General features: G+C 44.4%; 2 protein-coding genes across 2 annotated transcripts; one reads left to right on the plus strand and one right to left on the minus strand.

Moving 5' to 3' along the window:
• Positions 1–17,034: 17,034 nt before the first annotated feature.
• LOC137375211 (tryptophan 2,3-dioxygenase-like) lies at positions 17,035–152,966 on the plus strand. The gene is made up of 12 exons (XM_068042023.1): positions 17,035–17,206; positions 24,396–24,495; positions 36,074–36,164; positions 36,294–36,364; positions 54,786–54,913; positions 61,706–61,892; positions 65,188–65,295; positions 65,687–65,798; positions 106,275–106,332; positions 118,660–118,739; positions 118,825–118,915; positions 148,375–152,966. The coding sequence occupies exons 1-12, from the start codon at positions 17,172–17,174 to the stop codon at positions 148,526–148,528; spliced, it is 1,215 nt and encodes a 404-aa protein (XP_067898124.1). The 5' UTR covers positions 17,035–17,171; the 3' UTR covers positions 148,529–152,966.
• ctso (cathepsin O) lies at positions 151,057–227,683 on the minus strand. The gene is made up of 8 exons (XM_068042012.1): positions 227,363–227,683; positions 218,131–218,248; positions 211,209–211,345; positions 199,930–200,097; positions 191,913–192,034; positions 179,723–179,886; positions 158,852–158,944; positions 151,057–153,750 (listed from the first exon to the last, which is right to left on the minus strand). The coding sequence occupies exons 1-8, from the start codon at positions 227,582–227,584 to the stop codon at positions 153,716–153,718; spliced, it is 1,059 nt and encodes a 352-aa protein (XP_067898113.1). The 5' UTR covers positions 227,585–227,683; the 3' UTR covers positions 151,057–153,715.
• Positions 227,684–288,358: the final 60,675 nt, after the last annotated feature.

Consider the following 288,358-nt stretch of genomic DNA (forward strand, 5'->3'; position numbering starts at 1 on the left):
AGTGAAAAATGGCAGAACATGGGAGAGAGCAGGCTCCACTGCACTAGTTGTCTGGAGGAGGTGGAAAGGAGGTGAGTTATCCTGTGTCTGTAGAAGGCCAGTAGGCCCTCCATGGCCTTCTATGGTCAAAAGCCAGGGGGGAATAGATAGCCATGGTGGTCAATACCTGGAGTTTAGTTCCAATGATGTGGATGCATTGCTGCAAGAACTTCCATCACCTCTACCAAGTTGTCAAGGTCAGTGAATTCATCCGCCAAAGCCATATCCTGCCAACTGCACCACTATCTTCAGAAACTCCTCAATTCACTTCACCTTCATCACTCACCGACCAACAATCTGTATCCATTCAGGGCTCATACCGGACATTCATAGCCTCCACTGTACCCTCACACACTTAGCAGTGCTGCAAACCTCACATCCACATCTCACACCTTATACACACTGTCAGCTATTCAACCATGGCAGTCACATCACCCAAATACATTGCACAGCATTCACTGGCACACTTCACTATGTCTTGCAGGTTGCAGGTCAGAATGGTGCATAACCAGAGGCAGCAAGAGCTAACCAGACAGGGACATGCAGGCTTCCACGTTCCCCTGGAGGAGATGGTGTTATTCATTATTGGAGTGGCCATTACTGAAGCCATGGCCAGATGTGGACTCAATCAACTGAAGATCTTCATAGAGTCATTACAGCACAGAAGGAGGCCATTCAGCCCATCGAGTCCATGCCGACTCTCTGGAGAGCAATCCAATCAGTTCCATTCCCTGCTCCATCGCTGTAGTTTATTTCCCTCATGTGCCCATCCAATTTCCTTTTGAAATCATTCATCGCCTCCCCTTTCATCACCCTCGTAGGCAGCATATTTCACATTATTGACATTTGCTGCATAAAAAAGTTCTTCCTCACATCCCCCCTATTGCTGCCCAAAATATTAAATCTGTGTACCCTAGTCCTTCTACCATTAGCTAATGGGAACAGCTTTTCCTTGCCTAACTTATCTAAACACGTCATTATCTTGTAAACCTCTATCAAATCTCACTTCAATCTCCTTTGCCCCAAGGAAGACAACCATAGCTTCTCCAACCTAATCTTGTAGCTAAAATCTTTCATCGCTGACCATTCTGGTAAATCTCCTCTGCATCCTCCCAAGGACCCTCACATCCTTCCTAAAGTGTGGTGAACAGGACTGGATGCAATACTCTAGTTGTGGTCTCACCAAAGCTTTATAAAGGTTCAGGCCTGGTCCAATCTGCACCTTCTCCTTTGTTATCTCTTGCCCCACCCCCACCTCACTTGCTTATAATCTGTGACTTTTCTAATATTTGTCAGTTCCGAAGAAGGGTCACTGACCCGAAACGTTAACTCTGCTTCTCTTTACACAGATTCTGCCAGACCTGCTGAGTGATTCCAGCATTTCTTGTTTTTGTTTCAGATTTCCAGCATCCGCAGTATTTTGCTTTTATTTCAGAATAATGTCCCTGCTTTTGTACTTAATACCTCTATTTATGAAGCCTAAGATCCCATATGCTTTTCAAACTACTCTCGCAGTATTTCTTGCCACCTTGAAAGATCTATGCAAATGAACCCCTAGGTCCTTCTGTCCATGTGCACTCTTTAGAACTGTGCCATTAAGTCTACATTGCTATCCCTTCTGCCAAAATGCATAACCTCACACTTCTCTTTATTCAATTCCATCTGTTATTTCTCTACCCATTCTGTCAGCCTATCTATGTGTCAAGTGGGAAGGATGGAAGGTGGATGTTCAGTATTCAGGAGGAAGGACAATCATAGAATCATAGAAATGTACAGCACAGAAGGAGGTCAGTTGTCCTAATCACACAACTTCCCTTTTGTTCCTCTTCCCTCCTCCCCCTTTCAGTTGCTCAAACTTTTGCCAATTCTGAATAAAAGTCACACACCAGAAACCTTAACTCTGTTTCTCATTCCACAGATGCTGCCAGACTTGCTGAGTACTTCCAGGTACTTGGGAAATACCGGGAATATACCCTTTGTGTTGAAGAAATTCAGATTATGCCAAATTGTTGAACAAATTCTCCGGACTCAGACCTTGAGCATTAACAAACTTTATTGCATGATATCATGGGGTGCACACCTTTCCGAAGTGCGGTCCAGTGCCACTCCACCGAACAAAGGAAAATCCACAACAGATATACAGTTACTCAGCCCATCCCGGCTGGACATAATCCAATCATAACGGTTATTGATTACATACATTACACATATTACCAATTAGATTACTCATTAGGCATTATATGGCTACGTGATCAGCTCGTGCAAGCCCCCTGATCATCTTGTGATGTTTCCCAGAACCACCCCCCCCCATCAATTATCCTTGAGTCTTCCTTTTACCTTTATCAAGCTTGCATTCCTGAGTGCTTCGTGCAGTCTGCAGTTACACAAAGCAGCTGTCGTATACACTGATAAGAGGGGCCCTGCTTGGTCAGGCTGATTGTCGGTGCTAAGCAGTACCATGCGCAAGGCTGCAAGCTAACTAACTTGTCCCACAATGCCTTGGGTAAATACTCCATTTTGTAACAATATGTGGCTATACTTTCAACTTGTATATGAGTGTATATATATATATATTCACTAGGATTATATGAATCTACTTACTCAAATAACAGTTATAGAAGCAAAAGCTCAGCAAAACTGCTACCACAATCCCTCCTTTTTGATCATAAGATCAAAGGAACAGGTCAGGATCCCCTGCAAAAGGGGGAATGTAGCCGGAGCCTGGGGGACTATCCGGCGGTGGAGGCTCGGAATCAGAAGGGTAGGCTGAGCCACCCTCGGACAAGGGGCGTGGGTTTGCCTGGTCAGTATGTTTCTCACACTAACTGTTCCTTAGGAATGTGTCATGTCTGGGTGATGAGATAAGAAGAGTGCTGTTGAAGCACAATGTCTCCCTCTGCTATTGCGCTGTATCAGCTGCAAGGCCAAGTTGCCTCTGCAGCCCTGAATTTATGAAGTCATTTCTGATAAGCTGTCCCTCCCTGCAGCACTGAAGCGAGCTTGTTAACAATACATGATTGATTAATTATTTCATCTTAAATGTCCCCATTAAATTCTGTTCTTAAATTCTGTTCTCACAGTCCCCCCTTTGATTCTTCAAAACCCTTTTAAGGATCCTTCCCTTGATCCCACCTAGGTGCCTTTGATGGTGTCTATTTGGCTAGGAACAGCCTTCAACACCCAGAGGGGTCGCACTCAATACGTTGCCTGCTTGTGCCACAAGAGGGGCCTGCGGGAACTCTGTAAAGGCATAAGTTTTGCAGGGGCTTCAATTACTTGTTTACAACATAAAAGGTGGTACACTTGTACAATTACAATTTCATTTAAGGATCACTGTTACATAATCGATTGTACAAACATAATACAATTCCATTCTTAGAGTACATTGATCATTCATTAATTCATTTTAAGTATATATGAAAAGGTTATACAATTACCCTTTTATGGCATAACTAATTGTCCCTCCTTTGACAGAGCAAGTTCGAACACTAATTGCTTTTCGGGTAGCTGTCCAACCTGTGTTCATACATCCTCTTACATCGCCTAATTAATTTCTAAAGTTGCCAAATTAAGGAGGTCACATATAACACCATGATACCCAAAACCACTATCAGGACATGGGAGATAATTCTAAACCAGGGGTGTATCTGCACGTCTGACCCCCAGTTCCATAAGTCCTCCTGCCAGGTAGAATCATTTATCTCGTCAATCTCATCTTGTAGCATCTTCGACTGTTGTTCCAAATTGTAGTACACTACAGCAATGACTTCTCGCTGCTGTCTATCTTTACCCAAGCGTGTGGGCAATGGCTGAATAGTATATTCATATTCCCAGAGGTAATTTGTCAAATCCTCCTTAATACTTTCTGTCACAGTTATCGTTTCTGTCTTTTGTTTATGTATCTCTACCAACTCCATCTTCCCTACTCGGGTTGGTATTTGTGGGTTGAACCAAAATGTACTGTTGCTCACCGGCCAAGTCTGTTTATGTCCATACTGGTACTCCTTCGTTGTGGTGGTTAAGCAATATCTCCCCTTTCCCATATAGGCCACATGGGTTAACCCTGACAATGCTTTCCTAGTCTCCATGGTGCAATTTACAGTGGCATTAAATCCACATTTTGATTCTGCCATTTTATCTATAGGATGAGGACATATGGCCACCTGGTTTTCCAGACTACACTCAGACAATGGACAATATATCATAGTATTTTATGTAATATTTTCCCCTTATCATCCCTATGCATCCCTAACTTATCTCTCAGAATTACAGGTATTCCCAACACTACTCCAATACTCATAGATCCTGTATTTACATATTCCTGACCTTTCCATGCTTTAAGTTTTCTGAGTTGGCACCTGGTAATTTTATCATATACAATTTTATTAGTTTTTATTATCGCAAGTCCATTTTCTGGTCCTGCAGTTAAGGCAGGGCAAGGGAGACCAGTCACTTGTGACTGCTGGGTCATAACCTTACTCGTCGGTAATTCGGATGTGGGGGTAACCGTGGGGGTTGGTGCTTCTTGTCTGTTTAATCTCACAACCTGGAATAGGAACTGTCTTTTTTTTTTATCTTAGAGCTTTAATATCTTGCGCTCGGGGGAGTTCGAGGATTGTCTGCACTCACTTTTGCTCTATCTCATGCTTTCCCTGTGTTACTACTATTCCCAAATAAGAAACCTTTTCCTTCATTATCTGTGCCTTTTTCAGCTTAACTTTCACTCTGACCTTCTGGAGGAAGGTGGAATATCGATCAATTATTATAAAATCCCTGGGAGAGACACGTCCAGGTGAACTGTTGTCCCTGGAACGTAAACTTAAAGAACCCAATGCTAATATCCAACACAGTAAACCACTTAGACTGGTTTTTTTTTACTTTCTAAAACTTTGGGATTGTCCTCTTAAATATCAGATAAATTTCCCTTTGAGCGCTTTAAATAGGCACTCATATCAATTAAATTTTGTTTATTGATTCCAATTTCTTATGCCCAGACTTGGTTGTACTTTTTGTACGTTAAAGACAGAAGTGCTTGCAATTATCTCTCCTTCTCAAGCACTTTGTCTCATTGATAAAGATGCTGTGACATTTGATGTCTGCAATTAAGTTCTTGGCCTTGGAACCTGCCGTCACCTGCTTAAAAAAAACACAAAGAATCCATCGTGGCTCTGCCCCTGAGCTCAATGGGTTAATTTGTCCACTTATATCTGTCAATTTAGAAATTTAAAATTTAACAATGTCCAATATGTATAAATTTTACTCTCAGCAATGCAAAAAGCTGCAGCAGGGTTAAGTTCTTTGTTTGTCTCCAAGGGGGCGGAGCAAAACATTCTCAGCTGCGTCACTTTACGTAACCTTTCTTTTCTGATCGAAAAGAACTACTGTCCATTTTAAACTTTTTTTTTCAATCCTTTTGGTATCCTTAGGATTTGAAAACAACAAAATCATTAGTAACATTATCAACTTCAAAGGAAAACATCTCCATCAGGAAAGACAGCATTTTAGATCAAACTGCAATTGTTTTCAAATTTTTAGCATCTTTTGTAAGAGGTTTCTAATGCCAGGAATTTTTTTTTTATAACAAAGATGCTTCCAAATTCCAATTGACTGCAATAAATATTTAAAAATCAAAACTGCCAATGTTATATGAACGAGTCTTGTGTCCGGAACTGAAGGCTCCTCCAAAACTTGACATAATAAACTTGAAAGTTCATTGTGGCCACAAATGAAATTTCCAGTTTTCAAATTTAACAGGTCAACTAACCTTAATAGTATAAACTTAACTCAGACTTATTAACTTATAATACTTATTAACTACACACAGAACAGAATAGCACGTGCTTTGTTTTTTTAAGATGGTAAATTACGTCATTTTTCTTGTTCTTTCTTCAGGTGCCTTTTCAAAGGCCTGTAATAAACCAAAAACTAAAGGAAAAGCTATTTAACATTCTTAACACAAAAGATTTAACACCAACTCCTTACACAAACTTTAAACAGAGAGAATCTTTCCTATTTCTCTTTTGTTTATCCTTCTCTCCCTTAAACCAATATCCAATTCCTGACATTTGCTACTTAAACACAATCAGTAAAACATGTCTTCAATTTTAGACTGCAAAATAAAGCAATAGCAGAGTTTCCAATTAAAGCAGTGTTTTAAACTTCAAATTGGATTTTTGCCAGACATCTTCAGACCTTCAAGGCTGAAGCTTATCTCTTAGAAAATTGTTCATTGCCTTTTCACAGTTGCAAAACCAACTTTTAAAATAAAAATAAAACTTTAACTTAAAATATAATTCAATTTTATATCCCATTCCTGGGTGCACAATCTTAAATTGAAATGAACACACTCAACAATCACTTTTCACACTCATTCAATTCCAAACAACTTAATAGACTCATGCTTTCAACATTAAAGCCAGACAACAAAGAGTTAACGACAGTCAGTCTACGGAACACAATTTGTACATCCCAGAGACATTCAATTCATGGAAGCTTCCAACATTCACACATTCAAATCAAAGACACAGTAACTTGTTTTTACTCTAAAACATACCTATCTTTAAAAAAAACATGTATTTACCGTGGCGCTTCTGTGTCTCCTTCGAGGGGGCAAACGGACGTGGGCCGCCTTTCTCCAGAGGACACGGTTTACCTATCCCCGGGGGCGGCCCTTCATTCTTGGAAGCCGTCGAGCCCATTCTTCTTTCTACCTTCTCAAAACCTTCTTCACTTACGAGTTCTTTTCTATGAATCAAGTAACATTAAAACAAAGGAAAACGAACAAGACACAAGAAAACGAATAGACACAGTTAATGTTAAATTCTCAAGGTCACCAGACCGGCACACCCCTGTGTCTCAGGTCAACGGTCTTTCGAGATCCGTCTTGTCACGGCGTCTTTCACCAACTTGAGATCAGCTCGTGGACTCAGGTTCAGCGATCATGCAGCCTGTCGGGTCAATTCAGTGGTTTATTTAATTGCCCTCGATTATGGTCTTTCCTGCACCGTCTTGTCACGGCTCCTTTCTTTAACTTAAGGCCAGCCTGTGTACTCAGGTCAGGATCACACAATCGAGGAATTTACTCTGGTCACGGCTCCTTACTTTAACTTAAGGCCAGCCTGTGTACTCAGGTCAGGGATGGGAATTTACTAATTAGGTTCGGTCAGGATCCCGTAATTAAGGGATCCTGCCGACTACGCCAGATTGTTGAAGAAATTCAGATTATGCCAAATTGTTGAACAAATTCTCCGGACTCAGACCTTGAGCATTAACAAACTTTATTGCATGATATCATGGGGTGCACACCTTTCCTAAGTGCGGTCCAGTGCCACTCCACCGAACAAAGGAAAATCCACAACAGATATACAGTTACTCAGCCCATCCCAGCTGGACATAATCCAATCATAACGGTTATTGATTACATACATTACACATATTACCAATTAGATTACTCATTAGGCATTATGTGGCTACGTGATCAGCTCGTGCAAGCCCCCTGATCATCTTGTGATGTTTCCCAGAACCCACCCCCCCATCAATTATCCTTGAGTCTTCCTTTTACCTTTATCAAGCTTGCATTCCTGAGTGCTTCGTGCAGTCTGCAGTTACACAAAGCAGCTGTCGTATACACTGATAAGAGGGGCCCTGCTTGGTTAGGCTGATTGTCGGTGCCAAGCAGTACCATGCTCAAGGCTGCAAGCTAACTGACTTGTCCCACAATGCCTTGGGTAAATACTCCATTTTGTAACAATATGTGGCTATACTTTCAACTTGTATATGAGTGTGTATATATATATATATATATATATATATATTCACTAGGATTATATGAATCTACTTACTCAAATAACAGTTATAGAAACAAAAGCTTAGCAAAACTGCTACCACATTTTGGTATAAGGGTCAGAAAGGGTTAATGTTGAGAGAGTGTAAAGAATTCTTCCTACCATGATGATGTAAGAGATCAGATGTGAGAGAAACATGAAGATAGATGCAGCGTGGCTTTGGAGGAGTCACACAGACTAGAGTGAAGTTGGACATCGATATAATGTAATAAATACTAATCTTCTAATGAACCTCTCTAAGCTAGACTAACTAAGGTGACAGAGTGCCAAACACATATACAACATGGTGATCAGCGATAAGATCGAGAACAATTGGGGGTTCTTACCATGATACATCCAGAAGAAGAATTTGAAAGAATTTGAAGCAATTTTTCAAAAAAGGCTGAACTGGAAAAAGTGCCAAAGCTGCAGGACTCAGGAAGAGGCTGTCAAAAAGCACCAGAGCTCCAGACGTGGAGAGTCGGGGAATCTGCAATAGAAATCCAGTCTGGTGAGTACAGGCTTCGAGTCAGAGAACCAAGCAACGTTTGAGGATCTGGTGAGCAACCCTGAAAGTGGGTAAAAAAATCCGTCCCTAAAGCACGAGGCAGGCAACACTGGGAAAGTCTTTAGTGATGGCTGATCCGAGGTCGGCGCCATTACATGTGGTGTCCAGAGCAAAAAAAATCAAGCATCAAGGCTGCAAATACTCAATTCTCTACAAGAAAGGAGTAAAAGGAGCACAGCAGTAATGCTGTAAAATGAAGTTTAATACAGGGAGGAAATTAATCCTTACTCTAGCGGCGAGATTTTAAAGGCAGAAATGTTAGCCATAACGGGAATCAGTGCAGCGTTGTAAACTGGAATTGAGCATTGGAGCACCAGTAAGGGTACAAACCTTCAATGCTCTCAACAAGAATCAGCCCAAGTGGCAACTTGGGACCTGCGTAGAGCAGTTGTCACCTCGAGCGTATGCAGTGGAAATGAACGCCCAGATATACTGTCGCAACCGCAGACACATACGCACAACTGGAGAAGTTGTTCCATCATAGCAGGTGGCCAATCAGGAAGGTGAGACCTCACCAACTGCATAGCCCACAGAACAACCATCAGCCCCAGAGATCCACAGCATCCCAACAATAGAAATGGAACATTAACAGTTACCGCAGCAGCAAGTGACACAGGAACGACACTCGTTGGAGAAGGAAAATCAACCAGATGAACAGCCAACGACAACGTGCACGCGCACCATTAAGAGACCGGCATGATTTAATGACTATGTATACAATGCATGTGCAGAGACTGATAAGAATGACGAAATACTAATGCATGAGAACTGTTGTGCGCATAATGTGTAACTTGGGCAACTCACAGTGTCAGTGATAATGCATGCAATTTTTTTTTTGTTGTATGAAAAGGGGAATGTTTGGGATAGAAATGCAATACTATACCAATGTGCCTCCTGGCTTGCTGTAGTCATGTGACCTCTACCATAAGGCATTCTGACTGCCGGCAGCCATTACAGTCAGATTCAGTAAAGACAGAGTCCACACCAGACTGGTGTCCTGTGAGTTCGTAACACTGAGTATGTAGAGAAATATGCATATTCAGTACGCCCCTACCTGAACATTTGAAGAAACAAAGAAAAGGCTTGAAAGGTCCAGAAAGTATATATGCAACTCGAACAAAGAGCGTATAACACCATGAAAAAGATAGAAGAAATACAGGAGGCATCGTGGTGGGATGAGTTATGGAATTGGGGACTGAATATACAGATCCATGCATGGAACCGGGTCATATCCCATATCTTGGTTTTGGTCCAAATATTAGTGTTTATATTTATTACACTTTTGTGGAGACTCAAGAAGAAAACCCACAAAACCAAACAAACAAACACAGGCTGCCCTTGAGGTGAGTCTATCAGACCATCGTCAATGAGAAACAGGAAAGGAAAGATGAATTTAACCAGGGAGACTAAGATATCTAAGGGCAAAGGTCCAAATCCCAGTCCAGACATGCTGACTAGCAGCACAGTGCGACATAAGCGGGAAAGGCTATGGATGGGAATCTCTGGGACTCCACTTGATCACCCAGGTCTCTGGGCGGACCATCAAAGGAAAGCTGTAGTGGTCTTAAATGCACTGGAGAGTGATGTTGGCCATGATGTGGAGATGAAAAGGTTAACTTAATAAGCTTAGCTTTACAAAAATACTGAATAACACATCTATCACTAAATGCCATGCAGGAATCTTGAGCCAGCCACTATTACAATGATTATTAAATAAAGAAGTTACATTACTAGCAGAAACATGTCAGGACTTCATTAGGCGGGATGTGTATTTGAACCAAGCCTGTAACATGTTGTGTGGGATGTAGGCGTCACTGACAAGGCCAGCAATTATTGCCCATCCCTAATTGCCCTTGAGAAAGTATTGGTGAGCTGCCTTCTTGGACTGCTGCAGTCCATGTGCGGTAGGAAGGGAGTTCCAGGATTTTGACCCAGTGACAATGAAGTAATGTGACATGGTTCCAAGTCAGGATGGTGTGTGGCTTGGAGGGGAACTTGCAATTGGTGGTGTTCCCAAGCATCTACTGTTCTTGTCATTCCAGGTGGTAGAGTTCGCAGGTTTGGAAGGTGCTGTCCAAGGAGCCTTGGTGCGTTGTTGCACTACATCTTGTAGATGGTACACACTGCTGCCATTGTGTGTCGGTGGTGGAAGGAGTGAATGTTTGTGGATGGAGTGTCAATCAAGGGGGCTGCTTTGTCTTGGATGGTGTTGAGCTTCTTGAGTGTTCTTGGAGCTGCACCCATCCAGGCAAGTGCGAAATATTCCATCACACTCCTGACTTGTGCCTTGTAGATGATGGACAGGCTTTGGGAAGTCAGCAGGTGAATTACTCACTGCAGGTTCCTAGCCTGTGACCTACTCTTGTAGCCACAGTATTTAAATGACTACTCCAGTACAGTTTCTGGTCAACGGTAACTCCCAGGATGTTGATAGTGGGGGATTCAGCAATCGTAATGCCATTGACTGTCAAGGGGAGATGGTTAGATTCTCACTTGTTTGAGATGGTCATTGCCTGGCACTTGTGTGGCATGAATGTTACTTGCCACTTATCAGCCCAAGCCTGGATATTGTCCAGGTCTTGCTGCATTTCTACACGGACTGCTTCAGTATCTGAGGAGTCGCGAATGGTGCTGAATATTGTACAATCATCAGCGAACATCCCCACTTCTGAACCTATGATTGACGGAAGGTCATTGATGAAGCAGCTGAAAATGGTTGGGCCTAGGACACTACCCTGTGGAACTCCTGCAGTGATATCCTGGAGCTCAGATGATTGACCTCCAACAACCACAACCATCTTCCTTTATGCTCGGTACGGCTCCAACCAGCAGAGAGTTTTCCCCCGATTTGTCTCAAAAGAAATTATATAGTGTGCTGTAGCCAAAACCTATAAAAGCGGATGTATCTGTTTCTTGGGAGGTGTCAGCTTTAGAGTTTGCTTTGTAGTCATGGCCTCCCTCATCCATGTTGTAGAACGAAGCTGTGTGAAAAACCTGACTTCCGAGTCTCTGGGTGGTGATTCTTGAAATACACTAGAATCACAGAATAATACAGTGCAGAAGAGGCCCTTTGGCCCATCAAGTCAGTACCAATGCATTAAAACACCTGACCTGTCTACCTAATCCCATTTACCAGCACCTGGCCCATAGCCTTGAATGTTATGACGTGCCAAGTGCTCTTCCAGGTACTTTTTAAAGGATGTGAGGCAACCTGCCTCTACCACCCTCCCAGGCAGGGCATTGCAGACCGTCACCACCCTCTGGGTAAAAAAGTTCTTCCTCAAATCCCCCTTAAACCTCCCGCCCCTCACCTTAAACTTGTGACCCCTCGTAACTGACCCTTCAACTAAGGGGAACAGATGCTCCCTATCCACCCTGTCCATGCCCCTCATAATCTTGTACACCTCGATCAGGTCACCCCTCAGTCTTCTCTGCTCCAGCGAAAACAACCCAAGCCTATCCAGTCTCTCTTCATAGCTTAAATGTTCCATCCCAGGCATCATCCTGGTGAATCACCTCTGCACCCCCTCCAATGCAATCACATCCTTCCTATAATGTGGCGACCAGAATTGCACACAGTGCTCCAGCTATGGCCTTACCAAAGTTCTGTACAGCTCCAACATGACCTCCCTGCTTTTGTAATCTATGCCTCGATTGATAAAGGCAAGTGTCCCATATGCCTTTTTCACCACCCTATTAACCTGCCCTTCTGCCTTCAGAGATCTATGGACAAACACGCCAAGGTCCCTTTGTTCCCAGTGTCAGGCCATTCATTGAATACTTCCGTGTCACATTACTCCTTCCAAAGAGTATCACCTCACACTTTTCAGCGTTAAATTCCATCTGCCACTTTTCTGCCCATTTGACCATCCCGTCTATATCTTCCTGCAACCTAAGACACTCCACCTCACTGTTAACCACTTGGCCAATCTTTGTGTCATCCACGAACTTACTGATCCTACCCCCACATAGTCATCTATGTCGTTTATATAAATGACAAACAATAGGGGACCCAGCACAAATCCCTGTGGTACGCCACTGGACACTGGCTTCCAGTCACTAAAACAGCTGTCTGTTATCACTCTCTATCTCCTACAGCTAAGCCAATTTTAAATCCACCTTATCAAGTTACCTTGTATCCCATGTGCATTTGCTTTCTTGATAAGTCTCCCATGTGGGACCTTGTCAAAGGCTTTGCTGAAATCCATGTAAACTACATCAACTGCACTACCCTCATCTACACACCTGGTCACATGCTCAAAAAATTCAATCAAAATTGTTAGGCATGACAAAGCCATGCTGACTATTCCTAATCAAATTTTGCCTCTCCAAGTGGAGATAGATTCTCTCCTTCAGAATTTTCTCCAATAGTTTCCCTACCACTGACGTGAGACTCACTGGTCGGTAGGTCCCTGGCTTATCTCTGTAACCTTTCTTCAATAGTGGGACCACATTAGCTGTTCTCCAGTCCTCTGGCACCTCCCCCGTGGCCAGAGAGGAATTAAAAATTTGGGTCAGAGCCCCTGTAATCTCCACCCTTGCCTCCCACAGCATCCTGGGATCAAATCGTCCGGACCTGGAGATTTGTCCACTTTTAAGCCTGCCAAAACCTCCAGTACCTTGTCACCCCCTATGACAATTTGCACAAGAAACTCACAGTTTCTCTCTCTAAGTTCCATATCTACATCCTCTTTCTCTTGGGTGAAGACAGATGTGAAGTATTCATTCAACACCCTACCAATGTCCTCTGGCTCCACCCACAAATGTCCCCCTTGGTCCCTAATGGGTCCTACTCTTTCCCTGGTTATCCTCTTCCCATTGATATACTTATCGAATATCTTGGGATTTTCCCTACTTTTACCAGCCAGAGCTTTCTCATATCCCCTCTTTGCTCTCCTAATTGCATTCTTAAGCTCCATCCTACACTTTCTGTACTCCACGAATGCTTCCGTTGATTTGCTCTCCTTGTATTTGTTAAAAGCCTCTCTTTTCCTTCTCATCGTACCCTGAATGTTTCTGGTCATCCATGGTTCTCTGGGCTTGTTGCTCCTACCTATTACCTTAGAGGGAACATGTTGGGCCTGTACCCTCCCCATTTCCTTTTTGAATGCCCCCCACATTTCTTCTGTAGATTTCCCGACAAGTAACTCTTTCCAGTCTACTTTGGCCAGATCCTGCCTTATTTTACTAAAATTCGCTCTCCCCCAATCCAAAACCTTTTTTTGCAACTTGTCTATTTCTTTCTCCATAACAAACTTTCCATCTGTGTTCACCAGGGAGAAGGACGATGTAGGTGTCGAGATCAGGGAGGGAGATTGTGATAGTCTTGAACATCGAAAGGGAGGAATCATTAGCTGTTTTAGCGGACTTAAAAGTGGATAAATCCCCAGGCCCAGATGAAATGTATCCCAAGCTGTTATGCGAAGGAAGGGAGGAGATTGCAGGGGCTCTGACACAAATTTTCAAATCCTCTCTAGCCACAGGAGAGGTGCCAGAGGAGTGGAGGACAGTGAATGTGGTGCCATTATTCAAGAAGGGTAGCAGGGATAAACCACGTAATTGCTGGCTGGTGAGTCTGACATCAGTGGTTGGGAAAATATTTGAAAAAATTCTGATGGACAGGATTAATCTCCACTTGGAGAGGCAGGGATTAATCAGGGATAGTCAGCATGGCTTTGTCAGGGGGAGATCGTGTCTAACTAACTTGATTGAATTTTTCGAGGCGGTGACTAGATGTGTAGATGAGGATAAAGCAGTTGATGTAGTCTACATGGACTTCAGTAAGGCTTTTGATAAGGTCCCGCATGGGAGATTGGTTAAGATGGTAAGAGCCCATGGGATCCAGGGCAATTTGGCAAAGTGTATCCAAAATTGGCTTAGTGGCAGGAGGCAGAGGGTGATGGTTGATGTTTGTTTTTGCGAGTGGAAGCCTGTGACCAGTGATGTACCGCAGGGATCGGTGCTGGGACCCTTGCTGTTTGTAGTGTACATTAATGATTTAGATGTGAATATGGGAGGTATGATAAGTAAGTTCGCAGACGACATGAAATTTGGTGTTGTCATAATTAGTGAGGAGGAAAGCCTTAGATTGCAGGACGATCTAGATGGGCTGATAAGATGGGCGGAGCAGTGGCAAATGGAATTTAATCCTGAGAAGTGTGAGGTGATGCATTTTGGGAGAACTAACAAGGCAAGGGAATATACAATGGATGGTAGGACCCTAGGAAGTACAGAAGGTCAGAGGGACCTTGGTGTACTTGTCCATAGATCACTGAAGGCAGCAGCACAGGTAGGTAAGGTGGTTAGGAAGGCATATTCCTCGCCTTTATCTGCCGAGGAATAGAACATAAGAGCAGGCAGGTTATGTTGGAGCTGTATAAAATGCTCGTTAGGCCACAGCTGGAGTGTACAGTTCTGGTCACCATACTATAGGAAGGATGTGATTGCACTGGAGTGGTTGCAGAGGAGATTCACCAGGATGTTGCCTGGGCTGGAGCATTTTAGCTGTGCAGTGAGTCTGAAAAGGCTAGGGTTGTTTTCCTTCGAGCAGAGAAGGCTGAGGGGGGACATGATTGAGGTATACAAAATTATGAGGGGCACTGATAGGTTAGATAGGAAGAAACTTTTTCCCTTAGCGTAGGGGTCAATAACCAAGGGGCATAGATTTAAGGTCAGGGGCAGGAGGTTTAAAGGGGACTTGAGGAAAAAAAATTTCACCCAGAGAGTGGTTGGAATCTGGAACATACTGCCTGAAGAGGTGGTAGAGGCAGGAACTCTCACGACATTTAAGAAGTATTTAGATGAGCACTTGAAATGCCATAGCCAAGTGCTGGAAAATGGGATTAGAATAGTTAGATGCTTGATGGTCAGCACGGACACGATGGGCCAAAGGGCCTGTCTCTGTGCTGTATAACTCTATGACTCTATGTCACAGGATAAATGGGCAATATCACAAAAAGTTCAGTTCAGTTCAGTTCAGAGATACAGCACTGAAACAGGCCCTTCGGCCCACTGAGTCTGTGCCGACCATCAACCACCCATTTTTACTAATCCTACACTAATCCCATATTCCTACCACATCCCCACCTGTCCCTATATTTCCCTACCACCTACCTATACGAGGGGCAATTTATAATGGCCAATTTACCTGCCAACCTGCAAGTCTTTTGGCTTGTGGGAGGAAACCAAAGCACCCGGAGAAAACCCACGCAGACACAAGAAGAACTTGCAAGCTCCACACAGGCAGTACCCAGAATTGAACCTGGGTCGCTGGAGCTGTGAGGCTGCGGTGCTAACCACTGCGCCACTATGCCGCCCCTTAGCAAAAAGGTAGGCAGAAAAGTGGCAAATGGAATTCAACCCGGAGAAGTATGAGGTGATGCATTTGGGGAGGTCAAACAAGGCGAAGAATTGCATGATTAATGGGAGAATACTGAGAGGTGTAGAGGAAGTGTGGGACCTTGGAGTGAATGTCCACAGATCTCTGAAGGTAGCAGGACAGGTCAATAATGTGGTTGAGAAGGTATATGCAATCCTTTCCTTTATTATCCAAGGTATAGAATATAAGAGCAGGGACGTTATGTTGGAACTGTATAAATTATTGGTTAGGCCACAACTTGAGTACTGTGTGTAGTTCTGGCCACTTCATTACAGAAAGGATGTAATTGCACTAGAGAGGGTACAGAGGAGATTTACGAGGATGTTGCCGGGATTGGAATACTGCAGCTATGAGGAAAGATTGGATAGGCTGAGGTTGTTCTCCTTGGAACAGGGGAAGAATTGATTGAGATGCACAAAATTTTGAGGGGCCTGGATAGAGTGGATGGGTAGGGCTTATTTACCTTAGCAGAAAGGTCAGTGACTTGGGGGCATAGATTTAAAGTGATTGGTAGAAAAATTAGAGGGGAGATGAGGATTCTTTTTCACCCAGAGGGTGGTGGGGGTCTGGAATTCACTGCCCAAAAGGGTAATAGAGACAGAAACCCTCAACTCATTTAAAGGTGTCTGGATATGTATCTCAGTGCTGTAACCTGCAGGGCTACCAACCAAATGCTGGAAGGTAGGATTAGGCTCGGTGGCTCGTTTTTTGGCAGGCGCAGACATGATGGACCAAGTGGCTTCTTTCAGTGCCGTAAACTTTCTCTGATTCTATGATTCTGAAACATTTATCCCAGTAAAGGTCTACCTATGTTCCAAACATTAAGCTGAAGTCCTGGCCAGTTTTAATGGCGAAGAATATTTCCAGAACCATCACAAGAGAGCCAGCTGATGACATTGCGCTGATTCTTAGGAATTACATAAATCACACCGATATTTATAAACCTTATTTATGTTAATTATGTCTGATATCAAATCAACTTTCTCTCCGCATAATATCACGCAGTTTATAAATCAGTAAAACGATGGGCAAAATAATTTTTGTTTCCACAAATATATGTATATTTTTACAATAAGTTTTGCCAAATGCGAATGCCCTTCTCACAGGGTGTGTGTTAGTGTCTGTCAATGATTATATTTAAGTGCACTGAACTGGGCGATGACTGAAGTCTGCGTAAGTGTTTTTTAAATTTGCGTAGCAAATTTTATCTGCTTACCAACATCGCGGTTTTACCGTTGATTGGTCGGGACAGATCGGGGAAGCCCTTTTAAAGTTGAAAATAGAGAATCATTTGTGCCGAATCCGTGGAAAAAAAGCAGCGAAGAACAAGAGGAATCGGCGTGGGACTGGGAGAACAAGCAAGATGAGTGGGTGTCCATTCCGAGGGAGTAAATCACAGTAAGTTTTACTTTAAGCTTGAGCATATGTGATTGAAATTTAAGAGAACTTTAAAATCTGTATGTTAGATTTTAAGTGGTATATTTGTTGGCAATTGTGCATTTTTGGACCTGAATATCTGTGGCTTTTGGCACATTTTCTGAGGGAAAATAGAACGTAGAAATAAATACTCGTTAACTGATTCGATTTGATTCTTATAATGTTCCTTTTAAGTTAAAGGGCAAGAGATAGGTCTAATTGTCATGTCGACGCAGTCAAACCATGTGACTGAATACAGTTCAAAAGTAACTGGTGTGAAGCATTTTAAGATAGTTTTGTAATAAGGCACTTTTTATTTGCAAAAACTTATGATTCAGTAATGCCTTGGTATAATTTGTAGCATTGCATTTTTGTGTTTCATAAGAAATGAAAGGTTTGTCAAATATTTCATAATTAACTTGGTGCCTTATAACTACCAAGATATATTAAGCATGATGTGTTTATAGTAGCCATTCAAATAGATAGCAATCTCACATGCAAACCATAGCAGATAATTAGCTCCCCCAACCACTTATTTTGCTCTTCTGCTCAAGCTAAATTTTTGATTTTCAGCATCATAGTGCTGTAGGAACTACCAGCCATGGTATCTTGGCTTCACAATAATTGTCTCACCGAAGTACATGTACAAAATGTGACCAACCATCATCAAATCAGTTACAAATTTGATCATGTTATCTTTCTATATTGCTGCCTTCCCATCTTATCATAAGGTTTCTGCTTCAAGGAATTAGCTTTAAAAAAACCTGTAACAAGTTTTGCCCATTATTTTGAGGATCTGAGCAGGTGACACTTCTTCGATCCAGCTTCTGAGTGCTTAAAATAAATAAAAGAAAAATCATGAAACTGCTTTTCTTCTAGTCAGAGATTAATTTTGACCAAAATGGTCTTGATTCTGAAAATGTTTGGTCATTTATTGTTGACCTCAGTCTTCTTTGGCCTCCTTGTCTCGAGAGACAATGGGTAAGCACCTGGAGGTGGTCAGTGGTGTGTGGAGCAGCGCCTGGAGTGGCTATAAAGGCCAATTCTAGAGTGACAGACTCTTCCACAGGTGCTGCAGATAAAATTGGTTGTCGGGGCTGTTACGCAGTTGGCTCTCCTTGCGCCTCTGTCTTTTTTCCTGCCAACTGCTAAGTCTCTTTGATTCGCCACACTTTAGCCCCACCTTTATGGTTGCCCGCCAGTTCTGGCGAACGCTGTATAACCTGCAATTAACCAGAAAACGTGGCTCTGCCATCTTTACATTATATTCCACAGATAGCAGTCTGAGGCTGAGAGCTGCAGAATAATGCCCTACAGTTCGGGAAACATTGCATTGGCATGATGTGTTTTACTGCCTCCCTTAACTCCTGTTCGATGTCCAGTCCCCTTTGTAAAATGCTTTGGGTAGATATTAAAAACCCTATATAAGTACTAGTTAATATTGAATGCCTGAAAGCATTCCCAAACTGTATTTAATAATTGCAGGCACATTACAATGTGTCCACACTCAACACTGCATAATTGCAATCTATTGATGTGGTTATTGTTCTGCTGTATAATGAGGTATTCTATTGTATATTGGGATATTCTACTGTTTAATGTGGTATTCTGCTGAAAAATTAGATATTCTACTGTGCAGTGGGGTAATTTCCTGTTTAAAGGGGTATTCTGTTGTACAATATGTTAGTGTTATGTAATGTATTGTTTTGCTATATAATGTGGTATTCTACTGTATAAGATTTAGGACAGAGAGCCCATTCTGTCCCAATATCTTTTTATCCTTCTCTACTGCAATCAACTATCAAATCTATCTTTAGAAGTTGGAATGATCTCTGCTTTAATCACAAACTCCAGTCAGAATGTCATGGCTTCAAACACAACAGTGTTAACTTGTTTTGACTGAAAATAAATGCTCTGTCGATACAGTCCAGTCCTGAAACACTCGCTGGCTATTTCTGGTAAGACATTGCTGCCAACCCCTCCACCACTGAAAATGTGGTGTCATTGACACTGTAACAGGTTTCTGCTACACTTCTGGCGAAGTGGTAGAGAGGGAAATTCTAGTGGCAATGTTAGAATTCTGTATTAAAGTTTACACTTTGCTGATTAATTTTGAACTTTTAGAAGGAAAAAACTTTTATTTACACAGCATCTTATCATATCCGATGTCCAAAAGTGCTTTTCAAACAATGGCTTAACTTTCAAAGTGCAGTTCCTATTATTACATAGACCGGGGGCCAGCAATCTTAAGAAGCATTTTTAAAATTTAATCAGAAACACAATATCTTGAGAGCTGCAATGCTGTTGCTCAAATGCTAATAAGAAGAAGACAGATGTATTTATGGATTTCTATGCAATGCCTTTTTACTGACGCTCATAAATGTACATGTAGTCATTTCAACCCCTCTAATTATGCCAAATATTTTTCAAGTTGAATTCAAATGCTAATCAATTTAAAAACAAAGTCTGACTACCTTGATCTTTTGCAATGTACTACTGGTGAATGTTGCAAACTTCTGTTTCCTGTAATGTATTAATTTTTTTGTAGCAAAACAAGCTCAAAGCAAGGGCCACAGTTAGTTCCTTTATTAATATGTATGTCTACATCTGCATGATAGGTGAGCAGGTGATACATAAGCCATTAATGTGATGGCACATGATGTCATTTAACTTGACAAAACACTGCATTTGTAACTTATGACTTTTGATCCAAGCAAGTTTTCAACAGAATTTCATATTTTTATGATAAAACATTTCACAAATTCCAGCTGTTATCTGCTAAAATGTCCATTGCCAAGGAGATTTTTAGATATCTGATATACTTTTTAAATTAGAAACACCTTTAGATAACTATTTTCTAAAAATTGATATTGACAAAAAATTGGTTTGATCAATCAAGGTGCCACACGAGTCCTTAATGAGCAGCATGCGCTTCTCGAACGGCAGGTTGCTGACCCCTGACTTAGACGAACACAGCAGCCACTTTGCACATAACAGGGTCCCACAAACAGTAAATTGAGTATTGCTGAAAATAGAGACATGTTATCGAGACATGTTGAAATGAGTAATGTGATCTCTGAATGTTAATGCCAGTGTGATGCTGGGTATACAGGCCATACGTCCCAAAGACTGGCGGATCGTATCAAACAACATGTCCCTTCCGCTATTCGCAACAGGCAAGGTACAAACCGTACCCAATCAGCCTGTGGTTGCAAAACTCAAAACACAGTGACCAACATTAGATGTGATTCTGTGATTGGACAACATTTGCTAAATAATCCTCCGTGTGCTAAGAATTGCGTTGACAATCAATTTAAGATTGTCTGTTTGGCTCGCAATGTGGCGGATTTGCATGTACTGGAAGCTACATATATTAATACACGGGGCTCTGTTCTTTGCAGACAGAAGGAACATGTACACAAATTGTGCCTGTTTCAGCTAAACAAAATAAATGATGGCCATTTGCTGGGATATTCCTCAGGGAATGCCTTGATCAATCAGAGTCAAGCAGCTTGGTTTAAATTTCAAACAAAGCTTGGCAGTTAACTGTCAGTCACCATATACTAGTGCATTCTCCATGGCAACGCCTCTACCAATCAGAGTCTACTTGCCAGCCAATCAACACTCTCCTCTCATACCGTATAAAGTTGTTGCTTTGTGACTCGGTAGCACCACTACTGACCGAACTGGCCAAGTCCTAAAGGACATAGCTGCTAGACTGGGTCTGTGGCAGGTGGTGAGGGAACCAACAAGAGGGAAAAACATACTTGACCTCATCCTCTCCAATCTACCTGCTGCAGATGCATCTGTCCATGACAGTATTGGTAGGAGTTACCACCGCACTGTCCATCTTCACATTGAGGACAACCTTCATTGTGCTGTGTGACATTACCACCATGCTAAATGGGATAGATTTTGAACAGATCTAGCAATGCAAAGCTGGGCATCCGTGAGGCATTGTGGACCATCAGCAGCAGCAGAATTGTACACAACCACAATCTGTAACCTCATGGCCTGGCATATCCCCCACTCTACCATTACCATCAAGCCGGGGGATCAACCCTGGTTCAGTAAAGAATCCCCCACTATCAACATCCTGGGGGTTACCATTGACTAGAAACTGAACTGAAGTAGCCATATTAATACCATGGCTACAACAGCAAGTCAGACTAGGAATCCTGCGGAGTAACTCACCTCCTGACTCCCCAAAGCCTGTCCATCATCTACAAGGCATAAATCAGGAGTGTGATGGAATAATCTTCACTTGCCTGTTTGGGTACAGCTCCAACAGCACTCCAGAATCTCAGCACCATCCAGGACAAAGCAGCCCGCTTGATTGGCATCCCATCCACAACATTCATTCCCTCCACCACCGACGCACAGTGGCAGCAGTGTGTGCCATCTATAAGATGCACTGCTGCAACACACCAAGGCTACTCAGGCAATACTTTCCAAACCCATGACTTCTACCACCTAGAAGGACAAGGGCAGCAGATGCATGGGAATGCCACCAACAGCAAGTTCCCCTCCAAGGCACACCATCCTGACTATATCGCCGTTCCTCCACTGTCACTGGGTCAAAATCCTGGAACTCCCTTCCTAATAGCATCGTTCTCAAAACACCAATCCTTGACCCTTTCATCCTTGCAAAACACTGCTCCAGCTCCAACTTCACGTTCCTCTCCAAAGTCCTCGAACAAGTTGACACCTCCCAAATTTGTGCCAATCTTCCCCAGAACTCTTTGGTTGTCTTACTTCAATCAGGTTTCCACCCTTGCCACAGTACTGAAACAGCTCTTATCAAAGACGCATGTGACAAAAATAAACTATCCCTGCTTGTCCTTCCTGAACTGTTTGCAGCCTTTGACACGGCTGACCACACTATCATCCTTCAATGCCTCTTCATCATGCAAATGGGTGGGACTGTACTTGCCTGGTTCCAATCCTAAATATTTATTCATAGCCAAAGAATCACTTTCAACGGTTTCTCTTCTCGCTCCTGCACAGTTATCTCTGGGTCTTCAAGGATCTATTCTTCGACCCCTCCTATTTTGCATCTATAAGCTGCCCCTTGGCAACATCATAAGAAAACACGTCAGCTTCCACTTGTAATCTGATGACACCCAGCTCCATCTCACCATCACTGCTTGCAATCACTGCAGTGTTTTTAAATTGCTAGACTGCTTGTCTGAGCAGAAACTTCCTCCAATTAAATATTGGGAAGACTGAAGCTATTGACTTCAGATCCTGTCATAAACTCTGCTCCTTAGCCACTGACTCCATCCCTCTCCCTGGCAACTGTCTGAGAGTGAACCAGACTGTTCACAACCTTGGCATCATATTTAACCCCAAGATGAACTTCCAACCACATATCCATACCATCACTGAAACTGCCTATTTCCAACCCTCTAACTTCGCCAGACTCTGCCCCTGTTTCTGCTGATCCACTGCTGAAACCTTCATCCATGCCCTTGTTAACTCTAGACTTAACTATTCTAATGCATTCCTGGCCTATCTCCCATATTCTACCCATTGTAGACTTGAGGTCATCCAAACATCTGGTCATGTCCTCACCAAATCCTGGTCGCGCATCATCCCTGTATTTGCTGACCGACTCTGGCTCCCAGTTGGGCAACTCCTCGATTTTAAAATTCTCATTCTTGTTTTCAAATCCCTCCATGGTCCAGTCCCTCCCCATCTCTGAAATCTCCCCCAGATCCACAACCCTCTAAAATATCTGTGTTCCTATTCTGGCTTCTTGAACATCCCCGATATCAATCTCTCCACCATTGGTGGCCAGGCCTTCAGCTGCCTAGGCCCTAAGTTCTGAAATGCCTTTCCTAAACCTTCTGCCTCTCTACCTCACTTTCTTTCATGAATTCACTCCTTTATAAAGGTTCACGTAACCTCCCTGCTTTTGTACTGAACACTTCTCTTTATGAGGCCTAAAATCCCATAAGCTTTGCTTACTATTCTCTCAATATGTCCTGCCACTTTCAAAGATCTGTACACTGAACTTCCAGGTCTCACTCTCCTTGTACAGTCTTAAGAAATGTGCCATTTAGTCTTTATTGCCCCTCCGTATCCCTTCTGCCAAAATGCATCACTTCATACATCTCTGTATTAATTTCCATCTGCCAGTTATCTGCTCATTCTGCTAGCCTATCTACATCCTGTTGCAGTCGACCGGTATCATCATCACTGTTTCCTATACCTTCAAATTTGGTATCATTGGCAAACGTAGAAATTTTACTGTGCATTCCAATATCCAAACCATTTATATAAATCAAAAAAGCAGTTGCTTAGCACTGACACTTGGGGAACACCACTGTCTACCATCCTCCAATCTGAAAACAACCATAACTCTCTAACTATAACTCACTGTTTTCTGACTTCAAGCCAGTTGTTTTTTATCCAAGCTGACACTAACCTACCTGTTCCATAAGCCTCAATTTTGTTAACCAGCCTTTTATGCAGTACTTGCTCAAAGGCTTTCTTAAAATCCATATAGGCAACATCCATTGCATTCCTTTCATCAACCTTCTCTGTTCCTTCATCAAAAAATTCAATTAGATTAGTCAAGCATGATCTGTCTTTTACAAATCTATGCTGGCTCTCCTTAATAAACTGAAACCTCTCTGATGCCTGTAATTTTTTTCCCCCTGATTATTGTTTCTAAAACGTTACCTATCACTGATAAAAGAGTATTTGAAGGACTGCAGGGCTGGAGCAGATTACCGGGGTAGGAAGGGGTGAGTCTATGGAGGGATTTGAAAATAAGGATGAAAATTGTAAAATCAAGGTGTTGCTTAATCGTGAGACAATGTAGGTCAGCGAGCACAGAGGTGATGGGTGAATGGGACTTGAGTGTACATATGAGGAGCAAAGTTTTGGATGAGTGCAACTTTTTGTAGCCTCCAAGATGGGAGTCCATCCAGGAGAACTTTGGTATAAATATGTCTAGAGGTTACAAAGGTACGGATGAGGATTTCAGCAGCAGGTGAGTTGTGATAGGGGTGGAGTCAAGTGGAAGTAGGTGATGCTGAGGATATGAGGTCAGTAGCTCATCTTGGGTATACAGCATTATACAGTAGAATATCCCAATAGAATGCCGCATTATATAATGACCACATTATATTTTAATTTGTAATTTGTGGCAACTTTCTTTCAGACATGCATTTCCTTCAGACCTGCAGGAAAACTGTGACACATCACAAGATGGAACACGCAAAACCAGTAAAGGGGGAATAGTGTATAGGGACTACCTGCAGGTATGTTTAAGGATTCCGTTGCAATGTTATCCCTTAGCTATTTGTCTCTTTTTAACTTCAGAAGAATTATTTGTGTTCGTATGTGTGCTTTTGTCAAAGTGCATGTGTGCACCCTAGCTCAAATTGCAGAAACAAGCCACATTTTAGAGGAAGTTAAAAATATTTAATCCCCCATACTAGGAAATAACATTTTAACTTGATTATCTTTATTTTTGTCACTGATTCATAACTTTCTTTTTATAGTAATCAAATGAAAAAAGGATGCTTTGCCAAATGACTCAAATTTCATAATTTAACAAGTCGACAGCAGTGCAGACAGAGGTGTAGACCTTGACTTTGTGTCGTAGTGTAAAATGGCTGATGGGAATGGGTAGCCTGCTTTACATCTCTCCAAATTTTTATTTTCATAAACTAACTTCAATGGAAACCAGGAGAGATGTAAATTCACCTGATGTTTTGCATTATTGCACAAAGTCATGATCGACTACAGAGTCCAGATCCAATGTAGTCTTTACATAGTTTAGTTTAGAGATACGGCACTGAAACAGGCCCTTCGGCCCACCGAGTCCGTGCCGACCATCAACCACCCATTTTATACTAATCCTACACTAATCCCATATTCCGACCACATCCCCACCTGTCCCTATCACCTGCCTATACTAGGAGCAATTTATAATGGCCAATTTACCTATCAACCTGCAAGTCTTTTGGCTTGTGGGAGAAAACCGGAGCACCCGGAGGAAACCCACGCAGACACAGGGAGAACTTGCAAACCCCACACAGGCAGTACCCAGAATTGAACCCGGGTCGCTGGAGCTGTGAGGCTGCGGTGCTAACCACTGCGCCATTGTGCCGCCCCAATACAGTATTACACTGTATTTATGTTACATAGTATTTATAGCACAGAAATAGACAATTTACCTCAACAGGTATGCTCCCCACAAGCCTTCTTACCCTTTTTCATCTAACCCCATCCACATATAATATATTCCTTTCTTCCTCATGTGTTCATCACATTTCCCCATAAGTATATCTATGCTGGTCACCTTAACTACTCCTTTTGGTAGAGAGATCCATAATCTGACCACGCTGTGGGTAAAGAAGTTCCTCCTGAATTCCATATTGGATTTATTAGTGACTATCTTGTATTTATGGCCCTTAGTTCTGGTCTCCTCTGCAAGTGGAAACATCGGCCGGGACTTTATCCAGGCAATGGGGTTCTCGACCTCCCAAAAAACGTCAGCAAGAACCCGCGTTGCCCCTTCTGTGGGATGCCCGGTGAATGAAGTGCCAATTAGGCACTTAAACGGGACAGTGGCAGGCCTTCCATGGGATCAAGGATCCCAGCGAAGGAAATCCTGCCCTCAGAGCTGCCAGCCAGTAAGAGACCAGCAGCTGTTTGCCTGAGTAGCACCATTGCAGAGGCTGGGAGCTGCCGCTGGTGCAGCACCCACCCAAGGCCTATGAGCATTGCTGTACTCAGGCCACAGGTAGGTCAGGGTCAAAGACGTCTCATGGGGTGGGGTTCGCGGGGAGGGCGGTGGGGGGGGGTGGGTAGCAAGGGCAGGGAGGTGGGTCTCTGCATGCCCCCCTTCCCGATGCCGGATCCCTCATTCAGATACTAAGTGCTTTTTAACAAGTGCTCCCATCCCAAGCAACACGTAAGGTTTTTTGCCGTGTTCACTGTACGGTGACAGGTCCGCCTGCCGTTGGGCTAATTGCGGTGGTGTGATGAGGCCCATAATTGGGCATCAATTACCCACTTGAGAGCCTTAGTTGGCAATGAGGTAGGAAGGCCGTTCACAGACCTTTCCGCCCCCGACTTAATTTTGGCGGAGGCAGGAAGATCCCACCACCATTCCACCCGATTATATGCTCTCACCACCTCCAAACTCACTGTGGGGGAGAGCTTAAAATTACCCCATTTTCTCTACATCTACCCGTTCATAACCTTAAAGACGTCTGTTAGTCTCTTCTCAGCCTTCTCTTTTCTCGAGAAAAGAGCTCCAGCGTGTTCAGTTCTTCCAGGTGCTATAACCTCTGTTATGCTATGCTTATGGTAAATGATTTTTTCACCTTCTTCAATGCTTTTATAATATGGAGACCAGAACTGTTCACAGAACACTAAGTCTGGCCTAACCATGGTTCTACACAAGTTTAACATAACCTTTCTATTTTTCAATTCCATTCCTCTAGAAATGAACCCCAGTACTTTGTTGACTTTTTTTATGCCCTTATTAACCTGCTTCACAACTTTTAGTGGTTTGTGTGTCTTTCCCCTCAGATCCTTCTGCTCCTCTACCCTATTTGACACTTATTTTCCAAGAAATGTGTGGCCTCCTATCCATTCTGCTACTTGTCCTATCATGAGCCTTATCGAAGGCCTTTTGAAAATCCAAAATTACATCTTTTGCATTAGCCTATCTACTCTTTTTTGTGTTTTTTTAAAGCATTCAATAAGGTTGGCCAAGCATGACTTTCCCTTTGAAATCCATGTTGACTATTCTTTAATATATTTTCAGTTTCTAAATTTTTTCAGAACATCTTTGAGTAAGGATTCCATTAACTTTCCTACCACCAATGATAAGCTGATGGGTCTATAGGTCTATGGACTTGTTCTATCTCCCTTTTCAAATGTTAGAATCACATTAGCTGTCCACCAGTGGTATTTTCTTTTTTTAATGAATTGTTTTATACATTTGTAGTAGTGTCTTTGCTCGCTCTTTCCAGATTCTTTTACTATACATGTAATGTAGGTTTAGAAGGTGGGGTATAATTGCACCACAACATACAAACATAATTCCGTCTTAAAATTCACGTTCAATTTATCCAACACTGCTCAGAATCACAGAATCGTTACAGTGCAGAAGGAGGCCATTCGGCCCATCGTGTCCGCACTGGCTCTCTGAAACAGCAATTTCCTCAGTTCCATTCCCCTGCCTTCTACCCATAACCTTGCACATTCTTCCTTTTCATATAACTGTCTAATTCCCTTTTGAATGCTTCAATTGAACCTGCCTCCAAACCTTAACCACTCGTTGCATGGAAAGTTTTTCCTCATGTTACTTTTGCTTCACTTACCAAATATTTTAAATCTGCGCCCTCTTGTTCTTGATCCTTTCATGGGTGGGAACAGTTTCTCACTATCTGTCCAGACCCCTCATGATTTTGAATACCTCTATCAAATCACCTCTCAGCCTTCTCTTCTAGAAAAACAGTCCTAACTTCTCCAATCTATTTTCATAACTGAAATTCCTCATCCCTGGAACCATTCTCATGAATCTTTTCTGTACTCTCTCTCTAAATGCCCTCTCACTTCTTTCCTAAAGTCTGGCACCCAGAACTGGACGCAGTACTCCATTTGAGGCCAAACTAGTGTCTTATACAAGATCAACATAATGTCCTTGCTCTTGTACTCTATGCCCCTATTAATAAAGCCCAGGATACTGTATGCTTTATTAACTGCTCTCTCAACCTGTCCTGCCACCTTCAATGACTTATGCACATATACACCCAGGTCCCTCTGCTTCTGCACCCACTTTAGAATTGTACTCTTTATTCGATATTGTCTCTCCAGTTCTTCCTACCAAAATGAATCACTTCACATTTCTCTTCATTGAACTTCATCTGCCACCTGTCTGCCCATTCCACCAACTTGTCTCTGTCCTTTTCAAGTTCTACACTATCCTCCTCACAGTTCACAATGCTTCCAAGTTTCGTGTCATCAGCAAACTTTGAAATTGTGCCCTGTACACCAAGGTCTAGGACATTAATATATATCAGGAAAAGCAAGGGTTCCAACACTGATCCCTGGGGGACTCCACTACAAACCTTCCTCCAGCCCCAAAAACATCCATTAACCACTACTCTCTGTTTCCTGTCACTCAGCCAATTTTTTTAGATTAGATTAGAGATACAGCACTGAAACAGGCCCTTCGGCCCACCGAGTCTGTGCCGACCATCAGCCACCCATTTATACTAATCCTACACTAATCCCATATTCCTAGCAAACATCCCCACCTGTCCCTATATTTCCCTACCACCTACCTATACTAGTGACAATTTATAATGGCCAATTTACCTACCAACCTGCAAGTCTTTTGGCTTGTGGGAAGAAACCGGAGCACCCGGAGAAAACCCACACAGATACAGGGAGAACTTGCAAACTCCACACAGGCAGTACCCAGAATCGAACCCGGGTCCCTGGAGCTGTGAGGCTGTAGTGCTAACCACTGCACCACTGTGCCGCCCACTTGTATCCATGTTGCTACCGTCCCTTTTATTGCATGAGCTACAGGTTTTCTCACAAGTCTGTTGTGTGGCACTGTATCAAATGCCTTTTGAAAGTCCATGTACACCACATCAACAGCATTGCCCTCATCAACCCTCTCTGTTACCTCCTCCAAAAACCCCAACATGATTTTCCCTTAAGAAATCCAGGCTGGCTTTCCTTAATTAACTCGCATTTGTGCATGCGACTATTGATTTTGTCCCAAGTTATTTTATCTAGTAGTTTTCCCACCACCAAAATTAAACTGACTGGCCTGTAATTGCTAGGCTTATCTTTACACTGTTATTTGAACAAGGGTGTAACATTTGCAATTCTGCTGTCCTCTGGCACCACCGCCTAGTCTATGGAAGACTGAAAAATTATGGCCAGTGCCTGTGCAATTTTCACTCTCTCTTCCTTCAGTATGCTTGGATGCATCTCATCTGGTCCTGGTGTTTTATCCACTTTTACGTACTGACAACCTGTCTAATACTTCCTCTTTATCAATTTTAAACCGCTCTGGTGTCTGACTTACCTCCTCTTACAACATTGCCTGGATTGCATCTTCTTCCTCCGTTAAGACAGATGCAAAGTTTTCATTTAATACCTCAGCTCTGCCCTGTACCTCCATGTGTAAATCCCCTTTCTGGTCCATAATCAGCCCCACTCCTCCTTTTACCACCTTTTTTACTATTGATATGCCTATCGAAAACTTTGGGATTTCCTTTAATGCTAGCTGCCAGTCTCCTTTCATGCTCTCTCTTTGCTTCTCGACTTCCCCTCTGCAACTTCTATATTCAGCCTGGTTCTCAACAGTATTTTCTACCTGGCATCTGTCTTAAGCACACTTTTTCTTCCTTATCCTAGTCGCTACCTGTTTTGTCATCCATGGAGCTCTGGATTTGTTTCCCTACTTTTCCCCTTCGAGGGAACATACCTTGACTGTGCCCAAACTATCTCTTCTATGTTCAGCTATCAGTTTCCCTGACTTCAGTTTAGTCACCCCAGCTCCATTCTTGCCTCATTGAAGTTGACCTTCCTCCAGTTAATTCTTCTAATGCTGGATTGGTCTTTGTCCTTTTCAATAGTCAGACAAAACCTTATGATACAATAATCACTGTCCCCTAACTACTCTCCCTCTGATACTTGATCCACCTCATTCCCAAGAACAAGGTCCAGCAGTGCCTCCTTTCTCATTGGACTAGCAACATACTGTGACAGAGTAATAGAGCAATCTTTGGCCTCCTTGTCTCGAGAGACAATGGGTAAGCGCCTGGAGGTCGTCAGTGGTTTGCGAAGCAACGCCTGGAGTGGCTATAAAGGCCAATTCTAGAGTAACAGACTCTTCCACAGGTGCTGCAGATAAAATTGGTTGTCGGGGCTGTTACACAGTTGGCTCTCTCCTTGCGCTTCTGCCTTTTTTCCTGCCAACTGCTGAGTCTCTTCGACTCGCCATGCTTTAGCCCCGCCTTTATGGTTGCCCGCCAGCTCTGGCGATCGCTGGCAACTGTCTCCCACGACTTGTGAACAATGTCACAGGACTTCATGTTGCATTTGCAGATGTCTTTAAAGCGGAGACATGGACGGCCGGTGGGTCTGGTACCAGTGACGAGCTCTCTGTACATTGTGTCCTTGGGGATCCTGCCATCTTCCATGCGGCTCACATGGCCAAGCCATCTCAGGCGCCGCTGGCTTAGTAGGGTGTATATGCTGGGGATATTGGCCGCCTCGAGGACTGCTGTGTTGGAGATTCGGTCCTGCCACCTGATGCCAAGGATTCTCCGGAGGCAGCGAAGATGGAATGAATTGAGACGTCGCTCTTGGCTGAAGTACGTTGTCCAGGCCTCGCTGCCGTAGAGCAAGGTACTGAGGACACAGGCTTGATACACTTGGACTTTTGTGTTCTGTATCAGTGCGCCATTTTCCCACACTCTCTTGGCCAGTCTGGACATAGCAGAGGAAGCCTTTCCCATGTGCTTGTTTAATTCTGCATCCAGTGATAGGTTACTGGTGATAGTTGAGCCTAGATAGGTGAACTCTTGAACCACTTCCAGAGTGCGGTCGCCGATACTGATGGATGGGGCATTTCTGACATCCTGTCCATAATGTTCGTTTTCTTGAGGCTGATGGTTAGGCCAAATTTGTTGCAGGCAGCCACAATCCTGTCAATGAGTCTCTGCAGACACTCTTCAGTGTGAGATGTTAATGCAGCATCGTCAGCAAAGAGGAGTTCCCTGATGAGGGCTTTCAGTACTTCGGTCTTCGCTTTTAGATGGGCAAGGTTGAACAACCTGCCACCTGATCTTGTGTGGAGGAAAATTCCTTCTTCTGAAGACTTGAATGCATGAGAGAGCTGCAGGGAGAAGAAGATCCCAAACAGTGTAGGTGCGAGAACACAGCCCTGTTTCACACCACTCAGGATAGGAAAGGGGTCTGATGAGGCGCCGCTATGCTGAATTGTGCCTTTCATATTGTCATGGAATGAGGTGATGATACTTAGTAGCTTTGGTGGGCATCCAATCTTTTCTAGTAGTTTGAAGAGACCACGTCTGCTGATGAGGTCAAAGGCTTTGGTGAGATCAATGAAAGCAACATAGAGGGGCATCTGTTGTTCACGGCATTTCTCCTGTAGCTGACGAAGGGAGAACAACATGTCAATGGTGGATCACTTTGCTCGAAAGCCACACTGTGCCTCAGGATAGACAAGCTCAGCCAGCTTCTGGAGCCTGTTTAAAATGACTCGAGCAAAGACTTTCCCCACTATGCTGAGCAGGAGATTCCACGGCAGTTGTTGCAGTCACCGCGGTCACCCTTGTTCTTATAGAGGGTGATCATATTGGCATCGCGCATGTACTGCTCCCTCGTCCCAGCACAGGCAAAGCAGTTCACACAGTGCTGAAAGTATAGCAGGCTTGGCACTCTTGATGATTTGAGGGATAATGCCGTCCTTCCCAGGGGCTTTTCCGCTGCATAGAGCATCAATGGCATCACTGAGTTCCGATTTTGTTGGCTGTACGTCCAGCTCATCCATGACTAGCAGAGACTGGGCTGCATTGAGGGCGGTCTCAGTGACAACATTTTTCCTGGACTACTGTTCTAGGTAGTGTTCCACCCAGCGGTCCATTTGCTTGCGTTGGTCAGTGATTGTGTCCCCTGATTTAGATTTGAGGGGGGCAATCTTCTTGATGGTTGGCCCAAAAGCTCTCTTAATGCCATCATACATTCCTCTGATATTTCCGGTGTCTGAGGCCAGCTGAATATGACTGCGTAGGTGTTGCCAGTAGTCATTTGCGCAGCGCCTGGCTGTTCTTTGTGCAGCGCTTCTGGCAGCTTTAAGTGCTACGGATGTTAACTTGCTGGGGGCTTTCTTGTAGTTCAGCAGTGCAATGCGCTTAGCGGCTATGACAGGTTCCAGCTCTTCAAAGTGAGACTGAAACCAGTCTGCATTCTCCTTCACACGTTTTCCATAGGTGGTCATTGCTGAGTCATAGATTGCATCTCTGATGTGGGCCCACTTGGTCCCTGCATCCCCTGTGGGAGTGTTTTGAAGGGCTTTTTCAAGTGAATTTGGAAACTTACGTAACAGCTGTGGATGAGAAATTCTGCTCGTGTTGATGCGCGGGCGGCCCTTCTGCATGGTATGACGCAGCTTCTTTGGTTTGAGGCTAACCTTGCTGCACACCAGGGAGTGGTCGGTGTCGCAGTCCGCACTGTGTGGAAGCTGCGTGTGATTTGAATGCTGTTTAAAGAGGCTCGCCTTGTGGCGATGAGGTCCAGCTGGTGCCAATGACGTGATCTTGGGTGTCTCCAAGAAACCTGATGACAGGGTTTAGTGTGAAAGAATGAGTTAGTGATGCAGAGGTTATGATAGGTGCACAACTCAAGCAGTCTCTGTCCATTCTCATTCTTCCTTCCAATGCCATAGCGCCCAAGGCAGGAGGGCCATGAGTCATAGTCAGCCCCAACCCTGGCATTAAAGTCCCCCAGCAGGAACAGGTGTTCGGTATGCTAATAATAATATTATGGAGTTCCTCGTAGAACTGGTCTTTAGCTTCAGATGGGGAGCAGAGTGTTGGAGCATAGATGCTGAGTAGGTGTACAAGACCAGAGGCGGTGAGCAGTCGGATGGACAGTATGCGTTCCGAGCCATTTGAGGGTGGCTCTATCATGATGAGCAAAGAGTTTCTGATGGTGAAGCCCACTCCATGCTGTCTTGGTTCTTCAGGATCCCTACCCTGCCAGAAGAAGGTGTAGTCGTGCTCTCTTAGAGATCTGCTCGCAGGGAGGCGTGTCTCCTGAAGTGCTGCAATGTCCACATTGAGTCTACTGAGCTCATTGTTAATGATGGTGGTCTTCCGAGAAGCGCTAATTTGTGTAAGGTCTTCTGACAGGCCATAGACATAGAGCAATACTGCACTGAAATAGGCCCTTCGGCCCACCGAGTCTGTGCCAACCAACAACCACCCATTTTATACTAATCTTACGTTAATCCCATATTCCCTACCACATTCCTCCTACCTACATTAGGGGCAATTGACCTATCAACCTGCAAGTCTTTGGCTGTGGGAGGAAACCAGAGCACCCGGCAGAAACCCACGTGGTTACTGGGAGAACTTGCAAACTCCACACAGGCAGTACCCAGAACTGAACCCAGGTTGCTGGAGCTGTGAGGCTGCAGTGCTAACCACTGCACCACTGTGCCCCGCTAATATTGTGGAATTATCTCACTAGTTATAACTCGGGTAACGAAAATATATATACATGAATAAAGACTGACAAAAACTTAAATATGTATATTTAAACAAACATACAAATTGGGCTTTGACTTTATTCCTTAGTTCTTATTGCAGTTCACATCATAGGTGAACAGGTAGGGAAACAGAAGCAAGAAGATAAAGTGACACCAAGAAAACAATGGCCTGGATTTTGCTGTCAGTGTCAAACAAATGGTGCTCGCTGTTCGTTACACATGCACTTGCCAGCGGCCTTTCAGCATGTTTTTCCACTGGTTTGTAGTTATCAGATAGTCAAATCAGTGTGGTGTCCTCTTCAGGGCATCTGGAACCTGTGTGAACAAGGCAAACAAAAGCTGCTCTTCAACCAATCAAATTGAAGAATCCATACTGAGACAAGCAGGCCCCAATATTGACTACATATCGGTTGGGCCCTGCCTTAAAACTGCACAACATGCATCTTTTTTACAGGAACCCCGCCTGGAAGTCCACCTGACAAGGAGGCAAGCCTATCAATCAGGCAGGGAACACACCAGAGTAGTCTGTAGCCATAGGAGCAAGGAAAGAACTTGCTGCTACTTAAGTGGGAGTGTGGGAATGGTCTGATCAATGATCCTGGGGCTTTAGATCCTGGGTGGATCTGATTCCTTGATTTTGGGGGTCTGGTACCCAATCCTTGGCGGGTCTTTGGTTGGGGGTGGTCCAGTGGTGGTCAGGGGTATCTGATGTCAGTGAGTGGGGGGGTGAGACAGGTTGGGTAGTAGGATGACTGTAAAGAGGATAGACTTTGTGGGCCGGGGCAAACATTTCTGCTCCTCCTGGCCCACAAGCAGTACTATAAAGGTACTTGCCTTTTACCTGAATCTGTCCTTGCCTCCCTTGAGCCGCAAGGTTTCCCGAAGCTCAGCCAACCATGGTTAAACCTGAGAGACCAGTAAAAAATGAGGCTCCCAACCTCATTATAATAGTTAAATAGCTAACCCGCCCCTGTACCACCTCCATTAAAACCAGAAATTGTTGGGTAGGAGTTAAATTTGAGAGTTTAAAAATTTGACACCCCACCTGACCCCCCAAGCCATCCATTTTTTGGAGATTAAAAGTACCCCCATAGAGTCTAAACCAGGAAGTGTAAGTTATAATATTTAATTCGATGTAATGTCTGTACATAAAATGAAATAGAGAGTAAAAAAAGATATAATTGAGAGAGAAAGAAAGTTTAAAACTTAAATTTTTTTGGAGGATTAAAAAATATAAATTTTAAAATAAACATTTTTTTTAAAGTCTGACGGAATGTGACTTCACCCTTGTAAAAATGAATTTTCAGTGTCAAGAGAAAATTGTAGCTGCGCATGTAAGAATGTCCAAAGTTACTGTCCGATTCATTCCTCAGTAAACAGTGAGTGGTGATAGCTTCGTCATTATTCGTACTGCAAAATTCAATATAATCTCCCATTAGCAGCCAGCCACCATTTTCACAACACAACATTTTAAACACTGGGAACAACCTTTACAAAAATTATAAATAGCGCACACAATTTAAAAGCTTGGCAATAAAATTAACTTCTCATTTATTCAGCCCAGTCACCAACTTCATAAATCGCACAAGATATAAATGCAGTCGTAAAAAAATCAGAAAATTAAACAACAGTATTTTTAAAAAAGCTACTTTTATCTATTCGGAGTCTGGGAAGTCAAAGGAAACACCCCTTCCCACTGTACATCTCACTCTCAGCTGACTTCCCTACTGCTCCCTGCTTCACCTTTGATCTTACCCTACTATCAGTTTCTCTCAGAGACTTTGCTTTCAAAGTTCTACTTGTTTTTCTAAAAAGTCAAATTAGAATGAGGGGGAAAAGTGCCTGCCTTTTGCTTGCTGCCTCTGTCCCATAGCATTAAAAATTAGAATGCTGTTTCGACAACTTTAAGCCACTGGCATGACTCATTTTCGTCAACAAAAGGTAATTAGCTACTTTCAAAATTCAACCGTTTTGTTGAAAATTGTACTAACATTAAATGGAAAAAAATCACTGACCATTTTTCACAGGGTTTCCCCAAATTCCCACAGTAACTTGGGCAGGCACCCTGAAAAATCAGCATAAACAGCCATTTCTCAGGTTTTCTGCTGATATTTCCACATGCAACATTGGGGAATCCCGACAGAAACTCTGCCTAATGCTCTCTCAGCATCATCTTTCTCTCTGTCTTCCCAACTTCCCACTCCCTCAGCTAAGGTGTATCGAGCTCAAAACAAAAGCTACAAGTGCTGATTACGAACAATATTGTCTGCAGAAAGTTCTAGAGAAGTGCCCTCAGCTGCAGAATTTACCTCGGGAGTTATTTGCATTGGATCCCATGAGTATGGGGAAAACAAATTAAGTTATTTACAAGTGCAGAAAGTTTAGGTGTTCTTTATTTTGTGGTTCAAGTAATTTGAATCATGAATCATGCACAAAACAAAAGATATGACAGGTATGTAATCAGCAAATGTTGTTTTCTGTCTCTCCCTCTCTATCTCACACACATAGCCTTTCGGTTTGTGCTGAAGTTTAAACTTTCTGCTTTTTTTTTTAAAAAGTTGGATAAAATAATAAATGCTCAAGAACTACAAAGTGAGAAGAAGGGAAATAAAATACATGATGAACACCTCTTTATTATAACCCATCAAGGTGAGGTGCTAACATTATTATATTAATAGTAGAAAATAAGTTGACGTTTGCAAATTATTCACAGAATAACTTGATATTAATGTGAATTATTGGTAATGTTAAATGATTTTTTGCATATATTAATTGCAGCTTATGAATTATGGTTCAAGCAGATTCTTTGGGAATTGGATTCAGTTCGTGAAATATTTCAGAATGGCCAGGTGAGTATTCTACACTGGTACTTAATTTCTGTATATATTACAGTGGCTGGAGGAGGACATTGCTTCTGTAAAACAGTGGGGTGAATTTTAACCCAGTTTCTGCTGGGTGGGTAAGCAGTTAAAATCCATTTGGTAACTTGCCTGCTGGTAGCAGGGATGTGGGACTAATTGGATAGCATTTTCAAAGAGGTGGCACAGATATGAGCGATCGAATGGCATATTTCTGTGTTATGAGATGCTATGATGTCATACCAGATCCAGCATTGAGTTTTTATCGGCCCTTCTGATCAGGCAGTAAGCCAATTACCCAAAGCCTGCAGGGTCCTTCTTTTAAATATACAAGTCAGAGTGCATTGATGCCACGGTCTCCAACTGTAATTTTAATTTTAACCTGAGCAGCAAAATGAAGTGCTGGATTTTTCTGCCAAGTGTAGGTCTGTCAGAAGAGGATAGAAGCTGAGACCATTCAAGGTAAGCTGTTCACTATCATTTGTTAGGCTGGCAGGAGTGCTCCTCTGGGCCTACTTGAGTGACCAAGTGACCAAGGCTGCCCGATTTTTGCATTGGCCAACAACCACTTCCCATCCACTTCCCATTCTATAATTTATTCTTCAGGTATTCCACAATGTGAAAAGACAACAAAAAAATTCCCTGTAATCATTAAATAGGCTTCAGTGTAGCTGAAGTACCACAGTAAACTATTTTGTAAGGGACTCATTGAATGTGTTGATTGTAAAGTTAGAAATTATCTTCAATGGCAAGGTCTCTATCTCTGTCTCTGCCTGTGTTTGTCTGCAATCAATATGGGCAGCTAGAGACTTTACCTCACCTGGGTTGCCAGGAAGTGTATTTGAGGCCTGGACAATGAATTTATTTAAGAATCTTCTAGATAAAGTAATGGAAAGGTGATAAGGTTGATCATCTGGCAGTAGGAGATTAAGTAGGCTGAAGGTCACTCTTCATTATTACCGAACTTGTGAACTTACTTTGAAGGAGCTTAATTAAGCCAGGACCATTCATCAGGTTTTAAGCCCTGGAAATTCTGCTGGGGTTCTTCTGTTCTCTTGCCGTGACTTCAGTGGGAGATCAGCTGAATCTTGGAGAAGCAATGTAAAAGGCTGAAAATAACCATTTATATTGTTTCATCAGGGACACTGCCAATCTCCCACCAATTTCAGGATAGCTCCTATGAAAATTCAGGGCCAATAGCATACTTCCAAATTTTGATTAGCGTGTCCATTAATAAATTTATCACTAGCATGCAATGGGGAGATACCAGTTGGGCCAGCCACAGCCCAAAGTTATGCATGCAGGGAAGCTTGGGAAAACATTGCAAGAAAGTTAGCAAGCTACATTGTTGCTTGAGTGAGAGCTGGGAAAATATCATTATCATGCATGTGTATACCCATGATTTTTTTCTTAAAATTCAGCCTAATGTTTCTCACTTTATGCTTCCCCCCCCACCGCCCCCCCCGCCCGAGACTGGTTTGGAGGCAGGGGGCCCATTGCCTCCCCATCACAACGCAATTTTGTCGAGGACGGGACAGGCCGAAGACAGCTTTCCTGCTCAGAGGCCTGTTGAAGCCCTTCAGAGGCCTATTAACTGCCACTTAAGAGCCTCTTCCCCCTCCTACCCCCACTGCTGGGATTTAACCACATTTCGCCACATGGGGAGATCGCCCAGTAAAACGAGGCGACCTCAGGTTTGGGGGTGGGGGATCCTCCTCCATGAGCAATCTGGGGTCTACAGAGGGCCCCCGTTGGCAAAGAGACCATCTCCCTGCAGTCATCACCCCAATATCGCTTGGGCCTGACAGACTGGCCCCAGCGATCCTGCCTCACTTACGTCAAGTCCGGGTCTCCAGCGCTGGGGCCTGCTCCTGGGCCTGATTTATTACCAGCAGCGGCTGCTGTTCCCGGTGGCACTGCTGGATCCGATTGGCCGGCAGCTCTTGGAGGCGAGATCCCTGTCCTTTAAAAGGACAGAGATCCCGGTGCCAGGCACTGTCTTTTTGCCAAGAAAACCTGCACCTTCCTGAACCTCCCAACCCCAACCTTCATCGGGGCCTGCTGTTCTGACCCCAGCGACCCCCGCCTTGCTCACCTTGGGTCCGGGCTCTAGTGCTGGACCTGGATCCAAGGCCTCTTGCAGTGGTCACCACTCCCGGTGGTGCAGCCAGTGCTGCGGCCCTGTGATTGGCCAGCAGCTCTTGGAGGCGGGTTCCCCATTAAAGGAACAGGGATCCTACGGTGGCTGTCTGATGCCCTACAATCATGCCGGGGGTCTCCAAATTGCTGAAGCGGGTTTCTCCCTGCCTTTTCAGCCCAGTGCCGTGAGCCCCGCCATCGGAACAGAATTCAGCCCATTGAGTTGTACATGCAGATAGGCATGGGAAACATAATGAACCAATAGTGGGACAGTAGCATAGTGAACATATTACTGGACTAATACTCCAGAGACTTGGACTAATGGTGTGGAGGTATGAATTCAAATCCTACATGGCAGTTGGGGAATTTAAATTCAGTTAACTCAATAAATCTGGAATAAAAAGCTAGTGTCAGAAATGGTAACTATTAAACTGTGGGACTGTCATTAATTTAGGGAAGGAAATCTGTCATCCTTATCCAGTCTAGCCTATTTGTGACTCTAGACCCACGAAAATGTGGTTGACTCTTAACTGCTCTCAGTTGTACCAAACTGCAAGAAAATGTTGAATAACAATAAAACCAGATGGACCTATCAGCATCAACTAGGGCTGTAGATAGGGCTTTAAGCTAAATAGTGGGGGGGAGGGTTCAGTTGCATGGAAAAACAGGAAGTTAAAGGAGAAGGTAGGAGTGCAGGTTAGTGGTGAAACTGATTGTTACCAAACTGCAAGAATTGTACTGGTTAAACCAGAAGAGAGAAATAATAAACCGGAGAATAAAGCATCAGTGCTGAGGGACAGGTTAGGGGGTACAGCCCAAATAAGAGTTCTATATACAAATGCACGGAGTGTAAGAAATAAAGTAGATGAACTGCAGGTGCAAATTCAATTGGAAGATTATGATATGGTTGCCATTGCAGAGACGTGGCTGCAGGATGGTCGGGACTGGGAACTAAATATACCTGGTTATCAAATTTACAGGAGGGACAGGGAAAATGGCAGAGGGGGTGGAGTAACCTTACTGATTAGAAATAATATCACCTCATTGGTGAGGGAGGATATAATGAGGGGAAAACATCCAGTGGAGACCTTATGGGTGGAATTGAGGAACAGAAAAGGACCTAAAACTCTAATGGGTGTCATGTATAGACCCCCTGGTAGCAGTTTTGAAGTGTTAGATTGTATAAATGCACAAATTAGGCAAGTGTGTAACAAAGGCAGAGTAGTATTAATGGGGGATTTTAACTTACACATAGATTGGGAGAGGCAGACTCTCTCAAGGTAGTGAATTTCTGGAATGTGTCCGGGATAGTTTCCTACAGTAACATGTCCCAGCTGTAACAAGGGGACAGGCAATATTAGATTTAGTTATGAGTAATGAGCCAAATTTAATGAGTAGCCTAACTGTGCGTGAACATTTATCAAATAGTGACCACGACATGATCGAATTCAAGGTAGCATTTGAAAGTGAAAAGCATGAATCAGCTACTAGAATTTTAGACTTGGGTAAGGCTGACTTTACCGGGATGAGACAGAGACTGTCCACGGTAAACTGGGTAGATCTGTTAATGGGTCAAATGAATGAAGAACAGTGGAGAATATTTAAAGAAACATTTAATGAAATACAGAGCAAGTATATAGCCCTGACAGGAAAAAGCTCCACTTCACAGAAAAAACAGCCATGGACAACTAAAGAGATTAGGGATAGCATAAAACAAAAAAGAAATGTCTTACAAAAATGCAAAACGCAGCACAGATCCGGCCGAATGAGATCGATACAAAGACCAGCAAAGGGTCACAAAGCAGCTTATAAGAGCTACTAAAAGAGATTATGAAAGGAAATTTGCAAGGTACATCATAATCCAATAAGAAGAAATTTTATAGTTACATAAAGGGAAAATGGGTGGTCAGGAGCAATGTAGGCCCACTAAAATCTGAAAATGGAGATATTGTCATTGATAATGGGGAAATGGCAGACATGTTGAACAATTACTTTGCCTCAGTATTTACAGTTGAAAAGGAGGATGGTTTGCCGGAAGTCCCAAAAAAATTAATAGCCAATAGGGGACAGGGACTTAATACAATTAACATAAATAAAACATCAGTAACAAGGAAATTAATGGAACTAAAGAGTGAGAAATCCCCAGGACCTGACGGTTTCTATCCGAGGGTGTTAAAGGAAGTAGGGGAACACATTGTAGATGCTCTAACTATAGTCTTTCAGAGTTCCCTAGATTCAGGAGTGGTTCCTGTGGATTGGAAAGTTGCACATGTCACTCTTCTTTTTAAGAAGGGTGAAAGGGGGAACCAAGGAAATTACAGACCAGCTAGCCTGACATCTGTGGTGGGCAAGTTGCTGGAGTCTATAATCAAGGATAGGGTGAACACCTAGCAAAATTTCAGTTAATCAGGGACAGCCAGCATGGATTCACGATGGGAAAGTCATGCCTGACAAATCTCATTGAATTTTTTGAAGAGGTGACTAAGGTAGTGGACAGGGGAGTGTCTATGGATGTTAGCACCGCAGCCTCACAGCTCCAGCGACCCGGGTTCAGTTCTGGGTACTGCCTGTGCGGAGTTTGCAAGTTATCCCTGTGTCTGCGTGGGTTTCCGCCGGGTGCTCCGGTTTCCTCCCACAGCCAAAGACTTGCAGGTTGGTAGGTAAATTGGCCATTGTAAATTGCCCCTAGTGTAGGTAGGTGGCAGGAGAATGGTGGGGATGTGGTAGAGAATATGGGGTTAATGTAGGATTAGTATAAATGGGTGGTTGTTGGTCGGCACAGACTCGGTGGGCCGAAGGGCCTGTTTCAGTGCTGTATCTCTAATAATAAAAAAATTATATTTATATGGACTTCCAGAAGGCATTTGATAAAGTCCCACATAAGAGACTGATAACTGAAGTAGAAGCCCATGGAGCAGAGGGCAAATTATTGACATGGTTAGAAAGTTGGTTGAGTGGTAGGCCACAGAGTGGGGATAATAGGTAAGTACTCCGATTGGAAGGATGTAACTAGTGGTGTCCCACAGGGATCTGTGTTGGGGCCTCAATTATTCACATTATTCATTAACGACTTGGATGGTGGCATAGTAAGTCATATATCTAAATTTGCTGATGATACAAAGTTAGGCGGCATTGTAGACAGTCTAGATGATAGCATAAAGTCGCAAAGAGATATTGACAGACTAGGTGAGTGGGCAAAACTGTGGCAGATGAATTTCAATGCGGGCAAGTATGAGGTTATCCATTTTGGACCAAAAAAGGATAGAGCAGGGTACTTTCTAAATGGGAAGAGGTTAAGTACAGTGGATGTCCAAAGAGACTTGGGGGTTCAGGTGCATAGATCTTTAAAATGCCACGAGCAAGTGCAGAAAATAATCAAAAAGGCGAATAGAATGCTAGCCTTTATATCTAGCGGATTGGAGTATAAAGACAAAGAGCTGTGCAAAACCCTGGTTAGACCCCACTTGGAGTACTGTGAGCAGTTCTGGGCACCACACCTTAGGAAGGATATATTGGCCTTGGAGGGAGTTCAACATAGGTTTACAAGAATGATACCTGGATTACAGGGGTTAAGTTACGAGGAGAGATTACACAAATTAGGCCTGTTTTTGCCAGAATTTAGAAGGTTAAGGGGTGATCTGATTGAAGTCTTCAAGGTATTAACAGGAAAAGACAGGCTAGATAAAGATACTATTTCCATTGGTTGGAGATTCAAAAACTAGGGGCATAGTCTAAAAATTAGGAGCAGACTGTTCAGGAGAGATGCTAGGAAGCACTTCTTCACACAAAGGGTGGTAGAGGTTTGGAACTCTCTCCCATAAACAGCAGTTGAAGCTCGAACAGTTGTTAATTTTAAATCTGAAATGGATAGATTTTTGATAAGCAAAGATATTAAGGGATATGGGCCAAAAGCAGGTATATGGAGTTAGCCCACGGATCAGCCATGATCTCATTGAATGACCGGCTCGAGGGGCTGAATGGCCTGCTCCTGTTCCTATCTTCCTATGTTCCTTTGTTCCTAACCTAGGCATTGGAAATAACAAAGTCCAATTGACCCTGCAAAGTCCTCCTCACTAACATCAGGGGACTTGTATGAGAACTGGAAAAGCTGTCCTACAGACGAGTCAAGCAACAGCCTGACAGTTATATGCACAAAATCATACCTTGCAGCCAATGTTCCAGACTTCTCCTTCATCATCTCTGGTATGTTATGTTTCGCCAGCAGGACACACCCACCAGAGGTGGCAGCATCGTGGCATATTCCAGAGGGAGTGGCCCTTGGAGTTCTCAACACTAACTCTGGATCTCATGGCATCAGATCAAACATAGCCAAGGCAACTTCCTGCTGATTATCACCTACTGCCCTCCCTCAGTTGATAAATCATTACTCCTCTTGAACACCACTTGGAAGAAGCACTGAGGGTACAAAGGGCACAGAATGTACTCTGGTTGGGGGACTTCAATGTCTATCACCAAGAGTGGCTTGGTAGCACCACTAGTGATCAAGCTGGTTGAATGCTGAAGGGCATATTTATCAGACTGGGCCTGCAGCAGGTGGTGAAAGAACCAACACAAGGGAAAAACCTACTTGGCCTAGTCCTCACCAATCTACTTGTTACACATGCCTCTGTCCATGACCACTGCACAGTCCTTGAGGAGACAAAGTCACGACTTCGCACTGAGGATACCCTCCATCAGGTTGTGTGGCACTACCACTATGCTAAATGGGATAGATTCAGAACAAATCTAGCAGCTCAAAATTGGGTATTAGAGGTGCTATAGGCCATCAGCAGCATTAGAATTGCTTTCCACCACAATCTCTAATCGCATGGTCCTTATTCTACCATTAGCATCATGCCAAGGGAGCAACCCAGATTTATTGAGGAGTGTAAGATTGCATGTGAGAAACTGTACCAGCACACCTGAATGAGCTGCCAACCTGGTGAAGTTACGACACAAGACTGCATGCTAAAAAGTGGAAACGGCATGCTGTCGTCAGAACTAAGCGATCCCACAGCAAATGGATCAGATCAAAGCTCTGCAGACCTGCCACATTCAGTCATGAATGGTGGTGGACATTAAACAACTAACGGGAGGAGGAGGAAGCTCCACACACATCCTCATCCTCAATGAAGGCAGAGCCCAGCACATGAGTGCAAAGGACAAGGCTGAAATGTTTGCTGACATCTTCAGCGAGAGTGCCAAGTGGATGATCCATACCATCAAAGATATGTTATGAAAGTTTTTTTTGTTAAAATATTTTTTGAGGAACTCCTAGTCAAACTGAATAAATGTTGGACCAGTTTTTTTTTCCCAAGAGGGCACTGAAAGAACTCATTTGGAAACAATGTATTGGTTGTCACATGACTCAAATTAAAAATAGAACAGGAACCCTGGTAACAGGAAAGATGTAGGCAGCAAAGTCAATCACGTGCCCCTTAATTGGACAAACCCAGCAGCAGCACGCACCTGAGAGGGCAGAAAACTTGCAGGCTTTTGGTTATAGCAGTCAGTGTGTGTGTTTTACCTTCTAGAGTGAGCAGCTGAAAAAGTTAGCCTGCTGTTAAAGAAGTGAAGGAAAGAGAGAAGACCAAAACCCAGCTTTGTTTTCCAGCATATCTCTAAAGATCCTGAGAAGTCCACTGTGCCAATTCATCTCATCTCCTGCCTTTGAAGAAAACCTGCTAAAAATAATTCTTAACACTGCCTAAAAAGAACTGTTCTGGAAGATCCTAATGACTGGTCAATGTCTACTCAGAGGCTAGACTGTATGCCAGCTTTGGAGCAACAAATCTCACCTGCTGTTTTATTTTTATATATTTATTTTTATTTAGGGGTACAGTACTGAAACAGGCCCTTTGGCCCACCAAGTCTGTGCTGACCAACAACCACCCATTTATAGTATTCCTACATTAATCCCATATTCCCTACCACCACTAGGGGCAATTTATAATGGCCAATTTACCTAACAACCTGCGAGTCTTTGGCTGTGGGAGGAAACCAGAGCACCTGGTGGAAACCCACGCAGTCACAGGGAGAACTTGCAAACTCCACACAGGCAGTACTCAGAACTGAATTCAGGTCGCTGGAGTTGCAAGACTGCGGTGCTAACCACTGCACCACTCTAAAAGAATGAGCAAATAATCAGACCAAATTCTTTCTGTCTGTAACAGAGCTCTGAATTAAAAAAAAAATCCCTTTTTATTTTTTCGGTTAACTGATATACGTAAGTGTGTGTGTGTGAGTATGAGGGGCTAAGGTAAAAAAGGAACTTCAGAATATTAATTTGTGTACTTATGCTTTACTTCATTATTAGTTAAGACTTGTTCTATAATAAGCTGTTAATTTTGTTGTTCATTAAAGAAACCTGGTTAGTGTGTTCTACTCTGGGGAAAAATAGAGTACATGATTGACCATATCGGTAAGTGGGAAAATTTAAAATATATGTTGTGACCGGTGGAGAAGTGGTACCTGAATAAACAGTGCACTCCTCCTGCTTTGGTCGTTACAGATGCGAGACTTTCAACCAATTAGGTTCACTCTATGTGATGTCGAGAAACAATTAAGCACACTGGATACGACAAAAGCTATTGGGCCTGACCGTATCCCAGCTCCAGTCCTGAAGATTTGTGCTCCAGAACTAGCCACACCCCGAGCCAAGCTGTTCAAGTACAGCTACAACACAGGCATCTACCCAACAAAGTGGCAAATTGCCCAGGTTTTCCCGGTCCACAAAAAGCAGGACAAATCCAATCTGGCCAATTACTGCCCCATCAGTCTACTTGCAATCATCAATCAAATGGCACCCAAATCAAACCCAGAGACACAGGGTATTGCTCTGGGGACATGGGTTCAAATCCCACCACAGCAGAAGGTAGAATTTGAATTCAATTAATAAATCTGGAATTAATCTGCGCCAGTGGTGCAGTGGTTAGCACCGCAGCCTCACAGCTCTAAGGACCCTGGTTCAATTCTGGGTACTGCCTGGGCGGAGTTTGCAAGTTCTCCCTTTGACCGCGTGGGTTTTCGCCGGGTGCTCCGGTTTCCTGTCACAGCCAAAGACTTGCAGATGATTGGTAAATTGGCCAATTTAAATTGCCCCTACTATAGGTAGGGAATATGGGATTACTGTAGGGTTAGGATAAATGGGTGGTTGTTGGTCGGCACAGACTCGGTGGGTCGAAGGGCCTGTTTCAGTGCTGCATCTCTAAATAAAGGAAAAAAAAGCTAGTCTAATGATGGCCATGAAACCATTGTCGATTGTTGTAAAAACCCATCTGGTTCACTAACGTCCTTTAGGGAAGGAGATCTGCTGTCCTTACCTGGTCTGGCCTACATGTGAATCCAGATCCATAGCAATGCGATTGACTCTTATATGCCCTCTGAAATGGCCTAGCAAGCCACTCAGTTGCACCTAACCGCTACGAAGTCAATAAAAAGGAATGAAACTGGACGGACCACCCGTCATTGACCTAAGCACTGGAAACGACAACAGCAAACCCAGCCCTGTCGACCCTGCAATGTCCTCCTTACTAACATCTGGGGGCTTGTGCCAAAGTTGGGAGAGCTGTCCGACAGACTAGTCAAGCAACAGCCTGACATTGTCTGTCGGTATGATTCCGTGAGTATGACTATGTCCCAGACGCTGCCATCACCATCAGCGGGTATGTCCTGTCCCACCGGCAGGACAGACTCAGCAGAGGTGGCGGCACCGTGGTATACAGTAGGGAGGGAGTTGCCCTGGGAGTCCTCAACATCGACTCTGGACCCCATGAAGTCTCATGGCATCAGATCAAACATGGACAAGGAATCTTCCTGCTGATTACCATCTACCGCCCTCCCTCAGCTGATGAGTCAGTACTCCTCCATGATGAACAGCACTTCGAGGAAGCACTGAGGGTGGCAAGGGCATAGAATGTACTCTGGGTGGGGGACTTCAATGTCCATCACCAAGAGTGTCTTGGTAACACCACTACTGACCAAGCTGACTGAGTCCTCAAGGACATAGCTGCTGGACTGGGTCAGCGGCAGGTGGTGAGGGAACCAACAAGTGGGAAAAGCATACTTGACCTTGACCTCGTCCTCACCAATCTGCCTGCCGCAGATGCATCAGTCCATGACAGTGTTGGTAGGAGTGACCACCGCACAGTCCTTGTGGAGATGAAGTCCCGCCTTCACATTGAGGATACCCTCCTTCGTGTTGTGTGGCACTACCACTGTGCTAAATGGGATAGATTTCGAATAGATCTAGCAATGCAAAACTGGGCATCCATGAGTCGCTGTGGGCCATCAGCAGCAGCAGAATTGTACTCAACCACAATCTGTAACCTCATGGCCCAGCATATCCCCCACTCTACCATTACCATCAAGCCAGGAGACCAACCCTGGTTCAATGAAGAGGGCAGGAGGGCATGCCAGGAGCTGCACCAGGCATACCTCAATAGGAGGTGTCAACCTGGTGAAGCTACAACACAGGACTATCTGTGTGCCAAACTGTGTAAGCAGCATGCAATAGACAGAGCTAAGCGATCCCATAACCAACGGATCAGATCTAAGCTCTGCAGTCCTGCCACATCCAGCCATGAATGGTGGTGGACAATTAAACAACTAACTGGAGGAGGTGGCTCCACAAATATCCCCATCCTCAATGATGGGGGAGCCCAGCACATCAGTGCGAAAGATAAGGCTGAAGCATTTGCACCAATCTTCAGCCAGAAGTGCCGAGTTGATGATCCATCTCGGCCTCCTCCTGAAGTTCCCAGCATCACAGATGCCAGACTTTAGCCAATTCGATTCACTCTGTGTGATATCAAGGAGCGACTGAAGGCAGTGGATACTGCAAAAGCTATGGGCCCTGACAGTATTCCGGCAATAGTACTGAAGACCTGTGCTCCAGAACTTGCGCCCCTAGCCAAGCTGTTCTAGTACAGCTACAACATTGGCATCTACCTTGCAATGTGGATAATTGCCCAGATATGTCCTGTACACAAAAAGCAGGACAAGTCCAACCCGACCAATTACCGCCCCATCAGCCTACTCTCAATCATCAGTAAAGTGATGAAAGGTGTCATCAACAGTGCCATCAAGCGGCACTTGATTAGCAATAAATGCTCAGTGACGCTCAGTTTGGGTTCCGCCAGGACTACTCAGCTCCTGACCTCATTACAGCCTTGGTTCAAACATGGACAAAAGAGCTGAACTCAAGAGGTGAGGTGTGAGTGACTGCCCTTGACATCAAGGCAGCATTTGATCAAGTATGGCATCAAGGAGCCCTAGCAAAACTGAGCTGAATGCGAATCAGGGGGAAAACCCTCCGCTGGCTGGAGTCATACCTATGTTGTGGTTGTGGTTGTTGGAGGTCAATCATCTGAGCTCCAGGACATCACTGCTGGAGTTCCTCAGTGTAGTGTCCAGGGCCCTACCATCTTCAGCTGCTTCATCAATGACCTTCCTTCAATCATAAGGTCAGAAGTGGGGATGTTCGCGGATGATTGCACAATGTTCAGCACCATTCGTGACTCCTCAGATACTGAAGCAGTCTGTGTAGAAATGCAGCAAGACTTGGACAATATCCAGGTTTGGGCTGATAAGTGGTAAGTAACATTTGCTCCATACAAGTGCCAGGCAATGACCATTTCCAACAAGAGAGAATCTAACCATCTCCCCTTGACATTCAATGGCATTACCATTGCTGAATCCCCCACTATCAACATCCTAGGGGCTACCATTGACCAGAAACTGAACTGGAGTAACCATATAAATACCGTGGCTACAAGAGCAGGTCAGAGGCTAGGAATCCTGTGGCGAATAACTCACCTCCTAACTCCCTAAAGCCTGTCCACCATCTACAAGGCACAAGTCAGGAGTGTGATGGAATACTCTCCACTTGCCTGGATGGGTACAGCTCCAACAACACTCAAGAAACTCAACACCATCCAGGACAAAGCCACCTGCTTGATTGGCACCCCATCTACAAACATTCACTCCCTCCACCACCAACGCACAGTGGCAGCAGTGTGTACCATCTAACAGATGCACCGCAGCAATGCACCAAGGCTCCTTAGACAGCACCTTCCAAGCCCGTGACCTTTAAAAACTAGAAGGACAAGGGCAGCAAATGCATGGGAACACTACCACCTGCAAGTTCCCGTAAAAGTCACACACCATCCTGACTTGGAACTGTATCGCCGTTCCTTCACTGTCGCTGGGTCAAAATCCTGGAACTGCCTTCCTAACAACACTGTGGGTGTACCTACCTCACATGGACTGCAGTGGTTCAAGAAGGCAGCTCACCATCACCTTCTCAAGGGCAATTAGGGATGGGCAATAAATGCTGGCCTGGCCAGCGACGCCCACATGCCATGAATGAATAATAAAATAATACTTGCACAGCAATAACCTATAAACTTCCAAGATCCTGATGGAACTTGTTAGAATGGATACAGAAGGATGTTTCCTCTTGTGGGGTAGACTAGAACTAGAGGGCATAGTTTAAGAATAAGAGGTCTCCCTTTTGAAATGAGGAGAATTTTTTTCTCAAAGGGTTGTTAGCCTTTGGAATTCTCTTCCCCAGAAAGCAATGGGGGCTGGCTCATTGAATTTATTCAAGGCTGAGTTGGATAGATTTTTGATAGACAAGGGAGTCAAGGGTTATGGGGGGCAGACAGGAAAGTTGAGTTGAAAACACAACCAGATCAGCCATGATCTTATCGAATGGTGGAGCAGGCTCGAAGGACCGAATGACCTATTTCTAAATCCTATGTTCCTAACCTGCTCACCAATGCTAAGTTTGGGTTCCGCCGGGATCACTTGGCTCCAAACCTCATTACAGCCTTGAAGATGAATAAAAGAGCTGAATTTCAGAGGAGGTGCAAGTTGATATCAAGGCAGTATTTACCTGAGCGTGGCATCAAGGAGCCCTAGTCAATTTGAAGTTAATGGGAATCGGGGGAAAACTCTTCATTGGCTTCTGTTATACCAAGCACAAAGGAAGATGGTTGTGGTTGTTGGAGGCCAATACCTCAGCCCCAGCACTTTGCTGGAGTTCCTCAGGGTAGTGTCCGAGGCTTGACCATCTTCAACTGCTTCATTAATGACTTTCCTCACCTCATCAGTGGGAATGTTCACTGAAGCTTACACGGTGTCCAGTTCAATATGCAATTCTTCAGATAATGAAACAGTCCATACACGCATGCAGCAAGATCTTTCAGGCTTGGGCTGATAGGAGTAAAGTGACATTCGTGTCACACATGCACCAGGCAATGACCACTAAAAACAAGGCAGAGTCTGACAACCTCCACTTGTCATTTAATGGCATTATTGACACTGATTTCCCCACCATCAACATCCTGATGGTTACCATTGACCAGAAACTTAACTGGACCAGCCATGTAAATACTGTGACTATGACAGCAGGTCAGAGGTGGGAATTCTGCAGCGAGTAACTCACTTCCTAACTCCCCAAAGTTTTTCCACCTTCTACAAGGCACAGTCAGGAGTGTGTTGGATTATTCTTCATTTGCCTGGATGAGTGCAGCTCTGACAACACTTAAGAAGCTCAACACCATCTAGGACAACGCAGCCCTCTTGATTGGCACCTTAAACATTCAATTCCTCCACCACTGGTATACCGTGGCTGAAGTGTGTACCATCTACACTATGCACTGCAGAAATAGGCCAAGACCTTTTTGAAAGAACCTTCCAAACCTACGTCCTGTACCACCTTGAAGAACAAGGGCAGCAGACGCATGGGAGCACCACCACCTGCAAGTTACCTTCCAAGTTCCACCGTCCTGACTTGGAAATCTATTGCCATTATTTCATCATCATTGAGTCAAAATACAGAACCCACTCCCTAACAGCACGTGGGATGTACTTACACCACATGGAAAGCAGCAATTCAAGAAGGTGGCTCCCCACCACCATCTCGAGGGCATTTAGGCATGGGCACAAATGCTGGCCTTGCCAGTGATGCTAATATCTCACGAACAATAAAAAAAATGCCAACAGTCTACATTAAGGATCAAAGCATGAGGAATTGTGCAGAAAGGAAGTCTGAGATTCCTCAGAGGAGAGCTCTAGCTTGTTAGTAAGTTGTGAAGCTTTGGAAGATTGAAACTTTTGTGTTTTTTTAAATAAATTGTTGTTTGTTTATTATGTTACAAATTTGATTTCTAGGATTATGTATTGGGGTCAATGAGGAATCAACATGGCCAAACAAATGAGTTTGAATTATTTTTGCTCCTTGTTATTGTGTGCTTGCAAATTTCTCAAATTCATTAAAAGGACTAGATATATATTCTTAGAGTCATAGAGTTGTACAGCATAGAAACAGGTCCTTCGACCCATCGCGTCCGTGCCGACCATAATGCCGATCGATACTAATTCCATCTGCCGGCATTAATTCCATATCCCTCTATGCCTTGCTCATTCAAGTACCTGTCCAGATGCCTCTTAAAAGTCGCTACTGTTCCTGCCTCCACCAACTCCTCAGGCAGTTCATTCCAGATACCCACGATTCTTTGTGTGAAAAATTTACCCCTTTGATCCCCTTTAAACCTCCTCCCTCTCACCTTAAATCTATGCCCTCTAGTTTTAGTCACCCATACCATGGGAAACAGACTCTGGCTATCTACCCTAGCAATGGCTCTCATAATTTTATATACCTCTATCATGTCCACTCTCAGCCTCCTTCACTCCAGGGAAAACAGACCCAGCCTATCTAATATTTCTTTGTAACTCAAGCCCTCCAAGCCAGGTAACATCCTTGTGAATCTTTTCTGCACTCTCTCGAGCTTAATCACATCTTTCCTGTAGTGCGGCGACCAGAACTGCACACAGTACTCCAAATGCGGCCGAACCAACGCTATGTACAACCGTAACATGCCGTCCCAACTCTTGTACTCCATGCCACAGCCAATGAAGGCAAGCACGCCATATGCCTTCTTCACCACCCTGTCTACCTGTGTTGCCACTTTCAGGGAACTATGTACTTGCAACCCAAGGTCTCTCTGCTCAACAACACTCCTCAGGGCCCTGCCATTCACTGTATATGTCCAGCCCTGGTTTAACTTCCCAAAATGCATCACTTCTCACTTGTCTGCATTAAATTCCATTTGCCACTCCCTTGTCCACTTTCCCATTTGATCTATATCCTGTTGTAACCTTAGACAACCTTCTTCACTGTCCACTCTCTCTTTGGCCTCCTTATCTCGAGAGACAATGGATACGCGCCTGGAGGTGGTCAGTGGTTTGTGAAGCAGCGCCTGGAGTGGCAATAAAGGCCAATTCTAGGGTGACAGGTTCTTCCACAGGTGCTGCAGAGAAATTTGTTTGTCGGGGCTGTTGCACAGTTGGCTCTCCCCATGCGCCTCTGTCTTTTTTCCTGCCAACTACTAAGTCTCTTCGACTCGCCACATTTTAGCCCCGTCTTTATGGCTGCCCGCCAGCTCTGGCGAACGCTGGCAACTGACTCCCACGACTTGTGATCAATGTCACAGGATTTCATGTCGCGTTTGCAGACGTCTTTAAAGTGGAGACATGGACGGCCGGTGGGTCTGATACCAGTGGTGAACTCGCTGTACAATGTGTCTTTGGGGATCCTGCCATCTTCCATGCGGCTCACATGGCCACTATACCACCAATTTTGGTGTCATCAGCAAACTTACTAATCATGCCCCTTACATTCACATCCAAGTCATTAATATATATGACAAACAACAAAGGGCCCAGCACCGATCTCTGCGGCACACCACTGGTCACCGGCCTCCAATCTGAAAAACAACCCTCCACTACCACCCTCTGCCTCCTATCACCAAGCCAATTTTGTATCCAATTTGCTAGCTCACCCTGGATCCCATGTGTGCGAACCTTCTGGACCAGCCTACCATGCGGGACCTTGTCAAATGCTTTGCGAAAGTCCACGTAGACAACTTCCATCGCCCTGCCCTCGTCAATCGTCTTGGTCACCTCCTTGAAAAACTCAATCAAATTCGTGAGACATGATTTCCCCTGCACAAAGCCATGCTGACTATCCCTAATCAGACCAGGCCTTTCCAGATGCATATAAATCCTGTCTCTCAGAATCCCTTCCAATGGCTTTCCCACCACTGATGTAAGGTTCACCGGCCTGTAGTTCCCTGGCTTATCCCTGCTGCCCTTCTTAAATAAAGGCACAACATTAGCAATCTCTTCCCTTGCTTCCCATAGCATCCTAGGATACACCTGGTCAGGCCCTGGGGATGTATCCACCTTAATGCGCTTCAAAACCTCCAACACCTCCTCCTCTGTAATGTTGATATGCTCCAGGATATCGCTGTTCCCTTCCTTGAACTCACTAGCTTCCATGACCATCTCCACGGTAAATACGGACGAGAAATATTAATTTAAGACCTCGCCCATTTCCTGTGGCTCCACACATAGATTGCCACACTGATCCTTAAGGGGACCTACTCTCTCCCTAGCTACCCTTTTACTCTTAATATATTTATAGAATCTTTCAGGATTCTCCTTTATCTTATCTGCCATGGAAATCTCTTGGTCCCTTTTTGCCCTCCTAATTTCCTTCTTAAGTGTAGTCCTACATCCCCTATACTCCTCGAGGGACTCGCTCGATCCCAGCTGCCTATATCTGACATATGCCTCCTTCTTTGTCCTGACCAGACCCTCAATATCCCTCATCAACCAAGGTTCCCTAAACTTGCCAGCCTTGCCCTTCCATCTAACAGGAACATGCCGGCCCTGAACTCTTCCTATCTCACTTTTAAAAGCCTCCCACTTGCCAGACGTCCGTTTACCTGTAAACAGCCTCTCCCATTCAACTTTTGAGAGTTCCTGTCTGATGCCATCGAAATTATCCTTCCCCCAAATTAGGACTTCAACCTGAGGACCAGTCCTATCCTTTTCCATAACTATCTTGAAGCTAATAGAGTTATGGCCACTGGTCCCAAAGTGCTCCCGCACTGACACATCAACCACCTGCCCGTCCTCATTTCCTAAGAGGAGGTCGAGTGTAGCCCCTTCTCTAGTAGGGCCATCCACATACTGCTTCAGAAAACTATCCTGGACACACTGAACAAATTCTTCCCCATCTGATCCCTTAGCACTAAAACAGTCCCAGTCAATATTAGGGAAGTTAAAATCACCTACTATTACAACCCTATAATTCTTACACCTATCTGTGATTTCCCTACATATATGCTCCTCCACTTCCCTCTGACTATTGGGGGGCCTATAGTATAATCCCATCAAAGTGATCACCCCTTTCTTATTTCTAAGTTCTACCCATATGGCCTCAATGGACATTCCCCCCGGGATATCCTCTCTAAGTACTGCCGTGATGTCCTCCCTAATCAATAGTGCAACTCCCCCTCCTCTCTTACCTCCACCTCTGTCACACCGGAAGCATCGGTGCCCCGGAACATTGAGCTGCTAGTCCTGCCCATCCCTCAACCACGTTTTCGTAATAGCAATAATATCACAATCCCATGTACTGATCCATGCTCTGAGTTCATCTGCCTTACCTGTAAGGCCTCTCGCATTAAAGTAAATGCAGTTTAACCTGTCAGACCTTCCACGCTCCCTGTCCTGCCCTTGCCGACCTGCCTACTAGACTTGCTTGCTTTAACCTCTACATTTGCCTCAGCTATCTCATCTAAGAGACTACTTCTTTGGGTCCCACCCCCCTGCAAGACTAGTTTAAACCCTCCCGAGTAGTGCTAGCAAACCTCCCCGCAAGGATATTGGTCCCCCTCCAGTTTAGATGCAACCCGTCCTTCTTGTACAGGTCACCTCTGCACCAGAAGAGATCCCAGTGATGTGTTTTATTTCAAAAGCTGCTGGATTGTCAAAGAAACCTTTACTGCCCTTTACGGAAAGGAATCTTCCACCCCCTGATCTGTATAATTTCTGAAGATTATCTGACAGCCAATGCCATAATGTACTCTCTGCATGCACCACTCTCCACTTGGAGCATGGAGTTGGCTTTCGAATTCCAGTCTGATATGAAAACAGGTTTGGAAAATGCCCAGATGTCCTGGTACTTAGAAAAATCAGCTTCTTAAGTGCCTAGGAGATCAAAAAGAATCCTTAGATCTCTTCGGCATTTAATAAACTTAGCATTGAGCCTTTTGAATTTTTTTTATTTGTTCTTGGAATGTGGGCAATTGAAGTAAGGTAGTATTTATTGGCTATCCCAAGTTGCCTGTACTGTACTAAGTTTTAACTTTTCTGTGGAATGAATATTGATTGTAATCCATGAAAAAATGTGTTTCAGGTGAGAGATGAAAGAAATATGTTGAAAGTGGTCTCAAGAATCCATCGAATAGCAATGATCCTTAAACTCCTGGTGGATCAGTTTGCAGTTCTGGAGACAATGACAGCACTGGACTTCTTTGATTTCAGGTAGCAAAGATTTACAGTTGGCACCCTGGACAAAACCAAGGAAAATAAATGTACAAGGCATCAGACTTTGTAGGAACAAATCCTTATTGGCTAGCATTTTAAGAAGTGCTTTACAAAATGTATCGGGCTGAATTGTATTGACCCCCGACATCAGGGGTCGTGGCGGGGGGGACCATAGCTCAGGCAGAGGCCCGCCATGGGCCTCGATGCCAGGAAGACCGATATTGCCGGCGTCGGCAAGGCCTCATAGTGGCCCACCCTGCCGCTCGGCGATGGGAGAAAAATTTGCATATGTTAATTGTTTAAAATAATTGAATTGATTACTTACCCGCTGTCCATCCCAGTGGCTGGCAGAGTTGCGGTGATGTGAGGCGGAACACTGGTGGGGAGGGGGGAGCAGGTAGGTTATCAGTGCAGGAGGGGTGGGGAGAAGGGACAAAATAATCTGATTGGTGTAGGGGATGGTGGGAAGGGATAAAGTTTAAAGCTTATGAACTTTGGGTGGGGGGGAAGGTCAGGAGCATAAGGTGAATGTTTGATGGAGGGGAAGAGGGCAAGTAATGTTTTGTATGGTTATTGGGGGGGCAGTGGGAGAGGGTCGGAATCATTTTATTTAATTTTTTAAGGTCAGTATTTCTTTAAATATTGTAATTGCAATGTAGGGCTCGAAGCTCTTTAAAAATGGCATCAGCGCCTGCGTAAAGGCAGCCGCCGCGTTCAATATAGCGAGTCTCCGTGAAGTACGGTCCGCAAGGGTGGACTGCCATAGTTTACGGAAATGTAAAATGTAGCCCATAACCTTAACTCAAATCTCACACACTAATATCTGCTGCAATAAAGATCTCTGCATTGGCGAAATCTCCAAGGAGTAATCAGTACATTACACATAAGAGTGGATTTTCCTGACCTTTTACCCAGGGATAATCAATGTTCCTTAGGTGCAATGCCCAAGTAAAAGGAATTCGGGTGCTTCCCTAAAGGAAAAAGTTTGGCCTGTACCTGCAGCAGCGTCAGAAAAGCTCGATGTCTGCTAGTGAGACAGGAGGGGTTGTTGTAGCTTGCTTCTGGACCTGTTAGTTGAGCCCCCAAGCCATGTAAATGCCTGGTACAGGAAGTCCTGATGATTCAGGGTCTGCTGCTCCTGTCTAGCATTGGGAATGTGGTTAGGGAAAGTGCAGAATAATTTGCAACTATAGTGTTTAATGATCATTCTCCTATCCCAGATATCCAGGCGTATAGAATTTCAGACATGAGGGGGCTGAAATTCTATAGGGGATTCAACTGTAGCTCTCAAGTTTCCATCATTTCACTGCTGATTCTACCTGTCTCACACTGGAGTTATGGTGGGAGACGAAAAGAGCTCTCAAGGAGTTTCAACCCTACTTTGTGTATGTCTATATTTATATGTTGCACTTCAAAATACAATGCTCAATGACATTTGATTTGCCTCGATAGGTACAGATAAATGACTTTCTGTTAGTGCACGATGATAAGTCACCATGAAAGACGTTGTGAGCAATTGAGAAATTGCTGTGTGTCAGAATGCCAGATCAAAAGAAACCCATAGTCCCTAAGAAGGTTTCAAGCAAATACTGTTTAAATTTGCCAAATGGTAACTAGAAGTGCACAAAAAGGAGAGAAGAGAGTTACCCCATCTACATCTGCAAAATGATGCAGCATGTTCACCCCAACTCCGGTATTTCCTTCAAGGCCATGAACTCAATCATGAATGTTCTTTTTGAGTGGGTGAAGAACAAAGAACAGTACAGCACAGGAACAGGCCATTCGACCCTCCAAGCCTGCGCCGATCTTGATACCTGCCTAAACTAAAACCTTCTGCACTTCCGGGGACCGTATCCCTCTATTCCCATCCTATTCATGTATTTATCAAGATGCCTCTTAAATGTCGCTATCGCACCTGCTTCCACCACCTCCCCTGGCAGCAAGTTCCAGGCACTCACCACCCTCTCACATCCCCTCGCACATCCCCTCTAAACTTTGCCCCTCTCACCTTAAACCTATGTCCCCTAGTAACTGACTCTCCCACCCTGGGAAAAAGCTTCTGACTATCCACTCTGTCCATGCCGCTCATAACTTTGTAAATCTCTATCATGTCGCCGCTCCACCTCCATCTGACCCATTGCAACAAGCCCTCAACCATCAATTCCAGTGAGATGCAGACCACTATGTGCCTGCTGCTGCCTGGGGAGTTTCTCAAGACGTCAGATGGGACAGAGGTGCACCAGCTCCAAGTAAAACTTCACAATATGCTGACAAAAATCAGTTGTTGTTGCTGCCAAGGTAACGCAAGTCAAACTAGCAGCACAGAAAGCTCCAAATATATAAAGTTAAAACAAAAATTAACGAAAAATCTACATGCAAAGACTGGTAGAAGTATGGAATTCTCTACCACAGGTGGAGGTTGATGCTTGATCAATTGTTAATTTTAAGTCTGAAATTGATAGATTTTTGTTAACCAAAGGTATTAAGCAAAGGCGAGTATATTGAGTTCGGTAGCAGATCATCCATGATCTCACTGAATGGTGGAACAGGCTCGAGGGGCGAAAGAGACTACTCCTGTTCCTGTATTCTTCTTTTCCTAATGCCTTGTGCATAGTTTGAATTTGTTAGGACAGGGAGAATTTAACAACTACTTGAAATGACTGCTTATAGAAAGTTCTTTCTGTTCCAAAACCACAATTGGTCAAGGATTTCCCAGGTTGCTGTGTGAAGTGATGTCATAAATGAGGATTCAGAAAGTGTCCACACATGGTCCGGCATGGACTCAATGGATTGAATGGCCTCCTTCTGGCTATAACGACTCTATGACATGGGCTATTGAAGACTTGCAAGCTCAAAAATGATTTTAGTTTCAGATTGTGCAGAATCTCTTTTTGGGAATGATAATTAAGAACAAAAGGATCAGAAATCCCCAACATGGAGGCATCAAACAGTGTGCGGGCAATTGGTATAGTGGGCATATTGCTACCTGATTATTGTTGTTTAGTTTGGCACTCCAGAGCACCTTTCCAAGAAGAGGTCCCTGTCCATACCTGCCAGGAGGTGGTGTACTGGTTCAGCAGGACAAGACCAAACACTTTGATGAATCTGGCAAGGAAAGAGTACTGAACACGACCGTTTACCAGTAGATGGCCCATGATTCCATGCTTCAAACTGTTGCTTTTCAACCTGTTCCACAATTATTTCCAGCCCATGCCAAGCCTTCACACAACTTTAGAGCTCTGTCATTTTATCTCACACATACCCCATACCTCAGCATTCAAATGGAACATACAGTTGAAAGCCTTGCCATGTTCACATCGTAGAGTCATAGTCGTACAGCATAGAAACAGGCCCTTCGGCCCACTGCGTCCATGCCAACCATAATGCCTATCTATACTAATCCCACCTGCCTGCATTAATTCCATATTCCTCTATGCCTTGCTCATTCAAGTACCTGTACAGATGCCTCTTAAATGTCGCTACTGTTCTTGTCTCCACCACCTCAGGCAGCTCATTCCAGATACCCACTATTCTTTGTGTGAAATATTTACCCCTTTGATCCCCTCCTCCCTCTCACCTTAAATCTATGCCCTCTAGTTTTAATCACCCATACCATGGGAAACAGACTCTGGATATCTACCCTATCTATGCCTCTCATAATTTTATATACCTCTATCATGGCCCCTCTCAGCCTCCTTCGCTCCAGGGAAAACAGACCCAGCCTATCCAATCTCTCTTTGTAACTCAAGCCCTCCAAACCAGGCAACATCCTTCTGAATCTTTTCTGCACCCTCTCTAGCTTAATCACATCTTTCCTGTAGTGCGGCGACCAGAACTGCACACAGTACTCCAAATGCAGCCTAACCAACGTCATGTACAACTGTAACATGATGTCCCAACTCTTGTATTCAATGCCTCAGCCGATGAAGGCAAGCATGCCATACGCCTTCTTCACCACCCTGTCTACCTGTGTTTCAGGGAACTATGTACTTGCACCCCAAGGTCTCTTGGCTCAACAACACTCCCTAGGACCCTGCCGATCACTGTATATGTCCAGCCCTTGTTTAACTTCCCAAAATGCATCACTTCACACTTGTCTGCGTTAAATTCCATTTACCACTCCCTTGCCCACTTTCCCAGTTGATCTATATCCTGTTGTAACCTTAGACAACCTTCTTCACTGTCTACTATACCACCAATTTTGGTGTCATCTGCAAACTTACTAATCATGCCCCTTACATTCACATCCAAGTCATTAATATATATGACAAACAACAGAGGGCCCAGCACTGATCCCTGCGGCACACCACTGGGCACCGGCCTCCAATCTGATAAACAACCCTCCACTCCCACCCTCTGCCTCCTATCACCAAGCCAATTTGTATCCAATTTGCTAGCTCACCCTGGATCCCATGTGTTCAAACCTTCTGGACCAGCCTACCATGCGGGACCTTGTCAAAGGCCTTGCTAAAGTCCATGGAGACAACATCCATCACCCTGCCCTTGTCAATCCTCTTGGTCACCCCCTCGAAAAACTCAAAACATCTTCTCAGGGCTTCAATCATCAAACCAATATAACAAAAATTTGACCAACCCTTGAAAACGAGCATGGGGATCACGGAGATCACAAGATGTGATTAACCCGCGCCTGTTCATTGTGTTGAAGACAGCATGGTTGAGAAGTAAAGTTGAAAAATGAAAACCTGAAAAAATATATCTGTAATTATCATAAAATCACCAATGAAATAAGTCATTCTTGAGAGTTCATAACTTTAAATATATTTTAACCCTTTTTTCTCTCCTGTCTTTTAACTGTTTTGTACATGTTCTATGAATGAGAAGATAAACAGGAATTTATTTTCAACCATTATTATATTATTATATATTATATTATTAATTATTTATTATTCCAAGGTTTACCAGGATGTTGCCTGGTCTGGAGGGCATTAGCTATGAGGAGAGGTTGGATAAACTCGGATTGTTTTCACTGGAACGACGGAGGTGGAGGGGCGACATGATAGAGGTTTACAAAGTTATGAGCGGCATGGACAGAGTGGATAGTCAGAAGCTTTTTCCCAGGGTGGAAGAGTCAGTTACTAGGGGACATAGGTTTAAGGTGAGAGGGGCAAAGTTTAGAGGGGAGGTGCGAGGCAAGTTCTTTACACAGAGGGTGGTGAGTGCCTGGAACCTGCTGCCGGGGGAGGTGGTTGAAGCACGTCCCATAGAGATGTTTGAGAGGCATCTTGACAAATACATGAATAGGATGGGAATAGAGGGATACGGACCCCAGAAGTGCAGAAGGTTTTAGTTTAGGCAGGCATCAAGATCGGCACAGGCTTGGAGGGCCGAATGGCCTGTTCCTGTGCTGTACTGGTCTTTGTTCTTTGTTCATTGCTCTTCAATCTATCAGTGCTGTGTGATTATAGCTAACAATTCTCTCTCTCTCTTACTGCAAATAAATAGGGCTTTAGTGAGACCACACATGGAATACTGTGCAAAGCTTTATTTGTTGCAGTGGGCCAGGTGGGAAGCTTCACCCATTCAAAAAGAACATTGACGAATGAGTTCATGATGCTCATGGCCTTGGAGGAAATACCGGAGTTGGGGTGAACATGCTGCATCATCTTGTAGATGTAGATGGAGTAACTCTCATTTCTCCTTTTTTTGCACTTCTTGTTGCCATTTGGCAAGTTTAAACAGTATTTGCTTGAAACCTTCTTAGGGACTATGGGTTTCTTTTGATCTGGCATTCTGACACACAGCAATTTCTCAATTGCTCACAACGTCTTTCATGGTGACTTATCATCATGCACAAGGAAGGCTATGCATGCCTTTGCAGGGGTGCAAAAAAGGTTCAGTAGATGGATTCTGGAGATGAGAGGGATGTCCTATGAGGAGAGATTGAGTGGAATGGGCCTATATTCTGTGGAATTTAGAGGAATGAGAAGAGAGCTCATTGAAACGTCTACAATTCTTAAGCGGCCTTGACAGAGTAGATGCTGAGAGGCTGTTTGCCCCAGCTGGAAAGCCTAGAATTAGGGCCATGGTCTCAGGATAAGGGATTGGCCATTTAGCACTGAGATGAAGAGAACCTTTGGAATTCTCTATTCCAGAAGGCTGTGGATGCTCATTTAGGATATTCAGGACTATGAATGATTTGATAGATTCTTGGACACTAAGGGAATCAAGGGATATGGGAATAGGGCAAGAAAGTAGAATTGATGTAGAATTTCAGCCTCGATCTTATTGAATCTTCGAGCAGGTTTAAGTGGCGTTATGACTCCTGCTCCTCTTTATTTAGCACTTCAGTTCTAATCTTTCTCCTTCTATGGACAGTACCCAATGCTAATTTGTTTTTTAATTATTTGTTTTCAGGATATTTATTGTCCCTAATTGCTCGGAGAATGTTGTCTTGGGCCTTCTTAATACAACTGAGTAGTTTGTTAGGCCATCTCAGAGGGCATTAAGTGTAACCATACAATGTATCATAAATTTTAGATCTGTATTATGTAACCTATGATCCGGAGAGTAACTTTATAGCCTATATCTAGTCATATGACAGCATGACCCTGTGGGTATACAATGAAATCCCTCATTGTGCCTACTGGATAGGCTAATCTTACATGTGCCCCTGCTGACAATATTCCTGTACAATCATAAGGAAAAGCCAATTGTAAGCCAACATATGGTTTATTATACATATAAAGAAAAAAATGCAGTTCTTAGTTAATTTCAATCTATTTATAATGTTTCCGTAACATGCTAATTAATTATTGTTTATTTTTAAAGGAATTATTTAGTACCTGCATCTGGATTTCAGAGCCTGCAGTTTCGCCTTCTGGAGAATAAGATTGGAGTTCCAGAGAGTCTGCGAGTTCCTTACAGCAGAAAGCACTATAAGGACAACTTCATAGGGAAAGACAATGAGTTACTCCTTCAATCTGAGCTGGAACCAACACTGTTACATCTGGTAGAGGTAGTCAACATTGAGATTCAGTCACTACCCAATGATAACCCCACTATTTAAAAAAGGAGATAGTGAGAAAACAGAGAATTATAGACCGGTTAGCCTGACATCAGTAGTAGGGAAAATGCTTGAGTCCATTATAAAAGATGTAATAGCAGAGCACTTGGAAAACAATGACAGGATCGGACAAAGTCAACATGGATTTGTGAAAGGGAAATCATGCTTGACAAATCTACTGGAATTTTTTGAGGATGTAACTGGTAGAATAGATAAGGGGGAACCAGTGGATGTGGTGTATTTGGACTTTCAGAAAGCTTTCGATAAGGTCCCACATAAGAGATTAGCATGCAAAATTAAAGCACCTGGGATTATGGGTAAGGTACTGACATGGATAGAGAACTGGTTCTCTACCACAGAAAGCAGTTGAGGCCAAATCATTAAATATATTCAAGAAAGAGTTAGATATAGTTCTTAGGGCTTATGGGATCAAGGGATACGGGGAGAAAGCGGGAACAGGTTACTGAGTTTGGATGATCAGCCATGATCGTATTGAATGGTGGAGCAGGCTCGAAGGGCCAAATGGCCAATTAAGTGCCTCAATAGGCAGCGGGGTTGGAAAGCCGATCATAGGCCTTCCTGCCCCGGACTAAATGTTGGCAGAGGCAGGATGGCAGTGGAAAGTCGCCCTCCTGCCACCATCCCACTCGATTTTATACTCTCCCTGAATCCAACCCCACCATGGGGAGAACATAAAATTCCCCCCGTTAACTTTGGACTGGATTTACAGGCCCCCCCCCCACAACGTCCAAGGTCGTGGTGGGGGCCCGGAAAATGCCTCCGGGAGAGGCCAGCCACGGGCCTTGATGCTGGGAAGACCCGGCTCCATATTGCCGCCGGCGGTGAGGCCTTACCCTAACCCTGCCGATTTGTGACGGGATTAATATTACCATTGTCAAAAAAATGTTCATCAATGAATTAAATACTTACCTGCTCCCGCCGTCCGTTCTGGTGCCATATTGGTGGCAGCGGCCGGCACTGCCGCAGCCTTCGGATTTCCATTCAGAGATCTGATGCAGGACACTGGTGGGGAGGGGGGAAGCAGTGCAGGGTGGGGAGAGCGGCGTAAACTATTCTGATTGGTGGAGGGGATGGTGGGAAGGGGTTGAAGGTAAAAGTTAATGAACTTTGGGGAGGCAAGGTCAGGTACACAAGCTAAGAATTTTGGGGGGTGAGAGAGCAAGGAATGAACTAAATGGATATTGGGGAGTGGGAGAGGGGAGAGAAAAATTTTGTGTATTTTAAAATTAAATCTAAAGTGCATATTCCTTTAAAAATTTAAATTAAATGTATGGGCTGAAAACCATTTAAAAATGGTGTCAACAACTGCGCCGCGGCACTGGATGCTGTTGCCGGGGACAGACTGCCCATCCCCTGCACGTCATTGGGTGGGGGGGGTGGGGGCGGACCACCCCGGCCATATAAATGAGCTGCCGTGTTTAATATCATGGTGGCTCTGCAGAGTAAAGCCCGTGCCTGTGGGCCGCCATTTTTTGCGGCTGCCGCCATAAATTTGAGGCCTCTGTTTCTCTCTCCACAGTTGCTGCAAGACCTGCTGAGTGTTTCCAGCAATTTCTGTTATTATTTCATTCTTCCAGCATCGTGTAAAGCATTTTGAGACATCTTCCTGTATGTGAGGAGCAGTACACATTTGCCACAAATTTGACTATAATTTATCTGAACTAACATCACAACTGGAATCTTACCGGCATGCCGTGGGTCCCGACACTGGGACCAAATGCGGCTCCAGAGCCCGAGTTGGCAGAAGGCAGGATCGTAGAAGCAATTTTACTCGTGGCGGCCAATTAAAAGGCCACTGTTGGGGCCAGCCTCTCCGAGCCGCCGGCCCAATCAGGTGGCCAGCAGCTCTGCAGCCTTGGCAGCGCCACCGAAAGAGGTGGCCACTGCTGAGGCTGCAAGGAGGAGAGAGCGCCTTCATGTTGATGCGCCCTCGAAGGGCTGGTAAGTAAGTCATGGATGTGCCAGAGCCAGGCAGTCCCCAGTGACTGAAGGATAGAACTCTCTAGAGATGGCTTTGGAGTTGCAGGGGTGGCCATTGCCCCCTGGGGGCCCCTCCCTCGGCCATGGAGCCTCCAGAAAGGAAGGCTCCACTGGGAAGCCAATGGGATGCCACCTCCTTGCAGCTGGCGGATTGACCACTTGGGGGACCATTCCAAGTCTGGTAAAATTCTGGTGATCTGGCCATCAACGAAATTGGCTGCCCACTTCCAGTCGGCAGGCAGCTGAACAGCTACCGTTCCCACCTTTGCTAATATCCCCTGGCAGCGGGAACAAGTCAGGCTTCCCTCTTGATGCCTTCTGATACCATTTCACCACCCTTCCTGCCTTCCAGCCCATCTCCAAAGGGCTGGTAAAATTCCTGCCCTCATTTCACCATCTGCCTTGGTAAACTTTTTAGAATGTAATAATGGAAGCACAACTTTAATGGTTTCTTTGGTCTGTAAAACAAAGCACTGAAGGTCAAGATGTATTTGAAAACTCGGTCACAAAAATTGATAATGGTCAAAAGTTGATGTGTACAGTAAGTGGTGCATGGAGCAAGTTTCACTTGACAACTTCTACTCATATTTCACCTGTAAATACTATAGACCCGAAGTTCTGATGCTTTTAAAGAAGGACTTTCATTTACAGAGCAACTTTCACAACCTCAGGACATCCCAAAGCACTCTGCAGCCTGTGCAATGTTGTCACTATTGTAACGTAGAATACACAGCAGCCAATTTGTGCATTGCAAGCTCCCACAAACAGCAATGTGATAATGACCAGATAAAACATTTTTGTGATGTTAATTCAGAATTAAATGTTGGACAGGCCACTGGGGTTAAATCTTACGCTCTTCTTCAAAAAAGTAGGATCTTTTATGAGAGCAAATAGGGCTCTGGTTTAACAGCTCTTCTGAAAGACAGCACCTCCAACATTGCAGCACCCCATCAGTATTGCAATGGAATGTCAGCCTAGCACTTTGTGCTCAAGTCTTTGCAGTGAGACTTGAACCCATCCCTTACTTAGAGGTGAGAGTGTTATCAACTGAGCCCCAGCTGAGACATTGTGCTGATTATTCAATGCTCCTGAGCATAGGTGATGGTCACCCACTACTCATTGGGAGTGGGAGGATGGGCTTATTAATCATTTGTGCTGAGGGTGGGACAGGGAATTCACTCATGTTGATCTACTTATTTTCAATCATGATTACATTTTAACATTGTATCTTTGCTTTTGTTTTAAGCAATGGCTGGAGAGAACCCCTGGACTTGAGCCTGATGGGTTTGATTTCTGGGGCAAACTGAAAATCAACGTTGAAAGAGGAGTGAGGGAAGAATTTTCAGATATCCAGGTAGTCACCATCATCAGACTGATACCAGTATAGGACATCAATGAATACTTTATGTACTTGTCAATAAAGCAGAGTGCATACCGTTTAAAATTTCTTGGAAAAGCAATCTGTATAAATGAAAATAAATGTACACTGACATAAATTGAAACTGTGAAAAGGCATAATTAAATTATAATACAAATAAAAGGGAATTTGTGATAGGTTAAGTATGGCTAATGTTGAGTAATGAGATATAAACATTTTTGTTAAAAATCAGATTAATGTGGTGCTATGATTTTATATGAAACTATACAGTAAAATGATATTTGCAGATATTAGAAGAGAAAAGTATAAAGCATATGCAATCTTCAAATGGTAATCTACTGCACAATCTTTTTTTGTTTTGCAAAAGTCAAAGCCTGCATTTGAGGGGAAGCAAGATAGGCTGTCGGAACTTAACAGACAAAAGGAAGTACTCACATCACTGTTCGATGAAAAGCGTCATGAGCATCTGTTGAGTAAAGGTAGGGATGCAAACTGTAGAGTAAAAAAGGACACTTGTGTTTTCAATAAAGCAGAAAATAATGGGAAAACATTGCAACTGACAGGATCAGGAACATTTTGGGGTAGAATTTCTATTGGGGTTATGTGATTTTCTGCCATGTGATCTTCATCCCACCCTCCTCGAGGAAACTGGGCAGTTAAAATTTCCCAAGTCAGTTACCCACCTTGGAGCCATCTGGAGCCGATCTTCCAGTATTTTCATTGTCGGTAAAGATACCCATCCAAAACCAGCAGGGGCTTTTTTTTAGCACATGGCCTACCTGATGACAGGAAACCGGATCAGGCCCAGAATAGTACCAAAAAGTAATTCACTATTTCTTATAAATTCCTTTGTCGGGCCAAGAGATTTGGAAGTTCTCCTCTGGAATGAGCAAGTAAATCTCACACTTCCTCTGCTGTGAACATACCACCAGCCCCATGCACCCCTCCTCCCCTCATGGCACACCCTGGAAGTTTGCTCCCATGCACTTATCTGTTCTTGGTTGGTGGTATAGTATAAGGACCTAAAAGGGTTAATGCTGGAGACAGTGAGACCACCCACTCCCACTGTAGTGATGATGATGTAATAGTCACATGGTAATGGGTTTTGGGAGAAGAGAGTAGCAGCATGAAGGATGCTAACTAGAGAGGCTTGTGGAGAGTGTAAATAGAGATGTGTAAATAGTAAGAGTTATTAGTTGACCTTATCCAGATTCCGAGACTTTATCAACAATGCCCTTGCTACGTTACAACTACAACTGCAACACATAATATGGTGGCACTGGTTAAAACGACCAGAAAATACTGGAACACCTTGTGAAGTAATGCCAAGAGTACAGCAGATCTTGTGAGGGGACTGCAAAGAGCTCCAGAGTTGCTCCATAGCCGAAGTAGATGCAGACAGTTGGTGAGTCAGCTGTGCAGACATTCAGAATGCACCACAGAAGCGTGGTGGTCTGCAATGAAATGTCCAGGTCCAGCGATTGAGTTCCGAGTCTCAGTACTGGGCGATGGTCTAGGATCGGGTGAGATAATTTTAAAAGGGGACATTTTTGGTGAACATCGCGTTGAGTAGAAAAAACACAGAGAAGTTGATATCTAGCGAAAAGGCAACTCGGGAATCGGGCAGAGTCGGCAGCCATTATTCTACCAGACTGTGGAGAGATACCGTGGGGAGAAACTGTGGGAAAACCCCAGAAAAAGCACAAACACCTCGATTAATGTCAAAACGATTTAAAAAGAAAAGGAAATACCCTAAAAAGCTTAATAAAGCTTAGGAAAACAAAATGGATTCAAAATTTAGAATGCCTGAAAGCTTCCACAAGCAGGAAGGACCCAATCAGGTACAAAATTGGTCCTTATAGAGGAAACGACCCCTACGATTTAGGATAGCTTCCAAGCTGCATACTAAATCAGAAACAGAACACGTAAATACCCTTTTATACTCTATGGGTGCAGTTGCGGATGGTGCATTGTGAAGCAAGGAATAAATGAGGCTTCTGATAAATTTGAGGATGTGCTACAAGCCTGTGACAAATATTTCAATTTAAGCAGTAACGAAATTCTGGAAAGAGCCAAATTTAACAAGCAAGTCCAGAAGATTAGCAAATTCATTGATTATTTTATAATTGATCTGTACAGATTGGCTGAGGGATGTGAATTGAAAGAGAATTGAAAGTGGAACTGATAAGGGACCAAATCTTTGGGCCTCCTTATCTCGAGAGACAATGGATACGCGCCTGGAGGTGGTCAGTGGAGTGACCTCTTCATGGCGCATGCCTGGGCAAATTTATGGAGGTTGAGAGTTGCCCAGTCGTCAAAACCCCCCTCTCGGCCTTTCTGGTGGGGTCCAAAGGAGTGCAGGACACGACGTTTGGCACCAGTATGGCTGCAGGAACTGCCGGAAACATGCCAAAGGTGACACATGACCGCCTGCGGGGTTCCGCTCCGGATTTTCTGTTAGGGTTTACTCCCTTAGCCTTGGTCTCTCCCGAGACGCCCACAAGGCAGTGGGGTTGTTGGGGCCCCTACACAGGTGTAGGATGGTGCCGGTGGGAGGAGGGGATGCAAGGGGGAGGGGTAGAGGGAGGGGGTGGGGGGGGGGGTGCAGGGGAAGGGGGTGCGGGGTGAAGATGGTGCGAGGGGGGGGCGGGCTGGGACGGGGTTGTGAGGGGGTGAGCTGAGAGGGTGGAGCAGGGAAGGGGACGGGGGTGGGGGGGGTGGAAGGGGGGTAAAGGGGGGGGGAGGGGGGGTGGAATCTGGTGCAGGTAATAAGCCATTTCCTCAGTGCCCACCATCGACGTCCGGAAAGCTCATCCACGTCCTTCGGGAGGTGAAGCATCAAATAGTTGCCGGAATAGCTGATGAATCTTTTTCAGATCTCTTAACAGTCGAAAGATGACCTTATACTCGAGAAGGCAATTCAGATCGTACGACAGGCAAAAGTCCAAAGGCAAAATAGAGCCATTCTGTGGGCTGAAGAGAAGCCTTGGATTAGAAGAAATCCAATGACTACAGTTCCTGAAACCAAAGACAGAGAGGCAATCTATAGAGAAGAAGGCACACACAGGTGAGAAGGTGCATGACACTGGGAAACCGTGCCAGGCCTGTGGAGCCAGGAAGACCCACAGTTGGGAATGGTGTTCGGCTAGTAAAGCGGAATGTTTCAATGATAAAAAGATAGGCCATTATGGAAAAATGTGCCAGAGCAAGACCTCTTCACTCAAAATCGAAAAGCAAAAGACCTTCACACAAAGAGCAATGAATGAAGGGCATCAACTTCCAGCAGAAAAGGAACCAGGAGATTTCCTAGGAGAAATTAATGGTGCAGAACAAGGATTTTGGACAGCGGACATTTATGTAAATGGACATCTAACGAATTTCAAACTGGATGCAGGTGTCACAGTTCTGTCAGACCAAGAGTCATGGTTGACCTTTACCAGGAGATTTACCAGGATGCTGCCTGAACTGGAGGGCATGTCTTACGAAGAAAGATTGAGGGAGCTAGGGCTTTTCTCATTGGAGCGAAGGAGGATGAGAGGTGACTTGATAGAGGTGTACAAGATGATGAGAGGCATAGATAGAGTGGATAGCCAGGGCGGAAAGGGCTATCACCAGGGGACATAATTTTAAGGTGATTGGAGGAAGGTTTCGGGGAGATGTCAGAGGTAGGTTCTTTACACAGAGAGTGGTGGGTGCGTGGAATGCGCTGCCAGTGGTGGTAGTAGAAGCAGATACATTAGGGACATTTAAACGACGCTTGGATAGGTACATGAATGATAGTAGAATGAAGGGTAGGTAGGTAGTTTGATCTTAGAGTAGGTTAAAGGTTTGGCACAACATCGTGGGTTGAAGGGCCTGTACTGTGCTGTACTGTTCTATGTTCTATGTTCTATGGTTGATGAGACATTGCCTACCCTAGCGGACACACAGCTGCATGGGCCGGGGGGCGCAACTGAAAGTGAAGGGTAAGCTTCAAGCAACTCTTCAATATGGAAGGAGACAAATTATGGAAACCTTATACGGTGAGGCACCGCAGCCTCACAGCTCCAGGGACCAGGGTTCGATTCTGGGTACTGCCTGTGTGGAGTTTGCAAGTTCTCCCTGTGTCTGCGTGGGTTTTCTCCGGGTGCTCCGGTTTCCTCCCACAAGCCAAAAGACTTGCAGGTTGATAGGTAAATTGGCCATTATAAATTGTCACTAGTATAGGTCGGTGGGAGGGAAATATAGGGACAGGTGGGGATGTTTGGTCGGAATAAGGGATTAGTGTAGGATTAGTATAAATGGGTGGTTGATGTTCGGCACAGACTCGGTGGGCCGAAGGGCCTGTTTCAGTGCTGTATCTCTAATCTAATCTAATCATACGTCTTGCAAAACCAGGAATTTTCCCTGTTAAATAGAAAAGTATGCTTAGACCTGCATCTGATCAAGAAGATTAATGAAGTCAAACGGCCACAGATAAACAGTTCCTTTCAAGCAGGCTGTCCGAAACTTTTCTCAGGTCGAGGAAGACTCAGTACAGAGTATAGAATCACACTTAAAGAAAATACCAGACCAGTATTTATCTTTAAACCCATAAAGATACCATACCCATTGATGAACCAAGTTCAAGACCAGCTGGACATGTTGACCAGGATGGGAGTCATTTCTCCAGTTACAAAACCAATGGAGTGGTGTTCAGCTATGGTTCCAGTCCCAAAACAAAATGGTACTCTTCGTATTTGTGTGGATTTAATGCAGCTTAACAAAGCAGTGGTGTGGGAAATTCATCCAATGTCCACAGTGGTTCACAGCTTGGCACAATTGTCTCAGAGCACCATGTTTACCAAACTCAATGCCAATAGTGGGTTTTGGCAGGTTCCCTTAGATGAGACCTCAAGATTACTAACCACATTTATAACTCCATTTGGAAGGTCTTGTTTCAATTGGTTACCATTTGGGATAACTTCCACACCAGAGATCTTCCAAAGGTCTATCTCTAACATCTTAGGGCTCAAGGGACTTATTTGTCACATGGATGACATCCTGGAACATGGGCAGTCAGTACAGAAACATGACCAAAGAGTTCGAGCAGTTTTACAATGGCTTCAAGAAGTAGGGCTAACACTGAACAAGAAGTGAGAATTCTCCAAGACATCAACTCGTTTCTTGGGACACATAGTAAGCAGTGAAGGTATAAGGCAGACCCATAGAAGACACAGCCATTACAGAATTCCCTACTCCTACTTACATTCAACAGCTCCAAAGATTCCTTGGAGTGGTGAATCTGTTAGCTAAATTTCTACCTCATTTAGCGCAGGTAACAGAACTGCTAAGACAATTTTTCAAAAAAGATCAAGCGTGGTGTTGGAGTTCACATCAAGAACAAGAATTCTGGAAGATTTAAAGAAATGCTCATATCCCCGAACATCTTGGCACACTATAACCCTACACTACCTACGACAATAGCAACAGACGCTTCCTCCACGGGGTTAGAGGCAGTCTTTTTCCAGGATCAACCTGATGGTTCTTGCAGACCAATATTATACACATGTAGAGCTTTGTCTGAGACAGAAACAAGGTATGCAGTAATTGAAAAAGAAGCATGTGAGAAGTTTTCTGATTCCATTTTTGGATTGAGAGTCGTCATCGAGACAGACCATAAACCTTTGGTATTTTTGGTTGATTGAGAAGGAAATCGCAAAAAATGGCTGCAAGAATCCAAAGATTTAGTTTAAGATTGATATATACGTACGAGACCGTATATGTCCAGGGAAAGATGCAAATGTCTGCTGATGCACTATCAAGAGCAATGATAGATCATCTGGCACAACAAGATGTGAATTTTGTGGACGAGATAGTCATATTCGCAATATACTGTACGACAATGGCCAGCAAGTATACAGAAACTGCAAGAAATTCATCACACTCAAAAAAGCAATGAAGAATGTATTCGAATAAGGCAGTATTGCACACTAGGGTGGCCACAAGAACATCCTAGTGGGAAGACAATGAAAACATTCTCTGAATATAGAAAATACTTCACAATCATCGATAATTTGCTAGTTTATAATGACAGACTAGTCATTCCCAGTTCACATAGATCGGATATCTTGGAATGTCTACATCAAGGTCACATGGGAATAACAAAGTGCAGAGCAAGGGATGATTATCAGTGTGGTGGCCAGGAATTTTCAACGACATTGAAAATGTGATCCAGAACTGCCAGATCTATGCAATACAAAGACCAGAACCTCTGTTAACTACTCAATTTCCGACCAGACCTTGGGAGCATCTAATTATGGATTTATTCACATTCAACAAAAAGTCCTACATAATCAGCATTGATTATTTCTCAAGATGGATAAAAGTGAGAAGGTTGTATTCAACGACAACTGAAGCAGTTATAAGAGTTCTACAAGACACCTTTGTGACACATGGTATCCCTGATGAAGTACTGTCAGACAACGGACCACAGCTTGCAAATGAATATTTCACACAGTTTGTGACAAGAATGGGATTTCAACATCTCACAAGTTCACCACGTTATCCACAGTCGAATGGTAAAGCAAAAAGAGATGTAAGAACCGTACAGACCTTATTGAAGAAGAATGAAGTTCTTTCAACCGCACTTCTAATTTATCAATCTACACTGTTGATGTGAGGACTGTCACCTGCACAGTTACTGATGGGCAGGAAGATAAGAACGCAACTTCCTGTGTTGACTTAAAAAATTGGATATCTGGGACTACGAGAGAGTAAGAGACCAGGAAAACTCTTGTAGAAGGCAAAAAACTGGAAATTACAACAAAAGATTTTGTGCCAGAGACTTACTGAAACTGAATGAAGGCCAAAGAGTATGGATACAAGGCCTAGAAAGAGAAGGTACTATAATCCACAGAAATGGAAACTACCAGAGATCATATGTGGTACTCACAACAGAAGGGAACATATGTAAAACTAGAAGAAACATTATCCCTGTTCCCCAGAAGGAACAGTCAATCATTTATTTGGAAGAAGCAGATGATGATGAAGAAATCCAGAGCAAACAGAATACTACAATTCTTAATAAATATCAAATGAGTCAGCGATCCAGACTTACAAGGAAGACTACTGATCAACCCAGTCAGACTAGAAAAAGATCAGGGAGAGTCATAAAGCGTCCTAACAGACTAAACCTGTGAAGTCAGAGACTTGGGGGGCGGGTAGAAAGAGTAGTAGGTAAAGCCAGGAATGTATATATGTTAAAGAAAATGTATGGCTAAAGACTTGGGGGGAGATGTAGTATAAGGACTTGAAAGGGTTAATGCTGGAGACAGTGAGAGCAAACCCTCCCACCATAGTGATGATGATGTAACAGTCACATGGTAATGGATTTTGGAAGAAGAGAGTAGCAGCACAAAGGATGCTAGCTAGAGAGGCTTGTGGAGAGTGTAAATACAGATGTGTAAATAATAAGTTATTAGTTGACCTTATCCAGACGCCGAGACTTTATCAACAACGCCCTAGCTATGCTAAAACTACAACAACAATACACAACGGGTGGACTCTGGACTAAGTGAATATATTGTGTTTCCCACTGACTTACCCACCAAATGGGGTAAAATACCCCTGAACTCATTTTTGCTGCAGTGTGCTGAATTTTAATTGACATTAAAACCAATCGGACAAATCTGTCTTCTAATTAAAATGAGGGCCTGCTCTTCTGGGGTTTCAGCCAATCTAGTGGTGAAGTTACAGCACCAGAATGGAAGAGTCCCTCGGAAATTACTGATGTTTTAAGTGAAAATGCTGGCCACAAAATTCAGTCTTGAAGTGCCCATAGTTTTGGCATTGTGGATGCCGTTTTGGTATCAAAATGGCATCTGCACTGCGTGTACACACATCTGGCAGAGCCCATCTTGAACACCTTATTCGTGAAGGTGTAAATGCGGGCATTAGGATTGCGCATCAAAAGTATGCAGAGTAGGAAGATTGTAACTTCAGTCAGCAGGTAACATTGATTTGACACGAGCACTGGCATATTCAACGTCACTGCTATAGCTAACGCCCTCTCTTAAACACACAAAGCTGAACATGCATTCCACAGCAGGGAAGATCCCCAGCAGTGCTATTTAACGGGATCATCAGGTTAGTTGCTGATTAATTTCTGCTAGCCCCGTTTGAATTTGTAGAAGTACTTGATGGCTTGCAAAGTTTCTTAAAGTTGGTGACATCAACAGGGAGGCCTTGGTTCTGATCAGACCACTTGCTCTCAGTCATGGCTGTTACCATTCCCCTTGGCCTGCAGCTTGAGAAGGGAGCAGAGGCATCAAAAAACTGTTCACAGAGAGAGGAGGAGGAGGACAGGAAGGGGTTCTCAGTAGGAGGCCATATTTGCCTAAGGTCTTCCAGGAACATTTCTCTAACTTCAACCTAAACCAGAAGCAGTGTGTGCATCTTCTGTGTTTTATCAGCCAGAGCAGAGCAAGGATGATGCTGCCAGTGGCTTTGAGTTTCTTTACATTGGGGATCATTCCAAGCTGGAGCAGGCGATACCTGTAACATCTCCCAGTTCGCTGACCACTGCTGCATCAGAGATGACAGATGCTCTTTATGCCAGGAGAGTTGTGTTCTTTCTGACCAGTGAGATGCAGGTGGAGGGTGCAAGTAGCTCTTCAAGGATAGCGGGCTACCCCATGGCTCAGGGTGCCATCGACTGCACACATGTGCCTTTGCAGGCACCACAGCTCAATGCTGAGATGCACCGCAACCGCAAAGCTTACCACTCGCTGAGTGTTCAGCTGTTGTGAGACCTTGCTCGGCACATCATGTTGGTAATGCCCGCTATTCTGGCAGTAATCATGATTCTTTTATTCTGCACCAGTTTGCTGTTCAATTAATATTTGAGCCACCATGTCAAGCACCATGTCATGCCAGAGGGTGGATGCTGGGTGACGAGGGCTATCGCTTTATACCTAGCTCATGATTCCGCTCTGCAGTCCAACCACACATGAGTATAATGAGAGCCATGCAGCCACAAGAAATTTCAATGAGCTGGCTATGGGAGTCCTCAAGCAACAGTTCCGCTGCCTGGACCACTCTGGCGGAGCCCTGCAGTACTCACTGGAGCGTGTCTCCAGATTCATAGAGTCATAGTCATAATGGCACAGAAGGAGGCCATTTAGCCAATTGAGTCAATGCCAGTTTAGCCCTGTCAACCCTGCAAAGTCCTCCTTACTAACATCTAAGGGCTTGTGCCAAAGTTGGGAGAGCTGTCCCACAGACTAGTCCAGCAACAGCCAGACATAGTCATACTCACGGAATCATACCTTACAATGTCCCAGACACTGCAATCCCTATCCCTGCTTATGTCATGTCCCACCGGCAGGACAGACCCAGCAGAGGTGGCGGGACAGTGGTCTACAGGAGGGAGGGAGTTGCCCTGGGAGTCCTCAACATCAACTCCGGACCCCATGAAGTCTTGTGGCACCAGGTCAAACATGGGCAAGGTAACCTCCCACTGATTACCACCTACCGCCCTCCCTCAGCTGTATTGGTATGAGTGACCACCGCACAGTCCTTGTGGAGACAAAGTCCCGTCTTCACATTGAGGATACCCTCCTTTGTGTTGTGTGGCACGATCACCGTGCTAAATGGGATAGATTTCGAACAGATCTAGCAATGCAAAACTGGGCATCCATGAGGCGCTGTGGGCCATCAGCAGCAGCAGAATTGTATTCAACCACAATCTGTAACCTCATGGCCCGGCATATCCCCCACTCTGCCATTACCATCAAGCCAGGAGACCAACCCTGGTTCAATGAAGAGTGCAGGAGGGCATACCAGGAGCAGCACCAGGCATACCTCAAAATGAGGTATCAACCTGGTGAAGCTGCAACCTAGGACTACTTGCATGCCAAACTGCATAAGCAGCATGCAATAGACAGAGCTAAGCGATCCCATAACCAACGGATCAGATCTAAGCTCTGCAGTCCTGCCACATCCAATCGTGAATGGTGGTGGACAATTAAACAACTAACTGGAGGAGGTGGCTCCACAAATATCCCCATCCTCAATGATGGGGGAGCCCAGCACATCAGTGCGAAAGATAAGGCAAAGCATTTGCAACAATCTTCAGCCAGAAGTGCCGAGTTGATGATCCATCTTGGCCCCCTCCTGAAGTCCCCAGCATTACAGATACCAGACTTCAGCCAATTCGATTCACTCTGCGTGAGATCAAGAAACGACTGAAGGCACTGGATACTGCAAAGGCTATGGGTCCTGACAATATTCCGGCAATAGTACTGAAGACCTGTGCTCCAGAACTTGCCACACCCCAAGCCAAGCTGTTCCAGTATAGCTACAGCACTGGTATCTACCTTGCAATGTGGAGAATTGCCCAGGTATGTCCTGTACATAAAAATCAGGACAAGTCCAACCCGGCCAATTACCGCCCCATCAGTCTACTCTCAATCATCAGTAAAGTGATGGAAGTTGTCATCAACAGTGCCATTAAGCAGCACTTGCTTAGCAATAACCTGCTCAGTGACGCTCAGTTTGGGTTCCACCAGGACCACTCAGCTTCTGATCTCATTACAGCCTTGGTTCAAACATGGGAAAAAGAGCTGAACTCAAGAGGCGAGGTGAGAGTGACTGCCCTTGATATCAAGGCAGCATTGGACTGAGTATGGCATCAAGGAGCCCTAGCAAAGCTGGAGTCAATGGGAATCAGGGGGAAAACACTCTGCTGGTTAGAGTCATACCTAGGACAAAGGAAGATGGCTGTGGTTGTTGGAGATCAGTCATCTGAGCTCCAGGACATCACTGCAGGAGTTCCTCAGTGTAGTGTCCTAGGCCCAGCCATCTTCAGCTGCTTCATCAATGACCTTCCTTCAATCATAAGGTCAGAAGTGGGGATGTTCGCTGATGATTGCACAATGTTCAGCACCATTCGCAACTCCTCGAATACTGAAGCAGTCCGTGTAGAAATGCAGCAAGACCTGGACAATATCCAGGCTTGGGCTGATAAGTGGTAAGTAACATTTGCGCCACAGAAGTGCCAGGCAATGACCATCTCCAACAAGAGAGAATCTAACCATCTCCCCTTTACATTCAATGGCATTGCCATCGCTGAATCCCCCACTGTCAACATACTAGGGGCTACCATTGACCAGAAACTGAACAGGAGTCGCCATATAAATATCGTGGCTACAAAAGCAGGTAAGAGGCTAAGAATCCTGCAGCAAGTAACTCACCTCCTGACTCCCCAAAGCCTGAACGCCATCTACGAGGCACAAGTCAGGAGTGTGATGGAATACTCTCCACTTAACTGGATGGGTGCAGCTCCAACAACACTCAAAAAGCTCAACACCATCCAGAACAAAGCAGCCTGCTTGATTGGCACACCATCCACAAACATTCACTCCCTCCACCACCGACGTACAGTGGCAGCAGTGTGTACCATCTACAAGATGCACTGCAGCAATGCACCAAGACTCCTTAGACAGCACCTTCCAAACCCCGACCTCGAGCACCTCGAAGGACAAGAGCAGCGGTTACATGGGAAGAACACCACCGGCAAGTTCCCGTCCAAGTCACAGACCATCCTGACTTGGAACTATATCGCCATTCCTTCACTGTCGCTGGGTCAAAATCCTGGAACTCCCTTCCTAACAGCACTGTGGGTGTACCTACCCCAAATGGACTGCAGCGGTTCAAGAAGGCAGCTCACCACCACCTTCTCAAGGGCAATTAGGGATGGGCAATAAATGTTGCATAGCCAGTGACGCCCACATCCCATGAATAAATAAAAAATAAAAGTTCTTTGCAGAGCAATCCGATCAGCCTCATTCCCCGGCTCTATACCGAAGTCCTTGTCAGTTTATTTCCCTCAAGTGCCCATCCAATTTCCTTTTGAAGTCATTCATCGGCTACACTTCCACCACCCTCGTAAGCAGGGAGTTCCATGTCAATACCACTTGGTGCGTCACGGCCCTTGCCATTAGGGATGTGGTGAGCAGCTCAGGAACAGGTGAGGAGGAGTAATAAAGACGTAGAGGAAGAGGAGCATCAGTAAGAGGAAGAAGAGGTGCAGCGGAAGGAAGGAAGGAGGCAATCAGCACATCCCCTTTCCGGGTGGGCTGTCAGTGATCGGCTCATTGACAATGGCTCCACTGAACACACTGACACATGGCTCCCAAACTGCATTGCACAGTGTCTTACCGTCCCTCTGTTACAGAACATCACAGGATCCTTTTGGTCACAGTACTAAGATAAATACCTCTACAAAACAGCCATTCCAAACCAACTTTATCCAACAAAACATCCAATACTCTATGCAGTACTCAACTAATTACCTTGGTGCATTTCCTTATTGCCTGTCTTGCAGGTGATTTCTTGACTAATTCTTCTACACAATGCTACCCCAGTGGCTACAGTGTGGCTGGTGGTGGCAACTGCATGCCTACAAGCAGCAGTGGGCCTAGTGGGTCCAGCTTTGGACTGTACCATCTCGGCATGGACAGCAGCAGTCTGAGCTGGCTAGGAGGCAACAGCAGGGGCACTGGCAGAGTGGCAGTGGTGGGAGCATGAATGCTGTCATGAACAAGGACAGCAGATTCATGCTGCACATAGCCAGCACCACTCCTATGGGGCGTAGTCTCAGCAATCCCAGTAATCTGCTGGAGGACAGTTTGCTGGATTGCTGTGAGACCCCGCAAGGCCCTTTGAGTACTGCACTCAGTCACAAGCTGCTACCTTTGTGTCCGCTTACAGATGGCAGCATCTAACAGGCAGGGGCAGGCACAGTTGATTGCCCTCATCCCTTTTGAGACAATGGTGGGGCATTAAAAAAAATTATCTATCTGCAGGAAGTTTCATCAGCTGGAGGGGCTGGAGCTCTGAGCTTGAGCAGCAGCTGATGTCCCTGGGTGCATCCACGAGGTTAAGCTATGTGGACAGCATGTTTGAGGAGGTGGTCACTCTGTAACTTAAGCGTATGCAGGCAGAGAGGGAATGGGTGATGGCTAGACAGCCAAGGAGGAACAGGCAGATAGTGCAGGAGTCCCCTGAGTGCATCTTGCTATCCAACTGGTATTCTGTGTTGAATACAGGTGAGGGTGATGGTTCCTCTGGGGAGTGCAGCCAGAGCTAAGTCCATGGCACCGCAGGTGGCTCAGCTGTACAGGGGAGGACGAGGAAGTTTGCGAAAGCAATAGTGATAGGGGATTCTATAGTTAGGGGAACAGAAGGTGTTTTTGTGACCACAGACAGGGTTTCGGGATGGCATGTTGCCTGCCTGGTACCAGGGTCAAGACTGTCACAGAACATCCTGGCACAGGGCGGCACAGTGGCACATTGGTTAGCACCGCAGCCTCACAGCTCCAGGTACCCGGGTTCGATTCCTGGTACTGCCTGTGTGGAGTTTGCAAGTTCTCCCTGTGTCTGCGTGGGTTTTCTCCGGGTGCTCCGGTTTCCTCCCACAAGCCAAAAGACTTGCAGGTTGGTAGGTAAATTGGCCATTATAAATTGTCACTAGTATAGGTAGGTGGTAGGGAAATATAGGAACAGGTGGGGATGTTTGGTAGGAATATGGGATTAGTGTAGGATTAGTATAAATGGGTGGTTGATGTTCAGCACAGACTCGGTGGGCCGAAGGGCCTGTTTCAGTGCTGTATCTCTAATCTAATCTAATCCTGAGGAGGAGGGTGAATAGGCAGCAGTTGTGGTTCATATTGATACTGACAACATAGGTAGAAAGGGATGAGGTCCTGCAAGCATATTTTAGGGAGCTAGGAAAGAGACTAAGAAGCAGGACCTAAATGTTCGTAATTTCCAGAGATTGGTTGGAGACTTGGGCAGAGAAATGGCAGATGGAGGTTAAACTGGACAAATGTGAGGTAATGCATTTTGGAAGATCTAATACAGGTGGGAAGTATACAGTAAATGGCAGAACCCTTAGGAGTATTGACAGGCAGAGAGATCTGGGCGTACAGGTCCACAGGTCACTGAAAGTGGCATATGGTATGCTTGCCTTCATCAGTCGGGGCATAGAGTATAAAAATTGGCAAGTCATGCTGCAGCTGTACAGAACTTTAGTTAGGCCACACTTAGAATGTTGCGTGCAATTCTGGTCGCCATACTACCAGAAGGACGTGGAGGTTTTGGAGAGGGTACAGAAGAGATTAACCAGGATGTTGCCTGGTCTGGAGGGCATTAGCTATGAGGAGAGGTTGGATAAACTCGGATTGTTTTCACTGTAACGACGGAGGTGGAGGGGCGACATGATAGAGGTTTACAAAGTTATGAGTGGCATGGACAGAGTGGATAGTCAGAAGCTTTTTCCCAGGGTGGAAGAGTCAGTTACCAGGAGACATAGGTTTAAGGTGAGAGGGGCAAAGTTTAGAGGGATGTGCGAGGCAAGTTCTTTACACAGAGGGTGGTGAGTGCTTGGAACTTGCTGCCGGGGGAGGTGGTGGAAGCAGGTACGATAGCAACGTTTAAGAGGCCTCTTGACAAATACATGAATAGGATGGGAATAGAGGGATACGGTCCCCGGAAGTGCAGAAGGTTTTAGTTTAGACAGGCATCAAGATCGGTGCAGGCTTGGAGGGCCGAATGGCCTGTTCCTGTGCTGTACTGTTCTTTGATCTTTGTACTGCCACGCAGTAATGTGTATAGACACAGGAGGATAGTGCAGATGAATGTGTGACTGGAGAGATGGTGCAGGAGGGAGGGCTTTCAATTCCTGGGACATTGGAACCATTTCTTGGGGAGGTGGGATCTGTCCAGACCAGACAGCTTGGACCTCAACACAGCTGGCAATATGATGAAGAGGAAGATGAGATATTCAGTTAATGTTTAACTTTACTGCCTGGGCAATACCCTGGTGGAACCGATGGCGCACCCATTGTAGAACTTTCTGAGTCACTGGAACAAAAATCTGGTGGGTTCTATAATAGGCAGGTAATGACCTCTGCTAGGCTACTGCCCAGCTGGCAAAAGGGTGAAAATTACCCTCCATTTGGTTAAGTTTTTGACAAGTTTTTTGTTTGGAACTGTATAATGTCCTGAGAGGGAGTGAAAATTGCAGAGAAAACAGAATAGTTCAGTAAAACATTTATTTTGGATCCAGCTGAACAGAGCACAGTTATAAGCATGATTAAAGAGTTCCATAATGGAATAGTGCTAAATGTGTTTTCCTCCTGACTCTGGCCTCTTGTGCATCCCACACTTTCATCACCCAGCATTGGCTGACTTGCCTTCAGCCATCTAAACCCCAAACTCTAGAATTCCCTCCCTCAATCTTCCCGTCTTTACTTTTTTTTTATCCTGCTTTAAGATGGTCCTAAAAATGCCACCTCTTTGACTAAGCTTTTAGTCACTCATACTAATGTCCCCTTATTGCGCTCAGTGTAAATTACACTGTACACAGCCCATCTCATCCAGGCAGGGTTATAACTGGGAGTGCTAAACTGAGAGAGAGATTGCAGTCGTAATGGCCCTCCATAAAGTGAATGGAGAGGCAGTGCTGTCCTTGCTATAGTATTTTTAAATGAGCCTGTAATATATAAATGGCAACAGATTATAACAGGTTATAATAAATTATATAGTGTCTTTTACATTAATGTCTCAAAGTGCTTCACCTAATGAATTAATTCTTTGAAATGTTGTGACAGTTGCTGTGTTGAACAACTTCAGCCGCTTTCTCAATGGCATTAACATTACATAAACAAACATGTGAGTCTGTCACATCCCTTGCTACATAGATAATTTTGTAGATTTTCCAACATTCAGTCTTTCACACCAAACTTGATTTTTTGAAACTCTTTTTAACAGCATCTGTAGTAAAGGTGATGTACTACAGTTCAGATTGAACCCTTTGCTTCAAAACAGTAAGTTCAGTTTTGGAAAGCAAATTCCTAAGACTATATTAGAAGCGTTTGCATAAACTGATGCTTCCAATGAAGAGCAGTGTACACACTGAGTACACTTCAGAAAATCGCACAAGCACAGTTAATGATTTTTTTTGTATTGAATTATAATGGACAGCAAGTCAAGGGCAGTGCTGCTTTGAATTCCTGAGATGCATTCCCTGTGATCACCACTCTCTACTGACAGCATTAGAAAGCAGAACCACCCTGGTAATACATTATAATAAAAGCAAAATACTGCAAATGCTGGAAATCTGAAATAAAAACAAGAAATGCTAGAACCACTCAGCAGGTCTGGCAGCATCTGTGAAAAGAGAAGCAGAATTAACATTTCGGGTCAGTGACCCCTCTTCGGAACAGTAATACATTAGCCTTGTAGCACTTTAGATCGAATCCAGAGTCACTTTTCCCAAATTGCAAGTCTGTGTTCAATTGCTCATGTGACCAAATTTCTTAATGGAGTTGACCCATCACTTCATTGCTGCCCATTAATAAATAACCGCAGTCAAAAGTCATCAATGGGTGGCAGCCAAAGACAATACAGTCGGAACTGTTATTCGGCAGTTTTTACGATGTACAGCATGTGAATAATTATAACAATGGAGAACAGTATTTCACAATTTTTTAAATGTAGCCCAGCTCGATGTTAGAACAAACCAAATATTGGGAGTATTTCAGTTTACCATGGGTAAATCATTGCTCGTTCACTACAGGAGTGACCTTGAACATATATGAATATTCTCAACCTTTGACTTCAGGTTTTACAACATGTTCTCTGTCACTTTTCTAATTTGAGTAATTATTAACTCGAAACCGAACTCTAACATTTCATCTGTGTTTACATGCATTGTAGCCTTTTATCAGCAAAGTCAAATCAGGTTAAAAGGTATAGCCAGTTGCTAGTATAATTATGGAGAAACTTTGGGCCATGCTTTCCTGTAATGGCTAATTTTAGTGAAAGGAAGACTTAAGTAAATGTAGTGTAATGTTGGGAGAACAATTATTTGAACATTTTAAGCTTTACCTGCAAAAATAGATTAAGAAAAATCCAGTAGAGTTAGGAAGAAGCTGATTTCTGCTTGCGAAGATCATTAACTTCTGCAGCATTATATAGTCCATTAGAAACTGAGCCCCTAAAAATTTATTCACCCTTCTGCTTGGAGCTTCCACACGCCCAGCCTGACAGAAGAGTAGTGACTCGGTGCACAGGGTGAAAGGAAGGCATATGACCTGTGATGGGATGCATGTGGGGTCCATCTGTGGGGCCAGTCTTGCATCACAGAATCATGCAGCCCAGAAGGAAGCCACTGATCTGACTCTTAGAAAGAGCTATCCAATTAGTCCCACTCCTCTGCCCTTTCACATTAACCCTACAATGTTATTTTTTCTCAAGTATTTATCCAATTCCCTTTTGAAAGTTACTATTGAATCTGCTTCCACTATCCTTTCGGGTGGATCACAGCAGCTGGCTGCATTAAAAAAAGTTCCTTCACATTTTCAATCTGTGTCCTCTGGCTACCTAGGCTCCTGCCAGTGTAACCTATTTCTCCCTATTTGATCTATGAAAACCGTCATGATTTTCAACTCCTCTATTAAATCTTCCCTTAACCTTCTTTGCTGTAAAGCGAACAATCCCAGTTTATCTAGTCTCTTCATGTAACTGAGGTCCCTCATCCCTGATACCATTCCAGTAAAGCTTCTCTGCACCCTCTCCACAAGGCCTTGAAAACTTCGGTGCCCAGAATTATGCACAAGATCCAGTTGGGGCCTAATGATCATTCTACAAAGGTTTAGAGTCATAGAATCATAGGGCCAGTAATGCACAGAAGGAGGCCATTCAGCCCATCGAGTCCATGCCTTATATCCAATGTCCCAGACATCACAATTACGATCACCATTCCTGGGTATGTCCTATCCCACCAGCAAGGCAGACTCACCATTCGTGGCAGCACAGTGGTATACTATCTGGAGGGAGTTGCTTTGGGAGTCCTCAACATTGATTCCAGACCCCATGAAGTCTCATGGCGTCAGGTCAACCATGGCCAAGGAAACCTCCTGCTGATTACAAGCTACCACCATTCCTCAGATGATGAATCAGTGCTTCTCCATGTTGATCATGACTTGGAAGAAGCACTGAAGGTGACAAGGGCACAGAATGTGGGTATACCTACCCTAAATGGACTGCAACGGTTCAAGAAGGCAGCTCACCACCACCTTCTCAAGGGCAATTAGGGATGGACAATAAATGCTGGCCTGGCCAGCGTCGCCCACATCCCATGAATGAATAAAGAACAAAAAAAAAAATGTACCCTGGATGGGGAACTTCAATGTCCATTACCAAGAGTGGCTCGGTAGCACCACTGCTGACTGAGTGGGCCGAGTCCTGGCAGACACATCTATCAGACTGGGCCTGTGGCAGATGGTGAGGGAAAACCTACTAGATGTTGAACTCACCAATCTACCTGTTGCAGATGCACCTGTCCATGATAGTATTGGTAGCAGTGACCACCGCACAATCCTTGTGAGAACGAGGTCCCGTGTTCACATTGAGGATAACCTACATCGTGTTGTGTGGCACTATCACCGTGCTAAATGGAGAATAGATCTGGAAGCTCAAAACTGGGCATCCATGAGACACTGTGAACCATCAGCAGCAGCAGAATTGTTATCTACCACAATCTGTAACCTCATGAACATTGCCATCAAGCCAAGGGATCAATCCTGGTTCAATAAAGAGTCCAGGAAAGCATGCCAGGAGCAGCACCAGGTATAGCTAAAAATGAGTTAAAGCTTGGTGAAGCTACAACACATGACGACTTGCATGCCAAGCAACGGAAGCAGCATGCAATAGAGCTAAGCAATCCCACAACCAATGGATCAGATCAAAACTCTGCAGTCCTGCCACATCCAATCGTGAATGGTGGTGGACAATTAAACAACATACCAGAGGAGGAGGTTCCGCAAATATCCCCATCCTTAATGATTGAGGTAGCCAAGCACATCACTGCAAAAGAAAAGGCTGAAGCATTTATAGAGTCATAGAGTCGTACAGCATAGAAACAGGCCCTTCGGACCACCGCGTCCATGTCGACCATAATGCCTATCTATACTAAGCCCACCTGCCTGCATTAATTCCATATCCCTGTATGCCTTGCTCATTCAAGTACCTGTCCAGATGCCTCTTACATGTTGCTGCTATTCCTGCCTCCACCAACTCTTCAGGCAGCTCATTCCAGATACCCACTATTCTTTGTGTGAAAAACTAACCCCTTTGATCCCCTTTAAACCTCCTACCTCTCACCTTAAATCTATGAACTCTAGTTTTAGTCACCCCTACCATGGGAAACAGACTCTGGATATCTACCCTATCTATGCCTCTCATAATTTTATATACCTCTATCATGTCCCCTCTCAGCCTCCTTCGCTCCAGGGAAAACAGACCCAGCCTATCCAATCTCTCTTTATAACTCAAGCCCTCCAAACCAGGCAACATCCTTGTGAATCTTTTTTGCATCCTCTCTAGCTTAATCACATCTTTCCAGTAGTGTGGTGACCAGAACCGCACACAGTACTCCACATGCGGCCTAACCATCGTTCTGTACAACTGTACCAGGACGTCCCAACTCTTGTACTCAATGCCTCGGCCAATGAAGGCAAGCATATGCCTTCTTCACCATCCTGTCTACCTGTATTGCCACTTTCAGGGAGCTTTTGTACTTGCACGCCAAGGTCTCTCTGCTCAACAACATTCGCAGAGCCCTGCCATTCACTGTATATGTCCTGCCCTGGTTTAACTTCCCAAAATGCATCACTTCACACTTGTCTGCGTTAAATTCCATTTGCCACTCTCTTGCCCACTTTCCCAGTTGATCTATATGCTGTTGTAACCTTAGAAAACCTTCTCCACTGTCCACTATACCACCAATTTTGTTGTCATCTGCAACTTACTAATCATGCCCCTTACATTCACATCCAAGTCATTAATATATATGACAAACAACAAAGGGCCCAGCACCAATCCCTGCGGCACACCACTGGTCACCGGCCTCCAATCTGAAAAACAACCCTCCACTACCACCCTCTGCCTCCTATCACCAAGCCAGTTTTGTATCCAATTTGCTAGCTCACCCTGGATCCCATGTGTTTGAACCTTCTGGACCAGCCTACCATGCGGGACCTTGTCAAAGGCCTTGCTAAAGTCCATGTAGACAACGTCCATCGCCCTGCCCTCGTCAATGCTCTTGGTCACCTCCCCGAAAAACTCAATCAAATTCATGAGACATGATTTCCCATGCACAAAGCTATGCTGAATATCCCTAATCAGACCATGCCTTTGCAGAAGCATATAAATCCTGTCTCTCAGAATCCCTTCCAATAACTTCCCCACCACTGATGTAGGGCTCACCGGCCTGTAGTTCCCTGGCTTATCCTGCTGCCCTTCTTAAATAAAGGCACAACATTAGCTATCCTCCAGTCTTCCGGTACCTCACCCGTGGCTAATGATGATACAAAAATCTCTGCCAGGGCCCCAGCAATCTCCTTCCTTGCTTCCCATAGCATCCTAGGATACACCTGGTCAGGCCCTGGGGATTTATCCACCTTAATGCGCTTCAAAACCTCCAACACCTCCTCCTTTGTAATGTTGATATGCTCCAGGATATCACTGTTCCCTCGCTTGAACTCACTAGCTTCCATGACCTTCTCCACAGTAAATATGGACAAGAAGTATTTATTTAAGACCTTGCCCATTTCCTGTGGCTCCACACATAGATTGCCACACTGATCCTTAAGGGGACCTACTCTCTCCCGAGCTACCCTTTTACTCTTAATATACTTATAGAATATTTTAGGATTCTCCTTTATCTTATCTGCCAGGGAAATCTCATGGCCCTTTTCGCCCTCCTAATTTCCTTCTTAAGTGTCGTCCCACATCCCCTATACTCCTCGAGGGACTCGCTCGATCCCAGCTGCCTATACCTGACATATGCCTCCTTCTTTGTCCTGACCAGACCCTCAATATCCCTCGTCAACCAAGGTTCCCTCAACTTGCCAGCTAACTTCCATTCCATCTAACAGGAACATTCCGGCCCTGAACTCTTCCTATCTCACTTTTAAAAGCCTCCCACTTGCCAGACGTCCCTTTACCTGTAAACAGCCTTTCCCATTCAACATTTGAGAGTTCCTGTCTGATGCCATCGAAATTAGCCTTTCCCCAATTTAGGACTTCAACCTGAGAACCAGTCCTATCCTTTTCCATAACTATCTTGAAGCTAATAGAGTTATGGTCAATGGTCCCAAAGTGCTCCCCCCACTGACACATCAACCACCTGCCCATCCTCATTTCCTAAGAGGAGTTCGAGTGTAGCCCCTTCTCTAGTAGGGCCATCCACAAACTGCCTCAGAAACCATCTTCAGCTTCAGAAACCATCTTCAGCTTCAGAAACCTTTTGCAACCATCTTCAGCTAGAACTGCCGAGTGGATAATCCATCTGAGTGCTGACAACATCCCGGCTGTAGTACTGAGGACTTGTGCTCCAGAGCTAGCTGCATCCACGAGCCAAACTGTTCCTGTATAGCTGCAATACTGGCATCTACCCAACAATGTGGAAAATTTCCCCAGGTATGTCCTGTCCACAAAAAGCAACACAAATCCATTCCAGTCAATTACTGCCCCATCAATCTACTCTCAATCATCAGCAAATTGAAGGCAGGGGTCATTGACAGTGCTGTCAAGCGCCACTTAAACAGCAACAACCTGCTCATTGATGCTCGATTTGGGTTCCACCAGGGCCATTCGGCTCCTGACCTCATTACAGTTTTGGTCCAAACATGGTCAGAAGAGGTGAGGTGAGATTGATTGCCTTTGCTGCAAGGCAGCATTTGACTGAGTGTGGCATCAAGGAGCCCTAACTGAATTGAAGTCAGTGGTATTCCGAGGGAAAACTCTCCACTGATTGGAGTCACATTTAGCACAAAGGAAGATGGTTGTGGCTGTTGGAGGCCAATCATCTCAGCTCCAGGCCATCACTGCAGGAGTTTCTCAGGGTAGTGTCCTAGACCCAACCATCTTCAGCTGCTTCATCACATGACCTTCCCTCCATCATAAGGTCAGAAGCAGGGATGTTGGCTGATGATTGCACAATGTTCAGCACCCTTTACAGCTCCTTAGATACTGAAGCAGTCCATGTCCATATGCAACAAGACCTAGAAAGCATTCAGGCTTGGGCTGATAAGTGGCAAGTAACATTCGCACCATACAAGTGCCAGGCAATGACGATCTCCAACAAGAGAGAATCTAAACATCTCCCTTTGACATTCAACAGCATTACCATTGCTGAATCCCTCACTATCATCCTGGGGGTTGCCATTGACCAGAAGCTGAACTGGACCAGCACATAAATACTGTGGCAACAAGAGCATGTCAGAGGCTGGGAATTCTGCAGTAAGTAACTCACCTCCTGACTCCTCAAAGCCTGTCCACCATCGGCAAGGCACAAGTCAGGAGTGTGATGGAATATTCTGCACTTTCCTCAATGAGTGCAGTTCCAACAACACTCAAGAAGCTCAACACCATCCAGGATAAAGCATCCCACTTGATTGGCAACCCATGCACCACCTTAAACATTCACTCCCTCCACCACCGGCACACAATGGCAGCAGTGTGTACCATCTGCAAAATGCACTGCAGCAACTCACCAAGGCTCTTTCAATCGCATCTTCCAAGCCCGCGATCTCTACCACCTAAAAGGACAAGGGTAGCAGACGCGTGTTAACACCACCACCTGCAAGTTCCGCTGCAAGGCACGCATCATGCTGACCTGGAAATATATCACTGTTCCTTCACTGTCGCCGGCTCAAAATCCTGGAACTCCCTCCCTAACAGCACTGTTAGTGTACTGACACCCCAAGGACTGCAGTGGTTCAAGAAGGCAGCTCACCACCACTTTCTCAAGGGCAATTAGGGATGAGCAATGTATGTTGACCTTGCCAGCAATGCCCACATTCCATGAATTTAATGAATTTAAAAAATGCTGGCTCTATGGAGCATTTGAGACACTTCCATTCCCCCACTCTATCCCCTTAGCCGTGCAAATTTACTTCCCACAAGTGCCCATCCGATTTCATTTTAAAATCATTAATCGTCTCTGCTTTCATCACCTTCGTAGGCAGTGAGTTCCAGTTCATTGCCACTCGCGGCAAAAAAAATTTCTTCCTCACATCTCCCTGCATCCCTTGCCCAGAACCTTTAAATCTGAATCCCCTAGTCCTGTACGATCAGTTAATGGAAACAGATTTTCTTTGTCTACCTTATTTAAACCTGTCATAGTCTTATACACCCCTATCAAATCACCCTTCAATCTCCTTTGCTCCAAGGAGAACAACCCCAGCATCTCCAATCTAGCCTTGCAGCTAAAATCCTTCATCCCTGGAACCATTCTGGTAAATCTCCTTTACACCCTATCAAGGACCCTCACATCCTTCCTAAAATGTGGTGACCAAAACTGGATGTAATACTCCAATTGTGGCCTAACCAGAGCTTTATAGAGGTTCAACATTACTTCGCTGCTTTTGTGCTCAATACCTCTATTTATAAAGCCCATGGATTTTAGTAAGGCATTTGACAAGGTCCCGCATGGCAGACTGGTCGGTTAAATGAAAACTCATGGGCCACAGAGGAGTGTGGCACGTTGGATCCAAAATTGGCTCGGTGACAGGAAGCAAAGGGAAGTAGTCGACGGATGTTTTTGTGAATGGAAAGCTGTTACAGTGGCGTTCCACAGGGCTCAGTGTCGGGTCCCTTGCTGTTTGTGATATATATTAATGATTTGGACTTAAATGTGGGAGGCATGATTGGGAAATTTGCTGATGACACAAAAATTGGTCATGTAGTTGATAGTGAAGAGGAAAGCTGTGGACTCCAGAATGATATCAATGGTTTGGTTGAGTGGGCGGAAAAGTGGCAAATGGAATTCAATCCGGAGAAGTGTGAGGTAATGCACTTGGGGAGGGCAAATAAAGCGAGGGAATACACAATAAACGGGAGGATATTGAGAGGGGTAGAAGAAGTGAGAGACCTTGGAGTGCATGTCCACAGGTCCCTAAAGGTGGCAGGAAGGTAGATAAAGTGGTGAAGAAGGCATATGGAATGCTTTCCTTTATTGGCTGAGGTATAGAATACAAAAGCAGGGATGTAATGCTGGAACTGTATAAAATGCTGATTCGGCCACAGTTGGAGTATTGCATACAGTTCTGTTGCCACATTATAGGAAGGACATAGTGGCTCTGGAGAGTGCAGAGGAGATTTACAAGAATGTTGCCAGGGCTTGAAAGTTGCAGCTATGAGGAAAGATTGGATAGGCTAGAGTTGTTTTCTTTAGAACAGAGGAGGCTGAGGGCTGACTTAATTGAGGTGTACAAAATTATGAGGGGCCTAGATAGAGTAGACAGGAAGGTCCTGTTTCCCCTAGCGGGGAGGTCAGTTACCAGGGGGCACAGATTTAAGGTGATTGGTAGAAGGATTAGAGGGGACATGAAGAACTTTTTCACCCAGAGGGTGGTGGGTGGTCTGGAATTCACTGCCCAGATCGGTGGTGGAGGCAGAAACCCTCAACTCATTTAAAAGGTACCTGGACATGCACCTGAAGTGCTGTAACCTGCAAGGCTATGGACCAGGTGCTATTTTTTTATTTTAGAGATACAGCACTGAAACAGGCCCTTCGGCCCACCGAGTCTGTCCCGACCAACAACCACCCATTTATACTAACCCTACAGTAATCCCATATTCCCTATCACCTACCTATACTAGGGGCAATTTACAACGGCCAATTTACCTATCACCTGAAAGTCTTTGGATGTGGGAGGAAACCGGAGCACCCAGCGAAAACCCACGTAGACACAGGGAGAACTTGCAAACTCCGCACAGGCAGTACCCAGAATTGAACCCGGGTCCCTGGAGCTGTGAGGCTGCGGTGCTAACCACTGCGCCACTGTGCTGGAAGGTGAAATTTGATTGGGCAGCTAGTTTTTCAGCCAGCATTAACATGACGGGCTGAATAACCTCCTTCTGTGCTGTAATTTTTCTATGGTTCTATGATCCCATATGCTTTGCTAACCATTCTCTTAATATGCCCTGGCACCTTCAAGGATCTGAGCACATGGACCCCCAGGTCACTGTCGCTCCATGCTATTTAGAACTGCGCCATTAAGTCTATATTGCCTCTCCCTGTCCCTTCTGCCAAAATGCAATACCTCACACGTCTCTGTATTAAATTCCAGCTACCATTTGCCTGCCCATTCTGCTAGCTTATCTATGTCCTGTTGCAGTCAATTTGTATCATCCTCACTGTTTGCCACTCCTTTAATTGTGGTATTATCAGCAAATTTTGAAATTTTACTCTGTATTCCAATATCCAATTAATTTACATATATCCAGAAAAGCAGTGGTCCTAACACTGACCCTTGGGGAACACGACTGTCTACTATCCTCCAGTCTGAAGGTTTGCCATTCGCCACGACTTGCAGTTGTCTGTCATTAACCAATTTTGTTATCAAGCTGACACTGACCCACCTATTCCATCAGCCTCAATTTTGTTCAGCAGCCTTTTGTTTGGTACCTTGTCAAATGCTTTCTAAAAATGCATGTAGACAGCATCCACTGCATTCCCATCATCAATTTTCTCTGTTACTTCATCAAAAAATGAGTCAGATTGGTCAAGCACAAACTTCCCTTTACAAACCCATGCTAGCTCTCCTTAATTAAATCAAACCTCTCCAAAGTACCTGTTGAGTTTTTCTCCCTAATTATTTTTTCTAAAACCTTCCCCACCGCAGATGTTAAACTGACCAGCCTGTAGTTACTAGGAATGTCCTTACACCCTTTGTTGAAGAATAAGGGTGTCACATTTGTCACTGTCCAATCCTCTTGCTCTTATCCTTTATCTAGGGAAGATTGGAAGATTATGGCAAGTCCTTCCACTTTCTCCTCTTCCACTTACATATGCAACCTGGAATGTAAGCCTTTCAGATCAGGCAACTTATCCACTCTAAGCACAGCCAGCCTTTCTAGTACATCCTGCCTACCAATTTTCACCTCGTCTGTCATCTCTATCGTCTCCACTTCTACCGATATTTTGTCAACATCCTCTTCCTTAGTAAATGCCAATACAAAGAACTCATTAAGTATTCTAGCCTTGCCCTGCACTTCTAAGCATATATCACCCTCTTCATCCCCATTAGGCTCCACCCTGCCTCTTCCTACCCACTTATTATTTACATGCCAGTAGTCTATTTTTGGGTTCCTTTTATGTTAACTGCCATTCTATTCTCAATTTCTCTCTTTGCTAGTCTGCTTTTCCTTTTCACTACCCCTCTCAATTTGTTGTATTTGGCCTGGTTCTTGCTTGAAGAATTCACCTGACTTGCATCTTACACCCTCTTTTTTTGTTTTATCATAATCTATATCTCCTTTGTCATCCAAGCAGGCCTGGCTTTGGTTCCATGACTAATCTAAACCTTATGAGACAATGATCAAAGTGCTCTCCCACAGACACTTTGTCCACTTGTCCCCATTCCCCCCCCCCCCCCCCCCCCATTTCCCAGCACCAGATCCAGCAATGCTTCCTTCCTAGTTGGCCTAAGATCCTACTGGTCAATGAAGTTCTCCTGAACACATTTCAGAAATTCCTCCCCCTCCGTACCCTTTACTCCTACATTATTCCAATTGATATTTGGGTAATTAAAGTCCCCCAAATTCACCACTCTATAGTTCTTGCACATCTCTGTCAATTCCCTGCAGACTTGCTCCTCTATCATTCTGTCACTATTTGGAGGCCTGTAGAATATCCCCAGCAGTGTGATCATACCCTCAACTCTAACCAAATGGATTCTCTCCTGAAGGGTATCTGCTCTTTCCAACACGACAATGTCTTCACTAATCAGTATTGCCACCCCACCTCTCTTTTATCCTTCCCTATCTCTTCTGTATCCTTGAATATTAAGCAGCCAGTCCTCACCATTTTTAAGATATTTTTTCGTTATTGCCACTACATCATATTCACACATGGCTATTTGTTCTTGCAGCTCACCAATCTTCTTCATCACACTTTGTGTGTTTACATGCATGCATTCTCAACTTTAGTTTCGAGATACAGCACTGAAACAGGCCCTTCGGCCCACCGAGTCTGTGCCGACCATCAACCACCCATTTATACTAATCCTACACTAATCCCATATTCCTACCACATCCCCACCTGTCCCTATATTTCCCTACCACCTACCTATACTAGGGGCAATTTACAATGGCCAATTAACCTATCAACGTGCAAGTCTTTGGCATGTGGGAGGAAACCGGAGCACCCGGAGGAAACCCACGCAGACACAGGGAGAACTTGCAAACTCCACACAGGCAGTACCCAGAATTGAACCCGGGTCGCTGGAGCTGTGAGGCTGCGGTGCTAACCACTGCGCCACTGTGCCGCCCAACCTGTTCTTGTATTCCTCATAGTCCTTCTTAGTCTGCTCCTATCCAATATGGTACTGCTCCCTATTCTAGTACTATCCAAGACTCTCAATCCTTTATGTACCTTATTCCTTTTTTCTATTCCTATATGCTGGTGCCCATCCCCCTGCCAATTTAGTTTAACCCCTGTATGTAAATTCTATCTATAAATGACTTGGATCTTGGAATAGAGTAAAATCTCAAAATATGCTGTTGACACCAAACTTGGAGTTGCGGCAAACAGTGAGGATGATATGAACTGCCTACAACAGGACATAGATAGGCTAACTCCGCCATTCAATTAAATCATGGCTGATCTTCTGTCTCAATGCCATTTTCCTGCACTTTTCCCATATCCCTTGATGCCTTTAAAATCTAGAAATCTATTGATCTCTGTCTTGAGCATACACAATGACTGGGCCTCCACCACCCTCTGCAGTAGAGAATTCCAAAGATTCACCATCAGAGGAGTGAAGGAATTCCTCCTCATCTCTGTTCTGAGACTGTGTCCCCCAGTTCTACACATCCTTCCTGCATTGACCCTGTCAAACCCTGTAAGAATCTTGTAGGTTTCAATGTGATCACCTCTCATTCTTCTAAACTCTAGAAAATACAGACCCAGCCTCCTCAATTTCTCCTCATAAAATAATCCCGCAATCCCAGGAATTTGGTGAACTGTTGTTGCATGCCATCAATGGCAAGTATATCCTTCCTTAGATAAGGAGACCAAAATTGTACACAATACTCCAGGTGCAGTCTCACCAAGGCTCTATAGAATTTCAGCAAGACATCTTTACTCCTGTACTCAAACCCTCTTGCAATGAAGGTCAACATACCATTTGCCAATTGTTGCTGCACTGCATGTTAACTTTCAGTGATGCATGAACAAAGACACAAAGGTCCCTTTGGATATCAACACTTCCCATTCTCTCACCATTTAAGAAACACTCTGCATTTCCATTTTTCCTGCCAAAGTGAATGACTTCACATTTTTCCATGTTCTTGCCCACTCACATAGCCCGTCTAAATCCCCTTGAAGGCTCTTTGCGTCCTCCTCACAACTCACATTCCCATCTGGTTTTGTGTCATCAGCAAACTTGGAAATATTACATTTGGTCGCCACGGGAACCTGGGGATGCATGTGCATCGATCTTTGAAGGTGGCAGGACATACTGAATGGTTTGTAAAGCACATGGGTTCTTGGGCTTCATAAATAGAGGCATTGAGTACAAAAGCAGGGAAGTTATGCTGAACCTTTATAAAGCTCTGGTTCGGTCCCATCTAGAGGATTGCTTCCAGTTCTGGTCACCACACCTCAGGAAGGATGTGAGGGTCCTTGAGGGTGCAGAGGAGATTTACCAGGATGATTCCAGGGATGGGGAATTTTAGTTACAAGGTTAGGTTGGAAAAACTGGGTTTGTTCTCCTTTGATCAAAGGAGATTGAGGGGAGATTTAATAAAAGTGTACAAGATTATGACAGGCTTAGATAAGTTAGACAAGGAACACCTGTTGACATTAACTAATGGTACAAGGACTAGGGGACACAGATTGAAAGTTTTGGGAAAGAGATGCAGCGGGAATATGAGGAAGCACTTTTTTTACGCAGCGAGTGGTAATGACCTGGAATTTGCTGCCTACAAGGGTGGTGGAAGTGGAGAAAATCAATGATTTCAAGAGGAAGTTGGATGGTCACTTGAAGGAAATAGACTTGCAGAGCTATGGGGATCAAGTGAGGAGTGGGACTGGTTGGATAGCTCCATGGAAAGCAATCATGGAATCGATGGGCTGAATGGCCTCCTTCCATGCCATAAATGGCTCTATGGCACCTCCCCATGAGGACATTGTTCCCAGACCTGTTGAGGTGCAACCCATACCTTTAAATTCCTTGCTTTTCTACTCTATGCCTCTATTTATAAAGCCAACGATCCCATGTGCTTATTTTAAACTGCCTTATCAACATGGCGTGCCACCCTGTTCCTGCATTGTCAGTTGTACTATTTAGCTTATATTAACTCTCCTCGTTCTTCCTTCCAAAGTGCATCACTTTACACTTCTCTGCATTAAATTTCATCTGCCAAGTGTCTGCTCATTTTACCAGTCTTTCCATATCTTCTTAAAGTTTCCTCACTGTTTACTACATTTCTGAGCTTTGTCTCATGTGCAACCTTTGAAATTATGGCTTTTTATGACCCTAGTCCAGGTTATTAATATATATCAAATAGATCAATGGTCCTAATACCAACCCATGGGGGTGCTCCACTGTGTACTTCCCTCCAGTCTGAAAAACAACTACTACTCTCTGCTTTCTGTCTTTTTGCCAATTTTGTATCCATACTGTCATTGCCACTGTCACTTTAATTGCATGCACTACAATTTGCTAACACGTTTATTATGTGGTTCTTTATTAAATGTCTTTTGAAATAGAACATCAACTACACTACCCTCATCAAACCTTTCCATTACTTCATCAAAGCATTCAACCAATTTGTTAGACACAATTTGCCTTTAACAAATGACCATTTATTAACTCATGCTTTTCCAGTTCATTTTGGGTCAGATTACGGTCTCTCGAATTTTCCCAACCATTAAAGTTATGCCGACAGGCCTGCAGTTCCTGGGTTTATCCCGCTTCCCTTTTATGAACAAGAGTTTAACATTTGTAATCCTTCTTCCCTCTGACATCACTCCCATAGAAATATTGGCCTGAATTTTACGCCCTCCCACAGGAGCGGGCTAGTGGTGGGGGGTGTCTTAAAATTGATTGGGAGGCGGGGAGTGCCATTTTCGATGCCTTCCAGCCCCTGCTGCAATTTTACCTGGGGCTGCAGTGGCGAGTAGCCAATTAACTGCCACTTAAGAGCCTCTTCCTGCCTCCCTCCGGCCACCTTGTGCCCCACAAAGCCCCCCCCCCCACCCAACCCCGGAAGCCCCAACTGCCCACACTGAAATAAAGCCCCCCCCTCACAACTGAACCCCTTGCATCGCCAGCGCCCGGCCGAATGTCCCCAACGAGGCCCCAAAACGTACCTCTCTTCCACGGCCAGTGCCCACGACCCTACTGTTGGCTGAGTCCAGTTCCTGCAGTGGCCACCACTCCCAGTGGCGCTGCTGGGACTGAGAGCTGCCCGCCCACTGATTGGCCGGCAGCTTTTGGAGGTGGGACTTCCTGCCTCAGAGAGGTAGATGTCCCGCCTAAGTTCAGTTAAGGGCTTGGGGAAAGTAAAATCCTGGCGTGTCTCCCCAGGCCCAGCGGAGGCAGGCTCACCCTCGACTAATTGGCCGGTAGGCAGGGCCTCCCGCCAATGTGAAATTCCAGACATTGTGGTCGGAAACTTTGCTAATTTCACCCTTATTTCCCTCAACAATCTAAGGTGCACCCCATGCGGACTGAGTGACTTGTCTACTTTGAATGCTGCCAACAGTTGAAGTAACTTCTTAATCTATTTTTTTGATCCAAATTCTCTACTACCTCCTATATTGTGGCATTGGCAGCAACCCTTTCTTTAGCAAAGACAGATGCAAAGTATTCCTCTAGTGTCTCAGTCATGCCCTCTACCTCTGCAAGTCTATCTTTTTGGCTCCTCATCAGCTGCTCCCTTCCTTTGACTATTGTTTATCATTCATATGTTTGTAAAAGACTTTATAAGAGACATTTCTTCACTCAGAAGGCTGTGAATTTTTGGAATTCTCTACCCCAGAGCGCTGTGGATATTCAGTCATTGAGTACATTAAGGCTGAGATTTCTGGACTCGAAGGAAATCAAGGCATATGGGGATCAGGTTGGAAAGTGGGAGTTGGGGCCTTAGATCAGCCATGATCTTATTGAATGGTGGAGCAGACTCGAGGGGCCATATGGTTTATGTTACCCGCTAATCTATTTTCAAGCAATCTCTTTGTCCCACTCATTTCCTTTTTCATTTCTTCTCTGTAATTTCTGTCTTCTGCTTGATTCGTCACTAAATTATGAATCTGACATTTGTCATAAGCTTTCTTGCTCTGTTTCATTTTAATCCCAATGACCTGGAGTTTCCAGAAGTTGCACTGTATTTTTCAGCATGATTCACCTGAAATTGGATAACCACTGAAAAAGATCAAGGAATTTCAAGGGCAAGTTACAGCCAGCGCAAATTGAATTTCCACAATTTTTTACGCTGGTTTATAAACGTAATGGAAGCCACTGCTGCCCATAAAATTGGGCCGTACCCAAGGTTACATAAATTGAGACTGTCAGTTGTGGTGTGGTAGCACTCTTGCTTCTTTGTTAGAAGGTTCTGTGTTCAAGTCCCACTCCTGGGGGATTTCAGCTTTGCTGCCACTCCATTGCAGTGTTGAAAGAGTGCTGCACTGTTGGAGGTATTGTCCTTTGGATGAGAGGTTAAACTCAGATCCCGGCTGCCTGTTCAAGTGGATGTAAAAGATCCCATGGCACTATTTTGAAGATGAGCAGGAGACTTATCCTCAGAGCCCTGGCCAGTATTTATCCCTCAATCAACATCACAAAAACAGATGATTTGATCATTATCACAGCTGTTTATAGAAGCTTGCTGTGTGCAAATTGGCTGCTGCCTTTCCTATATTGCAACAGTGACTACACTTGACAAAGTACTTGGGTGGCACAGTGGCGCAGTGGTTAGCACTGCAGCCTCACAACTCTTGCGACGCGGGTTCAATTCTAGGTACTGCCTGTGTGGAGTTTGCAAGTTCTCCCTGTGAACTGTGTGGGTTTTCGCCAGGTGCTCTGATTTCCTCCCACAGCCAAAGACTTGCAGGTTGATAAGTAAATTGACCATTACAAATTGCCTCTCGTATAGGTAGGGGAAGGTGGGGATGTGGTAGGAATATGGGATTAGTGTAGGGTTGGTATAAATGGGTGGTTGATGGTCAGCACAGCCTTGGTGGCCCAAAGGGCCTGTTTCAGTGCTGTGTCACTAAATAAATAAATACTTCATTGGCTGTGAAGCACTTTGAGACATCCAGTGGTCATGAAAGGTGCTCTATAAGTGCAAATCCTTTTGTTCTGTGACTTTCTGCGAATTGCGCCTGGCTAGGGACCTCAGAGGAGGCTTTTAAAATTCAGCTTTACTTAGGGGCAAGGGCACATTTTAAAAATCTTTTAAATATGAAATATTTGATTTACTATAAAACTGATTACTGCACACAAATGAAATAGTAAAAGGTGTTGTGTACAGTTTAAAGTCCTTTTCAATTACTTAAAATCACAAATGATTGTCTGGACATTCTTATTAATGTTTATTTTTGCAATCAGCCCATTTTCATAGAGTAGAGTCATAGAATTATACAGCACAGAAACAGGCCATTCATCTCATCCTGTCCATGCCAGCCATCCAGCACCTATCTATTCTAATCCCATTTTCCAGCACTTGGCCCGTAGCCTTGTATGCTATGGCATTTCAAGTGCTCATCCAGATACTTCTTAAATGTTCTGATGGTTCCTGCCTCTACCACTCCTTCAGGCAGTGTGTTCCAGATTCCAACCACCCTCTGGGTGAAATTTTTTCTCTAAAATTCCCTCTAAACCTCCTTAAATCTATGTCCCCTGGTTATTGACACCTCCACTGAGGGAAAAAGTTTATTCCTATCTATCCTATCAATGCCCCTCATAATTTTGTATACCTCAATCTGGTCCCCCCTCAGCCTTTTCTGCTCTAAGGAAAACAACTTTAGCCTATCCAGTCTCTCTTCATAGCTGAAATGCTCCAGCCCAGGCAACATCCTGGTAAATATCCTTTGCATCCCCTCCAGTGCAATCACATCCTTCCTATAGTGTGGTGATCAGAACTGTACACGGTACTCCAGCTGTGGCCTAACTAGCATTTTATACAGCTCCATCATAACCTCCCTGCTCTTATATTCTATGCCTCGGCTAATAAAGGCAAGTATCCCCTATGCCTTCCTAACCAACTTATGCTGCTGCCTTTAGTGATCTAAGGACAAGTACACCAAGGCCCCTCTGACCCTCTGTACTTCCTAGGGTCCTACCATCCATTATATATTCCCTTGTCTTGTTAGTCCTCCAAAAATGCATCACCTCACACTTATCAGGATTAAATTCCATTTGCCACTGCTCTGCCCATCTTACCTGTAATCTAAGGCTTTCCTCCTTACTATTTACGACACCACCAATTTTCAGCTGTATTAATAAAACTGCACCAGGTTACCACTCTTGAATACATAAATTTTTTTTAATTCAAGAAGAAGAAGCAATTACATTGTAAAAGACTGGTTCATGGTAGATTTTACATTTGCCAATACGTTTGAAAAGAAAATTGAGCAAATGTTTAGTTTAGTGATACAGCACTGAAACAGGCCCTTCGGCCCACCGAGTCTGTGCCGACCATCAACCACCCATTTATACTAATCCTACACTAATCCCATATTCCTATCACATCCCCACCTGTCCCTATATATTTCCCTACCACCTACCTATACTAGGGGCAATTTATAATGGCCAATTAACCTATTAACCTGCAAGTCTTTGGCATGTGGGAGGAAACCGGAGCACCCGGAGGAAACCCACGCAGACACAGGGAGAACTTGCAAACTCCGCACAGGCAGTACCCAGAATCGAACCCAGGTCCCTGGAGCTGTGAGGCTGCAGTGCTAACCACTGCGCCACTGTGCCGCCCCTCTTTCACTTCGAAAAACTAGTGCCATCTTGAGTGGAATTTATGCCCTGACTATCAAATGCAACCAAAGTGGAAATCCTGCTCCTATATCTTTAATCATCGAGGGAGTAGCTTTGGATGCAATTCCTTACCCGCTCATAAGAATGTGTTTAGTCTGTACCCAAACTAGCTCCTCTTTGAAGGCCTCCCTTGTTCATTTACTGTATTACCTGTCAGTCTGTATTTCCAATCCACCTGGGTCAGATCTCTTTATAGCTCACTGAAATTAGCTGTTTTTCAATTGTGTATCTTCACCTTTGGCTGTTCCATGTGCTTTTTCATAACCACTCTAAAGCTAATGATAATGTGATGACTGTTTTCCAAATGCTCTCCGACTGAAATACACTCCACTTCATTCCCCAGAACTTGATCCAGCACTGTGTCCTTCTGCATTGGGCTACAAACAGACTGGTCAAGAAAGTTATCCTGTGCACATTTCAAGAATTCCTCCCCACTCCATGTTCTTTATACTTTTTTCCCCCCAGTCTATATTAGGGTCATGGGCTGGGCCCTGAAGAAAGGGTCAGGTACTTGTTAATTTCACTGGTTCATCAGATAAGACATTTTTTGGGGCTTCCTCGACACCACCCCTCAGCCAAAGCATTTTGTGGCCTCCTCAGACTGGCAGGCGCCCAAGATTCGCCCATAGTGGCACAGCCACCTGCTAGCCGCATTGAAACTAGGGAAGCTCCCACTGACTGTGGAGATGTTGGTGGGTTGCCAGTGGAGGTTCTTGGTGGGCCAAACCGAGCATAGGCCAGTGAAGTTTCAACCCCTGTGTTAAAAGAATCTGGGGCTAGTAGTCTAGAATTGCAGTTGGTATAAGACATGCATTTAAATAGTGCCTCTCACAACCTCAGGATGTCCCAAAAATAACAATTTGAATTTCAATAGCACCTTTAATGTAGTAAAATGTCCCAAGGTGCTTCAGAGGAGCATTATCAAACAGAATTTGACACCAAGCCATATAAGGAGATATTAGGCCAGATGAGATAGCTTTTAAGAAGCGTTTTAAAGGAGGAATGAGAAGAAGAGAGGTGAAGAGATTTAGGAAGTGAGTTCCAGAGCTTAGGACCTTGGGGTAGCTGAAAACATGACTGCCAATATTGGAGCAGTTAAAATCAAGGATATGCAAGAGGCCAGAATTCAAGGAGCACAGATGTCTAAGAAGGTGCAAGAAATTATAGAGATAGGGAGGGGTGAGGCAATGAGGGTTTTGAAAACAAGGATGAGAATTTTAAAATTGAGGTGTTGCTGGACCAGAAGTCACTGTAGGTCAATGAGTGATGGGTGAATGGGATTTGGTGTGAGTTAGGGTATGGGCAACAGAATTTTGGATGATCTCATGTTTATGGAGGTTGCAAGATGGTAGGCCAGCCAGGAGAGTGCTGACATAGTCATGTTTAGAGGTAAAAGAAGCATGGATGAGTCTTCAGAAGCAGATGAGTAGAGGCAAGTGGGGTATTGATGATGGTAGAGGAAAGATTAATGACAGTATTGCTAAAAGTGCATTTGGTAAATATGGACAGGAAGGCTAATTAAAGGGACAATTCATGCGCAAAGCTAAATGTACATAGTAGTAACTCCTAGAACACCAGTGATCCAGTATACACTAGTGTTTAAGGAGTTACTCCCTTACTGCCACCTCCTTCCTACTTCATTGGCACAGTTTCTGGCATCTTCCAAAATTAGGTCTCTCTGCAGAGCAGAGTTATAGAGCATGTAACGCACAATGGTGGTTCTGGAGACAGGAGGGCAGGAGGCTGTATTGCAATACACCTCCTGAACAAATCAGATGCCTTGGTGCTGCATGAAGATTTCAGTGCTGTGCAGAATAATGTTGAGAACTGTCATTGATCTGCATGATTCTGCTCTGCTTTTCACAAACTAGCTAGACACTGGGAGAGCAGAACCCTTTTCTGTTCACGTTGAGTCACAGGGTTATGGATAGAGATCTGAATGGTAACAAAGGTGCTGTAAGTTACCCCTTTTATTTGTGGGAATGTCACAATGGGATAGAAGTATAACCTTCTCATGTGCTTCTGCTGTTCAGTGGTGAATATTATGAAAGCATTGGATCCTGATAAAAGGATCAGTCACCTCCTTGATAGGATCTGTAGGTGGCAAATAGGATGGTACAGTAATTATCCCAGCACTAACCTAGAACAAGCCTGATACATCAAGATTGATGGTTCTGGTGACCTTGAAAAGCATTGGCAGTGCCATTCAGAAGGTAAGTGTTGTCTGGAAGTCTTCTTGTCGGAGAAGGCATAATGCAATCAATACCTTAGCCTCTTCAGGTACAGCTGTACAACCAATCTGGTATCTGTGTTTGGAGCAATACATTTATGTGCTGTGTGGCAATTGGTTTGGATGGTATACCTTTGGTACCATCTAACATTTCTGCCAAATGTCTTCAGCTCTTCTTCAAGCACGTTGAGTTCTAGGGGAACACTAACTACAATCTCCATTGTACTATAAATACAAAGCAATAACTTTAGGATAACCAAAGTAGTTTCATCCACAATCCCTATTAAAGAACAACTTATTTATAAGAACGTAAGAAATAAGAGCAGGAGTAGACCATAAGGCCCCTCAAGCCTGTTCGAACATTCAATTCGATCATGGCTTATCTTCTGCCTCAACGCCATTTTCTTGCCCGCTCCCCATATCCCTTGATTCCATGAGAGGTCAATAATCTACCTCAGCTTTGAATATACTCAATGATAGAGCATCCACAACACCAAGGGGTACAAAATTCCAAAGATTCACAACCCTTTGGATGAAGAAATTTCTCCTCATCTCAGTCCTAAATGATTGATCGCTTATCCTGAGGCTTTCCCTCCATGTTCTAGATTTCACAGCCAGGGAAACAACATCTCAGTGTCTACCCTGCCAAGTTTCTTCAGAATTTTGTACGGTTCAATGAGAACCATAGGAAATGAGGATGGGCAGCTGGTTGATGTGTCAGTGGGGGAGCACTTTGGGACCAGTGGCCACAACTCTATTAGTTTCAAGATAGTTATGGAAAAGGATAGGACTGGTCCTCAGGTTGAAGTCCTAAATTGGGGGATGTCTAATTTTGATGGCATCAGACAGGAACTCTCAAATGTTGAATGGGAGAGGCAGTTTACAGGTAAAGGGCCGTTTGACAAGTGGGAGGCTTTTAAAAGTGAGATAGGAAGAGTTCAGGGCCGGCATGTTCCTGTTAGATGGAAGGGCAAGGCTGGCAAGTTGAGGGAACCTTGGTTGATGAGGGATATTGAGGGTCTGGTCAGGACAAAGAAGGAGGCATATGTAAGGTATATGCAGCTGGGATTGAGCGAGTCCCTCGAGGAGCATAGAGGATGTAGGACTACACTTAAGAAGGAAATTAGGAGGGCGAAAAGGGACCATGAGCTTTCCCTGGCAGATAAGATAAAGGAGAATCCTAAAAGATTCTGTAAGTATATTAAGAGTTAAAGGGTAGCTAGGGAGATAGTACGTCCCCTTAAGGATCAGTGTGGCAATCTATGTGTGGAGCCACAGGAAATGGGCGAGGTCTTAAATGAATATTTCTCGTACGTTTTTACCGTGGAGAAGGTCATGGAAGCGAGTGAATTCAAGGGAGGGAACACCGATATCCTGGAGCATATCAACATTACAAAGGAGGAGGTGTTGGAAGTTTTGAAGTGCATTAAGGTGGATAAATCCCCAGGGTCTGACCAGGTGTATCCTAGGATGCTATGGGAAGCAAGAAAGAAGATTGCTGGGGCCCTGGCAGAGATTTTTGTATCATTGTTAGCCACGGATGAGGTACTGGAAGACTGGAGGATAGCTAATGTTGTGCCTTTATTTAAGAAGGGCAGCAGGGATAAGCCAGGGAACTACAGGCGGGTGAGCCTTACATCAGTGGTGGGAAAATTATTGGAAGGGATTCTGAGAGACAGGATTTATATGCATCTGGAAAGGCATAGTCTGATTAGGGATAGTCAGCATGGCTTTGTGCATGGGAAATCATGTCTCACGAATTTGATTGAGTTTTTCGAGGAGGTGACCAAGAGGATTGACGAGGGCAGGGTGATGGATGTTGTCTACATGGACTTTAGCAAAGGCCTTTGACAAGGTCCTGCATGGTAGGCTGGTCCAGAAAGTTAGAACACATGGGATCCAGGGTGAGCTAGCAAATTGGATACAAAATTGGCTTGGTGATAGGAGGCAGAGGGTGGTAGTGGAGGGTTGTTTTTCAGATTGGAGGCTGCTGCACAGTGGTGTGCCGCAGGGATCAGTGCTGGGCCCTCTGTTTGTCATATATATTAATGACTAGGATGTGAATGTAAGATTAGTAAGTTTGCAGATGACACCAAAATTGGTGATATAATGGACAGTGAAGAAGGTTGTCTAAGGTTACAACAGGATATAGATCAACTGGGAAAGTGAACAAGGGAGTGGCAAATGGAATTTAATGCAGACAAGTGTGAAGTGATGCATTTTGGGAAGTTAAACCAGGGCAGGACATATACAGCAGGGCCCTGGGGAGTGTTGTTGAGCAGAGAGACCTTGGGGTGCAAGTACATAGTTCCCTGAAAGTGGCAACACAGGTAGACAGGGTGGTGAAGAAGGTGTATGGCATGCTTGCCTTCATTGGCTGAGGCATTGAGTACAAGAGTTGGGACGTCATGTTACAGTTGTACACGACGTTGGTTAGGCTGCATTTGAAGTACTGTGTGCAGTTCTGGTCGCCGCACTACAGGAAAGATGTGATTAAGCTCGAGAGGATGCAGAAAAGATTCAGAAGGATGTTGCCTGGTTTGGAGGGCTTGAGTTATAAAGAGAGATTGGATCGGCTCGATCTGTTTTCCCTGGAGCGAAGGAGGCTGAGAGGGGACATGATAGAGGTATATAAAATTATGAGAGGCATAGATAGGGTAGATAGCCAGAGTCTGTTTCCCATGGTAGGGGTGACTAAAACGAGAGGGCATAGATTTAAGTTGAGAGGGAGGAGGTTTAAAGGGGATCAAAGGGGTAAATTCTTCACACAAAGAATAGTGGGTATCTGGAATGAGCTGCCTGAGGAGGTGGTGGAGGCAGGAGCAGTAGCGACATTTAAGAAGCATCTGGACAGGTACTTGAATGAGCAAGGCAGAGAGGGATATGGAATTAATGCAGGCAGATGGGATTAGTATAGGTAGGCATTATGGTCGGCATGGTCGCGGTGGGCCGAAGGGCCTGTTTCTATGCTGTACAACTCTATGACTGTATGAGAGCTTCTCTCATTCTCCTAAACTCCAGAGAATATAGGCCCAATTTACTCAGCTTCTCATCACAGCACAACCCTCTCATCCCAGGAACCAATCTGAAGTAGCGGAAGCATTATGAAGTATCTCCCTTCACTGCTGTTAGGGATCTCCCAGGCACCCACATGTTCATCACACAAGTCTGTTTGGATTTTGGATATTTAATGCTTTGTTACATGCAAAATGAAAAAAAATAGACTGCAAAAGATAGTGAAAGTGAATTTATGTTAGGTTCAGTCATAGTGATGCACATGTTCAATATGCTTTGGTGCCGTGATTACTCCTTGTGTTCTGTGGACTTCTTGTGGTGCTTGCAATTGTACCTTATCACAAGTGCTCCCCGAAGAAAGAAAACAGAATCAGCAGAGAAAGGCATAGTCAACGGTGTGACATCAGGCCGGTTGTCTTTATTTGTTACTTAGCACATGACAGACTTACACTGGTCTCCTTTGTTGTAGTTACTATTCCCTTAATGTTTTCAGAGATGCACCAACTGTAATTTCTGCAGCGCTACATGATAACTTAGAACCGCTGGGAACAAGATTGGCAATCAGGCATTCCTTTTAGATTAGATTAGATTAGATGAGAGATACAGCACTGAAACAGGCCCTTCGGCCCACCGAGTCTGTGCCGACCATCAACCACCCATTTATACTAATCCTACACTAATCCCATATTCCTACCAAACATCCCCATCTGTCCCTATATTTCCCTACCACCTACCTATACTAGTGACAATTTATAATGGCCAATTTACCTACCAACCTGCAAGTCTTTTGGCTTGTGGGAGGAAACCGGAGCACCCGGAGAAAACCCACGCAGACACAGGGAGAACTTGCAAACTCCACACAGGCAGTGCCCAGAATCGAACCCGGGTCCCTGGAGCTGTGAGGCTGCACTGCTAACCACTGCACCACTGTGCCTTTCTTTCTGATGCCTAAGTTGTTGGGTTATGGAGGTGGTATGAGTTGGGGTGGGGGTCGCGGGGCAGGGTCGGGGGGGGGGTGGAATTTTAACTCTCATTGGGTTTTGGCAGAAAACTGCAGTTTCACTCTCCTACCCACCTGCAACAGTAGGAGGCCGGGAAATTTTAACCAGAACAGGAGAAAATTGGTTGACACAAGACTCTTAGCATTCACAAAATCATATGGCCCATGTCTCCCTGTCATCACACGGTTGAGTGTGGGTGGGGATTCCAGGGACATGGTTCTGGGCAGGGGAGGCCTAAAATTGCCTTGTTGAGCATGAAGGAACATTGCTGTTCCTCACTTCCCAACAAAGGAAAGTAAATTTACTGTCATCATTAGGTCCTGATTGGCGTATCTGAATTAGGATCCTTCTGGCTTTTAATGGGTGACTTGTCCAGAAAAGACTGTTAAATTGGAAATGGCAACTTTTCATTGAGTAAATAACTGGGGCCATTTTAACTGCGCCAGCACCCAGGTATCTGCTAGGTGGGTAGAGTTAAAATCTGCTTCGCTGTTGTTCTGTCATTTTTCTCAACAGATGTTTATTTCATTAACTTTTACAAATCCTATGTGCAGAAGTTGATCGGTTTGATGTAAGTTCGAACATGGCTAATTGTTGTACCTTTTTTCTCTTCAGGTGAACGGAGAATATCATATAAAGCACTGCAGGGGGCTCTCATGATCTACTTTTACAGGTTAGTAAAATCAAAATAGTACAGTGAAAGAGCTGAGTGGTACAGTGGACTAGCGGACTAGCATACTGTTCCTTTATCTCTGAGACCTGTGTTCAAATCCAATCCAGATTGATTCCTTACTGTCACATGCATTGGAAGGGCAATGAGATAGCATTTATAGACTAACTCTGAAAGTTGTGAAAAAACAAACTTTGTCTTTAAAAAATGAGCCTTTATTCCAAAGAGTGAATAATGGTCCAAAATGACCACCTAAGAAAATTGTATTCCAACAGTCTGACAAAGATAAAAGACAAATCTTCAGAGCCAAAAGGCTTGAATGAAACCCATCTTACACCTATCATAAAAACATTCCTGAATTGAATGTCTTCTAAAACAAAGAAAGTGAGAAGTAGCTAAGTCCTGGGCCCTTGTGTGATCACCATGGTGGGAAACCAATGTGTCTCCTAACAGGACCTTAAAACAAAGACAGCCAGAGAGAAAGAGAGAGAGAAAGAGAGAGAGAGAGAGAGAGACTGACCCAGAAGGTGAAGCTACTTGTAACAGCTGATATTCCAGTAAGCCAGAAAGCACCTGCCCTGCCTAAAAAATCTGACATTTACATAATACAGCAGAGAGAGATTTGGAAGTGGCCCACCATATTCAACAAGACCTTCAATCAAGAGAGAAATCTACAGTCGTCTCAGGCCTGCAACTATCTGGAACCTCAGTCTCAAAGTCTTAAGAGAATTCAACAGGTTTATCGGAACCCTTCTCCACCACAAAAACCCACCTACCTCTTTCCATTCTCTATCTGTTTCTTCTTGGGTGTGTTTGTGCGAGTGAATTTGTGCATTAATGAGGTTGTGACAATTTCAGGATAAGGCACATTGATCAATAAACAATTGACTTTCTGTTTCTTAAAACCTACAAGAAAACCTGTTGCTGACTGGTTATTTGAAAAATGAAACACCAAGAGGCTAAACTCTTAATACAGTTGGAACCACTCAAATCACACCACATGGCCATAACATTACTAATGAACCTCCAGCAGGTAATGTATGGAAAATCACAGGCTACAGGCTTACATTTCCCTCTATGAACTTTAGTGAGTGCAGCTCACCCTTCGAAGGGCTGGAGCATGCAATTGGTCAGATGGCTGATTGCAAAATGAGTTTGAACATCCAAAATGAACACTGACTGCAACAAACTACCCATAGGTCCACACAAGTTGACAATCTCAGTATGCTAGCATTTTTGGAAATGTCAGAGTAGTACAGTAGAAGTACCAATCTGAAATTGAGATTCATAAAAACAATAGGCGTTCGATTGTACACTGGGGTTCAGTTGTCCACTGGGGTTCTCCCGATCTCTCGCTGTAACTTCAGTGGAAACTTCTGTGAACTAGCATTATTGTCCATTTATGCTGTTTTGCCAGAACTTCTGCCAAAGTTACAATGAGAGATTTGGAGAACCCCTGTTTAATGTTTACCCTTATATGAGGTAGTAAAGAGTTTTACTTTGCATCTGTGCTTGAATATGGCCTTATGTTACGTTAATTTGGGAATTGATATGGGGTGCCCAAAGTGGAAAGGAGTTCTATTCTTCAGAATTGACATCACTCTGAGGAACACTATATTTGCCTTTGTGTAAAGATAAAATGACACAATATGGGTGAGTGTGCTTAAATGCTTGCAACTTGCCACATATCAAGTTCACCCAAGATACCATGGAGGTTAGACACATCTTCATAGGTAGGAAAGGAACACTGAAGGATGACTTACCTCTGGTGATTGTCACACACTCACAGTGAGACAGAGACTATTTTGTGGGAGTGACTTTCAACTTGGGCGGGGTTGTATAATGATTGGCTGATCTGATACAACCAGTTTTCTACCCTTGCCAAAGTTGAATGTTAACCCTGTATATATATGTACTAAGGAAAAATTGGTATTTGAAACAGAGGAAGATAGATGTCTGTGGGAAGAGAGTGGGGCAGTGAGATTCATTTTGGATTGCTCTACCAAAGAACCAACTGAAACACAATGATCCAAATGGCCTCCTCCTGCACTATAAATCTCAATAATTCTGTGCGAAGCACAAGAGTTTCATGCAGATGTCATAGGGAGTTGGAGATTGGTTGTTTACCCAGTGTTTTATCAAGAGATGATGCATGGCCTCAGAGGACCAAAAGAGAAAGGAGAAATTGCAATACTTTAAAATGGAGACAGAGTCCTAGAGTCATTTATGGCACAGAAGGAAGCCATTCAGCCCACCATGTCTATGCTGGCTCTCTGTAGAGCAATCCAGTCACAGTCCCATTCCCCTACTCTATCCCTGTAGATCTAAAAGCCTATTTCCTTCAAGTGTGCATCCAGTTTCCTTTTGAAATCGTTGAAATCACCCTCATAGGTGTGAGTTCTAGGTCATTGCCACATGTGGAATAAAAAAAGTTCGTCCTCACGTTCCCCCTGCATATCTTGCCCAAATCCTTCAATCTCTGTCCCCTGATCCTTCTTACATCAGTTAATGGGAACAGCTTTTCTTTGTCTACCCTATCCAAACCTGTCAGAATCCTGTACACCTCTATCAAATCTTTCTGCAATATCTTTTGCTTCAAGGAGAACAACCCCAGCTTCTCCAACCTAACCTAGTAGCTAAAATCCCTCAGCCCTGGAAACATTCTGTTAAATCTATTTGGCACCCTCTCAAGGACCTTCATATTCTTCCTAAATTGGGGTGACCAAAATTGGACGCAATACTCGAGTTGTGGCCTACCAGAACTTCATAATGGTTCAGCATGACATCCCTGCTTTTGTACTTAATACCTCTATTCATGAAACCAAAAATCCCATAGGCTTTGCTGACAACTCTCAATATGTCCTGCCACCTTCAACGATCAATGCATATGCACCCCCAGGTCCCTCTGTCCCTGCACACTCTAGAACTGCGCCATTAAGACTATATGGCCTCTCCCCATCCCTTCTGCCAAAATGTATCACCTCACATTTCTCTGTATTAAATTCAATTTTCCACTTGTCTGCCCATTCTACTAGCCTATCTATGTCCTGCTGCAGTCAATTTGTATCATCCTGTTTGTCACTCCTCCAAGTTTGGTATCATAAGCAAATTTTGAAATGTTACTCTCTATTCCAATATCCAAGTCATCTATATGTATCAAAAAAAGCAGTGATTCTAGCACTAACCCTTTGGGAACACCATTGTCTACCATCCTCCAGTCTGACAAATAACAACTTACCATGACTCATAGTTTTCTGTCAATAAGCCAATTTTGTTTTTATCCAAGTTGACACTGACCCACCTGTTCCATCAGCCTCAATTTTGTTAACCAGCCTTTTATGTGGTATTTTGTGAAATACTTTCTTAAAATCTAAATAGGCAACATCCATTGCATTCCCTTCATCAATGTTCTCTGTTATGTCATCAAAAAATTCAATGAGATTAGTCAGGCATTATTTCTCTTTTACAAATCCATGCTGACTGTCCCTTTTTAGCTCAAATCTTTCCAAGTGCATGTTGATTTTTTCCCCGATTGATAGTTTCTAAAACCTTACCCACTACTGATGTTAAACCGACTGGTCTGTAGTTAATAGGACTGTACTTACACCATTCTTGAATAAGGATTTGCCACTCTCCAATATTCTGGCACCTCCCTGGTATCTAGGGAAGACTGGAAGATTATGGTAAGCCCTTCTGCTATTTCCACCCCCACTTCCTTTAGCAACTTGTATGCAAGCCAGCTGGACCAGGTGACATCCACTTTAAGCATAGCCAACCATTCCAGTACCTCCTGGCTTTCAATTTTCACCCTATCCATTACCTCTACCATTTCTGTTTCTATCGATATTTTCTCAGCATCCTCTTCCTTTGTCAACACAGATACAAAACACTCATTCAGTGTTCTTGCCTTAGTTCTCTAAGCATATATTACCCTCTTTGTCCCGAATAGGCTCCACCCTACCTCTTACTACCCCTTTACTATTTACATGTCAGTAGAATATTTTTGGGTTTCCTTTTATGTTGACTGCCATTCTATTCTCATATTCTCTTTGCCAGTCTTATTTTCATCTGCACTTCCCCTCTCAAGTTATTGTATTTGACCTGGTTCTCACTTGAAGAATTCACCTGACATGCATCATACACCCTTTTTTTGTTTCATCGTATTCTTCATCTCCCTCATCATCCAAGGAGCCCTGGCCTTTGCCCTTGTTGGAATGTACCTAACCTGTACTGGAAGCATCGCCTCCTTAAAGATCACCCATTGTTCTGTTACAAATTTTACTGATCATCTTTGGCTCCATTTTACTCTGGCTGGATCCTTTCTCATCCCATTGAAATTAGCCCTCTTCAAATTTAGAAGTTCTATTTTAGGTTGTTCCTTGTTCTAATTTAAATCTTATGATATAATAATCACTCTTAGCCAAGTGTTCCCCCACAGACACTTGGTCAACTTGGCCTATCTCATTCCCCAGCACCCGATCTAACAATGCCTTCTTCCTAGTTGGACCGAGAACATACTGGTCAAGGAAGTTCTCTTGAACACATTTCAGAAATTCCTCCTGCTCCTTACCCTTTACTCTAATACTATCCCAATGGATATTTGGGTAATTAAAGTCCCCCAGTATCACCACTCTATAGTTCTTGCATATCTTTCTGATTTTCCTGCAGATTTGCTTCACTGTCTCTCTTTCACTATTTGGATGCCAATAGAACACCCCAGTAGTGTGATTATCCCCTTTTTGCTTCTCAACTCCAACCAAATGGATTCTCTCTTTGCCCTCTCAAGGACATCCATTCTATCCAACACCACAATGTCTTCCCTAATCTGTACTGCCACCCCACCTCCCTTTCTTCCTTCCCTATCTTTTCTGAGCACTTTGTATTCTTGAATATTAATCACACAGTCCTCATTATTTTTAAGCCATGTTTCCATTATTGCTGCTATACCATATACCCACACGGATATTTTTTCATGTAGCTCACCTATTTACAACACTTTGTGTGTTTACACATGCACATTGTAAACCTGATTTTTCATTCCTTGTAGTGCTTCTTAGTCTGTTGCTAACTAATATGGTACTACTCCCTTCTCCATTACTATCCACTTTGTGCACCTTATTCCTGTTTTCTACTTCTATACGATGTTGCCCATCCCCCTGCCAGTTTAAATCTTCCCCAACAACACTTGTAACCTCCATGCAAGGACATTGGCACCTGTCATGTTGAGGTGCAACCCATCTCTTTTGAATAGGTGCCTCCTTCCCTAGATCTGGTCCCAATACTCCAAGAGGTGAGGTGAGAGTGACTGCCCTTGACATCAAGGCAGCATTTGAGCAAGTATGGCATCAAGGAGCCCTAACAAAACTGGAGTCAATGGGAATCCTCTCCGCTGGTTGGAGTCATACCTAGCACAAAGGAAGATGGTTGTGGTTTTTTTATTTTTAGAGATACAGCACTGAAACAGGCCCTTCGGCCCACCGAGTCTGTGCCGACCAACAACCACCCATTTATACTAACCCAACAGTAATCCCATATTCCCTACCACCTACCTACACTAAGGGCAATTTATAATGGCCAATTTACATATCAACCTGAAAGTCTTTGGCTGTGGGAGGAAACCGGAGCACCCAACGAAAACCCACGCGGTCACAGGGAGAACTTGCAAACTCTGCACAGGCAGTACCCAGAATTGAACCAGGGTCCCTGGAGCTTTGAGGCTGCAGTGCTAACCACTGCGCCACTGTGGCGCCTTTCGTTGTTGGAGGTCAATCATCTGAGCTCCAAGACATCACTGCAGGAGTTCCTCAGGGTTGTGTCCTAGGCCCAACCATCTTCAGCTGCTTCATCAATGACCTTCCTTCAAACATAAAGTCAGAAGTGGGGATGTTCGCCGATGATTGCACAATGTTCAGCACCATTCGCGACTCCTCAGATACTGAAGCAGTCCGTGTAGAAATGCAGCAAGACCTGGACAATATCCAGGTTTGGGCTGATAAATGGCAAGTAACGTTAACACAACACAAGGGCCAGACAATGACCATCTCCTACAAGAGAGAATCGAACCATCTCCCCTTGACATTCAATGGCATTACGATCGCTGAATCCCCCACTATCAACAACCTAGGGGCTACCATTGACCAGAAACTGAACTGGAGTAGCCATATAAATACCATGGCTACAAGAGCAGGTAAGAGGCTAGGAATCCTGTGGCGAGTAACTCATCTCCTGACACCCCAAAGCCTGTCCACGATCTATAAAGCAAAAGTCAGGAGTGTGATGGAATATCCTCCACTTGCCTGGATGGGTGCAGCTCCAACAACACTCAAGAATCTCGACATCATCCAGGAGAAAGCAGCCTATTTGATTGGCACCCCATCCACAACATTCACTGCCTCCACCACCGACGCACAGTGGCAGCAGTGTGTACCATCTACAAGATGCACTGCAGCAACACACCAAAGCTCCTTAAACAGCACCTTCCAAACCCGCGACCTCTACCAACTAAAAGGACAAGGGCAGCAAATGCATGGGAACATCACCACCTGCAAGTTCCCGTCCAAGCTACACACCATCCTGACTTAGAACTATATTGCCATTCCTTCACTGTCGCTGGGTCAAAATCCTGGAACTCCCTTCCTAACAGCACTGTGGGTGTACCTACCTCACATGGACTGCAGCGGTTCGAGAAGGCAGCTCACCTCCAGCTTCTCAAGGTCAAGTAGCGATGGGCAATAAATGCTGGCCTAGCCAACGATGCCCACATCCCATGAATGAATAAAAAAAAAATGATGTTCTCCCTCCTGCATCATACCGCAAGCCATGCATTGATCCTCCCTAATTTTCTATTTCTACTCGTTAGCGCATGGCACTGGGAGTAATCCAGAGATTACTACCTTTTGAAATCTTACTTTTTAACTTCCTCCCTAGCTGCTGAAAATCTGACCATTGGACCTCAATACCTGCCCTCCTTTGTACTGACATGTACCACAACTTCTGGTTCAGTCACTTCATCCTGCAGAATATTCTTCACCTTCCCCTTGATATCGTTTGCTTTGGCTTCAGGGAGGTAACACACCATGCAGCATTCATGATGACATTTAAATCCTGCCTGTTCCCTAACCTATGGAATCTCCTATGTAACGACTGTATTTCTAAACTCCCTTGCCCATTGGTGCCATGATCTGGACTGCACTCCTTCAAGATGTCATCACTCCCAGCAGTCTCCAAAGCTGAGTACCAGTTTGAAAGTGGCACACTCCCCGAAAACTCCTGCACTTCCTGCCTCTTCCAATTCTCCCAGATGGCCACCCATCTACTATCCTGAACTCTCACTGCCTGTGGGTGGGCCACCTCCTGGAATAGAGTCATAGAGTCACAGAGTTATACTGCAGAGAAACAGCCCCTTTGGCCCATTGTGTCCATGCACCTATCCATCAAGCACCTATCTATTCAAATCCCATTTTCCAGCACATGGCCCACAGCCTTGTGTGCTATGGCGTTTCAAGTGCTCATCTAAATACTTCTCAAATGTTGTGAGGGTATCTGCCTCTACCACCCCTTCAGGCAGTGTGTTCCAGATTCCAACCACTGTCTGGGTGAAAAAATATTTCCTCAAGTCGCCGTAAAGCTCCCACCCCTGACCTTAAATCTGTGCCCACTGGTTATTGACACCTCCGCTAAGGGAAAAAGTTTCTTCCTATCTACCCTATGCCCCTCATAATTTTGTATACCTCAATCAGGTCCCCCCCTCAGCCTTCTCTGCTCTAAGGAAAACAACCCTAGCCTATCCAGTCTCCCTTCATAGCTGAAATGCTCCATCCCAGGCAACATCCTGGTGAATCTCCTCTGCAGCCTCTCCAGTGCAATCACATCCTTCCTATAGTACGGCGACCAGAAATGTACACAGTACTCCAACTGTGGCCTAACTAGCGTTTTATACAGCTCCATCATAACATCCCTGCTTTGACATTCTATTCCTCGGCTTATAAAGGCAAGTATCCTAATACCTTCCTAACCAACTTATCTACCTGTGCTGCTGCCTTTAGTGATCTATGGACAAATACACTAAGGTCCCTCTGACCCTCTGTACTTCCTAGGGTCCTACCATCCATTGTATCTTTCCTTGCCTTGTTAATCCTCCCAAAATGCATCACCTCACACTTCTCAGGATTAAATTCCATTTGCCACTGCTCAGCCCATCTTACCAGCCCATCTATATCGTCCTGTAATCTAAAGCTTTCCTCCTCACTATTTATGACGCCACCAATTTTCGTGTCATCTGCAAACTTACTGATCATACCTCCAATATTCACGTCTACATCATTAATGTACACTAGAAACAGCAAGGGTCCCAGCACCGATCCCTATGGTACACTACTGGTCACAGGCTTCCAATCGCAAAAACAACCCTCGACCATCACCCTCTGCCTCCTGCCTCTAAGCCAATTTTGGATCCAATTTGCCAAATTGCCCTGGATCCCATGGGCTCTTCTTACCTTCTTGACCAATCTCCCATGTGGGATGTTATCAAAAGCCTTACTGAAGCCCATGTAGACTGCATCAGCTGCTTTACCCTCATCTACACACCTAGTCACCTCCTTGAAAAATTCAATCAATTTTGTTAGACACGATCTCCCGCTGACAAAGCCATGCTGACTATCCATGAATAATCCCTGCCTCTCCAAGTGGAGATTAATCCCATCCCTCAGAAATGTTTCCATTCGTTTCCTAACACTGATGTTAGGCTCACTGGCCTGTAATTACCTGGTTTATCCTTACTACCCTTCTTGAATAATGATACCACATTTTCTGTCCTCCTGTCCTCTGGCACTTCTCCTGTGGCCAGAGAGTATTTGAAAATTTGTGTCAAAGCCCCTGCAATCTCCTCCCTTGCCTCACATAACAGCCTGGGATACATCTCATCTGGGGCTGGGGATTTATCCACTTTTAAGCCCATGAAAACCGCTAATACCTCCTCCCTTTCAATGCTAATTTGTTCAAGTATATCACAATCCCCCTCCCTGATCTATGCACCTACATCGTCCTTCTCCATAGTGGACACTGATGAAAAGTAATCATTCAATACCTCACCTGCATCCTCTGGCACCACACAAAGATTGCCAGTTTGGTCCATAATGGGCCCTGTTCTTTCCCTGGTTATCCTGCTGCCTTTAATATACTTACAAAATACCTCGGGATTTTCCTTTATCTTGCCCCCCTTCGCTCTGCTAATTACTTTTTTAAGTACCCCCCTACACTTTCTATACCCTTCTGGGCCTCTGCTGTTTTCAGCCCTCTGAATCTGCCATTAGCCTCCTTTTTTTTCTCTTATCCAATCCTCTATATCCCTTGACATTCAGGGTTCCTGGACTTGTTGGTCCTGTCCTTCACCTTTACAGGAACATGTTGGCCCTGAACTCTCACTATTTCCATTTTGAATGACTCCCGCTGGTCTGATTTAGACTTTCCTACAAGTAGCTGTTCCCAGTCCACTTTGGCCAGTTCCTGTTTTATCATATTGAAATCGGGCTTCCCCCACTTCAGTACCTTTATTTCCGGTCCATCTTTGTCCTTTTCCATAACTACAGTTATGGTCACTATCCCCGAAATGACCCCCACTGACACTTCTACCACTTGTCCAGCTTCATTCCCTAAGATTAGGTCCAGTATCGCTCCTTCTCTTGTCAGACTTTTAAGTGCTGGCTCGGAAAGCTCTCCTGGATGTACGTTAAGAATTCCACCCCCTTTCGCACTAAGACTATCCCCGTTAATATTGGGGAAGTTGAAATCCCCTACTATTATTACCCTATTATTTTTACACCTCTCTGAGATTTGCCTATATATCTGATCCTCTATCTCTCCCGCGGCACAGTGGCGCAGTGGTTAGCACCGCAGCCTCACAGCTCCAGGGACCCGGGTTCGATTCCTGGTACTGCCTGTGTGGAGTTTGCAAGTTCTCCCTGTGTCTGCGTGGGTTTCCTCCGGGTGCTCCGGTTTCCTCCCACAAGCCAAAAGACTTGCAGGTTGATAGGTAAATTGGCCATTATAAATTGTCACTAGTATAGGTAGGTGGTAGGGAAATATAGGAACAGGTGGGGATGTTTGGTAGGAATATGGGATTAGTGTAGGATTAGTATAAATGGGTGGTTGATGTTCGGCACAGACACGGGTGGGCCGAAGGGGCTGTTTCAGTGCTGTATCTCTAAAAAAATCCCTGACTGGTTGGAGGCCTGTAGTACACTCCCAGCAAAGTGATTGCCCCCTTTTTGCTTTTAAATTCTTCCATATGGCCTCATTTGAGGAACCTTCTAAGATATCATCCCTCCTTACTGCAGTAATTGACTTCTTGATCAATAGTGCAATGCCACCTCCTCTTTTACACCACCACCCCACATCGTCACGCCTGAAGATTCTATACCCTGGAATATTGAGCTGCCAGTCCTGCCCTTCCCTCAACCATGTCTCTGTGATAGCAATAATATCATATTCCCATTTGTTAATCAACACCCTCAATTCATCTGCCTGACTTGTAAGATTCCTTGCATTAAAATAGATGCAATCCAGCCTTGCATTATTCGCTTGTACCTTAACAGGTTTATATTTGCTCTGCCTTCCAGAGTGACTTAGTTTCTCTTCTATATTTGGCTGTGCATCACGCCCTACTGTACCTCCACTCTGTAAACGTCCCAGCAAGGATGTTGGTCCCGTTCCGGTTCAGGTGTAACCCATCCGACTTGTAGAGGTCCCACCTTCGCCAGAAAAAGACCCAATGATCCAGGAAAATAAAGCCCTCCCTCCTGCACCATCTCTTCAGCCACGCATTCATCCGCTGTATCCGCCTATTCCTGAACTCACTAGCACTTGGCACCTGGAGTAATCCAGAGATTACAACCTTTGAGATCCTGCTTTTTAATCTGCTTCCTAGCTCCCTAAATACTTGTTGCAATACCTCATCCCTTTTTCTACCTATTTCCACCAATGTGAATCACGACCTCTGACTGTTCACCCTCCCCCTTCAGAATGTCCTGCAGCCGTTCCGTGACATCCTTGACCTTACCAGCAGGGAGGCAACATACCATCTTGGAGTCACATTTGCGGCTACCGAAATGCCTATCTGTATCCCTAACGATAGAATCCCCTATCACTATAGCTCTCCCACTCTTTTTACTTCCCTCCTGTGCAGCTGAGCCACCCGTGGTGCTACAGACTTGTCTCTTGCTGCATTCCCCTGAAAAGCCATCTCCCTCAACAGTATCCAAAGCGGAAAATCTGTTAGAGTGGAACCCAGGGGACTCCTGCACTACCTGCTTAGTTCTTCTACTCTGCCTGGTGGTCTCCCATTCCCTTTCTGCCTGAGCAGTCTTTAGCTGAGGTGTGACCACCTCCCTGTACTTGCTATCCATGATGATCTCAGCTTCGCGGATTCTCACTGTGTCCCCAGCCACCGCTCCAGATCCGAAATGCAGATTTCGAATAGCTGCAGCTGGAGACACCTGCTGCACACGTGTTCAACCTGGACACTGGAAGTGTCCCTGACTTCCCACATTGCACAGGAGCAGCACTGCATACTGCCGAAATGCCCTGCTATTACTTACACTTAGTTTACCCTTAAATTACTCAAAAATTAGAGATTATTTAAACTAGGGACCTTGATTCCCTAAAAAAACACTAATTACAATATTAAAAAACTGCAGACGTTACCTATCTCTTTACTTTAGTTAGAAACCCAGCTGTTTAGAGTTATTCCCTAACAGCGATTACTCACCAACCACTCACCTTGCAGCTTTCCTGTGACGTCACTGTTCCCTGTGTTTTCGATCTCTCGCTCTCTTTCTCCCGGTCTCTTTATGCTCCAGCTCTGCCCTCACTGTTTCTCACTCTCTGAGTGAACTCTCATTCTCTCTCCCAGTCTCTTTATGCTCTGACTCCGCTCTCTCTGTTTCCCACTCTCTGAGTGAACTCTCACTCTGTCTCCCGGTCTCCTTATGCTCGGCTCCACTCTCGCTGTTTCCCACACGCTGAGTACGATCCAGGAAACTCTCATCTTCCCTGATCCTCTGCAGTGACTCCAGCTTCCCCATAAGCTCATAAATCCTGAGCTTGAGCTTAAGCAGCTAGATACACTTCCTATACAGATGGTTCCCTCAAGACACTGAAGTGTCCTGAAGTTCCCACATGGTGCAGGAGTTGCAAGCAACATGTCTCAGCTTCCCATCCATGATCTAAAAAAAATCTGTATTCCCTCTTTTAGAATCTAGTTAGTACTTTGTTTGAACTATTAATTTTGAAATGATAGAAGATAATCAAATTATTTACCTTTCTTATCTCCAGAGAAGAACCACGTTTCCAGGTACCATTCCAGTTATTGAATTCACTCATGGATATTGATGCCCTCATGACTAAATGGAGATGTAAGTTATACTTCAAACTTGATATATTTACATTAAACATGCGCAAACTTTTTTTGTTAATTTGAAATTTCTTCTTTTTTCCAAGACAACCATGTTTGTATGGTGCAAAGGATGATTGGAAGTAAAGCTGGCACTGGAGGATCATCTGGCTATCAATATTTATGCTCTACTTTGAGGTAGGATAAAAGGACAATCATTTCTTCAGGCTTTGCACTAGGCTTAACATAGAACATAGAACATTACAGCGCAGTACAGGCCCTTCGGCCCTCGATGTTGCGCCGACCTGTGAAACCATCTGACCTACACTATTCCATTTTCATCCATATGTCTATCCAATGACCACTTAATAGAACATAGAACTTCTGCCAAAGTTGGGAGAATTGTGGGAACAGTGGGAAATTAGGAGAACATTTGTGGAAATTTCTGGTGATTATTGGGGTTACATTTATTCCTTCCCTTGTATACTTAAGTAGTATTTCCCTTGAGTTTTCTCCTTCCCAGATCAAACAATATCCAGGCTTGGGCTGATAAGTGGCAAGTAACATTTGCTAGGCAATGACTATCTCAAACAAGAGAGAATCTAACCATCTCCCCTTGACATTCAATGGCATTACCATCACTGAATCCCCACGATCAACATCCTGGGGATTACCGTTGACCAAAAGTTTAACTGGTGTAGCCATATGAATACAGTGGCAACAAGAGCAGGTCACAGGCTAGGAATCCTGTCGCGAGTAACTCACCTCCTGACTCTCCAAAGCCTGTCGACCATCTACAAGGCACAAGTCAGGAGTGTGCTCCAACAACACTCAAGAAGCTCAACACCATCCAGGACAAAGCAGCCTGCCTGATTGGCACCACATCTACCACATTCAACATTCACTCCCTCCACCACCAACGCACAGTGGCAGCAGTGTATACCATCTACAAGATGCACTGCAGCTATGCACCAAGTCTCCTTGGAGAGCACCTTCCAAACCTGCAACCTCTACCACTTAGAAGGACAGGGGCAACAGATGCATGGAAACACCACCACCTGCAAGTTCCCCACCAAGCCACACGCTATCCTGACTTGGAACTGTATCGCCGTTCCTTCACTGTCGCTGGGTCAAAATCCTGGAACTCCCTTCCTAACAGCACTGTGGGTGTACCTAGCCCATACGGACTGCAGCAGTTCAAGAAGGCAGCTCACCACCACTTTCTCAAGGGCAATTCGGGATGGGCAATAAATGCTGGCCTAGCCAGAGACACCCACATCCCCATGAACGAATTAAAAAAAAAACCCTGAGGCTTTTCAGAGATCTTAAGCATTGTCAGGATCAGGACACGCAGATATAAGGCACTCCCCATTTTAAAGTCGTAAATTCTGTTCTTATATAATACTTTGACTTTATAAATTATATGTAGTTAAATAGAAAAAATAATATCAATTTGGGAAGCAAGTAGGTTAAGTTGGTTGGGAAAGTAGATGGTTTTCTCTGCAGTGCAAGCTGAAGAACTGGGAGATGCAAACCTGAAGCACGACAGCACATGATAGGCAGGAGGGTGCAATTACAGCCTATAAGATTACATATGCAGGGTGAAATTTTGCCTAAACTGGTCCACTCACAGCCAGGGTTGTGGGGAGTGGGTGAGGGGTGGAGTCTGGCAGCAGTATGGAATCCATTTGTTTCATCAGCAGACTTTGCGGTGGCTCTTTAACTCAGCCACAGCATTGGAATCCTACTTCCGGGTTTCCTGCTCAGTCACAGAGTGTGGGCATGATGACGACTGACACTATGTCAATAAAGGGTTTTTATTTAAAGGGCAGTGATCAGAATGGTTGCAGACAATCTTTACTGTGGAGGTCTGTGCAAGTAAAGAAATGGAAAGAAAACATGAGAAGGCTGCACACACCCCCGCTGCATCACCCCCTGGGTTCTTTGAATCTTTCCTCAAGGTCATGCTGGAAATAGTGAGGGCCCATAGGGACAAGCCACACTCACAGAACAGATGTGGTTGGAAATAGCCAAGGCTGTCAGCAGCAGGTGTGCGGTGCCGAGGATCTGGATACAGTGTCAAGAAAGGTTTCCTGGGTCAGGAAAGGTGTGTGTCCTTGGCGGAGGGTGCAGGACACTCCAAGCAATGCTCAACTGATATAGATGCTGAATCTCGGGGGCCATCCATGCATAGGGAACTTGTGGAGCAACAACAGGAAATGTGTGCCCTTCTGTCAGCATTTCCAGAGGCAGTGCGTGCCCTTAGAGAAAGATTGGAGGAGATAATCTCTAACATGAGTGCCATGATGTCTCAGACATTTGTGCTAATGTCCATCTCCATGGAAAGAGTGGCCACCTACGTGGAGCATCAGACACGGCAGGTCACTGGGTGCATTGCTGGCCCTCAGAAAGGCCTACACACTCTGCTACTTTATACAGGATGGAGGAAAGCCTCGTCTTGGTGGCTCAATGCCTCACTGAAATGCAGCTCTTGGCTAGCAAGGAAGCGTAGGTGGGCCATGAGGGAGGATGGAGAAAGTGCACATGGCAGCGGGGATTTTTCTGAAGTTACTCCCTTGTCCATACCCCCTTAGTCAGAGCCCCACATGCTGCCTCTGCCTCAATGATCGAATCTTCCCCTGCACAGAGGCAAGTGGCAATCTTTGGCGGTGCCTTCACAGGTTCCAAAACCCAGAGGACGTCTGCCACGGGCATCTCGTGTCAGAGTAGGGAATGAGCAGCATGTCTCCAGCTCTGCTGAAGCCACAGGAGCTGCACCATGTAAGAGCAATAGGAAGTGAATGAGAGATGTAATAGTCGCACAAGGGGTTTCAGTTGGGTGTACAGAGAAATGTTAATGGCATATGTTGATGTTATTTCAATGAATGAAACACTTTTGAACTCCTCATTCTCTTTGGCTCTACTTTGTTGCATCTTCCATTCTCTCTGGACAGTAGCCTTCAGGTGAATAGTATAATTAGGTTTGATGAGGATGAAAGTTGTGAATGTGACCATTGGATTTTTCACTGCTGGATGAATTAAACTGGGGGTTGATGGGGCGGTGGGGGACGCACAGGTTTATGATTGCACTGCCAGAAGGCCTCACACACTCAGGTTAGCTGAAGCATGCTTATATGAAACCGTCATGGGCTTCTCTGGCAGTCAGGTGAGCGGCTGCAGGCACCATGGCCGTGTTGGCTCCTCCTCCTCCTCCTCCTGCTCCTCAGCCTTCTCCGTGGAGGAGGATAACGAGCGGTCAGCAGCTTCCGCTTCTTGCAGCTTCTCTCTGCAACGCAATGTTGTGCAAGGCAGAGCAGACCACAACCATTCTGGAGACCCTTGATGGGGCATTCTGAAGGCTGCTCCCAGATCTGTCGAGGTATCTGAAGTGCACCTTGACCAAACCAGTGGCTAGCTGTGTTATCGCCCTCATGCTCATGTGGCTCCTGTTGTACTTTTCTCTGTATGACTGGTAGGGTTCCTGACAGGAGTCATTAGTCAAAGCCTCAGAGGGTAGCCCTTGTCTCCAAGGAGCCAGTTGCTGATGCTGTGTGGAGGAGAGAATACCTGTGGGAGATGTGACTGCTGCAGAATGAATGAATTATGGCAGCACCCAGGATCTCTCCTGCAAACATGCATGATAACCTTCCAGTGGTCACAAACTATCTGAACATTGAGGGAGTGGAATCTCCTGTGATTGATGAAGACTCCAGGCTGATCTGAGGGAGTGACTTCCTGGACCTGTGGGAACTCAGCCACTTCAGCGAAACCGACAGCCCTCTGTGTCAGACTGGTCTAATCTGTACGAAAGTGGACATAAGTGGCAGCCTTGGAAAACAAGTCATCAGTGACCTGGGAGATGTACTTATGGGAAGTAGATTGGGAGATCCTGGAAATGTCACCATCAGGTACTGGGCAGGGGCCAGAGTAGAAGATATTCAGGGCTGTGGTGACCTTCTCCGCAGTCACATGTCATTCCACAGGACAGAGGGAATGGGCACAGACTTCCAGCTTGAAGGAAGGTGAGACCCTCAATAAGAGGTATACAGACAGAGGTTCAGCTCTCTTGATATGTGTGAGCACCAGTGCCTCAGGAACCTCAGGCCTTTACGGCAGGTTGTCGCTGACATCTGCAGCTGCCTGGAGCAAGACCTCCTTCACTGTGGACCAGGTGGACATACAGAGCCAGTGGCCATTAAGATGGTTATCATAGGAGAGCATCCCCACCCTTCCACCACTCCCCAGTTCTCTGGCTCTTCCAAGAGTTCTGCACTCTTTTCTCCTGCAAGGAGAAAAAACAGAGAGTTCTAAGTGTGAGAAATGGATTGTGTAGAGAGGAGGGAAGGACAACATTTCTGGAGGGTGACTGTCAGATGTAGATGTGAGATGTACAAAGATGAGGGTCAGTGTTGACTGTCAGATGTGGATATGAGGAAATGCCTGGAGAGAGAGGAATGAGTAGCATTGGAGAGTGTTGTCCAGGGGGAGTATGGGACTTGGCATATCAAAGTTTTATACTGCTCACCTTTCCTGCTCTCCTAAAGTCTTTGAGTCTCTTGGTGCATTGACTCCAGGTTCAAGGGACCAGACTCCTGCTGCTCATTTCCTCGACTATTTCCATCCATAGCTTCTCAGTTGGAAAGGCTTGCCACTTCCTCACATCCTTGGGAAACATCGCCTCACCTCAGTCTCTCAGAGTCTGCAGCAGGACCTCCAAGTAAGAGTCAGAGATGCTATGTGCAGGTCTGTTACGTTAAGGTTCCGCCAATGAGTTCCTGCTGTGCTCTCACCTTGTTGACCCTGGCAGGTTCTGCACCTCTCGGGAAACCCGTGCACTGGCAGTTAAAGGCAAAATGCTGGGTTAAATTCACAATTAATTGCCTATTGAAATTACTTACCTTACAGCTCCATGTGGGTTTCCCACTCACCTACAAACCTCGCTGGGTTAAACCTGGAAGTGGGTGGGATCATGTCGTATTCCTGACATGACGGTACTTTTTGGGGTTTTAACCCCCTCCCCCCATGGCAGTTAAAAGTCTGCCCACAGTATCTATTATATATGCAGAATTTACAGAAAAACGTTGGCACAGGAGCCCCAATATATATGGGGAGGCAGGGAGGGAGACAGGGTGGTGGAAGTGGGGCAGTCGGGTGTTGCAGTTCTGCGGTTGTTCCTCAGGTACTGCCAAATTTAAAGGCAGGACCTGATAATTTTTGGGATATGTTCCCTGGTTATAGTCAGCCAGATTGAGAGGCTGGCCTTCAGCAGCAGGCTGCAGCTAGGGAGTGGATAGGAGGGAAGAAGAAATCATGGGTTGGGGTAAAATTGATGGTGAGACCTGGAGATACTGGGGAATCAGGGTAAAACATCATGGGGGACCCATGGAGGAGAATAGGGAGGAAGGCTATGGAGAAGATTGCAGGCCAGTAGGACATGGTGGGAGGGTGGGCTGCGATACCGTGTTTCAGGAAACAGTCACAGACCTTAGATTAATTACATTAAATTTAGTCCGTGGTCAGGGACAGAAGGGTGTGACTGCGAGTGAGGCAGAAATGGGGATCCAGAATTTAGCTTTGGAGGAGCCTCAGCCCGTGCCCTTATCCAATAGGTACGAGGTTCTTATTCCCGGTGTGGATGAGGGCAGAGGCTGCAGGGAGGATGAGTGAACTGACCACAGCACCGTGGTTCAGAGTACCATTCAAGCGGGGGGGAGAAAAGACAAATGTAGTCGTAATAGGGGATAGCATAGTTAGGGGAATAGATACTCTGCAGCAAAGACAGGGAGTCTTGAAGGCTGTGTTGCCTACCTGGTGCCAAGGTTAAGGACATCTCTTCTGGGCTGGAGAGGAACTTGGAGTGTGAGGGGATGGATCCAGTTGTCGTGGTCCATGTAGGTACCAACGACATAGGTAGGACTAAGAAAGAAGTTCTGCTGAGGAACTATGAGCAGCTCAGGACTAAATTAAAAAGCAGAACCTCAAAGATCATAATCTCCGAATTACGACATACGCCATGTGCAAATTGGCGTAGGGTAAATAAGATTAAAGGTAAATGCGTGGCTCAAAGATTGGTGTGGGAGAAATGGGTTTTGATTCATGGGGCACTGGCACCAATACTGGGGAAGCAGAGAGCTGTTCCGTTGGGACGGGCTCCATTTGAACCATGCTGGTACCAGTGTCCTGGCAAAACGTATAACTAAGGTTGTAGATAGGACTTTAAACTAATTAGTGGGTGAGAGGGTTCAATTGAAATGAAGTTTAAAATATCAAAAAGAAATGAGCGAGCAGAGGTGCAGGGTAGTGAAGAGGTGAATGGAAATCAAAGTGTGACAAGAAGGGGCAGAAAATATAAACAGAAGAGTGCAGTAGAAATTAGAACCAGAATGAGTAATAATGGCAAAAAGTCAAAGCTTAAGGCTCTATATCTGAATTGCGATTACGGAGACATGGTTGCAGTGTGACCAAGGATGGGAACTGAACATCCCGGTGTATTCAATATTTAGGAAGGACAGGCAAAAAGGGAAAGGAGATAGGGTAGTGTTGTTAGTAAAGGAGGAAATCAATGCAATAGTGAGGAAGGATATCGGTTCGGAAAATCATGATGTGGAATCTATGTGGGTGAAGCTAAGAAACACCAAGGGGCAGAAAATGTTGGTAGGGGTTGTCTGTAGGCCCCTAAACAGTAGTGGAGATGTAAGGGATGGCATTAAACAGGAAATTAGAGATGCATGCAATAAGGGTACAACTGTAATTATGGGTGACTTTAATCTACATATAGATTGGTCAAACCAAATTAGCAATGATACTGTGGAAGAGGATTTACTGGAGTGTGTACGTGGCAGTTTTTAGACCATACATTGAGGAACCAACTAGAGAACAGGCTATCCTAGACTTGGTATTGTGCAATGAGAAAGGATTAATTAACAATCTTGTTGTGCTGGATCACTTGGGGAGGAGCAACCATAACGTAATAGAATTCTTCATTAAGATGGAGAGTGAAGTAGTTGAATCCGAAACTAGGGTCCTAAATCTAAATAACGGAAACTACGAAGGTATGAGGCGCGAGTTGGCTATGGTAGATTGGGGAACTTTACTAAAAGGGTTGATGGTGGATAGGCAATAGATAATATAGAAAGAACGTGTGCATGAATCATAACAATTATTCATTCCTGTCTGGTGCAAAAATAAAACTGGAAAGCTGGCTCAACCGTGGCTCACAAAAGAAATTAGGGATAGTTTGATCCAAAGAGGAGGCATATAAAATTGCCAGAAAAAGCAGCAAGTCTGAGGTTTGGGAGCCGTTTAGAATTCAGCAAAGGAGGACAAAGAGGTTGATTAAGTGGGGGAAAATAGAGTACGAGAGTAAACTTGCAGGCAACATAAAAACTGACTGTAAAAGCTTCTATAAATATGTGAAGGGAAAAAGATTAGTGAAGACAAATGTAGTTCCCTTACAGTCAGAAATGGGGAAATTATAATGGGGAACAAAGAAATGGCAGAACAATTAAACACATACTTTGGTTCTGTCTTCACAAACGAGGACACAATTAAGCTCCCAGAAATGTTAGGGAACCAAGGGTCTAATGAGAGGGAGGAACTGAAGGAAATCAGTAGTCGTAAAAAAAAAGTGCTAGGGAAATTAATAGGGTTAAAGGCTGAGAAATCCCCAGGGCCTGATAATCTACATCCTGCAGTACTAAAGGAAGTGGCTCTGGAAATAGCAGATGCATTGATGGTCATCTTCCAAAATACTATAGACTCTGGAGCAGTTCCTACAGATTGGAGGGTGGCAAATGTAACCCCACTATTTAAAAAAGGAGGGAGAGAAAAAACAGGGAATTACAGACCAGTTAGACTTACATCAGTAGTGGGGAAATGCTAGAGTCTATTATAAAGGATGTGATAGCAAAACACCTGGAAAGCATAAACGGGATTGGACAAAGTCAGCATGGGTTTACAAAAGGGAAATCATGCTTAACAAATGTACTCGAGTTTTTTTGAGGATCAAGCTGGTAGAATAGATAAGGGAGAACCAATGGATGTGGTGTATTTGGATTTTCAGAAGGCTTTTTATAAGGTCCCACATAAGAGGTTAGTGTGCAAAATTAAAGCACATGGGATTGGGGGTATTATACTGGCATGAATTGAGAATTGGTTGACAGACTGGAAACAGAGAGTAGGAATAAACAGGTCTTTTTTTGGGTGGCAGGCAGTGCCTAGTGGGGTACCACAGGGATCAGTGCTTAGGCCCCAGCTATTCACAATATATATTAATGACTTGGGTGAGGGAACCAAATATAACATTTCCAAGTTTGCAGATGACACAAAGCTGGGGGGAAATGTGAGTTGTGAGGAGGATGCAAAGAGGCTCCAATGGGATTTGGACAAGTTGAGTGAGTGGGCAAATTCATGGCAGATGCAGTATAATGTGGATAAATGTGAGGTTATCCACTTTGATTGTAAAAACAGAAAGACAGATTATTATCTGAATGGTGATAGATTGGGAAAGGGGGAGGTGCAACGAGACCTGGGCGTCCTTGTACACCAGTCGCTGAATTCAAGCATTCAGCTGCAGCAAGTAATTAGGAAGGTGAATGGTATGTTGGCCTTCATTGCAAGAGGATTTGAGTACAGGAACAAGGATGTCTTACTGCAGTTATACAGGCCTGAGACCACATCTGGAGTATTGTGTGCAGTTTTGGTCTCCTTATCTAAGGAAGGATGTTCTTGCCATGGAGGGAATGCAAAGAAGATTTACTAGGCTGATTCCTGGGAGGCAGGATTGATGCATGAGGAGAGATTGAGTTGAGTAGGCCTATATTTACTAGAGTTTAGAAGAATGAGAGGGGATCTCATAGAAACCTATAAAATTCTAACAGGACTAGATAGGCTAGATGCAGGGAGGATGTTCCCGATGGCTGGAGAGTCAAGAACCAGGGGTCACAGTCTCAGCATACGGGGTATGCCATTTAGAATCGAGATGAGGAGAAATTTCTTCACTCAGAGGGTGGTGAACCTATGGAATTCTCTACCGCAGAAGGCAGTGGAGGCCAAGTCATTAAATATATTCAAGAAGGAGATAGATATATTTCTTAACGTCAAAGGGATCAAGGGATAGGGGGAGAAAGCGGGAACAGGGTACTGAATTAGACGATCAGCCATGATCTTTTTTGAATGTGTAGCAAGCCCGAAGGACCGAATGACCTTCCTCCTGCTCCTATTTTCTATGTTTCTATGAATGCACCCAGTATTTGTAACAAGATAGGTTAGTTGACAGCACAAATAGAAATTAATGAGTATGACTTGATAGCTTTACAGAGACATGGTTGCAGGGTGACCAAGACTGTGAACTCAATGTTCAAGGGTATTCGACGTTCTGGAAAATTAGGCAAAAAGGAAAAGTAGGTGGGGTAGCTTTGTTAATAAAGGTACCAGTGCGGTGGTGAGTAGGTGCAATAGATCGTGATGTGGAATCAGTTTGGGTGGAAATAAGGAATAGCAAGGGGAAAAAGTCATGGGTAGGAGTCATCTATAGGCTCCCGAAGAGTTGCCTTACTGTAGGACAAAGTATAAATTGGGAAATAATGGAGGCATGTAAGAAGGGTGCTGCAATTGTCATCATTGATTTTAATCTGCATATTGACTGGACAAATCAGATTGGCAGAGGTAACATGGAGACTAATTTGTAGAGTGCATCAGTGATTGTTACTTAAAGCAATATGTTGCAGAAACTATTTGATAGAGGTATATAAAATTATGAGAGGCATAGATAGGGTAGATAGCCAGAGTCTGTTTCTCATGGTAGGGATGACTAAAACTAGAGGGCATAGATTTAAGGGGAGAGGGAGGAGGTTTAAAGGGGATCAAAGGGGTACATTTTTCACACAAGGAATAGTGGGTATCTGGAATGAACTGCCAGAGGAGGTGTTAGAGGCAGGAACAATAGCAACATTTAAGAGGCACCTGGACAGGTACTTGAATGAGAAAGGCATAGAGGGATATGGTATTAATGCAGGCAGGTGGGATTAGTATAGACAGGCATTATGGTCGGCATGGACTCGGTGGGCCGAAGGGCCTGTTTCTATGCTGTACGACTCTATGATTCTATAACCTACCAGGGAACAGGCTATTTTAGATCTAGTAATGTGTAATGAGGTAGAATTAATAAGAGATATTGTAGTTAAGGATCTCTAGGGGGTAGCAATCACAACATGGTAGAATTTCAAATTCAGTTTGAGGGCGAGCAACCCGGGTCTCAAACCAGTGTCCTCAACTTAAACAAGGGCATTTACAGAGGTATGAAGAAAGAGTTGCCTAAAGTGGGCTGGGAAATTAGACTAAGGGGAAGGTCAGTGGATGAGCAGTGGCACACATTTAAGCAGATATTTCAGAATGCTCAGCAAATATTTATCCCGGTGAAAAAGGACTCGATGAGAAGGATGAACCACCTGTGGTTAACAAAGGCAGTCAAGGAGAGTATCCACTAAAAAACTAAAGCTTACAAAGTGGTGAAAAGGCGGCACAGTGGTGCAGTGGTTAGCACCGCAGCCTCACAGCTCCAGCGACTCGGGTTCAATTCTGGGTACTGCCTGTGTGGAGTTTGCAAGTTCTCCCTGTGTCTGCGTGGGTTTCCTCCGGGTGCTCCGGTTTCCTCCCACATGCCAAAAGACTTGCAGGTTGATAGGTTAATTGGCCATTATAAATTGCCCCTAGTATAGGTAGGTGGTAGGGAAATATAGGGACAGGTGGGGATGTGGTAGGAATATGGGATTAATGTAGGATTAGTATAAATGGGTGGTTGGTGGTCAGCACAGACTCGGTGGGCCGAAGGGCCTGTTTCAGTGCTGTATCTCTAAACTAAACTAGTGGTAGGCCAGGAGATTGGGATTTTTTAGAAACCAGCAGCGGATGACTAAAAAGTTAAGAAAGAGGGAGAAAATTGATTATGAAATTAAATTGGCAAGAAATATAAAAACAAACATCAACGAGCTTCTATGGGTATATAAAAAGGAGAGTAGCTAAAGTGAGCATGGGACCCTTGGAGGATGTGACTGGAGAACTGATAATGGGGAACAGTGAAATGTCGGATAATTTAAACCAATATTTTGCATCGGCCTTCACGGTGGAAGACACTATAAACATCCCACAGATATCAGATAAGCAACGAACTAATGGAAGGAAAGATCTTGTAACAGTCTCTATCACAAGGGACAAAGTATTTGACAAACTAATGAGACTAAAGGCAGACAAGTCCCCAGGACCTGATGGCCTACATCCAAGGGTTTTAAAGGAAGTGGCTGCAGAGATAGTGGAGGCATTGGTCGAAATATTCCAGAACTCACTGGATTCCAAGAGATTGGAAAACCGCTAATGCGATGCCCCTGTTCAAGAAGTGGGGGAGACAAAAAGCTGGAAACTATAGGCCAGTCAACCTAACATCGGTCATTGGGAAAATGCTAAAGTTCATTATTAAGGAAAGCAGGACATTTAGAAAAGATTAACGCAATCAAACAGAGTCAACATGGTTTTGTGAAAGGGAAATCATGTTTGACAAATTTTCCAGCATTCTTTGAGGATATAGCAAGTAGATTTGATAAAGGGGAACTGGTAGATGTAGTGTATTTAGTTTTCCAGAAGGCATTCAATAAGGTGCCACATAAAAGATTATTGCACAAGATAGGAGCTCACGGTAATGGGGGTAATGTATTAGCATGGTTTGAGGATTGGTTGAATCACAGAAGACAGAGAGTCGGGATTAATAGGTCTTTTTCAGGTTGGAAAGACTTAACTAGTGGAGTGCCACAAGGATCAGTCCTAGGGCCTCAATTATTTACTTTCTAAATTAATAACTTGCAGGAGGGGACAGAGTATCCAAATTTGCTGATATAAAAATAAGTGGGAGGGCATGTTGTGATGAGAACATAAGGAATCTGCAAGGGGTGATAGATAGGTTGAGTGAGTGGGCAAAAACTTAGCAGATGGAGTTTAATGTAGGAAAGTGTGAGGTCATGCACTTTGGTAGGAAGAATCAAAAGGATTATTTAAATGGAGAGTGACTTCAAAAAAGTGCAACACAGAGGGATCTGGGTGTTCTTGTGCATGAAACACAAAACGTTAGCATGCAGGTGCAGCAAGTAATTAAGAAAGCAAATGGAATTTTGGCCTTTATTGCTAGGGGGGTTGGAGTTTAAAAACTGTACAGGGTATTGGTGAGGCAGCACCTGGAGTATTGTGTACAGTTTTGGTCCCTGTATTTAAGAAAGGATATATTGGCATTGGAGGCAGTTCAAAAGAGATTCACTAGGATGATTCCTGGGATGACGGGGTTGACTTATCAAGAATGGCTAAACAGGTTAGGGCTTTATTCATTAGAGTTCAGAAGAATGAGGGGTGACCTTATTGAAACGTTCAAGATTCTGAGGGGGCTTGACAGGGTAGATGTTGAGAAGATGTTCCCACTAGTGGGGGAATCTTGAACTAGGGGACATAGTTACAGAATAAGGGGACACTCATTTAAAACTGAGATGCGAAGGAATTTCTTCGCTCAAAGAGTAGTGAATGTCTGGAATTCTCTACCCCAGAGATTTGTGGAGGCTAGATCACTGAGGAGGTGGATAGATTTTTGAAATATCAGGGAGTTGTGGGCTATGAGGAAGTGGCACGAAAGAGGAGTTGAGGTCTGGGGCAGATCAGCCATGATCCTATTGAATGGCGGGGCAGGTTTGAGGGTCCGAATGGCCGACTCCTGTTCCTATTTCTTATGTTCTTATGACAGAGAGGAGAGATCACAGGCTGGGGAGCACATCAGGGAGCAGAGAGGGGGTCTGATAATGGAGTGCTTAACAAGGTACCTTGGGGGGCTGGGGGAAGCACTCCTGCTCCTCCTGGTCAACAGGCAGAGCTGGAAAGTTACTTGACTGTTCCATCCAGCAACTCTCGCTTTCCTTCAGCTGCTGGGTTTCCCAAGGCCCTGGAAACCCGAACAGCCAGTGTTAAAGCTAGAACACAGATAAACTCTTTGGAACGCTACCACATTACAATATTTAAATGAGGAACCTGCCTCCTGAGAGCGGGTCCATCACTCATCTCCCCCACAGCCCCTCCCCACCTGCTGTCCCATCACTGTTAAGACAGGAAGTGAGCCGTGTGGGGTTTGCCTTTGAAAGATTTTACATTTTAACACTTGACCCAAATGTACCTTTTGAGTGCCAAAATCATCCCCAAAGTGTCACAAAACATGACAAGAAAGACATTTTTGAAGACAGAGGGCTGAATTTTAAGGAGCCCTCATCATTGGGATCCGGGACGTGGGATGCCTGAAGATGGCTCCGGATGAGACTCACCTTGGACCTTGATGCCGGCAGGGCCCGGCCCAATCCTCCTGGTGGTGGCGAGGCACTGTGGCGGCCTCCCCACTGCAAGGTGATGGGATCACAATTTGAATATTAAAATCAATAAAATGAATAATGAAATATGTCACTAAAAACAGAGATAACTTAGATGAACAGCTGGTTTATTAAAGGTAACTTGCAATGTTTCATTGTTGGGAATATGGAACAGATACCTTTTGGAAATTACAGAATGGTTACAGTGCAGAAGGCGGCCATTTGGTCTACCGTGTCTGCACCAGCTCTCCGAAACAACAATTCACCTAGTGCCATTCCCCTGCCTTCTCCCAGTAACCCTGCACATTCTTCCTTTTCATATAACTGTATAATTCCCTTTTGAATGTTTCAGTTGAACCTGCCTCAACCACACTCTCAGGCAGTGCATTCCAGACCTTAACCACTTGCGTGAAAAAGTTTTTTCTCATGTCACTTTTGTTTCTCATACCTAATATTTTAAATCTGTGCCCTCTCGTTCTCGATCCTTTCATGAGTGGGTATAGTTTCTCTCTGTCTACTCTGTCCACACCCTTCATGATTTTGAATACCTCTATCAAATCACCTCTCAGTCTTCTCTTCTCTAAGGAAAATAGTCCCAACTTCTGCAATCTGTCTTCAGAACTGAAGTTCCTCATCCCTGGAACCATTCTCATAAATCTCTTCTGCACTCTCTCCAATGCCCTCACATCTTTTTTAAAGTGTGGCACCCAGAACTGGATGCAATATTCCAGCTGAGGACGAACTAGTGCCTTACATAAGTTCAACATAACTTCCCTGCTCTTGTACTCTACGCCCCTATTAATAAAGCCCAGGATACTGTATGCTTTGTTAAGTGGTCTCTCCATCTGTCCTGCCACCTTCAATGACTTATGCGCATATACACCCTGGTCCCTCTGCTCCTGCACCCCATTTAGAATTCTACCCTTTATTTTTTTATTGTCTCTCCTTATTCTTCCTACCAAAATGAACCACTTCATATTTCTCTGCATTGAACTTCATCTGCCACCTGTCTGCCCATTCCACCAACTTGTTTATGTGATTTTGCAGTTCTACACCATCCTCCTCACAGTTCACAATGCTTCCCAGTTTCGTATCATCTGCAAACTTTGAAATTGTGCCTTGTACAACAAGGTCTAGGTCATTAATATATATCAGGAAAAGCAAGGGTCCCAATGCTGACCCCTGGGAAACACCACTACAAACCTTCCTCCAGCCCGAAAAACATCCACTAACCACTGCTCTTTGTTTCCTGTCACTCAGCCAATTCCATATCCATGTTGCTGCCGCCCTTTTATCCATGAGCTATAACTCTTTTGTGGCACTGTATCAAACGCCTTTTGAAAGTCCATGCACACCACACCAACTGCACTGTCTTCATCAATCCTCTCTGTTACCTCCTCAAAAAACTCCAACAAGCTAGTCAAACATGATGTTCCCTTACCAAATCCATGCTGGCTTTCTTTAATTAACCTTCATGTGACTATTAATTTTGTCCCAAATTATTCTTTCTAGATGTTTCCCCATCACTGAATTTAAACTGACTGGCCTATTGTATTTGGAAGTCTCCCTCAAGACAGTGTTTCATTGAGGGGAATTTCCTTAAAATATACACTGTAAGGACGCTGTTATATTTTAGGTCTTGCGCATTCAGATTCCGTGGTGTCAGTCGTTTACTGAAGTGGTCTGATTGCCTGTATTTACGAGAGTTGATGGGCACTTGTAAGCTGTGGCAAAACATGCAGAACTTACCAATTAACATAACTTTTATATGCATACTAAAAAAAAAAGACATGATAACATACTTTGAAGGGGCCTTGACTTAATGTAAAAATACAATCTCTGACCAGGGCATAAGTTCCCTCCTTGCAGTCTGATACCTTTTTGGTGTCCATTCGGATTTTTAAATGTGCCTCTGCTTGTCCCATTGAAATCAAAAGTGAACACAGGTGAACTAGACTTTTCCAAAAATGCAGACATAGTTAACAAATCGCTGATAGATCTGTCTCCTAAAAAATGCACTATTTGTTTGCTCACAGAATCACAACACAGTATGGGCTATCCTGAAATGCTAATGCCTTTCAGGCAGCTTTTGCTCAGAACACATATTGAAATAGGGCTACGCCCTCCTCTTTTCTGGGAGGATGTTAGCCAAAGAAGGCTGATAATGCAGTATGGATTTCTCATTGGGGAATCATTCTTCACAATTACCTGAAAACTTAAATTTCTGAGGAGAACCAAATTCCACTGAGGAAATTTGTTAAAAAAAGGACTGAGGGAAAAAAATATTGAAAAGTCACAAGGAGTGTGCACAGTGATTTTCCAAATTGACTTCTCAGTTGTAAAGTTCCAGTAACCTGATATCATTTTGTTGTCAGATTGTTATGATGTTCGTGATTTTATGTTGTACTTGAACGGATATGGTGGACAACTGGTTTAGCCATTCACTGACAGATCTGGCTGGACCATATAAAGTGTAATGAGCTCTTTTATGTTGTCTGATGCAACATAAATGAAATGGGAGGAGTCCAGTTATGTTGAAGATCTCTAACAGGTTTATTAAACAGCTAACTATTATATACAGTACAGAGATAACTATTTACAGAACATGCCTCTAGGTGCTACAAGTCACATGACTGCATCCTGGTACCTGCCTCATTAGCATATTAAAATCTTAAAGGGACATCACTCTTAAAGGCAATTGTACAACATAAAGCACTATTGGGTCCTGCTCGCGTCTGCTCAAACTGCTCACTATTCCAGGATCATCCTGTAATGCTAAGGCAACCCTCAGCTTCTTTTTTCTACTGCAAATTATCTTCTTAAACCCCACTCCTTTGTCTCCTCCACCCTCACCTCAAACAATAAGCGGGAGTTGCTCATGGACTTCTTCGTCACTAAGAACGAGACCATCCGATCATCCAATGCCTCTGCCACTACCCTCCCTTCCACGAGCTCACTGGGCCGTACATCCTCTAAAGCTTCCCCCCCCCCCACCTAGCTTTCTCTCCTGTCTTCGTTCATGCTCTCTCTCTCAGCTCATCTTGCCCATGAGTCCCACTTCCTGCTCTCTCGACCCTATTCCCACTAATCTACTGACCACCCAACTTCTCTTCTTGGGGTTCTCATATTAGTTGACATTGTTGACAGTTCATCTCCTCATGCCCTGCCATCATTAGCTATCTCCAAAAAAATCCCTGACCCCTCCGTCCCTGCAAACTACCACCTCATGTCCAATCTCTCTTTCCTCTCCAAAGTCCTTCAACGTGTTATCGCCTCCCAAGTTTGTACTCATCTTTCCCAGAACTCCATGTTTGAATCCCTCCAATGAGTGGCAAATGATTCTTATCAAGGGCACAACTGACATACTGGGCTGGATTTTGTTCTCCCCAGGCATCGGGTTCCGTGGCGGGGTAGGCCTGAAAATGGCTTAGGATGAGGCCCACCATGGACCTCGACGCCGGAGAAACCCGGCCTAATCCTCCTGCCTCCGTGGCAGTCGGGACCACAATTAACATACACAAATCAATAAAACGAATACATTTAAATAGATTTACCTTCGATCTTGAGGGCTCGACACGATCTTCGGCGGGGCGGCTGGCACTCCTGCGCCTTCAGATCCCCTTCCGGGAAAACACAGCACAACACTGGTGGAGAGGGGAAGGAGGTAAGTTTGTCAGTGTGGGAGGGAGGGGAGGGCGGGGTAAAAAAAGCAGTTGAGGCCAAATCATTAAATATATTCAAGAAAGAGTTAGATATAGTTCTTAGGGCGAAAGGGATCAAGGGATACAGGGAGAAAGTGGGAATAGGGTATTGAGTTTGGATGAAATGCCATGATTTATTGAATGGTGGTGCAGGCTCGAAGGGCCGAATGACTTACTCCTGCTCCAATTTTTCTGTGTTTCTATATTTTAAATGTAATGGTGTAGGGGATGGTGGAAAGGGTTGAACCCTAATCTTTATGCAGTTTGAGGGAGGAAGGCCAGATGTAAAGGGGCGTTATAAATGTTTTATTTAATTTTGGGGGCTTCTTTAAAAATTTAAATATGGCAGCAGGACAAGCCGCCCTTTAAAAATGGCAGCTGACACCATTGCCGGAGATGGACAGCCTGCCCCCTCCACATGATTGGCCGGGGGGGGAGCCGCCCCTGCTATTTAGAGCCGCCGCGCAGAAGATTGTGGCTGGCTCTTTAGGGTGCGGCCCATGCAGGCGGGCCTCCATTTTGAGCTCACCACCAATCCAGCCCACTATGTGACTGTGACAAAGACTGTGTCTTTATTGAACTGTCTGCAGCCTTTGACACACCATTCTCCTCCAGTGCCTCCCCATTGTCGTTCAGCTGGGTAGGACATAGTTACCTCTGCTGTTCCCCGTGGATCTATCCTTGGCCCCCTCCTATATCCCATCTACATGCAGCCCCTTGGTGACATCCTCCGCAAACACTAGGTCAGTTTCCACATGTACACTGATGACACCCAGCTTTAGCTCATCACCACCTCTCTCAACCCCTCCACTGTCTCTAAATTTTTAGACTGCTTGTCTGACATCCAGTCCTGGATGAGCAGAAATTTACTCCAATTAAATATTGGGAAGACTGAAGACATTGTCTTCGGTCCCCGTCACAAACCTGCCAGCGACTCCATCCCTCTCCCCGGGAGCTGTCTGTGGCTGAACCAGACTGTTGACAATCTTGGTGTCATATTTGACTCCGAGATGAGCTGTCAACCACATAGTCGTGCTATTATGACCAGGTGAGAAAGGTGTCTCGGCGTTTGTTACTGTCTTCACCTGGTCTTATTGTAACAGGGTTTAATTTTAAACACACTGTGTTTTGAGCTCCCCCTTTGTGAATTCTTGTTCACAGCTTTCCAATTATAAGGCAAAGAAATGAGCACAAATGGGTTTCTTTGGTTTAAAGAAGAAAAGTGAAATTTATTAAACTTACTTAAACTCTAATGCGGTTCACCTACGGATATACGACGCACCCACACGAGCATGCACACGCGATATACACATGCGGATAGGACAGAAAAGCAAAGAAAAGATAAAGTGGAACAGTTTGAGGCAATATCTTGTTCCTGTGCTTTGCTCACGGTATAGTCCTTTTGTAGGTAATTTTTGCGTTTTGTTGGGGTCCAGTATTCTGCTTAAGCCTTGCTCACGTAGGAAACTTTTCTCTCCTTGAGGTTCACGTGTCTTCACAAGGTTCAGTTCCCTGAGAGATGAACAGGCAGACAGGAAAGGAGGTAATCCTTGCTTCATTTACAGGAGCACACGACATTCTGAGTTCAAATTCTGTATTTCCAGTTTAAAACTCCCCTAATTGGCCAGCAGGTGGTCATGTGACCGACTGGTTTGACCAGGTCTCTTCTGTGTATTGGGGCAGGGACTGGTCCCTTTGTTTCAACACTGTCTGGTACTATGCAAATGTCCTTCCAGCCTGGGGCTTGCAATTTTACGTTTTAATGTTCATGTGGCGCAATGTTCATGTGCCTCAGTCTTGCCAGGTGTTGGGGGGGTGGTGGTGGGGGGGTGGTTTGCCTGACACCTTCACACCTAGGAGAATGAAATGCGATTTGAAGAAAAACGTCGCACTTCTTTACAGAGTTTGAGAGAAATGTAAGATACAGAAAGAAAACCATGCATCACTCTCATTCATTTCCATTCATTCACTAATCTTAAAGCTTATTAAAACTCATCTGTTCTGAGTGCCAGGGCTGCTTTAATTTTCACTGTTTTTCTCAGGAGGGTTAGTATGGGACATGTCTAACCTGAACTCTGAGTCATGCAAAGACATTTCACTTCAGGGGATGGGTGGTTCCCTTTTCATCTGACAGTGGGGGAGGATTCTTTGTTACTCTTCCCTTTGTTCTCTGGGACACTCCTACCTGCAGGTATTTGTGCAGAATTAACTGTATTCTCCTGTGACACTTCGTCCAGGTGAGGCATCATCCTCATGGTTTCTCTGCCCCCTAGAGGTCTCTCTTTTTCTCTGCAGCTTCCTGCAAATGCTGTTAGCAACTCTGGGGGAGGGTGCTTCTAGAGTCTGCATTTACATACGAGGATGTGGGGTTTAACTTTTCACATTTTTCAGGGTTGGTTGACTGGGTTTTCATCCAGGATTTTTCCTGGACTTCCTTGAACCTGCCCTTTTGGTCATAGAGTCATAGAATTATACAGCACAGAATCAAGCCCTTCAGTCCATCATGTCTGTGCCAGCCATCAAGCACCTATCTATTCTAATCCCATTTTCCAGCACTTGACCTGTAGCCTGGGATAATGTGCTCATTTAAATACTTCTTAAATGTTGTGAGGGTTTCTGCCGCAACCACCACTTCCGGCAGTGTGCTCCAGATTCCAACCACCCTCTGGGTGAAAAAATGTTCCTCAAATCCCCTCTAGACTTCCTGTCCCTTACCTTAAATCTATACGCCTCCGCGAAGAGAAAAGTTTCTTCCTACCTACCCTATCTATGCCCCTCATAATTTTGTATACCTCAATCAGCCCCCCATCCCCCCCCAGCCTTCTCTGCTCTAAGGAAAACAACCCTAGCCTATCCAGTCTCTCTTCATAGCTGAAATGCTCCATCCCAGGCAACATCTTGGTGAATCTCCTCTGCACCCTCTCCAGTGCAAACACATCCTTCCTATAGTGTGGCGAACAGAACTGTACACAGTACTCCAGCTGTGACCTAACTAGCGTTTTATACAGCTCCATCATAACCTCCCTGCTCTTATAGTCTATGCCTTGGCTAATAAAGGCAAGTATCCCACATGCCTTCCAAACTGTATCTACCTGTGATGCTGCCTTTAGTGATCTATGGACAAGTACACCAAGGACCCTCTGGCCCTCTGTACTTCCTAGGGTCCTACCATCCATTTTATATTCCCTTACCTTGTTAGTCCTCCCAAAATGAATCATCTCACACTTCTCAGGATTAAATTCCATTTGCCACTGCTCCGCCCATTTTACCAGCCCATCTATATAATCCTGTAATCTTATGCTTTCCTCCTCACTATTTACGACGTCAACAATTTTCGTGTCATCTGCGAACTTACTGATCATATCTCCTGTATTCACATCTAAATAATTAATGTACACAACAAACAGCAAGGGTCCCAGCACCGATCCCTGCAGTACACCACTGGTCACAGGCTTCCAATTTCAAAAACAACCCTCGACCATCACCCTCTGTCTCCTGCCATGAAGCCAATTTTGGATCCAATTTGCCAAATTGCCCTGGATCCCATGGGCTCTTACTTTCTTGACCAATCTCCCATGCGGGATCTTATCAAAAGCCTTACTGAAGTCCATGTAGACTACATCAACTGCTTTACCCTCATCTACACACCTAGTCACCTCCTCAAATTTGTTAGACATGATCTTCCCCTGACAAAGCCATGCTGACTATTCCTGATTAATCTCTGCCACTCCAAGTGATTAATCCTGTCTCAGAATTTTTTCCAATAGTTTCCCTACCACTGATGTTAGACTCACTGGCCTGTAATTACCTGGTTTATCCCTACTACCCTTCTTGAATAATGGTACCACATTGGCTGTCCTCCAGTCCTCTGGTACCTCTCCTGTGGCCAGAGAGGATTTGAACATTTGTGTCCGAGCCCCTGCAATCTCCTCCCTTGCCTCACATAGCAGCCTAAGATTCATCTCATCTGGGGCTGGGGATTTATCCACTTTTAAGCCCACTAAAACCGCTAATACCTCCCCTTTTCAATGCTAATTTGTTCAATATATCACAATCCCCCTCCCTGATCTCTACACCTACATCGTCCTTCTCCATAGTGAACACAAATTAAAAGTTGGCATTTAAAACCTCACCTACGTCCTCCGGCTCCAAACACAGATTGCCACTTTGGACCCTAATGGGCCCTACTCTTTTCCTGGTTATCCTGTTGCCCTTAATATACTTATCAAACACCTTGCGATTTTCCTTTATCTTACCGACCGTGTTTTTTTCATGTCCCCTCTTCGCTCTCGTAATTCCTTTTTTGAACCCCCCCCACCCCCCACCCCGTACACTTTCTATACTCCTCTGGGGCCTCCGCTGTTTTCAGCCCTCTGAATCTGCCATAAGCCTCCTTTTTTTTCTTTATCCAATCCTCTCTATCCCTTGACATCCAGGGTTCCCTGGACTTGTAAATTCCTCCCTTCATTTTTACGGGAACATGTTGGCCCTGAACTCCCACTGTTTACTTTTTGAATGACTCCCATTGGTCTGATGTAGATTTTCCTACAAGTACCTGCTGCCAGTCCACTTTGGCCAGATCTTGTTTTATCATATTGAAATCGGCCTTCCCCCAAATCAGTACCTTTATTTCCGGCCCGTCTTTGTCCTTTTCCATAACTAGTTTAAATCTTACAGAGTTATGCTCTCTATCCCCAAAATGCTTCCCCCACTGACACTTTTACCACTTGTCCAGCTTCATTCACTAAGATTAGGTCCAGTACCGCCCCTTCTCTTGTAGGACTTTCAAAAAGCTCTCCGTGAAGCACGTTAAGAATTCTGCCCCCTTTTGAACTAAGACTATCCCAGTTAATATTGGGGAAGTTGAAATCCCCGACTATTATTACCCTTTTATTTTTACATCTCTCTGAGATTTGCCTATATATCTGCTCCTCTATCTTTCCCTGACTGTTTGGAGGCCTGTAGTACAGTGCCAGCAAAGTGATTGCCCCCTTTTTGTTTTTAAGTTCTACCCATATGGCCTCATTTGAGGAACCTTCGAAGATATCATCCCTCCTTACTGCAGTAATTGACTTCTTGATCAATAGTGCAATGCCACCTCCTCTTTTACACCACCACCCCCCTGCCCTCTCGTCACGCCTGAAGATTCTATACCCTAGAATAATGAGCTGCCAGTCCTGCCCTTCCCTCAACCATGTCTCTGTGATAGTAATAATATCATATTCCCATGTGTTAATCAATGCCCTCAATTCATCGGCCTTACTTATAAGACCCCTTGCGTTAAAATAGATGCAATCCAGCCTTGCATTATTTGCTTGTGCCTTAACAGGTCTATATTTGGTCTGCTTTCCAGAGTGACTTAGTTTCTCTTCTATATTAGGCTGTGCATCACCCCCTACTGTGCCCACCACTCCCCCAACAGCACTAGCAAACCTCCCTACCTCCCTGCAAGGATGTTGGTCCCCTTCCGCTTCAGGTGCAACCCATCCGACTTGTACAGGTCCACCTTCGCCAGAAACAGACCCAGTGATCCAGGAAACTAAAGCCCTCCCTCCTGCACCATCTCTTCAGCTACGCATTCATCTGCTCTATGCATCTACTCCTATACTCACTAGCACGTGGCATCAGGGGTAATCCAGAGATTATAACCTTTGAGATCCTGCTTTTTAATCTGCTACCAAGCTCCCTTAATTCTTGTTGTAGGACCTCATCCCACTTTCTACCTATGTCGTTGTTATCAATGTGAACCATGACCTCTGACTTTTCACTGTCCTCCTTCAGAATGTCCTACAGCCGTTCCGTGACATCCTTGACCCTAGTACCAGGGAGGCAACATACCATTCTGGACCCAAGAGCTATATCTAACTCCTTCTTGAAAACATACAATGTTTTGGCCTCAACTGCTTTCCTTGGTAGCGAATTCCACAGGCTCACAACTCTCTGGGTGAAGAAATTTCTCCTCATCTCAGTCCTGAAAGGTTTACCCCGTATCCTTAGACTGACAGTGCCATCACTAAGATTTCCTATTTCCACCTCTGTAGTGTTGCCCAACTCTTCCCTTGCCTCAACTCACCTGCTGCTGAAACCCTCATCCATGCCTTTGTTAGCTCCAGACTTGACTGTTGTAATGTACTCTTGACAGGTTTCCCACATTCTACCTTCTATAAAATATAGGTCATCCTAAACTCTGCTGCCCATGTCCTAACTCGCACCTGATCCTGTTCACCCATCACCCCAGTATTCGCTGACCTGTATTGGATGCTGGTTAAATAGTGCCTCAATATTAAAATTCTAATTCTTGTTTACAAATCGATCCTTGGCCTGTCCCCTTCCTATCTCTGTTATCGCCTCCAGCCCTTCAACCCTGTAAGATATTTGTGCTACTTGAATTCTGCTCTGTTGAAGATCGCTGATTTTAATCGCTGCACCATTCTTGGCCGTGCCTTCAGCTGCCTTGGTACTAAGCTCTGGAATTCCCTCCGTAAACCTCTCTGCCTCTCTACCTCACTTTCCTCCTTTAAGACAATCCTTAAAATCTACTCTTTGACTAAGGTCATTTGCCCTAATATCGCCCAATGTGGCTCCGTGTCATATTTTGTGTTATTTTGCTTTTGTGAAGTGCTTTATGATGTTAAAGGTGCAATATACATACATGTTGTTGTTGCAGCTAATGTTTTTGGACTTGAAATCCTTGTGGAACTTTTGCTTTTTATGATGAATGGATTGTTCTGAACGATTGTCAATTTAAACTAAGTGGAGCACCCTCATTAATACAAATGTTATTTTGCTGTAATGCAATCATTAATCAGAGTCTATCTGCTGAGTTTGTGTCAGAGCAACTGTTTGGGACCCTTTCATATTCTCTGCAAGTCCAATTTCCACCGTCTTGGAGAGTCAGAAGCACCTTTCTTCCTTCCAGCTTCGTGGAGATAAGAAGAATAAGAAATGCAATGTGTTTCCTACTATCCATTTCTTCTTCCTGTTAGCCTCAAAAAAGAAATCTTTGACTCTTAGCACTGAGTAGAAACCATGTATGGGTGCATCTCTCCAATGTGCATCCCCTACTTACTTTAGCTGAGCAAGTTCTGAGGATTCCCATTGCCTGCTGTGAATAAAAGAGTGAGAGTATTGGAAGGGAAGTAGCAACATTAGACAGGAGTAGACTACGAAAGACGACAAGGAATAGAGTCCATAATCAAAGATTTTATAGCAGAGCACTTAGAGAACAGTGGTAGAATCAAACAGTCAGCATGGATTTATGAAAGGGAAATCATGCTTGACAAATCTACTAGAACTCTTTGAGGATGTAACTAGTAGAGTTGATGAGGGACAGCCAGTGGATGTGGTTTATTTGGACTTTCAGAAGGCTTTTGACAAAGTACCACATAAGAGATTAGAGGGTAAAATTAAAGCGCATGGGGTTGGGGGTAGTGTATTGCGATGGATAGAAAATTGGTAGGCAGACAGGAAACAAAGTGTAGGGATAAATGGGTCTCTTTCCGAATGGCAGGCAGTGACTAGTGGGGTACCGCAGAGATCGGTACTAGGACCCCAGCTATTCACAATATATATTAATGATTTAGATGAGGGAACTAAACGTAATATCTCCAAATTTGCAGATGATACAAAATTGGGTGGAAGGGTGAGTTGTGAGGAGGATGCAGAGAGGCTTCAGGGTGCTTTGGAGAAATTGAGTGAGTGGGCAAATGCATGGCAGATGCAGTATAATGTGGATAAATGTGAGGTTATCCACTTTGGTAGCAAAAACAGGAAGGCAGATTATTATCTGAACGGCTATAAACTGAGAGAGGGGAATTTGCAACGAGACCTGGGTGTTCTCGTACACCAGTCGCTGAAGGTAAGCATGCAGGTCCAACAGGCGGTAAAAAAGGCAAATGGTATGTTGGCCTTCATAGCGAGAGGATTCGAGTACAGGAGCAGGGATGTCTTGGCCTTGGTGAGGCCAGACCTGGAATATTGTGTGCAGTTTTGGTCTCCTTATCTGAGGAAGGATGTTCTTGCTATAGAGGGAGTGCAGCGAAGGTTAGACTGATACCTGGGATGGCGGGACTGACGTATTGGGAGAGATTGAGTTGGTTCGGATTATATTGGCTGGAGTTCAGAAATGTTTAGTTTAGAGATACAGCACTGAAACAGGCCCTTCGGCCCACCGAGTCTGTGCCGACCATCAACCACCCATTTATACTAATCCTACACTAATCCCATATTCCTATCACATCCCCACCTGTCCCTATATATTTCCCTACCACCTACCTATACCAGGGGCAATTTATAATGGCCAATTAACCTATCAACCTGCAAGTCTTTGGCATGTGGGAGGAAACCGGAGCACCCGGAGGAAACCCACGCAGACACAGGGAGAACTTGCAAACTCCGCACAGGCAGTACGCAGAATCGAACCCGGGTCCCTGGAGCTGTGAGGCTGCGGTGCTAACCACTGCGCCACTGTGCCACCCCAAATGTGAAGGGGGATCTCATAGAACCTATAAAAGTGTAACAGGACTTGACAGGGTAGACGCAGGAAGGATGTTCACGATGGTGGGGGAGTCCAGAACCAGGGGTCATAGTCTAAGGATACGGGGTAAACCATTCAGGATTGAGATGAGGAGAAATTTCTTCACCCAGAGCGTGGCGAACCTGTGGAATTCGCTACCACAGAAAGCAGTTGAGGCCAAAACATTATATGTTTTCAAGAAGGAGTTAGATATTTAAAAAACTTAAAAATGTAATTAGGAGAGTGAAAAGGGGACATGAAAAAACACTGGTGGGCAAGATAAAGGAAAATCCTAAGGCGGCACAGTGGCGCAGTGGTTAGCACCGCAGCCTCACAGCTCCAGGGACCCGGGTTCGATTCCGGGTACTGCCTGTGTGGAGTTTGCAAGTTCTCCCTGTGTCTGCGTGGGTTTTCTCCGGGTGCTCCGGTTTCCTCCCACAATCCAAAAGACTTGCAGTTTGATAGGTAAATTGGCCATTATAAATTGTCACTAGTATAGGTAGGTGGTAGGGACAGGTGGGGATGTTTGGTAGGAATATGGGATTAGTGTAGGATTAGTATAAATGGGTGGTTGATGTTCGGCACAGACTCGGTGGGCCGAAGGGCCTGTTTCAGTGCTGTATCTCTAATCTAATCTAATAAGTATATTAAGGGCAAGAGGATAATCAGGGAAAGAATAGGGCCCATTAGGGACCAAAGTGGCAATCTGTGTGTGGAGCCGGAGGACATCGGTGAGGTTTTAAATGATTACTTTTCATCTGTGTTCACTATGGAGAAGGACGATGTTGGTGTAGAGATCAGGGAGGGGGATTGTGATATACTTGAACATATTAGCATTGAAAGGGAGGAAGTATTAGCTGTTTTAGCGGGCTTAAAAGTGGATAAATTCCCAGGCCCAGATGAGATGTATCCCAGGCTGTTATGTGAGACAAGGGAGGAGATAGCAGGGGCTCTGTCACAAATTTTCAAATCTTCTCTGGCCACAGGAGAGGTACCAGAGGATTGGAGGACAGCAAATGTGGTACCATTATTTAAGAAGGGTAGCAGGGATAAACCAGGTAATTACAGACCGGTGAGTCTAACATCAGCGGTAGGGAAACTATTTTAATTTTTTTATTTATTTTTTATTTTATTTAGAGATACAGCACTAAAACAGGTCCTTCGGCCCACCAAGTCTCTGCCAACCATCAACCACCCTTTTATACTAATCCTACATTAATCCCATATTCCTACCACATCCCCACAATTCCCCTACCATCTACCTATACTAGGGGCAATTTATAATGGCCAATTTACCTATGAACCTGAAGTCTTTGGCTGTGGGAGGAAACCGGAGCACCCGGTGAAAATCCCCGCAGTCACAGGGAGAACTTGCAAACTCCGCACAGGCAGTACCCAGAATTGAACCCGGGTCACTGGAGCTGTGAGGCTGCGGTGCTAACTATTGGAAAAGATTCTGAGGGACAGGATTAATCTCCACTTGGAGAGGCAGGGATTAATCAGGGATAGTCAGCATGGCTTTGTCAGAGGGAGATGGTGTCTGATTAACGTGATTGAATTTTTTGAGGCGATGACGAAATGAGTAGATGAGGGTAAAGCAGTTGATGCCGTCTATATGGACTTTAGTAAGGCTTATGATAAGGTCCCGCACGGGAGATTGATTAAGAAGGTAAGAGCCCATGGGATCCAGGGCAATTTGGCAAATTGGATCCAAAATTGGCTTAGCGGCAGGAGGCAGAGAGTAATGGTAGAGGGTTGTTTTTGTGAGTGGAAGCCTGTGACCAGTGGTGTACCACAGAGATCGGTGCTGGGACCCTTTCTGTTTGTAGTGTACATTAATGATTTAGACGTGAATATAGGAGGTATGATCAGTAAGTTCGCAGAGGACACGGAAATTGGTGGTGTTGTAAATAGTGAGGAGGAAAGCCTTAGATTACAGGATGATATCGATGGGCTGGTAAAATGGGCGGAGCTGTGGCAAATGGAATTTAATCCTGAGAAGTGTGAGGTGATGCATTTTGGGAGGACCAACAAGGCAAGGGAATATACAATGGATGGTAGGACCCTAGGAAGTACAGAGGGTCAGGGGGACCTTGCAGGGGGAATGTGGGGTAGAATTTTTTTATGCAGCGAATGGTAATGACCTCGATCTCGCTGCCTATGAGGAAGTGGAGATGTTGAGTGATTTCAAAAGCAATTTGGATGGACACTTGAAGAAAATTAAATGGCACTGCTATGGACCAGAATGGGACAGTGAGCCAGCATGGACTTGATGGGCCAAATGACCTTCTTTGCAGTAAAACTCGATGACTATACTGTTAAGATACCAATGCATGCTATCCCTCTTCCTGTTGTTCTTGGGAATAGTACATACTCTTTTCTTTCAAGAGAAAAGAAGACTTGTCAATCACTCTTGAATTTGAAAACTACTTGAAAATTCTCTTCACTTCTCATATGAAATTCCCACAGAGATGGTGAGGCTTTTTTTATCGTTTGTGGGATGTGGGCATTGCTGGCCAGGCCAGCATTTATTGCCCATCCCTAACTGCTCTTGAGAAGGTGGTGATGAGCTGCCTTCTTGAACTGCTGCAGTCCTTATGGTGTATGTACACCAACAGTGCTGTTAGGAAGGGAGTTCCAGGATTTTGACCCAGCAACAGTGAAGGAATGGTAATATAGTCCCAAGTCAGGATGGTGTGTGGTTTTGAGGGGAACTTGCAGTTGGTGGTGTTCCCGTGCATCTGCTGCCCTTGGCCTTCTAGATGGTAGAGGTTGCAGGTTTGGAAGTTGCTGTCAAAGGGGCCTTGGTGAGTTGCTGCAGTGCATCTTCTATGTGGTACACACTGCTGCCACTATGTGTTGGTTGTGAAGGGAGTGAATGTTGAAGGTGGTAGATGGGGTGCCAATCAAGCAGGCTGCTTTGTCCTGGATGGTGTTGAGCTACTTGAGTGTTGTTGGAGCTGTACCCATCTAGGCAAGTGGAGAGTATTCCATCACACTCCTGACTTGTGCCTAGTGGATGGTGGACAGGCATTGGGGAGACAGGAGGTGAGTTCCTTGCCACAGAATTCCAAGCCTCTGATCTGCTCTTGTAGCCACAGTATTTCTGTAGCTGGTCCAGTTCAGTTTCTGGTTAATGGTAACTCCCAGAATGTTGATAGTAGGGGATTCAATGATGGTACTGGCATTGAACATCAAGGGGGGATGGTTAGATTCTCTCTTATTTGAGGTGGTCATTGCTTGGCACCTGTGTGCTGCGAATGTTACTTGCCACTTATCGTCCAGTCCAGATCTTGCTGCATTTGGACACGGGCTGCTTCAGTATCTGAGGAGTTGCGAATGCTGCTAAACATTGTGCAATCATCAACGAACATCCCCACTTCTGACCTTATGATGGAGGAAAGGTCATTGATGAAGCAGTTGAAGTTGGTTCGGCCTGGGACACGACCCTGAAGGACTCCTGCAGTGATGTCCCGGGACTGAGATGATTGACCTCCAACAACCACAACCATCTTCCTTTGTGTTAGGTATGACTCCAACCAGCGGAGAGTTTTCCTCTTGATTTCCATTGACTCCAGTTTTGCTAGGGCTCCTTGATGGCACTCGGTCAACTGCTGCCTTGATGTCAAGGGCAGTAATCTCATCTCACCTTTTGAGTTCAGCTCTTCTGTTGATGTTTACACCAAGGCTGTAATGAGGTAAGGAGCCAAATGGCCCTGGCAGAACCCAAACTAAGCATTGGTGAGCAGGTTATTGCTGTGTAAGTGCTGCTTGATAGCACTGGTGACGACCCCTTCCATCACTTTGCTGATTATTGAGAGTTGACTGATAGAGTGGTAATTGACTGGGTTGGATTTGCCCTGCCTTTTCTTGTGGAAGGACCTACCTGGGCAATTTTCCACATTGCTGGGTAGATGCCAGTGTTGTAGCAATGGATAAAATCCAGCCCATTAACTCTGTTTCTCTTTCCACAGATGCTGCCTGAGTCGCAGAGCATTTCCAGCATTTTCTGAATAAAACGTCAATAGTTGCTCTTTTTTTAATTCTCTATTTCAGTGACCGATACAAAGTGTTTGTTGACCTGTTCAGTCTCGCAACCTTCTTGGTCCCAAGACATTGGATTCCCAAGCTGACCTCTTCAATTCACAAATTCCTATATACTGCAGCGTGCTGTGACAGCTCGTACTTCAGCAGTGAGGAATCTGATTAAAGTTGAGTTCAACTCAATCTTTTACACTGAATATGTTTTGGAAAGGGAAATACACAAAGCGTCAAAACAGTTTTAAAGTTTTTAATGTTCCATGTTTTCTTTTTATTTGTACTTTATCAACTAAAACGTTTTCATTGAAAGACTTCGGGGCAGTTCTTGACATTGTGCAATCGTGTAAAATGGATGATGGTGAGTCTGCAGCCTGTTGTACATCTCACCTTTATTTCCATTGACGATCGCATAAAGTCAATATTTACCCTCTTCCATGTTATAATCTGCCTCTTTAGCATCCAGAATTCACTACTGGTTTCCTGTAACATATTTTGCGCATTTTTATGTGGGGTTATGTACATAAAAACCTTATATATATATATATATATATATATATATATAATATTGTAAACAATATGTAAAACTACCTTAATTCTTTAGTTCATATGTACTGTTAAATTATGAGTTTATGAGCTCGGCGCAGAGCTCCAAAACTGGCGGCCAGCCTGTGCAGACCGCACACCAAAGAGCTACCACAATCTCAAGAGTGGTGGCTCATTTAAATAGCTGAGTGGGCCCCCCCCTCCCTATTCATGTGGAGGGAGCAGGTTGTCCGTCCCCGGCAATGGCGTCAGCTGCCTGTGCGCACATGTTGACGCTATTTTTAAAGGACTTTGAGCCCTACCGTTAAATTTAAATATTTCAAGATGCAGTTAAAAAAAATTAAATACATTTTTTTTGCCCCTCTCCCACCCCGCAATCACCATAAAATTAATTACTTGCTCTCTCCTCCCCTAAAACACATCATTTTCACCTGACCTTCCCCCCCCCCCGCCCCAAAGTGCATAAAAACTTTACCCTAAAACCCTTCCCACCATCCCCTGCACCAATGATGTCACCTTGATCCCGTTCACCCCCACTCCCCCACACTGAGAAACATACCTCCCGACAAATGTTGCACCTCCTTGCCCTGGACGGGAATCGAAGGTGTGGGAGTGCCGGTCAGCGGTATGGAGCTCGCAGTGGGATGGAAGGTGGCCTCGTAAATATAATTAATTCAATAATTTTAATTTATTTGAATATGCAAATAGAGGTCTTGTCACTGAGCGGTGGGGGCCCAGTACGTGGCCTCGCTGCTGTAGGGCCAGGCGGGCACAGGGTGCGTTATGGCCCTCTCCTGGAGACGTTTTCCCACCCCAGCCCACCACGAACCCCGATGTCAGGGAATCTGTAAAATTCAGCCCACACTTTCTGTTCCTTCAACACCAGCTGGCTTCATGATCCCCAAGCCCTCATTGATCACTGCTTCTTCAGGTGCCATCTTCTGGAACTCCCTTCTTCAGTAGAACTGCCTGGCCACCTCCCTGTCTGCTTTCAAAAACATCCTGAATGATCATTAGCTTTGATTTTTAACTCTCTTTTCATATTTTCACTGCTGCTCAGTGTCCCCTATTGTCCACTACCCAAATAACAATCCCGAGACATCCTTGTAAGCAAGGAGGGCTGCAGGATTGAAAATTGGTTGGAACCAGTTTAAAATCTGAAGCAGGGTTGCAATGATTAAGTTCGTATTGCAAATCAGGTCATATAAATAATGAATTGAGGCATTAAAAACAAGAAATGTTGGAAATACTCAGCAGGTCTGGCAGGATCGGTGGAAAGAGAAGCAGAGTTAATGTTTCGGGTCAGTGACCCTTCTTCGGAATCGGCAAATATTAGAAATGTCATAGGTTACAAAGCAAGTAAAGTGGGGGTGGGGCAAGAGATAAGAAAGGAGCAGGTGTAGATTGGACAAGACCACAGAATAGCTGACCAGAAGGTCATGGAGTAAAGGCAAACAATATGTTAATGGTGTGTTGAAAGACAAAGCATTAGTACAGATAGGGTGATAACAGACTGAAGATTGAACAGCAGCAAGTACAAACATGAAAAAAGAACAGTGGGTAAGCAAACTGAACAAACTAAGATGAAATGAAATAAACATACCAAAAAAAATGTAAAAAAGAAAAAATAACTAAAAATAAAAGTAAAATGGGAGGCCCGTCATGCTCTGAAATTATTGAACTCAATGTTCAGTCCGGCAGGCTGTAGTGTGCCTAATCGGTAAATGAGATGCTGTTCCTCAAGCTTGCGTTGATGTTCACTGGAACACTGCAGCAAGCCCAGGATAGAGATGTGAGCATGAGAGCAGGGGAGAGTGTTGAAATGGCAAGCAACTGGAAGCTCAGGGTCCTGCTTGCGGACTATTAGAAATGTCTAAGGTTATAAGCAAGTAAAGCTAGGGTGGGGCAAGAGATAACAAAGGAGAAGGATCCATTATTTGCCACTTCCGAAGAAGGGTCACTGACCCGAAACATTAACTCTGCTTCTGTCTCCACAGATGGTGCCAGACCTGCTGAGTATTTCCAGCATTTCTTGTTTTTATTTCAGATTTCCAGCATCCGCAGTATTTTGCTTTTTTTAATGAATTGAGGCATCCTGCATGTGTTTACTAACTGTCAATTTATTTGCAGTGATCATTACTTCGATCAGTAAATCATTTTTTACAAATTTGAAACACCATGCAGCCATTCTATAAACACAGGTACTAATGCAATCCTTAACCAAAGCTGCTCACCTGTCTGGAAAGAAGCCTATGTTGAGAGCAGGGTGTGTAGTAATAGCAGGCTAATTGATCTTTTTATGGTCATCACAAAAAAAGTGTTCCTGCCTTCCAGCAAAAACATGGAAAATCATTTTCAAATAATTTATCTCACTAGTCTGCCTTAAAGAAATCACCTTTTTTACAGGAGTCACATCCTTCCCTGAGTCCATGTTATCCTAAAGTGTAATTATGGAAGAGTAAGCTTCAACAACATTTGCAAAATCATCAGAATGTATTCTTAAACTTTCAGTAAGCGACACTGAAATTACAATAACCTCCATTAACATAATTGACCAGATTACCTGTTTAGCATCACTTTACTAACTCAAAACACTTGCTATGATTTAAAATAGACCAGGAGCAACATAGTAATGCCAAAAAAATTAAAGGAGAAGCTTTGTGCAAATCAAAACTACTTCACAAGTGAGCTTGGGAATGTAGTACTACTTAAAGAGTACGCTTCTCTACTTTGGACTTCCCCACGCATCCCTCAGACTCTGCCCCAACTCTGCCCCATTTCCCTGGTCATTGAAGATGCCTAGTGGGCTCACAGCAGAATTTCTGCTATGATTAAGGAGCCCGTCAGTGCCTGGCTTCACGATTGCTGCTACAGCATCAGTAGAGATAGCTAGGTGCTTACAAGAGCTTTGGATATCAACAGAACTGGAACCTTGTAGGCTTTGGGTAACTGTTGAGGCAAATTTGGAGTGAGGGGCGCCTCTACTTGGCCCTCTTCCTTCATCTTCTATCCTTGGAGCCTTTGGCACCGCTACTCCAGGCCTACCATCACCTTCCACATGGCAGTCCCAAGAAGCAGCAGTAACTGGTAGGGAGGATAATAATATTTGCATGCAGTGGTTCAGGAAGGAAATAGAAATTCAAATAGCCTCCATACCATTCAGGGAATGGATAAAAATGGAAATATTTCTGCTCTTGGCCTGCTCAGTCATCATTGAACAAAGAACAAAGAACAGTACAGCACAGGAACAGGTCATTCGGCCCTCCAAGCCTGCGCCGATCTTGATGCCTGCCTAAACTAACACCTTCTGCACTTCCGGGGCCCATATCCCTCTATTCCCTTCCTATTCATATATTTGTCAAGATGTCTCTTAAACGTCGCTATCGTATCTGCTTCCACCACCTCCCCTGGCAGCAAGTTCCAGGCACTCACCACCCTCTGTGTAAAAAACTTGCCTCGCACATCCCCTCTAAACTTTGCCCCTCGCACCTTAAACCTATGTCCCCTAGTAACTGACTCTTCCACCCTGGGAGAAAGCTTCTGACTATCCACTCTGTGAACGCCGCTCATAACTTTGTAAACCTCTATCATGTCGCCCCTCCACCTCCGTCGTTCCAGTGAAAACAATGAGTTTTTCCAACCTCTCCTCATAGCTAATGCCCTCAGCATTGGTTCAGCATTTTCAACAAACTGTAATTTGCGCATCAGTACTCACATTCCTATTAAAATTAATAAAAATAAACTTGAAGTCAGCTTAAAGGCAGGTAAAAATAGAAATATGTGGTAACTGCTTTTCAGGTGATCAATGTTAAATTTAATCAATACAATGAGCAGTGTCTAAATAATCTAAAAATATAAATGTTACAGTAGCTCTCAAACACAGAATTCGTTTACAGCATTGTGATATGAGAATTTTGGGAACAATCCATTTGTTAATCAGCATCATTTTAACGCATTGTACTATGTCGCAAGGTAAAGTTTTGTCATTTTGTCCCCTCTTTTTGTGGGAACAACTGTGCTCAACAAAGAAAGAAGGGAAGATCAATAAATGTGATGCCCATTAATTGCTTGTATTCATCAGACACTTCCATGGAATACTGACACATCTGAAAACAATTCTGACATTTAAAAGATGTCACATTTATTGTAAATATGTACACTCCTTATTGCAATGAAATATATATAAGAAAATATTAAGAAGTATCATAAACTTCAACTATAGCACAACTTTCAGGAACAATCACTCGACTCATAAAACTATAATGTAAAAGTGTTCCCATTTTCAGTGAAAATCTAATAAAGCATCTTTGGGGCTTCTCAGATTAAAAAAAATCATGAATACTGACAAGAGATACTGATACTAATTCAATACTAAGGCATCTTGGTGTAAATCTTCTAAGGCTGTTCCATGATGATATAGCTTGCCCACTGCCAGTGCGTATCAGAAAGTAATGGATGTTGCACTGATGATTTTCTGATGGTTGCTGGAGGTATGCAAAGTACTACACTGTCAGCGGAGGGTTCAGAACATTTAAGCTGAAACTCTCCTGCATCCAGGCTAACTGGATCACCTAAGCACAGCAGGTATTGGGAAATTTGGTAGGTTAGAGTGCACACCTGTGAGTGGATCCATCTAAATCTCCTCCATTCATTAAATGAAGGAAAATCAGGTGAGTCCCTTTATAGGTGTTAAACCCAGTTCTTCGATATTCACTGCAGACACAGTAGAATCACCCCTTCAGACTCAAGTGCATTTGGTGGTAAAAGTCTGCTTCACAGGCAGACCAACATCCAAGAAACAACAATGTTCTTCTCACACAAATGCTACTGCAACTGAATCAGCAATGCCTAGGAGAGAAAAGACAAACAATATTAAGAGATGTTTACCGAGAATCTGAATTTCCCATTTCTAATAACTTTCATTATTTCATTTCAAATTATTTTCCTCTTTGCTCTTGCCCTCCCCTCTCTTCCCACCTAAAAGAAAACTGGTAGAGATCTGACCAGGTGTCTCTTTCAACAGATCTCTCTCAAGTCAAAAATAAACCATGCAGATGCTGTAAATCTGAAACGAAAACAGAAAATGCTGGTAATATTCATCAGGTCAGGCAGCAGCTGTGGAGAGAGAAACAGAGTTAACTTTTCAGGTTGATAGCCTTACATCAGGTCCGACAAAAGATCATCAATCTGAAATGTATGCTCTGTTTCGTACTCCACAGACACTATCTGACCTCTCTCAAGTCAGCTGCTTTGAGAATACCTGGAATTAACATTGTTTCTGCTTCTGGATGTTGATTTGATGGGCAAGTAATCAAACCCTATTTATAGCTTTGAGCTCAAGAAGGTTTGTACTATGGCAGCCGGATTACTTGGACACTGATGATCTGCTCTGGGCTATCAAGGGTTAAATCACAAATTTCCTATCACCAATCACATGCTGCAGCCCCTCCAGATGCTTTGGTATGCATTTCAACAGAAGTACTGGCAACCATGCGATGAAAGGATTACAATTCTCATTCTCAATAGCCTGATTACCTATTTGAAGACATCTGTAACAGCGTTTTAGGGAAGCATCTTACATTAAAGCTAATACTTCCGGGGGTAGGGGTGGGGCCGTGGGGAGTGGTGCATTGGATGATGGACAACATTCCACACTATGCTACATCACCTTTGGACACTGGGTTTAAATCCAGCAGAGACTAGTGGAATGAAAATCTTTTCCTGTCAGCTGTAAGAGTGTTAAGTGAAATAAATATGGACCGTTTCAGTCAAATTTCTGATGGAATGAGTTCCAGGAAATAAACCTATCCTTAATTTGGGACTAATTTGTTAAATTCAGAGGTCAAAGGACCAGCTGATGTGTGAAATGGAAATGATTTCCTGATAAAACAGAAACCATTCCGAGGCTCATAATTGGGTGCATTTGGGGGATGGTGCAGCAAGCTTTACTCTGTGATATTCCTGATTCTGGATATTGCTCAGTTCAGCCTTGGTTCAATGGTGGCAATCTTGCCTCTGGGACAAGAGGTTGTGAGTTCAAGTTCCACTCCAGAGACTTGAGCACAAAATCTAGGCTAAGTCTGCAGTGTAGTACTGATAGAGTGCCATACAGTGGGACATACTGTCTTTTGAATGAGACTTTAAGCTGAGCCCCCGTCTACTGTCTCAGGTGGACATAAAAGGTCCCATGGCACCAAAGAAGAGCAGGGGAGTTATTCCTGGTGTCCTGTCCAGTATTTATCCCTTAACCAACATTACTAAACAGATTATCGGGCCATTATTTCATTGCTGTCTGTGGAACCTGGGTGCTTGTGAATTGGCTGCCATTACATTACATCAGTGAATACACTTCAAAAGTACTTAATTGGCCAAAAAGTGCTTTGGGACATCCAAAGGTATCATAAATGTTAGATTTTCCTGTGATGACTGTCCATTTTTGGATGTACTTGGAGAGGCCAGTAGAGGAAAATCTGTTTTTGAGGCCTAATGTTGAATTTTCGCATCAAAAAAGAGCCAGTTTTATTTCTCTCTTTCCTGTTGGAGTTGGCCTGGAATGCTCACATATCCTGATTCACTGTATACAAATGATGGCTGGTAGGAAGAAGGATTTGTTACTGAACTCCATTTCCCTCCTGACTATTAACCAACAACAAAAATGCCTAATGAAAAGACCACAAAGTGGACCACTTGTGGTCGAGTGGACCACAACGACTTACAGAATGCCACAGAGTGTGGCACAAGTGGCCTCCAAAAGATCATTCAAGAAGATGCTCTGCTGTACTGTTTGAGCAAAGATCATGGATCAGATTTTGAAACTCCACTGAAAGCAGGAACGGCAGCGAGTGAGATTTGAAGATTGTGTTCTTGGAGGTCCTGCCTCCAGAATGTGATGTAATTTTAAAAATGCTGCCAGCAGGGAGGGAACGATTCAGGCACTCGCCTCGAATTAAGTGCCTATTGAGCTCATTAAAAAGCTCATTAACTGGCTTGTCAGGAGGAGGAAGCTATTTTTAAACGCTGGAAATGGGGAAAACACCATGGAGGGGACACAACAGGGTTGTGAAGATGTGAACTGTGTGGAGGGACATGAGGGCTATGGGAAGGGCCGATTACATTAAAACAGAGTTAGCTAATAAAACATAGCTGTCTCAGATGTGTCTCAGTGTGGATACTGTTGAAGCTGGAAGAGTTAAATGTTACATTGAAGAGTGCCATGAAACCAGATAGGGAAGTGAGCCCACTGGAATCACAGTGGCAGCTCAGGTTGGCACAGGAAGGCCTGTTGAGTGTTCAAGGCCCAGCTGATGGAGGTCAGATGAGAACAGGCTACTCTCACATGGGACAGAGCAGCCAGGATGAATTGTGGCAGATGCAACCTCCTGGACAGCTGGATACCAGAGTAGCACAGCAGGGGCTGCAAGCAGAGGAAAGTGCTACCCAAGTCATTGAGTGTACAGCCCAAGAGTCAGCTACCTGCAAATTAGAGTGGCAATGCTGTAGGAGCCTGCACCTACACAGGCAGATGGTCTCGGTCCTGTGTTCTAAGATCCACAATGACCTGAGGCCTCATGGCCCCCATGGCAATCCCCTTCCTGCAACCGTCAAGATCTCAGACACCCTGAACCAGGGACCAACTGTGGATCTAGGCAGCATCTCACAGTCAGCATCTCATTTGGCCATCAGGCAGGTGACAGATGCCCTTTTCAGATGGGCCTGCGCTGGCACAGAGGGCATTGGGGTTTGATGCCATCAATGGATTCCTTCAGTTGCAGGGCATTATCAGTTGTACCCATATGACCATCAAGGCACCCAGTGACTAGCCAGTGAGATCCATCAACTGGAAGAACTTAAACTCATTCAACGTCCATCTCGTCAGCGATCACAACAAGAGCTTCCTCCATGCATGCGTTCGCTTTCCTGGCAGCTGCCATGGCTCCTGCATCCCCTGCCAGTCCAGGCTGCCTTGGACCTTCACTCCATCCCCCAAAATGTGTGGATGGATCCAAGGGGACAAGTGAAATCCCTTATTTTATTTTTTATTTAGAGATACAGCACTGAAACAGGCCCTTCGGCCCACCGAGTCTGTGCCGACCAACAACCACCCATTTATACTAACCCTACAGTAATCCCATATTCCCTATCACCTACCTACACTAGGGGCAATTTACAATGGCCAATTTACCTACCACCTGCAAGTCTTTGGCTGTGGGAGGAAATCGGAGCACCCGGCGAAAACCCACGCAGACACAGGGAGAACTTGCAAACTCTGCACAGGCAGTACCCAGAATCGAACCTGGGTCCCTGGAGCTGTGAGGCTGCGGTGCTAACCACTGCGCCACTGTGCCGCCCTTGAAGAGATGCCTACTGACCCTTTTACGGGAACCCCATTCTGAGGCACAGAGGCGATACAACCAATGCCACCTGCTCAGCAGGTGAAACATTAAGCAGGCCACTGGGTTTCTGAGGATGGGAATCTGGCACCTGAATCAGTTGGGTGGCATCCTCAGTAACCCTCCTGCAAGGGTCATGGTCATTGTGGTGGTCTGCTGCGATCTCCTGACATGGCCCTCCAGAGAGGGGTGGACCTTGAGGATAGTGAGGCCCTGGAAGGAGTCAGCTCATCAGGGAAGCAGCAGAAGATAAGAGAGAGGAGGAGGAAGAGGGGGCGGAGAAGGATAACACTGAATAGAGAGGTGCTCCTCCTGCACGATGAGGTGGCCTCCTCCTGCCACCCTCTGGGAAAAGGAGCTCCTTTCTCTCCCTCATGGCCTGCAGCATTAGATCCAGGTGGGCATTGATGAGCTGAGAGTCTGGCCTGTCTCTACTGCCAGGCCTCCAGCTCCCCTGTGACAAGGCGCTTCCTTTTGGTGTTATGGAAGGCATATCTTTCCCTCAGGATAACCAGCAGCTTCAGTGATGGCTGCTCTGGAAGTCTACATGAGCCCCACACTTGATCTGAAACACTGCCATTTTCAATTCCAATGGCTATAAGAGGGCAGGAAACCCGTCTCCATACCAATTAAGGATTTCCCAATTGAAAATTGCAATCTGAATCAGCTTCCCACAGGAGGCAGTTCCTGCCTCAACTTTGAAAATCCGGCCCCATGTGTTTTTCGAATTCATTCTTGGCATGTGGACATCATTTGCAAGGCCGGCATTCACTTCCCATCAATTGATTGCTCTGAAAAGATGATGGTGGGCCAGAAGTCACGTAAGATGCCTTATTAGCCCGGTTCTCTGTTGTAAGACGCATGATCTTCCTCTTTTTTCATCAGAGCAGAGGGGCAGAGGTCTGCTATATGGAACTTAAAACCAATAATCTATCTGTTACAAGGCATGACTGCCTTCTGTTACCATGATTGCCCTGGAAAGTTCACTGAACTTTTTCCAGCAGGCAGTAGCTATGTGGGGGCTCCATTCATTGCAAAGGTCACCTACTTTCACTAGGCCTACCACATGCCCTTCATGGGTCTCTTTCCCACAGGGCCAAATAGCTGGGATACCCTTCAGCGGATCACAGGCATCAAATGAAGTCTTTAATTTGTGAGCTTGGTGACATGAGGAACAACCAGCCTCAGACACAGAAAGAAGAAAATCAGGTCTTGGCTCTTTCGAGTACTAATGCTTGTTCAACAGTGCTTTGGCACCTGGCTTTCTTGTGAAATGAACTCCCAATTGTGGTCTTCAGTAGAACTGCAATTTCACCATGAACATGTAATGATGTAGGAGGAGGAAATTTGGACTGGGTCTTAACAAGGTGGCACTGCTGGGTATCAGCATGATTCTGATGCAGTTTTGGAAACTGAATAAGGAGGAAAATTTAGCACTGAAATATGTAAATATTGTATTCTGACAGTCCTTGTCTTGAGTACAAAAATTTATCAACGTTCTTTCCCCAAATGAATGACATTTTCTTTTTAATGAACTATACACTGCACAGAATACTCACCACAAACATTCTTTCCTATTTTGACGTGTACATAGCCATCAATTCCCCATTTGGTTCCCCATGAATTCCGGACAATCCAGTAAGGAATATCACCTATATTCAAGAAAAAAAGGGTCATATGTTAGTTATTTCATACTTGCCCAACTTGCTTCATGGAATATCAATATCAGAGACCACTGGTATCAACCAATGTAGGACAGATCAAACACCTTCAGAGTAGAACCTATGAGATTGTTTCTACATTGAACACTATGCTTGTCTCTAACTTCATTTCGGAGGTTTTCAAGACAGGGCCGAAAAAAGATACTTTGATGTAACTGATTATGTGACACAAAGTAATGATTGGAAAATTGCGAGATTTGTACCTGTCATTCCCCAGGATGGGCTTTCTGTAAACACTGACTCTTGCTTTGGGAGCACAGGACTGCACAGAGTGGTTGTGAAAAGAGTACACCAGAAAAAGGAATTTGGTGAGAGTGGCACCTTGGAGCAGGAGGATGTCCAAAGTGGGGAGGAGGAGGGCAAGTGTAATGTGGTAATTGTTGGGAATTCAATAATTAGGAGGACAGATAGCACCCTTTGTAAGTAGGATCAAGTCGCATGGCATCAGCTCAAACATAGGTAAGGAAACCTCCTGCCGATTACCACCTACTGCCCTCCCTTCAGCTGATGAATCAGTGCTTCTTCATGTTGAACACCAACTGGAAGAAACACTGAGGGTAGCAAGGACACAAAATGTACTCTGGGTAGGGTACTTCAATGTCCATCACCAAGAGTGGCTCGGTAGCATCACTACTGTCTGAGCTGGCCGAGTCCTAAAGGACATAGTTGCCAGACTGGGTTTGTGGCAGGTGGTGAAGGAACCAACAAGAGGGAAAGCCTACTAGACCTTGTCCTCACCTGTCAAAGATGCATCTGCCCATCACAGTATTGGCAGAAGTGACCACTGCACTGTCTGTGTTTGAGACAAAGTCCCTTCTTCACATTGAGCGTACCCACCATCGTGTTGTATAGCACTATCACTGTGCTAAATAGGATAGATTTTGAACAGATCTAGCAATGCAAAACTGGGCATCTATGAAGTGCTGTGGGGTATCAGCAGCAGCAGAATTGTATTCAACCACAATCTGTAACCTCATGGCTCGGCATATCCTCCACTCTACCATTACCATCAAGCCGGGGGACCAACCCTGGTTCAATGAAGATTGTAGGAGGGCACCAGGCATACTTCAAAATGAGGTGTCAGCCTGGTGAAGCTACAACACAGGGTTACTTGCACGCCAAACAGCGGAAGCAACATGCAATAGACAGAGCTAAGCGATCCCACAAACAACGGATTAGATCTAAGCTCTGCAGTCCTGCCACATCCAGTTGTGAATGGTGGTGGACAATTAAACAACTGACAGGAGGAGGAGACTGCACAAGTATCCCCATCCTCAGGATGTGGGTGTCCAGCACATCAATGCAAAAGACAAGGCTGAAGTATTTGCATCCATCTTTAGCCAGAGGTGCCGAGTGGATGATCCATCTTGGCCTCCTACCTGATGCCCCAGCATCACAGATGCTAGTCTTCAGCCAATCCGATTCACTGCATGTGATATCAAGAAATGGCTCAAGGTACTGGATACTGCAAAGGCTATGGGCCTTTGACAATATTCCGCTCGTAGTACTGAAGACTTGTGCTCGAGAAATTGCCGTTCCCCTAGCCAAGCTGTTCCAGTACTGCTCCAACACTGACATCTACCTGACAATATGGAAAATTGTCCAGGGTATATCCTGTGCACAAAAAGCAGGGCAAATCCAACCTGGCCAATTCCCACCCGATCAATCTACTCCCGATCATCCGCCAAGTGATGGAAGGGGTCATCAACAGTGCTATGAAGCAGCACTTGCCCAGCAATAACCTGCTCACTGATGCTCAGTTTGGGTTCCACCAGGGCCACTCAGCTTCTGACCTCATTACAGCCTTGGTCCAAACATGGACAAAAGAGCTGACCTCCAGAGGTAAGGTAAGAGTGACTGCCCTTGACATCAAGGCAGCATTTGACCGAGTATGGCATCAAGGAAAACTGGAGTCAATGGGAATTAGGAGGAAAATTCTCTGCTGGTTGGAGTCATACCTAGCACAAAGGAAGATCATTGTGGTTGTTGGAGGCCATCTCAGTCCCAGAACATCACTGCAGGAGTTCCTCAGGGTAGTGCCCTGGACCCAACCATCTTCAGCTGTTTCATCAATGACCTTTGCTCCATCATAAGGTCAGAAGTGGGGATGTTTGCTGATGATTGCACAATGTTTAGCACCATTCGCAACTCCTCAGATACTGAAACAGCCCTTGTCCACATACAGCAAGACCTGGACAATATCCAGTCTTGGACTGATAAGTGGCAAGTAACATTCGTGCCACACAAGTGCCAGGCAATGACCATCTCAAACAAGAGAGAATCTAACCATCTCCCTTTGACATTCAATGGCATTACAATCGCTGAATCCCCCACTATCAACATCCTGGGGATCACCATTGACCAGAAACTGAACTGGACCAGCCACATGTGGCTACAAGAACAGATCTGGAATTCTATGGCAAGTAATTAACCTCCTGACTCCCCAATGCCCGTCCACCATCTACAAGGCATAAGTCAGGAGTGTGATGGAATACTCTCCACTTGCCTGGATGAGTGCAGCTCCAACAACATTCAAGAAGCTCGACACCATCCAGGACAAAGCACCCCATCTACCACCTTCAACATTCACTCCCTTCACCACTAATGCACAGTGGCAGCAGTGTGTACCATCTACAAGATGCACTGCAGCGACTCACCAAGGCTCCTTCGACAGCACCTTCCAAACTCGCAACCTCTACCAGCTAGAAGGACAAGGACAGAAGATGCATTGGAACACCACCGCCTGCAAGTTCCCCTCCAAGCCACACACCATCCTGACTTGGACTATATCACCATTCCTTCACTGTCGCAGGGTCAAAATCCTGGAACTCCCTTCCTAACAGCACTGCAGGTGTACCTACACGCCAAGTAGTGCAGCGGTTCAAGAAGGCAACTCACCGCCACCTTCTCAGGGCAATCAGAGATGGGCAATAAATGCTGACCTAGTCAGCAGTCTTACATAGTATGTTGCCTTCCTGGTGACAGTGTGAGGGGCATCTCGAATGGCTTGAAAGGACATTGGAGAGGGAGGGCGAAGATCCAGTTATTATGGTCCATGTTGAGGTGAACACATAGGGAAGTGTAGTCAAGAAGTCCTGTTTGGAGAGTACCAGGAACTAGGAGCTAGATTAAAGGATAGGACCTCAAGGGTTAAAATCTCTGGATTATTCCCTGAGCTATGTACAAATTAGCATAGGGAGAAGCAGATTGTGGAGGTGAACACATGGCTGAAGCAGTCAGGTGGGAAAGAGGGGTTCCAATTCATGAGACACTGCTACCAAAACTGAGGCAGGAAGGAACTTCTGTTTGGACGGGCTCCACCTGAACCAACTGAACCCAGGGTCTTAGTGGAAAGGGTAAATAGGGTGGTCACCAGGGCTTTAAACTAGTAAGTTGTTGGTGGGGGGAGGGGGGGTGGGTGGTGGTGGCGGTGGAGGTCAGGCAGAAAAGGTAGTATAAACAGTAGTTCAAAAACAAACAAAAGGGGAGAGAGTAGAATAACAGTCAAAAATTGTGCTTTAGGCGCCACAGGTAAAGGGAAAACTAAATGATGTAAAGTAATTAAACCAGGAGGAATACATAAGAAACATGAGAGTAAAATATTAGAGCAGAAGCACAGGTTAGGGTGTGTGGCCCAAATAAATATTCTTTATATAACTGTTTAGAGTATAAGGAACAAATGAAATGAATTGCGGGTGCAAAGTCAACTTAGAGGGTATGATATAGAAGCCATTATTGAGACATGGCTGCAAGCTGGTCAGGACTGGAAATTAAATATACCAAGTTATATGGGCTACAGGATTGATAGGAAAAATGATAGAGGGAGGAGTATCTTTAGTGATTAAGAATGAAGTCACTTCAATGATAAGAGAGGATACAATGAGAGGTAAGCAGGCAGTGGAGACTTTGTGGGTAGAATTAAGAAATAGAAAGCATTTAACAATGTTGTGGGAGTTGTGTATAGGCCCCCTGGTGGCAGCTGTGAAATGGTAGACTGCATAAATGCACAGATTATACCAGCATCTAATAAACACACAGTGGTTTTAATGAAGGATTTTAACTTTCGTATAGATTGGGATAAGTGGGCTAGCACATGTCAGAAAGATCGTGAATTTCTTGAGAGTGTCCAGGATAGTTTTCTGCAATAATAGGTCTTACAGCCAACAAGGTGGATGCCATATTAGATTCAGTAATGAACAACGAGACAGGTTTAGTTAACAGATTAACAGTGCATGAAAATTTATCTGATAGCCATCATAATATGATTGAGTTCAATGTAGTGTATGCAAGTGAGAAATGTGGAACAGCTACTCAGGGCAGAATCTTAACTGCCAAGGGGAGGTGGGTTCGGATGTGTGCAGAGGATTAAATCCTCTTAAAGTGACGTCAGGTTGGGATCTCAACATCATCCTGCCCAATTCTGGGTTTCAGCTGGGCGAGATTGCAGGTGAGTGAGAGCTTTCGGGTAGGTAATTCTAACATGCAAATAGGTAACTAACTGCCGTTTTAACCGAGCATTCTGGCTTTAACAGCCATTGCATCTATTTCCCAAGCTGTCAGCAACACGCCAGGATCATACTGCTCATGGGGAACACTTCTTCAGTGAAGCTGACAGACTGGGAAGGCTTTGAACAGTGAAACTGAAGAGCTCCAGCCATGGCCAGGTGAAAGGCTGCTGCTCACGGCTTCTCAGAGAGTGTTCATTTACTGCTTGACAGCTGATTGCAAACGTCTTGTAAGTCAGTTCACCTGTCTTGCACTTCACTCACCTTGATCTGCACTTCCCTGCTGCCAGCTTTCACTGCAGCATGGGAGCAGCTTAAGTAGCTCTATCTTAGACATCTGATGAGGAACAAGAGGAGCAGCAACAGCAACACCAACAGGAGTAGCAGGAGCAACCCCAGCAGCAGCACCAGCTGCCTTCTACTCATCCATGTGCCACTCTAATGGGCTGAGGGGATGGACAGAGATCCAGCGCCAAGGAGGCGAGCCCCCTAACACAGGGTCTACAGACAGAGGATCAGCTCCCTCGACATGTCTGAGTATCAGTGCTTCAGGAGGCTCAGGCTTTCCATGGCAGGCTGTTGCTCACATTTGCAGCCTACTAGAACAAAACCTCCTTCCTACTGGATCAGTGAGCATCTGCCACTGGAGGGTCAGGGCGCAGCCTCCCCCGGTTTCCATTCCTGCAGTTTAGATTAGATTAGATTAGAGATACAGCACTGAAACAGGCCCTTCGGCCCACCGAGTCTGTGCCGACCATCAACCACCCATTTATACTAATCCTACACTAATCCCATATTCCTACCAAACATCCCCACCTGTCCCTATATTTCCCTACCACCTACCTATACTAGTGACAATTTATAATGGCCAATTTACCTATCAACCTGCAAGTCTTTTGGCTTGTGGGAGGAAACCGGAGCACCCGGAGAAAACCCACGCAGACACAGGGAGAACTTGCAAACTCCACACAGGCAGTACCCAGAATCGAACCCGGGTCCCTGGAGCTGTGAGGCTGCAGTGCTAACCACTGCGCCGCAGTTGCTGTAGCCTCAGGAATCCATGTCCAGTTCAGCACTTTGACCCTTGCCGGGTCCCTTTTTTTGACAGATTTGGCATATATCACCCGCTCACTCCGTCTGATTGGTCAGAAACATAGAAGCAGGATGCTCAGTTAAAGAGCCACAGCAAAGACCGCTGCAGATTTCAATGGGTTCCCAACCCGCTATATTTCGACTGAGAATATCAGTTCAAAGTACTGCCCTAAGATTTTAGATTTAGCTAAGACTGACTTCAAGCAATGAGGCAGAGATTGTGCACAGTAAACTGGGCAAATCTGTGAATCGGTAAAATGACAGAAGATCAACGGGAGTGTTCTTAAAAGAATTTTAAGTGATACAGAACCAGTTTATACCCCGAAGGGGCAAGAGTTCTACTTGCCAAAATAATTATGGACAACTAAAGAGCTATGAGACAACAAAAAACCAAAAGAAAAAGCAGACAAGATGCAAGAAATAACACAGATACTGGTGAATGAGAAAGATACAAAGAAAAACAAATGGTGACAAAACAGATAGTAAGAGCTACCAAAAGGGAGTAGGAAGAGAAACTTGCAAGAGATATCAAAATCAACACAAGAAAATTACAATTACTTGAGGAAAAACAGGGCGGTCAGGAGCAATGTGGGCCCCTGAAAAACTGGTAATGGAAATACTGTCAATGAAAATAAGGAAAAGGCAGACATGCTGAATAATATCTTTGCATCAGTATTTACAGTAGAGGCAGAGGTCAGCATACCAGATATCCCAAGGAAACTAATACTGAATCAGGGTCAGGGACCTAAATTAATGCAAACAAAATAATAGTAGTAAAGAAAATAATGGCACAAAAAAGTCACAAACCCCCAGGATCAGATGGTTTCCATCCCAAGATTTTAAAAGGAAGTAGGTTTTAATAAGTATTTATTTATTTTAAATTAATTTATTAATTAGTGCTAGAAATGTCAGTTAGTGGGGTAAAGTGCTTCACCTGTGAGATGTGGGTGGTCCGTGATGCTTCCAGCGTTCCGGACGATGACATCTGCAGGAAGTGTACCCAGTTGCAGCTCCTCACAGACCGCATGGATCGGTTGGAGCAGCAATTGGATGCACTTAGGAGCATGGAGGTGGCAGAAAGCCTCATAGACAGGAGTTTTAGAGAAGTGGCTACACCCAAGGTGCAGGCAGATAGATGGGTGACCACTAGAATGGGCAGGCAGTCAGTGCAGGAATCCCCTGTGGCTATCCCCCTCTCTAACAAGTATACCGTTTTGGATACTGTTGGGGGGATGGCCTATCAGGGGAAAACAACGGAAGCAGCCAGAGCAGTGGCACCATGGCTGGCACTGTTGTTCAGGGAGGGACAATGCGCAGAAGAGCAATAGTTAAAGGGGACTCTATAGTCAGGGGCATAGATAGGCGTTTTTTTGGATGTTGAAAGAGACTCCAGAATGGTATGTTGCCTCCCTGGTGCCAGGGTCAAGGATGTCTCTGAACAGACTGGGGCCATTCTGAAGGGGGAGGGTGAACAGCCAGAGGTTGTGGTACACATCGGTACCAATGGCATAGGCAGGAAGAGTGACGAGGTCCTGCAGGGGAAGTTTAGGGAGTTAGGTAGAAAGATAAAAGACAGGACCTCTCGGATCGTATTCTCGGGATTACTCCCTGTGCCACATGCCAGTGAGGCAAGAAATAGGAAGATAGTACAGCTAAACACGTGGCTGAACAGTTGGTGCAGGAGGGAGGGTTTCAGATATATGGATCATTGGGATCTCTTCGGTAACAGTGGCCTGTACAAAAAGGAGGGTTGCATCTAAACTGGAGGGGCACAAATATCCTGGCTGCGAGGTTTGCTAGCGTCACTCGGGAGGGTTTAAACTAGTGTGGCAGGGGGGTGGGAACCAGAGCAGTAGGACAGCAGGTGAAATAAATGAGGGGGAACTAGTAAATAAGGCCAGTAAGACTAAGAGGAAGAGCAGGCAGGGAGATGTTACGGAGAACAGCGGGACTGGTGGTCTGAAGTGCATTTGTTTCAATGCGAGAAGTATAACAGGTAAGGCAGATGAACTTAGAGCTTGGATTAGTACTTGGAAATATGATGTTGTTGCTATTACAGAGACTTGGTTGAGGGAAGGACAGGATTGGCAGCTAAATGTTCCAGGATTTAGAAGCTTCAGGCGGGATAGAGGGGGATGTAAAAGGGGTGCATTACTGGTTAAGGAGAATATCACAGCTGGACTGCGGGAGGACACCTCGGAGGGGTCATGCAGCGAGGCAACATGGGTGGAGCTCAGGAATAGGAAGGGTGCAGTCACGATGTTGGGGGTTTGCTACAGGCCTCCCAACAGCCAGCGGGAGGGAGAGAAGCAGATATGTAGACAGATTTTGGAAAGATGTAAAGGTAACAGGGTTGTAGTGGTGGGTGATTTTAACTTCTCCTATATTAACAGGGACTCACTTAGTGCTAGGGGCTTGGATGGGGCAGAATTTGTAAGAAGCATCTAGGAGAGCTTCTTGAAACAATATGTAGATAGTTCAACTAGGGAAGGGGCCTGGTATTGGGGAATGAGCCCGGCCAAGTGGTCGAAGTCTTAGTCGGGAAGCATTTCAGTAACAGTGACCATAATTCCGTAAGTTTTAAGGTACCTGTGGATAAGAATAAGAGTAGTCCTTGGTTGAAGGTGCAAAATTGGGGGAAGGCTAATTATAACAATATTAGGCAGGAACTGAAGAATTTAGATTGGGGGCGGCTGTTTGATGGTAAATCAACATCTGACATGTGGGAGTCTTTCAAACGTCAGTTGATTAGAATCCAGGACCAGCATGTTTCTGTGAGGAAGAAGGATAAGTTTGGCGAGTTTCGGGAACCTTGGATAACGCGGGATATTGTGAGCCTAGTCAAAAAGAAAAAAGCATTCGTAAGGGCTAGAAGGCTGGGAACAGACGAAGCCCTTGAGGAATATGAAGACAGTAGGAAGGAACTTAAGCAAGGAGTCAGGAGGGCTAAAAGGGGTCAAGAAAAGTCATTGGCAAACAGTGTTAAGGAGAATCCCAAGGCTTTTTATACATATATAAAGAGCAAGAGGGTAACCAGGGAAAGGGTTGGCCCACTCAAGGACAGAGGAGGGAATCTATGTGTGGAGCCAGAGGAAATGGGCGAAGTACTAAATGAGTACTTTGCATCAGTATTCACCAAAGACTTGGTGGATGATGAGTCTCGGGAAGGGAGGGTAGATAGTCTAGGTCATGTCGTTATCAAAAAGGAGGTGGTGTTGGGCGTCTTGCAAAGCATTAAGGTAGATAAGTCCCCAGGGCCTGATGGGATCTACCCCAGAATACTGAGGGAGGAAAGGGAAGAAATTGCTGGGGCCTTGACAGAAATCTTTTTATCCTCATTGGCTACAGGTGAGGTCACAGAGGACTGGAGAACAGCCAGTGTTGTTCCTTTGTTTAAGAAGGGTAGCAAGGATAATCCAGGAAATTACAGGCCGGTGAGCCTTACGTCAGTGGTAGGGAAATTATTGGAGAGGATTCTTTGGGACAGGATTTACTCCCATTTGGAAACAAATGAACTTATTAGCGAGAGGCAGCATGGTTTTGTGAAGGGGAGGTCATGTCTCACTAACTTGATTGAGTTTTTTGAGGAAGTGACGAAGATGATTGATGAAGGAAGGACAGTGGATGTTATCTATATGGACTTCAGTAAAGCCTTTGACAAGGTCCCTCATGGCAGACTGGGACAAAAGGTGAAGTCACACGGGATCAGTGGTGAGCTGGCAAGATGGATACAGAAGTGGCTTGGTCATAGAAGACAGAGGGTATCAGTGGAAGGGTGCTTTTCTGAATGGAGGGCTGTGACTAGTGGTGTTCCGCAGGGATCAGTACTGGGACCTTGGCTGTTTGTAGTATATATAAATGATTTGGAGGAAATTGTAGCTGGTCTGATTAGTAAGTTTGCGGACCACACAAAGGTTGGTGGAGTTGTGGATAGTGATGAGGATTGCCAGACGATACAGCAGGATATAGATCGGTTGGAGACTTGGGCGGAGAAATGGCAGATGGAGTTTCATCCAGACAAATGTGAGGTAGTGCATTTTGGAAGATCTAATACAGGTGGGAAATATACAGTAAATGGCAGAACCCTTTGGAGTATTGACAGGCAGAGAGATCTGGGCGTACAGGTCCACAGGTCACTGAAAGTGGCAACGCAGGTGGATAAGGTAGTCAAGAAGGCATACGGCATGCTTGCCTTCATCGGTCGGGGCATAGAGTTTAAAAATTGGCAAGTCATGCTACAGCTGTACAGAACTTTAGTTAGGCCACACTTAGAATATTGTGTGCATTTCTGGTCGCCACACTACCAGAAGGAATTGGAGGCTTTGGAGAGGGTACAGAAGAGGTTTACCAGGATGTTGCCTGATCTGGAGGGCATTAGCTATGAGGAGAGGTTGGATAAACTCGGATTGTTTTCACTGGAATGACGGAGGTGGAGGGGCGACATGATAGAGGTTTACAAGGTTATGAGCGGCATGGACAGAGTGGATAGTCAGAAGCTTTTTTCCAGGGTAGAAGAGGCATTTACTAGGTTTAAGGTGAGAGGGGCAAAGTTTAGAGGGGATGTGCGTGGCAAGTTCTTTACACAGAGGGTGGTGAGGGCCTGGAACTTGCTGCCGGGGGAGGTGGTGGAAGCAGGTACAATAGCGACGTTTAAGAGGCATCTTGACAAATACATGAATAGGATGGGAATAGAGGGATATGGTCCCCGGAAGTGCAGAAGGTTTTCGTTTAGACAGGCATCAAGATCGGCGCAGGCTTGGAGGGCTGAATGGCCTGTTCCTGTGCTGTACTGTTCTTTGGTAGGTGAGAACATTGCTGGTGGATTAACTGTAATCAGAGAATGGTTACCGTATTGAACCAGGCCAATCAGCCCATCCTGTCCATGCCAGCTCTCTGCAAGAGCAATGAAGCTAGTTCCACCCCAACACCCTTGCATTCCAAATCATAACCACATGCTGCGTAAAAACGTTTTCCCTCAGGTCACGATTCGTTCTTTTGCCTGAAATAGATGGCCTCTGGTTTTTGACCCTTCTGCCAATGGGAACAGTTTCTCTTGATCTACTCTGCCTAGACCCTCATGATGTTGAACGCCTATATCAAATCTCCTCTCAATTTTCCCTTCTCTAAGAAAAACAACTCCAGCTTCTCCAATCTATCCACAACTGAAGTCCCTCCTCCCTGGAACCATTCTCGTAAATCTTTACTGCACCCTCTCTAAAACCTAAACATCCTTCCTAAAGTGTGATGCCCAGAACTGGAGACAATACTCCAGTTGAGGCTGAACCAGTGTTTTATAAAGGTTCGTTATATCTTTAACACTCTATACCTCTATTTATATAGTCCAGGATCCCGTAATGCTTTTTAACCACTTTCTCAGCCTGCCCCATCACCTTCAACAATTTGTGCACACCACCAGGTTTCTCTGTTCCTGCACCCACTTTAGGGTTGTGCCCTTTATTTTATATTGCCTCTCCTCATTTTTCCTACCATATTTCTCTGCATGAAATTTCATCTGCCATGTGTCCACCCATTCCACCAGTCTGTCTACGTCCTTTTGAAATCTATCACTATCCTCCTCACAGTTCACAATACTCCCAAGTTTTGTGTCATTTGCAAATTTTGAAATTGTGCCCTGCACCCCCAAGTCTAGATCATTAATGTAGATCAAGAAAAGCAGTGGTCCTAATACAGACCCCTGGGGAACCTCGGTGGCAGGAGACTGAGTGTCGGGATAATGGGCAAGTACTCTAATTAGCAGAATGTGACGAGTGGTATTGTTATGAACGCTGGACTTTGTAGTATGAGTATGTTTTAAAAAATGTGATTTTTAATGCAGTGTAATAGGGAGTCAGAGGAGACATGCGACCTCCTACCAAGTCTGCCCGGAAACAAGCCAGGGATCTTGGTCATCATGCAAACAAGGAACACTGATCAAAGACCTTTTTGAAAGCAGAGTGCAAGGTTGTAACACCTGACAGAAAATGGGTTTCGCCCTCCCAGACTCTCGGATCATAAACAGGAAGCCAGGGGCTCTAAAAATGCAAATTCGAGTTGCAATTTCTAACACCAGGCAACAAAGGATGGCCCAGGTGATTTTGATATGGCCAGACTTATGAACTCTGAATACTCTAAAAGGAACATGACTATTGACTATTGATTCTGGATAAATTCAACAGGCTTTCCGAAGTTTGACTGGCTGCAAAAAAGAACGGAAGACATGAAGAAAACAGAAGGAGCTGCACAGCCTCAGAAGAGAGAGAGAGAGCAAACAATTGCTCTCAGAACATTGATTGGCTGCTCAGATTTGAACTAGGTTTGAAGGCTCGAGGTTTGCGGGGGAGATGACCAACAGAGTCATCAGAGATTGCCTTAATAATGGATGTCCAGGTCGATTGTGCTCGGAAGAAGTGAGTGAAGAGGATATTGACTTTATTATGGATTGGGACTTTTAACTGCAAAGCTACCGACTCGAAGAGTACACTGTGTAACGTATAGATGTGGTGTGGGGTTTTCAAGTGTTTTAAAAAGTTAATGGGAAATACCTTTCTCGGTAATTTAGTGTATTAGCTACCTGCTAAGTACTGTTTAGTTCATGTTGACTTTTAGTTCAGTTATAGTAAAAGTCTTAAAATGTGAAATCTTTTATTGTGTAATTCTTTAAATTGGTCTGGGGAGTTCATATCTCTTGAGGTCCTCATAGTATCCTGCTATGATCTGTGTTGGGAACTTAACTATTCATCATATTTATTAAATACTTAGATGATGGGATAGAAAGCCACATATCCAAATTTGCCGATGACACAAAGATAAGCGTCATTGTAAGCAGTAGAGAGGGAAGTGTAACATTACATTGATAGATTAAGTACATGAAAAAATGGATTTCAATGTAGGCAGATGTGAGGTTATTCACTTTGAAGCAAAAGATGATAGAACAGGGTACTCTCAAAATGGTGAAAAACAATGATCACTTAAATTTTTTTCCATTGTGCCTGGCCTGTACATTTCAGTGTTTGACACCATTAACTGTTTTGTGCAGTCACGTCTGTGTGGTTTCTGAAAGGAGACAGCATGTGAGTGACCTGCACAGTACATTTTGGTTTGCTGTGCGGCCGCATGTGCACAGATTACAGGGAACATTGGTGAAAAGCTAGAAACAATGGAGGTCCAAAGAGACTTTGTGTTCCACGTACAGAGATCATTAAAATGTCATGAACAGGTAGAGAAAATAATCATAAAGGTTAATGGAATGGTGGCCTTTATATCTAGAGTACTAGAATACAAGTGGGTAGAAATCATGCTTTGGCTATACAAAGCCTTGGTTAGACCATTGTCTCACACACCAGAAGTGCCATGATACAAATTATGGACTAAATCTGAGGAGTTATAAAAATTGACTTTGTCCAGAGCGTCTCCTACCAGTAAGTGAGAAGTAACACAGCTTTACCTTAAAAAAGACAGACTAGAGAGAGACTCCAAAAACAGAGAGAGAGAGAGAGAGAGAAGACAAAGCAACACCCTGCAGCTTGTTTTCCAGCAAACCAGAAGGCACATGGCCTGCTGTAGAATCCTACATCTACACTAGACAACAGTGAACTAGAAGTGATCCACCGTCTTCAACTGAACTTTCAACCAAGAGAGAAATCTACAATGACCTCAGGCCTACAACCCATGAGAACACGATTTACAAGAGAATTCAACATGTTTATTGTGACCTCCCCGCACTTTTCCCTCTCTGTCTCTTGTGTTTGTGTGCGTGTGCGTGTGTGTATGTGCGTGCGAACGAATGCGTGAGTGGATGCGGTTGCGACAATTTCTGGATAAGGCGTATTGATCAATCAACAATTGATTTTCTGTTTTTAAACCTACAAGAAAACCTGTCTCTGTCTGTTTATTTGACAAAGGGGTTAAACCCCAATAACAAAACACACTTTCTGTAGTCAGGTGGGAGTTCAACAGTGGGAACCACCCACATCAGACAACATGGCCATAACACCATACCTGGAGCACTCTGAGCAGTTCTGGGCATCACACCTTAGGAAGAATATATTGGCCTTGGAGGGAGTACAGAGTAGATTTGCCAGAATGATAACTGGACTCCAAGAGCTAAATTATGAGAACCGATTACACATCTAGAATTGTATTCCCTGAAATTTAGAACGTTTAGGGGTGATTTGATCGAAGTTTTTAAGATATTATGGGGAATTATTTCTGCTAGTTGGGAAGCCTAGGACGAGGGAGCATAGTCTAAAAATTAGAGCCAGAGCTTTCAGGAGTGAAATTAGGAAACACCTCTACATGCAAAGGGTGGTAGAAGTTTGGAATTCTTTCCCGCGAATGGCAATTGATGCTGAGTCAGTTGTTAAATTTAAACTAAGATTGATACCATCTTTGGTTCACAAAAATCTAAAGGTTATGAAGCAAAGGCCCATACGGAACTAAGTCACACATCAGCCATGATTTCACTGAAAAGTGGAACAGGCTCGAGGGGCTAAATGGCTGACTCCTTCTCCAAGGTTCTGAATAATATTTCAATGCCATTAGATTTAAAAGCAACTGGATTTTATTTTTGGTGAAAACTAATGGAAATGTGCAGTTCTATTATTACACTTCAACATAATTTGGCCAGCCCTTTAAAAACTCCATTTTAAAATTAGAGTTAAGGACAAGAAAAGCACTCAAAATTGGACAATTCTCAAAAGCATTGTATTATGTGATTCTCTCCTCAGTTGTTTGCATAACCTGTCCAATAATGAAATTAAGTGCGTAGGGCACACATTTTCCTGATGCTTAGTGATATTTTCACACTAAGAGATAAATCAAATATTAAAAAAATTGCAATACCAATGAGTCATAAAACTGTACATTTAAACTGGCATAATGTTATTTACTAAAATTAGCATTTTAAAACCATGAATAAGAATTATTGATATTCGAGTCAAGTGGTCAAGTGATAATCATTGATTTTGTATTGCAAAGAAGTGCTCCATTTTGATTTATGGCACTTTAAAATGGAGAACTTTGAGCCCTAGTATTTATTTGGGGCTGTGAAGAGAGTAAGGTGGGGTTGTTGTCATCGGATGTCGGGGTTAAGATTTCCAGATGGGAAGTTAAATACAAGACATCTTTTAAATGTTCTCAACAGATTTCCCGCCTTACAGCTTGAGAGACTGACAGCGTGGCTTCCCATTCGGCAGGAATGCAGCCGGGAAGCGGATGCCCGGTAAGTAGGTGATCGCTGGTTGTGGTTGGGCCGATCACAAGGGTTGGTGGGCATGAGACATGGAGAGGTGAGCAGTTGGAATCGCGGTGTGGGGGGGTGGGGTAGTTGGGGGAGTCGAACATGGTGGGTGGGGTGAGTCAGAGATTGGGGAGTGGGGAGAGCGGGACATCACAGGATCCGATTACAGGGTCTGTGAAGAAGTCAGCCTGGTGGGATGGGGGAGGGGCTGGGGGAAACACTCCTGTTCCTTCTGGCCCATAAGCAGTGCTGTAAATGCATTTCCTTAATTCATCCAGCCCTTCTTGCCTCTTTTAACCTGCTGGAATTCTTGAGCTGGGGAATCCTCACCTTCATGGGTTATAAATTAAAATCCAGTAAAATCAAACAGAGGCACACAGCTTCCTTAAAGGATTTTACTGACCTACATAGCTCCTGAGAGTGGGTTGGTTGTCCACCCTTACAAGCCACCCCCGTTAAAACTGGAAATGGCCAGTTTGAGGTCGGGGTTCAGAAATTTTATATAATAAAGGTGGCACTATCACGAGTAACATTTGCAGTTCCTCCTGTAGTATGGCTATCAATTATTCAAGCTCAACTTCCACAGAATGTATTATATCTATAGGACAATAAAAGTTCCAAGGTTTCAAATGGTCGGGATGCTAATAGTAAAAGGAAAGTTCAGGTTAATCAGGCAGTAGAGATTAGGCAAAGTCAAAATAAAAATACTGAAAGGTTAGCTCTGTTTCTCTCTCCATGGATGCTGCCTGACCTGCTGAGTATTCCTAGCATTTCCTGTTTTGATTTACCCAACCCCTCACTCTGCCTTCTGAAGCCTATTCCATCACATCATTCCTTACACTTATTTACCTTGTACGCACACCCAGCCTTCTCTTCCTATGGACATTCAAATCCCCATCTATCCATCCACCACTTGCACTCACCATCATCCTTATGCAATTTCATGCCTTTCCTTCATAGTAACCCTCAGCAAATATACTCCATCCATCAGGTGAACCTATCATTACAGTCATGTATAGGTCTGCAGGAGAAGAGCGCATAGAACACGAGAAAGAGGGACAGAACTGGAGGTGGGCCTGCACAAATTTGCCAAATACAAGTGCAGAGGAGGGGGCACTGGAGATCAGTGAAGTTTTAGCATCCCTGGCCATCAAGATGTGGAGGCAGGGAATTGCCTGCTACCTAGTGACACAATTAAATATCAGCAACTGACATGTCATATGGCACTCAGTCATGTTGACTTGATTTCAACAGCGAGTGAAATATGATCATCATCATGAAAACTTGCCACATTCTTACCGTGTCAGTACTAATTCATATCTTTCAACTCTGACAGGATCTTTATGTGTACAGAAGAATTCAGTGGGTGTCCCAGACAATGATTACTCAGAGAAGTTGATTCCTTCTGCCTGTGCACCACGCAGTCATGCTCAGATACTTGCACTTTGGTGGGACAAGTTGGAAAATTGTTTGGTTTTCACCTGGTATCTCTCACATCACAAGTGAGAAAAAGTAGATTGTGGTAGCAGGGATAGCAGTGGACAATCAATGTCTTTTCATATATAAAAGTTATTCTTTTGCATCACTTCCCCATCTTTCTCATTCTTGGTTGCTTCCATTTCTAAAGTGCTCCTACTGTGCAGTAATATAATGTAGTTTCAAAGTGTGTTACATGAAGGATGGGAAATTGCAGACACTGTGAGGAAATTGAGAGTGATAAGGTGAGGTTGGGGTGAGGTGGCAAAATGATAGTCAAAGAGAAGGATTTTGAGGAGAATTTCTTCTCTCAGAGCATCGTTAATCTTTGGAATTCTTTCCCCCAGCGATCAGTGGAGACTGGGTCATTGAATATATTCAAGGCTGAGTTAGACAGATTTTTGATCTACAAGGCAATTGTGGGTTATGGAGGGCAGGCAGGAAAGTGGAGTTAAAGGCCACAATCAGATCAGAGCAGGCTCGAGGGGCCGAATGGCCTACTCCTGCTCCTATTTCTTATGATTGCTGGGCGGCAAGCCGCCTTTGAACTTACTTGATGATGAATGGAAGACATGCACTGATGGGAATGAATGCTGGGGTTGTGCAATCAATGGTTTGTTGTTTGTGGATTGTTTTGTGTCAGTGGCATTGGGGGTGGGGGTAGGAAGAGTGACCGCTGCAGTTACTTCCGACATCAGTCCACTGATGCAACCGACGTGAACCTTGCATTAATAAGGACATCCCTGGTAATGTTGTCAGCAATGTAAACACAGCTGGTGCTGCATTATATATATCAATGATTTGGATGTGGAGACCAAATGGGCGACACAGTGGCGCAGCGGTTAGCACTGCAGCCTCACAGCTCCAGCGACCCGGGTTCAATTCTGGGTACTGCCTGTGTGGAGTTTGCAAGTTCTCCCTGTGTCTGCGTGGGTTTCCTCTGGGTTTTCTGGTTTCCTCCCACAGCCAAAAGACTTGCAGGTTGATAGGTAAATTGGCCATTATAAATTTCCCCTAGTATAGGTAGGTGGTGGGGGAATATAGGGACAGGTGAGGATGTGGTAGGAATATGGGATTAGTATAGGATTAGTATAAATGGGTGGTTAATGGTCGGCACAGACTCGGTGGGCCGAAGGGCCTGTTTCAGTGCTGTATCTCTAAATCTAAAATCTAAATCTAAATGTAGTATTTCCAAGTTCGCGGATGACACAAAACTGGGTGGGAATGTGTGTTAGAGTCATAGAGTTATCCAGCACAGAAACAGGTCCTTCAGCCCATCGTGTCCATGCCGGCCATCAAGCACCTATCTATTCTAATCCAATTTTTCAGCACTTGGCCCATAGCCTTGTATGCTATAACGTTTCAAGTGCTCATCTAAATACTTCTTAAATGTTGTAAAGGTTCCTGTCTCTACCACCCCTTCAGGCAGTGTGTTCCAGATTCCAACCACACTCAGGGTGAAAAGGTTTTTCCTCAAATCCCCTCTAAACCTCCTGCCCCTTACCTTAAATCTATGTCCCCTGGTTATTGACATCTGTGAGGAAGATACAAAGCGGCTTCAAGGGGATTTGGAAAGACTTAGTGAGTGTGCAAGAACGTGGCAGATGGAATGTAAAGTGGAAAAATGTGAGGTTATCACTTTGGTAGGAGGAACAGATGTGCAGAGTATTTCTTAAATGGTTCGAGATTTGAAAGTGTGGATGTACAAAAGGATCTGGTTGTCCTTGTCAATAAGTCACTGAAAGCTAACACGCAGGTGCAGCAAGCAATTAAGAAGGATAATGGTATGTTAGCTTTTATCACAAGAGGATTTGAGTACAGGAGTATTGAAGTCTTGCTTCAATTGTATAGAACCTTGGTTAGACTGCACCTGGAGTAGTGTGTGCAGTTTTGGTCCCCTTTACTTTAGGGAGGATATTATTGCCATAGAGGGAGTGCAATGAAGGTTCACCAGACTTGTTCCTGGGATGGCAGGACTGTCCAATGAAGAGAGATTGGGGAAACTGGGCCTGTATTCTCTAGAATTTCGAACAATAACAGGTGATCTCATTGAAACCTATAAAATACTTAAAGCGGATAGACAGGGTAGATGCAGATAAGATGTTTCCCCTGGTTGGGGAATCTCGAACCAGGGGACACAATTTCAAAATAAGGGGGTAGCCACTTAGGACAGAGATGAGGAGAAATTTCTTTACTCAGAAGGTTGTGAATCTTTGGAATTCCCTACTCCTGAGGGCTGTGGAAGCTCAGTCATTGAGTATGTTTAAAGCAGAGATTGATAGATTTCTAAATACAGAAGACATAAGGGGATATGAGAATAGTGTGGGAAAAAGGCACTGATGTGGATGATCAGCCATGATCGTATTGAATGGCGGAGGAGGCTCGATGGGCTGAATGGCCTACTCCTGTTCCATTGCCTTCTTCATGTTCCCCCTGTCCTCCTTGGAATCATCTGAAGAGGATCTGACCTGTGTGCTTTTGCTTTCCTGCAAGTTCAAACCAAAGAATGCAGCCTATCACAACCATTTTGGACAACTTGGCTGGTATGCATTGAAGGGTGCCGCCAGATCTGTCTAGGCAAATGTTCACTCACATATCTGGTGGTCACACAGCCTTCATTTTAGTGCCTCTGGCCTTCACTGGTCAGGTTTCTGAAGAGTGTCATAAGCCAGGTTTGAAGTGGGTGTCACTTGTCTCCAAGCAGTCATCGCTTAAGTGTGCTTGCAGGTGCAAATATATCAGGGAGCTTGGACTATTAAGCAACAAAAACATCAGAGCAAATGCCCGGGAATCTCGCGTACAACTGCATAAATATCTTACTTTGATTGCACACAAGCCGTGCATTGATGAAGTGGCAACGCTTGTGGTTGATGAATACTCCTAGTTGATCTGGGATTGCTTGGATTGCCATATCTGTGCAGTCAATGGCACCCTAAACCCATGGGAAGCCAGCCAGAGCTGCAAAGCCAAGTGCCCATACCTTCTGACTGGCACATCATAGGCAAAGTTGACCTGCAAACAAGCCACCAGTCACCTGTCATGCATTTGTGAGCCACTGACTGTGGGATCCTGGATATTTCTCCGGCAGGACCCTGGAAAGATCTTGAGGCTGAAAGGTTGAGGGCGGTGCTGGCTTTGAGAGCCGCTGGTCCAATGGCCAACGGGTCCTCTTCTAGGAGCCCGCAGATGTCTGTGGCACGAGAACCTAAGCCACCTGAAGCACCACTGTTTGTACATGTGAAGGGAACTCAGCCTTTGCCTGCGAACCCTGTGTCGTGGGTGGTGCCTCCTGTGAGTTGCATCCCTCTTCTGCTGCCCTCTCTGCTGTCAACCTACAGGTGTATCAAGAGCAGGCTGCTGGTGCTGGTGTTATTGATCCTCATCCAAGGTCCAATCATAGGGCCATCCATCCTGCTGTAATTCGGAAAACCTCCAAAATGTATTAAGTCAGCCCTCAGCAGAAATACTGTGAACAAACCATTTTCCACGAGCAGGTAAGAAAGTAGCTGTGAGTACTGAATATTTATTGTAGTATTTCCATGTGATTGATTAAGCCCCCTCAATTGCTGTTGTGTTCTCATCTTGCCTTCACTGGTGCGTTTCAGGAAGCCTGGGAAATCCGTAGATATGGTTGACTCTTAACTACCAACTGAAATGGCTGAGCAAGCCACTTAATTCAAGGGCAATTAGGGATGGGCAATGACGCTCACATCCCAAGAACGAATAATAAAGAAGTGTGCTGGTAAATTTGAAAGTGAATTGAAATATCGCTCCGATTGAGTGATTAGCATATGTTAATTGGCAGACGCTTTTCCAAAGGAACTAATGCGTAAGCAGCCTAACTCACTGGCATTATTTACGGATGTTGGTGGGTTGGAATTGGCTTCCCAACAAGCTCGCATTTTTGCCAGTTTTAACTCCTCACCCACAACAAAATCGATGTGCTCCTCCATTTTAAAGCTCCCCCACAGATTCTAAAAACAGAATCCCGATTTTTATTGTGTGTTAATCCTGTGTTTCTGTATGTAACTGGGGATACTCTTTACTTGCATGAAGAAGAAACCAGGGTTCGTGGTTTCATTGCTGAAATTCACATGATATACTTCCCATAATTGTACAGGAAGGCCATTACTGTGTAAAAGATCTGTATCTTAGCAATGTTCTTAACTGTTTACCTAACTTTGGAGTACACCTTAACTTTAAATTAAAACGACAACATCTAAATGGGAGCAATGCAAGTTTTAATCAAAATCGTTCTATATCAATAAAATTAAGTTTATGAATTTCAGTTATGGAATTAAACATAGAAAATAGGAGCAGGAGTAGGCCATTCGGCCCTGCTCCGCTATTCATTACGATCATGGCTGATCATCCAAAATCCAATTACATATCACTTACCTGTCTTGTCATAACCAGTGATCACTACTGCATGGTTTGATTTTTCTTGGGAGCAGTGATGCTGTATAATGCCACCAAGGTAGTCCTGCCAGCTTACTGCATCTACGACTGCCACCAAGGGTCCCCATTCCAACAGCTTCTCCATCATATCATCTTCATTGTATCTACGTAGAGAAATATTTGCACACGTTAAGAGTTTTCAAATACTTACTGAGACAAAACTAAATCACAGAAAAGCTTCAAATTAGTACATTGTTTTATATAGGAGAAAACAAAATTCTATCCATTAAATTTGATGAGTTCCCTTAAGTGCTGCCATTTCTTAAAAATATTAATCTGCCCAGCTGCAGTAAGCTCCTGTACATTGATTTAAAAGCAGAACAGAACTTTTCAGGAATTTTGAAACTAGAAGTGAAATATTATGCTCCCCTTTGTGGCAGGTTTGGAGTTGGGCAGAGCATAAAATCGAGTATGAAGGTGGTGGGGGTGGGAAAGGCCACCACCATCCTGCCTCCACCGAAAATTAGCCTGGGGCTGGAAGGCCTGTGAATGGCCTTCCCGCCCCGCTGCCAATTGAGGCCCAAACTGGGTAGTTAACCCCCAATTAAGGGTCTCCTCCCACTGCAGCCGCAAATACCCGTGCGACAGGCAGCCCTGTCGCTACATGGGAGCACGTCATGAAAAGCCATGTGTGCTGCTTATCAGCTCCGGGGGTTGGGCAGGGGAGGTCCCTCGTTCAAAGGCACTTAGTGCCTAAACAAGGGATCTGGCATCAGGAAGGGTGCGGCCCGCTGAGGGACAGCCCCTGCCCTTGCTGCCGACCCCCCCTCCCCCACGACCCCCACCCTAGACCTACCTTAAGCCTGGTTCTAGCACTGCTCCTCGGTGTCTGGTTGCTGCAGCTACAGGAGCATCCAACGCCTCCGCAGTGGCACTGCAGCTGTCGGTCTCTGACTGACTGACAGCTCTGCAAGGCCAGGACTTCCAGTGACGGGGTCCTAAATCCGATGGAAGGCCCGCCACTGTCCTGTTAAATGCCTGATTGGCACTAAATTTGGCAGGCCTTCCGGAAAAGAGGAGGCGTGGGCATCTCGGCATTGGTCTCCCCCAACGTCGAGACCCCCACCACCAGCAGAAAATTCCCCCTTAGATGTGTAATCCTACATCACAACAGCGACTTCATTTCAAAAGTTCTTCACTGGCTATAAAGTGCTTTGGATGTCCTGAGGTTGTGAAAGGTGTTACATAAATGCAAGTTCTTTCTTTGTTTACTCAGCTTTGAGTGCCGGTTTTACATAGCGATTATTGCACAACAGGAAAACAGATACAGATTAGTGGAATGGCCAGCTACAAGGTAACGTGGTTAAGTGTGATGTGATAGATTTGGGAAAAAAATAAAGAATGGGAGTATGCACTTAATGAAAAGACACTGGAGTGGGTAGATCAACAGAGAGGCTTGAGGTTGAAAGACACAATTCCCCGAAAGCAACTTCAAATAGATAATAGGTTGCATAGAGTCAGCTTGTATTTCCCTCAATATAGAACAAAGAACAGTACAGCACAGGAACAGGCCATTCGGCCCTCCAAGCCTGTGCCCATCTTGATGCCTGCCGAAACTAACACCTTCTGCACTTCCGGGGCCCATTTCCCTCTATTCCTTTCCTATTCATATATTTGTCAAGATGTCTCTTAAACGTCGCTATCGTATCTGCTTCCACCACCTCCCAGGCACTCACCACCCTGTGTAAAAAACTTGCCTCGCACATCCCCTCTAAACTTTGCCCCTCGCACCTTAAACCTATGTCCCCGAGTAACTGACTCTTCCATCCTGGGAAAAAGCTTCTGACTATCCACTCTGTCCATGCCACTCATAACTTTGTAAACCTCTATCATGTCGCCCCTCCACCTCCGTCGTTCCAGTGAAAACAATCCGAGTTTATCCAACCTCTCCTCATAGCTAATGCCCTCCAGACCAGGCAACATCCTGGTAAACCTCCTCTGTACCCTCTCCAAAGCCTCCACGTCCTTCTGGTAGTGTGGCGACCAGAATTGCGCGCAATATTCTAAATGTGGCCTAACTAAGGTTCTGTACAGCTGCAACATGACTTGCCAATTTTTATACTCTATGCCCCGACCGATGAAGGCAAGCATGCCAAATGCCTTCTTGACTACCTTATCCACCTGCGTTGCCACTTTCAGTGACCTGTGGACCTGTACGCCCAGATCTCTCTGCCTGTCAATACTCCTAAGGGTTCTGCCATTTACTGTATATTTCCCACCTGTATTAGACCTTCCAAAATGCACTACCTCACATTTGTCCGGATGAAACTCCATCTGCCATTTCTCCGCCCAAGTCTCCAACCGATCTATATCCTGCTGTATCGTCTGGCAATCCTCATCACTATCCACAACTCCACCAACCTTTGTGTGGTCCGCAAACTTACTAATCAGACCAGCTACATTTTCCTCCAAATCATTTATATATACTACAAACAGCAAAGGTCCCAGCACTGATCCCTGCGGAACACCACTAATCACATCCCTCCATTCAGAAAAACACCCATCCACTGTTACCCTCTGTCTTCTGTGACCGAGTCAGTTCTGTATCCATCTTGCCAGCTCACCTCTGATCCCGTGTGACTTCACCTTTTGCACCAGTCTGCCATGAGGGACCTTGTCAAAGGCTTTACTAAAGTCCATAGAGACAACATCCACTGCCCTTCCCTCATCAATCATCTTCATCACTTCCTCAAAAAACTCAATCAAATTAGTAAGACACGACCTCCCCTTCACAAAACCATGCTGTCTCTCGCTAATAAGTTCGTTTGTTTCCAAATGGGAGTAAATCCTGTCCCGAAGAATCCTCTCTAACAGTTTCCCTACCACTGACGTAAGGCTCACTGGCCTATACTTTCCTGGATTATCCTTGCCACCTTTCTTAAACAAAGGAACAACATTGGCTATTCTCCAGTCCTCTGGGACCTCACCTGTAGCCAATGAGGATGCAAAGATTTCTGTCAAGGCCCCAGCAATTTCTTCCCTTGCCTCCCTCAGTATTCTAGGGTAGATCCCATCAGGCCCTGGGGATTTATCTACCTTAATGTTTTGCAAGACACCCAACACCTCCTCCTTTTTGATAATGAGATGACTGAGACTATCTGCACTCCCTTCCCTCAGCTCATCATCCACCAAGTCCTTCTCCTTGGTGAATACTGATGCAAAGTACTCATTTAGCACCTCGCCCATTTCCTCTGGCTCCACGCATAGATTCCCATCTCTGTCCTTGAGTGGGCCAACCCTTTCCCTGGATACCCTCTTGCTCTTTATATACGTATAAAAAGCCTTGGGATTTTCCTTAATCCTGTTTGCCAATGACTTTTCATGACCCCTTTTAGCCCTCCTAACTCCTTGCTTAAGTTCCTTCCTACTGTCTTTATATTCCTCAAGTGGTTCATCTGTTCCTAGCCTTCCAGCCCTTACAAATGCTTCATTTTTCTTTTTGACTAGGCTCACAATATCCCGTGTTATCCAAGCTTCCCGAAACTTGCCAAATTTGTCTTTCTTCCTCACAGGAACATGCTGGTCCTGGATTCTAATCAGCTGACGTTTGAAAGACTCCCACATGTCAGATGTTGATTTACCCTCAAACAGCCGCCCCCAATCTAAATCTGCCTAATATTGCTATAATTAGCCTTCCCCCAATTTAGCACCTTCACCCAAGGACTACTCTTATCCTTATCCACAAGTACCTTAAAACTTATGGAATTATGGTCACTGCTCCCGAAATGCTCCCCCACTGAAACTTCAACCACCTGGCTGGGCTCATTCCCCAATACCAGGTCCAGAATGGCCCCATCCCTCGTTGGACTATCTACATACTGTGTCAAGAAGCCCTCCTGGGTGCTCCTCACAAATTCTGCCCCATCCAAGCCCCTAGCACTAAGTGAGTCCCAGTCAATATTGGGGAAGATTAAGGGGTGATATATTGAGGGATTTAAGATGATTAAAGGATTTGATAGGATGGATAGAGAGAAACTATTTCCTCTGGAGTCCAGAACAAAAATTTAGAATGCTCTCCCCCAAAAAGCCATTGAGGCTGTTCATGGGACGTGGGTGTCACTGGCTCGGGCACCATTTATTGCCCATCTTAATTGCTCCTGAGAAGGCGGTGGTAAGCTGTCTTCTTGAATCGCTGCAGTCTGTGTGGGGTAGGTACATCCACAGTGCTGTTAGGAAGGGACTCCCAGGATTTTGACCCAGCGACAGTGAAGGAACGGCGATATAGTTCCACGTCAGGATGATGTGTGGCTTGGAGGGGAACTTGCAGGTGGTAGTGTTCCCATATGTCTGCTGTCCGTCCTTCTACTTGGTAGAGGTCATGGGTTTGGAAGGCGCTGTCCAAGGAGCCTTGGTGCATTGCTGCAGTGCATCTTGTAGATGGTACACACTGCCTCACTATCCAAAGCCCCAAACACTCCTTTCAGGTGAAGCAGCAATTTACTTCTTTCAATTTACTATACTGTATTCGCTGCTCACAATGTGGTCTCCTCTACACTGGGGAGACCAAACGCAGATTGGGTGACCGCTTTGCGGAATACCTCAGCTCAGTCCGAAAGCATGACCCCAAGCTTCCAGTGGCTGTCCATTTCAACACCCCCCACCACCCCCCCCACGCACTCTCATGCTCACATCTCTGTCCTGGGATTGCTGCAGTGTTCCAGTGAACATCAATGCAAGCTCGAGGAACAGCACCTCATTTACCAAATAGGCACGCTACAGCCTGCCGGACTGAACAGTAAGTTCAATAATTTCAGAGCATGAAGCATGATGGGCCCCCCTTTTTATTTTTAGTTACTTTTCCTTTTTCTTTTTTACTTGTTTATTTTATTTTAGTTTGTTTTTACTGTGCCTACCTACTGTTTTTTTCATGATTGTGCTTGGGGCCAGGGATGTTCATTTTTCTGTCAAATAACACCCTCTTTGTACTAACACTTTGTCTTTCACCACACCATTTACATACCGTTTGCCTTTGCTGCATGACCTTCTGGTCAGTTATTCAGTTACCTTGTCCTATCAACACCTCTTTTGTTATCTCTTGCCCCACCCCCGCTTTACTTGCTTAAAACCTTTTACATTTCTAATATTTGTTGGTTCTGATGAAGGGTCACTGACCCTTAACTCTGTTAACTCTGTTTCTCTCTCCACAGATGCTGCCAGACCTGCTGAGTATTTCCAGCATTTCTTGTTTCTATTTCAGATTTCCAGCATGTGCAGTATTTTACTTTTATTTTAGCTACAGCTAATGTTGCTTTTGCAGTTTCAGAAACCACTGTCAATTTTCAAAAGCCATTCGAAAAGGTGCCACACAAGATTAGGGCTCATAGGATTGGGGATATTCTATTAGCTTGCAGTGAGTATTGGTTAATGAACAGAAAATAAATGGTCAGAATAAATGGATCATTTTCAGGATGGCAGGACATAACTAGTGCAGTGCTGCAAGGATCAGTGCTTGGGCCTCCGTCATTTGTAATCTATATCAATGATTTAGATGATTTAGTGTAATGTATTCAAGTTTGCTGACGATATAAAGTTAGTTGGGAAAGTAAGTGTGAGGAGGATGCAAAGAGGTTGCCAATGGGTTCAGTGATTGGGAAAGAAGGTAGCGGATGGAGTATAATGTGAAATTCTCCCCTTTGGTAGGAAGAATAGAATTTTTTGAAAGATGAGGGATTAGTAAATGTTGATATGCAGAGGGATTTGGGTGTCCTTGTACACAAATCACAGAAAGGTAAGTTGCAGGTACAGCAAGCAATTAGGAAGGCAAATGGCATGTTAGTCTTTATTGCAAGGGAGTTGAAGTAGAAGAGAAAGGAAACCTTGCTGCATTTATATCGGGCTTTGTTGAGATCTGGAATACTGTGTACAGTTTTGCTGTTCTTATCTAAGGAAGGATATACTTACCTTAGGGAAGGTACAACCTAGGATTGATTCCTGGGATGAGGGAGTTGTCCTATAAGGAGAGATTGAGTAGATTAGGCCTATAATCCTTCGAGTTTAGAAGAATGAGAGGTGATCTTTTTGAGACATATAGAATTCTTAAAGGGATTGGCAGGGTTGATGCTGAGAGGCTATTTCCCCTGGCTGCAGAGTCCAGAAATGGAGGTCATAGTCTCAGGATAAGGGGACAGCCATTTGGAACTGAGAGGAGGTGAAATCTCTTCAAACAGAAGAACTGAAGTTCTCTCACCCAGAGGGCTGTGGATGCTCCATCGTTGAGTATATTTAAGACAGAGATCAAGGACGGAGATCGGTTTTCCATTTTGGATACTGGTGAGGGTGATGGTTCCTCAGAGGACTGCAGTCAGACTCAAGTTTGTGGCACCACAGGTAACTCAGCTGAACAGGAGAGAAGGAAGAAGAATGGAAGAGCAGTAGTGATAGGGGATTTGTTAGTTATGGGAACAGACAGGTGTTTCTGCAGCCGGAGACGGGACTGCAGAATGTTGCCTTCCTGGTGCCAGGGTCAAGGATGTCATGGAACGGCTACAGGACATTCTTCTGGGTGAGGGTGAACAGCCAGAGGTCATGGTCCATGTTGACATCAATGACATAGGTAGGAAGGGAGATGAGGTCCTGAAAGCAGATTTTAGGGAGCTAGGAAGGAGATTAAAAAGCAGGACCTAAAAAGCAGTAATTTCAGAATTACTGCCAGTCCCACGTGTGAGTGAGCATAGGAATAGGAGAATTAAGCAACTGAACATGTGGCTGGAGAACAGGTGTAGGAGGGAGGGCATTAGATTTCTGAGGCATTGGGACTGCTTCTGGGGCAGATGGGACCTGTACAAGATGGAGGGGTTGCATCTTAGCAGGACTGGGACGAATATCCTCACAGGGAGATTTGCTCGTGCTGTTCGGGAGGGTTTAAACTAGATTGGCAGAGGATGGAAACCTGAGAGGGAGCTCAAATTGGAGGGAAGCAAAACTGGTAAGTTGACAGTTGTGTGGGAACGAGGAGAAAATATCAAAGAGAAACACCAAGGTGCACAGAATACTGGGGGAGATTGATAGCACGAGAGTAGGGAATAGTAAGTTATTAGGTGGGGTCAGAGTAAGGGAGAAAGTAATAAAGTCTAAATCAGGGTTAATGTGCATGTATGTGAATGCAAGGTGTGTGGTTAATAAGATTGGTGAGGTACAGGCGCAGATTGCCATGTGGAAATATAATGTTGTGGCTATAACAGAGACTGGCTCAGAGAAGAGGAGGACTGGGTGTTAAATACTCCTGGATACAAAGGGCTGAATTTTCTTGGGCGCTGCACGCTGCAGGGGCGCCGTTGGAACTCGTTGGGGTGCCCATATTCAGTGGCCACTAAGGAGCCCCCACGATATTTTGTGCGGGGGCTCATCTAAATAGTGGGGGCAGAGTGCCCGTCCCCGATGACACGTAGGGACGGCCTTCGTGTCCCCGGCAACAGCGTCTGGCGCCAACGCGCAGGCACCAGCGTCATTTTTAAAGGCTTTAAGCCCTTACAATTAATTTTATTTTGTAAAGTCAAAACGTGATTTTTTTTAAAATAGAAAAGTAATCGAGGTCCTTCCTCAACCACCTGCCCCCCCCATGGTCATTTCAATGGATATCTCAAATACCCGAACTTTCTCCCCCAACCTTCTAGCAGTTGGCCTCTAACCCTTTCCTACAATTCACACAACCAATTAAATTTGTTTTCCCCGCTTCCCCACCCCTCCTGCCCTGAAACTTATAATACTCCCCCTCCCCCACCAGGATCTCACCTCGGAACTCTGTGCAGAGTTCCATTCTGCATATGGAGATGAAGGGCCAACCGCCGGGGGCGGGAGGGGGGGGGGGGGGGCCGCACCAAGGTACCCGCTGCCGTTAACATGCGGCAGGCCCTTCACACGTTGTGGGTCGAGGCGGGCCTCTCCTCACAGCATTTTATCGGCCCCTGCGCCGCGAGTCGCGGCATTGAGGGCTGGTAAAGTTCAGCCCAAGGTGTTCAGGAAAGGGAAAAAATGGGGAGGGTGGTGGTATTGATTAAGGAGAGCATTGCAGTGCTGGAGAAGAAAGGGAGGTCCCCGAGGGGTCAAGGACAGAATGAATTTGGCTAGTGCTAAGGAGCAAAAATGGTGCCGTTACATTGCTCGGTGTTGTCTATAGGCCACCAGCTAGTGGGAAAGACATGGAGGAACAAATTTGCAAGGAAATTACAGAGAGGTGCAACAATTATAGGGTATTACAATGGGGACTTTAATTATCCAAACATAGACTGGACATAGTGGTGAAAAGGGCAGTGAGGAGCAAGAGTTCCGACAGCATGTTCAGGAAAATTTTCTACAGCAGTATGTTTCTAGTCCAACGAGAAAGGAGGCACTGCTAGACCTGGTTCTTGGGAATGAGGTGGGACAAGTATCAGTAGGAGAGCAGTAGGAGAGCATAATTAACTGGGGGAAATCCAATTTCAATGGGGAAAGAATGGAGCTGGGGCGAATAAATTGGAGTCAAAAATTAGCAGGAAAACCGGTAGCTGAACAATTGGCTACCTTCAAAGAAGAGACAGTTGAGGCACGGTCAAGGTATGTTCCATCAAAGGGGAAAGGTAGGGCAAGCAAATCCAGAGCTCCCTGGAAGGCAAAAGAGGTAGAGATTAAGATAAAGAAAAAGTGTGCTTCTGACAGATGCCAGGTAGAAAATACTATTGAGAACCAGGCTGAATATAGAAGATCCAGAGGGGTATTGAAAAAGCAAATAAGAGAAGCAAAGAGAGAGCATGAAAAGAGACTGGCAGCCAGCATTAAAGGAAATCCCAAAGTTTTCTACAGAAATGTGATTAGTAAAAGAGTGGTAAAAGGAGAAGTGGAGCAGAGGGCATAGCTGAGGTACAAAGAACAAGAACAAAGAAAATTACAGCACAGGAACAGGCCCTTCGGCCCTCCAAGCCTGTGCCGATCCAGATCCTCTATCTAAACATGACGCCTATTTTCTAAGGTATTAAATGAATACTTTGCATCTGTCTTTTCCAAGGAAGAAGATGGTGAAAGAGGAGGTAACTCAGATATTAGATGGGGTTTCAAACATTAAAGAGGAAGTATTAGATAGGCTGTCTGTACGTAAAGTGGATAAAGCACCAGGACAGGATGAGGTGCATCCAAAGATACTGAGGAAAGTGAGAGTAGAAATCGCAGAGGCACTGGCCATAATTTTTCAGTCTTCCTTAGACTCGGGGGTGACGCCAGAGGACTGGACTATTGCATATATTACACCCTTGTTCAAAAAAGGATGTAAAGATAAGCTCAGCGACTACAGCCTAGTCAGTTTAACTTCGGTGGTGGGGAAACTTCTAGAAAAAATAATTTGGGACAAAATTAATAGTCACATTGACAAATGTGGGTTCATTAAGGAAAGCCAGCATGGGTTTTTTTCAGGGAAAAACATGTTAAACTAACTTGCTGGAGGTTTTGAGGAGGTAACAGAGAGGGTTGATGAGGGCAATGTGGTGTACATGGACTTTCAAAAGGCATTTGATACAGTGCCACACAACAGACTTGTGAGCCCAAACTTCTAGCTCATGGAATTAAAGGAACGGTAGCAACATGGATACGGAATTGGCTGAGTGACAGGAAACAAAGAGTAGCGGTTAATGGATGTTTTTCAGGCTGGAGGAAAGTTTGTAGTGGAGTTCCTCAGAGGTCAGTGTTGGGACCCTTGCTTTTCCTGATATATATTAATGATCTAGGCCTTGGTGTACAGGGCACAATTTCAAAGTTTGCAGATGATATGAAACTTGGAAGCATTGTGAACTGTGAGGATAGTGTCGAACTCCAAAAGGACATAGAGAAGTTGGTGGAAGGGGCAGACAGGTGGCAGATGAAGTTCAATGCAGAGAAATGTGAAGTGATTCATTTTGGTTGGAAGAACATAGAGAGACAGTATTGTTATGACCAGGTGAGAAAAGTGTCTAGGGGTCTCTTTCAGCCTTCACCTGGTCTTATTGTAACAGGATGTAATTTTAAACACACAGTGTTTTGAGCGCTTGCTTGATGAATCCTTGTTCACCGCTTCCCAATTATAAGGCAAAGAAATTAGCACAAACAGTCCTTCTTAGGATTAAAGAAGAAAAGTGAAATTTATTAAAACTTAGACTCGAATTTGGTTAATGCCTGTGGATACTCGCCACGCTCCACGCTAGCATGCATGCGTGATACGCAAATAGAGACAGAAAAGAGCAGACGACCCGGGTTCAATTCTGGGTACTGCCTGTGCGGAGTTTGCAAGTTCTTCCTGTGACCCCGTGGGTTTTCGCCGGGTGCTCCGGTTTCCTCCCACAGCCAAAGACTTGCAGGTTGATAGGTAAATTGGCCATTATAAATTTCCCCTAGTATAGGTAGGTGGTAGGGGAATTGAGGGAAGGTGGGGATGTGGTAGGAATATGAGATTAATGCAGGATTAGTATAAATGGGTGGTTGATGGTCAGCACAGACTCGGTGGGCCGAAGGGCCTGTTTCAGTGCTGTATCTATAAATAAAAAAAATAAAGTAGAGAGGTTTGAGGCAATATCAGAAGAGTTTCTTGTTACTGTGCTTCGAGTTCACTGTAATCCTTTTGTAGGTAGTTCTTGCTTTTCACTGGAGCCCAGTATTCTGCTTAAACTTTGCTCACTGTAGGAAACTTTTCTCTCTTGGTTCCTGTGTCTTCAATGGGTCTTCAGTTCCGTGAGAAAGAGATGGCAGCAGACAGGAGAGAGATGTTCTCAGTCCAGGAGCAAAGAGCTTTCTGAGTTTTAAACTCCGTGCCAAGTTTAAATTCAAAAAACTCTTAACAGCCAGTTAGTCATGTGACTAAACTGTCTGACCACATCTGTTTGTGTATTCGGCCATAATCTGGAATTCTAGCCTCTCCACCTTCAAAGTCTGGTAATCAAGAGTCCGTCGTGGATTAAATTGGAGCAGGGAGTGGCCCCTTTGTCCTTTCGAAGCACTGTCGGTTACTATGCAAATGTCTTTCCAGTCAGGGGCTTGGCAACCCCTTGCAAGAGGCCTTCTTTTTTTCCCAGCAACAATTTTAAAATTTAATGTCCATGTGGCAAAATATCTGTGCCCCATTCTTGGCAGGTGGGGGCCTGCATGATAATATAAAATAAAGTGTATAATTCTAAAGGGAGTGCAGGAGCAGAGGAACCTGGATGTTTATGTGTATAAGTCATTGAAGGTAGCACAAGACGTTGAGGTAACAGTTAATAAAGTATACAGCATCCTGGGCTTTATTGATAGGGGCATAGAGTACAAGAGCAAGGAAGTTATGTTGAACTTGTATAAGACACTAGTTCGGCCTCAGCTGGAGTTTGCGTCCAGTTCTGGGCACCGCACTTTAGGAAAGACATGAGGGCATTGGAGAGAGTACAGAAAAGATTCACGAGAATGGTTCCAGGGATGAGGAATTTCAGTTATGAAGACAGATTGGAGAAGTTAGGACTGTTTTCCTTGGACAACAGAAGGCTGAGAAGTGATTTGATAGAGGTATTCAAAATCACGAGGGGTCTGGACAGAGTAGATGGAGAGAAACTGTTCCCACTCATGAAAGGATCGAGAACGAGAGGGCACAGATTTAAAGTATTTGGTAAGAGAAGCAAAAGTGACATGAGGAAAAACGTTTTCACGCAGAGAGTGGCTAAGGTCTGGAATGCACTGCCTGAGAGTGTGGTGGAGGCAGGTTCAATTGAAGCATTCAATAGGGAATTAGACTGCTATATGAAAAGGAAGAATGTGCAGAGTTATGGGGAGAAGGCAGGGAAATGGGACTGAGTGAATTGCTCTTTTAGAGAGCCAGTACGGACACGATGGGCCAAATTGCCTCCTTCTGCACTGTAAGAATTCTGTGATTCTGTGAATACATTTTTGGGTATCAAGGGATATGGGATTGAGGTGGGAATGTGGAGTTGAGATAGAAGATTACCCATTTTGTAACTGAATAGCGGAGGAGGCTCGAGCGGCCATATGGTCTATTTCTGCTCCTATTTCTTATGCTCTTATGTTTTAATTCACAGCAACGTAGAACATTTTCTATTGCAGTTTCACATGATCAGATTGATAGCAAACAAGCTCTCAAAAGTAGTGTTCCACTCATTTCAACTTTGCACACAAGAAGGACTTAATAGACTGAATGAAGCAGGATTACCTGAAGCTGTATGCTTTGTAACCTGTGATTGAAACACCAAATATGGATCTTGGAAAATAATGACAAATTCCAGTTTTTGCATTGAAAGGATATACTGACTCTTTCACCACCTTAGCCTTGCTCTGCAAATAAATATTTGTTTATATTTTAGCAAATATACATGATTAACAGTATCAAGACGGAAACATACACATTTTTTTTTGGAAAGAATGCTTTTTGTATTTTGTCTCTACCGCTACCTCAATTTATTTAGCAGGTTACATTTTTTTGGTTCCAGAAGACATTTCCATACAGTTAATTATTGGTTTACTCTTCATAATCATTTCTCCCATCAATAAGAAACAAAAACATCACATTTATATGTTGGGAAGGTGAGGGCAGGCGGTGGCGTAATGGTAATGTCACTGGACTAGTGATCTAGAGGCCCGGGCTAATATTTTGGGGACATGGGTTTGAATCCCACTATGGCAGAGGGTGAAATTTGAATTCAAGTAATAAAAATCTGGAATTAATAGCTCGTCTAATGGTGACCATGAAACTATTGTCAACTGTTGTAAAAACCCATCTGGTTTGCTAATGCCCTTCAGGGAAGGAAATCTGCCGTCCTTACCTGGTCTGGCCTACATGTGACTCCAGACCCACAGCAATGTGGTTGACTCTTAAATGGCCTCTGAAATGGCCTAGCAAGAGCCTCGGTTCAAGGGCAATTAGGGATGGGCAAAAAATGTTGGCCTAGCCAGTGATGCTCACATTCCACAAGCAAATAAAAATAAGTTATTACTATGACCCCAGTTTCATAAAGTTCCACTGGCAATGTAGAGCCTTTCTAGTGCAATGTTGTCAGTTGTGAAATTGGGTGTGCTGGCGAGCATGCATTATTTATAGTGAGCTATATTTTGTGGGAATTAAGACTACTGGCATTTTGGGGACTGTTTCGTTCATCAGTACAAGTCCTGTTAATCATTCAAAACAGTAATTAAATTGGTCCCAGAAACCAGGTTAATTGACTTTCTTGCCACGACCTTACCAATTCTGCTGTTCACCTCTGTGATATAGGTACAACGGTGCATGAATAGCCTCACCTGATGCAGTAAGTGTCCTAAAGGGGACTATCACGTTTTAAACTGTTAGCTGGAAGGTTGTTGGGCTAGAAAATAGCCCAGAACCATTTTCAAGCACACATGCAAGAGTAGGGAGGTTATGCTGGAACTGTATAACTCATTGGTTAGGCCACAACTTGAGTATTGTGTGCACTTCTGGTCAACTCATTACAGAAAGGATGTAACGGCATTTGAGAGGGTACAGAGGAGATTTACGATGATGTTGCCAGGTCTGGAAAAATGTAGCTATGAGGAACGATTTGATAGGCTGGGGTTGTTCTCCTTGCTACAGAAAAGGCTGAGGGGAGATCTGATTGAAATGTACAACATTTTGAGGGGCCTGGATAGAGTGGAGGTGAAGGGTCTATTCACCTTAGCAGAGAGGTCAGTGCCGAGGGGGCATAGATTTAAAGTGATTGGTAGAGAAATTACAGGGGAGATGAGGAAAAGCTTTTTCACCCAGAGGGTGCTGATGGTCTGGAAGTTACTGCCTGAAAGGGTAGTTAAGGCAAAGACCCTCAACTCATTCAACAGGAGTCTGAATATGCAAGTCAAATGCCGTAAGCTGCAGGGCTACAGACCAAATGCTGGAAGGTGGGATTCTAATAGGTGGATCGTTTTTTGGCCAGCACAGACATGATGGGCCAAGTGGCCTTTTTCTGTGCCTTAAACTTTCTATGATTTCTACGATTCTATGACATCACAGTGGCGCAGTGGTTAGCACTGCAGCCTCACAGCTCCAGGGACCCGGGTTCGATTCTGGTTACTGCCTGTGCGGAGTTTGCAAGTTCTCCCTGTGTCTGCGTGGGTTTCCTCCGGGTACTCCGGTTTCCTCCCACATGCCAAAGACTTGCAGGTTGATAGGTTAATTGGCCATTATAAATTGCCCCTTGTATAGGTAGGTGGTAGGGAAATATATAGGGACCGGTGGGGATGTTATTGGAATATGGGATTCGTGTAGGATAAGTATAAATGGGTGGTAGATGGTCGGCACAGACTCGGTGGGCCGAAGGGCCTGTTTCAGTGCTGTATCTCTAAACTAAACTAAACTAAACATCAGAAGCCAAAAGCCTAAGGGTCATTTCAAATTTGGCCTCAAATCTCATCAACACGTAAGATGCAGACATAAATTGGACATCAAGAGGCAGCTTGCCATTTTTAAGAGGACCAATTTGGGCCAGCTACCTCCCCGGAGGTTGGAAGGATCAGAGGAGTGGAGGTGGTGAGAGGGAGACTGGTAGAAATCTTCAATAGTGTCAGTATGGTGACATTTAAATTAGGCCCAGGACTTAAAATTACCCTTTAATTTATATTTCCTATATTTTTCTTCCTGCTTTGCAGTCTGCATGTGTCAGTAAGGATTCTTTCTAATTGACTGAAGAGTCTCCCTACTCCTTGACCTGCTCACAGATGCCACAGATCCCCTGTAGAGGGTGCTGTGCTGGATTAGACACCAGATTACTAGAAATCTGCACTGACAAGCCAAGTTGCTCTCTGAGCGAGGTGACCAGCGAAAGTGATCCATTGCTGCTCACAGAGAAATCTGAGCCAATTTCTCTTTGTAACTTCATGCTCCTGTCTACACAACTACTTACTGTACTACCAATCTTTGTGTCATCAGCAAGCTCTCTATTGTGTGATCTAAATCGTGAATAAATAAAGTGAAGAGTTGTACAAAGATCCTGGTGGACACCACTGGGCACTTCCTTCCAATCTGAGTGCAGACTCATTATCCCTACTGTCTTCTACTGCATAACCAAACTCCCAACCAGATCAATAATTTGCCTTCAATTCCATGAGCTTTAATTTACAATAACAGTCTTTTCTGTGAAACATTATCGAATGCCTTCTGGAAGTCTGCACAAACTCGATCCATCGACATTTCCCTGTCTACTACTTTAGTTACTTCCCCAAAAAATTCAATTAGGTTGTTAGACATGATCTACCCTTTATAAAGCCATGTTGGCTGTTTCTAATATGCTAAAATGTCTTTAAGTGCTCAATCACTCTGGTGTTTAATTATAGATTTCATCAACTTCTCATCTTCTTAAATAGTGGAGTTAAATTTACAATTTTCCAAACTAAAGGGGCAATTCTTAAATCAAAAGAGCTTTGAAAGATTACAGTTACAACATCTGCAATTTCCTCTCCTACTCCCTTTAAAACCTTGGAGTAGAAATATTATAAATGCATAAAAAAATAGGAGCAGGGGTGGGCCATTCGACCCCTTGAGCCTACTCTGCCCTTCAATAAAATCATGACTGATCTGATTGTGGCCTCAACTCCATTTTCCTACCTTCCTGTCTAACCCTTGCCTATCTTGTAGATCAAAAATCTGTCTAACTGAGCCTTGAAGATATTCAATGACCCAACCTCCACTGCTCTCTTGGGTAAAGAATTCCAACTATTAACAATCCTCTGAGAGAAGAAATTCCTCCTCATCTCCATCTGAAATGGGGAATCCTTTATTCTGAAACTGAGCCGCCGAGCTCTAGATTCCTCAGGATGGGAGATAATCTCTCAGCATCTACCCCGTCAAGCCCCCTCAAAATCTTATAAGTTTCAATAAGATCACCTCTCATTCGAACGTCCAACAGGCCCAACCTTTCCTCATAAGACAACCCCTTCACCCTAGGAATCAACCTAGTGAACCTTCGCTGAATTGCCTTCAATGCAAGTATATCCATCCTTAAATAAGGAGACCAAAACTATATGCAGTACTCTAGGTTTGGTCTCACAACACCCTGTACAATTCTGGCAAGACTTCCCTACTTTTATACTCCATCCCCCTTGCAATAAAGGCCAACATTCCATTTGCCTTCCTAACTACTTAAACAAAAGAACAAAGAACAGTACAGCACAGGAACAGGCCATTCGGCCCTCCAAGCCTGCGTCGATCTTGATGCCTGCCTAAACTAAAATCTTCTGCACTTCCGGGGACCGTATCCCTTTATTCCCATCCTATTCATGTATTTGTCAAGATGCCTCTTAAACGTCGCTATCGTACCTGCTTCCATCACCTCCCCTGGCAGCAAGTTCCAGGCACTCACCACCCTCTGTATAAAGAACTTGCCTCGCACATCCCCTCTAAACTTTGCCCCTCGCACCTTAAACCTATGTCCCCTAGTAACTGACTCTTCCACCCTGGGAAAAAGCTTCTGACTATCCACTCTGTCCATGCCGCTCATAACTTTGCAAACCCCTATCATATCGCCCCTCCACCTCCGTCATTCCAGTGAAAACAATCCGACTTTATCCAACCTCTCTTCATAGCTAATGCCCTCCAGACCAGGCAACATCCTGGTAAACCTCTTCTGCACCCTCTCCAAAGCCTCCACATCCTTCTGGTAGTGTGGCGACCAGAATTGCACGCAATATTCTAAGTGTGGCCGAACTAAAGTTCTGTACAGCTGCAGCATGACATGCCAATTTTTATACTCTATGCCCTGACCGATGAAGGCAACATTTCCTTAAATGTCTACCACAGCTTATCTACTGTCTTACCATTTAACCTATTTTCCCAGTCTACTTTAGCCAACTCTGTCTTCATACCTTTATTTATGTTTAAGACAGTAATTTCAGACCCAAGTTTCTCACCCTCATACTGAATGTGAAATTTGATCATGTTATGCCCATTCTTCTTTAGAGGATCCTTTACTATGAGAATCCTGTCTCATTGTACAATACCAGACCTGGTAATGTTCCCTGGTTGATTCCACAATGTATTGTTCTAAGAAACTGTCCTAGGGATTTGCCAGTCTTTAGTGTCATTTTTTCTCTGATGTTTTCTTACTTCTGTTAACTTTAGTGAGTTCCAATCCTTGATTCATTTTTAATTTTCCTGGAATGTCACTTATATTATCCTCTTCCTGTACTGTGAAGACTGACACAAAGTAATTATTCAACAAGTCTGCCACATCTTTATTTTCATTTTAAGTGTTACTTTAATCTGTTTTTAAAGGGCCCACATTACCCTTAACTATCCCTTTTCTTCTATTTTAACTGTAAAAACTTTTGTGTTACTCGCACCATGTCCTGTTCACCCATCACCCCTGTGCTCGCTGAGCTACATTGGCTCCTGGTCCAGCAATATCTAGATTTTAAAATTCTCATCCTTGTTCTCAAATCCCTCCATTGGCCTTGCCCTGCCCCATCTCTGTAACCTCCGCCAGCCCTACAACCCTCCGAGATCTCTGCTCTCCTCCAAATTCTGCCCTCCTGAGCATCCCCAAATTTCATCGCTCCACCTTTTGTGGCTATGCCTTCTGAAACTAGTACCTAGGCCTTAATGTCTGGAATTCCCACCTCAAACCTCTCTCTCCTCCTTTAAGACCCTCCTTAAAATCTACCTCCTTTGATCAAGCTTCTGGTTAACTGTCCGATTATTTCCTTATGTGGTTTAGTGTCAATTTTTTCAATAAGGCTCCTTGGCACATTTTACTACTTTAAAGGCATTAAATGAGAGTTTTTGTTAATCTTGATGTCACTTGCAAGTTTTCTCATTCGACTTTACCGCTTTTTTTGTCTTCCTTTGCTGTTTGTTTTATATTTCTCTGCGTCCCCTAATATCTTTGTAATTTTATATGCTCTTTCGGTTAGTTCTGTTATTCTTCACCTCTTTTGTCAATCAGGGCTGATCCATTTCATAAGTAAAGCCCTTTCCCTTTAGGGGTAGTTACTGATCCTGTATTAAACTGAATTTTTTTTTGAACAACTCCCACTGTCATATCCCTCAACCAAAATCACTGAAAAACAGATTTTCTGATCATTATCACAAGGTTGGTTTCAGGATCATGCTGAGCACAAATTGGCTCCTGGGTTATAACAGTGACTATATTTCAAAATTATTGGCGGACAGCCATAAAGGCGGGGCTAAAGTGTGGCGAGTCGAAGAGACTTAGCAGTTGGCAGGAAAAAAGACAGAGGCGCAAGGGAAGAGCCAACTGTGTAACAGCCCTGACAATCAAATTTTTCTGCAGCACCTGTGGAAGAGCCTGTCACTCTAGAACTGGCCTTTATAGCCACTCCAGGCGCTGCTCCACACACCACTGACCACCTCCAGGCGCTTACCCATTGTCTCTCGAGATAAGGAGGCCAAAGAATATTGGCGGCACAGTGGCGCAGTGGTTAGCACCGCAGCCTCACAGCTCCAGTGACCCGGGTTCAATTCTGGGTACTGCCTGTGTGGAGTTTGCAAGTTCTCCCTGTGTCTGCGTGGGTTTCCTCCGGGTGCTCCGGTTTCCTCCCACACGCCAAAGACTTGCAGGTTGATAGGTTAATTGGCCATTATAAAATTACCCCTAGTATAGGTAGGTGGTAGGGAAATATTGGGACAGGTGGGGATGTGGTAGGAATATGGGATTAGTGTAGGATTAGTATAAATGGGTGGTTGATGGTCGGCACAGACTCGGTGGGCCGAAGGGCCTGTTTCAGTGCTGTATCTCTAAAAAAAAATTTCAAAATTACTTCATTGACTGTAGGGTGCTTTTGGACATCCTGAGGCCATCAAAGGCACAATATAATTGCAAGCCTTTCATCATAGTTATCTTACTCAAAAGCATTTCCTGAATGCTGCAGTACTAAATAAACAGCAAAAGAGAATGTCTGAAAAAACAAGGTTGTTGCGTTCCTGTGTAGCATACAGTAATTATCAGGATTTTCTATATAATTCTGTTACTCCTATAGTAAATTTCATTTTTTTTCTTCAACAAAAAGGGGTAGGGGACATCATTTTCAGTACTCTGAGAAACAGTAAAACTTTCCGTTTGCATGTGCCTTCAGTGTATTGTACAACTCTGGGTTTTGATATGGTGAATGCAGCTCAGTTCACTCAGACTACTTTTTCTATCATTGCACCATTAACAGATGGTGTAACTTCCATAGCTGTGCCTGTTTAAGGTGGAAAATGCAATGCAATATACACTACTGTGGATTCAAACCCAAATTACACTTATTAAATTGGGTTATTGCTTAAAATAGTTTAGAAAGTTGGAGCAACAGAGTGTTAAACCACTGAGCAGCAAAATGCAGGTTTGAACAATCTCAGAGCAGTGTACACTGCTCTGAGAGGCAACAACAGGAGGTACCCAGAACACCTGATAGTTAGTCAAGAGCTTATCGGCCTAGAGCGAAAATAAGGGCTACTAAGTGTAAGCTAAGGAACTGCAGAAAAGGATAGACTCAAAAAAAAATATCTTTACCATTACACACCAGGACCAAATAAATGTAGTTCATGGTTTTCTCGACATTTCATGTACTAACAATCTTAATTTAATGTGGTCATATATATTAAACCCATAGCAGCTGGTTCAGTCATAGTGAAACCATTTGATTTGTTCCATTGATGTGGAAACTCACTTCGTTAACCCAATCAGAGGTGACCTGATACAGACATATAAAATAATGAAAAGGCTGGTTGTGTTTATATTGACATGCTGGGAAAGACCTGGGGACATGCATTTAAATTATGTAAGAGTAGGAATAGACTAGCTATTAGGCCGTTCTTCCTTTTCCAGACAGTGGTGCAGTGTGTGCTGCCTTTGAGAGGGAGATAGACTGGTTTTTGGCTGCATTATATAAAAGTTAAATGGATTAACAGTTTACATACACAAGGCCAATGTGATCTCATTGACTCGTTTTGATCATTGGAGACGGTCAGAGAAGAAAGTCTTTCCCCCTCTTATTGGCCTTGGGCTTCTGTCTGTTTTATTGCCTCTGAAAATATTATATGGCTGTGAGTCCAGGAGGAAGGGTTAGGAAGTATTTAGTCATGATGTTCCAGCCATCATGAGTGTGAGGTGGGCTTAATGGACGATCTGCTCTTTTCCTATTTATGTATGTCTGTAAAAGGTAGTGCTATGAGATCACTGGGAAATAAACATTGGCAAATAATCATTGCCAAAAAAAGCTTTACCAACCTGATATAACCACGTCAGAGCACTGATAGGTGAGCCACCATTGCAACCAGCATCCTTATAAGAACAATCTATAACCTCTTGTGCACTCAGCATCTCCAGTTGTCCCCCTTTGATTGCATATGAAGATTCAATACTCTCCACAACACTGAATGCCCAACATCCACCACACTACAATGCAAAATAAACAGTGATTAGTCTGACTGCTGCATAACCCAGATTACTCCCAAGAGTAATCGTCTGTTTTACCATATTTTCCCCACTTGTGAAAATTTCAATAAAGGTTTTTATAATTGTCAATGGCACTTTGATAGACTTTGTAAGTGGCCTCTCACCTTTTTTGGCACTAAGGTGGTCAAAGTAATAAAAATAGAGCTGACATTTGAATATCTTTAGGATTTTCACATCATTATTGGCAAATCAACATATCCACACCAGAGGTTGAATCATTGTGTTGTCAGTCCAGCAGTCTTTAAAATAAAGTGACATGACTCTATGAAGATTTTATTTTAACTCAATATCATTTAGAAATTCTTTTGTGCTACTTTTAGAATAGGAAATGCTTGGGGATTTTCTGGACACATTAGAAGCATCCGGGGAACTGAAAAAAGGTTAATTCTGGCATGCTGGAAAGTGCTTTAGGAGATAAATGATTCACTCTGGCACAGTTCATATCCCTAATTAAAGATGTTAGCTCAAGAATGACACAAATTTGCCAAGGAAGCAATCCAACAGAATGACAAATGTGTCATGGTTCTGCAACAAATAAGGATAATAAGCTATAATATATAAAAATAAAAATATTCATTTAGAATCAATCATTGGCAAGGAACCCGTAGATAATGGTACCCGAGGCACATTGTAGCAAGCAGTTTGTTTTATATCATTCTATCATTTGGCTGCAAGGGCCAGAATATAACCAAATGTTGATTTATTTTAAAGTAGTTTCAAGGGAGAAAAGAAGATTTCATGAAACACCAAACCTTGCTGCCAGTGTGCAATTTTAACATTTAAAAAAGTTATGATGTGCCGGCTTGAGGAATCTAAATAACTACCTCCACTATGCCATGATTAACAAGTCCATTTCCGCAACTACAACACTGCACTCTCTTGGTTTCCTTCTTTTCTAGTACAGTATCTGCTGACATCTATTGGACCTTTATACAACTGCTTTGCTGGATCGAATGCTAAACAAGCAAACAGATCCATTTCAAGAATTCTGCCAACACTAACAGTCATAATGACAGGATTATTAATAATTGAACTTTTTTTCCTAATCATCTGTTTTGAATCATCTATTTTGAAGGTTGCAACTTGATTTTTTTTTTCCCCAAGAACTAACAGGAACAACTAACAGCAACTTAAGAATAACCCTGTGGGCAACATACCAGACAGCTGCTGGCACCCATGAGAATGGAGCCCTGGGAGGAGGATCGGAAGCAAGAGGAGGACCAGCGGTCGGGGTTGTGGCCTGGGGTGGGGGGGGGGGTGGGGTGGCGGAGGGGGGGGAGATGAGATCGAAGGTCAAATGAGAGGATAGAATAACTGGGGGGATATGGTGCAAATAGGAGGTTCGGGGTCAGGATCAGAGTCCGGGTGTTAGAATCAAAGGCTTGGGAGGAAGGATACGAAGCCTTGGGGGATAAAAGGCTGAAGGGGTGAGACAAGGGGGAGTAGGAGGCTGGGACGGGGGTAATGGAGGATAAAAGGATGGGATGATGGCGATTGAGGGAGAGGAGGGACGGTGATCGAGGAGGGGAGCAGCTTCCTGTCGACTTAAAATGTGAAATCAGAAGGAACTCCACATTCAGATAAATAAATTTCAAAAATTGAACTTTTTGGTGGCTGGTGGTTGCAAAATCTACTTTTATTGAGTGCATTGGTGCTGACTCTCCCAGCAAGGTAGATTTGGCGGTTGATAGTAGCCGAGGGTGACAGCAGCCCATGTTATTCCTGTGCAGCCCAAAGGAGCATTCCTGCTCCTCTTGCCCTCACCAAAATCATTTCAAACTTTTGGGCCATCTTTGGCTGTAATACTGGAAAAAAACTGGACAGAGCATGCCAGACTGATGCACACTCCACCTAGCTGCTTCACAAAATAGCAACTGGAGGAGTCCCAATCATGTCACAGGACCTTAAATTGTATGCTAAAAGGGAATATTGCCTGAAACAGCTGAGTGCTCTAGCTGCCCAGCAATAGGTCCCTTTTGCAATAGTGACGGCCAAATAAGAACTGGCAACAGGGCAATGAGATTTTCTCGAGGTTTACCACCCATTTCCACTGGTAGAACCAGTGCTAATTTCCCCCCTTGTTTCAGATGCGGCCTACATATATCCACACTTATTAGTGTTAGGATGATCCTATTTATTTGAGCCCAGTGTGGGAGGAAGGCTTGGGAGGAAGGATACGAAGCCTTGGGGGATAAAAGGCTGAAGGGGTGAGACAAGAGGGAGTAGGAGGCTGGGAGGGGGGTAATGGAGGATAAAAGGATGGAATGATGGTGATTGGGGGAGGGGAGGGACGGTGATCGAGGAGGGGAGCAGCTTCCTGTCGACTTAAAATGTGAAATCGGAAGGAACTCCACATTCAGATAATCCAAGAAATCATTCCTTGTATTGATTAGCCTGCTAGTGAATTGCCGATTGGTGAAGAAATTTCAAGACTATGACCACCCCCCTCACCCGCCCCCCCACCCCTCCCCAATCCTGTCCACACTTCCTATGACCATAATTACCAAAAAGAAGAGGAGAATAATTTTTTAAGCTCAGTCAAGTTCTAAAAAGGTTGCGAGAGGCAGCTTGGCTAACACTGGGAATTAAATTATCGACACTGAGGTTTTTTTTCTGCCAGAGAGTGACTGGAATGAAAGGAACAATGAAAAGTGAGCATTTTGCCCATGATTCGGGATAGCTGAGCACACATTTGTTATTTTATATGTCTGGGAAACATAATAGAAGTTCAAAAAAAAAGTTTGAAAATATTACCCTGTCCAGTTGTATCTGTTCTGCAAAACGAAAGCTTCTGGTTACATCCCGAGGTTGTGTAAGTCAGTACTGTGCAGTAAAACTAACACAGAACCACACAACACAGAAGGAGGCCATTTGGCCCATCATGCCTGTGCCACTTCTTTGAAAAAGCTGGCAAATTATCCTACTTTTTTCTTATTCGATCGTGGGATGTGGCCGCTGCTGGCTAGGCCAGCATTTATTGCTCATACGTAATTACCCTTGATAAGGTGGTGGTGAGCTCTGTTATTGCGTGTAGGGACATCCACAGTGCTGTTAGGAAGGGAGTTCTAGGATTATGACCCAGCAACAGTGAAAGAACCGGTGACATAATTCCAAATCAGGATGGTGTGTGGCCTGGAGGGGAAACTGCACATGGTGATGTTCCCTGTGTCTACTGCCCTTGTCTTTTTAGTTGGTAGAGGTTGCGGGCTTGGAAGGTGCTGTTGAAGGAGCCTTGGTGAGTTGCTGCAGTGCATCTTGTAGATGGTACACACTGCTGCCACTGTGCATCGGTGGTGGAAGGAATGAATCTTGAAGGTGATGGATGGGCTGCCAATCAAAGCAGGCTGCTTTGTCCTGGATGGTGTCGAGCTTCTTGAGCTGCACCCATCCAGGAAGTGGAGAGTATTCCATCACACGCCTGACTTGTGCCTTGTCGATGGTGGACAGGCATTGGGGAGTCAGAAGGTGAGTTACTCGCCACAGAATTCCCAGCCTCTAACCTGCTCTTGTAGCCCCAGCTTTTATGTGGCTGGTCCAGTTCAGTTTTTGGTTAATGGTAATTCCCAGGATGTTGATATCAGGGGAGTCAGTGATGGTCATGCCATTGAACGTCAAGGGGAGATAGTTAGATTCTCTCTTGTTTGACATGTCATTGCCTGGCACTTGTGTGGCACGAATGTTACTTACCACTTATGAACTCAAGCCTGGATGTTGTCCAGGTCCTGCTGCATATGAACATGGGCTGCTTCAGTTTCTGAAGAGTTGCAAATTATGCTGAACATTCTGCAATCATCAGCGAACATCCCCACTTCTGACCTTATGATGGAGGGAAGGACATTGATGAAGCAGCTGAAGTTGGTTGGGCCTAGGACACTACCCTGAGCAGCTCCTGCAGTGATGTCCTGGGACTGAGATGACTGACCTCCAACAACCACAACCATCTTAATTAAAAGCAAAATACTGCAGATGCTGGAAATCTGAAATAAAAACAAGAAATGCTGGAAATACTTAGCAGGTCTGAAATGTTAACTCTGCTTCTCTCTCTACAGATGCTGCCAGACCTGCTGAGTATTTCCAGTATTTCTTGCTTTTTACTTTAAACCACAACCATCTTCCTTTGTGCTAGGTACAACACAAACCAGCACAGCGTTCTCCCCCGATTTCCCATTGACTCCAGTTTTACTCGGGCTCCTTAATGCCATACTCGGTCAAATGCTGCCTTGATGTCAAGGGCAGTCACTCTCACCTCACCTCTGGAGTTCAGCTCTTTTGTCCATGTTTGGACCAAGGCTGTAATGAGATCAGGAGTTGAGTGGTCCTGGCAGAACCCGAACTGAGCATCAGTGAGCAGGCTATTGCTGAGTAAGTGCCACTTAATAGCACTGTCGATGACCCCTTCCATCACTTTACTGATAATCGAGAGTAGGATGATGAAGCGGTAATTGGCCAGGTTGTATTTGTCCTGCTTTTTGTGAACAGGATATACCTGGGCAATTTTCCACATTGCCGGGTGAATGCCAGTGCTGTAGCTGTACTGGGCTAGGGGCGCAGCTAGTTCTGGAGCATAAGTGGGTGGCACAGTGGCGCAGTGGTTAGCACCACAGCCTCACAGCTCCAGCGACCTGGGTTCAATTCCGGGTACTGCCTGTGTGGAGTTTGCAAGTTCTCCCTGTGTCTGCGTGGGTTTCCTCCGGGTGCTTCGGTTTCCTCCCACATGCCAAAGACTTGCAGGTTGATAGGTAAATTGGCCATTAGAAATTGCCCCTAGTATAGGTAGGTGGTAGGGGAATATAGGGACAGGTAGGGATGTGGTAGGAATATGGAATTAGTGTAGGATTAGTATAAATGGGTGGTTGATGGTCGGCACAGACTCGGTGGTCTGAAGGGCCTGTTTCAGTGCTGTATCTCTAAAAAAAAAGTCTTCAGTACTATTGCCAAAATGTTGTCAGGGCCCATAGCCTTTGCAGTATCCAGTACCTTCAGCTGTTTCTTGATACCACATGGAGTGAATCAGACTGGCTGAAGACAACCATGCTGGGGACTTCAGGAGGAGGCCGAGATGGATCATCAACTCGGCACTTCTGGCTGAAGATGGATTCACGACTGGATGTGGCAGGACTGCAGAGCTTAGATCTGATCCATTGGTTGTGGGATCGCTTAGCCCTGTCTATCACATGCTGCTTCCGTTGTTTGGCATGCAAGTAGTCCTGTGTTGTAGCTTCATCATGCCGACACTTCATTTTTAGGTATGCCTGGTGCTGCTCCTTCAGCACTCTTCATTGAAGTAGGATTGATCCAATGGCTTGATGGTAATGGTAGATTGGGGGATATGCCGGGCCATGAGGTTACAGATTGTGGTTGAATACAACTCCGCTGCTGCTGATGGCCCACAGTGCCTCATGGATGCCCAATTTTGAGTTGCTAGATCTGTTCAAAATCCATCCCATTTAGCATGGTGGTAGTGCCACACAACATGATAGAGGGCATCCTCAAAGTGCAGTGATCACTCCTACCAATACTGTCATGGACAGATGCATCTGCGATAGGTAGATTGGTGAGGACGAAGTCAAGAGGTTTTTCCCTCTTGTTGGTTCCCTCACCACCTGCCGCAGACCCTGTTTAGCAGCTATGTCCTTTAGGACTCAGCCAGCCCGGTCAGTAGTGGTGCTACCGAGCCACTCTTCATGATGGACACTGAAGTCCCCCACCCAGAGTACATGCCGTGCCCTTGCTACCCTGACTGCTTCCTCCAAGTGGAGTTCAACATGGAGAAGCACGGATTCATCAGCCAAGAGGCAGGGGGTGGTAGGTGGTAATTAGCAGGAGGTTTACTTGCCCATTTTTGACCTGATACCATTGTCTGGAGTCAATGTTGAGGACTCCCAGGGCAACTCCCTCCCGTCTGTATACCACTGTGCCGCCACCTCTGGTGGGTCTGTTCTGCTAGTGGGACAGGACATACCCAGGATGGTGATGGTGGTGTCTGGAACATTCTCTGCAAGGTATGATTCCATGAGTATGACCATGTCAGTCTGTTGCTTGGCTAGTATGTGGGACTGCTCTCCCAATTTCGGCACTAGCCCCCAGATGTTCGTAAGGAGGACTTTGCAGGGTTGACAGGGCTGGGTTTGCTGTTGTCATTTCCAGTGCTTGTATGTTCATTCCCCACAGCCCTGCAAATTTTTCCTTTTTAAGTTCATATCCAATTCCCTTTTGCCTGAGGGGAGGCGGTGCTGTAGTGCTAATGTCACTAGACGAGAATCTAGATGCCTAAGCTCATGCTCTGGGGACATGGGCTTGAATCGCACCACGGCAGATGATTAAATTTGAGTTCAATTAATAAATGTAGAATTAAAAGCTAGTCTAGTGATGACTATGTAACCATTGTCAATTGTAAAAACCCATCTGGTTCAAGAACGAAATCTGCCATCCTTGCCTGGCCTACATGTGACTCCAGACCCACAGCAATGTGGTTGATTCTTAAAATGCCCTCTCAAATGGCCTAGCAAGCCACTCAGTTCAAGGGCAATTAGGGATGGGCAATAAATGCTGGTGTTGCCAGTGATGCCCACATCTCACAAAAAAAATGTTAAAACGTTGTTATTGAATCTGCATCCATTTCAGACAGTGCATTCCAGATCATAACAACTCATAGAATTATAAAGAATTTACAGTACATTCAACCCAGTTGCTGGTGGTGATATTTAACATAGGAGCAGGAGTAAGCCATTCTACCCATCGGATCTGCTCCGCAATTCAATATGATCATGGCTGATCATCCACTTCAATGCCTTTTTTCCACATTATCCCCATATCCCTTTATGTCATTGGGATTTAGAAATCTATCAATCTCTGCTTTAAATATAGTCAGTGACTGAGCTTCCACAACCCTCTGGGGTAGATAATTCCAAAGATTCACAACCTTCTGAGTAAATAAATTTCTCCTCATCTCTGTCCTAAGTGGCTTCCCCCTTATTTTGAAATTGTGTCCCCTGGTTCTAGACTCCCCATCCAGGGGAAACATCTTATCTGCATCTACCCTGTCTATCCCTTTAAGTATTTTGTAGGTTTCAATGAAATCACCTCTCATTTAAGGTCAACTAATCACCATGTAAACAAATTTCTTCTCATCTTCCCACTGAAGTATTTGCCAATTATCATAAATCTGTGCCCTCTGGTTACTGACCCTCCTGTCTGTGGAAACAATTTATCTCTAACCACTCTATCACCTTCATAATTTTGAACACTTCTATTAAATTACCCCTTAACCCTCTCTGCTCTAAGTCAAACAATCCCTGTCTCTCCAATTTCTCTACATAACGCAGTTCTCTCATCACTGGTATAATTGCAGTAAGTTTCCTTTGCACCCTCTCCAAGGCCACGACATCCTTCTAAAAGTGAAAAGTTGAGAATTGGACACAATGCTTCAGCTGAAGGAGTGATTTATAAATATTTACCATTACTTCCTTTCTTTTGTATTCTATGCCCCTATTTATAAAGCCCAAGGTTCAAGATGCTATTTTAACAGTCTTGTCAACTTGTCCACCAAGTTGTGCATGGGAAATGAAAACAGCAACATTTTGTCATGCATAGGTATGAGGGTAAGATTTCAAGGAGAACGGAAAGAGGGTGAGATGTTTCAAACCCTGCAGAAGTTCCTCCAGCCAATATCGTTCATTCCAGATGGGGTGGATATGGGTTGAAATTGGCCTTATGAGTTGAGTCTTACCTTAGGAATTCTTGTGAGGTCTTACTCTTTCTTTATTCATTGCAGCCAGGTCCTTGGACAAATGCTTCTGGTGCTGGCCTGGACTAGAACCTCTGCCCACTGTTGCCAGAAAGCTAACCAGGAAACCTTCTTGCTCCTGGCTGGAAAGATAAGGTCCCTCCTCCTGCTGACCTTAGAGTCATATAGTTGTACAGCATAGACACAGGCCCTTCGGCCCACTGCGTCCATGCCGACCATAATGCCTATCTATACTAATCCCACCTGCCTGCATTAATTCCATATCCCTCTATGCCTTGCTCATTCAAGTACCTGTCCAGATGTCTGTTAAATGTTGCTACAGTTCCTGCCTCCACCACCTCCTCTGGCAGCTCATTTCAGATATCTACTATTCTTTTGTGTGAAAAATGTACTCCTTTTGTCCCCTTTAAACCTCCTCCCTCTCACCTTAAATCTACACCCTCTAGTTTTAGTCACCCCCTACCATGGGAAACAGACTCTGGCTATCTACCCTATCTATGTCTCTCATAATTTTATATACCTCTATCATGTCCCCTCTCAGCCTCCTTCGCTCCAGGGAAAACAGATCCAGTCTATCCAATCTCTCTTTATAATTCAAGCCCTCCAAACCAGGCAACATCCTTGTGAATCTTTTCAGCATCCTCTCTAGCTTAATCACATCTTTCCTGTAGCGTGGCGACCAGAACTGCACACAGTACTCCAAGTGCGGACTAACCAACGTTATGTACAACTGTAACATGACGTCCCAACTCTTGTACTCAATACCTCGACTGATGAAGGCAAGCATGCCATACACCTTCTTCACCACCCTGTCTACCTGTGTTGCCACTTTCAAGGAACTATGTACTTGCATCCCAAGGTGTCTCTGCTCAACAACACTCCCCAGGGCCCTGCCATTCACTGTATATGTCCTGCCCTTCTCCACCAACACCACCAAAGTAGCATCAAAAGAGCAAGGAGTACCGCCTGCATCTCTTATGTTTGCCCTTTCTGAGATGTTCAGAATGAAGCTGATTGCAGCCTCCCCTTCTAAGAGGTGCTGGCTGCCATGAACTGACATCAGTAATGTCTGACTTCCTGCCACCATTAGGAGAGATGCCAGTAAACAGCAGTGGAAGCTTGCTTTTTTCATGTTCAACCATCATGGGAACAAATAAAGGGCAGCCCCAGCACCCATGTGAACAGCCCCATGATCAGAACATGTCTATTATTTTACAAGAACACAAGAAATAGGAGCAGAAGTAGAACATATGGCCCATCGAGTCTGCTCCACCATTCAATACGATCATGGCTGATCTTGGGCTTCAAATCCACTTTCCTGCCCGCTCCCCATTTCCCTTGATTCCCTGCAAGACTAAAAAAATCTATCTATCCCAGCCTTAAATTATTCAATGATGGAGCATCCACAACCCTCTGGGGTAGAGAATTCCAAAGATTCACAACCCTTTGAGTGAAGTAATTTCTCCTCATCGCAGTCCTGAATGAGTGACCCCTTATCCTGAGACAGTGTCCCTGTGTTCTGTGGTCGTTTCAGCAGCTCTGTCACTGGGGTTGGAGAGGAGGCTTGGATGGCCCACCGACCTGCCGCCTGGAGGCCACCTTCAAGTATATACCAGGCTTTAGACTCAGCAGGGGGCCTGTCTGACACCAGGAGGTTCCGTCGGTGTGGGCTAATGGCCCTTGATTGGGATCTTAATTGGTGCAGGCTCTGTAGAGCAGGCTGCTACTTCCCCTGGCAGCCCACGCCAGGTATGTTGTCTGGAGGTGGGACAGCAACAGCGAGCCACCCCTATGGGGTTTTGCGATACTTTCCTGGCAATCCACCCCTCCGGACTCCAAAGCTGCTTCCAAAGAGCTGGAAAAATTTGGCCCAATACTTTATTTTAAACCCTATCATAAGCTTTCAAAACCTTATCAGGTCACCCCTTAACTTCTGCAAAATAATGAAAAAAAACTCTAACTTCTGTGTAAATGTAACCCCGCCTGGTAATAGCTTAATGAATTTACACTTCATCTTCTCCACAGCTTTTATATCCTTCCTAGAATGGGGGTATTTATAACAGTACAGAATATTCCAATGTCAGTCTAGATTCTTGAACAAGTTTCCAGCATTTTGCTTTTATTTCAATGTTACCTCCTTGCTTTGGCATTCTATGCTTCCAGATTATAAAGAAGTCAAGGATGTAGCTGACCTTTTTGATGGCATATCTACTTTTATTGTCATCTTTGATGATCTCTGTACCCACACATCAAGGTCCCTTTGCAACTCTACTCCATTTAAAATCTTACCATTTATGGTCCACTTTCTTGTTCTTATTTCTAAAAAGTATTACTTCATGTTTCTCTTACTTCATACTTCTCACTGAACTACCTATCTGCTTATCCTGTTAGCCTATGTCTCCCTGCCATCTTTCATAGTCCTTTTTCCATCAATTTGCCATACCCATCCTCCAATTTGGTGTCGTCGGCAAATGTTTTTATTGTTCCCTAAATTCCTAAGTCTGGATCATATCTTTATATAATAAATACAAGTGCTCCAACAGAATCTCTGTTGAATACCGCTAACATTATTTCAGTCTGAAAATCCTTTACCCTCATGCTGCTTTGTGCCTTCCATTAACCTCACAATCTACATGAATTCTTAATTCCATGCTATAGGTACTTTATATCACACCTGATCAGTTAAAAAAAAACATAGATAAACCATGTGGAGTATATTCCTTTCATTTGTCAGCTGTGGCTCAGTTGGTAGCATCTTTATCTCTGAGTCACAAGGTTCTGGCTTCAAGTCCTGCTCAAAGATACTTCATTGGCTTTGAGATGAATGGTGGTTGTAAAAAGCACTATAGAAATGAAAGTTTTTTTTTCTGTTTATCGTCTATTTTCTTTAAAGAATTCTATAGGTTAGTCAAGAACAACCTACCCTTTAGAAATCTGTGTTGACTGACTGATTGATTCATGTTTCTCCAAAGTGTGTAGAAATTTAATGTATTGTACACTGTAATAGTTAACCACCAACTGAAGATGAACTTGCCACTCATATTCTGACTTATTCTTGTCACCATTTTTGAAGACCAGTCACAATTTCCCTTTTCACAGAATTTTGGAAAATTATAGTCGGAATGTCAGCTTATACATTGAAAAATATTACTGTGTGATCTGACAAGATCAGTTTTCTAGCTTCTCAAAAGAAATGTTCCAATGTCTGTATTGGCAGCATTACTGAAATGACTAGTCATTACAGAGAACTTTAGTATGCAATCATCTACAGTACCAGCAAATTTAAAGGAAAAAAGAAACTTACAGATTCTTGATTCTGCACAGGTGTAACAACATTCTTGTCCCTCCAGTCAAATTTTGATGGTAACGCTGGCCTCTTAGTATCCTTGGGAAATGATGTGTATTTGGGAAGTTGCACTGATCTTGAACCTAAATATGTTGCTGCAGGTTTAATTATAAAATATTATTTTTTTCCTTCCTCCTCAATATCAGTTTTTAGTAAAATGTAAGAATATAATTTCAAAAATCCCAGTACATTAGTCCATATTCAGCTCCAAAGAAATTAAGTAGTTCTTCCAAAAAGCAAAGTTCTGCATGGATGTTTAACATGCCCATGTTGCATACCTGGTTGTGTGCTACTGTATTTTAATGCCGACATTAATCCATTTTAAAATGGAAGGCTTTAATAACTAAATAAAAATACATACAGGAACGTAATAGGAGCACATTCAGCATTATTGTGAACTTTTCTATTTGGAGGTCCTCCCCATATGTTCTGATTTCAGTCTGGTTGCAGATAGTCAAGGGATTTCACTTTATAATTTAGTCAGTTTGCACTATAGGTTACAGCAATGAAAGTACAAAAAAGGTAAAAGGTGGCAGTTCTTACAGGTAGTATCTACCTCAATGTCAGTTCCTGCACCTACAACAGATCTGTACTTCTAGCTGGATTCATTGTGCACTCAGTCGAGCAAAGATAAGTGCTTGAAAGCAAGACAGAATATAGTTATCTAGCACCACCTAGTGCTCCATGCTCAAGTAGTATACACTCTCCTTTACACATGCAATCAACCAGAAATGATGATTTGCGAAGAATTCAGAACAGCAGTGTTAGATTTCCTCAGTTCTTTATTTGTACCAAAATTAAAACCAAAAAGAAAAAAAACTTTTTTTTTTGGTATATATATATATATATATATATATATAAAAGACTTGGATATTGGAATACAGAGTAAAATTTCAAAATTTGCTGATGATACCAAACCTGGAGGTGTGGCAGACAGTGAAGATGATACCAATTGACTACAACAGGACAGAGATAGGATAGCAGAATAGGCAGGCGAGTTGCAAATGTAATTTAACATATTTTGGCAGATTGATAGAGAGAGGCAATGTAGACTAAATGGCAGAGTTCTAAAGAGTATGCAGGGACAGAGGGACCTGGGGTTCATGTGCATGGATCTTTGAAAGTGGTAGAACATATGGAGAGTAGTTCACAAAGCATATAGGATCTTGGGCTTTGTAAATAGAGATAGTGAGTACAAAAGCAGGCAAGTTATGCTGAACCTTTTTAAAGCTCTGATTGGAGTATTGTGTTTAGTTCCGGTCACCACACTTTGGGAAGGATGTGAGGGTCCTTGAAAGGATAGAGGAGATTTACCTGAATGGTTCCAGGGATGAGGGATTTTAGCTACAAGGTTAGGTTGGAGAAGCTGGGGTTGTTCTTCCTGCAGCAAAGAAGATTGAGGGGAGATTTGATAGAGGTATACTAGATTTAAGGAGGCCCAAAAGAATACTAGATTATGACAGGTTTGGAATATGTCGACAAAGAAAAGCTGTTCCCATTAGCTGATGGTACAAGGACTAGAGCACACAGATTTAAAGTTATGGGGAAGAGATGCAGGGGGATGTTTAGTTTAGATTAGTTTAGAGATACAGCACTGAAACAGGCCCTTCGGCACACCGAGTCTGTGCCGACCATCAACCACCCACTTATACTAATCCTACACTAATCCCATATTCCTACCACATCCCCACCTGTCCCAATATTTCCCTACCACCTACCTATACTAGGGGCAATTTATAATGGTCAAATTACCTACCACCCTGCAAGTCTTTTGGCTGTGGGAAGAAACCGGAGCACCCGGAGAAAACCCACGCAGACACAGGGAGAACCTGCAAACTCCACACAGGCAGTACCCAGAATTGAACCCAGGTCGCTGGAGCTGTGAGGCTGCGGTGCTAACCACTGCGTCACTGAGGAAGAACACTTTTTATGCAGTGAGCAGTAATGACTTGGAACTAGGTGTCTACAAGCATGGTGGAAGCAGAGACAATTAATGATTTCAAAAGGAAATTGGGGGATATAAATTTGCAGGCATACAGGGATAGAGCAGGGGAATGGGACTGATTGGATTGCTCTACAGAGCTGACATGGGTTCGAAGGGCCGAAAGACCTCTTTCTGTGCCGTAATGACTCTCTGACTACAAAATCTTTCTTGGTGGTCCATTGGCACAAACTAGTGCATTAATGTGCTCAATGTGCTCTTTCATTGCAGCAGCTTATTTGGGAGCAGAGAGTGCGAGCGAGTGAGCCGCTGGGAAGGTCAGTTTCAGCTTAAACTTAATTTCCTTTTGTTTTCGGCGGACCAAGGGGCTGCTGGGTAAGTAAAACCCTATATATTTGGGCCGTTTCTGAACCCGAGACACTACACGGGTAGTGTCTCCCACCCGCCCTCCTCCTCTAACCAAAAAAAAAGGACTCGGTGGTGTGTAGATAAGGTAAGGCTTTTTCTACTTTGTTTTTTATCGTGTGATTGGTAAAAACTTTTCGTTCCTTTTACATTTATCTAAGTTTCAGACTAAGTTAAGCTTAAGATTAAAATTGGCAGGAGATCTCAGACCCGTGTTATGCTCCTCTTGCTCAATGTGGCAGCTCAGGGACACGGCTGATGTCCCTGACTCCTTCACGTGCAGGAAGTGTATCCAGCTGCAGCTCGTTAGACCGCATGATGGCTCTGGAGCTGCGGATGGACTCACTTTGGAGCATCCGCGATGCTGAGGAGGTAGTGGATAGCACGTTTAGCGAATTGGTCACACCGCAGATTAGGATTGCTGAGGGAGAAAGGGAATGGGTGACCAAAAGGCAGAGAAAGAGCAGGAAGGCAGCGCAGGTGTCCCCTGCGGTCATCTCCCTCCATAACAGGTATACCGTTTTGGATACTGTTGAGGGAGATGGCTCACCAGGGGAAGGCAGCAGTAGCCAGGTTCATGGCACCGTGGCTGGCTCTGCTGTTCAGAAGGGTGGGAAAAAGAGTGGAAGGGCTATAGTCATAGGGGATCCGATTGTAAGGGGAGTAGATAGGCGGTTCTGTGGTCGAAAACGAGACTCCCGAATGGTATGTTGCCTCCCAGGTGCACGGGTCAGGGATGTCTCAGATCGGCTGCAGAACATTCTGAAGGGGGAGGGTGAACAGTCAGTTGTCGTTGTGCACATAGGCACCAATAATATAGGTAAAAAACAGGATGAGGTCCTACAAGCAGAATTTAGGGAGTTAGGAGCCAAGTTAAAAAGTAGGACCTCAGAGGTAGTAATCTCAGGATTGCTACCAGTGCAACGTGATAGTCAGAGTAGAAATGAAAGAATATTCAGGATGAATGCGTGGCTTGAAAGATGGTGCAGGAGGGAGGGGTTCAGATTTTTGGGACATTGGGACCGGTTCTGGGGGAGGTGGGACTATTACAAATTGGACAGTCTACACCTGGGCCGGACTGGAACCAATGTCCTTGGGGGTGCTTTTGCTAACGCTGTTGGGGAGGGTTTAAACTAATGTGGCAGGGGGATGGGAACCAAATGAGGAGGTCAGTGGACAGTAAGGAGGTAGTAACTAAAGCCTGTAAGGAACTAGATAATGAAGTCAGCGTGACTAAGGGAAAGAGTAGGCAGGGAGCAGATGATGAAAGCAAAGGGACTGGTGGTCTGTTTTAATGCAAGAAGTGTAGTAGGTAAGGGGGAGGAACTTAGGGCTTGGATTAGTACCTGGGAGTATGATGTTATTGCTATTACTGAGACTTGGTTAAGGGAAGGGCATGATTGGCAACTCAATATCCCAGGATACCGATGCTTCAGGCGGGATAGAGAGGGAGGTAAAAGGGGTGGAGGAGTTGCATTACTGGTCAAAGAGGATATCACAGCTGTGCTGAAGGAAGGCACTATGGAGGACTCGAACTGTGAGGCAATATGGGCAGAACTCAGAAATAGGAAGGGTGCGGTAACAATGTTGGGGCTGTTCTACAGGCCTCCCAACAGCGAGCGTGAGATAGAGGTACAAATATGTAAACAGATTATGGAAAGATGGAGGAGCAACAGGGTGGTGGTGATAGGAGATTTTAATTTTCCCAACATTGACTGGGATTCACTTAGTGTTAGAGGTCTAGATGGAGCAGAATTTGTAAGGAGCATCCAGGAGGGTTTTCTAGAGCAGTATGTAAATAGTCCAACTCGGGAAGGGGCCATACTGGACCTGGTGTTGGGGAATGAGCCCGGCCAGGTGGTTGAAGTTTCAGTAGGGGACTACTTTGGGAATAGTGATCACAATTCCGTAAGTTTTAGAATACTCATGGACAAAGATGAGAGTGGTCCTAAAGGAAGAGTGCTAAATTGGGGGAAGGCCAACTATACCAAAATTCGGCAGGAGCTGGGGAATGTAGATTGGGAGCAGCTGTTTGAAGGTAAATCCACATTTGATATGTGGGAGGCTTTTAAAGAGAGGTTGATTAGCGTGCAGGAGAGACATGTTCCTGTGAAAATGAGGGGTAGAAATTGCAAGATTAGGGAACCATGGATGACAGGTGAAACTGTGAGACTAGCTAAGAGGAAAAAGGAAGCATACATAAGGTCTCGGCGGCTGAAGAAAGACGAAGCTTTGAAAGAATATCGGGATTGTAGGCGCAACCTGAAACGAGGAATTAAGAGGACTAAAAGGGGTCATGAAATATCTTTAGCAAACAGGGTTAAGGAAAATCCCAAAGCCTTTTATTCATATATAAGGAGCAAGAGGGTAACTAGAGAAAGGATTGGCCCACTCAAGGACAAAGGAGGAAAGTTATGCGTGGAGTCAGAGAAAATGGATGAGATTCTAAACGAGTACTTTGCATCGGTATTCACCGAGGAGAGGGACATGATGGATGTTGAGGTTAGGGACAGATGTTTGATTACTCTAGGTCAAGTCGGCATAATGAGGGAGGAAGTGTTGGGTATTCTAAAAGGCATTAAGGTGGACAAGTTCCCAGGTCCGGATGGGATCTATCCCAGGTTACTGAGGGAAGCGAGAGAGGAAATAGCTGGGGCCTTAACAGATATCTTTGCAGCATCCTTAAACATGAGTGAGGTCCCGGAGGACTGGAGAATTGCTAATGTTGTCCCCTTGTTTAAGAAGGGTAGCAGGGATAATCCAGGTAAGACCGGTGAGCCTGACGTCAGTGGTAGGGAAGTTGCTGGAGAAGATACTGAGGGATAGGATCTATTCCCATTTGGAAGAAAATGGGCTTATCAGTGATAGGCAACATGGTTTTGTGCAGGGAAGGTCATGTCTTACCAACTTAATAGAATTCTTTGAGGAAGTGACAAAGTTGATTGATGAGGGAAGGGCTGTAGATGTCATATACATGGATTTCAGTAAGGCGTTTGATAAGGTTCCCCATGGTAGGCTGATGGAGAAAGTGAAGTCGCATGGGATCCAGGGTGTACTAGCTAGATGGATAAGGAACTGGCTGGGCAACAGGAGACAGAGAGTAGCAGTGGAAGGGAGTTTCTCAAAATGGAGACGTGTGACCAGTGGTGTTCCACAGGGATCCGTGCTGGGACCACTGTTGTTTGTGATATACATAAATGATTTGGAGGAAAGTATAGGTGGTCTGATTAGCAAGTTTGCAGACGACACTAAGATTGGTGGAATAGCAGATAGTGAAGGGGACTGTCAGAGAATACAGCAGAATATAGATAGATTGAAGAGTTGGGCAGAGAAATGGCAGATGGAGTTCAATCAGGGCAAATGCGAGGTGATGCATTTTGGAAGATCCAATTCAAGAGTGAACTATACAGTAAATGGAAAAGTCCTGGGGAAAATTGATGTACAGAGAGATTTGGGTGTTCAGGACCATTGTTCCCTGAAGGTGGCAACGCAGGTCAATAGAGTGGTCAAGAAGGCATACGGCATGCTTTCCTTCATCGGACGGGGTATTGAGTACAAGAGTTGGCAGGTCATGTTACAGTTGTATAAGACTTTGGTTCGGCCACATTTGGAATACTGCGTGCAGTTCTGGTCGCCACATTACCAAAAGGATGTGGATGCCTTGGAGAGGGTGCAGAGGAGGTTCACCAGGATGTTGCCTGGTATGGAGGACGCGAGCTATGAAGAGAGGTTGAGTCGATTAGGATTATTTTCATTAGAAAGGCGGAGGTTGAGGAGGGACCTGATTGAGGTGTACAAAATCATGAGAGGTCTAGACAGGGTGGATAGCAAGAAGCTTTTTCCCCAGAGTGGGGGATTCAAATACTAAGGGTAACGAGTTCAAAGTGAGAGGGGAAAAGTTTAGGGGGGATATGCGTGGAAAGTTCTTTACGCAGAGGGTGGTTGGTGCCTGGAACGCGTTGCCAGCGGAGGTGGTAGATGCGAGCACGATAGCGTCTTTTAACTTGTATCTAGACAGATACATGAATGGGCAGGAAGCAAAGAGGTACAGACCCTTAGAAAATAGGCGACATGTTTAGATAGAGGATCTGGATCGGCGCAGGCTTGGAGGGCTGAAGGGCCTATTCCTGTGCTATAATTTTCTTTGTTCTTTGATGCTGAGTGGTTTTGCTGTAATTTTTCAAATTATCATTTTTAGCCAGGTTGTCGGGGGTAAAATGCAGAGAAAGGCCAATGTGTTCCTGCAACTATTGATATGGAAATCTGCAATAACAGTGAATCTAAGCTGCTCTTGTATGCCTCTACTACCAACCTAGGGCTTTGCACAGAGTAATTCATTACTATTTCACATTGTGCTTTCCTCAATCATAACCCAACATGCTGCAATAGTTTCCTGACAACATTTAGTTTGTTGAAGCTTAACTCGTCAATGACACATTCAGCTTTAGGTAATCACAATGTAGTACATTGTGCCCGAGCACAATAATTGGCTTTGATAGTAATAGACTGGCTGTGTATTGAATGTTACTTCACCTCTGAATACTTCAGACGGCATATCAGAAAACTGGTTGATTCCATAAATAGCAGTGCCACTTTCATTTGACAAGATTGAAGAAATATGATTCATAGTATAGTATCTCTGTATGCTTTCCTAGAAAATAAAAGAAAATTCCATAATCAAGTTTCAGAAATAGAAGGATTTTAAAATATTGTTATTTTCCTTAAGATCTAGGATTAAGCCTACCTAAATTTGTGAACAAATGCTGCTTCCCATTTTTGAAACAGCAGTGAAAAGTGTTTAAAATTATCTGATGTTTCAAATCACAGGGACAATAAGGCTGGAAGGATCCGCTGGCATAGAAATTTAGGGGGGACAGTGCCTTTGACCCACCACTGACCTTGCCAGCCACTAACAGCACCATCCTTGATCTGCTGTGAGGCTGCAGGTTAGGCTGTAGGAGGTGGCACAATTCACTGCCCACCTCCTTTCTGAAACATAGGTGCCTCAGACGCAGCTCCTAGCTGAGGTAGAAGTAGGTGATGTGCTGTCATAAAAACATAAGAAATAGGAGCAGGAGTAGGCCATTCGGCCTCTCAAGCCTGCCCCGGCATTCAATAAGATCATGGCTGATCTGCCCCAACCCTCAACTCCTCTATTGTGCCAGCTCCTCATAGCCCTCTTTAAATACTTTCTAGACTCCACAACTCTCTGGGATAGAGAATTCCAGACATTTACTAACTTCTGAGAGAAGAAACTCCTTTGCATCTCAGTTTTAAATGAGTGTCCCTTTATTCTGTAACTATTTCCCCCACTAGTGGAAACATCTTCTCAACATCTACCCTGTCAAGCCCCTTCAGAATCTTGTACATTTCAATAAGATGTTGAGTGGTGCAGTGGTTAGCACCGCAACCTCACAGCTCCAGCGATCTGGGTTTGATTCTGGGTACTGCCTGTGTGGAATTTGCAAGTTCTCCCTGTGACTGCGTGGGTTTTCGCCGGGTGCTCCGGTTTCCTCCCACAGCCAAAGACTTGCAGGTTGATAGGTAAATTGGCCATTATAAATTGCCCCTCGTATAGGTAGGTGTTAGGGGAATTGAGGGAAGGTGGGGATGTGAGAGGGTAATGGGACTAATGTAGGATTAGTATAAATGGGTGGTTGACAGTGGGCCAAAGGGCCTGTTTCAGTGTTGTATCTCTAAATAAAATTTTTTTTAAAAAATCACCCCTCATTCTTCTAAACTCTAATGAATAAAGGCCTAATCTGTTTAGCAGGTCTTGTTAAGTCAACCCCTTCATCTCAGGAATCTAAAGGCCTTCGGTGGGTAATGTTTTCTATTGAGAGCCCTCCTCCTCCCTCTGTACACTGTACTCTGTACTCTTTGCTGTTCGTGACTGTCAAAGTCACTGTCCCCCTAAATTTCTATGCCAGCAGATCCTTCCATCCTTATTGTCCAAGTGATTTGAAACATCAGATAATTTTAAAGACTTTTCACTGCTGTTTCAAAAAGGGAAGCAGCATTTATTCACAAATTTAGGTAGGCTCAATTTCCAAGTTATACTGTAGCCCAAGAGGGACTGCAATGATAGCCTCATTACGGCAGTGGACTTTCTCCCGACAGGCCAACCAACTCTTCTGATCTTGTTGTCAAGATTCAGCACCACTCTCTTGAAAAATTAGCACAACTCCTCCAGTAACACAGAACACAATATTTCCACTAACTGCACCAGCAAACATAAGTCAAAAGCACCTCACCTGGAAGTTGAAAGGTTGGCCCTTTAAATAACACAAGTTGGGTGGTGGGTGGGGTGGGGGAAGGGGAATCATGCAGCTGGGAATTATTATATTAGGCTGTTACCTGCATGGTTTACATTAAGAGGCTGTTTGACATCACAACCTGCCCACTCTGCATGCTTCTGGCACACACACGACATGCCCAGACTAGCACCCTGTCAGTCAGGGCACGACTTACGGGCTGCACTAGAAGTGATCGGAAATGTTCAGGCCGATTTTTTTTTCAGTTCAGGGCTTCCATACCGCCAGTTCCAGTGGAACTATACAGGTGAATTTCACAGCCTTTATCTTTATTTATTTTATCTATACCAGTCAGGATTTAAAACACCTCTCCAAAGATCTGCTCTTAGCTTTCTTGGCTCCAAGGAGAACAGTTTCTCCAGCCTATCCAGTTCACTATAATCCCTCATCCCTAGAACTATTCTAGTGAGTTTCATCTGTATCTTCTGCATAGTCTTCATGTCTTTTCTAAAGTGTGGTGCCCAGCATTCAAGACAATACTCCAGCTGGGGCCGAATTGGACTAGTGTTTTATATGGGTCTAGCATAACTTCCTGGCTTTTGTAGTCCATGCCTCTATTTATAAGAACAGAAAAATAGGAGCAGGATTAGATCGTATGCATTCTTGAGCCTGATCCACCACCCAATACAATCATGGCTGATCTACTCCCTCAAATCAATTTTAATCTCAGGCCTAAATGATCAACTGCTTATCCTGAGACTGCCACCGTGTTCTAGATTCCCCAGCTAGAGGAAACAACCTGTCAAGCATCTTCAAAATACATAAGAACATAAGAAATGGGAGGAGTAGGCCATTCAGCCCCTCAAGCCTGCCCCGCCATTCAATAAGATCATGGCTGATCTGCCCCAGGCCTCAACTCCTCTTTTGGGCATGCTCCACATAAGCCTCGACTCCCCGATATTTCAAAAATCTATCTACCTCCTTCTTAAATACATTTAGTGACCTAGCCTCCACAACTCTCTGAGGTAGAGAATTCCAGAGATTCACCACCCTCTGAGAAAAGAAATTCCTTTGTAATGCAGTTTTAAATATGTGACCCCTTATTCTGTAACTATGCCCCTTAGTTCAAGATTCCCCCACCAGTAGAAACATAGTCTCAACATCTACCCTGTCAAGCCCCCTCAGAATCTTATATATTTCAATATTTCTCATTCTTCTAAACTCCAATGAATAGCCATTCTTGATAAGACAACCCCTTCATCCCAGGAATCAGCCGAGTGAACCTTTTCTGAACCTCCTCCAATGCTAATATATCCTTCCTTAAATATGGGGACCAAAACTGTATGCAGTACTCCAGGTGTGGCCTCACCAACACCCTGTACAGTTGTAACAAGACATCCCTATTTTTAAACTCTTAACCCCCTAGCAATAAAGGCCAAAATGCCATTTGCCTTGCTAATTACTTGCTAACATTTTGTGTTTCATGTACAAGAACACCCAGATCCCTCTGTACTGCTGTATTTTGTAGTCTTTGTCCATCTAAATAATAATCTTCCTTGTTATTATTCCTACTAAAGTGGATGACCTCACACTTTCCCACATTGAACTCCATCTGCCAAGTTTTTGTCCACTCACTTAACCTATCTATATCCCTTTGCAGATTCTTTGTGTCCTCATCACAACATGCCTTCCCACCTATTTTTGTACCGTCAGCAAATTTGGATACACTACACTCTGTCCCTTCCTCTAAATCATTAATATAAATAGCTGAGGCCCTAGGACCATCCTTGTGGCACCCCACTAGTTACGGCTTTCCAACCTGAAAAAGACCCATTGATCCCGACTCTCTGCCTTCTGTATGTTTGCCAATCCTCAATCCGTGCCAACACATTACCCCAATACCGTGAGCTCTTATTTTGTGCAATAACCTTTTATGTGGCACCTTATCGAACACCTTCTGAAAATCCAAATACACTATATCTACCAGTTCCCCTTTATCCAATCTGCTTGTTATATCCTCAAAGAACTCTAACAAATTTGTCAAACATGATTTCCCGTTCATAAAACCATCTAGACTCTGTTTGATTGCATTATGTTTTTCTAAACGTTCTGCTATTTCTTCTTTAATAATGGACTCAAGCATTTTCCCAATGACTGATGCTAAGCTAACTGGTCTATAGTTTCCTGCTTTCTGTCTCCCTCCTTTCTTGAATAGGGGTGTCACATTAGTGGTTTTCCAATGCACCCTACCAGAATCCAGTGAGTTTTGGTATATTATGACTAATGCCTCCACTATCTCTGCAGCCACTTCATTTAAAACCCTTGGATGCAGGCCATCAGGTCCTGGAGACTTGCCTGCCTTTAGTCCCATCAGCTTGTCAAGCACCTTTTCCCTCGTAATAGAGATTGTGACAAGTTCCTCCCTCCCTTGCTCATCTATTATTGTTGGGATGTTTATAGTGTCCTCCACCGTGAAGACCGATGCAAAATATTGGTTTAAATTATCTGCCATTTCCCAGGTCCCTGTTATTAATTCCCCAGTCTAATCCTCTAAGGGTCCCACACTTACTTTAGCTACTCTCTTCCTTTTTATATACCCGAGGAGCTCTTACTGCTTGTTTTTATATTTTTTGCCAATTTACTCTCATAATCAATTTTCTCCCTCTTTGTTAGTTTTTTAATCATCCGCTGCTGGTTTCTGAAAAAATCCCAATCCTCTGGCCTACCAGTAGCTTTCACTGCATTGTACACCTTTGTTTTTGATTTGATACCTTCCTTAACTTCCTTTGTTATCCACGAGTGGTTCAACATTCTCATCGAGTCCTCCCTTCTGACCAGAATAAATGTTTGCTGAGTATTATGAAATATCTGCTTAAAAGTCTGCCACTGCTCATCTACTGGCTTTCCCTTTGTCTATTTTCCTAGCCTGCTTTAGACAACTCTTTCTTCATACCTCTGTAATTGCCCTTGTTTAAGTTGAAGACACTGATTTGAGACCCGAGTTGCTCACCCTCAAACTGAATTGGAAATTCTACCATGTTATGATCGCTTCCCCCTAGAGAATCCTTAACTATGAGATCTCTTATTAATCCTACCTCATTACACATTACCAAATCTAAAATAGCCTGTTCCCAGATAGGTTCTACAATGTATTGTTCTAAGAAACAATCCCTGATGCACTCTACAAATTCATCTTCCATGTTACCCTGGCCAATTTGATTTGTCCAGTCTATATGCAGATTAAAATCACCCATGATAATTGCAGTACCCTTCTTACATGCCTCCATTATTTCCTGATTAATATTTTGTCCTACAGAAAGGCAACTCCTCAGGGACCTATAGACCACTCCCACCCGTGATTTCTTTCCCTTGTTATTCCTTATTTCCACCCAAACTGATACTACATCACGATCTATGACACCTATATCATTACTCACAACTGCACTGATCCCTTCCTTTATTAACAAAGCTACCTTACCTCCTTTTCCTATCTGCCTATTCTTCTGGAACATCGAATATCCTTGAACATTGAGTTTCCAGTCCTGGTCATCCTGCAGCCACGTCTCCGTGATAGCTATCAAATCATATTCATTTATTTCTATTTGTGCCATCAGCTCATCTATCTCGTTACAAATGCTATGTGCATTCAGCTAAAGAGCCTTAAGCTTTGACTTTTTACCTACTCTGGTTTGAATTTATGCTGTACTCTTATGCTTGTATTCTCTGTCCCTTCCTGTCACACTCTGATTAATGTATGCTCCTTCACTACCCTGCACCTCTGCTCTCTCGTTACTTTTCGACTTTTTAAACTTCACTTCAATTGAACCCTCTCCCCCCACTATTTAGTTTAAAGCCTTACCTAAAACCCTAGTCATACGATTCACCAGGACACTGGTCCCAGCATGGTTCAAGTGAAGCCCATCCCAACGGAACAGCTTTCTCTTTCCCCAGTACTGGTGCCAGTGCCCCATGAATCGGACCCCATTTCTCCAACACCAATCTTTGAGCCACGCAATCTTGTATGTTTCAATAATATTACCTCTTAATCTTCTAAACTCCACAGCATATAGGCCCAATTTATTCAGTCTCTTGTCAAAGGACAACCCTTTCATCACAGGACCTATCTTGTGATGGCTCACACTTGTCTACCTTTACTTCTCTCAGCAACCTAGGATGCATCCCATCAGACTGGATGACTTATCCACAATTTAACACGTTCTTTATCTATTTTCATTCTGTATGCTGGAAACCTCCTTGTTTACCCTAGCTTTGGCAAAGTCCTCTCTCTTATAAACACTGCTGCAAAGTACTCATTTAGTACCTCAGCCATGCCTTCTGTCTCCAATAGGTCTCCATGCTGGTCCCTAACTGGCCCCATTGTTCCTCTGACAACTCTTTTGCTGTTAATATGCCTATTGAAGACATTTAGAATCCCTTTATATTAACCGCCAATTTATTCTGATAGTATCTCCTTGCCCCTCTTATTTCCTTTTATACTTCTCTGTACTTTTTATAGTTAGTGTGATGTATTGTCAAGTTGACATCTGTCATACACCTTTTTCTGCTTCATCCTACTCTTTAACTCCTTTGTCATTCAGGGAGCACTGGATTTAATTATTCTACGTTTCCCCCTTGTGCAAATGTACCTAGGCTGTACCTGAGCCATCTCCTCATAAAAGGCCTCTCATTGCTCCATTACATTTCTGCTGGCCAGTCTTTGATTCCAATTTACCAGGCCAGATCTCTCTGCAAATCACTGAAATTAGGCCTCTTTGAGTTAAGTATTTTTATTTTAGATTGCTTCTTGCTCTCCTAATCTAAATCATACGATACTATAATCACGATTCCCAAGATGCTTACCGACTATGGCATTCTACACTTGAACCACCCCATTCCCTAGAACTAGATCCAACATTGCCTCCGTCCTCATTAGGCAGGGAACAGAATAATCAAGAAAATTCTCCCAAACACACTTCAGAAATTGTTCCCATTCCCTGCCCTTAACCCAATCACCACTCCATTCAATATTGGGTAGATAAAGTCTTCCATTATCACTACTCTATAGTTCTTGCACCTCTCACCTCACCTCTTTGCAAATCTGCTCCTCTATTTCCACCCCACTTTTTGCTGGCCTATAAAATGCACCAGGTAGCATAATAGCTCCTATATTGTTTCTTAACTGCAATCAAATAGACTTTGTGTTTGACCCACCAAGGACATTCTCTCTTTCTAGCATTGTAATATTTTATTTAACAAAAACTGCTACTCCTCTTCCTTTTCTTGGTTCCCTATCTTTCCTTAATACCTTGCAACCAGGAATACCAAGCATCCAATCGTCTCCTTTTACATTTGAACAAACAGAAGGGATATTGATTTAAAGTCTTATTCAGAGGACATGATACTGTGGCCACATTCTCTGGAATCTGAAAATATTTATAATATCCTTACCAAAAAAAATTAGAATGATACCAGAACTCAGAGGTTATAGTTATCAGAAAAGAATAAAATTCTGAGGGGTTGATAGGGTAGAATAGAGAAAATGTTTCCACTTATGAGTCCAAAACTAAAGAACATAAATGTTAGATTGCCACTAATAAATCTAATAAGGAATGAAAGAGAAACTTCTTTAAACCAGAGAGGGATTAGAATGCGGAACTTATTACCACATGAGGTAGTTGGAGTGAATGGCATGGATGCATTTACAGGAAGCTAGAAAAGTATGAGGGAGAAAGCAATAGGGTTAAATGAAGTAGGATGGGAAGAGGCTGACGTGGTGCATAAACATCAGCATTGTATCTGAGCCAAATGCTCTGTTTCTGTGCTATAAATTCCATGTAATTTCTATGGTTCTGAAATTAATTATAATCTGTATTGACATTTTTTTAAAAGTTTCCTTGTATTTTCCTTATTAGCCAAATTTTGCATGGTAATGATGGTAAGTCTGCGCTCGTTGTCATTACTCCACTAAACTGACAGCAACTTCTGGAGTCCACAAATACAAAAATAACACAGAAAGCCAGAAGTTGCTGTCAGCGATGTTACACTCTACAAGCGGGTGTACTATTGGGGTACTCCCATTCCCCATGCTATCTCTTAGCAATCTGTGAACTGACAGAAACTTTCACATTTACACTTTTTATCTTGCTATAAAGACCCTTGAAAAACTGATACCTTGTTGAATGAGGTGTAATTGGGTTTTAATGCTGTACTAACTCATTGTTACTGCTAAACCCTCTCATTGTCAGTTGTGGCTCAGTTGGTAGCACTCTTGCCTCTGAATCACGAGGTTCCCACTCCAGAGCTTAAGCGCAAAAATCAAGGCCAATATTCTAGTGCAGTACTGAGGGAGTGTTGCACTTTTGGAGGTGCTGTCTTTTAGATGAGATGTTAAACTGAAGCCTTATCTGCCTGCTTGTGTGGATGTAAAAGATTCTGTGGCATTATTTTGAAGAAGTTATCCCTGGTGCACTGGCCAATATTTATCCCTCAATCAACATTACAAAAACAGATTATCTGGTTATCATCACCTTGCTGTTTGTGGGAGTTTGCTGTGTGCAAATTGGCTGCCATGTTTCCGACATTACAACAGTGACTAGATTTCAAAAGTACTTCATTGGCTGTAAAGGACTACGAGACATCTGGTGGCTGTGAAAGGCGCTTTATAAATGCTTTTCTTTCTTTTTACTGGCCTTGAAAAACTAATTGTAGAATGTCAAAACTCTCCATTATGATAAATTCCATAGTTTTTAAAAATTTGTTGATAACATTTTAGCTTTAATCTTAATCTAATAAGCATTTATTTCACTATTTGAAATCGTAAATTAAATGTGAAGGGATTCAGTGTTTTTAACTTCCTGGTTTGCTCTCTGTAAGAATACTTTGCTGTCGACCTATCCTGCTTGTGGACATCACTGCTGCTGGACACCCCGGTCCTCTTGACCTGGCACCTGATTCAAACTGATGTCAGGAAAGACAACTCTAGATCTTTGTGGGCAGCTTTCTTTGAGGTTAGAGGAGAGTACTGTTGTTTTCCTCCTCACTGGAAAATGCAGCCATTGTTTTAGTCAGAATAACATTTTCTTCTCTTCTGCCATTTTCTTTTCAAAACCTTTTTCGCTTGCTATTTTCCTCGCTATATTCTATTTTGTCTTTTTTGTTGTATTTTCAATTCACCTGAAGAGGTAAAAGAAGAATGCATCATAGTTTTAAAAATCCCATTTTGAGGACTGTGTAGTTTGGGTTAATGGGCAGGGGAAGAAACCATGAATCCTAAAATATTGCCAGATCCACACTATCTCAAACAAATCTGTTGATTCACTACCAGTCTCCTTTTAATTTGCACCACTATTTAGCGCAGTTAGTTGAAAATGATTTTACATTTCAATGGGCTTGCGATTCACATCGCAGCTCATTAAGAACAAACAACAGCTGATTCCGTTACGATCCGGCTTTTGGCAATTGTACCATGAGAGCCGGAGGAGACAATACAGCACAGTGGCCCAGTACTGTACCTGGAACACTTGGTATTTGTGAATGAACTGGGAGCTCGCTGTCGCGTAACTCCGGTTATATTTCGTTACAAACCGCTGGAAGAGGTTCTCTGTGTGTTCGGTAATTGCCTCTCGGCTATCGTTCCCCAGCTGCTGGAAATGGAGCGGGTGCCGGACATTGCAGCGTCCGGGGAAAGCGAGCTGGGCGCCGGAGAAGCACAAGAGCAGGAATGCCCAGAGCATCGTGCTGGACTCAGGGAGTCGAGTGTAAAGAAAGAACTTCCTGAACCCCGAGTGTCAGCCAAGCTACTGCTCCCGCCCGACTAACATCCGGACCACGAGCTACAGATCCCAACAACATCCGTTGCTTTCACTTTCACTTTGACAATCCTCTACTTAGTTGGCCGAAGCTAATTTACCCCCACTTTTGATTGAAACAAATCTCAAATTCTTCTGAAATGCGGTGCCTGAAAGGGTGATGGTCGCAGATTCAAGAGTAACTTTCAAAAGGGAATTAGATATTTACTTGAAAAGGAGAAATTTGCAGGACTGTGGGGAAAGAATCCCCCAAATGGAACTTACTGGATAGCACTTTCAACGAGCTAGCACTGGCACAATGCGTGGACTGGCTTCATTCTGTGATGTATAATTCAACACTCTCAAAATCTTGAAAGGAACAATTGTTTTTAACTCTCCCAGATCCACACATTCCCTCACAAGCAATGCTTTCTCTTCCCCAACCCATATAATAAATAAACTGTACACTTAATGGACTTCAATAAAGGATCATCATTGTTGTGGGAAGAGAAAATAATGAATTACTTGTTTGTGGAAGAATTTTTTGATATATACAGCCCAGGATCATGTCATTCATGCACTTGCGGCTAGGTTAGAAGCGTTAAAAGCCAAATAGATCATATCAGAGACATTAAATGGATATTTCAAATCATGTTGTGTGGCACTACCACTGTGTTAAATGGCATAGATTCAGAACAGATCTGGCAGCTCAAAACTGGGTATCTATGAGGTGATGTGGACCATCAGCAGCAGCAGAATTGTATTCAACCACAATCTGCAACCTCATGACCCGGCATATCCCTCATTTTATCATTACCATCAAGCCAAGAAATCAGCCCTGGTTCAATAAAGAGTGCAGGAGGGCGTGCCAGGAGGAGACCAAGCATTCCTAAAAATATGAGGTGTCAACCTGTTGAAGCTACAACACAGGACGACTCGCATGCAATGAACAGAACTAAGCAATCCCACAACCAACGGATCAGATCAATGCTCTGCAGTCGTGCCACATCCAGTCGTGAATGGTGGTGGACAATTAAACAATTAACAGGAGAAGGAGGCTCCACAAATATTCATATCCTCAAAGATGGAGGAGCCCAGCATATCAGTGCAAAAGAAAAGGCTGAATCATTTACAACCATCTTCAGCCACAAATGCCGAATGGATGATCCATCTCGGCCTCCTCCCGAGGTCCCCAGCATCACAGATGCCAGTCTTCAGCCAATTCAATTCACTCCACGTGATATTAAGAAATGGCTGAAGGCACTGGATACTGCAAAGGTTGTGGTCCTGACAACATCCGGCTGAAATACTGAAGACTTGTGCTGCAGAACTAACTGTGCCCCTAGCAAAGCTGTTCCAGTACAGCTACTACCCTGCCATCTACCTGACAATGTGGAAAATTGCCCAGGTATGTCCTGTCCACAAAAGCAGGATAAATTCGATCCAGCCAATTACAGCCCGATCAGTCTACCCTCATTCATCAGCAAAGTGATGGAAGGTTTCATCGATAGTGCTATCAAGCACCACTTAAACAGCAACAACCTGCTCACTGATGCTCAGTTTGGATTCCGCCGGAGCCACTTGGCTCCTGACCTCATTACAGTCTTGGTACAAACATGAACAAAAGAGCTGAACTCAAGAGGTGAGGTGAGAGTGATTGCCCTTGATATCAAGACAGCATTTGATTGAGTGTGGAATCAAGGAGTGCTAACCAAACTCAAGTCAATGGGAATAAGGGGAAAGCTCTCCACTGGTTGGAGTTAGACCTATCACAAAAGAAGATGGTTGTGTTTGTTGGAGGCCAATCATTTCACCCCAGGATATTGCTGCAGGAGTTCCTCAGGTTAGTGTCCTAGGCCTGACCATCTTCAGCTGCTTTATCAATGACCTTCTGTTCATCATAAGGTCAGAAGTGGGGATGCTCGCTGATGATTGTATAATGCTCAGTACCATTTGCAACTCCTCAGATACTGAAGCAGTCCCTGTCCATGTGCAGCAAGATCCAGACAACATTCAGTCTTGGGCTGATAAGTGGCAAGTAACATTCACACCACAGAAGTGCCAGGCAATGATCTCAAACAAGACAGAATCAAACTATCTCCCTTTGATGTTCAATGGCATTACCATCACTGAATCCCCCATCCTCCACTATCAATGTCCTGGGGGTTACCATTGACCAGAAACTGAACTAGACCAGCCATATAAATACAGTGGCTACAAGAGCAGGTCAGAATCTGAGAATTTTGCAGTGAGTAACTCGCCTCCTAACTCCCCAAAGCCTGGCCACCATCTACAAGGCACATATCAGGACTGTGATGGAATACTCTCCACTTGCCTGGATGAATGCAGCTCCAACAACACTCAGGAAGCTTGACACCATCCAGGACAAAGGACCCCACTTGATCATCACCCCATGCACCACCGTAAACATTCACTCCATCCACCACCATCACACAGTGGCAGCAGTGTGTACCAAATACACACCACACTTCCTTCGACAGCATCTTCCAAACCATGACTTCTACCACCCAGAAGGATAAAGACAGCAACCTCATGGGAACACCAGCATCTGCAACTTTTCCTCCAAGTCACATAACTTCCTGTCTTAGAAATGTATTGCTTTTCCTTCACTGTCACTGGGTCAAATCCTGGAACTCACTTCTGAACAGCACTGTGGGTGTACCCACACCAGATGGACTGCAGCGGTTCAAGAAGGCAGCTCACCACCATCTTCTCAAGGGCAATTTGGGATGGGCAACAAATACAACACCAATATCCTAGGAAATGAATAAAAAAAGAAATCAGACTTCAGAAATGAAGATGGGGCAAATTACAAAAGCAGTCTCTTTGCTCAGGTAGTTGGACCAGGTTGGATTAAGCAAGATTTAAATTTATATTTTATGACTTTCATGATGACATGGCTGCATCTGAGGGCTTGGTGATATCCAATATTATCCTGTATACAAAAATGGAATTTGATACAAATAGTCGTTTGGTAGTACAGAGCTTGAGCATTGCTGAAAAAGGAGACATTTTGTGGAAGGTTTTGTCTTGCATGCATCAGGACAATTCGCTAACTTGACAATTTGTGCTGTAGCACTATATCATGGCGATCTAGACCTGCCACCATTGCATGAATCGGTATTCATTGAACATATGAACTCAGCAACTCGAGCAGTTCAGTTTTACGACACCATGTGTGCCCAAATAGACGGTGTTGCCATGGGATCCTCTCTAGGTCCAGCTCTCGCAAACATCCATGTTGGGTTCCATGAGAAATGTTTCTTCAAGGGAATGACACCTACCTCCCACCTCTTGCATATTTCCGATATGTCGGGGATACTTTTGCGATATTTGAATTTGCAGCTGCATGTAATACTTTTCTTACACATCTTAATGGGCTCCATCCTGCACTCAAATTCACCTTTGAAATGGAGCAGTCAAATGAGCTCCCTTTCCTGATGTACTAGTTGAGAAATCTGCTAAGGGGTTCTCTACTATGGTCTACTGCACACCGACCTTCACTGATCAATACACGCATTGGAATTCTTACAGTTCCACGCGATATAAGATTGGCCATATCGGCAACCTCATATATAGGGCCCGAGCCATTTGCTCACCATGTAAGCTTGATGCTGAAATAAGGCGGATCAAAGGCATCTTGCATGACAATGGCTACCCTGAACAAATCATCTCTCACTGTATATCGCGCAAACTTATGAATGGGCCTAAAGCCATCATTTTCAGTCCTGAAAAGTGCCTAGTTTACCTCAGATTACCCTGGAAGGGTAATGTATCCCAAAAATTTGAGCAACAGGTGAAGCTACCTGTTTCATGCTGCTACTATGCAGTAACAACACGTGTGGTATTTGCCACTAACAGGATGCTGCCATCAAGCCAAAAATATGTTCTGCCTATAACACAAATGAGTAATGTGATCTCTGAATTTTAATGCCAGTGTGATGCTAGAGTGGTGCAGTGGTTAGCACCGCAGCCTCACAGCTCCAGTGACCCGTGTTCAGTTCTGGGTACTGTCTGTGCAGAGTTTGCAAGTTCTCCCTGTGACCGCGTGGGTTTCCTCCGGGTGCTCTGGTTTCCTCCCACATGCCAAAGACTTGCGGGTTGATAGGTAAATTGGCCATTGTAAAAATTGCCCCTATTGTAGGTAGGTGGTAGGAGAATTGAAGGAAGGTGAGGATGTGAGAGGGAAAATGGGATTAATGTAGGATTAGTATAAATGGGTGGTCGGCGCGGACTTGTTGGGCCGAAGGGCCTGTTTCGGTCCTGTATCACTCTGTGACTCTATATAGGCCATACGTCCCAAAGACTGGTGGATCGTATCAAATAACATGTTCCTTCCGCTGTTCGCAACAGACAAGGTACAGACTGTACCCAACCAGCAAGTGCTTGCAAAACTCAAAACACAGTGTCCAACATTAGATGTGATTCCATGATTGGACAACATTTGCTAAATAATCCTCAGTTTGCTAAGAATTACACTGACAACCAATTTAAGATTGTCAGTAGGGCTCGCAGTGTGGTGCATTTGTATGTACTGGAAGCTACATATATTAATACACAGGGCTGTGTTCTTTGCAACATGTAAACACATTGCGCCTGTTTCAGCTAAATAAGATAAGTGATAGCCATTCGCTGGTTCATTCTCAGGGCAATGCCTTGACCAATCAGAGTCAAACTGCCTGGTTTAAATTTCAAACAAAGCTTGGCATTTAACTGTCAAGTCACCATAAACTGGTACATTCTCTATGGCAACGCCTCTACTAATCAGAGCCCACTTGCCAACCAATCAGCACTCTCTTATATAGTATAAATTTGTTGCTTCCCTTACATTGGTATTCTTGCAAATTGTCCTGATGACAAAAAGCTTTGACAAAATGTCTCTGTTTTCAGCAATACTCAATTTGATACTAAGTCAGTAATGATATGTCAATTTGTTTACATATGTACGGCCACCAGATTCTGACGCCACTAGTACATCCTGCAGATCAGGTCTCCAACGATCTACGTATTTATTTTATGTAAATAAAATCAAAATACTGCAGATGCTGGAAATCTGAAATAAAAAACAAGAAATGATGGAAACACTCAGCAGGTCTGGCGGCATCTGTGGAAAGAGAAGCAGAGTTAACGTTTCAGGTCAGCGACCCTTCTTCAGGTCAGTGACCCTTTATGTGATGGGCATCAGATTTGCTCAATGTAGTTTCATTTTTTTCAATTTGCAGTTAAAACTTTAGTCTATCTGACCCTGTCTATTCTCTAGTCTGTGTGGTGTCTCTGGTTGAGGCTTGAGGTTGAGTACAACCTCTATGTCCTCATTTGAAAATGTTTCAAAAGTTTTGGTGAAGCTCCCTAAGACTAGGAGATGGCTGTCAGTATTTTCTCTCACCTCAACAAGTGACTTGTCCTACCACTATCACCACCAGCACCATCCCATAAAAGAAAAAAATTTGCATTTATGCAGGCAGATAGAGAATAGATGACCCCCAGGTAATCAAGGAGGACCAGGCAGGTAGTGTAGGAGTCCCCTGAGTGCTTTTCGCTTTCTAACCGGTACTCAGTTCTTAATACTGGTCAGGGTGATGATTTCACTGGGGAGTGCAGCCAGAGACAAGTCCATGGCTGGATCAGCTGTACAGGAGGGTGGGAGAAAGATTGGGAAAGCAATAGTGATAGGGGATTCAATAGTTAGTGGCTGCAGACGTGACTGCAACATGGTATGTTGCCTCCTTGATGTCAGGGTCAAGGATTCTCACTGAGCATCTGCAAAGCACTCTTGGTGAGGAGTGGTGGGGGAGTGTGAACAGCCTCCGATCGTGGTCCATATCGGTACCAATAACATAGGTAGAAAGAGAGATGAGGTCCTGCAGGCAGATCTTAGGGAGCTAGGAAAGAGATTAATAAGCAGGACCTCGAAGGTAATTATCTCCAGATTACTTCTGGTGCCATGCACTAGTGGGCATAGAAATAGGAACATAGAACAGACAAATGCATGGTTGGAGAGATGGTGCAGGGATACATTTCATCTGGGCCTGGGGATTTATCCACTTTCGAAAATGCTAAACCCCTTAATACTTCCTCTCTCACTATGTTAATTTCATCTACTATTTCACACTCCTTTTCCTTTATTGCAATGTCCCTCTCTTGTGAAAACAGATGCACAGTTTTCATTAAGAGCCACACCAATGTCCTCCACTTCTACACACAGGTTACCCTAATAGGCCCTATCTTTCGTTAGTTATCCTCTTGCTCTTTATGTATCTTTAAGTTTTCCTTGAATATTCTTGCGAAATTGTTTTCATTCTCTCTCTTTGCTTTCCTAATTTCCTTTTTAATTTCACCCCTACACTTTTTAATACCCCTCTAGGTTTTCTGCAGTATTGAGACCTCAGTATCTGTCATGAATTTCCTTTTTTTTTCTTTATCCTCTCCTTTAAACCCCTTTCCATCCAGGGGCTCTGTGAATTTGTTAAGCCTACCCTCTTTCTTTAAAGGAACATACTTGCTGTGAATCCTCACTGTCTCTTCCTTGAATGCCTAACGCTGATCTGGCACTGATTTACCTTCAAATAGCTGTTTCCAGTCTACTTTGGCTAAAATACATCTCAGCTTAGTAAAATGAGCTTTTCCCCAATTAAGGACTTTTTTCCTGGTTTATCATTGTCCTTGTCCATAATTAACCTAAATTTAATCGAATTATAATCACTTCCACTAAAGTTCTCCCCAACAGATACCCCTTCCACCTGCCCACCTTGATTCCCTAAAACTAAGTCCAGAGTCGTGCCCTCTCTTGCTGGGCTTGCTATGTACTAGCTAAAAAATTCTCCTGAATGCATTTTAAGAATTGGCTCCCTCTGTGCCTTTCACGCTAATTCTACCCCAGTTAATATTAAGAAAGTTGAAACCCCCCACTATTACTGCCCTATTGCAATTGCACTTCTCAGAGATTTGCCTACATATTTGCTCTTGTATCTCCCTCTGACTGTTTGGGGATCTATAGTACACTCCCAGTAGTGTGATTGCCATTTTTTTGTTCTTCAGTTCAACCCATATGGCTTCATTTGATGATCCTCCTACCATATCATCCCTCCTCACAGCTATAATTGTTTCTTTAATCAATATTGCGACACCCCTCCTTTTTTATTCCCCTCTATCTCTATCTCATTTGTAAACCCTGTAACCAAGAATGTTGAGCAGTCATTCCTGCCCTTCTTTCAGTCATGGCTCAGTAATAGCTGTAATATCATACTCCCATGTGTCAGTCTGTGCTCTCAGCTCATCTGCCTTATTCCCTGGACTTCTTGCATTGAAATATAAATAATTTAACACTGTCAAACACCATTGTTGTCTATTTTCTAGCCTTTATTTCCTCTGCCTTCCAAATACACTTACTAATTTTCTGACTTACATTTCCAACTTTTCTTTTCTCCTCTCTGAATTGACTCTGAGGTTCCCACTCCCCTGCTAAACTACTTTAAATGCTTCCTAACAGCACTGGTAAAGCCTCCTGCGAAGATATTAGAGCTGGCCCTATTGAGGTGCCATCCAGTTTAGAGTCATAGCTTGTACAGATCCCACCTTCCCCAGAAACAGTCCCAGTGCCTCAGGAATTTAAATCCCTCCCCCCTGTATCATCTCTCCAGTCATGTATTCATCAGCTCTGTCTTCCTATTTATGTACTCACTAGGGTTCTGATGAAAGGTCACAGACCTGAAATGTTATGTTTTTCTATCCTCATGTGCTTCATGAATTGTTGAGTATTTCTAGCATTTTCTCTTTTTGTTTCAGATTTCCAGCATCTGCAGTATTTTGCTTTTGTGTACTCACTAATAAAGCCTGGCTACCCGACCCGAACCTGACTAGACCCGACTACATGTGTCGGGTTCGGGTCGGGTCGGTCTATGTTCCAAATCCAGCATTCGGGCTCGGCTCGGGTCGGTCTGGACAGTGCTGCTTCCAGGAAATCAAGAGATCAGGCTTACCCATGATTCCCCACAACTCCATCTGCAGGAATAGCCTGCCGCTGGAACGGATGAAGGATATTTGGGTGGGGTCGGGTGGAGCGCGAAAAAATATTAAAGGACTCGGGCTCGGGTCAGTTTCGGGTTGTCTGTGTTCGGATTGGGCCTGGGTTGGTTTTTCATTTTATACCCAAGCCAGGCTTTACTCACTAGCCTGTGACACTGGGAGTAATTAGGAGAATATTACCTTTGAAGTCCTACTTTTTCAATCTCTCTCCTAGCTCCCTAAACTCTGTCTACAGGGCATCATCCCTCTTTCTGATTGTGCCATTCGTGCCAACATAGTCCACGACCTCTGGCTGTTCAACCTTCCCCCTTCGAATGTCCTGCAGCTGCTCAGTGACATCCGTAGCCCTGTACCAGGGAGGCAACATACCATCCTGGAGTCATGTCTGCAGCCACAGAAGCACCAATCTATTCCTCTCACTATTGAATCCCCTACCACTATTGCTTTTCCACTCTTCTTCCTCCCTCACCAGTCAGCTAGGCCACCCACTGTGCAGGGGACTTGGCTCTGTCTGCACTCCCCAGCGGAACCATCACCCTCACCAGTCTTCAGAACTGAATACCAGTTGGAGAGCGAGATACACTCTTGGAATTCCTCCCTGCCTGCCTGGTCCAAATTGTCCCTCTGGCATTCACCTATTCCCTCTCTGCCTGCACAATTTTAAGCCAAGGGGTGACCACCTCCAGACATGTGCCATCCACAAAACTCTCAGCCTTGCAGATGACCCATGGTGACTCCAGTTGCTGCTCAAATTTGAAACTCGGAGCTCGAGCTGCTCTAGCTGCTGACATTTCCTGCACATGTGGTTGTCCAGGCCATGAGAAACATCCAGGATTTCCCACAGGATGTGCATTCAAAGGGGCTGACGTTCTCTGCCATGGCTTCACTTTCTAGACTATTAAACTAGAAACACTACTCAGCTAATCTCAGCTACTCAGCAGGTCTGGCTGTCTCCTCTTCCCTTACTCGGTCCATTCCTTGTTTTGGAAAAGACCAGAACAACCTCTGTGGTTGTTCTCCTTAGAGAAGAGAAGGTTGAGAGGAAATTTCAGAGACGTGATCAAAATCATGAGGGGTCTGGTCAGAGTAGATAGGGTGAAACTGTTCCAATTGGAGGAAGGGTCGAGAACAAGCAGACACCAATTTAAAGTGAAAGGTAAAAGAACCTAAGGTAACATGAGGAAAAACTTTTTTTCCGCAGCGAGTGGTTAGGATCTGAATGCACTGCCTAAAAGTGTGGTGGAGGCAGATTCAATTGTGGCTTTCAAAAGAGTATTGGATTATCTGATGAGAAAAAGTTTGCAGGTCAACAGGGAAAAGGAGAAGGAGTGGGACTAGGTGAGTTGCTCTCGCAGAGAGTCAGGCACAGATATGATGGGCCGAATGGCCTCCTTCTGTGCTGTAACAATTCTATGATTTCTTCACAGCTCCAGCGACCCTAGTATAGGTAGGTGGTAGGGGAATATAGGGACAGGTGGGGATGTGGTAGGAATATGGGATTAGTGTAGGGTTAGTATAAATGGGTGGTTGATGGTCGGCACAGACTCGGTGGGCCGAAGGGCCTGTTTCAGTGCTGTATCTCTAAATAAAATAAAATAAAATAAAATAATAAAATTCCCCGAGTTAATTATTCTGTCAAAGAGCAGTACTCAGTCGAACTGGACTCTGTGCTACTCTGTTCATAAGCAAAAGCCTCCTTTATTTATGCTAACAAAAATTCCAAAGACCTGGGTCAGCCCCTGCTGACCTGATAACCGATTCTAACTAGCCACCTAATTGATTAACTGTGCAGCTGCCAACAGAAAGCAGTTTGTTTATCACTGACTAGGACTGTGAAAGAAACTACAAGTTATGCTAAATGCAAAATTTGGCTAGATTTTAGAAAGAGATTAACTCTTTAAATTCCCTCACTCACCAAATTCCCTGAGTTAAATACTCTGTTGAAACAGTACTCCATCCAGCTGGACTCCACTTAATTCCAACCTTATGATGGAGGGAAGATCATTGATGAAGCAACTGAAGATACTTGGCCTGGGACACTCCCCTGAAAGCTTCTGCTGCGATGTCCTGGTCTGAGATGTCTGGTCTCCAACAACCACAAACATCTTCCTTTGTGCTAGGCATGACTCCAGCCAGTGGACTCTTTTCCTCTTCACCTCCATCGACTTCAGTTTTACTAGGACTCCTTGGTACCACTTTCGGTCAAATGCTGCCTTGATGTTAGGGGCAATAAATCTAACTTCACCTCTGGAATTCAGCTCTTGTATCCATGTTTGGACATCATGCTGTCGTAAGGTCTGAAGCTGAGTGGTTCAGGCAGAATCTAAACTGAGTGTCAGTGATTATTACTGAGTAAGTGCTGCTTGATGTCAACACCCTCCATTACTTTGCTGATGATTGAGAGTAGGCTGTTGGAATTGTAATTGGCCAGATTGAATTTGTCTTTTTTTTTTGGAGACAGGAAATACCTGAGCACTTTTTCACAGTCAGGTAAATGCCAATATGTAGATATACTGGAATAGCTTCGCCAGAGACATGGCTAGTTCTGGAATACAGGTGTTCAGCACTATAACCAGGATGTTACCAAGGCCCTTTGCCTTTGCTGTGTCCAGTGAATTCAGTCATTTCTTGATATCACATGGAGCAATCAAATTGGTTGAAGACTGACATCTGTGATGTTGAAGATCTCAGAAAGAAGCAGAGCAGGATCATCCACTCTGCACTTCAGACTGAAGATGGTTGCAAATGCGTTAGCCTTGTTTTTTGAGCTCTAGCATCGTTCTTTTTCTCCCATTAGTTGCTTAATTGTCCACCACCAATCATGACTGAATGTGACAGGACTGCAGAGCTTTGACCTGATCCATTGGTGGTAGGATTGCTTAGCTCTGTCTGGGCATACTGATTCCACTGTGCATGTAGCTTCACCAAGTTGACACCTCATTTTCAGGTATGTCTGGTGCTGGTCCCTGCATGTTCTGCTACACACCTTATTGCACCAGACTTTATGGGGAGGGATATGCCAAGTCATGAGGTTACAGATTGTAGTGGAATATAATTGAGATGCTTTCAATAGCCCAGTGTGCCTCATGGATGATCAGTTTTGAGTTACTAAACTGTTCTTAATATATCCCATTTAACACTGTAGTAGTGCCACACATGATGCAATAGAGGGTGTTCTCAGTCTCCTTCAGGGCTTAGTCAGTATTGGTGATGCTGAGCCACACTTCACTTCATAGAATCATATAGCACAGAATGAGGGCATTCGGTCTATCATGTCTGTGGCGGCCCTCTGAAAGAGCTATCAAATTAGTCCCACTCACCTGCTATTTTCCCATAGCCCTGCAAATTTCTCCGTTTGAAGTATATGTCCAATTCTCTTTTGAAATCTGCTTCCAGCACCCTTATAGGCAATCCATTACAGATCATCACAACTTGCAGTGTAGAAGAATTTCTCCTTATCTCCTTCCTCAATTTTTTCTTTGCCAATTATCTAAAATATTTGTGCTCTGGTGACCCACCCTCCTTGCCAATAGAAACAATTTCTTCCCACCTGCTCTGTCAAAACTGTACTTCAGTTGTGTGGGCTCTTATGACCATGGCCTAGTGGCCCATACTGGAAAGACGATGTCCATCCGTCCATCTATTTATCTATCATACATATGTACATCTATAATATATTAACAATAGTACCTCTGCATGCAGTTCCTCCCTGAGCCATTTGACTTACTATTGTCATGATGTCACATCTTCTATATCAACTTTTCCAGTATAAATTCCAACACACACATGCCATGTAAACTAAGGGCGGCACAGTGGCGCAGTGGTTAGCACCGCAGCCTCACAGCTCCAGCGACCCGGGTTCAATTCCGGGTACTGCCTGTGTGGAGTTTGCAAGTTCTCCCTGTGTCTGCGTGGGTTTCCTCCGGGTGCTCCGGTTTCTTCCCACATGCCAAAGACTTGCAGGTTGATAGGTAAATTGGCCATTATAAATTGCCCCTAGTATAGGTAGGTGGTAGGGAAATATAGGGACAGGTGGGGATGTGGTAGGAGTACGGAATTAGTGTAGGATTAGTATAAATGGGTGGTTGATGGTCGGCACAGACTCGGTGGGCCGAAGGGCCTGTTTCAGTGCTGTATCTCTAAACTAAACAAATAAACAAAACTAATTGCTCTGTACTATGGCCAATTGGTTTGGGATGTCTGCTTTCCTGTCAGCCACCCACTGGGTTATGCTAATGAAACCCAGCCCTCAAAATGGATCAGACTTCCTGTTGGCGTTATCAGGCTGCCAGCACACTCCACCAGTTGGCTACCCATTAGTCACTATCCAACCCACTGAGACAATGGCACGGGTTTTATGTTAAGAATAACAGTGAGGCTATTATGGAGTAAATGGATAGCAAGTTCTGGTGTCTGCACATTCATATGCAAGTGTGGAAGTACGAAATGCTGTCAGAAATACCCTGCTTCTCCAAAGGCTGCATTGTAACAGTGCTCGCTGCTAAATTCAGCACTGAACTCAATTTGCTTACTGTAATTACTCACTAAGTACCTGATAAAAATGCCAGAAAATATTAGGGCTAGGACATTCAGGAATTTTTAACTTTGTGAAAAGTGATAATTACTGCCAAATAAACTCTCTTGCCCTGAAAATTTAACTTTACAAGTGACGTGCCTCAATCCTTTAGAATTTAATTAGAGTTGGAGATTTAAAAACAAATTGTTTTTACTTTTTTTCTGTCTCTTACCTCTCCCTCTTTTAATACCATCTTTCTTTCCCAATCTGTATTTCATTTTCTGAATTTGATTTCACATTGAATTAAATCAGATTTGAATTTCCTTGTTTAGACTTTGTGGGCTTGATTTTCAATTTCCGGGTCCCAATGCCACACCTTCAATGCAGCCCTCACGCAACGTTCTTTTTAAATTCTAATGGCCTGATTTGGGCCGAGCACCTCCAGGAGGCAGGAGTTGGCTGCTTGGCACCAAGGCAAAGGCAAGCAGCAACCACGATGGAGTCTGCTGCTGCCTTGTCGAGGAGAGCAGGCAGCTCCTCAGAGGAACAGCACCAAATACTAAATGGAATGGAGGAAACGGCCAAATCAAAGATACTGTGCACATCCCCACACATGATACTGGTGCTCCTGATGATTTTAAACAGTTAAAAATAAAACTTGCCCTTTGCCCCACAGCAAACCTGACAGCTGGGCACTAACGTGCACCAGACTATTCAGGTTCGCCAGAGTCCCCTTCCAAAGTCGCGGTGCTCACCTCCCCGGCCCGATAACAAGCTCTTAAAGGAGCTTAATGGGCCCTTAAATGGAGGCAAGCAACTTCCCTGTTCCCTCCACCCCCCTCCTCCCCGCCTGATATATGGCCTCTGGGACTGCGATCTTCAAATTGCACCTGCTCCAACTCCCAACCTCTTTGAAAATCTGGCCCCGCGTGTCTCACCGAGAATTTTTCAATCTGATTGAATGAAGATCCTCACTGTTTCTTGCCCTGCTTACGCATGCCACAGATCCCCTGGAGATGATGCCACGCCTGAAATGATCTCTGAATAATGCCAAGTTGCCAATCAAAAGTTGTTAGCATGATGATTAACAAGCATCGTTAATTCGCCACTGATGGTGGGCTAATGGGCTAATATCTTTAACATTTAAAATGCCTCTCACACTGCTGCCTGCAGGTGGAACAGTTACTGCAGGTAGTTCTAATGCATTTTTAATGAAATCCAAATTGATTATATATTAGCTATGTTTTAGAGATACAGCACTGAAACAGGCCCTTCGGCCCACCGAGTCTGTGCCGACCATCAACCACCCATTTATACTAATCCTACACTAATTCCATATTCCTACCACATCCCCACCTGTCCCTATATTTCCCTACCACCTACCTATACTAGGGGCAATTTATAATGGCCAATTTACCCATCAACCTGCAAGTCTTTGGCTTGTGGGAGGAAACCAGAGCACCCAGAGGAAACCCACGCAGACACAGGGAGAACTTGCAAACTCCACACAGGCAGTACCCAGAATTGAACCCGGGTCCCTGGAGCTGTGAGGCTGCGGTACTAACCACTCCGCCACTGTGCCGTCCCTATTGCATAACTCGTTGAATGAAATAGTTACTTTTAAAATATTCTACAATACAGATTAAAGGTGAGAATGAACATTATGTATATGTTGCAATATACTTTTGTCATGTGATACTGAATTGTATACAATTCTACTGAATGTTAGATATGGTCAAAGGACATGATAACATTGTAATGTTCGGAAAATTTACCTCAATCTGTACACTCAGTTCATGTGGTCTCTTCTACTCTTATAACATTCAAATTAGAGTTACTATCCATTCTGCAACAGTCTTTCCAGAAACATGGGCACACAATTCAATGCAATTCTGAGGAAATGTTGCACTGTCAGAAGTGCCATTATTCAGGTGAGACATTAAACCGACGCCCCATTGATCCCTCTCAGGTGGACAGAAATTATCCCATTGCACCATTCGAAGAAGAGCAGGGATGTTTCCTGGATAATATTTATCTTCAGTCAACACGTAAAACAGATAATCAGCTCATATAATAAAAGCAAAATACTTCAGATACTGGAAATCTGAAATAAAAACAAAAAATGCTGGAAATACTCAGCAGGTCTGACAGCATCTGTGGAGAGAGAAGCAGAGTTAATGTTTCAGGTCCAGATGTTGCCAGACCTGCTGAGTATTTCCACATTTTTTGTTTTTATAATGGGCTCATATATTGCATTACAGTTTGTGGGACGCTGTACACAAGTTGACTGTCATGTTTCCCTACATGACAACAATGGCTACACTTCAAAAGTACTTCATTTGCTGCAAACCACCTTGGGACATCCTGAGGTTGCGAAAGGCACCGTACATATGCAAGAATTTTCCTTGATTTGATCTGACTCCTTAACCTTCCTTCTAAGATATTTATTGTACTCCACAAAAATGGGACATTCATTTTATGCCACTTAACCATTGTTCAACCATCTTCAGCATTCCTGGTGGTATGGAGGAGCCCACAGGTTCCAGTTTTAATTTTATAGGTTATTACACCAATATATAAAGCTCAGTCCCTGAGGATCTTTCTCCCTGATATCTGGAGGTTTGCTTTTGCACAGCATGTCATTCCATTTTATTACCATTGTGGGAAAGAAAACATATCCACTTACAAAGGTTAAGTGGTTCATTTCTGCTTATTAAATTGATTAATCTGCCTGATTCATTCAAATGTTTGACTGGCTTGCTTGACTTGCCACTGTAAAGATGCTTTTAGATATCGCTTCAGTATCTGTTGGATTGTTACAACTGAAAGAACATTTACAGACACATGCAGGATGTCAAACTTTTGATACAAAAGCCATTATTAAATTAATTAAAAGCAATATTGCTATAATGATATAGTTTTTAAATGCCATTATGAGTTTAAATATTGCTTGTTATGCAATATCTCTTTTTCTGATTTCCTGATTTCCATTGCAGTCATGATCTCTTTTTCCATCTACTCCAGTGAGAGGGAGAGCTGTGTGCATCCATAATGGCTTCATGTGCTTCAATGAGGGAAAGCTTTTTACTGGTGGAGTATGCACTGCTGTCCATTTGGTAACCTGCTTTTCCAGGACCAGGTCAATGTACACCCTCAACCAACACCCACCCCAACTTCTGTCTCCTTCAAACTTTTTTTAAATACTCCCTTTATTTATCATTTCAATATTCACAATATAATGAAAGCTGTGATGTGAGATGAATTATTGTTTTCTTGATCTCATCTGCAATTCTGAATCAAGGGGCTGAATTTTATGGGCACCACTCGGGATGGGAACAGAGGTGGAGGAGGGCCCATAAAATTGCATTGGAAGGCAGTGGGTGGGCGGGCACGGAGTGCAAAATGCCTTCCTGACGTCTTCCAATTTAATCTGGGGTGGAGAAGGCCAAGGGTGGCCTTTCCACCCCAGGCTAATTGAGGCCCTTAAGTGGGCAATTATTGGCCACTTAAGGGCCCTTGCCTGCCTCCACCTCAATTTAAGAGAAGGCAGAGTGGCACACCTTCATGGGGAGATGCCGCCAGGTAAACCTGGCAGCCTCCTAGAGGGCTTGGGTTGGGGGGGGTGGGGTGCGGCCGTCCTTTGGCCGGAAGCTCTTGGAGGCGGCAGCTCATCCCTCAAAAGGATGGCATCCCCGACGGTGGGCAGTTAATTGCCTGCCTGCTGTGAATTGCAACAGGGTTCCGATGGACGGCTGAGGTGGGGTCTCCCCCCACCTTCCTGCCTGCCATCAGTACCCTCGCCTTCAGAGCAAAATTAAGCCCAAGGTTTATATTATTAGAATCTCGATGGAAAATATACATTCCTGCCCCTTTAGCAGCAGCACAAGTGGATCAAACAAGTGGGCCCCTTCCAATTCTTTAGTTAGAATTTAACATTCAAGTTTAATATAGTTTGCACCATTTGTACACAAAAGTAATGCTGACATGACTTGTGTTGAAGGAGAAAACAGGCAAACATGAACAGATATTCTTACAGTGAACTGCACACACCCTTATGTTTGCCATAGACTTACTTTTAAAAATATAGGGCTAAAAGTTGGTGTGCATTGTTTTTTGAATGCAGGGGTTACAATTCGTCACCTTCCTGCACCGTTCAGTCGAGATAGAAGCGTGCAAATTTGGTGCTGCCACTATCTTTCCATGACGGTAGCATGGCACCGAGTGTCTGCCATGCTGCTGGCAGCCTCTAAGCTCAGTAGGGGATTGAATAGAGTTTGCTCATCTCACATGGTACAGCATGTGTTCTGAAAGGAAGTCTGTCCCTCTGAAAGAGAAGTTGCACTGAATCACAAGAAGCTGCTACTGAATACTATCTCTGCAATTCTAAACAAGGAAAATCAAATGCCAAAGCTGAGGGAAGGCTCCAGGGTCACAGATGTGGTGCTGGAGGCCTTAATGGTGGAAATCAACAGGAGCAGAAATGCCTAGAGTCTGCAGGGGGCCAGCAAGCCCACAAGAACAACCCTCAGAAGAAAATGGGAGCAGGTAACCAGGGAGCTGAATTCCTACTGTCTGGACCCGAGGCAGCAGTGCCAAAAGAAGTCTAATGACCTCATGTGGGTCATTAAGGTCAGTGATTGTATCATCACATGGCATCATCTCCCCAACACACCAACTGCTCGACACTGATCAATGCACCACACCACCATTACTCACCAAGCAGCACTCCCTGGCACTCAGAACTCATGCCCAACATTGAGATGCTCCATCTTACCCTCATACACATACCAATGCTGCTAGCCTCACGCCCATCTCTCACTGCCCCCACATACCTCCAGCTATTCAGCTATGGCAGGCTCATGACCCAAATGCAATACAACACAATCACTGACATTTTGCCCTCCCTCTTACAGGCGAAGTTGACACACAATAGAAGGCAGCCGAGCAGAGCCAGTGGATGAGGACACCTGCATCTCTGAACCCTGCAGAGGAGTTGGTTCTGCGCATCATGGGGCTGGCTGTGGCAGAGCCTGTGGCATCTGGCATTGCAGAGAGCTTTCAGGATGATGGTACGTTTCTGCTTTATACTCCTTCTAAACTCCCAGCTCACCCTCATCCTGCGAGCTGGCATGATGAGCAAGTTGCAGATGGTTTCACCATGGACCTCTTGCTTTCCACCCCATCTCACTTCCCACATCCTAACCTTCCCCTACTGATTTTATGCTTTCAGGCACACAAGAATTTCCATCTGCCCAGCTACAGCAGGCCCATGAAGAGGAGAAAGAGCAACAGCACAGCATGAATAAAGAAGCCCAATCAGTTGATGTGACACTCACAGCCACCAGCTCAGATAGTGGCACTGCAGGTACTTTAAAGGCTTACATAGAGTTGATGAGTCACTGGGCATCAGTGTGCTGCAGCCAGGTGCAATGAATGTTTCATGTGCAGCTCACTGGAGGATGAGATTGCTGACAAAATCTGCTCTAGGGGACTCAAATGAGGACCTCAGTGAGATGGCACAGAAGGAAACACTGATTGGCATGCACACCAAGAGGCTAGATGCATTATTTGGCCTGCCAGACCGCCTCCTGTCACTCAGGAAGCATGTAAGAGTCAGCTTCAATTTGGCAAAGGCTATCACACAGAGCTTGCCCTCTCCCTAGCCTCTGCTTCATCTTCCTGTCGTGCTGCAAACCAGAGGCACTGCAACTGCAGCCGACATACCTGTTGCAGCCTTTGTGTGGATAGTTCACCTACTCTTCTGCCCTTCCTGTGAAGATGCTGCAATACTCACTGCTCCAGCAACTCACCACAACTATGGGGCAGCACAGTGGCGCAGTGGTTAGCACTGCAGCCTCACAGCTCCAGCGACCTGGGTTCAATTCTGGGTACTGCCTGTGTGGAGTTTGCAAGTTCTCCCTGTGACCGCGTGGGTTTTCACTGGGTGCTCTGGTTTCCTCCCACAGCCAAAGACTTGCAGGTTGATAGGTAAATTGGCCATTTTAAATTGCCCCTAGTATAGGTAGGTGGTAGGGGAATATAGGGAAGGTGGGGATGTGGTAGGAATATGGGATTAGTGTAGGATGAGTATAAATGGGTGGTTGAGGGTCGGCACAGACTTGGTGGGCCGAAGGGCCTGTTTCAGTGCTGTATCTCTAAAAAAAAACACTCCAGTGTACTTTCAGACACTTTGCAATAGCAGAACATCTTCAAAATTACCCTACCTGCAAGTTGGGTGCCTGGCACTTTAATAACAGTAGTGGTGGGCTCCTCTTGGAGCTGAACACTTGTTCTTTGGTGAGTGACAAGCAAATTCGTGGAATGGACTTGTATGGTTCTAGTTTGGAAAATGAGTGTCACATCAGCCAGTAGGATTGCGTTGCATTATGATATCACAGTTCAGTTGCTTTTGGTGCTCGCCGGGGATTCTCGCACAAGCGCCATTCTCCATATGGTGCATTGCGAAGTACGTACCGGAAGCGGCTGGTGACACAGAACACACTGCCAGGTGGGCTAGCGGATTCCGTAATTTAATCTCCAGAGGTGCTATAGGTCAAAATTTCGGGCCCATAATCTCTTCATAAGCAGGCTAAGGATCTTGGGATGCTTTTTTTTATGTTAAATGAAAATTGTTGTTGCTTTTGCAGAGGTTTGTCTGTAGAAGGTAAAAGCTGTTGCTATGGATGCCCGTATGGGTCCTAGTTATGCCTATCTTTTTGTGGAATATGTTGAACATTCCTTCTTCCAGTCCTTCTCAGGCCACCTTCCCCCATCTCTTTTACCGGTGCATTGCTGATCAATGCCGTTTCCTGCTCCAGCCCAGAATTAGAAAACTTTATGAATTTTGCTTCCAATTTCCACCCTTCTCTCACCTTTACATAGTCTATCTCTGACACTTCCCTTCCTCGACTTCTCTGTCTCCATCTCTGGGGATAGGCTGACTATTAATATCCATTATAAGCCCACCGTCTCCCACAGCTACCTCGACTACAATTCTTCACACCTTGCCTCCTGTAAGGACTCCATTCCATTCTCTCAGTTTCTCCGTCTCTGACGCATCTGCTCTGATGATGCAACCTTCCACAACAGCACCTCTGATATGTCTTCCTTTTTCCTCCATGGTTAAAAAATAAAATATAAAAAAATGGCCAGTCATGCTCTGAAGTTATTGAACTCAATGTTCATTCCTCAAGGCTGGAGAGTGTTGAATCGAAGATTCCCCCCCAATGTGGTTGACAGGGCCTTCAACCATGTCCGGCCCCGTTCCCGCACTTCTACCCTCACGCCTTCCCCTCCTTCCCAGAACCACGACAGGGTTCCCCTTGTCCTCACTTTCCACCCCACCAGCCTCCACATCCAAAGGATCATCCTCCGCCATTTCTGCCACCTCCAGCGTGATGCCACCACCAAACATATCTTCCCCTCCCCTGTCAGCATTCCGAAGGGATCATTCCCTCCACAACACCCTGGTCCAGTCCTCCATTACCCCCGACACCTCACCCCTTCCCACTGCACCTTCCCATGCAATCGCATGAGGTGTAATACGTACCCTTTACCTCCTCTCTCCTCACTATCCAAGGGCCCAAACACTCCTTTCAGGTGAAGCAGCGATTTATTTGTACTTCTTTCAATTTAGTATACTGTATTCGCTGCTCACAATGTGGTTTCCTCCACATTGGGCCGACCAAACCCAGTTTGGGTGACCGCTTTGCTGAACACCTCTGCTCAGTCTGAAAGCATGACCCCGAGCTTCCGGTTGCTGTCCATTTCAACACTCCCCCCTGCTCTCATGCCAACATTTGTGTCTTTGGTCTGCTCCAGTGCTCTAGTGAACATCAACGCAAGCTCGAGGAGCAGCACCTGATCTTTCGATTCAACACTCTCCAGCCTTGAGGAATGAACATTGAGTTCAATAACTTCAGAGCATGACAGGCCATTTTTTAATATTTTATTTTTTAACCATGTGCTTACATTTCATGCAGTCAGAGCTGCTCATTATTCCACTATCAGCACTCTCTCTGAACTAATGCTTTGTCTGTCACCACAAGCATTAACACATGCTTTGCCTTTGTCCCAGGACAGTTTTGTTATTTAATCTCCCTCTGCCCTATCAAACACCTTCACCTTTGTTCTCTCCCCTAATCCCCTCCCCTTCACTTGCTTAAAACCTAATTCTTTTCTAACCCTTGCCAGTTCTGGTGAAAGGTCACAGGCCTGAAACATTAACTTTGCTTCTCTCTCTACAGATGCTGCCAGACCTGCAGAGTATTTCCAGCACTTCTTGTTTTGTCTGAACCCTGGATATCTGAATTTTCATTGTGGCAGGTTGTCTCTGATGCCATCACATGGAACGTCCTATTTAAATTGCTGGAATAGAATTGGTGAGGCAGAAGAAGCCTTGTTAAAATAAAGTGGATTATAATCCTTGCCCCAGATAATCATTGTCACTTAAGGTTGAGAAAGACAGGTGTCACAGACACTTGAATGGGTCCGAAGAACTGATCTAACTTTCCCCAAAGGAAAGGAACTAGCCAAGAATGTTACCGTCCTCCAGAGAGGCTTTTTTAAACAGGTTTTAGCCAGATTATAACAACCTGGGTATTATAAGGGTCAGGCAATGTGTACCTCCCCAATGAAGAGTGTATGGAGATGGGTTCTTGAGTTTGCGAGACAGAAGACTATATGAGACAATATATTTTTTAAATTATATAAAAGTTTATTAAAGAACCAAACGTGCAATTCACATGATGGGAAGTCAATCACATCGGGACCAGGTACGTTTATTTGCATATTTTAAAATTAATTTTAATATTAAAATGAAGGCCCTGCCGCCAAGCGGTGGCGGGCGGCACCAAAGCCGCGCCGCCGCCGGTAAAATGCAACGGGGCTTTCTCGGTGTCAGGGTCGAGGTGGGCCTCTCCTGGAAGAATTTTCCAGGCCCCCTCCACCACTGAACCCTGACATTGGAGGGCTGGTAAAATTCAGCCCAACATTTCCCATTCTTACCCATAAGAAATATAAACCAAACAGCTGCACTAGAATACTCATCAGGAAGATTAGCATGTGAAGTATTGCTAAAAATGACTAGTTACATGTTCTTTGGGTCACCTAAGAATGGGAACTTCAGTATGCTTTTCTCCAGATTTAATTTTTTTATTGTTTTATTTTCCCTTAAAATATTCTCAACTTTAAGGTGTTTCATCATAGTACTTAACTCCAATACATCAAAACTAGCATCTGACAGGCTTCACAATTGCTCTGTCTCTTCTTTAGATATAACAACATCTTTCTGTGATGGCCTGGTATGATTAACCAGGATGGGAGTGAAAATCCCTAAATAGGACTATTGAATTAAGGTTATTCCAGACCTTCTATGCTTAATATCTAAACCAGTGTATTTAAAAGCCACAAGGCTGACTCCAAGAACTGAATTTTACCAGCCCCCCGATGTCGAGGGTCGTGGCGGGGGAGGCCTGGAAAATACTTCCGGGAGAGGCCCGCTACAGGCCCCGTCTCATTTTACCAGCAGGGGCGAGGCCTCAGGGCGGACCCCTGCCATTCAGCGGTGGAGCCTTCATTTAAATATTTAAATTAATTTAAATCAATGCATAAACAGTAACCTTGTCCCGATGGCCGTCCCACGAAGATATTCTGGCCGGTGGACGGAATTCCTTCACCTTCGGATCTCCGTTTGGAGATCCGAGGTGTGGCACTGGTGGGAAGGGGGGAGGACTGAATTTTTCAGAGCGGTGGGAATGGCAAAAGCAGATGTGATTGGCTGAGGGGACGGTGGGAAGGGGTTGAAGCTTAAAGGAAAGAAAGTTTGTGGGGAAAAGGCCGTGTTCGAAAATTTACATTTTTTGGGGCGTAGGATAAATAATAAACGGATTATTCATTGGTGCGAGTAGGAGACAGGATTAAAAGTGTGGATAAAATTTTTATTTCAATTTATTCGAAAAGCTGCTTCAAAATTTTAAATGTAAGTGAAGGGCTTAAAGCCCTTTAAAAATGGCACCAGGGCCTGTGCAGTGGAGCCAGATGCCGTTGCCGGGTATGATGCGCCCATCCCCTCTATGTTATCGGAGGCGGGCACTCCCCCCTCCATGTTAATGAGCCACTGCGCAAAATATCGTGGCAGCTTCGCAGCGCATATTCAGCCCCTAATGTTAAATTCTATTCAAATCTTATTAATAACACATTTCTCAAATTCTGCCATACCACCCCGTACGAAATCAACATGCATCGTGCAGATGCATGAACATTTCCCTTTGTGATATCGATAAACCATGTTGTAATCTGCTTTTAGTTGAACACAACTTATCTTCAGAAAAACAGATCTCATTGAAAAATACCACAACCTGGAAGTATCGTTCAGGCCATGGACATATTTAATTAGTTTCCATAGTTTTCCTTCTGCAACTGCTGCCTATCTGGGTGGTTTCAGAAACACTTCTCTCTGAAAAGTATCACTCTGCAGAAATGTAGCTTTTATGTTGAATCGTCTACACTCCCATGAATAAGTGATCAAAAGAACTAGAAAGATTTCAACGGGCTGAAATTTATGCTGCCGCCACTGTAATTGGCGGTGGACGTGAAATATGGCGGAGTCACCGCGATATTAAACGCAGTGGATCATTTACATGGCTGCAACTCCCAATGAGGTGGAGGGGGCAGACGGTCCGTCCCTAGAAATGGTGTCAGGCGCCACTGCGCAGGCGCTGATGCCATTTTAAAGGGCTTCAAACCCTACATTGCCATTTTAAATTTAAAAGGATATTTTAAAAAAAATTAAATAACTTGATCCAGACCCTCCCCCCCCACTAATAACCATAGGCTTAAGTAGTTACCAACTCCCCCCCACTCCCCCAAAAACCCCCTGGTGCACCTGATCTTCCCCCCACCCCCCAAAGTTCATGTACTTTAAACTTTACTCCTTCCCACCATCCCCTCGACCAATTAACTTACTCTGATGCCACTCCCCCCTCCCCCCACACAGAGAAACATGCCTGTTCCCCCCTCCCCACCAGTGTTCCACCTCAGATCTCTGCACGGAGATCCGAAGGTGTGGGAGTGCCGGCCATCGGCACCAATATCGGAGCGGGACAGACAGTGAGAGCGGGTAAGTAACTTATTCATTTATTTGCATTTTTAAAAATGCACATTTTTCTCCCGTTGCTGAGCAGCGGTGGGGCTGCCACGAGCCCTCACCACCACCGGCAATTTCAGGCCAGACCTTCCTGGCGTGGTACCCATGGTGGGCTTCTGCCGGAGGCATTTTCTGGCCCCCCACTGCCACAGCCCCCAACCTTGGGGTGGGTGTGTAAAACCCAGCCCATCATGTCTTTTCCAGCTTGGGATCCATCTGTATCACTTAGTCATTCTTCAAAACCTCTAGCAACTAAAAACATAAGAAATAGGAGCAGGAGTAGGCCATTTGGCCCCTCAAGCCTGCTCCACCATTCAATAAGATTATGGACGATCTGATTGTGGCCTTAATTCCACTTTCCTGCTGCTGCCCATAACCCTTGACTCCCTTGTCAATCAAAAATCTGTCTAACTCAGCCTTGAAGATATTCAATGACCCTGCCTCCACTGCCCGCTGGAGAAGGGAATTCCAAACTCCAATAACCCTCTGAGAGAAGAAATTCCTCCTTATCTCCATCTTAAATTGGAGACTACTTAATTTGAAACAATGCCCCCTAGTTCTACATTCCCCCATGAGGGGAAACGTCCTCTCAGCATCTACCCTGTCAAGCCCCCTCAGAATCTTTCAAGTTTCAATAAGCTCACCACTCGGTGTTCTAAACTCCAATGACTATAGGCCCGACATGTCCAACCTTTCCTCATGAGACAAACCCCTCATTCTAGGAATCAGCCTAGTGGACCTTCTCTGAACTGCTTCCAATGCAAGTATGTCCGTCCTTAAATAAGGTGACCAAAATTGTATACAGTACTCTTGGTGCACCAATGCCCTGTACAGTTGTAATGAGACTTCCCTATTTTTATACTCCGTCCCCCTTGCAATAAAGGCCAACATTTCATTTGCCTTCCTAATTACCTGCTGTACCGTAAAATGCTAGCAGGAGCGGCCCACCACAACCCAGGAAAGAGATGAGTTGAGTGGCTTCTCTCTTAACAGGCTACACACCAATTGACAATTTAAACAGTCCAAGCCAAATCAACAAGCCAAAACTCCTGACAACCATAAACCTATACATTTGACTTCTCTGTAAACAACTCCAATAGCCAGCAAATGTCCTTATTTTTATTTTAGCACTTCATTGCCTCTTCCAGTAAGTGTTTAAAAAAAAATCCGAAGTGTCCTTCCAGTAACATCGAAATTCCAGCTGTGGAAGTCCCGCGCCTTTGGATGTCCGCATGGACATCTGAGGCGTGACACTGGTGGCGAGGGGGGAGAATTGAAATTCTCAGGGGGAGTGGGGAACAGTCTTTTGATTAGTGGGGGAGGGGGATGGTGGGATGAGATTAAGCTTTAAAGTTAATAAAGGTCGGAGGGGAAAGGTTGGAGTCTGCATAAAGGTTTTTGGGGGGGGGAGGGAAATTAATGAATCGATTCTTCCTTGGGGGTGTGGGTTAGGGGAGTGAAAATGTTGTTACATGTTACTTTAAGTTTGAACATTTGTTCCTTTTACAAATGCAAATGCGAGTGAAGGGAATGAAACCCTTTAAAAATGGTGCCGCGCCTGCGCGGTGGCACTGGACGTCATTGCCGGGGACGGAGCAGCCGCCCCCTCTATATCATCGGGGACAGTCATTCTGCCTCCTCCATTTAAATGAGCCCCTGTGTGTAATATTGGGGGGGGCTCAGTGACAGCGCATTTGCGATGGCAGACCGCCAACTTCAAAGCACGATTTGCAGCACCCTCATAAAATCCAGCTTATTGTCCTTCAGCTTGGAAAGCTAAGAAAATGTAAAAGGTTGTTAAACATACCTTGGCTGTGAAACACTGGTTCATTTAATGGGCTGGATTTTATAGGGGCCTTCACGTAGGTGGCGGGGGGCGGGGGGCATGAAGATTGCCCCGGATGAGGCCTGGCAAGGACCTCGACGCTGGCAGGGCCCATCCTGATCGTACTGGCGGCGGTGAGGCCTTGTGGAGGCCCCCCCGCCGTTCGGCAATGGGATCTCAATTTAAATATTTAAATAAATTAACTTACCTGCATTAATGAAGTACCCATCGTCTTCTGATGTTCCGCTGCAATCTTCATCCTGGTGGCTGGCACTAACGTGCCTTCGGATCCCCGTCTGGGGAATCCAGGCGGGACACCTGTGAGAAGGAGGGAAGAGGTAAGTTTATCAGTGCGGGCGGGGGCAAGCAGGGTCAAATATACTTGATTGGTCTAGGGAGTGATGTGAAGGGGTAAAGTTAAAAGTTTCTGGCCTTTGGAGGGGGGAAAGGGTTCCAGAGGAAGGGTTTCTCAAATATAATGTTTTGTACAGAATTTGGAGGTTTTTGATTTACATTGTTTTGAAATTTTGTTTGTACATATAAACACTAAGTTTTATTTAAAGGAAGAGAAGGGAATCTATTAATTGTATGCTAACTGTGCTTAATGGTATGCAGGTGGTGGGCATGAACTGGGGATTCACTTGTGCCCCTATAAATAGACACAGACTGAAACTGTGGTTGTTAGTTAGGAGGTGCATACTTGTATGTGTAACTGTAAATAAATCCTTATCAAAGTGTGTAAAGATTGGTTCCAGTTCTATCCTTTGTGGAGTGGAACGAAGACTATGGTAAATTTTATTTTAGTTGATCAGCTTGTTGTGTTGTCTAAATTGAAAAGGCACAGAACCTCATTTTAGACTGATGATGCATAACCAATTCCATTGCAGCGTTCTCTTTTGCATGCTTGAATCCAGTTGGAATTAAATTGGTCAGCTATGCCATGAATTTCCACTGACATCTGTTTTGAATTGGTTCCCAGTGTGATAAAATTGGGATCCTGGTTACATTGAGGTGAACGTGCATTCTCAAAGTTAATCTTTGGGAGGCAGATAATTAGCTAGAGCTCATGAAAATGTCTTAAAAAGTTGTTGACACGCATCTTTAACACTGTTTTATTAACAACGTCCCTCAATTATTGTAATTGCTGAGCACCCTAATGTTTGTTTACAGTCTGTCAAAAACTAATCCAAATCAATACTGCATCATAACCTAATTAGTGATAATTTTACCTATTTTCCTTTGCATTTTATAATAAAGGGATATTGATAGTGAGCATCTTTTTTCCAAAATTCTCTTGGGATAAAGCTAGACAAGAAAAGAATTTTATTAACATCCTTAACAAGTATCGGGGGCACAGTGGTGCAGTGGTTAGCACCGCAGCCTCACAGCTCCAGGGACCCGGGTTCAATTCTGGGTACTGCCTGTGCGGAGTTTGCAAGTTCTCCCTGTAACTGCGTGGGTTTTCGCCAGGTGCTCCAGTTTCCTCCCACCGCCAAAGACTTGCAGGTGATAGGTAAATTGGCCATTGTAAATTGCCCGTAGTGTAGGTAGGTGGCAGGGAATATGGGATTACTGTTCTTTTCTTTCTTTTCTTTTTCTTTTGGGCCTCCTTATCTCGAGAGACAATGGATACGCGCCTGGAGGTGGTCAGTGGTTTGTGAAGCAGCGCCTGGAGTGGCTATAAAGGCCAATTCTGGAGTGACAGGCTCTTCCACAGGTGCTGCAGAGAAATTTGTTTGTCGGGGCTGTTGCACAGTTGGCTCTCACCTTGCGCCTCTGTCTTTTTTCCTGCCAACGACTAAGTCTCTTCGACTCGCCACAATTTAGCCCTGTCTTTATGGCTGCCCGCCAGCTCTGGCGAATGCTGGCAACTGACTCCCACGACTTGTGATCAATGTCACAGGATTTCATGTCGCGTTTGCAGACGTCTTTATAGCGGAGACATGGACGGCCGGTGGGTCTGATACCAGTGGCGAGCTCGCTGTACAATGTGTCTTTGGGGATCCTGCCATCTTCCATGCGGCTCACATGGCCAAGCCATCTCAAGCGCCGCTGACTCAGTAGTGTGTATAAGCTGGGGGTGTTGGCCGCTTCAAGGACTTCTGTGTTGGAGATATAGTCCTGCCACCTGATGCCAAGTATTCTCCGAAGGCAGCGAAGATGGAATGAATTGAGACGTCGCTCTTGGCTGGCATACGTTGTCCAGGCCTCGCTGCCGTAGAGCAAGGTACTGAGGACACAGGCCTGATACACTCGGACTTTTGTGTTCTGTGTCAGTGCGCCATTTTCCCACACTCTCTTGGCCAGTCTGGACATAGCAGTGGAAGCCTTACCCATGCGCTTGTTGATTTCTGCATCTAGAGACAGGTTACTGGTGATAGTTGAGCCTAGGTAGGTGAACTCGTGAACCACTTCCAGAGCGTGGTCGCCAATATTGATGGATGGAGCATTTCTGACGTCCTGCCCCATGATGTTCGTTTTCTTGAGGCTGATGGTTAGGCCAAATTCATTGCAGGCAGCCGCAAACCTGTCGATGAGACTCTGCAGGCACTCTTCAGTGTGAGATGTTAAAGCAGCATCGTCAGCAAAGAGGAGTTCTCTGATGAGGACTTTCCGTACTTTGGACTTCGCTCTTAGACGGGCAAGGTTGAACAACCTGCCCCCTGATCTTGTGTGGAGGAAAATTCCTTCTTCAGAGGATTTGAACGCATGTGAAAGCAGCAGGGAGAAGAAAACCCAAAAAGTGTGGGTGCGAGAACACAGCCCTGTTTCACGCCACTCAGGATAGGAAAGGGCTCTGATGAGGAGCCACCATGTTGAATTGTGCCTTTCATATTGTCATGGAATGAGGTGATGATACTTAGTAGCTTTGGTGGACATCCGATCTTTTCTAGTAGTCTGAAGAGACCACGTCTGCTGACGAGGTCAAAGGCTTTGGTGAGATCAATGAAAGCAATGTAGAGGGGCATCTGTTGTTCACGGCATTTCTCCTGTATCTGACGAAGGGAGAACAGCATGTCAATGGTCGATCTCTCTGTACGAAAGCCACACTGTGCCTCAGGGTCGACGCGCTCGGCCAGCTTCTGGAGCCTGTTCAGAGCGACTCGAGCAAAGACTTTCCCCACTATGCTGAGCAGGGAGATTCCACGGTAGTTGTTGCAGTCACCGCGGTCACCTTTGTTTTTATAGAGGGTGATGATATTGGCATCGCGCATGTCCTGGGGTACTGCTCCCTCGTCCCAGCACAGGCATAGCAGCTCATGTAGTGCTGAGAGTATAGCAGGCTTGGCACTCTTGATTATTTCAGGGGTAATGCTGTCCTTCCCAGGGGCTTTTCTGCTGGCTAGAGAATCAATGGCATCACTGAGTTCCGATTTGGTTGGCTGTATGTCCAGCTCATCCATGACTGGTAGAGGCTGGGCTGCATTGAGGGCAGTCTCAGTGACAGCATTCTCCCTGGAGTACAGTTCGAGGTAGTGCTCAACCCAGCGGTTCATTTGCTTGCGTTGGTCAGTGATTATGTCCCCCGATTTAGATTTGAGGGGATTACTGTAGGGTTAGTATAAATGGGTGGTTCTTGGTCGGCACAGACTCGGTAGGCCGAAGGGCCTGTTTCAGTGCTGTATTTCTTAATAAAGTACAGCTGTCTCATATAAATTAGCTTCCAGCAAATCTGCCGCATTATGGATCTCATTCATGCAATAATTTAGTCGAGATTTATGAAATGAGCATCAACGAAAATTGAGACCTCCGACTTGCAAGTTCAGTCTAATAAAACTCTCTCCATCTGCGCTTGTTATCAGTTTTCAGTGTGATATTGTTTTCAAGTTATTTTTCTCCAAGGTTTTATTTTCATTTGATTTTCATGAACTTTATGCATAATGATCTTCAAACAGATGTACCCATAAATCTTTGCCTTATGTTATAGCTGAGGTTGGAGGAATGCACTGTCTTTCTCTAGTCCCACGATTCCACTGGTCACTACATACGTTTTAATGTTTTACCCAGTTACCGATACAGCTAATTATATACTTTATCTATATTAGTTTCAGAGTAACAATCCGCCAACCAGATTTTTTAAATAAACAACAAAATTATAAAACAAGACTTATTCAATAAAGATGTAAAGCTTATGAACACACAGCTTGAAATATGAAAGTATAAATATCTACCCTTCTAAAAGTATTAATTTATTATGAAACAAGACTTAGTCAATAAAGATGCAAAGCTTTAGCACACAGTTTGAAATATGACAGTAAATATATATATAATATATATATTCCCTTCTAAATACCCAAAACACACACACACACACACAATTACTCACACACCGGTTAAAGGAAAAATAAAGATGCCTTGGCCAAAGTACTTGTTAATTCTTAAAGAAAAAGGCATAGGCTGGAATTTTACGCCACCCCAGTGAGCCGGATGGTGGCAGGGGGAGAGGGGGTGGTGGCGTAAAATTGAGCAGGAGGCTCCAGGAGGCCTTCCTGACCCACTCCTGCCTCCGTCCCACTTTACGTGGGCCGGGGGGGGGGGGGGGGAGCGGAGGGGCGAAAAACGGGCTGCCCGCTCTAGGCCAGTTAAGGCCCTTAAGTGGCCACTTAACAGACACTAAGGGCTTTCGCGCGCCCCCCCCCCCCCACCCCACAGGGATTTTACATCTGGGAGATGTGAAATATTGCCCAGTGAAAGCTGGCAGCTTCTCAGCATCCTGGGTTGGCCATGACAAATGGGAACAGGGTGCCCGATTGAGGGCTGCCCCCGCTTCCCCAACCATCCCCAGGACATGAGACGCCCCCCCTTCCCCCCACACGACCACCCTTGCCTCACCGGAGCTCGGCTGATAACCCTGGCAAGGCAACCCTAACTTACCTGTGGTCCTGGCTCCATGTCCTCGACTGGGCTGCAGACCCAGCAGTGGCCACCGCTCCTGGTGGGGCTGCTGGGATTAAGATCTGCTGGCCTGATGATCGGCCAGCAGCTCAATAGGGCGGGACTTCCTACCTCCCCGGGTGGAAGTCCCACCTCAGAACAATTAAAGCTGGGGGACCCGTAAAATGTGGGACGGATCCCAGGGCCGAGCGGAAGTGGGTCTGCCACCAGCTTTTACGTCAGTGGCCAGCTTCCATCAGCCCGACGTAACATCCAGCCCATACGTCTGTCGTCTGAACACACATAAATCTTTTCAGTTCAGTTAGGGGAGGTTGAGAGGAAGTTTTCCAAACATTTTCAGGAGAAATGCAGCATCAGGCATTATAGCGATCACACACCGGATTTTTTGCAGGGTTTCTCAGACAGTTGAAAAAAGATGAGCTGTGTGTTTCTTTCAGCAGGCTACAAACCCAACTGACTCAAAACAGTATTCAAAAATGAAACCCACTCTTCAGCACCATAAATCTTGACATGTCACTTCTCTTGTAAACAACTCCCATAGTCAGTAGGCACCTGTTGTTTACATTAGCTGAAGAGATGTGACATCCAGTAAATGTTGTTTTTAAACAGAGTCCTTCCAGTAACTCTTAAAAAAAAAGTCCAGCATCTGTGGAATCACTTCAGTCCTCCAGTGAATCCACCTTCACAATTCTAAAAAATGAGTCCTCAAAAAATATTTAAAAATGGAAGCACTTTCATAACACCATAAATCTTTGCCTTATCCTATTCCAATTTCAATCACTTACACAGGGTGCTCAAAATCGGGTTGCTTTGTTGCCCATTGAGCATCATCAGAGCAAATACTTTCATGTGTCTATTTGACGTTAAACTATGAAAGTGCTTTTTAGTCGTAATTTATCACAGAATGCTTTCATTTGAGCCCTTGCTATTAAAAACTTTTGGCCTTTCATTTGAGTGCTGTAATTTGTTATTATTTGGCTACAAACACGATCAAGTAACTGGAAATCCCTAGGCAAACTTCCATTTACTTGAAACTGCAGAATAAAATTGATCAAAACAATTCTCGTACCGGAAGAGATTGCAGCAAAGTAATAAAAGGTAATACAAACTTTCAGAAAATTCTCTCTCAATTTAATTCCAACTACAAAATTCATCAAAATGAAATCTGCAGTGTAAATAGAAGCCATAACGGGTTGCATATGAACTGGAAGGGGACCAATATCCTTGTGGGGAGGTTTGCTAGCACTACCCGGAAGGGTTTAAACTAGTCTTGCAGGGGGGTGGGACCCAAAGTAGTAGACTCTCAGATGAGATAGTTGAGGCAAATGAAGAGGTTAAAGCAAGCAAGTCCAATAGGCAGGCCGGGCAGGGGCAGGACAGGGAGCGTGGAAGGTCTTATAGGCTAAACGGCATTTACTTTAATGCAAGAAACCTTACAGGTAAGGCAGATGAACTCAGAGCATGGATCAGTACATGGGATTGTGATATTATAGCTATTACGGAAACGTGGTTGAGGGATGGGCAGGACTGGCAGCTCAATGTTCCGGGGTACCGATGCTTCCAGCGTGACAGAGGTGGAGGTAAGAGAGGAGGGGGAGTTGCACTATTGATTAGGGAGGACATCACGGCAGTACTTAGAGAGGATATCCCGGGGGGAACGTCCAGCGAAACCATATGGGTAGAACGTAGAAATAAGAAAGGGGTGATCACTTTGATGGGATTATACTATAGGCCCCCAAATAGTCAGAGGGAATTGGAGGAGCATATATGTAGGGAAAATCACAGATTGGTGTAGGAATTATAGGGTTGTAATAGTAGGTGATTTTAACTTTCCTAATATTGACTGGGACTGCCTTAGTGCAAAGGGATCAGATGGGGAAGAATTTGTTAAGTGTGTCCAGGATAGTTTTCTGAAGCAGTATGTGGATGGCCCTTCTAAAGAACGGGCTACACTCGACCTCCTCTTAGGAAATGAGGCTGGGCAGGTGGTCGATGTGTCAGTGGGGGAGCATTTTGGGACCAGTGACCATAACTCTATTAGCTTCAAGATAGTTATGGAAAAGGATAGGACTGGTGCTCAGGTTGAAGTCCTAAATTGGGGGAAGGCTAATTTCGATGACATCAGACAGGAACTCTCAAAAGTTGAATGGGAGAGGCTGTTTACAGGTAAAGGGACGTCTGGCAAGTGGGAGGCTTTTAAAAGTGAGATAGGAAGAGTTTAGGGCCGGCATGTTCCTGTTAGATGGAAGGGCAAGGCTGGCAAGTTTAGGGAACCTTGGTTGATGAGGGTTATTGAGGGTCTGGTCAGGACAAAGAAGGAGGCATATGTCAGGTATAGGCAGCTGGGATCGAGTGAGTCCCTCGAGGAGTATAGGGGATGTAGGAGTATACTTTAGAAAGAAATTAGGTGGGTGAAAAGGGGCCATGAGATTTCCCTGGCAGATAAGATGAAGGAGAATCCTAAAAGATTCTGTAAGTATATTAAGAGTAAAAGGGTAGCTAGGGAGAGAGTAGGTCCCCTCAAGTTTCAGTGTGGTAATCTATGTGTGGCGCCACGGGAAATGGGCGAGGTCTTAAATGAATACTTCTCGTCTGTATTTACCACGGAGAAGGTCATGGAAGCTCCTGAGTTCAAGGGAGGGAACAGCAACATCCTGGAGCATATCAACATTACAAAGGAGGAGGTGTTGGAGGTTTTGAAGCACATTAAGGTGGATAAATCCCCAGGGCCTGACCAGGTGTATCCTAGGATGCTATGGGAAGCAAGGAAGGAGATTGCTGGGGCCCTGGCAGAGATTTTTGTCTCATAGTTAGCCACAGATGAGGTACCGGAAGACTGGAGGATAGCTAATGTTGTTCCTTTATTTAAGAAGGGCAGCAAGGATAAGCCTGGGAACTACAGGCCAGTGAGCCTTCCATCAGTGGTGGGAAAGTTATTGGAAGGGATTCTGAGAGATAGGATTTATATGCATTTGGAAAGGCAAGGTCTGATTAGGGATAGTCAGCATGGCTTTGTGCGTGGTAAATCATGTCTCACGAATTTGATTGAGTTTTTCGAGGAGGTGACCAAGAGGATTGACGAGGGCAGGGCAATGGACGTTGTCTACATGGACTTTAGCAAGGCCTTTGACAAGGTCCCGCATGGTAGGCTGGTCCAGAAGATTCGAACACATGGGATCCAGGGTGAGCTAGCAAATTGGATACAAAATTGGCTTGGTGATAGGAGGCAGAGGGTGGTAGTGGAGGGTTGTTTTCCAGATTGGAGGCCGGTGACCAGTGGTGTGCCGCAGGGATCGGTGCTGGGCCATCTGTTGTTTGTCATATATGTTAATGACTTGGATGTGAATGTAAGGGGCATGATTAGTAAGTTTGCAGATGACACCAAAATTGGTGGTATAGTGGACAATGAAGAAGGTAGTCTAAGGTTATAACAGGATATAGATCAACTGGGAAAGTGGGCAAGGGAGTGACAAATGGAATTTAACACAGACAAGTGTGAAGTGATGCACTTTGGGAAGTTAAACCAGGGCAGGACATATACAGTGAATGGCAGGGCCCTGGGGAGTGTTGTTAAGCAGAGAGACCTTGGGGTGCAAGTACATAGTTCCCTGAAAGCAGCAACACAGGTAGACAGGGTCGTGGACAAGGCGTATGGCATGCTTGCCTTCATTGGCCGAGGCATTGAGTACAAGAATTGGGACGTCATGTTACAGTTGTACATAACGTTGGTTCGGCCACACTTGGAGTATTGTGTGCAGTTCTGGTTGCTGCACTACAGGAAAGATGTGATTAAGCTAGAGAGGATGCAGAAAAGATTCACAAGGATGTTGCCTGGTTTGGAGGCCTTGAGTTATAAAGAGAAATTGGATAGGCTGGATCTGTTTTCCCTGGAGTGAAGGAGGCTGAGAGGGGACATGATAGAGGTATATAAAAATTATGATAGGGTAGATAGCCAGAGTCTGTTTCCCATGGTAGGGGTGACAAAAACTAGAGGGCTTAGATTTAAGGTGAGAGGGAAGAGGTTTAAAGGGGATCAAAGGGGTAAATTTTTTGCACAAAGAATAGTGGCTATCTGGAATGAGCTGACAGAGGAGGTGGTGGAGGCAGAAACAGTAGCAACATTTAGGATGCATCTGGACAGGTACTTGAATGAGCAAGGCATAGAGGGATATGGAATAAATGCAGGCAGTTGGGATTAGTATAGATAGGCATTCTGGTCGGCATGGACGCGGTGGGCCGAAGGGCCTGTTTCTATGCTGTAGGACTCTATGACTCTATAATATGGGAGAAAGCAATTCTGGGGGTTATTTTTAATTGAGAATGTACCATTGTTCCAAATCAGCTAATAATCTGGGTTTGTTCCATGACAACACAGAATATATAAAGAAATGTGCTTAATTTTAAACTCAGCTTTCATATTGCCAATTGTCTTAACTACTGCAAGTTGGTATGTTATTAAGCTTAATTTAATAAAAAGAGCATATAAGAATTCCAAACAGAAAGAAACGATAAAACTGATTTACAGGTAAAGGTTTAGCAGTAAATTTAGTGGGCTGAATTTTTCCAGCTTGCCGTCGAGATTGGCGGCGAGCTTTAAAAACGGTGTGGTGCACACGCGAGATGTGAGCCGCAGAGCCGCTGCGATATTTTACGCAGCAGCTCAGTTATACATCCGGGGTGCACCACCCACAGGAGAAGGGCCCCCTCAAGCCCACAGGGAAGTCACCTCGCTTTACTGGGCAACCTCCCCGCATAGCAGAGGCCTCACCCCTGCCACTGGTTAAATCCCAGTGGTGGCAGGAAGAGGCACTTAAGTGGCCTAACAGTTGATCTCTGGGCAGGAAGGTCGTCGTCAGCCTATCCCGCCGCCAACAAAATTGCATTATGAGGTGGACCTCTGCCCCCCTCAACCCGTCTTCTGTTGCAATTCTATGGGAACCTCTTCCCCACCAGAACCCGTCTCTGGGGGCTCATAAAACTCAGAGTATTTCCAGCGTTTCTTGTTTTTATTTCAGATTTCCAGCATCCACAGTATTTTGCTTTTATTAACCTATGTGCGAAGATGGAAGATGTGGGTATGGTTCTTAATGAATATTTAGCATTTGTCTCCACAAAAGAGGGGACGATTCAGACATTGTAGTTAAGGAGGAGGAGTGTGAAGTATTGAATGTGATAAACACAGGGAGAGAGGAATTAATAATGGGATTAGCATCCTTGAAAGTGGGTACATCACCAGGGCTGGATGAAATGTATCCCAAGCTGTTAAAAGAAGCCAGGGAGGAAATAGCAGAAGGTCTGACCATTATTTCCCACTCCTCACTGGATACAGGTGTGGTGATGGAGGATTGGAGGTCTGTTAACATTGTACCTTTGTTTAAAAAGGGAACGAGGGATAGACTGAATAATTGAAGGCCTGTCAGTCTAACCTTGGTAGTGGGCAAATTATTGGAATCAATTCTGAGCGGCAGGATAAACTGTCACTTAGAAAGGCATGGATTAATCAAAGATACTGAGCATGGATTTGCCTAACTTGATTGAATTTTTTGATGAAGTAACAAAGAGGATTGATGAGGGTAGTGCAGTTGATGTGGTCTACATGGACGTTAGCAAGGCTTTTGACAAGGTCCCACATGGCAAACTAGTTAAAAAAATGAAAGCCCATGGGATCCAGGGGAATGTAGCAAGCTGAATACAAAATTGGCTCAGTGGCAGGAAACAAAAAGTTATTGTGGATGGGTGTTTTTGTGACTGGAAGGCTGTTTCCAGTGGGGTTCTGCAGGGCTCAATACTTAGTCCCCTGTTTTTTGTGGTATATATTAATGATTTGGATTTAAATATAGGGGGAATGATCAAGAAGTTTACAGACAATGCAATATCCAAGATTTGGCCGTGTAGTTGATAGCGAGGAGAATAGCTGAAGACTGTATGCAGATATCAATGGACTGGTCAGGTGGGCAGAAAAGTAGCAAATGTAATTTAACCCAGAGAAGTGTGAGGTGATGCATTTGGGGAGGTCAAACAAGGCAAAGGAATACACGATTAATGGGAAATTACTGAGAAGTGTAGAGGAGGTGAGGGACCTTGGAGTGAATGTCCACAGATTCCTGAAAGTAGCAGGATAGGTCGGTAACGTGGTTAAGAAGGCATATGGAATCCTTTCCTTTATTAGCCGAGGCATAGAATATAAGAGCAGCGAGGTTATGCTGGAACGATATAAAACATTATTTGGGCTACAACTTGTGTACTGTGTGCAGTTCTGGTCACCTCATTACAGAAAGGATGTAGTTGCATTTGAGAGGGTACAGAGGAGATTTACAAGGATGTTGCCGGGACTGGAAAATTGCAGCTATGAGGAAAGATTGGATAGGCTGGGGTTTTTCTCCTTGCAACAGAGAAGGCAGGGGAGATTAGATTGAGATGCACAAAATTTTGAGGGGCCTGGATAGACTGGATGGGAAGGGCCTATTTGCCTTAGCAGAGAGGTCACTGACAAGGGGGTATAGATTTAAAGTGATTGATAGAAGGATTAGAGGAGAGATGAGGAAAACTTTTTTTACCCAGAGGGTGGTGGGGGTCTGGAACTCACTGCCTGAAAGGGTGGTAGAGGCAGAAAATCTCATCTCATGTAAAAGGGGCTTGGATGTGTGCCTAAAGTGCCGTAACCTGCGGGGCTACAGACCAAATGCTGGAAAGTGGGATTAGGTTATGTGGCTGTTTTGTTTTTCTTTGGACGGCGCAGAAACGATGGGCCATGTGGCCACTTTCTATGCCGTAAACGTTCTATGATTCTAATATCCAAAGAATGCGTGGGTTTTTATTATAACTTACCTGCAAGATATATAATAATCATATATACAGCTACTGCAGGAACCACACCAACACACATCATACTCTGTCGGGCTACACCCACTACTCCCTGGTCATATGTGAGGCAACATCACTTCCTCCGGTGATCTTCACTTACAGTCTCTCAAGGTGGTTCCACAAGAGTAACCTCTCAGCACAAGTACTGTGAAAAAAAACATTTCCTCCAAGCAGGTATTAAAGCAGTCTTGAATATTGAATACTTATTGTGCTGCTTTAACTGGTGAATTCCAGGAAGCCAAGGGCCCATGGACCCAAAGTTGAAGTAGAAACCCCATGTCAATATTGCTTTAATTGAGTAATTACTTTTCTTAAGTGGAAACCTGTCTTTCCTGAGTGAGTTGTTCACATGCAACACCACGCACTGCAGTGAAATATGTAAGTCAGGGGGTTGGAGCTGGCTTCCTGACACACTGTCAATTTTGCTGGTTTAAAATCTCCCCCATTCACATCAAATCCGCGAGCTCCTGCAGATTAAAATTTAGCCGTATATCTTTCTTTAAGTAGTAGGTGAAATAAAGGAGAAAATATTTAGGTCCATCTGTGTACTTTTTAATATCTAGGAGGACATTTAAATTAATGTGAAAATATTTGAAATGAGCACAATGAATTGTAAGGGATTAGAATTTTGCTTTAATCTTCGCTACGGCTTTTAAGTTGATTTGAGTTTACATATCGCATTCCCGATTTAAAGCACAATGCTTCCTTGTATCGAAATCAATTTAAATGGGAAAATTAAAAATAGCTGCAAGATAACTGACTGGAGGGGGGGAAGTGGAAGGGAATCAGAATTAAAAAAGGGTCAGCCGCATTTTTATTTGTAAATACATCATGATCTATACTCCAGTGCAATATGCCTGTTCCATTCTCTTTATGCCCTTGATCAAGCACATTGCCTTCACTGAATCATGCATCTAACAAGCTGTATAGAGTTTCCAATTTGCCATCCAAGTGAAGGCTCATACAATTACCAGCAGAGGATAGTTCACCTTCCAGACAGCGGCATGAGACATTAATGCCTGTGATTTCCAGGAAACACATTTTTCCTTTTTGTTGTTGGCCATTTGAAATTGTTTTTGAGGGTTTAGATACAGTGGGCCGGATTTTACCAGCCCCCTAACATCAGAGGTCGTGGCAGGGGTGCCCAAAAAAATGCCTGTGGGACAGGCCCACCATGCTCCCCGACACCGGGAAGTGCCCGCCCCATATTACCGGCAGCAACGAGACTTTGTGGCGGCCGCTCCCCCCCCCCCCCCCGCCACTCGGTGATGGGAGCCGAATCTACATACGTAAAGCGCTACTTATCTTGCCTGTTTAGCCATCCTGCTGTCACTTTGAAAACAGTTTCACATTTTCAGCTGAATAGCTGTGTCTCATGTGCCTTCCCATTCCTGACTGATAAAAGCCGCAGGACAGAAGTTGCAGTACTCGGAGCCTGTGAAGGTTAGTGTGGTGAGACAGGGGCAAATTTTTGCATACGTGTAGGGAGGTGGGAGAGGGGATGGTATTACTGGGGGCACAACTCTGCATTTTTTTTTATTTGTTCATGGGATGTGGGCATCGCTGGCTCGGCCAGCATTTATTTCCCATCCCTAATTGCCCTTGAGAAGGTGGTGGTGAGCTGCCTTCTTGAACTGCTGCAGTCCATGTGAGGTAGGTACACCCACAGTGCTGTTAGGAAGGGAGTTCCAGGATTTTGACCCAGCAACAGTGAAGGAACGGCGCAGTCAGGATGGTGTGCGGTTTGGAGGGGAACTTGCAGGTGCTGGTGTTCCCATGCATTTGCTGCCCTTGTCCTTCTAGATGGTAGCTGTTGCGGGTTTGGAAGATGCTGTCTAAGGAGCCTTGGTGCGTTGCTGCAGTGCATCTTGAAGATGGTACACAGTGCCACTGTGCATTGGTGGTGGAGCAAGTGAATATTTGTGGATGGGCTGCCAATGAAGCGGGCTGCTTTGTCCTGGATGGTGTTGAGCTTCTTGAGTGTTGTTTGAGCTGCACTCATCCAGGCAAGTGCAGAGTATTCCATCACACTCCTGATTTGTGCCTTATAGTGGACAGGCTTTGGGAAGTCAGGAGGTCAGTTACTCGCTGCAAGATTCTTCGCCTCTGACCTGCTCTTGTAGCCATGGTATTTATATGCTACTCAAGTTCAGTTTCTGGTCAATGGTAACCCCCAGGATGTTGATAGTGGGGGATTCAGCGATGGTAATGCTGTTGAATGTCAAGGGGAGATGGTTAGATTCTCTTTTGTTAGGGATGGTCATTGCCTGGCACTTGTGTGGCGTGAATGTTACTTGCCACTTATCAGCCCAAGCCCAGATATTGTCCAGGTCTTACTGCGTTTCTACACGGACTGCTTCAGTATCGGAGGAGTCGCGACTGGTGCTGAAAATTCTGCAATCATCAGCGAACATCCTCACTTCTGACCTTATGAGAGAAGGAAGGTCATTGATGAAGCAGTTGAAGATGGTTGGGCCTAGGACTGAGGAACTCCTGCAATGATGTCCTGGAGCTGAAATGATTGACCTCCAACAACCGCAGCCATCTTCCTTTGCGCTAGGTACGACTCCAACCAGTGGAGTGTTTTCCCCCGATTCCCATTGACTCCAATTTTGCTCGGGCTCCTTGATGCCATAATAGGTCAAATGCTGCCTTGATGTCAAGGGCAGTCACTCTCACCTCACCTCTTGAGTTCGGCTCTTTTGTCCATGTTTGAGCCAAGGGTGTAATGAGTTCGGGAGCTGAGTGGCCCTGGCGGAACCCAAACTGAGCGTCACTGAGCAGGTAATTGCCAAGCAAGTGCCGCTTGACAGCACGGCTGACGACCTCTTCCATCACTTTACTGATGATCAAGAGTAGTCTGATGGGGTGGTAATTGGGCGGGTTGGATTTGTCATGCTTTTTCTGCCCAAGCTCCCTGACTTTGACATGGCAGTAGCACACATGTGCCACTCTGTGTGGGTACACCCAGGTTTAAGGGAGCCATGATACAAAGTGCCACTTACTTTTGCAGAGTGAATCAGATCGTTCATTCCCTTGTGGCACTAGCCAGTCATGCCGGATGGCTACATGGCTACTGACCTCCTCTGCCACCTCCAGCCAGACTGCCTTGGTCAGGTGGGAGGCCCTCAGAGGACCTGCCATCTTGCCTGCACAGCCTGGAGGAGAGTGAGCAGGGCGGCATCGCTGAATCGTGGGGCTACCCCGGAACGCACCTCTGCCATCTTCGTATTTTGATGCTGTTCTTGAACTTAACTGGTCAATGCACTGTCTGAAGAATTGAAGCTGCAGCTCACGGTTGTTGCATCAATAGATTTAAGTGAACAGGGCTGGAATCCCTTTAAATAGGGCCCCAGCCCCTGCTCCTCATGTGACCTGACGCTGAGCACAGTGCCGGAAATCCCACCCCTCCACATCATTTTGGGAGGGCAGTGCGTCGTATTTATGATGATGAGTTGCCGTGCTGAATATCGTGGCAGCTCTGCGATGGGCAGTACGCATGGGCGACCTGCCATTTTTAAAGCACGCTGCCGAGATCGGCGTTGCAACAGTAAAATTCAGCCCATTTTCTAATTATAATTTAATGTTTGATATTCGCATTCCTGCATTTGTAAAAGAAAATAGAAATGCATTTGTTCCCGAATAAAACTATTGCTCCCAGAACACTAAATTCTTTAGGTTTCATGATGGTACTATCATGCAGGTCACTCAGCTTCAGCACACTATCTGTTACTTGAACATCCCCCTTGGAATTTCAGTGTCTTTTTATTAAAAACAAAATGAATTTCTGTGCATAGGAATTAAATTTCAACGAGTGTCACCATTAGCTCCAGCTTTAAAAATCAATTAAAATGGTTTACTGCCAGAGAAAATCAGTTTCAGGCAACATAACAGCTACTGCAGCATAGGGAAATCACATAAGTTAATTACCCACAAGTGATATGCAGTTCACATGTTTTGAAATGTGAAATGTCATTATTCAATTGAGTTTAAACTCCAGGTTGGCCTTTATACAGAAAAAAAATAGCTATGATTTCCTCTGGTTTGAATCTTGCATTAACAGCTCCATCTTTGTTGTCCCAAAGGAAGAATATTGTGAAAAAAATCCATAGTTTAGTAAGCAATGCAGTAATCAAGGAAAAATGGTTGCATAGATGGATATTCAAAGAAGAGAAAGCAGGGAATAGGAGTAAATGAATGTTTTTTTCATGACTAGGCAAGATGTTGCGAATAATATGCCCGAGTGATTTGTGTTGGCATCTGTTTTGCTCTCCATATATATAAATGATTTGGACACAATCATAGATGGAAACTATAAAACTGTGGAGCAAAGCAAACTAAGGATAAAAGACTGCAGCGGGTGCTTAGATAGGTAAGAGGAATGCACAAATATCCAGATATGCAATTCAATAAAGATAAATGTGAAAGTACAATTTGGGGAAAAGAAAACAGAAATTATAAATGTACCTTGAAAGATAAAATGCTCAACCGAGTGGAGCAACAGAGAGATCTAGGCGGTACAGATAAAGTATGATAACATAGTGGCTATGTTACTGGATGAGAAATCCAGAAGCTTGGACTAATTTTTATTTTTATTTAGAGATACAGCACTGAAACACGACCTTCGGCCCACCGAGTCTATGCCGACCCTCAACCACCCATTTAAACTAATCCTACATTAATCCCATATTCCTACCACACCCCCACCTATATTCCCCTACCACCTACCTATACTAGGGGCAATTTATAATGGCCAATTTACCTATCAACCTGCAGGTCTTTGGTGGTGGGAGGAAACCGGAGTACCCGGCGAAAACCCACGCGGTCACAGGGAGAACTTGCAAACTCCACACAGGCAGTACCCAGAATTGAACCCGGGTCGCTGGAGCTGTGAGGCTGCGGTGCTAACCACTGCGCCACTGTGCCACTAATGATCTGGCGACATGGGTTCAAATCCCACCGTAGCAGCTGGGGAATTTAAGTTCAGCTAATTAAATAAAGCTGACATCCAAAAAAAAAAATGAGTAATGGTGACAGTAAAATTATAGGATTGTTGTAAAAACCTGTCTATTGCACTAATGTACTTTATGGAAGGAAACTTGTCTATATGGCACTCCAGAACCACAGCAACATGGTTTGACTCGTAGCTGCCCTAGTGAGCCATTCAGTTGCATCAAACTGCTACGCAAAGTTACTATAAGAATAAAGCTGATGGATTACCCAGCATTGCCCTAGCAATTGAATTCAGACACAACAAAGGCATTCCCAGCCTAGTCGACCCTTCTCACTATCATCTGGCATCTGATTGCTTTAAGAGTGATGTCCCTTTAAAAACTCAGTATGCAAATGAGCTAAGTACCAGGATGTACTCATGTGACAAGAAGCCAGAGTCAGTCTTCACTGTAATACCCTGGACAAAGGTTCTGTATATAGTTTGCTCTGAATTGTGTGTATCAGTTTAGCTGTTAATAAAACTTCTAGAGATCTTCAAGGAACTGGAATCCATGTACCTCATTGTATTGCTTAAGAAAACACAAAGAAACCTATGATATGGTGGTAGCAGTGGAGAAAAGACAAGATATAAGCTTGAAGACCACTAGTAAAACAGCAAACAAATGAAGAAACTTTAAAACAAGTACCTGAAAGGAGTGAAAGAAAGCTACATACCTTAGAAAGGCCGAGAAAAGCTCCATAGAACAGAAGCGTGGCTGAAAAGCAAGTGATCGGGTGAGTCATTGTGCCGATGATCGAGAACTTTTGGTTCAAAAAAGCCCTTAAAGAGTTTCTCTAAAGGCTCCATGTGAGCAAGAGGAAAAAAAAGGGGGAAAACCCTGAAAAGCGCGTGAACTACAAAAAACAAAGTCTGATCATGAAAAAGGTGCAGACCAGTCAAGCATGAAGAAGATAAATAAATTCTGGAAAAAAAAACAAGAGGAAAACCCTTGTCGAACAGCTATGTACACATACAAGTGAAGTGCTGAAAGAGAAAAAAGCAGAGAACACTGTGAAGCACCTGTTACACTCCATCAAAGCAGCTAAAAAAAAATTGCTTAAAGGGGGAACAGCGCAGTATCAATACAACAAGTATTAAAACAGGTTTTAAGCCACAAATAGAAAACACAGTGCTGAAGGCACACACAGACCTGAAACAGGTTAAATATAGAGCAGGAACGAAAAGAACAGCAGAAGGGTGGATATCAAATTTCCCAGCATGAACTGAAAGGCCATTGATATCCTATCAGAGTTCAAACTTTTTAAACAAATGATGCAGTTATGGTTCATAGACCAAGCGGTTGCAGAACCAGAGAAACAGGCTGTGAATATACTGATAGCAATTGGAAATGAGGAGTTATACAGAATCAATACCGCTGGCTTATCTGAAGAGGACCAGAAAGATCCCATAACAATATGGAAAGTGCTAGAAAATCAGCTTTGGGTAAGAGTGAATTTTAGAATTCAATGCCAGGAATTGATGTCCCATAGGCAACAGCCACAGGAATCAGTAGATTTATCAGTATAGGCCGTAGTAAAGACAACGAATGCGATTTTTCAGAAACTGATCTGTCAGAGCGAATATTGGAGCTGGTGATTGTCTCACCACCTACTGAAGCATTTCAAAAAGAGCTCTTGGGAGAAAATGAAAGTTCACAGCATTAATGCGCTACTTGAAGATGGCAAGCAATATGAATCCATTGTAGCTCAACAACAGCATTTGCAAGCACTAAGTGCAGCTGACAATATCAATACTGTAACCAGGTCAGAAAAAGCAAGAAAGCTGGTGTGTTTGTCCCACTCACCATGAAGCTGTCCTGCATTTCAAGATCGATGCAAGGCATGTGGTGCAAAAGGGCACTGGACCCAGCTATGTGAGAAATCTGGCTCTATAGACACAGCCAGAAGTCACCATAGGACACAAAAAAACAGAAGACAGGTGCAGCAACATGGCAACAGCAGCAAGCAGAGCACCAGAGACCTGCATAAACGCAAGCCGATACATGATGTCCACAGTGAAATAGACCTGAGACAAGACTCAGAGTGGAGAGATTCTCAGCCAGGAGATGAGCAGGTGTTTCACATTGTGAACCTGATACATTGGCCTGGATTTTACATTGCCACCGCTGAAATCGGTAGTAGCTGTAAACTATGACGGTCCGCATGCATGGACCACTCATCACAGAGCCGCCACTATATTAAACGCAGTGGCTCATTTAAATGGCTGGGGTGGACACCACCCCCCCTCCCCCGATGATGTGAGGCACCGATGCCATTTTTAAAGGGCTTCAAGCCCTTCCATTTCGTTTACATATTTCAAGAGATAGACATTGTAAATTTAATTTTAAAAATGTCAGTCAAGATCTGTTTCAGCAGCATATGGACAGAATTATAGAAAACGTGCCTAGACATATGTGCATTACCGATGATATTGCAGTAATTGGCACAACCAAAGAAGAGCATAATTGAAATCTTCATTCACTGATGGCACTAGCCCATTGCGAAGGGCTCATTTTTAACAGCATGAAGTGCCAGGTGAATGTAAATCAGATCCATTCTTTTGGCTCCATCTATTCAGGTTAGAAATCTGTCCAGACCCAGGCAAAGTCGAAGATGCAAGGCATATGCCTACTCCACAAGACAAAGAAGATCTATAGTGATGTCTTGACACCATACATTCCAAATTTTTCTGACAAAGCATTATCACTGAGAGAGCTCTTAAAGAAAGACATACCATATGCATGACAGCAGGACCATCAGCATATGTTTGAGTTTCTCAAACAAGCATTGTCAGCAGAAACCTGTACCCTGCAGTACTATGATCCAAGAAAAAAAACAATCCTGGAAGTCGATGCCTCACTGAAGCGGCTAGGAGCGTGCATCCTGCAGGATGGCAAAGCAATTGCATTCAGATCGAAAAGTTTATCCTCAGCACAATCCAATTATTCAAACATAGAGTGTGAAAGACTTGCTCTGATGTTTGAGATCACAAGATTCCACACCAGGTCACTGTGGAAACCGACCACAAACCACTGGAGATGATCTGGCGCAAACCATTGACAAGCGCACCACCTCAACTACAGCAGCTCTTAGTGAAAGCACAGGGGTATGACTTTGACATCTGCTACAAATCAGGTACCAAAATGGTCACCTTGGATATGCTGAGCAGATTGCCAAATAAATCCAAACAAGAATGAAGAAGTCCTATTGGATCTACAAGTGGACAGCATGGACATCGGAGGGGTAAGATGTGCTCAAAATCGAAAGCTTTTAGCAGAGCTTTAAGAAGCACATCAAAAGGATAGTTGGAGACCAGAGAGAGGGGGAGAGCATGGCAGGAGCAGAGTTTTAAAAAGTACACCAAAAGGACAGTCAGAGACCAGAGAGAGAGAGAAAGAAAGAGAGAAAGAGAACAAGGCAGGAGCAGAGCAGGGGAAAAATTGAAAAGTGACATCAGAGTTATATCACAGTCAACAGAGAGAGCAGGGAAACAGAAAGCAGCTGGGGTGAGTATACTGGTAAACTTTTAATTTATCTTAATCTCAATCAGTCAAATATAAAATAAGACTTGATCAATTAAGTGTTGTATAAACTAAAAACTAAAGTGGATTTTATAATTTATAATAGAGTGAAAGAGAGAGACCAGCAAGGAGTGTATTCGCTCAAATTCGCCCAATTTAATACAGAAGCTGTATTAAGTATTATTAGCATTTATCAGTATTTGTAAGGTTTACTAATAGTAGTAATGTTTATTAGAATTGGCAAACTTTATTAGCATTGGTCAGGTCTATTACCAGGAGGAAGGTCTACATATCTGTGTAATTGAGAAAAGTAGAACTTTAGAACAAGTGAGTAACTGGTGAGTATTTTTTTTTGTTTGAGGTTTATTTTAGCTAGTGAACTGTATTGATTTTTTAGCAGGATTCATCAGTAGTCCCACCGAATGAATGCTAACGAGGGCCCATTCCTCAAAACTTTGTGGGCATTGCTCCATAGAAAATATAGCATAACTAAAATGAATTAGAAGACTTTCTATATTTCTGTTGGGATACTCTGTGATTATCCAATTTAAATTTTCAGGCACTCTAAAACTGGATGATCTGATTCAAAACATAGCAGAATTTCTGCGGGCATTACTCCATGGAAAATTGAGCATAACTAAAATAAATTTAAAAATGTTCTTGGTTCCTCCATCTTTTAATTGCTTGCTAATGGGTTTGACTTTACATATGCCCTTTATCTTCACTTTGGAATACCTGGAAGATCAATGATCCTCGTGGACTAGCTGATTGCAAGTGAAATTTAAACAAATCAAATTTTGAAGTAATTTAGTTTTACACTTTAGTTTCAGACTAGTTGAGGGTTGTGTAGGTGTGTGCATGCTTGTATGATGAAACTGCTCCCTTCCTGTGAATCACTGATTTGCCATGTTACTGTATATAGTAAATAAGATGTAGAGTTGAAAAATTACTTCACTGCCAAAAATAACGTTCCTGCTGCAGAAAATCTTCTATTAATTGGAAACAAAAGCAAACAGATGCTGGAAATCTGAAATAAAAACAGAAAATGCTGGAAATACTCAATAGGTCTGGCAGCATCTGTGTAAAGAGAAAGAGAATTAACATTTCAGGTCTGTGAGCTATCATTTATTAACCTTACCATTTTCAAAACCAAAAATGAAATTCAACAAGAATAATTATAATTAAAATGTGTAGCATAAAAATTAACTCTAATTTCTTGTCTCATTCTGACAAGATAAAATAAGAATTTATTTTTTAACTTGGATCTTCTCCCTATTTCTTCTCTAATTTCTATTCTCTTCTTGTTGGTTTGACTACTGCTCAAAATTGTTCCCCACGTGCCCTCCACTATTTTGTGCAAAGGCTATTTTTCATGTGCCCAGTCAAAGATTGTCTGGAAAGTATTCAACTGTGGATGATGTCACAGCCTGATCCTGTCCCAATCTAGTGTCCGCAAATTCACACTTTCAAACAGGAGTTGCAAAACAGTGATTTGGACTAAAACCCCTGGCATATTTTCAGGGGCAACCTAATGGCACAAAACACTGTGTTGAGATCGGCTAACTTAGTACGAAGGGCAGTTTCAACCTGGTACCTTCCTGTTCTGTAATATTCAATTCCACGTTAGGCAATACACTTATCATTCCCTTGATATACCACTTTGCAGTATTATGAGATTATAGTTAATATAAAATTACAGGTGCTACGGTCCTGTTAGGGTCTGTTAACTTTTCAAAAGAGCAAGTTGAATTTCCAGTTATTACTGAAAGAATTACGCTACAAGATTTCACATTTTAAACAAAAAACTTTACTGTACAAGAGTTAAACAAAGCAAAACACAACTAACTTAACAATACAATTTGGAAACATATTTTAAATTTAAAATCTTAACAGAACATGAAGATGAATACTTTAAACTCTAAATCTCAACAGAACACTCCTGTTTGACTGTTACTTTCACCCCAAGAGTTCCTCTATACCTTACAGGATCTTGGCGGGTTCTTCACTAATCGTGGGACCCATCCAAAGTGTACCACAGCTCTTAAGAATTCATTTCACTTTTCTTTAATTTCTCAACTGTCCTGAGAATTTGCTGGGAATTCTCCTGCTAGCATCCGCTAGGCAATCCTCCAGTTCTCTTCCAACATCTCCCAAATATGGACTTCCCAGCTTGAACACGGGCCTATGTCAAAGCAGAAACATCTCTGGTTCCCAATGGCCTCTTCTGAGTCAACTGACTTCCAAAAGCTAACTGCTTTCTCTGTGACCAAAAGCTTATCTGAATCCAGCAGCTTTCCAAAAGCCAACTGCTTTTCCAAAAGCCAACTCCTTGTCTGTCAGTAAGCACATGGATCAAAACACCAACAGGCACCCCTGCATCATCTGTCTCCATAGCAATGTGGTACATATAGGATGTCCCAGATATCAATTTAAACTAATTATTTCCAACTCCAAATGTTCTTTTTGTTCTGGGAAATCATATGAATACTTTAAACCCCTGATTAAGGTAGCTGCAGACATACTATCTCCATCAAGAAGTTCAGAGAGGTTCCTACTGTTTAGGATCTTCACACTTCCCTTCATAAACTTAGTAAATAAACATGGGGCACCCTTTGATTTGTAGCCACCCTAGGTTTGTTTACCAGCTCCTCAAACCAGATTGTTCAAAAGTTCAATTTCCAAATTGAAAGTTACCTCTAAAATATTAATTCAATCAGATGATTGCAACATGGGAAAATTCTGCATCATTTTTAAAAAATGTTTTATTCATTCATGGGAATTGGGTGACGCTGGCCAGGCCAGCATTTATTGCCCATTCCTAATTGCCCTTGAGAAGGTGGTGGTGAGCTGCCTTCTTGAACTGCTGCAGTCCATTTGGGGTAAGTGCTGTTAGGAAGGGAGTTCCAGGATTTTGAAATAGTTCCAAGTCAGGATGGTGTGTGACTTGGAGGGGAACTTTCAGGTGGTGGTGTTCCCATGTATTTGCTGCCCTTGTCCTTCTAGTTGGTAGAGGTCGTGGGTTTGGCAGGTGCTGTCTAAGGAGCCTTGGTGCATTGCCGCAGTGCATCTTGTAGATGGTACACACTGCTGCCACTGTGTGTCGGTGATGAAGGGAGTGAATGTTTGTAGATGGTGTGCAAATTAAGCGGGCTGCTTTGTCCTGGATGGTGTCGAGCTTCTTGAGTGTAGCTGGAGCTGCACCCATCCAGGCAAGTGGAGAGTATTCCATCACACTCCTAACTTGTGCCTTGGAGATGGTGGACAGGCTTTGGGGAGTCAGGAGGTGAGTTGTGTGATTGGTAAAAACTTTTCCTTCCTTTTTCATTTATCTAAGTTAAGACTAAGTTAAGCTTAAGATTAAAAATGGCAGGAGATCTCAGACCCGTGTTATGCTCCTCTTGCTCAATGTGGGAGCTCAGGGACACGGCTGATGTCCCTGACTCCTTCACGTGCTGGAAGTGTGTCCAGCTGCAGCTCTTGTTAGACCGCATGACGGCTCTGGAGCTGCGGATGGACTCACTTTGGAGCATCCGCGATGCTGAGGAGGTCGTGGATAGCACGTTTAGCGAATTGGTCACACCGCAGATTAGGATTGCTGAGGGAGAAAGGAAATGGGTGACCAAAATGGGCGGCACAGTGGCGCAGTGGTTAGCACCGCAGCCTCACAGCTCCAGCGACCCGGGTTCAATTCGGGGTACTGCCTGTGTGGATTTTGCAAGTTCTCCCTGTGTCTGTGTGGGTTTTCTCCGGGTGCTCCGGTTTCCTCTCACAGCCAAAAGACTTGCAGGTTGGTAGGTAAATTGGCCATTATAAATTGCCCCTAGTATAGGTAGGTGGTAGGGAAATATAGGGGCAGGTGGGGATGTGGTAGAAATATGGGATTAGTGTAGGATTAGTATAAAGGGGTGGTTGATGGTCGGCACAGACTCGGTGGGCCGAAGGGCCTGTTTCAGTGCTGTATCTCTAAAAACTAAAACTAAAAGGCAGAGAAAGAGCAGGAAGGCAGCGCAGGTGTCCCCTGCGGTCATCTCCCTCCAAAACAGGTATACCGTTTTGGATACTGTTGAGGGAGATGGCTCACCAGGGGAAGGCAGCAGTAGCCAGGTTCATGGCACCGTGGCTGGCTCTGCCTTTCAGAAGGGCGGGAAAAAGAGTGGAAGGGCTATAGTCATAGGGGATTCGATTGTAAGGGGAGTAGATAGGCGGTTCTGTGGTCGAAAATGAGACTCTCGAATGGTATGTTGCCTCCCAGGTGCACGGGTCAGGGATGTCTCAGATCGGCTGCAGAACATTCTGAAGGGGGAGGGTGAACAGCTAGTTGTCGTTGTGCACATAGGCACCAATGATATAGGTAATTTAGGGAGTTAGGAGCCAAGTTAAAAAGTAGGACTTCAGAGGTAGTAATCTCAGGATTGCTACCAGTGCCACGTGCTAGTCAGAGTAGAAATGAAAGAATAGTCAGGATGAATGTGTGGCTTGAGAGATGGTGCAGGAGGGAGGAGTTCAGATTTTTGGGACATTGGGACCGGTTCTCGGGGAGGTGGGACTATTACAAATTGGACGGTCTACACCTGGGCCGGACTGGAACCAATGTCCTTGGGGGTGCTTTTGCTAACGCTGTTGGGGAGGGTTTAAACTAATGTGGCAGGGGGATGGGAACCAAATGAGAAGGTCAGTGGACAGTAAGGAGGTAGTAACTAAAGCCTGTAAGGAACTAGATAATGAAGTCAGCGTGACTAAGGGGAAGAGTAGGCAGGGAGCAGATGATGAACGCAAAGGGACTGGTGGTCTGAGATGCATTTGTTTTAATGCAAGACGTGTAGTAGGTAAGGCAGATGAACTTAGGGCTTGGATTAGTATCTGGGAGTATGATGTTATTGCTATTACTGAGACTTGGTTGAGGGAAGGGAACGATTGGCAACTAAATATCCCAGGATATCGATGCTTCAGGCGGGATAGAGAGGGAGGTAAAAGGGGTGGAGGAGTTGCATTACTGGTCAAAGAGGATATCACAGCTGTGCTGAAGGAGGGCACTATTGAGGACTTGAGCAGTGAGGCAATATGGGCAGAACTCAAAAATAGGAAGGGTGCGGTAACAATGTTGGGGCTGTACTACAGGCCTCCCAACAGCGAGCGTGAGATAGAGGTACATATATGTAAACAGATTATGGAAAGATGTAGGAGCAACAGGGATAGGAGATTTTAATTTTCCCAACATTGATTGGGATTCACTTAGTGTCAGAGGTCTCGATGGAGCAGAATTTGTAAGGAGCATCCAGGAGGGTTTTCTAGAGCAGTATGTAAATAGTCCAACTTGGGAAGGGGCCATACTGGACCTGGTGTTGGGGAATGAGCCCGGCCAGGTGGTTGAAGTTTCAGTAGGGGCCTATTTTGGGAATAGTGATCATAATTCTGTAAGTTTTAGAATACTCATGGACAAAGACGAGAGTGGTCCTAAAGGAAGAGTGCTAAATTGGGGGAAGGCCAACTATACCAAAATTCGGCAGGAGCTGGGGAATGTAGATTGGGAGCAGCTGTTTGAAGATAAATCCACATTTGATATGTGGGAGGCTTTGAAAGAGAGGTTGATTAGCGTGCAGGAGAGACATGTTCCTGTGAAAATGAGAGATAGAAATGGCAAGATTAGGGAACCATGGATGACAGGTGAAATTGTGAAACTAGCTAAGAGGAAAAAGGAAGCATACATAAGGTCTCGGCGGCTGAAGAAAGACGAAGCTTTGGAAGAATATCGGGAATGTAGGACCAATCTGAAATGAGGAATTAAGAGGGCTAAAAGGGGTCATGAAATATCTTTAGCAAACAGGGTTAAGGAAAATCCCAAAGCCTTTTATTCATATATAAGGAGCAAGAGGGTAACTAGAGAAAGGATTGGCCCACTCAAGGACAAAGGAGGAAAATTATGCGTGGAGTCAGAGAAAATGGGTGAGATTCTAAACGAGTACTTTGCATCGGTATTCACCGAGGAGAGGGACATAACGGATGTTGAGGTTAGGGATAGATGTTTGATTACTCTCGGTCAAGTCGGCATAAGGAGGGAGGAAGTGTTGTGTATTCTAAAAGGCATTAAGGTGGACAAGTCCCCAGGTCCAGATGGGATCTATCCCAGGTTACTGAGGGAAGCGAGAGAGGAAATAGCTGGGGCCTTAACAGATATCTTTGCAGCATCCTTAAACACGGGTGAGGTCCCGGAGGACTGGAGAATTGCTAATGTCGTCCCCTTGTTTAAGAAGGGTAGCAGGGATAATCCAGGTAATTATAGCCTGACGTCAGTGGTAGGGAAGCTGCTGGAGAAGATACTGAGGGATAGGATCTATTCCCATTTGGAAGAAAATGGGCTTAACAGTGATAGGCAACATGGTTTTGTGCAGGGAAGGTCATGTCTTACCAACTTAATAGAATTCTTTGAGGAAGTGACAAAGTTGATTGATGAGGGAAGGGCTGTAGATGTCATATACATGGACTTCAGTAAGGCGTTTGATAAGGTTCCCCATGGTAGGTTGATGGAGAAAGTGAAGTCGCATGGGGTCCAGGGTGTACTAGCTAGATGGATAAAGAACTGGCTGGGCAACAGGAGACAGAGAGTAGCAGTGGAAGGGAGTTTCTCAAAATGGAGACATGTGACCAGTGGTGTTCCACAGGGATCCGTGCTGGGACCACTGTTGTTTGTGATATACATAAATGATTTGGAGGAAAGTATAGGTGGTCTGATTAGCAAGTTTGCAGACGACACTAAGATTGATGGAGTGGCAGATAGTGAACGGGACTGTCAGAGAATACAGCAGAATATAGATAGATTGGAGAGTTGGGCAGAGAAATGGCAGATGGAGTTCAATCCGGGCAAATGCGAGGTGATGCATTTTGGAAGATCCAATTCAAGAGTGAACAATACAATAAATGGAAAAGTCCTGGGGAAAATTGATGTACAGAGAGATTTGGGTGTTCAGGTCCATTGTTCCCTGAAGGTGGCAACGCAGGTCAATAGAGTGGTCAAGAAGGCATACGGCATGCGTTCCTTCATCAGACGGGGTATTGAGTACAAGAGTTGGCAGGTCATGTTACAGTTGTATAAGACTTTGGTTCGACCACATTTGGAAAACTGCGTGCAGTTCTGGTCGCCACATTACCAAAAGGATGTAGATGCTTTGGAGAAAGTGCAGAGGGGGTTCACCAGGATGTTGCCTGGTATGGAGGGCGCAAGCTATGAAGAGAGGTTGAGTAGATTAGGATTATTTTCATTAGAAAGACGGAGGTTGAAGGGGTACCTGATTGAGGTACAAAATCATGAGAGGTATAGACAGGGTGGATCGCAAGAAGCTTTTTCCCAGAGTGGGGGATTCAATTACTAGGGTTCACGAGTTCAAAGTGAGAGGGGAAAAGTTTAGGGGGGATATGCGTGGAAAGTTCTTTACGCAGAGGGTGGTGGGTGCCTGGAACGCGTTGCCAGCGGAGGTGGTAGACGCGGGCACGATAGCGTCTTTTAAGATGTATCTAGACAGATAAATGAATGGGCAGGAAGCAAAGAGATACAGACCCTTAGAAAATAGGCGACAGGTTTAGATAGAGGATCTGGATCGGCGCAGGCTTGGAGGGCCGAAGGGCCTGTTCCTGTGCTGTAATTTTCTTTGTTCTTTGTTCTTTGAGTTGCTCGCCTCAGGATTCCTAGCCTCTGACCTGCTCTTGTAGCCACGGTATTTATATGGCTACTCCAGTTCAATTTCTGGTTAATGGTAACCCCTAGGATGTTGATAGTGGGGGATTCAGCGATGGTAATGCTTTTGAATGTCAAGGGGAGATGGTTAGTTTCTCTCTTGTTGGAGATGGTCATTGCCTGGCACTTGTGTGGCGCGAATGTTACTTGCCACTTATCAGCCCAGTCTGGTTATTGTCCAGGTCTTGCTACATTTCTACACGGTCTGCTTCAGTATCTGAGGAGTCACAAATGGTGCTGAACATTGTGCAATCATCCGCGAACATTCCCACTTCTGACCTTATGATTGAAGGAAGGTCATTGATGAAGCAGCTGACGATGGTTGGGCCTAGGACACTACCCTGAGGAACTCCTGCAGTGATGTCCTGGAACTCAGATGATTGACCTCCAACAACCACAACCATCTTCCTTTGCTCTAGATATGACTCCAGCCAGCGGAGGGTTTTCCGCCTGATTCCCATTGACCTCAGTTTTGCTAGGGCTCTTTGATGCCATACTCGGTCAAATGCTGCCTTGATGTCAAGGGCAGTCACTCTCACCTCACCTCTTGAGTTCAGGCCTTTTGTCCATGTTTGAACCAAGGCTGTAATGAGGTCAGGAGCTGAGTGGCCCTGGCGGAACCCAAACTGAGCGTCACTGAGCAGGTTATTGCTAAGCAAGTGCCGCTTGATGGCACTGTTGATGACACCTTCCATCACTTTACTGATGATAGAGAGTAGGCTGATGGGGTGGTAATTGGCCGGTTGGATTTGCTTTTTGTGTACAGGACATACCTGGGCAATTTTCCACATTGCAGGGTAGATGCCAGTGTTGCAGCTGTACTGGAACAGCTTGGCTAGGGGCGCGGCAACTTCTGGAGCACAGGTCTTCAGTACTATTGCCGGAATATTGTCAGGGCCCATAGCTTTTGCAGTATCCAGTGCCTTCAGTCGTTTCTTGATATCACGCGGAGTGAATCGAATTGGCTGAAGTCTGGCATCTGTGATGCTGGGGACCTCAGGAGGAGGACGAGATGGATCATCAACCCAGCAGTTCTGGCTGAAGATTGTTGCAAATGCTTCAGCCTTATCTTTCGCACTGATGTGCTGGGCTCCCCCATCATTGAGGATGGGGATATTTGTGGAGCCACCTCCTCCAGTTAGTTGTTTAATTGTCCACCACCATTCACAGCTGGATGTGGCAAGACTGCAGAGCTTAGATCTGATCCGTTGGTTATGGGATCGCTTAGCTCTGTCTATCGCATGCTGCTTACCATCATATTATACACATGAGATTGGTAAAAAGAACTCTTCTGAGTTCTCTCTGTCATAATTTATAAATAAAACCAATGGGAAAACATGAGTTGATAGTGTAGTTATTATCAGGCAACATGGAAGATTTGTTCATTGACACTGCAGATGACGGATTGCAGGAAAGGCTCCAGCGATTACAAAATGCTTTGTCTTTTGCAAGAAATAGATGGTTAAATTGCAAGCTTATTCTCTGAATATTAATAAAGAGTCATGTTTAGAGATGTGCTGACCTAAAAGAGTTGTCTTTCGTTGGCTGATGCTTCATTACCTTGCAATGTAATAGAGTTTTTTCACCTGCTGCGTCATACCCATAGACATGTGACAAACCTTTCAAATGGAAAGTTTTGCAAGTGGTGCTCAGCTAAATTGGCTAAGTAATTCACACAATGATGTTGTTGATGTATTACCCTGCAGAAATAACTAAACAGCTGCATAAGCCCATGAAAGATTGATGTTGTCACCATTACAAAATGTGATGGATAGTTCAAACCAACACTTAATTGGCAATCAATATTTAATTGTTCCTTACAATTTGAACTATTTGCAAATTCTTTCTCAAGTAAAGCAGGGATATAAGAAACAAAAATTGAGATAGGTTGTTTACCAGCCAAGGATTTGCCCACATTCTTTTTGTCATACTGTTCAATTGTCAGTGTTGTTAATCTGCAACTTTCTATTTGATTCTCCAAGCCTTAAGCATCTACAGGTCAATAAAATCTTCTGTGCAGCACATTTATGATCCAGAATTTGCAGATTTTAAAGTTTCAAAATTTTAAAGTATTCTTTCATTTTATTTTAATCTGCTACAACTCAATACAATCATAATTGCTACAAATATTTGTTTGAATTGAGACAAGACATATTTGCATCATATTTCACAAACAAATATGACAACCTGGTCACCCACCCATTTGTGTCATGCAACTCTTTTGCAGCATGCTTTAATGGAGGGGGCAGCGGTCGCATTGACATAGCATGTAACACAGCATGGGCAGTGAAGTTTTTATCCATTTAGATTAAATGCTAGTTAATATCCCTGTAAAGGAATGCTCAAAAATCCCATCCTTGATATTCCTGTGCAAGTAATGAAAAGAAAAATCAATCTCAAGATAAATATGGATGAGGAAGCATCCAACTATTTCTTAATGATACCAAGGTTTTCATCTTCATTATTCTGCCTCAAAGTTGATCTCATTTTGAGATGGAACACAGTCAATGCATCTCGTAGGAACAGTCATGCGCGATTTAGCCGCTTGAGTCTGTTCTGCCATTCGAAGAGATTATGGCTGATCTGCAAACTCAGTCCAGGGACCTGCCGTTGCTCCATATCCCTCTAAAGCATTGACTAACAAAAATCCATTTGTTGGTTAAAAATCTAGCATTAATTGTCACTTACGAAAGAGAGGTCCAAACTTCTACCACCCTTCGCCTGTAGTGTTTCCTAATGACCTGAAAGGTCTGGCTCTAATTTTTAGAATATTCCCCCTAGTCCTAGACTCCCCAACCAGCAGAAATAGCTTCTTCCTATCAACCTTATCTCTTCCTCTTAAGATCAGATCACAACTTAATCTTCTTAAATTCCAGGGAATAGAACTCCAGTTGTATTCAGTTTGTGTAATCTCTCCACATAACCCTTGGAGTCCAGGTACCATTCTGGTAAATCTATGCTGCACTTCCTCCAGAGCTAATATATTCTTCCTGAGGTGTGGTGGCCAGAACTGCTCACAGCATTCCAGGTGTGGTCTAACCAGGGTTTTTTTTAGCTGAAGTATGACTTCTACCTGCATGTGTTCTATTCATTTCGAATAAAGGCAACATTTCATCAGCTTTTTTGATTGTTTTCTGTACCTATGTCATGAATTTTCATGATCTCTGTACCTGGACCCTCAAGTCTCTTTGGAACTCCACTGACCAGGATTTTATCCTGGTGGCAGGGATCCCAGTGCCGGGCTGGAAGGTTGGGGGAGACCATGTCTCAGCCCTCTGCTGGACCCTGGTTGGGATGTCACCATGGGCAGCCAATTAACTGCCAAAGGTCAGGGACACCGTCCCTTTAAAGAACGAACTCCCACTCCAGAGATGTTGGCTACTTCCAGTATTGCAGTGAACAAGATGTTGGAGAGCCCTGAAGTGCAGGTAGGTGAGGTCGGGATTGCTGGGAACAGTCAGGCATGCCCTGGTGAAGGGTTGGCGGGGGTGTTGGTGAAGGTGAGGGGGTCTTGCATGGGGTTGGCCATCACCACCGGGGGGCCCTCCAGGGGCCATGGATTGCCACCAGAGGAGGGACCCCTATCACTCAGCCCACCAGGGGGCCACCAGGTTTCATCTAGCGGTACCTCCACATAGCGGCAGGCCCATCCGACTTCAATACAATCAGAGCAGAGGCGGGAGTCTTCCCTTAAATGTCCATTAATTAGCCACTTAAGGGCCTCAATTGGCATCCGCCTTCCCCGTCCTGGACAAAATGGCATGGGGCTAAGACAACATCAGACACACCGGATGAAGCCACACCTTGGCATTTTGTGTGCTCCCCCCACCCTCCCGTTCTCATCTCCAAGTCAGGATAAACTCCTACCCACTGTTTCTAGCTTTTCACCATTTAGAACATACTCTGTTCTATCCTTTATAGGTCCAAAGTAGATGACCTTACATTTGCTTATACTGAAATCTATTTGCCACAGTTTTGCCCATTCACTTCACCTCTTTGTAATTTGATTCTTCCACCTACACTGTTTACAATCCCGCCCAGGGAACCAAACCTTTCTGCAATGCATTTGTCAGCAGCTTTTTAATGCAGGCACTGCATTACCATCTGACTTGTGGTTTCCAGCTTAATTATCATGAGCAGGTGAGAAGATGACCCTTTTGTGTCTATTTCAGCTGACCTATTAAAGGGACACTGCGGTACTGATAGCAGAAGGATTGTTTAGGTGTTCAAACAGAAAGAAATTGCAGCAGTGGATTCCCAACATAGCAAGCTGTGCATCGCTTTACAGATGCCTTCCCAGACGTGATGCTGTGATCTGTAAAGGCCCGCAGGGAGAAGTTCTCCCCTGCTGATGGAAGGAAGAAGTCTGCCTCAGAGAACAAGAAGGTGCAGCTGGAGATTTCAGAGGACGTTAACAGCAGGAGTGTGGTGCCTCATTCTTGGATAGAGTGCCAGAAGAGGTTTACTGACCTAGTTCGGAAATGTGAGTGCAATGGCACAATCAAGTACATGTGTGCCTTTTGTGTCTAACCCCAATCCTTCATAATCTGCTTTCCCAAGCATAGTCCTGCATATCACTACTTGAACCAACTTACCTTGCAGGTGCACCTATTCCTCTCTGCCTATGCACCTCTAACAGAACTATCTGACAATCCACCATTGACCCTCACCCTCATCTTAATGCAATGTCACGCCTAACCTGAGAGTGACTCTCAACAAATATTGTCCATCCATCCACTCAACACATTTTATGACTCTCACTCATAGATCGCTTCTCTTCCTCCTTGCAGGAGAAGAGAGCACAGAGCAGCAGAGTGAGGCAGATATCTGGAGTTGACCCACTAGCCATCACTGTACTAATAGTTGAAGAGGAGGAACTTCTGGAGATAATCTGCGTCTCAGCATGCCTGGCCATCAGAGATTAAATTCACACAGCCACATGGCATACAACACTCACTCAATGTCAACTGGTGCCCAAAAATAAATACATAAGGCGTTATACTTTGAGTGTCAAGACCTTTAACTCTCATTAAACGTTGAAGGCTTCTGCATATAACAAGTAAATATCAGCCAGTGAAACCCAAGTGTTAGTCCATGCATTTTACGTGCTGGCTTACAGTAAGTTCTAAAGGGTGCTCTCCCTGTGCCTGGAGTTGATGTGGGGCAGGCTGTTGCCTTTCTTACTCTGGTGCATGAGATGGCTGTGGCCTGCATGATCAGTTTGCTGAGCTCTACTGAGGCACAGCATATTCAGGGGCATCTGTATCTGTGCAGGGACCGCCTCAGTCATCAGACCAGCATGCAGCATTTGTGTCACTGTCAAAGGGGCTGAGGATACACCTTCATCGATTGAAACACCTTGAGAGGAGCCCCCATTGCCTTCAGCTTGCCCGTCCTCTGCCCTTTCAGGCCCCACATGCACTCCCGTGGTTGCCTGGAGTGGTTCAGCTCCTGGCAACAGGGAGATGCGTGACTGTCCCATCTCACCCACCCACTGCTCCATACATCTCATAGATGAGGCCATGCTATGGAGATCTGTGCGGACTCCTGCACCCACTTGATGCTATGCTCTATGTGTCTCTCCATGAGGGTCGCCAGTCTCTTAATGGAGGACATCATGCGCTCACATGCAAGAGAAATGGCACCACTGAGGGCATAGATGCACTCCATCATTTCTGCATGGGGCTGCACTGCCTTTGGAAACTTCAACAGATGTTTACACATTTCACACTGCTGCTGAAGCATCTGCTGCTTTGCTGATGACACCTGAATATCACTATCTGCATGAAGCTAAGCATCACTGGGCCTCTGCTCACTCTTCCAAGGAGAACTGGCTGCAGCTGTCATTGCCTCTGCGTGTCTGTATAGAACTTACCAGATTGTGCCATCTGTTCTAAACACAAAACGAAGCCCACTGATGTGTGTATATCTGCGCTGGTGGAGGGTGTGCCGGAATGAAGTGACACAGTGCCCTGAGATGGTGTTGCATCCTCTGAGCTTTTCAGTGTAGCAGGAGTGCTGGCCTGTTCCTCATCTGCTGCTGTACCTGCTAGAAAGACATGATTTAAGTGAAAAAGTAGCACTTTCAACCAACCCCTGGCACCTTCCCTTGATCAGTGGCATTAAAGGTCTGTGCAGGTGCCACAGGCCACACATAAGGCTGGATTTTGTGCTGGAGCTGCAGCTCCCGGTGCCAGGCTAAAAAGGTGGCCCAGCGCACCACCCCCCCCACCTCCCCCCTCACCCCCATAGCGATTCTCCAGTCTTTTAACTTCTAAGTTTCACAAGCTGGGATCCCCATCCCTTTAAACTGCTGGCCAATCCTCATAACTAATCCTCTTCTCGGATTCCACTTCCTCTTCATTCCACAATCTCTTCTCATTTACACACTGCAGGTGGTGTAAATGTGCATCTCTTACTTTCCCCCCTCCTCTCAGCACAGCTGCAACTTGTGCTTTTTTCCTTTCAGGTACATAAGAGATATAATGTGCCCAGGCAGTGGATAAATACCATGAAAATGATGAACATACAAATTAGGAACAGGAGTAGGCCACTCAAGCCTGCTCCGCCATTCAATAAGTTCATGGCTGTACTGATTACTCCACATTTCCACCTACGCCCGATAACCTTCTACTTCCTTGCTTATCGAGAATCTATCTACCTGTGCCTTACAAATATTCAAAGACTCTGCTTCCACCGCCTTTTGAGGAAGAGAATTCCAAAGACTCACGACCCTCTGAGAGAAAAAAATGTCTCCTCATCTCTGTCTTAAATGGGAAACTCCTTATTTTTAAACAGTGACCCTGAGTTCTAGATTCTCCCACAAGGGGAAACATCCTTTCCACATCCACCCTGTCAAGACCCCTCGGGATCTTATACGTTTCAATCAAGTTACCTCTTACTCTTCTAAATTCCAGCGGATACAAGCCTAGCCTGTCCAACCTTTCCTCATAAGACAGCCCACCCATTCCAGGTATTAGTCTAGTAAAACCACCTCTGTGCTGCTTCCAACGCACTTACGTCCTTCCTTAAATAAGGAGACCAGTACTGTACACAGTATTCCAGATATGGTCTTACCAATGCCCTGTATAGCTGAAGCATAATCTCCCTACTTTTGTATTCAATTCCCCTTGCGATAAACGATAACATTCTATTAGCTTTCCTAATTATGTGCTGTACCTGCAT

Source organism: Heterodontus francisci, chromosome 1 (assembly GCF_036365525.1).
Source record: "Heterodontus francisci isolate sHetFra1 chromosome 1, sHetFra1.hap1, whole genome shotgun sequence".
NCBI lineage: Eukaryota > Metazoa > Chordata > Chondrichthyes > Heterodontiformes > Heterodontidae > Heterodontus > Heterodontus francisci.

Coding starts and splice junctions, on each gene's coding strand:
- LOC137375211 (XM_068042023.1), top strand. CDS start 17,172: ATGAGTGGGTGTCCATTCCGAGGGAGTAAATCACA. Junction 65,296..65,686: donor AAGAATTTTCAGATATCCAG/GTAGTCACCATC, acceptor GTTTTGCAAAAG/TCAAAGCCTGCATTTGAGGG. Junction 118,916..148,374: donor TATTTATGCTCTACTTTGAG/GTAGGATAAAAG, acceptor TCTCTATTTCAG/TGACCGATACAAAGTGTTTG.
- ctso (XM_068042012.1), bottom strand. CDS start 227,584: ATGCTCTGGGCATTCCTGCTCTTGTGCTTCTCCGGCGCCCAGCTCGCT. Junction 211,346..218,130: donor GCCGTCTGAAGTATTCAGAG/GTGAAGTAACAT, acceptor TTAAACCTGCAG/CAACATATTTAGGTTCAAGA. Junction 153,751..158,851: donor AATAGGAAAGAATGTTTGTG/GTGAGTATTCTG, acceptor TTTCTCTCCTAG/GCATTGCTGATTCAGTTGCA.